Here is a 286,342-nt window from a genome sequence, read left to right as displayed (position 1 = left end):
TTGTTTACTGTGTGCGGAGCCCTGGGGGAGTACAACACAATAGAGTAGGCACGATTCCGATTCCTGCCCTCGAGGAGTAGGGAAGAGCCATTAAAGGAGGAAGTTAGAGGAAGGAAGAGACTATACATAGCGTGGGGATTGGGGGGAGTATCGAAGTTATTTGAGGGTACAGACCCACGTGAACAGGCGATGTATAATGTAGGAGTCTAGGGGAGGAATCAGTTATTAATATAAAGATAATCAGGTCAGACACTCTCCCTGTCCCATATGGGGCTCACAATTTATTGGGGAGAGAGAACAGGGATTAAATTCCCACTTCACAGATGAGGAAACTGAGGCACAGAGTTGTTAGAAACTTGTCCAAGGTCACATAGTGCCTAAATGGCAGTTCCAGGATTAGAAACCAGGTTCTCTGGCACCCTCCCCTCCCCCCTCCACCCAGACTGGTATCCTTCCCACCAAGCAATGCTGCAATCCTGCAGGTCTTCTATGTTGAATCCTGTCCCAGCCATCTGACCTCCCGATTTGTATAAACTGTGAAAAAAAAACTTCAGACGCTGCCCATCTCCCCGGAATGAGATTGAGGCTGCTCCCATTAAGTCTTTAACAAACATGAGGGTTTGGAATTGTTTTTTTTTTCCTAATGACACTTAGTTTTGCCACTGTACTTTTCTCCTCTAGATTCAAAATGGCTGGAACTCTTTGACAATAGATTTCTCTGAAGTTAGAAGGAGGCAAGAGTCCCTCAACTTGTCTCATTTCCCAGTGAGCCAGCACAGATGTGTCTGGTATGAGCAGCAGTACTCTGAAGAAATTCAGTTCCTGTGTTGTCAGTTATATTTTCGGTTTTACTCCCCATTTAACCATAAGTGTCCTACACATTCGGGGCCTCTACAAAACATTTTGTGGGGCTTCCAAATTCAGCAAGTCGTTGGCACAGGTGTCTCATCACAGTAGGCATATAAGAATTCATTGCTCTACTCTTTTGTTGAGAGGGAGAGGTAAGTTTCTCAGAAAGATTGGAAAATTTGAGATTTTTCACTTGTGCATCAAAGCTGTGTTTTTCAAGTAGCTATGTTTTGAAAATGTATATGATACGTTCTGGCAACATGTATTTTTCTATATAGTTACGTAGTTAAATAGAGTTCTATAGTTTAGAGATGTTATTTTCTCTTCTGGATAGCAGGGAAAATGAAAATTAACTCACTTACAATTGATCCTCAAATGCATGAGGTAATCCATTAACCATGACGTATTTTCTGGTTATTTTCCTCCATCCAAAATGCTTCTCAGACAAACCTGAGAAATTTCAAACCTGCATTTTTAATCAAACACTTTACAATCATTATTAAACTAATCGTTTTCCAAAAATCAGAAAAATCTCTCATTAGAAGTGCTTAAAATTCTATCACATTCAATAGTTTCATGGAAGATGGTGCTAAATAAAGGATTTTTTAATGCTTAACATCCTCTTGGCTTAGTGCATGGTGTCCTTTTGCAGAATGGAATTTTTATCCCTTTTTAGTGAATTTTCTAAAAATAAAAAACATGTTCTTTATTCTAATTCAGTCTTATTGGGTTGAAATACAGTGTAATTCTAAAAGTGTGATCCATATAGGGTCCTTTCGGAATAAATGTTCAAATATTTTCATCTTTTCAGCCTAGCTTCTCTAGATCCTCCCTAATTTGTATGGCTTGGTAAAACAGTATAAAGGTACTGAATAAGTTTGGCTTGAGGTTCAGAGTCTGGGAAGTTCTTCAGACATGAATTCTGCCCCATTCCCCCAGTAGAAACCACGCTGCTCACCCTTGCCTTGGAAAAATGAGCCCTTCCCAAGTAAGAGAACACAAAAACAGACAATTCCTGGGGGTGTCTCATTTGGAAGGTCAAGCAAATCCATCCATTCTTTTTGGGACTCTTGAGTAAGCTATTTGAGAAGGAGGAGGAGGAGACAGAGAAGGAGGAACAGGAGGGGGAGGAGGAGGAGAAAAAGGAAGATGATGGATGCCCAGTGTAGTGCTCAATAAACAGTACTGGTCACGGGATGAGTCCACAGAATGGTTCCTCAAGGTGACAAATAACGCCAAATGTCAGAAATCAGGGCAGAATGGACACTGAGGTCTGGCTGGGAATCAGGACTAGTAAACCCATTAGTGAAGTCTAAATGAATCTCCCAAAGCCTGAGTCATCACCTATCACGTGTAGCTTCCAGAAACATATTGGATCTGGGGTTGTTGGTTTCCTCAACCCCATGGGTCTATACTTGCCCTAGAGATTGATGTTTCCTTTCTATTGAACTGGAAATTTCCCAAGGTTTCTTGAGTTTTCTAGGCTCTGGAGAACATACAGTGACCTGGTTAGACCAACTCAATTCAGCAGATTTTTCCCCCAGAAGCTCAATCTAGAGAAGCCATTTCAGGCCAATCAATAATTGGGCCAGAGCAACAGAAAATGACAGCTAATGAATTGCACTTCTTTCCTGGGGTCTCCAAGACCTGACCTGGACTCCTACTCCTATCTCACATGAAAGGAAGCAGATGAGAGATTTCCAAGAGGGTTTGGAAGGCTGCCCAGTTTAATAACATGAATACTACTGCTATTATTACTAATAGTAATAATTGTGGTATTTGTTAAGCGCTGACTATGGGCCAGGCATTGAACTAAGCACTGGGGTAGGCACAGGGTAATTGGGTTAAATAAATGGCCTGGACGGAGATCGAACCCACGATCTTGGCGTTGTTAGCACCATGTTCTAACCAACCTTATTCTAGGACTGACACCCGTCATTTCTTATTTTCCTTTTATTTAAATATACCCACACTTCTTCCTTCACTACCTTGCTTTGGGTCTCCACCTTTCTGAAGAAAAGACCAGGGCAGAGATTCAGTACTCTGGAGGAACCTAGGCCTCAGGTAAGCAATTGCATTCGGACTGTTGAGCCACTAAAATGAATTATACTGAGCTACTGAAGATTGCACACATGAAATATTTGGTGCTCACAATACCTCGCAACAAAAATGGGAAGGTATTTGTCGAATCGTTTGTGGACAGATTTAAAAACATAAACATGCCACTAAGAATTATACAGGGATTCGTAGGGGGGGTGGAGGGAGCCAGGGGCAAGGGGAGGGCAAAAATAACTGAACAAGGCCTAGGAGCCGAGGTTGGAAAAATCTAGTGTATTGATCTGGCCTACCAATCTGGTGGTGGGGGTCGGGGGGTGAGGAGGTTTCATTCATTCATTCAATCATATTTATTGAGTGCTTACTGTGTGCAAAACACTGTACTAAGCTCTTGGGAGAGTACAATACAACAACAAACAGACACATTCCCTGCCCATAACAAGGGGGAAAGGGAAATTGGATAGTAGTCCTTTCCAGTCAGTCAGTAGGTGGTAACTATTAAGCAACTATTATGTGCAGAGCACGGTTTTAAGAATAATAATAATAATACTGATGTTGGTACTTGTTAAGCGTTTTCTATGTGCAGAGCACTGTTCTAAGCACTGGGGTAGATACAGGGTAATCAGGTTGTCCCACGTGAGGCTCACAGTCTTCATCCCCCTTTTACAGATGAGGTAACTGAGGCACAGAGGAAGTGAAGTGACTTGCCCACAGTCACACAACTGACAAGTGGCAGAGCCGGGATTCAAACCCATGACCTCTGACTCCCAAGCCCGGATTCTTTCCACTGAGCCACGAACTTGAGGAGAGTACAATAGAGTAGGAAGACACGATCCCTGCTCTCAAGAAGAAAACGTGACTGGATGGGCTCATGCTTATCAAGAATAGTTCCATGAATGAGGCCCCAACATGGAGCAGGGAGCTGGAGACCTCGACCAGGTTCATTCCCATGAGTGGAGTATAGGCTGGGGAGGAGGAAGAGAAGAGGGAGAGAAGAGCATTCTTCTGGAGGCAAGGTGTCCCAGCAAACCAAAATCTTACTCTTGCCCCCTTCCAGGAGATGGGTATGATTGGGCAACCGACCCCTGAAATAGATCTGTGGGAGCTCTCCCCATATTCAAACGCTTCTTTAAAAACCTCACCTCCTCTGGGAAGGCTTTCCCAATCAAAAGGCAACCCCCAAGTCACGACAGACGATACCAACAGCCAGCTTTAGTATTTATGTATTTCAGTCAGATCCACGGCACGGAAAAACTAGACTATAAGCAGGGAACAACACGTCGACGATCTCGGTTGTACTTTAATATTGAGCTCTCCCAAACGCTTAGTACAGTGCTCTGCACACAGTAAATGCTCAATAAATGCCACTGATTGATTGATTTGAGCGTCAATGAACCAATTCTTTTGCACTATCCACAGCAGGGACTATGGCTTCCCTTTACCATTCAACTAAATAACAGCCATCCACCCAAATGCTTCCTAAATACTCACTTTATCCTACAGTGCATCCAGTTTTCGTTGCTTGAAAAGAAGAAAGCCCCACAATAGGGCCTCATCATTCGGCCTGTCTGATCATCCCTCTTCTCACAGTCACAGTGAGGCCTCCAGACCTTCCGGTTCCCATATGGGTTTTACATTAAGGGGTGTAGGCTCCAACCCCTCTCTCAGGCCGGCCACCCACCTACTGGGCAGTATAGGCTGTTGATCCTGCTGGCCCAGAGGCTGCAGCTGGAGCAGAGGGTAACCCCATTACGGTTAGCGGGGGCAGGGGGAGATGGGGGTGTTACACAGCAGCATCAGCAGGTGACGTGGGACAGAAAGTGACCATTTCAATCTGCCAAACTTCAGCTCCTCAGAACCTCTCTGGACACCTGGGGCTCTTCCCAGGGGCCCACTCAATATTGAGTGGTTGATTGATCGGAGGGATCCTGCTCAAGATAATGGGTTCCCTTCTTTTTTTTCATTCAATAGTATTTATTGAGCGCTTACTATGTGCAGAGCACCGTACTAAGCGCTTGGAATGTACAAATCGGCAACAGATAGAGACACTCCCTGCCCTTTGACGGGCTTACAGTCTAATCGGGGGAGACAGGCAGGCTAGAACAATGGCAATAAATAGAGTCAAGGGGAAGAACATCGCATTAAAACAATGGCAAATAAATAGAATCAGGGTGATGTACATCTCATTAAACAAAATAAATAGGGTGATGGAGATTTTCCAAAAATGAACAGGCTGGAAGAGGTTATTTAATAGCATTTCCAGCCAGTTTAATCAATTCTTCTCAATTGACATAAGTATTTATTCAAGGAATTTGTTCAGTGACTGCAATGCTAGAAAGAAGTAGCATCCACATGCCTTTTTGAGAATATTTTATTTGTGGAGAAAATAATTGAACAAGACCAGGCATTCTTAAGAGAATAAGATTAAAAACAAAACAAAACTCCCAATTGCTTTGGAAAGGTTTACCTAATTGGGCTTCCTTTGACTTTTTAAAATATAAATAATTGTTCCTACCCTATCCTGCTGGGCATCACCCCTAGGTTAACAGTTGATGCCATTTACTTTCTCACTCTGGATGAAAGTTTAGCTGTGCTTTCTACACTGAAAGGCAGAAATGTCACAGAGGACAGAAACTTCAACAGTAAACTCCGTTCATTGGTCTTAGAATCTGATCCGGTCAGCTCCCCATTGCTAGATGGATCTCCCAGATCCCGTCAGCTCTACATCTTCTCGGCTGCTGCTTTAATTGGATTAAAAGGTCAACAAGTTCTCTTCCTCCGCTTTACAAACTCCAGATGGAGACTCAGAGTTGTTTTTAGCGTGAATCCTTCTCTCCCCGCTCCCCTTCCCCCACACATAGCCTAGCGGCTCTTTCTCTCAGGAAATTATTGTTGATCAGGGAAAAGAAAGAACTGTAACTTGTCTGTGTAGAGCAGTAGGCCTCAGAGAGAAGGAGAGAGCTACTATTTTCACCATAGAGTGGCTTTCCCAATACGAAGAGATTTTTATAATTACGGAGCAGCAGCAACATCCTAGGGTGTTGCTAAGCTTTGGGCCCCAGATGAATCCCAGAGAGAAGGAGGTGTCAGTTGATCGCCAAAGATGGAATCTTGCAGACAAAGGGGAATTCCCGACTGCAGGTGTTATCATTCCACGATCTCAGAGCTGCAAGGGGTGGGGGGCAGAAATAAGTTATTGTGTCCAAGCTTACCTTTCAAAATAAAAGCTTCTATATACTGGAGGATAAAAAGTCATCATAGCAAGACTCCCTCTATACTAACAACCTCCCACTCCATTGATTTTGGAAATACGCCCAGCCCAAACAGCTCTGCTGGTTTTAAAGTGTTTCATTACAGTGTTTCAGCCAATCTCTCCTGTCAGAACCATTTAAGAAGTCCTTGATGCCACCCATATAAAATGCCCTTTAGGGAATCACATTTTATTTGGTTGGTGTTAAGTAAAATTCACCTATAGTGACTAGTCACATCAGAAGGACAACTGATTAGGTACATAAAATTCAGCAGGGTGGACCTTACTGGCCGGGGGAAGGTTGAAATGGATTATTGTACTAACATTCTATTTGAGAGTCCTGCCACGCTTTGATTTGGCTTGGGGATTTCCTGGAGTAGGGCTAAGGAAGCCTTGTTCCCCTTGTATTTATCTGTAAGAAATCCACTGCTGGTTCTCTGCAGCTCCCCTTTTCTGGCACCAGGCTAAATTTCACTGTTTTCTCATTTTTTAAAAATTTCCCCCAGCAAGTGAGTGTTTCTCTATAATAATATCTTCAGTTTCCCATCATTTCCTAATCTCCTTTCCAATAACAGCCAACTTTTTCCTTCTTTCATTTCTCCTAACGTCATACATGGTAAGCCCCTGAGCCCTCCTCGAGCAGAAACAGTCTCTTCTTGGGAAAACACAGACCTCAGAGTCTCAGCGGCCAGTACCTACCGCTGTTATATCGGTACCAGATCTGCACGCAATCCTCCTCCTCTGGTACCGAGTGGATGCCGTCGTCCGGCTGGTTCCCGTCCCAGTAATTATAGTCGTAGGATGTGCCGTCGGTCCATTCAAAGTGGCCTTCCTGTTGAACAACGCCCAGTTATTAGGATGCAAAATGAAAAAGGGAGAGAATGAAAACGTGTGCTCGACTGCCTGGTGCATTTCTGGCCCTTGAACGATCAATGAATGGTATTTATCGAGGGCTTACTGCCTGCAGAGCGCTGTGCTAAGCGCTTGGGAGAGTACCAAACAACAGAGCTAATAGGTATGTTCCCTGCCCACAATAAGCTTATAGTCTAGTTACGTAGTTGCAATAGTGACTTTGTGCCTCAGTCTACCTGAGGTAAAGGATGACTCTAAAATGGCTTCCCTTTGGGGCCAAAGTCAGATATCCTCCTACTGCTGGAGTATGAACTGGATAAACAAAGTCCAGAGAAGAGCTGGAAAACTCCAGAAAAGAAGGGAATCTAATTTTCTGGAGTTTTCCAGCAAAGAAGGGATGAGGCAAACAGAGGGTGTAAATTAGATTCCCAGAGTGGGAAAAAAGCTGCCATTCTGCCTCAACGCCTTGTACATTGTAAAGGCAACTGGAATCAAAAGATCAAGGAAAGTGTTATCTCCAGTAGCAGCAGCAGGAGAAATGTGCATTTTAATAATAAAGTTCTGTAGTTTGTGGGAAGTAATAATCGATTGTATTTACTGAGCGCTTACTGTGTGCAGAACACTGTACTAAGCACTTGGGAGAGTACAACCGCTTTGGCAGACCATTCCCTGTCCACAACGAGTTCACACTCTAGAGGAGGAGACAGACATTACTACAGATAAATAAATCACATCTATGAACATAAGTGCTGTGGGGTTGAGGGAGGGGTGAATAAAGGGAGCAAGTCAGGGTGACACAGAAGGGATGGGAACAGAGGAAATGAGGGCTCAGGCAGGGAAGACCTCTTGAAGGAGATGGGCTTTGAAGGTGGGGAGAGTAATTATCTGTCAAATATGAAGAGGGAGGACGTTCCAAGCTAGAGGCAGCACACGGGAAGAGGTCGGTGGTGAATACTTCCGTTATCGTTCCTTAAACTTCTTCATAACCTTGTTTAATTATGTCCCCCCAGATGGAAATAACTTTCAGTTTTGGCAGGTGTGTCTCTGAGTTTCTAGATTAAATATTTAGCTGCCTCCCTGGCCATTCTGTCAGAAACACCTGCCATAAGGTCCAAAGTGACTGAGGGGGTGGCCGAGTTTCCCAGAGAAATGGGATGAAGCCTGGGAGGTCACCAAAGAAATGCAGGGTTTGCAAAGGGAGTGAAGTAGAAGAAGGGGAGTGACTGATCAGCTTTTCAGCCTTCGATGGCAAGCTCCTGGAGGGGGGTGGGGTGTAGCGCTATCTCTCCCTTCTCCCTTTGAAACTGTGTAACCAGACACTGCCCAGGACAGGGATGAATAGTCAGAATGGTGGAGATAAACAAGACCCTTCTTATGGTTTACCCTTGTCCAGAGCAGGCATGGCCACTGGGCCTTCCACCAATACCCTGGTTTCCCACCTGTTTCCACCCTTGACTGGAAAAACCCGAAGCAGGAGATTAACCCTTCCCTGTCCCACCCCTCTCCCCACTCCACAGGGTGGCTTCTGAGAAGCCAGTTGTGGCCATGGGAATAAGACCACCTGTCCCTCCTGAACTAAACTCAACCTCATAACTCCTTCCTCCCCTCACCACTCCCTCCCCAGGAAGTAGATAACAAGCCATCTTTCCTTCATTCCTCTGTTTGATTCAGATCCAAATTTAGACCCTATCTGCCTGCGACCTCTGTATCCAGAGCTTCATTTGGAGCCACCTCAATCTATCAATCAGTCATATTTATTGAGTGCTTACTGTGTGCAGAGCACTGTCCTAAGCACTTGGGATAACACAAGACAAACAAATTGGAAGACACATTTTCTGCTCACAGTGAGTGAGTTAACAGTCTAGGGGGAAGACAGACATTAATATACATAAATAAATTACGGATATGTACAGAGGTGCTTCTGTATAGCACTTCTGTACATATCCGTAATTTATTTATGTATATGCTACTGCTGCAGAGCGTAGACCGAAAGCAGGGAACATGTCTGCCAACTCGGTAACATGTACTCTCCCAAGCGCTTACTACAGTGCTCTGCACACGGAAAGTACTTAATCAGTGTGTTGGATTGATTGTTGCTGCTGTATAACTACTCCCTCCTATCACGGGAAGCAGTAGAGACGTAATTTGGCTCTTCAGGGTGTCCTAAGAGACACTCTTATGGAGAAGGAAAGGGAGATTGTGGTTTCTTAATAGGTCTTTAAACTGTGCACCTGACCATATTATGGGTTGCAAGTCAAACTTTTAGACAAACGTACTTGAGGGAAAACCAAGAACTTGATCAGGGTGAACTGAGGACAAATTAGCTAACATTAATCAGTCAGTGGTATTTAGCGAGTGCTTACCGTGTGCCCAGGACTGCATTAAGCACTCGGGAGAGTATGCTACAATAGAAATGGAAAGGGGAAAGGGGGAATGAGCCGGGTTGCTTGGATGAATATGTTAACCTGTAGGTTGAGTAGGTTTACCTTGAAAAATGTCCAGTATAATATCTGGCACCAGCTTTACAGGTCCATGACATTGAATTAACAGCACTATAAATTACCACGGGGCATGGACAATTCTCCACAAGTTGTCTTACCTGTCTCCGGTCATGGAGTCCCAACCAGATATCCGTAGGGATCCCAGGAACACAACTGTTTACTAGGTCATACACAAAGACATTTTCTTCCCAGCTGTGAAGGGAAAAGTGACAGTTACACAAGTGATAATAACCCTTAGCATCTGTATCATACCTGCAGGGTAAGTGTACTGAATCAATCAATCAGTGGTATTTATTGAGCATTTACTATGTGCAGGGCACTGGGAGAGTACACTACAACAGAATTAGCAGATACATTCCCCTGCCCATAACGAACTTACAGTTTAGAGGCTTCCTCCTCCCAAATAGACCAGCTGCATTGTCTGTGCTCACCTTGTCTGAGCAATAATCAACATACTCATTTACTAGCGACCTAAATTGTGGATAATTTAGGCTCTGCCGCTAATAGGAGATGTACCAACCTGTCTGATTTAAACAGTACTTTTTCCAGGGGTTCAGGGGGCCGCTCAAAGCATGTTCATGTGGCTTCTTGCAGGTTGGAGAGTGGTATCTAACCAGTCATCCCCAGAAAGCTCCCATCTAGCCCCTGAGGGCAGGCAAACCCCAAAGAGAGCAATTACTTTGTCAGAAAATCCCGAGGGAGCTTCAGAGTGAATAGACAGTGGGCTCTTCTGGAGAGAGTGTGGAGCTGGGGCTTCGGGCCAGCCTCCACCCGTAGCTGTATGACCCCAAGCAAGTCACTTCGACTCTGCGCTTCTTTTTTCCCTCATTAAAATGGGGCTAATAAACCCCGTTTCTTACACAAGGAGATTTTGTGAAGACAAGTGAGAATTGATGGGAAGGGGCTGGGTTTCTTATGGAAGAACAGAAAAATTATGAAAATTTGAGAAACTGAGGAAAGATTTTGGAGGTACTTTTCCAACAGTATCTCAAATTACACCTATTGTGAGGAAAAGGAGAATGGAGAGATTTAGGAGAACCCTTGGGTTTGAAGATTTCCTCTGAAGTGTGAAAGAGATTTAGTGAGTGTTCAGAATATTTGAGGGCTACTTCAGAGCCATTCTTTTTTTTTAGGCGTAGTAGTACTCTCCCGAGTGCTTACAACAGTGCTCTGCACATAGTAAGCACTCAGTAAGTACCATTAATTGATTAAGCGCTTTACTAAGTGCCAAGTGCTATACTAAGCTCCGGGCTAGATAGAAGCTAATCAGGTTAGACATAGTTTATGTCCCATGTGGGGCTCACAGTCTTAATCCCCATTTTACTGATGAGGTAACTGAGGCATAGAAAAGTGAAGTGACTAGCCCAAGGTCACACAGCAGACAAGTGATAGAGCAGGGATTAGAACCCAGGTCCTCTGACTCCCAGGCCCAAGCTCTTTCCACTAGGCCATGCCGTCTTTTAAATGCTCTATCTACATTAGGAATGGCTCTGATGGCATTTCCAGTCCATCCCAGCTCACACTCATTTACCATGGGAACACGGCTGACTTGGTGTTTGAATTTTCAAAAAGCCTTCCCTGGCCTATCACTAAAGGTGAGAAATTGAGAGTGGTCCTTCTGAAAATTGCCCACACACAATTCCCAAAGGTCGAGACCATTCAGGATTACAAGGTCAATATGGATAGAATTGGAAAGGATTTTCAGTCTGGAGCCTTCTTCCCAATCTTAGGAAGTCGCCTTGGGTCTGAAAACAGTTTTGAGCCATGATCTGAGTAGCTTGGAGTAAGGCAGTGTTGATATTGAATCTTCAGTTGATTAATCAGTCAATTAATCAGTGGTTATTTATTGAGCACTGACTGTTTGCAGAGCACTGTGCTAAGCACTTGGGAAAGAAAAATACAACAGAGTTAGTAGACCCAATCCCTACCTACCAGGACCTTAAAGCCTTAGTCTTAACCTTGGACATTAGGGTGAAGGGTCTGTCCCTCTCCTGGATCAGACAGAGGAAAACTGAGTGTTTCAGGTCTCAAGAGGGTCTAGTGGCTAGAGCATGGGCTTGGGAGTCAGAAGGTCATGAGTTCTAATTCCATCTCCGCCATTTGTCTGCTGTGTGACCTTGCCTAGTCACTTCATTTCTCTATGCCTCAGTTACCTCATCTATCAAATGAGGATTGAGACTTTGAGCGCCACATGGGATAGGGACTGTGTCCAATTCAATTAGCTTGTAACCACCCCAGTGCTTCGTACAGTGCCTGGTACATAGTAAGCACTCAACAAATACCAAAATTATTATTAATATTATTATGAAGCTCACACATACCCTTTCACAGCCGAGGGCAGCTTGGCTGAGCCAGTGGCTACCACCCTGCAGGGCTCCCAGCATTGTCCTGTGCTTTCTTGGATCCTTCCCAAACCCAAGCTACAAGGAGCTGGAGGTTGCCATGGGTACTTCCCATGCAGGGCCCTTGTTTCTGGAATTCCCTACCCCCTCAGGCCCAGCAAGAACCTCAATTTGTTGACTTTCAGGCCTCCCCACACAAGCCCCGGGCTTTTCACTTGGCTCTTCCGCCACCCGCCTCCGGTCTTGGAGTTTCTGCTTTAATAACCGCTGCTTCAGCCGCTACTTTGCTTGAAGGGTCTGAATTGGACATGTTTGGTTTTTGGCCTTTGTGCCTCAATGCTATTCCATCAGGAAGGACATGCTTTTATCAGTCAAAGAAATCAATAAGTGAGTAAAACACCTGGTCCCTCATTGACAGTCCACTGAGAGTCCAAAGTTGAGCGTGGACCTGAGTGTTAGATCTCTCTCTACCTGTCCTCCTGAGGGAGGAGGCTGACTACTTAAAAATGGATACCCTCTGGGCAGCTCTTGGCCAAGAAAATGTGCTACTTCGTCAGGTTCCTTGGAGTGACAGAGCCTCTCAGCTTCTCTTCACGTTTGGCCCCGTAAAGCTGGGAGAGGGCACTCTTGGGAAGCTTAAGGCAACACAGTAACGACCAGCGACATAACAGTGAGAACTCCTTAGCTTGGACTAGTTTGGAAAATGAATTTTTTAAAGTTTTGTGAAATAATAATAATGATGGTATTTGTTAAGCACTTACTATGTGCCAAGCTCTGTTCTAAGCACTGGGGTAGATAGAAGGTAATCAGGTTGTCCCACATGGGGCTCACAGTCTTAATCCCCTCTTTACAGATGAGGTTACTGAGGCACAGAGAAGTTAAGCAGCTTGCCCAAGGTCACAGAGCAGAAAAGTGTTAGAGCCAGGAATAGAACCCAAATACTCTGACTCACAGGTCTGTGCTCTTTCCACTTGGCCACTCTGATTCTCTGATTAATCTCTTCCCACTCTTCCTAGGGTGGGGTCAGGACAGCAACTCACAACTATCTGTTGCCGAATTGTACATTCCAAGCGCTTAGTACAGTGCTCTGCACATAGTAAGCGCTCAATAAATACCACTGAATGAATGAATGAACTCCCCCTGGCCCTAGAGACCACCTGTGTATATGTATAGGGACAACACATAATAATAATCAATCAATAAATTATATTTATTGAGTGCTTACTGTGTGTGGAGCACTGTACTAAACACTCGGAGAGTACAATATAACAGACACATTCCCCGCCCACAGTGAGCTTACAGTCTATTGTGGTATTTGTTAAGCACTTATTATCGAACAGATGCTGTCCTAAACTAGTCAGGTTAGATATAATTCATGATCCATATGGGACTCATGTTTTTCAGATGAGGTAACTGAGGCATAGAGAAATTAAGTGACTTGCCCAAGGTCACATTGCAGACAAGTGGCAGAGCTGGGATTAGAACCCAGGTCCTTCTGATTCCTAGGCCCGGGCTCTATCCGCTAGGTCAAACTGCTTCTATGCCAAGTACTGTACTAAGCTCTGAGGGAGATGTAGGACAATCAGGTCACCCATGAGTCTCACAGAGTAAGTAGGAGGGAGAACGGGTATCAAATGCCTATTTTGCAGATGGGGGAATTGAGGCACAGAGAACTGAAGTTGCTTGCCCAAGATCCCACAGCAGGTAAATGGCAGAGTCGAGATTAGAACCCAGGGCCTCTGACTCCCAGGCTGTGCTTTTTTGCAGGAGGAGGTCTAAGATCATAGAAATGGGATAAATGAGAAGGGGTTTCATGGGCCAACCCAGAAGATTCAACCAATCAATCAGTTAATCAATGGTATTTACTGAGTGCTTACTGTGTGCGGAGCACCGAACTAAGCGCTAGGGAGAGTACAATATATCAGATGTTCCCTGCCCTCGATGAGCTTACAGTCTAGAGGGGTAGAGGGAGTTGATATAAGTATACTATAAATATACTAATATAAATACATCAGAGTTATCAAACAAGGTCCCAGCCCTCCAGTAGCTTACAGTTTAGCAGGGAATTTCCTATGGCTGTCTGCCTCTGACTTTTCATAGTTCTGTCTGTGTCAGTATTTATGCCAGAGTGTACTTCTGTTTACCTTGCCCCAGTCAGGCCACCTGTTTAAAGGGGAGTCAAAACCAAATGCCATTTGGAAAAGAAAGAAGACTTCATGCCGAGGAGAAAGTCTGGAGTGAGGCCCAAGACACCAAATGGCGGCTGCAGTTCTCCCTCAGGTGATTTTGCACCCTTAATTCACCCCCACCGCCAGCCCCACAGAACTTATGTTCCTATCTGTAATTTATGTATTTATATTAGTATATTTATAGTATACTTATATCAAATCTCTCTACCCCTCTAGACTGTAAGCTCATCGAGGGCAGGGAACGTCTTCCGACTCTGTTATATTGTACTCTCCCAAGCGTCAGCACAGTGCTCTGCACACAGTAAGCGCTCGATAAATACGATTGACTGATGGATTAAAGTGCTTCAGTTCTGAGTCGCACCTGGCAGGGATGGGAACTTCTAGCAAATCTCTAAAGGAGAGAACAAGCTTGTCCAAGGTGCTGGATCTAAAAACAAATCTCTTTATGAGGGAACAAATGCCAGCTCGGGTCTGAGAAACCTGGGAAAATACCCTGGAGAAGTGGTTTGTCCAATTTCTGTTTGTTTTTTTCCTCTTAACAATTGATTCAGTGGGAGTTAATGGGTTAGGGACATCATGAGTGACATTTTTCTATACAAATTGCTTATTATTTTCATGTCTTCCACTTGCAGGATGCTTTACCCCACTGCCCACTCACTGTCGTCCAGTTCTTCTATGCAGGTTCATGGTCCAGAATCATCATCCTCATCACCGAACTTTGTACTGTATGGTTGCAAAAACACAAAGTCCTAAGTGGCACAGTAAGGCTGAGACAGGGTGTGGGAAACTTGGCAGCATCCAGTGCTGAGAACAGTGCTTTGCACATAGTAAGCACTTAACAAATACCATCATTATTATTTTTATCATGCCTTGGTAGAAACTAGGCCTGTGCACACAACCGCTACTTCTAACACTAGATCAACCCGTGGATTCTATTATATGAGGAAAGACTTGCGTTGTGGGAAAATTATTCCTTAATTCTTCCATCCTATCATTTTTTTATGGTACTTGTTAAGTGTTCATTATGTGCCAGGCACTGTAGTGAGTGCTTGGGTGGATACAAGCTAATCAGGTTGGACATAGTCCATGTCCCACATGGGGTTCACAGCCTTAATCCCCATTTTACAGATAAGGTAACTGAGGTGCAGAGACATGAAGTGAATTGCCCAAGGTCCACAGCAGACAAGGGGAAGAGCTGGGATTAGAATCAGGTCCTCCGACTCCCAGGCCTGTATACTTTCCACTAGGCCACGCGGCTTCTCTGCGGGCCTGGAACTTCACCCCGTCTTTCAAAAGAGAAGCAGTTTCAAATGAGAAGCAGCTTACTACAAGAAAGTGTGCTGAAATAGCAGGAGAGCTGGCCCACCAAACGATGTTGAGAAAGGGAAGAACATTGGAAGGGAAATAGAGACCGTGAGTCCACTGTGGGGCAGAGACTGTGTCTAACCTAATTAGCTTGTACCTACTCCAGTGCTTAGAACAGTGCTTACACGTAGTAAGCACTTGCCAAATACCATCATCATTATTATTACTATTATTATAGACTGGCAAAAGAATTCTCTTGAAGTTAAAAGCAGAAGAGGGCCTGGATATCCACTCTGAACTACCCCCCCACCGCTCCCATCAGACTGTAAGCTTGTTGTGGGGAGGGAATGTGTCTGTCTATTGTTGTATCGTACTCTCCCAATAATAATAATAATAATTTTAGTATTTATTAAATGTTTACTATGTACCAAGCACTGTTCTAAGCACTGGGTTAAATACAAGGTAATTGGTTTGTCCCACATGGTGCTCACGGTCTTAGTCCCCATTTTTTAGATAAGGTAATTGAGACACAGAGAAGTTAAGTGGCTTGCCCAAGATCACAAAGCTGACAAGTGGTGGAGCCGGGATTAGAAGCCACATCCTCCGACTCCCAAGCCCGTGCTCTTACCACTAGGCCATGCTGCTTCTCAGCGCTTCCCAAGCACTTATAACAGTGCTCTGCACACAGTAAGTGCTCAATAAATACAATTGAATGAACAATTGAATGAACAATAAATACAATTGAATTGAATTGCTGAGATCACAAATAAAGGGTGATCTCAGCAAGTCATTGAGTCAGAGATAAACTATTCTCAATTACAAAAAAAGAGATTCCAGCAGAAATTCCATACGTGGGTTCAGGTAGAAGTTCATCAGCGCTGCGTTCACAAACCCGGAAGCCTTACCTGTGAATGGAGGCCAGTTTGGCGGATTTAGTGCCGATGGAGAACTCGGCGCAGTAAAGATCAGCTTCGGCCCAGGTTTTATTGAGAGGAAAGAATCTATAGCAGTAGCTGTCGTACTCCATCCAGAACAGAGGGCACATGGAAGGCAGAATTGGCCCTGGCAAAGTTGATGGAGAAAGAAGGGGAGGGAGAAAAAACCAGAAGCAATTTAGAAGCATTTCAGCTGCTTAATAGTGATCACTGGTGCGTCTGTTAAGTGCTTTCTACATGCTGAGTACTCTCCCAAGAGCTTCGTACAGTCCTCTGCACACAGTAAGCGCTCCATAAATATGAATGAATGAATTAAGATAATCAGGTCAGACTCAGTCCCTGTTCCACATGGAGCTCACAGTCTAAGTAGAAGGGAGAATGGGGATTGAATCCCCATTTTGCAGATGAGGTAACTAAGATCCAGGGAAGTTATGGGAATTGGCCAAGGTCACAAAGCAGACTATTGGCGAAGCTGGGATTGGAATCCAGGTCCTCTGACTCTCAGGACCATTCTCCTTCCACTAGGCCATGCTGCTTCTCCGCTTCTTTCCCTGCCAACAGAATACCGCTTCGCGCTATACCCCCCCTTAAAGCTGGTAAATGCAGGGCCCCTGTGCCCGGGGGGAATGATTGACATTGATATAGTCCCTGCTAAGGGTGGTGATGGTGGAGATTAGCAATGGTTTGGGGGGCGTCTACCACAGGCCAGATCTGTACGTTCCAATCCACGGTGACATACAGGAGCTATTTATTCCCCAGAAAAGATCGGGGGCACCGCTGATTCTCTCCCCCAACTTTCTCCAATTCTGGCTTTTTCTAGCTGTTTCTAAACATTTCTAGCCTAGGGAATCTTGGTGGGATTAGGAAAAAGTGAGAGGACCAGGAAAGATGAAAATCAAGAATTGACAACCATGAGGGTAGGGATCAGATCATTTAAATCTGAAAACCATAAGATTAGCAGGAATGTGTCTACCAACTCTGTTGAACTGTACTGTCCCAAGTGCTTAATACAGTGCTTTGCACACGGTAAGCACTCAATTCATACCTTTGATTGATTGATTAGCAGGCACATAATGGGGGCTGGCAAACTGTACACAAATTTGAAACAAACTGTATACACTGCCTTCCCATTTCAGACTTCTGGATGTGACTGTAAGGGAAAAAGCACTAAAGTTCACACAGCAGGCAAACAGAGGATCCAGACTTGAAACCAGGTCTCCCGACTCTTAGGCTTCCAGACCCACGCTATTTCCACGGGACAACCACCAACCCTTTTCTCACGTCATTCCCCTAGCCTGGAACTCCCTCCCCCTTCATATATGCTAAACCACCACTCTCCCCACTTTCAAAGACTTATTAAAGTTCACATCTCCTCCAAGAGGCCTTCCCAAATTTAGCCTTCTTTTCCCCAGGTCCTTCTCCCTTCATTGTTGTCTATGTACTTGGATCCGTGACCTTTGGACACGTGATATTTGTCCCACCCTCAACGCCACAGTGCTTATGAACTTATCTATAAATTATATGTTATTTATATTAACACCTGTCTCCCCCTCTAGACTGTAATTTGTTGCGGGCAGGGATCACATCTGCCAACTCTGTCGTATTGCGCCTTCCCAAGCGCTTAATACAGTGCTCTGCATATATAGAAAGAGCTCAGTAAATACCACCGATGATTGATGAGGAGCTATAGTAATAGTACTAGCATTTATTAAGCGCTTACTCTGTGCAAAGCCCTGCACTAAGCACTGGGAAAGAAATAAGTTGATGAGATAGAGACATGGTCCCTAACCCCCAAGAAGATTGCAATCTTAAAATGAGGGTTGAGGGGATACGTGACAGGCATGTAAGAAAAGGCAAATAAAAAACATGAAAGACAACATGAAAGGAGCCGCAGGATTTCAGACTCCACACCGTTCGGGCCGATAGTCACAGAAGTCACAGAGGCGGTGATGGCAGTCACCTTCTCCACATTCTAGAGGTTCAGAAGGACTCCCGCCCCTGCGGGACAAGCTATTCTTGGCACGGAGCAAGCGAAAGGGTTGGGAATCCCGCTGGCTGGCATGGAGGTGGGACAGCATCCTTCCCGCCTGACATCCAGGTGTGCCAACCCAGGGATTAAGGGATGGGATGCTTTGGCCTTTTTATTGGCTTCTAAGGCACTGTGGAAACAGTGAGGACAGGGAAGGAGTTAGCTTTCCCAAATATCAGGCAACTCCAGAAAAACAGACTCTGGGTCTCTAAGGGTCAATATTAATGGTCAAAGTAAGATACTGACGGCAGCACCCCGTGACTTCAAGGGTCAGCCCCAGAGGGCAGGGGCTGGGTGACTCCTTCTCTGTCAAACAATCTGGTGTGTGAAGATTGAGCAGGGGGTGGGGGTGGGGATGGCATTGTGGGTCTTCTCCTGTTTGGCCCGAGGATTGATCGATGCCTGCTGACTGGAGCAGGGCCCCTGCCCTGCTCAGCGAGCCGGTGGCTTGTAAGCCGTTTAGAAGATCAATAAAGGGGAAGGAAATCATCTCCTCTTGGGCGCCGAGAAGTTTGGAAATGTGCAGCTGTTCCCGAATCGGTGGTCACAGAGTTGCTCCCCTTGTTCGTAGCTTCCGGAACAAGTCAGTCCCTGCCCCCAAACTCCCCTTCTCCTCTTCGTCATCCTCCTCTTCCTCAGCAGATGGCATTACTAAGCACCTGACCACTGATCCTGGGTCACTAAGAAGTTCCCCCATCCAGAAGAGATAGTAGAATCGACCTGTGCTCTGTGCTTTCCATGCTGGCCGGACTCATGCCTCGGGTTCAGCTCCCCTGGAAGTTGGCCAGAAGGGCTCAGTGCAACCAAGTTCCATTCCACCCCTCCAGTCTCTGGGGCGATAGACTCACAGCCTTGAAATCAGTCAATCAACCAATCGTATTTATTGGGTGCTTACTGTGTGCAGAACACTGTACTAAGAATTTGGGAAAGTACAATACAAAATATGACAGAGATGGTAGGCAGATTCCCTTCCCACAACAAGCTTACAGTCTAGAGGTAGAACAGCTCCATAACTCCTCTGGCCTAACTCCTCGACTTCTGCCTGTCGGGTCAGGGAGTCAGAAGGTCATGGGTTCTAATCCCAGACCTGCCACTTCTCTACTGTGTGACATTGGGCTAGTCATTTCAATTCCCTGCGCCTCAGTTTCCTCATCTACAAAATAGGAATTGAGGCTGTGATCCCCACGTGGGGCAGGGATTGTGTCCAACCCTAGTTGCATGTATCCACCCCAGTGCTTAGTACAGTGCCTGGCACACAGTAAGCGCCTAACAAATATCATAGTTATTACTTATTATAATTATTTAAAAATCAGCAGCAGAGAGGATCACTGACCTGCCTCCCCGGGAGTCCTTCCCCGTATGCCACAACCATGTCAGGAAGTTCTTCCTTGCATCTAACTTAAGACCCTCCTGCTACCCCATCAGCCCACTTCCCCTTGGTCCAAACCCAGTGAGGAGAGACTGTAGGTTTTTAAGCAAAGCACCTAATAATAATAATAATTATGGTACCTGTTCAGCACTTACGTGCCCAGCACTCTAAGCGCTGGAGTACATACAAGTTAATCAGGTTGGACACAATCCCTGCCCCACGTGGAACTCACCCTCTTAATCTCTATTTTACAGATGATGGAACTGAGGCACAGAGAAGTTAAGTGACTTGCCCAAGGTCACCCAGCAGACAAATGGCAGTGCTGGTGTGAGAACCGAGGTCCTTCTGACTCCCGGGCCCGTGCTCTACCCACTAAGGGACGCTGCTTTCACTCTCCAGATTCAGCAGCCATTCCTCCCTCCTCTCCCGGCCCCAGCCCGGAGCTAGCTTTCCCCCTCCTTCATGTGTGCCGTCTGATCGTCCCTTTGCCGCTGCCATGGAAGCAGCAGGCCAAAATCAAGCCAGGCTCATGCCAAGGGAGCTGCGAAGGGATGCCAGCCCAGTTTTTGGCATGTTCAACCACCGGGCTGGGCCCAGAGGCTTGAGTGGGTTGAAGTTGGTACTGAAACAGGCAGAGGAGAGAAAGAGCAAAGTATGAAAGAAAACTGTCACCCGCCCACTCGATCCTTCAGCTCGCTGCAGAGGAGCTAATTCAGACTTGGTCATGGGACTCCCATCCCACTGAGTGGCGGGAGGGAACGAGACTGGAGGGTCCTCAGGAAAGGGTAAACAGATCCCTGACATGAACTGCATTAGCCAGCTCACGAATCGATCCATCAGTCATAGTTAGGGAGTGTTTACTGTATTCAGAGCACTGTACTAAGCACTTGGGAAAGTGCAATACAACGGAGTTGGTAGAGCTAACCCCTACCCTCCAGCAGCTTACAGTCTACAGTGGGGAAGCCACCGGGTGGATCTGTTAGGTTGGCCCTGGGTCTTGCTCAACCCATAAGGGAACAAATTAAGCACACGATCTCCAACTGCCATGACATTAGCCTCCTGATCTGTTTCCTTAGGGCTGGAAGGAAACTTGAGGGGTCATCGAGCCCATCCCCCCGTCTCCAGCCAGGCCCTCACCTAAACTGTCCCTGATTCTGGAGACCTCCCCCACCCTCCCCTGCCGTTTATTTCAGGGTATTTTGTAATGGTATTTATTAAGTGCTTATTATGTGTCAAGCACTGTTCTAAGTGTGGGGATAAATTTATCAAGGTGGATCTAGTTCCTGTCCCCTATGAGGTTTACAGTCTAAGTTGCAAGGACTAGGATTTAACTCCCATTTTGCAGTTGAGGAAACTGAGGCACAGAGAAGTGAAGTGACTTGCCCGAGGTCATGCAGCAAGCAATTGGCTGAGCTGGAATTAGAACTCAAGTCCTTTGACTCCTAGGCCCATAGTCTCTCTACTAGGTCATACTACTTCTCATTCTTCTAACCCAGATCCTTCACGTTGCTGCTTAAACCCATTTCCCCCTCTAGACTGTAAGTTCGCTGTGAACAGGGACCTTGTCTATCAGCCCTGTTGTACTGTAGTCTCCCAGGTAGAGTGCTTTGCACATAGTAAGCACTCAATAAACATGATTGATCAGTTGATCGATTTCCTCACATTCTAAGGCAATGGGCAGTGGGAATGAAAGAGTCAGGGACAAGGCTATCAATGGCTTGGTTGCCCTGGCTTCCACAGGCCCTCTTTCCCCACAGGGAATTACAAGGAAGTTTCACGTCTTCCACCTTCATCCTGAAAGTTCATCTCTAGACTGCATGATTGTCGTGGCCAGGGATCATGCCTACCAACCGTTGTATTTTCCCAAGTGTTAGTACAGTGCTCTGCACAGAGTAAGCACTCAATAAATACCACTGATTGATGGATGGACTGAAGGGACACTCAGAGGTGACCAGAGATCCTGTTTTGGATGGGCCCGTCCCAAATTTCAGGGTCCTGGTCTACCTCCTGACTGCCCTAGGGCGGTATGGCTGCCATTACCTCCGCCCGTAGCCACTGCAGTGATGCAGACCCTGGGGGCACTGAAGAACAGCTGTTGGTCCAACCAGATGCTGCATGGCTCAGTGGAAAGAGCTGAGGCTTGGGAGTCAGAGGTCATGGGTTCTAATCCCGGCTGCGCCACTTGTCAGCTGGGTGACTGTGGGCAAGTCACGTCACTTCTCTGGGCCTCAGTTCTCTCATCTGTAAAATGGGGGTGAAGTCTGTGAGCCCTACGTGGGACGCCTTAATTACCTTGTACTACCCCAGCGCTTAGAACAGTGCTTTGCACATAGTAAGCGCTTAACAAATGCCAACATTATTATTTATTTATTTCTGGCTGGGAAGAATGGCAAGCGGGGACAGGACGTGGTGGCCGGTAGCAGCAGGAGCACCAGCTTGACCCTGGCAAGGGGCAAGGAGGAGGTCGAGGCAAGCAGCAGTAGCTCAGTCCTCTTTCCCTCCCCCTCTCCCCCGCCTTTTCCCTTTCCCTTCTCTTCTCTCCCTTTCCATCCTTCCCTTCTTGCCCCACCTCATTTAAGTCCTGTCCATTCAGGTCTCTGCCCCACCCTACTTTGAGTCTTCCCAAACCTGACCCCTTTAAGGTACCCCCAGAGGGACAAGAATGTTTTTGGTGTCCCTTAACTTCGGTGTGCCCTAGATCAGGGCCTAAAGCAAGGCCAGAATCAGAAGGATGCCAGTTGCTGTGCCCAGAGGGCAGCTCTATTACCTGGTTTATTAACTCCAGAAGAAAGGGCTCCTGGCATCGTAGGCTTCTCAAGTAGCAGTTTAGTCTAGTGGAAAGAGCACCGGCCTGGGAATCAGAGGAGCTAGTTTCTAATCCTGGCTCCATTACTCGTCTCCTGTGTGATCTCAGTCAAGTCACTTAACTTCCCTGTGCCTCAGTTTCCTCATCTGTAAAATGGGGATTAAGGCCGTGAGCCCTATATGGGACAGGGACTGTGTCCAATCTGGTTTACTTGAATCTACCCCAGTGCTATGTAAAGTGCCTGGAACATAGTAAGTGCTTAATAAATATGATTTTAAAAAAAGTAGGAGCCCAGACAATGCACACTCTAAAGACACTAGGGGTCAGGGGGCCGTGAGAGAGCCCTAATCCTCATCCTGCGGCCCCGGAGCAGAGACGGGATTTAGGGCTTGTGGGTGGTTGGGGTTTGTTGCCATCTTCTCCTCCCAGGACTGTGCCCCGGCTGGGGCTGGGAGCCACTGCCGCACCTATGTCGGGGGTCCCTTTATCACCTCGGGCTATAGGACAGGGGCTCCCCGACCCCCGAGATGGGGCCTCTGCCGTAGACACGGAATTTTCCCCAACCCTGACATCCCTTCCTAGGGAACCTTGTCAGCCTCTTCCCAGAGAGCAAAAAAAAAAAGGCCAATGTGCCCCTCCGGGGCGGGGGGGCGGAGAGAGAAATGAGCTAGACAGGTTGAGTCATTAGACGCCAAACATTGCTCACGGAGGCCCTGAGCATGTCAGCCGTCGGGAAGCATGTCATCCGTCCGTCTTCAGATCTGCTCTCTGCTGAGGCGGGAGAAAAGGAGGGAGAGAAACCTGTCCTTTGTGGTTGAACTACTATAACCAAATCCTTCCCCAAGGGAGGTTTTTTTGTGTTGTCAGCCCCTGGGTGCGCCCCCACAAACCCCTTAGACAAAGCTAGCAGGACTTTTTCACCTAATTACTGGGTTGCTGGTTTGCTGACATTTGCATATGATTTTTCAGGCACTTAATCCAAGGGGATAAATCAAACCATCAATCCATCGATTGTATTTATTGGTCGCTGGGAGCAGAGCCCTATACTAAGCGCTTGGGAGAGTACGACATAACAGAGTTGGTAGACACGTTGTGGTCAGGGAATGTGTCTGTTATATCATTATATTGTACTCTCCCAAGCTCTGAGTACAATGCTTTACACACGGTAAGCGCTCTGTAAATACGATTGACTGATGACTAGAGGAAGAGAGGATTTGATGGAGCATCGTGCATTCATTCAGTTGTATTTATTAAATGCTTACTGTTTGCAGAGCACTGTACTAAGCATTTGGTAAAGTACAATACAACAATAAACAGTGACACTACCTGTCCACAATGAGCTCACAGTCTAGAGGAGGGGAGATAGACAGCAATACGAATAAAATGACAGATACATACATAACTGCTGTGGGGTTTGGTGGGGAGGGCAAAAATCAGGCTGAGGCAGAAGGGCGTGGGAGATGAGGAAAAGTGGGTCTTATTTTGGGAAGGCCTCTTGGAGGAGAAGTGCCTTCAGTAAGGCTTTGAAGAGGGGGAAAGTAATTGCCGGATTTGTCTCCTACCCCCCAACATCACACCTGATCTGGAGAGGATACGGGGGTGACTTCCTCCTTCTCCCCCTCATCCTGGGAGGATTCCAGAGGTTCCAGTGGCCTGTCCGAGATAGGCTCCCACCTTGCATCGTGAAGCAGGGGTTTGTCCAGGGACTGCCCTCACCCAGAATTAGGAGAAAATTGTCAAGATCCTCAGGAATCAAGGATTCAGAGGGCTTCATTCTTGGTGGGCAGCCCTCAGCCTGAGTGTCCCCAAGGATGCACTGAGCAGTGGAGGGAGGAGACCAAGTAGAGAAGCAGCGCGGTCTCGAGGACAGAGCACTGAGCATCAGAGGACCTGGGTTCTAATCCCAGCTCCCCCTCTAGCCTGCTGTGTGACTTTGGGCAAGTCACTTCACTTCTCCGATCTCAGTCTTCTCATCTGTAAAGGGAAGATTCGATACCTATTCTCCCTCTTATTTAGACTGTGAGCCTCATGAAGGACAGGGACTATGCCTGGCCTAATTACCTTGTGCTTAGGACAGTGTTTGGCACACAGTAAGCACTTAACAAACATCACAGTTATTATTACAAGGAGACCGCCATGAAAGAAGAATGGCTCACAACTTTAAGGGGAAACAAAACAACAGCTAGGCTCCTTTTTGCTTGCCCAGGAAAGTTTTCTGCTCTCTCAGGGTGACCTCTGTAACCCGATCCTCCATCTTTCTGCCTATACTAAAGCTGGTCTTGTTTGTCTGTCTCTCCTCACCCTTCCTAACACCAGATGGTAGGGGTACTAAGCTGCAGTATTTATCCTGACTGAAAAGTCTCTAGAAGTCTTAGCCTCTCTTACTTGTTTCTGCTAGCCTTGGCTTGGAACTCCCTCCCCCAATTCCAAGAGGCCACAGCTCTCCCCACATTCAAGGCCCTCCTAAAATCTCCCCTTCCTCCAACAGAACCTTCCCTGTTTCATTCCCATCCCCCAAAGCCACATGAACCATCGGCTAACTCCGGCACTTAGGAACTTCTTTATTATAACACTCAGTGCTCCTGGATACATGTTAATTCAGTTAGTTTGGCCACTCTAGTTGTAAGCATTTTTAAGCTCATCTGCCCTGTTAGAGTGAGAGCTGCTTATGGGCAGGAAATACGTCACTTCTTTATTCTGTATTTTCCAAACCCCTAGTACAGTGCTCTACACCAAGAAGGTGCTTAATACATGCTAATACTATTTCTATCATTATAACACAGCAAGGATGAGGAAAACTCACACAATTCACACATTTAGAAGGCTTCATTGTTCTTCCTTTTCTCCGCACAGAGTAAACACTCAATAAATACCACTGGTTGATCGACTGATTCTGAAAAGATGGCTCTGGTCAGAGGGAGCAGTAAACCCCAGAAGCTTGGAAAGGCATTTAAGATTCATGCTCACTGCTCAGTCCAAACCGTAGAAGGCAAGACCACCTCCAGTGCCTCACTAGAGTCCAGTACCCCCAGGGTCCTCCTTGCTGCTGCTCAGAGCAATATTGTCATAACCAAAATACAAAAACTGTGCTCCTGAGCTCATGGCTGGCTTCAGGCAGCCTTGAGCCAACATCTGTCACTTTGCGTTTGAATATTTGATGGCAGGATTTGACCAAGTGGTCTCCAGAACAGCACTGAGGAACTGTTTGGGGCCCCAAGAGAGCACAAGGACAACAAACAGAGAGAGTTTGCCCAGCTCTACAAAGAGTCCCAGCACAAAGTATATTAGTATAACAGCAAAATATAATAGCAGTATTATTATTAGTAGTAATAGTAGTAGTATTCTGATGATGAGGCTGGGAGTCCCAGGTCCTCAGGGAAATTTGCTTGAATCTCATTTGGGGTCATCTGACCTCCGTAGGAACATCCGGAAGACCAAAATCTCAGATTCACTGAGCCCTCACTCCCACCCCCACACATATACCAGCAGCTCCTCACTCACCTTGACTGATTTTAATGTTGGTGTGCGGGAACGCCTGGGCGGAGAGCAGAGCCAAGGAGAGCAGGCCCCACGGGGCCCACCAGGGCATCTCGGCCGCCTTCGGGCCACAGCCGACTTCTGGGGTCTGGGGCCGGCCGGGCGGAGGGACTCCGGGCAGGGTCTCCTCTCGGTGTGCACAGAGGAGATGGCCGCAGCAGCTCTAAACGGCTCGGGTGGACGCGAGCTCTCTCCTCCTCCTCCTTCTCCTCCCCCTGTATAACAAACTCTCAGCGTGACAGGCTTGAAGGTTGACCTGGGCCCCAATCCTGTGACACCACTCAGCTCGACAACCCCTGACAGGGGAACAGCCCAGCCAGAGCAGCCCTGCAGAGGAGGCAGCGGTGGCAGATACTTCTGGGGTCATTGCCTGGGGCAGACAGGACACATGGAGTTAATAATAATTATAATTATTATTATGTACTTCTTAAGCACGTACTATATGCCAAGCACTGTTCTAAGTGTTAGGGTGGATACAAGTTCATCAGGTTGGACACAGTCCCTGTCCCACATGGGTACTCACAGTCTCAATCCCTATTTTTCAGATGAGGTAACTGAGGCCCACGGAGAAGTGAAGGGACTTGCTCAGCAGACAAGTGGCAGAGACGGGATTAGAACTTTCGATTCTCAAGACTGTGTTCTTTCCACCACGCCAGTGCTAGATAGGGAGGGGATTCTGAGGCCTTTCTTCAAACACTGAAAATCCAACTAAGCCCGGACACAGCTTCAAAATCCTGGGATCGTGGTTTCTGTCTCACCTTTTCCACCCAGCAGTCCTTCGTGTCCCCAGACCTCAGCAACCAGCATGAACTAACCCCACTCCGCTATCCCCTCACAAGCAGCCCAGGCCAGGTTCCCATTTTACAATGACCCAGAGGGGCTGGGAGCTCTAGGCCAGGGCTTGTGAAACCACCAATGGTTTTTATTTATCTTTTTCATGCTTTTCTTGTCTTTCACAAGATCTAAACCCTCTCCCATATAGGAAGGGGCAGAAGGGTGGCACAGAGGATGACAACGTGTGCCTTCCTCCCTGTCCTTTACAGCCAGCCCCTTCCTGCCACTAAAAACAGCACTCAGGCACATTTTTCTTTCTTTCTTTTTTTAAAATGCTATTTGTTAAGTGCTTATTATGTGCAAGGCAGTGTTCTAAGGGCTGGGGTAGTTACAGAGTAATCAGGTTGCCCACACTCAATGTCCGGAATGGGACTCAAAGTCTTAATCTCCATTTAACAGATGAAGTACCTGAGGCACTGAGAAGTGAAGTGACTTACCCAAGGTCACTCAACAGACAAGTAGGGGATCCAGGTTTAGAACCAGGTCCTTCCGACTCGCAGACCCCAGGCTCTATCCACTAGGCCACTCTGCATTTTCTTCACCCTACTCTCTCCTCCCACCTCACCAGAGTATTCATTTAAGCCTGCTGCCTTGCTGAGAGCCAATCTCCGGGCCTTCCGTCCTTCAGCTTTAAAACAGGTGATTGCAATGTGGGTGGTGAGTCATGGAGGATAAAAGGACTGGGGCACTGAGGGTAAAAGCCACATACATTTTTCTGAATGTGATACATTTTGAGAAACAGTGTGGCCTAGCAAAAGGAGCACAGGCCTGGGAGGCTGGAGACCTGTTTTTTCATCCTGGCTCTGTCACTTGCCAGTAGTATGACCTTGGGCAAGTCTCTTCACTTCTCTGGGCCTCAGTTTCTTCATCTGTAAAGGAGACTTAGACTGGTGTCCTGGGTGGGACAGAGGCTGTTTCTGACGTGATTATCTTATATCTACCCCAGCACTTAGACTATAACAAATACCAAAATTATTATTCCTGATGCCTCGGTTTCTTCATCAGCAAAACGGGGATGAAATAACCATTCTCCCTCCCCCTTGAACCGTGAGCTTCATCTGGGCCGGGGACCGTTTCCAATCTGTTTCCCCCTCGGGGCTGTGTTTGCTGTGAGCCGGGAACGTATCTACCGATTCTGTTACACCGTTACATTATACTCTCCCAATCGCTTAGTACAGTGCTCTGCACACAGTAAGCGCTCAATAGATACGATTGATTGATTTACGTGGTTGGGTCTATCCCATCAATCAGCCCAGTGCTGGCACAGAGAGCGGCACTCAAATACCACAGTTCTTCTTCTTGTTTCTATTTAACGCAGTTATATCCAGAGCCACTTAGGTCGACGTAACGCGTCTGAAAGGAAAACTCGCTATGTTTAGTCTCCGTTTGCTTCTCCTCTTCCTCCGCTTCCTCACCGATCTGTTGTACCTCAGATCTACAGCAAGGTAAGACTTACCCGTTGCCTGGCCGGTTCGGAAAAAAAGCTTACAGCACAAGTGTGAAGAACCCTAGATCGGGGTCATAGTATGCTTGCTTTGAAGGTGTTTAGCTTTTAGAGGGTATTAAATATTTACATATCTCATTTAGTTGTAGGAATATTCAGGTCTTTCATACAATAGAAATACCACTTCACAGGAAATTACTTTTTTTTTCCTTTTCATGCCCCTCATCCTTTTCCTCCCCTCACCCCACCCCCGTCCGATGTTGAAGCTCACCCTGGCAGACAAGTGGGTGTGTAGTTTCTGAGCAGCAATTAAAAAAAACAAAACACCCCAAACCCTGCTGCGATCGCGTTGCTTTTCCATTGCCTCTGGGGTGCTTGCCCAGTTCTAAAAATCTTTCTTCACCCTTGTGAGTCACCGTGAGCAGCCACAGCAACTTCGAAAACAGATAGTTATTACATATGCAACGTGCGATGCACATCTACGGGGCTCGAAGATCAGAGGGGACGTGAGCAGTGAGGCTATTTGCAGAACTCCTCGACTCAGTCAGCAGGGGGAGCTAACACCCAAGGCCAGGCATCCCACCTCTCATTTCCCTCTCCTTCCCCTTTCCCTTTTTCTTTCTTTTCTTCTTTCTTCCTTCCTTCCCTCCTTCCTTCCTTTCTTTCTGCCTTTCTACCTTCTTTCTTTCCTTCCTTCTTTTCTTTCTTTCTTTCTCCCTTCCTTCCTTCCTTCCTTCCTTCCTTCCTTCCTTCCTTCCTTCCTTCCTTCCTTCCTTCCTTCCTTTCCTTCCCTTTCTTTCTTCCTTCCTTTTTCTTCCTTCCTTCCTTTTCTTCCTTCCCTCCTTTTCTTCCTTCCTTTTTCTTCCTTCCTTCCTTCCTTTTTCTTCCTTCCTTCCTTCCTTTTCTTTCTTCCTTCCTTCCTTTTCCTTCCTTCCTTCCTTTTCCTTCCTTCCTTCCTTCCTTCCTTCCTTCCTTCCTTCCTTCCTTCCTTCCTTCCTTCCTTCCTTCCTTCCTTCCTTCCTTCCTCCTTTTCCTTCCCTCAGGTAAGGGAAATGGGGAGATGAGAATGCAGCACACTCTCTGTAGTGTTGGTATTTGTTGAGCGCTTACTATGTGCAGAACACTGTTCTAAGCGCCGGGGTAGATACAGGGTAATCAGGTTGTCCCACGTGAGGCTCACGGTCTTCATCCCCATTTAACAGATGAGGGAACTGAGGCCCAGAGAAGTGAAGTGACTTGCCCAAAGTCACGCAGCTGAGAAGTGGCAGAGGCGGGATTCGAACCCATGACCTCTGACTCCCAAGCCCGGGCTCTTTGCCCTGGGCCACGCTGCTTCTCTACAACTTCCTTCCCAGGCTCCCGAGGGCTCTGCCATCAGTGAAACTGATTCCTCCGTCCACACTACTCAGGAGAACCCAGTTAGGGCTCTGCCTTGCTTCCCCACATCTGTCTAGACCACCACACTTACCTTACACGTGATCAGGACACTTGAGAAAGAAGTGAGCCTGAACTTCTAAAAATCTTTATGAAGGGAAGATGGGCAGGGAAATGGGGGCAGGGACAAGAGCCCCAGGTGGGTTGGGGAAAGACACCTGGGGGAGGGAGGAGAGTGTAGGCAGGGGCAACGGACCTCTTCTGCAATCCACCAGGACGCCAACAAGGATGTAAGGGGATAGAAGCCTCTTGAGCCCTTTTTCTAAAAGCTGTGCTGAGGGCACAACTTGTTTAAGGATCCCGGCAAACCACAAATCGCCCCCACTTAAATGGGCACATGAAAAAAACATGGGTGGGATTTAACCCTTTATATGCCTCGTCACCCCAGCTTGAAAGTTCTACTCCACCCTATTATCCTCCAGGAGTGATGTCAGGAATTCTGTGTTACCACAAGTCTTACGGTGAGCAATTAAGTAAGTTTGAAACGTTTTCATTTTATGGCAAACTGGGGATGAATACCTGTTCTTCCTCCTTTAGTCCCCTCTCATCTTGTATCTGCCCTTACTACAGTCCTTGGCGTATAGTAAGCGTTTAACAAAAAGAAGAATTTTTATATTTATTACTATTATTATCAATCTGCATGTCTGGCTAAAAAGCATAGGGTACCCTCTGGTTGTGTGGGTCCTCCCCTGGAAGAAAGAGTCGACTTCATGTACATGGCACAAATAAATAGATTTTTAATTTCAATAAATAGACACTCTCCATTGTACCACACAGAATGCCATGAAAATGCACAGAAGCAGAAATCCAACCGAATAGACAGTTCTACTCTATCTACAGTTTACTCTCTGTTGAAGGAGTCGGGGCGGGGAGTTGGGGAGAAGGGAGAACTAACTCAGTTCACACAAAGACACACAAGAGACCCACAACGGTCTGTCTAGGAACTGGGGAAACCCGGGTGGGACTTGGTGGCGAGGGGAAGGGGTTCGTTATCAATGGCGTCTCTCCCACAGGCTCCTCAGTGACTCTGAATGTTTATTGGCATGGCTTCTCTCGTTTAAACTGGGACTCTACTGAAGATGGGTTATTTTGCTATATCCTACTCTAGATATTCACACACAGACACATTAATATTAAGTGGCAGAGGTCTCTCAACCGATGGGACATCGGATCTATTTTCAGGCTGAACTCATGTCCGGATCTGTCTATGTCCCTGGCCGTTCACTCACGGGCCCGGTTCTCCTCCATGCGCGCACACACACACCAACACACCACACACTCGCATACACACGCGAACACGGGTACAAGGACACGGGCCCGCACCCACAAGGGGAGCTAATGTCAGAAGCTAGCACGAGGACAGAAAGGTTAAGTCGGAAGGGATCTCACCACAGGATTATACATTGGCTTTTAAAAACGGTCTAGTCTAATTCGTCACGTTCACCAGAGAGAACACACACGGACACTCATAACCCCCCGGGGAAGGAGGCAGGGGAAGAGGAAGAAGAGAATCAGGGGCAGGGGTTGCTGGGCTCTGGCCAGTTAGTTCCAAAGGTTTCCGGCAGGTCTGGCAGCCCCCGAGGAGACCCAGACAAATCACGGCTATGGCAAACAGGGTGGCTGCTTCCTCAGGCCTCTCCCGAGGTCCAGTGGGCCCGAGCAGAGGCGAGGCGGGACCGTGGGAATATGGGAGTGTTCTCTGAGGCACCGAGGCGAAGACTGAAATGGGTCCATTGCTCTTCATACCACGGGTGATGGCGTGTGTGTGGGTGTGGGTGTGTGGGAGTGTTTGCGTGCATGTGTGAGTGCGCCTTTTGCTTTCTCTTCCTTTTACCACTTCTCCTTCCAAGCCAAGGCTCGCTCACGTCACCTCGAGCGAGGCAGGGGAGACACGGTCGCACTCGTCCCGGGATCGCAGGCTGTGCCACTGCTCCACTGCCGTCCGGTGGGCGTTCAGCATCCGCCGCCAGTGGTTGGACTCGGAGGAGCCGGAGGAGTACTGGCCGATGACGATCCGCCCGACGAAGTCGTTGCTGCTCTTCACGTTGTGGCCGTACACTGCAGAGACACGGTACGGGCCGGAGGGGCCACGCGTCAAGCCCTGAGATTTCCAGGAGGGGAGAAAGCGGGGCAGTGTCGAGAGGCAAGGGATCAGTGGACTCTCCCCTACCTTCCCCCAAACCTCGCTGGCCTGAGCGGCTTCTTGCTCTGAGTGAGAGGGGCAGCCGGGCGTAGGGCTCTGGGGCTGGTTGGCAAAAGTTGAAAAAGAGAGGCCCTAGATAGTGAAGTTAGGGAAGGCACCCTAGAGTCAGAGCCTGCCTCCAAACAGCCAAAGAAAAAGAGGGAGTGAAAAGGAGAGAAATTTGCTCAAAGGAGAGTGCGACAGTGACGGCCTGGGGAGGGAGGCCCGCGGTAAGATCTATGAAGCAGCACGGTCTGGTGGATAGGGCACGGGCCTGAAAGTCAGAGGACCTGGCTTTTAAACCTGGATCCACCACTTGTCCGCTGTGTGACCCGGGCAAGTCACTTCACTTCTCTGGGTCTCAGTTACCTCATCTGTAAAATGCAGATTAAGACTGTATCCACCCCAGCACTTAGTACCGCGCCTGACATTTAGTAAATGCTTAACAAACACCATGATAAAAAAGGAAGAGAGAACGTGGTCAGAGAATATGCTCCAGTCCTCATCTTTCCCACGTCCTCAAGACCAACACTCCCCCCACTTCTCCCTCCGTCCCACCCACTCCCCTGGTTTTCTTCTTCAGACTCACCAGGCTGCTGTTGGAGAAAGGGGCTAAGTGGGTGCCAGATTTTCAGCAAATTCCCAGTAGTCATTTCAGGGAGGGAGGAAGGAAGGGGTAAGGCAGTCATTTGGAAGAATTAAAATCATGGCACAGTGGAAAGAGCACAAACCTGGGAGTCATAGGACCTGGATTCTAATCCCAGCTCCGTCATGTACCTACAGTGTGAACTCCAGGGAGTCACTTAATTTCTCCGTTCCTCAGTTCCCTCGCCTGCAAAATGGGGGTTCAATACCTCTTCTTCCTCCTGCTTAGACCGAAAGCCCCAAGTGGGACCTGATTATCTTGTACCTACCTTAGGGCTTAGTATAATCGATCAATCCTATTTATTGAACACTCACAGTGTGCAGAACACTGTATTAAGCACTTACTAATATAGTGCTTGGCACATAGGAAGTGCTTAACAAATACCACAATTATTATTAATTCCATGGAGGAGGAAGCAACTCCATCATCCCCTGACATTTCCCCATGGGGCCATCGTCCCCATGAGCTCCAGGGGGCTGGCCTAGAGGGTGGCACGGTGCTCCCCTGCCAATAATGCCAGGACCATTTACGGCAGAAGCGTTGATGCCAGCTTTCCCAAGACCTACAACAAACTCTCGCTAGGAAGCAATGCCATCCCATGGGTTCCCGGACAGTAAGTGGAAACAAGGGGCTCGTAGTGAAGCCCGGTTCACTGAGATTAGAACCCAGGAACTTTTTGATTCCCAGGCCCATGCTCTATCCACTAGGCTGCATACTTTTCCACCTCGTCCACCATTTCCCAGCTATATTTCAGGGAGACGAAAATACACAAGGCATTATCATCTTTCCCAGTAGAGCTCAAACTCTTTAGCCAAAAGAAATAATTTTGCTGAGGCAATTTCACTTTTAAATGACACATTTAATTTGTGTCTTTTAAAACCAAATGAGATCATTAGGCTGACTTATGCTTCAGTCAAGTTAGTCAGAAATAGCAGGTTCCCTCTAAGCGCTGTGGCATTTTAGCTGATCCACCTCTTTAACTGGCATTCCAGCCCCGTCTGGAAAGCAGTGTATCATACATTTATCTGGTGGGAATTTATCAGATGCAGAGTTTCTCCCAGGAGGAATTCTTAGGATCAAATAGCATCGGCAAATACCACCGGCAAAATATCCAACAACAGACCTGGTTTGAATGGTAACGAGGCCCAGCTATTCCCCAGAAACCTCACACCTAATCCAACAAACAGTACAAACTGGAAAAATGAAAACAGACAACTAGAAATCAATAATAAAACAAAATCAAGCCAAACATAAAAAAGCAAGCGGTAAAGGTATGAACTAAGTGTGACGTCTGGGAGGGAGGAAGGGAGACAGAGAGAGAGAGAGAGAGTGTATGTGTGTGCAGGGGTAATGTGTGTTTGGGTGGGGGGGGCGGGGATTGGCAGCACCCTGTGCTCTCAACAGATAGGGCAGTGTTGAGAAATAACAGTAATAATGATAATAATTGTGGTATTTGGCCAGCACTTACTGTACACCAAGCAGTTTGTTAAGCACTGGGCTAAGATATAATTAGATCAAACACAATCCCTATTCCCCATAGGACTCACAGTCTAATGGGAAGAGAGAACAGATATTTCATCCCCATTTTACAGAGGAGGAAGCTGACGCACATAAATGTCAAGTGAATGTCCAAGGTCAGCAGACAGGTAGCAGAGCTGGAATTAAAAACCAAATCTCCTGACCGCCAAGCTTGCACTCTTTCCACTAGGCCAGGGTTTCGATTGTATATCAAGAAAGGGGAGGTTGAGTAGAGTGTCCAAGCGGAGCATGATGGCCTGGAGACTCCTGGAGGGAGTCTAGAGATTGGAGGTCCCCATATAGGAAGAGAATAGTTTTGCAAGGGGAGGAGTTGTGGGAGAGAATGCTGGTCTGGAGGGTGTGGTCAAAAGAGTAATTTAGAGTTAGTGGGGTTAGAAATGGTTCAATGACCAGTGATGTTGAGATGTAATGGTCGTCCCAGTTGGTGTGTAGCTGAATTTGGGGACAGGAAGAGGAGAGCTGCCAGGTTGAGAAGTGGGTGGCTGTGAGGGGTCACCGGAAACACTGATGTGGACATCGATGTCCCCCAAGATCAGTGTATGGGAGGAGGAAGGAAGGTGAGAAAGGCATCAAAATTGCTTTGAAAATTGGAAGTGAGGCCAGGAGGGTGGTCGAGGGTGCACGCAGTGGGTGGTAGAGGACGGGATGATGTTTTCAAAGGCACAAAAGGTGAGGAATGGAGGGGGGTGGGATAGTGGGAAGGAAGCATCGGGTAGTGAGGAACAAGCTGACTCCCGCTGCTCCTTCCCCTGAGTCAGGAGGAGTGGGAGAAGGTGAGCCGCCTCAGTTCGGGGGAAGAGGAGGGGCATGCAAACTAATGACTTTACGCAAATTGGCACCAATCCCACGGCGGGCCATCGGGAGAAGCAGCGTGGTTTAGTGGAAAGAGCACGGGTTTGGGAGTCAGAGGACGTGGGTTTTAATCCCAGCTCTGCCACTCGTCTAAAGGGTGACTTTGGGCAAGTCACTTCACTTCTCTGTGCCTCAGTTACCTCATTTATAAAATGGGGATTAAGACTTCGGGCTCCACGTGGGACAACCTGATTTTATTGTATCTACCCCAGTGCTTAGAGCAGTGCTTGGTACATAGTAAGCATTTAACAAATAACATAATAATAATTATTATAATTATTTTCGCCCTCCCCCCATTCCTAGGGCAACTACAATCTCAAACCCTTCACGCAATTAGTCTTAGTGATTTGATCTCTTCCCAAAGGCTCCAAGAAGAGTCCTCCCTTAACTGTACGGGCATAATTTCCCTCTGCTATCCATCATCACCTGCGTGTTTACTCTACAGACTCCATATACTTCCCATCACCACTGAGGATGCTGCTTCCAAGGGAAAACACCTGTGTGTGAGTATTTGGATGGGGGCCAAAAGCCCACTTTCTCTCCTCATCCCCTGAGCCGAAAGCCTGTTAAACCGATCATTCCTCTGGGCTGGAGGAAATGATTTGATTTAGCTTTGCCACGCAAATCCTGGAAAAAAATTATGAATGGTTTCTGTTAAGTGCTTACTACATGCCAGGCACTGTACTAAGTGCTGGGATAGATACAACCTAATCAGGTTGGACACAGTCCCTGTCCCAGATAGGGCTCACCGTCTTAATCCCTGTTTTACAGATGAGGTAACTGAGGCACTGAGAAATGAAGTGACTTGCCCAAGGTCACAGAGCAGACAAGTGGCAGAGATAGGATTAGAAATCAGGTCCTTCTGATTCCCATGTCCATGCTCTACCCACTAGGCATGCTGCTTCTCTTTGACATACAGTCCCAGGAAAAGAAGAAAAAGTCTAATCTGGGCCTCTTCCCCACTTGTCTCTGAAGAATTCTCTATCGACCCATCTATCTCTTTCTATCGTGCTCATCGCCTTTGGCGTTTCAGAGCTCGGGGGAGCCCACAGGGCATATCTAAGGACTAGAGAAGAATAAGCGCCTCCCCAGAATCTTGATCTCTAAAGAGTCTCTTTTGGATTGCACTTCCTAGAATCCCTGGGCAGGAACTAGGGAAAAGCTGAGACTTTCTCTGATTGTTATCGGCCAAGAAAACAAGCTCAGTTATCTTCAGTTCAAAAGCACATAGGAAAAGATTAACCAATACCACGATTATTATTATTTTCCCGTTTCCTTCTGTTCCTAGAGAACTCTTCCTACTCTCCATTTTCGCCCAGATTCAGGCTTAGGGGGGCTCCTCAGAAGCCTCCAAAGCCCACTACCCGGCTTCCTATTCCCAGGTTGGCTTGCACCAAAAATATTGCCGCTTTTCCAAGACCTCACCCAACCGTAGCACTGTGGGTCAATCAATCAATTGTCTTTATTGAGTGCTTACTATGTGCAGATTTCTGTACTAAGCGCTTGGAGACGGAAATATAACAATAATAACAGGCAGACACATTCCCTGCCCACAACGAATTTACAGACTAGAGAGTGGAAACTGTTGTTTTTTCCCTTAAACCTGGAGGTTCTAAAACTCTTATAATAGAAAGTATTTTGGCTTGGCTGGTGGCACGTCTCTTTCTTTCCTCCCAGGGGATGGTTTACCTCACCCTCATTAGGGGCTGGTGGGAGCCCACTGAGGTTTGGAAAACAGCTGGGGATGTTTCTCCATCTCTGTTCCATGCCTCCCTCACAAACACAGAGTGGAAATGAGACCGTGGGAGTCCTCCCAGAGTCCTTCCTTTTCTACTAGAACATCACTCTTCTAACTTGGGTCTCCAACTGTGGCAAATTCACACCACAGATCTATCAACTCCGGGGCCACCTAGAACCCGTGACCGTGACTGTGGGCAAGTCACTTCACTTCTCTGTGCCTCAGTTACCTCATCTGTAAAATGGGGATTAAGACTGTGAGCCCCACGTGGGACAACCTGATTCCCCCGTGTCTACCCCAGCGCTTAGAACAGTGCTCGGCACATAGTAAGCGCTTAATAAATACCAACGTTATTAACCCAGGCAACCTATGTAAGTCCTATGCAGGTCCTCCAGTAGCTGGCTGGCCCACAGCTAGCCAAAGCGGGTCCTGAGGTGCGTACGACCACCGAGGTAGGCATGGTGGATAGAGCATGGGCCTGGGAGTCAGAAGGACTTGGATTCTAGTCCGCCACTTGCCTTCTGTGTGACCTTGATCAGGTCACTTTACTTCTCTGAGCCTCTGTTACCTCATCAGTGAAATGGAGATTGAGACTGTGAGCCCCATGTGGAACATGGGCTGTGTCCAACCCGACTACCCCAGCAGGGAGAACATTGCCTGGCACATAGTAAGCGCTTAACAAATATCATTTTTAAAAAAGTGATCCTTCTCCAAGTTACTAGAATGTTCAGTCCCAGTTGGGAAATTCAGGGAGAAGACAGGTTCTTTCCAAATGAGAAGCAGCGTGGCATAGTGGAAAGATCATGAGCCTGTGTTCTAATACTCGTTCTGCCAAATGCTTGTTGTGTGATCTTGGCCAAATCACTTCACTTTTCCGTGCCCCAGTTCTCCTGTTCTCCCTCTTAGACTGTGAGCCTCATGCGGAACAGGGAACTGCATCCAACCTAAATATCCTGTATCTAAGCCAGAGCTTAGAACAGTGTTTGACACGTAGTAAGCGTGTAACAAATACCATAAAAAAAATGGAGGTGATGGTGGTGGTAACCAGGGTGGACCCCTTTCGCCATCTCAGAATTCCCACAGGGCATGGCAGTAGCCCAAACCTTCCTGAAAGACGGGCGCCATTTGGCCATCCGCTGCAGAGATGGAGTCATCAACCACGAAGATTTTCTGGCCTGCGATGCCGTGGCCCTTGGCAAGCTAGGCTGCTTGGCATCAGGCAGCCCCTCGAGGAAAACCTAAAGACCTGCCATGGGCAGAGTAGCTTTCTCCGCGACCAGGCAGGTGAGCCCTGCTGGCCCTGCTCAGGGGGAAGCGACTCACTGCCCAATTGGCCCCCGGTCGCTCCGGGAGGGATTTGCCGGCTGCCACTTCCCAGCGAGGAGACTGAGGAAATCTGGAACCCACTGAAGACTGATGCTAGCTGGGGACACTGTCCATACTTCCCCTGCTCCGTCTAGACTGTACGCTCGTTGTGGGCATGACATGTGTCTGTTATATTGCTATACTGTACTCTCCCAACAACTTAGTACAGTGCTCTGCACACAGTAAGCGCTCAATAAATACAACTGACTGACTGACTCCTAAAGTCTACCAGAGAGCAGGCCCTATGGGCTGAAGAGGGTACCAAGAACCACAGCTTCTATCAATTAAGCCCGGGGAGGGAGTCCATTAGGGAAGCTTTGCTAGTAAGAACCCAAAAAACCAACCAGGCCACTGTTGTTTCCCTGGCTGCCCTCTCAAGAGGCACCCGGCTAGCAAAAGTCGATTGGGCCCTTCTGCCGGGTTACTAGCTAGCTAAATGAAATGGTTTCTTTGGCTATGGAGAGGAAACAAGTAGCTCTTTTCTGGGGGGGGGGGGGGGGCCTAGAGTCATTTACTCCCTTGGATGAGAAACCTTCCTTGGTTGTAGCCCGCCTTCTGGGGGTCAGAAATAAAAACTTGAAAAGCAGTGTGGTCTACTGAATGGAGCACGGGCCTGGGAGTCAGAAGAACCTGGGTTCTAATCCTGACTCCGCCATTTGGGCAAATCAGTTAACTTCTCTGGGCCTCAGTTACCTCATCTGTAAAATGGGGGTTAAGTCTGTGAGCCCCATGTGGGGTATGGATTATGCCCAGCCTGATTAGCTTCTATTTGCCCCAGTGCTTAATACGGTGCCATTAAAAAAAAAACCTCACACTGATCAATCAGATGCAGAGATCAGCTGGAGGACACTTGCCCTCACCTGCTTTTACATTTTTAAGGAAAGCCAAAGTCACCAATCAATCAATCCATCAATCAATAATAGTTATTGAATGTCTACTGTGTGCAGATCAGCGTACCAAACAATTCGGCCCGTGCAACAGAGTTAGTAGACAGAATCCCTGCTCTTAAGGAGTTTGCAGTTTGATGGGGGACAGAGAGATACTAAATAAATTACAGGTTGGGGGAAGCAACAGAGTGTAAACATATGGACAGAAGAGCTATAGGGTGGGGGGTGAGGGAATGAATAGCCAAGGTGACAAGGGAGGACAAATGAAGGAGGGGAATTTAGGATCGGGAGATGAGAGATTTATCACCTCTGCAATCTGCCACCCACGAAGTCACCTCAAGTCCAATTCCCAAAATGCTTCTGGTTTTTCGGTAGGGAGGAGGTGTTGTTATTCTTATGTTACTTGTTAAGCACTTACTCTGTACTAAGCACTGTGCTAGCGCTGGGGCCGATACAAGATAATCAGGTTGGACAGTCCCTATTTCACATGGGGCTCACAGTCTTAGTAGGAGGGAGAACTGGTATTGAACCCCCAATTTATAGATGAGGAAACCGAGACAAGAGAAGTAAAGTCACTTGAACCAGGTCACAGAGCAAACAAGTTGCAGAACCAGGATTGGAGCTTAGATCTTCTGATTCCCAGGCCAGTGCTCTTTCCACTAGGCTATGCTGTCTATTCCCTCCCTATCCCCACCAAGCAGCAGATCAAGTTGCTGGGTGACCTGGGCCTCCTCAGTCCCTGGGCTTCATTTAGAAACAAGCCATGTTTACGTTTGTCCCCGCTTTTACTAGAGATCCAAGACGGGCAAATGGAAAAGCTCTCCCCAGGCTGCCGTGGCGGGGACGGGGTGGCGCGGGGGAATGATGAGGACTGCTCAGCCAGTCAACATTTCAGTCTTGGATTTCCAAGATGAAGTGGGTTTGGCTTCTGAAATATCAACACTCCACCAGCAGGTCCAGGTGCCGAAATGACAGGAACGATCAACTAAAGAGAGTTAATGAGCGGTTATGGGCTCAGGGTGCGGGCCTAAATGTAAACAAGAGGCAACTCTGCTGTCCGGAGCACGCTCAGGGGGTCCTGAGGGGTGACTGAGGGGTGCTGAACAGAGAGCTGGCTTTGGAAATGCCATTACAGGCACAGAGCCCTGAAGACCAAATTAAATCCAGGCCAAAATGCCAATTAGAGGGAGGGATGTCAGGATTGCATTCTCCCTCTCTCTAATGTTCCTGAGGGTTCCTCCTCCTCACTCGAAACTAAAGCCCATCTCTGACACACCCAGGTCGGGGACGGGTCACCCTGTGGCTGCTAGTGACTTTCCAGAACAATCTAGAGAGATGGTTGGAGGAGGGACACACTAGAGGAGGGAGGGTCCACACCAAGAAAAGCCCTGAGATCAGGGAGGGGAAGAGGTGTGCGCGAAATGACACCCGTGGAAGAGTGAGTAGGAGAAGTAACAACTGGTTTATAAAATGTGAAATCGAAGCGACATTTGCTTCTTCCCTCATTGCCCCTGGGAGACAAATCTTGGGGCAAATTAAAGTCTGGGCAGGGACAGATTGGCCCCGCCTGCAGGCTGAGCATCCTCTCTGGACAGTGGAGGGTTTCTCTACAAGAGATGGAGATTTGTCCTCTGAGTGGGTTTCTCTCTGGCCCCCTTTTCACACCCTCTCCCCAATCTGATCTTCTGTTGGTAAAAAGAAAACCCAGAGGAGTCACATCTTCTCCAAGAGGACTTCCCTGATAAAGCTTTCATCCCCCTGACCCCATTTCCCAGATTACTGCCACTTCTCCTCTCTAGACTGTAAACTCATTGTGGGCAGGGAACATGTCTACCAACTCCGTTATATTGTACTCGCCCAAGTGATTAGTACAGTAAGCACTCAATAAATACCATTAATTGACTGGTTCGGCACTTCCTGTCCCTTAAGCCTTTGGGTACTCACATGCCCCCTTACCATGGTCCTTATGCACATATCTTTATATTCTACACTTCCTCCTGTCATTTATGTTGGATTCCATCTCTCCCACTAGATTTTAAACTTTTAAAGACAGGAATCATGTCTACCAACTCTAGAGTACTGTCCCAAGCACTTAGTTTGGTGAGCTGCACAGAGTAAGTGCTTAATAATAATTATGGTATTTAAGTGTTTAATAAATACTACTGGTTGATGTGATGGGGTAGAATTTACAGAATTCAGATCTGGTAGACTTTTTTTTTTCTATTTTTGGTTCCTTGTCCATTCCTTGAGATTAGACTGTTTAGACTGTAAACCCGTCAAAGGGCAGGGACTGTCTCTATCTGTTACCGATTTGTACATTCCAAGCGCTTAGTACAATGCTCTGCACATAGTAAGTGCTCAATAAATACTATTGAATTGACTGACATGGCCCAGTAAAAAGAGCATGGGCCTGGGGCTCAGGGGAACTGGGTTCTAATCCTGACTCTGCCACTTGCTTGCCGTGTGACTTTGAGAAAGTCACTTAACTTCTCTGTAGCTCGGTTTCTTCATCTGTAAAATGGGGATGACCTACCTGAAATACTTATCCCCCACCAGCACAGAGAATGAGCCCCATGTGGAAAAGGGACTGTGTCCAATCTAATGATCTTGCATCTAATCCAGCATTGAATACAGTACTTGACACATATAACGGTGGTGGTATTTGTTAAGCACTGGCTAATTATTATTATCGTTATTATTTTTAATGGCATTTGTTAAGCACTTACCATATGCCAGGCCCTGTACTAAGAGCTGCAGTAGATACAAGATGATCAGACTGGCCACAGTCCATATCCTAAATGGGGTTCACAGCCTTAATGCCCTCTAGACTGTAAACTCATTGTGGACAGGGAATGTGACTGTTTATTGTCATACTGTACTCTCCCGAGTGCTTAGTACAGTGCTCTACACACAATAAGTACTCAATAAATACGACTGAATGAATGAATTTTACAGATAAGGTAACTGAGGCACAGAGAAGTTAAGTTTATTTGTTTTATGGTATTTGTTAAGCGCTTACTATGCGCCAAACATTGTTCTAAGTACTGGGAAAAGCACAAGTCAATTAAGTCAGACTCAGTCCCTGTCCCACATGGGGTTCACAGTCCGAAGTAGGAGGGAGAACAGGTAGTGAATCCCCATTTTACCATTGAGGAAACTGAGGCACAGAGCGGTACCCAGGGTCACCCAGCAAGCAATCGGCTGAGCAACTGGCAGAGCCAGGACTAGAACCCAGGTCTTCTGACTGCCAGGCCCGTGCTCTTCCCACTAGGCCATGCTGCTTACGATGGCAGTACTATTATCACCCTCAGAATGCAGGCCAAACAGGGACCCAACTCAGGGGCCAGACTCACGTAATGTGGACCCACCTCACTGCGGTTCAGTCACTGAGGGAGCGCCTGCCCCAGAAGCCGCCTGGGCAGTTTCTGTTAATGAATATCGGTGGGGACGAGGGGCAGAAGGGGCAAGGAGCGGGAGGCGCTCCCACAGAGATATAGCCCACTATCAACCCATCCATTTTGGGGACTGTTTCCCTGGTATCATCTCTCAGCCGTGAAAATGTCACCTCGAAATGCTAATTAGTGTGCAAACCCGCCAAGTTTCATCCTGGAAAAAAAGGGGGGAAAGCTCCTGGGTCCCTGCCATCCAGATGGAGCCCATGAACTGACTCCAAAGCTGCCTCCGCCACCAGCAGCCAGCCAAGCGTTTCTTTGGCAGCCGGCTTCAAAATCCCCGGCGTGTCGGGGGTTAAGCGGGGGAGGTGGAAAGGATGGGGAGGGGAACGGTGGGGAGGGGACTCTGCCAGTCAGCTGCCTGACTTATGTATAAAATCAGGTCTGGCTCTGACAGGGAGAAAGCAGGAAAAGATGCTCCCAGGGCTACAATTTTTCTCGCAGCTGATGAGGTCTGGGCTGTAGCCTCTATCTCATGTTATCGGTGTGTCAAGCGGTGACGTTGGCAGCTGGATACAAGCGGGGACCAACGTTTCCCTTCCCTGACCGCCAAAAGAAAAATGGAACCATCAATGTCTCCCGGTGGTCTTTACCTTTTAAACAAAGGCTGGAGGTCCTATCCTCCGGGAAGCAGCGTGGCTTAGTGGCAGGAGCACGGGTTTGGGAATCAGGTGGCGTGGGTTCCAATCCCGCCTCCCCCACTTGTCTGCTGTGGGACTTTGGGCAAGTTGCTTCTCCGTGCCTCAGTTACCTCATCTGTAAAATGGGGATGAAGACTGTGAGCCCCACTTGGGGCAACCTGATTACCTCGTATCTACCCCAGTGCTTAGAGCAGTTCTTGGCACGTAGTAAGGGCTTAACAAATGCTGTCCTTATTATTATCAGTACCCTGCTTTAATCGACCCATCAATCAATCGTTTTTACCGTGCACAGCGCGCTGCGCTACATGCTTGGGAGATTATGGTAGAGTTAGTAGACATGATGCCTGCCCTCAGGTGGCTTACAGCTCGCCTGCTTCTTTGTGGGGGACCAGGGAGAAAGAAAGAGTGCTACATCTTCCCGTTCCAAACTGCTGAAACCATCAACCGGTGATTGACCTGCACTAAAGCTTCTGGAGAGGAGGCAGCTGACGTGGAGAGTGGCAGTGAGGATTTGAATGCCACACGGCAGTACGAGACGTAGTTTGTACCAAACACCTCCTGAACTTTTGAGCTGCCAGAGCCAGGACCAGGTCCAGGTCAGGATTCAAAGTCTTTACAGTCGCCCCGAGAGGAAGGTTCCAGCTTGGGCATCTTGCCTTGCGTCTGAGGATTCTGAGGTTGGACGTTCCTCTCCCCGTCCTACCCCCTCCTTACCCCACCCAAGCCAGGTGTGAGCACCAGTTTAAGATACAGCTCACTAGATGCCTGAGTTTCAACCCAGAGACAAAAGCATCATGCGCTAGAGGAAAGAGCACGAGGCTGTGAGCCAGGAGACTTGGGTTCTAATTCTGGCTCTGCCCCTTGCCGGAAAACTCGTAGGGGATGTGGCCGTTTATTGTTATATTGTACTCTCCAAAGAGCTTAGTAAAGTGCTCTGCACACAGTAAGCACTCAATAAATAGAGCGACTGACTTGGTTATCAGTTTCCTCATCTGTAAAATGTCAATTAAATATCTATTTTCCCCTCCCCATTAGGCTGTAGACCCCATGTGGCACAGGGACCGCTTCAGCGTGGCATAGTGGATACAGCATAGGCCTGAGTCAGAAGGTCATGGGCTCTAATCCAGGCTCCGCCACTTGCCTGCTGTGTAACCTTGGGCAAGTCACTTCATTTCTCTGTGCCTCAGTTACCTCATCTGTAAAGAAATGGGGATTGAGACGATGAGCCCCACACAGGACCGGGGCTGTGACCAACCCGATTTGCTTGTATCCACTCCAGCATTTAGTACACTGCCTGGCACATAGTAAATGCTCAACAAATACCATAACTAGTATTATTACCCCATCCCTGCCACACACTAAGTGCTTAACAAATAACACTGTATTTTCATTGGTAGTAGTACCATTTACTGGTTCAAGGGTGCCGTTACCTACCGCCAGACAGGTGACAATCTGCTTCAAAGTCAAGATGGACTGTGAATTGCATGCTGGAGGAGCCTTATTAGATTGGATGGGAGAGACCCAACGACCGTGTTTTCTAAAAGTGGACTTTTGCTCACGGAGTCTGGCTGTGGGTGGCACCCCCTTCCTGGTTCTGACCGCTGAAGCCCGTTCCGCATTTTACACGCATCTTCCGGCCGTGTTTGACCAGTCGTCGGTGACAGAGCGGGGGAACCAGACCGGACTAACCAGCTCAAAGCTGGCTGCTGAGGGCAATCCCGGAGGGCGGTCCGGCCTGTGGTCCTGAGGTTGGGATCTAGACTCTGACCCCAGAACCAGGGATCTCAGAACTGGTTTTTCCCCACCTCATCCTAGCGAAGCGACCCCACAGACCTTCCAGGAAATAACTGTTGAGCCACAGAGTCGGGCTGACTTGGCCCCAGGCCAGTATTTTGTTTGCTGGAAGCCTGGGCCAATAAACATCGCTACTCCCTGTGGCTCTCCGCACCACAGGGAATGGTTGGCCGGGCTGCACGGCTCCCAGATGAATCTGGTCCTGGCCAGGGCCCCGTGCTGCTGCTGAGGACAGCTGCGGGGGTGGGGGGAGGAAAAGGAAGGGGTGTGACTGGCAAGTGGAAAGCCCAGGTGACAACCTCCAGTAAGTGCTTGGCATTTAAACTAGAGGTGCCTCGTGCGGCCGCCCTCTTCAACAACCCTCTGGGGAGCTCGGCAACGGGCTCTGTCAACAGCGAGTGGCACGAGTGGTGCATCCTGAAATCAAGACCAGCTGGCACCCCACACGGGCCACCGGCGTTGCCGGGGCAGCAAGGAGTGACATCGGCTCTCCGCGGGAAGAAGCGTGGCTCTCCGGGGGGCTGGGAGAGAGAGCACTCTGGGCACCTCTAGGCTGGGCAAGGGGAACTGAGGCTCGGGTAGCACCCAAGGCCAGGCAGGGGGTCAGCCTGACCCAAGCACCAAAGCCTTGGGCTCTCAATCCCATAAGGTCTCCCGTAACACCCAGGAATGATGAATCCAGCTTCTGTCCGTTCAGCTTCCTGTTTATTTCTAGCTCTAAGGAAATTGTAGCCCTCCCCTAAAAGGATTTTCTGCTAAGTGCCTCACTCTCCCAATGCTAAGCAGCTGCCTTTCTCCTCCCAGTTACCTTGCTTCTTTTTTTTGTTTTGTTTTGTTTTTGTATCTTGTCTCACCAGCAAATTTAATTAAACAATTTAGTGCTGCAGCTGCCGAAGGCCAAGTAATAACAGAAAACAAGCCAGGTGGCCTCCCTTGCTCCCAGCACCTCCCCCGGACGCTCCTGGAGGCGGTGGCTTCAGACCCGTGTGAACGGATGACGTTATGGAGCGAAACCATTTTGGAGATGTTGCACGCTGGGCTCTCGGTGCTCCAGTGGCTGATGAGCGGGGAGCAGGGAAGCCACACGCAGAAAAACACCTGGGCTCACTGGCTTTGGTGGGGGCTCGCTACTAAATTAGAGCCTTCTGGGATGTTGAGATGGCAAAGCTGGCTGAGGATGCTTTTCTGATCTTCTCCATCTGGGATCTTTCAGGGAGTGGAAGACAGCCAAGGGATCTTCTTAAAAAAAGATGGCTTAGTGGGTGTAGAGGGCCTGTAACCCCCACCTATTCCTTCTAGTACATGGAAACAAGGCCCAGGGCCTGGTTGCAAATATGTCCATCTTCTGCCACTCCAGAGTATGTGGGGGGGGGGGGGCCTTCATTTCAGAAGAAGATGGAAGCAGGTTAAGTAATGGGTCCTGCTCCATTTTGCCAATTCTAGTGTCACCAAAAGTGAAATGACTGATGGGAGAGAAGGAGAGAGAAAGAAAGAAAGAGAGAACGAGAGGGCAGTGGAGAAAGGGAGCACAAGAGGACAGACTGGATGCTGGTTATTATTCAATCTCACTTTCTAATGAAGGGGGATGGGGGAAGAGGGGAGAGGCCAGAGTATACTACGCTGGAGGAGGAGGATGACCCTGGGTTGGACCCTCGACTGGCCTAACCTTCCAGGACTAAGCAAATTTGATAAATTGAAAACCTAGTGCTCACCAAGCTAGAAGGGTCCCAACTGTTCCTCATTTTAGGAGGGAAAACCCCTAGGAGCCTCAGGCTTGAACAGTTTTCTATTTTTCTTGGTTCAGGACAGTCTGAGCAATCAGCTGCATTCTGGAGCTCCAGCTAAAGGGAGCTAGTAATGGTTCTCCCTGAACCCAGACCCCGAGGAACATGTGATTTCACCCACCCTACATAATGACCTCACATGACCACCATTTTGCAGAAGCCTGCTCACTTTGGTTTGAATTAGCCCAACCTAGAGTGCTTTTCAGGGGTGCCCTGCCCCTTGCAGTTGTCCCAGAGCTTTGGCATTATTCTCCCCGACTTCAAAGTCTTACTGAAGGCACATCTCCTCCAAGAGGCCTTCCCTGACCAAGCCCTCCTTTCCTCTTCTCCCACTCCCTTCCTGACTTGCTCCCTTCATTCACCCCCCATCCCACTCCCACAGGACTTAGGTACATATCTGTAATTTATTTATATTACTTTCTGACTTCCCTGCTAGACTGTAAGCTCACTGTGGTTAGGGAATGTGTCTATTGCACTCTGTCAAGTGCTTAGTACAGTGCTCTGCACACAGTAAGTACTCAATGAATACGACTGACTGGCTGGCTGACTTGGCATTGTGCTCCAGATCTGCATGAGATCTGACATAGAATTCAGAGACCATGGCAGAGGGAGGTTCAGCAATGAAATGAAAAGACACGAAAGCATCCAGAACTGTGACAGAACTGGACAGGGATGGGCCATCTGAAAAACAGTCTGTCCAGGACACTACCAACCCATTGGCCACCTTAGCATCCTGGTAGGTTATAATAAACACCACTTGGGCCCCGATCAACTTTAGCTTCACTTCTTTTTTCAGCTTCACTTTTTTCCTACCTGCCCACCATAACATAGCAAATGGGTTCTCTGACTCTAATTTCTTCAAAAACAGTAAGTCCCACTTCATTTCCCTCTCAGAGTCTATGCTGATATTTTGAGAATTTTGAGTGGCGAAGGAGTTTCTTTTTTTCCTCCCCAAACTCAGAAATCACCTGATTGAAAATTGCAGGTGCAGAACCATCAGAACACATGAAAGGAAACGAATGTTCAGGAAGCCAGGCCTGCCAAACGATGCTTAATTATACCCTTTTATAAGGGAAAGCTCTGTGCGAAGATGTAAATTGCTGATCAACCCTCACTTTGGTTATGAGATGTTTGAAAACAAGCTAATGGATCGGATTTCGGTGTCTCTGACTGGTGGTGACAGCTGTTTTTGCTGTTTAAGATGTAAAAAGCTTCGGGAAGCTGTGGGGCTGGGGTCACAGAGCATGTCCCTCTCCCACAAGCTCAGTCCAATTATTTCTTCAGTGAGAGAGAATTCACGGCATAAGGTTCTCAGGTGAGAGGTCATGTGTAAACACTGCCAAATCACAAAGTGTATTAAAGGAGGCAGCATAGGAGAGCATTGGCCTGGAAGCCAGAAGACCTCGGTTTGAATCCAAGCGTTACCATCTGCCTGCTGGGTGAAAGCGGCCAAGTCACTTAACCTCTCAGTACCTTGGTTCTCTCATCTGCAAAATGAGGATATCACCTGCCTTTTTATCTACCTCACAGCACTGATGTGAGGGCAAAAATTAGATAAGTACCGTGAGCGTGCTTTGGGAATAAAAGCACTGTACAAAACCAAGGTATTATTAGCGGAACGGAAAGGCCGCAATTAAAAACACACGGAATCTCAGCACCATCAGCTTGGTCAGGTTGAAAGACCCCAAGCCTAAGAGTCAGAAGATTTGGGTTTGAATCTCAGCTCTGCCATTTGCTCGCTGTGTGCCCTTGGGCAAGTCACTTAACTTCTCTGGGCCTCAGTTTCCTCATCTGTAAAATAGAAATTCTATACTGGTTCTTTTTTCGACTTAGCATGTGAGTCCTTTGTGGGACAGGGACTGTGTCTGACCTGATTACCTGGTATCTATCCCAGCGCTTAGCACACTGTTTGGCCAGAGTAAGTGCCTAATAAATACCATAATAATAATCATAATAGTATTTATTGATATGATAATGATGATTTTTCTTATAAGGCCTATGACTTCTTCCACTTTTAGGAGCTTTTCTTCCACTCTCAATCTTTTCCTATCTCTTCCCCCCATCCTGTGCCTAAACATAAACTGGAGAATTTATCTGGGCTCTGTTAAGAGTTCCCCGAAGGGCTTGATCCTGGACCTTCAGGGGTGGCACCGACACTCTTGCTGGTGGATAGAGAGGAGGCATTAGTAAGCACATCGTGGATGGCTTGCCAAGGACCAAAATGGATCCCCTGGGCTTTGGTGGGGATCTGAGACTAAATGGCAAGGCCAGATCTGAAGGGCAACTTACCTGTGAATACTAAACTGGCATTTTCTAGTTCTTCCTGTGGAACCTTGAAGCTGAAGGACTCGTTGTAGAAAGGGTCTATCGTGCCTCTCATGAAAGACGTCTTCTTGGTCTTGGCTAGCTTGAGTCCGTGGACCAGCTGGACCTTCACGAAGGGATCTGTGAAGGGAGATAACCGAAGAATTTCCTCTTTACCATACATCCCCAGACCTTGCCTTCACCTCAGAGGAGCTAAATTAAGTCTCCGCTCAATCGCAATACCCAGGTGGAACTGGTTAGGAAGGCCGGAGCTGACCGTGGACTTGACCGGAACCGGGGACCCACGAGAACAGGACTTGACATCTCTGATGAAAGGGCTTTAAGAAAGCCAAACAGAGCTTTGGCCAAGTAGAGCTCTCAGTACCTGAACCTTGACTCATATCTGTCTGAAGAAGCTGCTTGGCTCTAATCACATCGACATTCAGTCTTCCGGCGCTCGGGAGATAGTTTAGCGAGAGAAGCAGTTCACCCAGCTCCACTTCATTCTGTGGAGAAAAGAGACAGAAAGACTGGAGATGATAAGTCCAGGCTTGCAGCCCAGTTGCCAAGACAGCTTTGAGAAAGTCCCCTTTGTAGTACCAAACCCTAGCAGAGACCTTAGTTCACATCAAAAACCAGAATTTCCCAGGAACAAGAGAGCTAAAACCAAAGATCTATTGACCCCTTCCTTTTGCTTGTATAGCCTATTTCATCTTCCATTTTTCACCCTCCACCCATCTGCTGACCCTGGTTGAGGTGTCAGACTAGGAAAGGAGATTGGTATTTATTAAGCACTTACTCTTGCTCACTGCCGAACGCTGCATTAAGTGCTGGGGTGGATACAAACAAGATCATCAGATCGGAAAAAGTCCCTGTCCTACAGTTGGCAGGGATATGGTACTAACTTGCTCACCTAGAATATCCCTTCCCTGTCTCACCTCCAGCCTCCCGTTCCTCACAACTCTGCTCAGGGCTCACCTTCTCCATCCCACACTGAGTCCACCTGGTTTCAGTCATTCCAGCAATAATAATCATAATGGTATTTGTTAAGTGCTTACTACGTGTCAAGCACTGTTCTAAGCGCTGGGATAGATACACTCTAATCAGGTGGGACACAGTCCTTGTCCCACATGGGGCTCACAGTTTGAATCCCCATTTTACAGATGAGATAACCGAGGCACAGAGAAGTTAAATGACTTGCCAAAGATCACATAGCAGGCAAGTGGCAGAGCCGGGATTAGAACCCAGGTCCTTCTGACTCCCAGGACTGTGATCTACCCCTAGGCCATGTGGCTTCCAATCACTCCTTAGTGCTTGTGCACAATTTTTAACTGGTTATGTACCTATATGTAGTTACTAATATGAGTATCTCCTAGTTATTTGCTGGTGATTCCCTTCTCCAACCTATGGTTCACAAACTTCTCCCTGCAGGGAACTCCCTCTCTTCCTGTCAAATCTGCCAAAACACCTCCCTCCTCTCGTTCAGATCCCTCCTAAAAAGTCACCTCCGCCAAAAGGCATTCCCTAACTAATCCTCCACCTCTCTAATCATGCCATCCCATCAATCACTACAGTACTCGTGTGAACCTTGTAAGCTCCAGTCCGCATCTCCCTTCTCCTCAAAAACTTTCGGTCATTGTCCATTCATCTCTGCATCCAACAGAAATTCCTTACCAGCAAATTTAAGGTGCTCAATCAGCTCTCCCCATCCTACCTTATCTTGTTGGTCTTCTACAACCCAACCCATACACTTCACTCCTATAATGCCAAATCTACTCTCTGTACCTTGATTTCAACTATCCTTCCATGGACTTCTTGCCCACATCCTCCCTCTGGCATGGAACTCCTTCCCCCTTCATATCTGACAGGCCACCACTCTCCCCACCTTCAAATCCTGGCTAAAATCACATCTCCTCCAATACACCTTCCCTTCGACTAAGTCCTTATCTCCCCTATTTGTCCTCCCTTCTGTCTCACCTTTGCACTTGGGTCTGAACTCTTTAAGCACTTGATATTCACCCCACCCTCAGTTTCAAAGTACTTATGTACATAGCCTTATATTCACCCATTTCCCCAGTCTTTAATCTATTTTACTGATCTGTCTCACCATCTATACTGTAAGCCCTTGAGGGCAGGCATCATGTCTACCAACTCAAATATGGCCTAGGGGAAAGAGCCCGGGGCCTGGGCATCAGAAGAACCCGGATTCTAATCCCAGCTCTGCCACTTGTCTGCTGTGTGACCTTGGGGAAGTCACTTCACTTCTCTGTGCCTCAGTAGCATCATCTGTAAAATGCCTGGCACATAGTAAGTGCTTAACAAATACCATTATTATAATAATTATCAATAGCAATAATAACCTCTTCCAAGTACTTAGTACAGTGCTCTGTCCAAAGTTAGTGCTCAATAAATACCATTCACTGATTGAAGTCAGAGCTCATATCTACTAACTCTATTGTATTCTCCCGAGAGTACAGTACTCTGCACACAGTATGTGCTCAACAAATACCGCATTATTTACTTTAGATTTTCTCCCACGTTTCTGGGTATTTATTCTTCTTTCCGATTGTCAATTTGGCAATTTGTAATGACTTAGCTCCCTCATTACTTTGTAAGCTCCTTGAAGGCAGGAACTGTGACTTTTACTTCTAGCGTATGTTCCCAAGTCCTTAGTACAGAGTTCTACACACACTAGGCACTCAGTAAATGCAGTTGTTGTGGATGATGATGGTGACAGGCTCCCATTAGACTGAAGGTTTCCTCAGACACATCTGACCTTAACTTTCTAGACTGCTCCACTCACTGTGGGGGCTAAGAAAGTGGTTTCGTAGATTGAGCTCCAATTTTCGATCTGCCATTTACCGAGTGTTTAGTCACAGCTCCTTGGCTCACAGGCGCTCATGGGCTGGTAGCTCAGAGGGCTATTGGCAAAATCCAGGCACTAATCTGACCTCGTCCACCTCAAGTTCATCCTTCCCTGCTGTAATTCTGCCTTCTCTTCTGCTCAGAAACACTACTCCTCCTCCCTTACCGACACCCGTGTTTACTGTCCACACCAACTATTCCAGACCTTTCACGTCTTTCAGAGCCCCCAGTGCCCTCACCTCCCCTCTCTCCTCCCAACTACTTTATTGACAAAACTCAAAACTTTTAGTCGAGATTTTCCCCACATCTCCCCCTCGCCATCCACTCTCTCATCCTTCGCAGTCATCTCTCAAGAGATCTCCTGCCTGTTTTCAAAATCTATCCATTCCACCTACCCCTCCAATTCCCTTCTTGCTTTATTAAAATATTTATACCCACCCTTAATCCCTCCCTGACCATCACCTTCAACTGCCCACTCTCTGATGACTCCTTCTCTACTGCTTTCAGACATGCCCTATCTCCTATCTTAAAAAACCCCTCCCTCGTCCCCACTGCATCATCCAGTCATTGCCCTTTCTTCCTCCAACACTCCTTTCCACACTCATTCATTCATTTATTCAATCGTATTTATTGAGCACTTACTGTGTGCAGAACACTGTACTAAGCGCTTGGAAAGTACAATTTGGCATCAGATAGAGACAACTCCCTACTCAACAAGGGGCTCATTGTTTGCACCAGCTACCTGGTTCGTTGTTTACACCAGCTACTTCCAGTTCCTCTCCTCTGACTCCCTCTACAACCCAGCTTCCACCCTGTCCATGCCACTGAAAACTACTCTCTCCCAATCAGCAATAACCTCTTTCTTATCAAAATTAACATTCTACTCCATCCTGCTCCTCCTTGATCTTTTGGCATTTTTTGACACTGTGGGCCATCCCCTCCTCCTGATTTCTCTGTCATTGTCACAACACAGGCCAAGAAACTGGAAGAGCGGCTTCATTGCTCACCTGTTACGAGATCACAGGCTCCATAACCCTCTTTCCCATGACACTTTTTTTTCCAGTGGTATTTGTTAAGCATTTACTATGTGCCAGGCACTATATTAAGCGCTGCTGTAGATACAAGTGATTCCAGTTGGACACAATCAATGTCCCACATGGGGCTCACAGTCTTAATCCCCATTTTACAGAGGAGGTAACTGAGGCCCAGAGAAGTGAAGTGACTGGTCCAAGGTCACAGAGCTGGCAGGTGGCAGAGCTGGGATTAAAACCCAAGTCTTTCTGACTCTCAGGCCCATGCTCTATTAAGTCATGCTGCTTCTCTACACTGACACTCTGAGACCTCGGGCTAGGTTCAAACCCCTCGGGAACATTCCGGTTTTTCGGGCTGGGGTTTCGGTGAGCCAGAGGAAGATCACGTGGCTCTGTAATCTGAAGGAAAACAGTGTTTGCAGATTTCCTCTGAAAGATCAATTATCTTCAGGAAAGCAACGCGAGTGAACACCGCCAGAGTCCAGACTGGAGACAGGCAAGGCATGCCATATGAAATTTAACTCCTTTGAGATTTATAAATTGGACCAATGATATCGGCTCCTTTTAAAATTGACCAAGCTTCAGCCTGAGAGGCAGTTTCAGGAAAAGGGGGATGGTGGGGTGTAATTAAATCAGCTTAGCTGGTTTAGCAGGAGAAATGGAATTCTACAACTCTAACGTGGTTTTGGTGTCATTTCATTCAGAGGCTGGGCTTTTGGAAGGACAATTCAGTTTGGCAAGAAATTAGACTAAATTTTAGTCTAACTGCTTTAGGACTTGACGAGAAAAGGAAATGGAGAATAAAAATAAGCAGGGTATCTCCCTGAAAAGAGACGGCTGGAGGAACAATCGCCGGATTTTAACGAAGACAGGTGGCAGCGGACATCTTATTTCCTACGTCTGCCTGTATGTTGCTTATCATGCTTCGCAAGGCAACCTGCGCTGTTGTCAGTAGATGTTCAGATCCCACTGGACAAAGGATTAGGCTAAAATGACCTACCCTAATTTTCTCTTACCTCCCAGAAGAGCCTCCAATGCCCAGAAAACCCCGTTTGAACTTCCATAGAAAGAACAGGGGAAGCAGTGGGAAGGGAGAGACGAGTAACACTCTCGTTTAGAGTAGAAAGATAGGACAGGGAGGTGAGAAGGGGAGTGTTTATTCCCAGGAGGGAAGCCTGTTTCCCTTGATCCTGTGACAGTTCCACCCTAGAAAACCACTGTTTCTCTCTCTCTTAGCTACCTGATCTCTGATATCTCAGCATGTGTGATTTTTCAAAGCTAGCCATTTGTCCCCCATTCTCCTTCCCAGACAGGACCTGTTTTCTCCATCCAAAGCTGTTTCTGTTCATCCGTCCGTGATGAAGTGATCCCGAACCAATCACCAGCAGGTCCGGCCTCCCTCACCCGAACAAGGACTGGTTCTCTCCCTGGGGGTTAGAGGGCAGTGGGTCTGCAGCCAGCAGTGCTCTGCTCCTGGTGGTGCTCTGGGAGATTTCTCCAAAACTAGGGAGAGTCACCCAGCTCTTGGCAAGGACAGGAAACTGGCTCTGACCATCTCACACTAGAAATCTCTTTGAGGTGCAGGTAAGAACATGGAGGCAAGCCTACACTGGCAAAAATGCAAATAGAGAACCAGAGGCTAACCAGGAAGATGGACAGGACAAGTGGTGGAATCCTGACTTCCTGGAATGCCCTTCCTCTTCATATTCAACAGATGATCACTCTCCTTACCTTCAAAGCCTCACTGAAGGCGCATCTCATCCAAGAGGCCTTCCCTAAACCCTCATTTCCTCCTCTCACTTTTTCTGCACCACCCTTTCACTTGGATTTGCACCCTTTATTCACCCCTCCCTCAGCCCCACAGCACTTCAGTACCTATCTGTAATGTATTTTCTTTATATTAATATTGGTCTCCTGCTCTAGACTGTCATCTCGTTACAGACAGGGAACACATCTACCAACTCTGTTACAGCGTACTCTCCCAAGCATTTAGTACAGTGCTCTCCACACATGAGTTGCTGAATAAATACTATTGATTGATTGATTCGGCCAGGACAAATGGCCCTGAGCCCTGGTGCAGGGGCCTGGCTTTAGTTCTCCTGCTAGCCCCACCCTCCGGGAGTCCACAGCGAGGTGTGGTGGGCAGGGAACCTACAGACACCTCCAGAGACAATCTTCACCCACTCACATCTGGGACATGGGACATGAGGGACATGGACAGTGTCCAACTTGATTACCTTGTATCTACCCCAGCGCTTAGTACTGTGAGTGACACATAATTGGCCCTTAACAAATATCATTTAAAAAAAAACCCTGCAACCGTCTGACCAACCAACCAACCGCCTGACCAACTCTACTACCTGGAGAAGAGGAAAAAAACACAGGCTGGGGAGTCAGAAGACCTGAGTTCTATTTATGGTTTCTCCACTTGTCTGCTGTGACTTTGGGCAAGTCACTTAATTTCTTTGTGCCTCAGTTAACTAAGCTGTTCAGTAGGAATTAATGCTGTGAGTCCTATTTGGGACAGGGACTGTGTCCAACCTGATTATCTTGAATCTGCCACAGCAGCCTGGCACATAGTATGTGCTTAACAAACACCATTTTAGAAAAAAACCTCCTCTTTCTCACTTTCAACTCTCATATTCAATCTGTAGCCAAATACTGTTGCTTTTTCTCTCCAAACTACCTGTTTGGAGAGACCTCTTGCCTGGAAAGACCTCTGGAGAAACTCCCCCCCCCCAGGGAGACCTGTGGAAATTCCTGGAGTATTACGTTTCCCCTCCCGTAGGAGTCAAAAGTTGACTCAATGTCCCAGGCTTTTGGACTAAATAATTTACTTAGGTATTTACTAAGCACTCCCTCAAGCCCAAGTACTGTGCTAAAGCTCTGAAAAAGATAAAAACAAAATCAGAGCAGAGTCCCCACTAGGGCTCTCCATCTATGTGTCTGTTATATTATTAATAATAATAATTGTGACTTTGTTAAGCACCTACTATGTTCCAGGCCCTGTACTAAATAATGGGGTGGATACAAGCAAATCAGGTTAGACACAGCCCCTGCCCCACATGGGGCTCACAGTCTCAATCCCCATTTGATAGATGAGGGAACTGAGGTCTAGAGAGTTTGAAATGACTTGCCCAAGGTCATAAACCAGACAAGTGGCAGATCCTGGATTAGAACCTTTGAACTTCTGAATCCCAGACCTTTGCTCTATCCACTACGCCATGCTGTTTCTCCTATTTTGTATTACATAAATACGGTACTCTCCTAAATGCTTGGTTGCGTGCTTTGCACACAGAAAGTGCTCAGTAAATACAACTGACTGTCTGAAGAGAGCAGCTAACTTAGTCTCATAAGGATGAGGAAACTGGGGCACAGAGAAGTTAAGTGAGTTGTTGAAGGCCATACAGGTGGCAAAGGACAGGGCCGAGATGAGAATCTGGGTCTCTTGACTCTCAGTTCTGTGTTTTTTTCCATTAGGCCAAGCAGCCTACTGGGTGCTCCACTGGGACTCCCGAAGGAAGGGAAACGGGCTCCCTTCTACCTTTTGTCATGGCCAGTGGTCAGGAGTTTCTGCTTGATGTGGAGAGGAATGGACAGTACTTGGAGATATTTGACAAGTAGGGAGATGCATGAGAATGACTGAGTGGAAAGAGCACAGGCCTGGGAGTTGAAGGACCTGGCTTCTACTCCTGGTTCCGCCACTTGTCTGCTGTGTGATCTTGAGCAAGGCACTTCACTTCTCTGTGCCTCAGTTACCTCATCTCTAAAATGGGGATTTTTTATGGTATTTGTTAAGCCCTTAATTATGTGCCAGGCACTGTACTAAGCACTGGAAGCAGGGTGGCTCAGTGGAAAGAGCACGGGTTTAGGAGTCAGAGGTCATGGGTTCTAATCCCAGCTCCACCACTTGCCTGCTGCGTGACTTTGGGCAAGTCATTTAACTTCTCGGTGACTAAGTACCTCATCTGTAAAATGGGGATTAAGACTGTGAGCCTCACATGGGACAACCTGATTATCCTGTCTCTACCCCAGTGCTTAGAACAGTGCTCTGCACATAGTAAGCGCTTAACAAATACCAACATTATTCTTATTATTATACAAGCAGATTGGGTTGGAAGCAGTTGCTGTCCCACATGAGGCTCTTAATAAAAGACTAATAAATTAAGACTGTGAGTCCCATATGGGAAAGGGACTCTGTTCAACCTGATTAGTTTGTATCTACCCCAGTACTTCGTGCAGTGTCTGGCTCTTAGTAAGTGCTTGACAAATACCATTAAGAAAAAACTAGCATAGTAAAAAACGTACTGGAGAAGAGGGAGACGGAGACAGAAGCAGGAAGGTCAGCGAGGGGGCTGATGCAGTAGTCGAGATGGGATAGGACAAGTGCCTGGACTAGTATGCTGACCACTTGGATGGAGAGGACAGGGCTAATCCTGGAAATGTTGAAGAGAAAAAGCAACAGTATTTGGCTACAGATTGAATATGAGAGTTGAAAGTGAGAAAGAGGAGGTTTTTTCTAAAATGGTATTTGTTAAGCGCATACTATGTGCCAGGCTGCTGTGGCAGATTCAAGATAATCAGGTTGGACACAGTCCCTGTCCCAAATAGGACTCACAGCATTAATTCCTACTGAACAGCTTAGTTAACTGAGGCACAAAGAAATTAAGTGACTTGCCCAAGGTCACAGCAGACAAGTGGAGAAACCAGAATTAGAACTCAGGTCCTCTGACTCCCCAGCCTGTGTTTTTTTTCCTCTGGTCCAAGCTGCTTCTCAAGGAGTCAAGGGTACTGCCAAGGTTGCGGACTTGAGAGATGGGAAGGATGGTGGTGTCCACCAAGATGGGAAAGTTAGGTGGACGAGAAGATTTGGGAAGGAAAACGAGGAGTTCTGTTTTGGACAGGCTGAACTGAAGGCGCTTGGGGAGACATCCGTGTAGTGATATCCCAGTAGCTGGAAGAATTGCGAGACCACAGAGGAGGTGAGGGGTCAGGGCTAGCAAGTTGGTAGTCAAAGCTATGGGAGCGGATAAGCTCAAAAAGGGAGTGGATGTAAATGGAGAAGAGGAGACCCAGAACTGAGCCTATACCTGAAATTCTGAGCAAGCTACAACCTGAGGGCACCGTGCAAATAAAGACCAAAGGTTTAGCAGTCTCCAAAAAAGAATCTCCAGGCGTTTTCCCCGAGGGTAGACCCAGGGAGAGGATGAGGGGAATATGTCACCCCCACCCCCCGGACAGGATACCTGGTCACTGGCCAGTGGCAGCCTCAGGAAACTATACTGGTAAGGATGAGAGTGGGGGGCTCAGAGGGGGCTAAGTGCATTTTAGGTGGATAAGTTTAGCATCATAGGTTAGGTTTCTACAAGAAAAATAAACTCTGTGGCTCCTATTTACAATCCTACTCCAATCCTCAAACATCTGTGAAGTGAGAGTCCTATTGATTTTTTTTCCCAGGAGTCGTGGCAATGAGGGGGCGACTGACAGCTCAACTGGAGCTCAGCCAGAGTGGAGTGGTCAGTTGTCATCCCCCGGGTCCTGGCAAAACCCCCGAAAGGTCAACCGTTTGTCCTGCAGGACAGCTGACTTGTAGAGGGACCTATGGCCCCTTCAAAAGCTGCCCTGGAACTCTAGCTATTTCCTTCTTGTCTCATCTCCTCTCACCAACCCTTTGTTCATACTCTCCCTCCCACTACTTATTCATTCAAATGTATCTATTGAGCACTTACTGTGTGCAGAGCACTGTAATTATCCCACAGACTACTGCCCTCCCCACCTTCAAAGCCCTTCTGAAATCAGTCCTCCTCCAAGAAGCCTTCCCCGATTGATCTCTCATCTCCTTCACCCTATTTTCCCCCTTATTATCACCTCCAAGTCACCTATACTTACCCCCTAAGCACTTGACTGTAAGCTCGTTGTGGACAGGGAAGTGTGTAATATTGTACTCTCTCAACGCTTGGTACGTGCTCCGTACACAGTAAGTGCTCGGTAAACACGATCAACTGACTGACTCAGCTAGCCCCCTCACCTCTCTGACAGCACTTACCTCCGGTGCTTCCTGCTAACTGCAATTTATTTTAGTGTCTGTTTCCCCGACTAGATTGTCAGCCCCTCAAAGGCAGAAATCATATCTACTGAGACTATTGAATTCGTCCAAGCGTTCAGTACAGTTTTCTAAATGCAGGAAGCACTCAATAAATACCATTGATTGGACAGTCAGGGGGTACCCTCCCAACGGGAAAGGTAGGAGACTTTTTTCTTACCTTTAGAGCCCAAAGTTAGAAATGTCAAGTACACTTCCCTCTTCCTGAGCCTGGCTGTGGGCAAGCATTCATTCATTTATTCATTCATTCAATAGTATTTATTGAGCGCTTTCCGTGTGCAGAGCACTGTACTGAGCACTTGGGAGAGTACGATATAATAGCAACAGGAGGGTGCCGTCTGAGCCAGGCTCACACCTAACTGGCTTAATACGTGCCCTGCAGACCTGGGTTCCGTAGCACCATGACCAAGACTGGTTCCATGCGTGACTCTAAAGTGAATCAGTGTGGCCTCGTGAGAAGCAGCGTGGCCTAGTGGATAGAGTACAGGCCTGGGAGTCAGAAGGACCTGGGTTCTAATCCTGACTCGGCCACTCTTCTATTCTGTGACCTCGGGCAAGTCACTTCACTTCTCTGGGCCTCAATTGCCTCATCTGTAAAATGGAGATTTAGACTGCGAGCCTCATGTGGGACACGGACTGTGTCCAATCTGATCAGCTTATATCTAATATCTTATATCAGCTGATCAGCTTATCGCCATTGTTCTCGTCTGTCCGTCTCCCCCAATTAGACTATAAGCCCGTCAAACGGCAGGGACCGTCTCTATCTGTGGCCGACTTGTTCATTCCAAGCGCTTAGTACAGTGCTCTGCACATGGTAAGCGCTCAATAAATACTATTGAATGAATGAATATCTATCCCGGATCTTAGTACAGTGTCTGACACATAGTAAGCACTTAACAAATTCCGTTGTTTTAAAAAAAGGGAACTCCTTTTCCAGGGGGACCAAAGAAAGACATTTGCCCCAATCTTCTCTTTGCACTAACCCTGGGCAGATGACAAGCACTGTGTGAACTAGTGGAAAGAGCATAGGACTGGAAGTCAGGGGGACTTGGGTTTGAATAAGTCAGGGGACTTGGGTTTGAATCCCAGCTCTGCCATGTACCTGCTGTGTGAACTTGTTTTTATGGTATTTGTTAAGTGCTTACGACGTGCCAGGCATTGTACTAAGCACTGGGATAGACACAAGCTCATCAGGCTGGACACAGTATCTGTCCCATATTGGTCTCACAGTCTAAATCCCCATTTTACAGATGAGATAACTGAGGCCCAGAGAAGTGAAGTGACTTACTCGAGGTCAAGTGGCAGAACCAGGATTAGATCCTAGGTCCTTCTGACTCCCAGGCCCATGTTCTATCCACTAGGCCATGCCGCTTCTTAATGTCTCTTTGCCTCAGTTTCCTCACCCGTAAAATGGGGGTTAAATACCTCCCCCTTAGACTGTGAGTCCAAAGTGGAACAGCGGCTGTGTCTGATCTGTTTACACTGCATCAACCCCAGTGCTATGGCATATAGTAAGTACTTAACAAACGCCATAATAATAATAATTAGAAGAAAAAAAAAGAATCATCTGCAAGATTTATCTGAGCAGTGGGGGGGTGTGGAAGATGTAGATTTGTTCCTGCCCTGCCTCTACTTGTCTTATCATTCTGCTTGTCAGAAAGCTGCCAGTGAGAAGCAAGTGGACGTTTATCCACAGATGGTGTATTTTCCAGCGTCACCTCTACTGATCCAACACCAGCTGCTCCAGGAGCCCCGTCCAATAGAATCTCTTACCCTCCGGCCTTCTCAGAACACGGTTTAAGTTCTAATCAATGGAAAGAAAATCAAAGAACAAAACCAGTGTAAAAGACTCTTTCTGGGAAATTCAGCACGGCAACAGCAACTCCTCCAGGCCCCGTTGCTTAGCTGTGAGTAGCGCCTGGCTTTCCTCTCTCCCTCATCCCCGTCTCCCCTCTTTGCTCCAGGTGGGGATTGTCGGTATATATAAGACACTGTAGGATTCGAGTGGCACAAAGCTGGCTCTGTGGCTGTCTGGGGCTTTCTTTCGTGCGCCTCTAGGTCGGATTGGGGGAGCGGGCAGTCAGAGGGAATCTTATAAGGAAAGCGTAGTGGGAAAAAGGGTCCCGGTAGATGAGAGCGAGTGGAGTCCCAAGGTGGCAGAAGTCATTTTTCTTGAGTTGTCTGAAGAGAAGCTCAATGGCTATTCAGATTAAATCTACTCTAAAACCCACTGAACCACAGCTGCCTTTCTCACTGCACCTTAAGTTAACTTTCAGCAATTTCGAGATAACCAACTCAATATTTTGCCTGGCTTTGTTTTCCCAGGAGGGCAGCCCAACCTGAAGGGCCTGATCTGGTAACCTGATGGGAAAAGCAGGCAGTAAGCCCAGCTGCTATTGGGATCTAACCTCATCCCCATCAGGGTTCTCTTGCCAGTTAGATTCAATCCCAGAAAACAATAACCTGGGGTGGTTAGAGCAGCAGCGTGGCTCAGTGGAAAGAGCCCGGGCTTGGGAGTCAGAGGTCATGGGTTCGAATCCCAGCTCTGCCACTTGGCAGCTGTGTGGCTGTGGGCAAGTCACTTAACTTCTCTGTGCCTCAGTTACCTCATCTGTCAAATGGGGATTAAAAAACTGTGAGCCCCACGTGGGACAACCTGATCACCCTGTATCCCCCCCAGCGCTTAGAACAGTGCTCTGCACATAGTAAGCGCTTAACAAACACCAACATTATTATTATTACATGTCTGGGTGACAGGCTGCCCTGGGTATTCTAGAGAAGCAACACGGCCTAGTGGAAAGAGCACAGAACTGGACGTCACGATGTCTGCCTCTCCATCTAGACGGTGAGCTCTCTGTAGGCAGGGAACGTGTCTATCAACTTAATTGTACTGTACTCTCCCAAGAGCTCAGTATAGTGCTTTGCACACAGTAAGCGCTCAAATACCATTGATTGATTGATCTGGGTTGGATTGCCACCTCTGCCACTTCCCTGCTGTGTGACCTTGGGCAACTCATTTAATTTCTTCCTGCTTCCTCATCTATCCAGTGGGGATTAAATACCTGTTCTTCCTCCTACTGTGAGCTTCGGGTGGGGCAGGGACTGTGTCTGACCTAATGATCTTCTATCTACCCCAAAGTCGGTACAGTACTTGACACATCATATACCGGGATGATGGTGATGACTAGAATTATTAAGAGACATTGCTCTGCTCCAATTCTTCCTCTTGGACACTTGTTTTCAACAATGAAGATCCTCCTGAATCAGAAGACCATAGTCAGGTCACATACAAGTGCATTCTAATCCCAGGTCCGCCACTTGTCAGCTGTGTGACTTTGGGCAAGTCACTTAACTTCTCGGAGCCTCAGTTACCTCACCTATAAAATGGGAATGAGGACTGTGAGCCCCACGTGGGTTTATCTCTTCATTTCTTCCCTGGGAACTAGGTGGGGCAAGGGCTATCCTCCCTATGTTACAGATGGAAGAACTGAAGCAAGAGAAGTGACTCGTCCATGGTCGCGGTTAGTGGAATACCTCTCTTGCGCACCTCAGCACTTATACACCCTCAGCTACTCACAGCACTTTTGTTCATATCAATTTATATTCTGTACTATTTAAGGACTTCCTCCTCCTATATATATAATAATAATGAGAATGGCATTTGTTAAGCACTTACTCTGTGCAAAGCACTGTTCTAAGTGCTGGGGGGGATACAAGGTGATCAGGTTGTCCCAAGTGGGGCTCACAATCTTAATGCCCATTTTACGGTTGTTTACAGCAGTTAAGTGACTTGCCCAAAGTCACATAGTTGACAAGCAGCAGAGTCAGATTTGAACCCATGACCTCTGACTCCCCAGCCCATGCTATTTCCACTGAGCCATGCTGTTTCTCAATCCCAGTGCTTAGTACAGTACTTAGCACAGAGTAAGTGCTTAATAAATACCACGATTATTAAAATATTATTATTACTCAAAAGAAGTGTCAGGGCAATCTGGGATGCCAAGAGGGAAGAGGAAAAATCCCAAGATTGGCAAAAGAGCCCAGACAATTAAAATAGGCTACGACAAAGTCTTTCGACAGGGCTTCAGCCCGTGCTTTCCCTCCAACAGACTGTCCAACCTTCTGAGCTAGCTCCTCCACAAACGTTTGTGAGACGTTTTCTTAGTTGTGGATGTTCATCAGGCTGCCCCTGCTTAAACTCCAGCCAGGGATTTATAAAGAGACCCTTTTTCATTAGCTCCTTTAAGACTGCTAAAGCCAGTGTCTGCCTTCCACCCCTGAAAGCAAAATAGAAGACAACAGGCAGCCGAAAAGGAAAAGTGTGCGTGTCCCATCCTTTGGGTCTTCAACTGTGTTGCTAACGGTGGTCAGATGGCACAGACTTTACAGTTTGTTTTGGAAAATGGTTGGCAACCCTCACAAATGGGCAGTTTACATTTCCCATTTCACTGAAATAAATGTGGATCTTTAACCGTATTGGGTTATGCTGAAACGGTATGTCACACTGCGAAGATGCTTGGTTTGATAAAGCTGCCCAGTTCTACTGCAAGAGGAGGGAGGCTTCGAGAGCGCGAGCAGTGGAAGCAAAAGAGTTTGGGAACTAGCCTTAGCATCTCACTCATCTCCACCAGCTCACACGAAACACTGGTAGCCTCAACCACCTGAGGGCTCCTTCCTTTCTATGGCCTATTAGCCAACGGGACATTCTTTCTTCCAGTTCAATCACTCAGACGCATTATGAGTACCTCCTGGGGCAGAGCACTGTACTGACTTCTACTTTGCCCAATCCAAAATTAAAGCGGGAGAAGAAAACACCTCCTCTTGAGCTGGATTCTCGGTTTTTCGCCCCTAAGGCAAGGAGCCCAAGGCCTCCACTCCTGCAGAGCTACAGCCCACACCATGGCTCAGAACGATCAATCCATTCTTTGCTCGAAAAATCTATATTAAAAGAAATGTCTCTCTGATGAGAGCTTTTAATGGCTTTTGATTTCTCTCTAGTATCCTAGCACACGGACATTATGGAAACCCATTTACTTTCCGTTACTGGTATGATTGACCACCACAAGGAACAGGCAGATTGCCTCTCGCCTGCAGTAGCCAATTCCCAGAAACTGTGAAAAATCAGGAAATTGGGCTGGGAAAAGTGAATTCAGCAGATGTGAAATTGAAGCCAGCTTGCAGGGCAAGACACAGAGTGGTTTCGAGTTAGGAAAAAGAAAACCAAAACCCAATACTTGACATCTACCTGGATGAGAGACTCATATTCTGATCATCAGGTGGTGTAATCAGAGGAAAATACAAAGTGTTGTTATTGGTTTATATTTTTTAGATAGTCCGTTTATGCTTTGCTGGAAGTTTGGCCCAGTCTAGGGTTTCTGTAGCTCAAGCCTCAACATTGTCAGTCCAGGTAAAGGTGAGGCTGCGTCTGCACCTACAGGGCCTGGGAGCAGATTCAATCCTCTCCATCAGTCAGGTTCCCCTTCTACTGTCACCCCCCTCCCACCCTAAACCCTCCCCTACCCCTATCCACAAGGCTACTAACAGCTCCCTGCAAATTTAAAGTATTCACCAAAGGAAGTTTTTATCTTCTCCCAGGGCCAGCCTCAGCTGACAAGTGCCTCAGGGCAGCATGTCAGATGGTGGGGTGGGCCTCAGTGGAGCAGCCATGAGAGGGGAAGGGGGAAGGGGGCAGAGTGGGAAAGTCCCCCCCCTCTGGACTCCAGTCCGAATCGGGAGCTGTACCTGGCAGGGCAGGAGTCTGGCTGGGTTCTGGAGCAAGGACGGCAGCTGGCATCGGGATTCTCCAGCCAGAAAGGCACTCCAGATTTGGGAGTGTGAAGGGACCTCCAGACGGCGTCATCAGGCGAGGCTGCTTGCACACACGGGCGAACATCGTGACGCCATAAGGAGCAGAAAAGGCGGAAAATGTTTCCCCGCCTCAGGGCGGCCGAATGACTGAAGCCGACCATGACCGCACCACCTGCTTTCTGGGGCCCTGTGCTATTTAATCTGGTTTTGGGGTGAGCTGAGCTGAGCTGAGTAAGATCAGCTCTTGCAACGAGCTAACAGCATCCTGCCAAAATGGGAAATTTGGGGTTTAGGACACCTATGATTCATTTGAAGGGCAGAACGGGTGCAGGTATGATTTTCATTAAACTCAGAGAGACTGGAGTGGACATTTATTCCACTGTCCTTGAGCGAAGCTGCCCTTAATCAAGCAATCAGTGGCATTTTATTGAGCTCTTACTGTGTAGTGAGCACACTATAAAAAACACTTGGGAAGGTACCATTACAATATAGTTGGCAGACGTGATCCTTGTCCAGAAGGAGCTTAAGGTCTACAGGGCATGACAGACATTAAAATAAATTACAGGAAGAGGAAATATTAGAATATACGAATAGGTACATAAGTGCTCTACACATAGTAAACGCTCAATAAATATTGCTGAATAAGTGGTGCGGGGCTGGGGTGAGTATCTAAGCCAAGTGCATAGGCAGTACAGAGCGAAGGGGGATAGGAAAAATGAGGGTTTAGTTGGGGAAGGCCTCTTGGAGGGGATGTGATTTTAGTAGGGCTTTGAAGGTGGGGAGAGTGGTGGTCTGTCTGATACGAAAAGTTCCCAGCCAAAGAGGAAACTTGAATACTGCATCAGTCTCCTTGATGATCTCCCTGGCTCCTGTTTCTCCCCTCTCCAGTCGATACTTTCCTCTGATGCCTGGATCATTTTTCTAAGAAAAGTTCAGCCCATATCTCCCCTTTCTCAAAAACCTCCAGTAATAATAATAATAATGTTGGTATTTGTTAAGCGCTTACTATGTGCAGAGCACTGTTCTAAGCGCTGGGGGAGATACAGGGTAATCAAGTTGTCCCACGCGAGGCTCACAGTTAATTCCCATTTGACAGATGAGGTAACTGAGGCTCAGAGAAGTTAAGTGACTTGCCCACACTCACACAGCTGACAAGTGGTTAGTTGCCCATCCACCTCTACATCAAGCAGAAAGTCCTTCCATCTGCTTTAAGGCACTCAATCAGCTCTCTCCCTTCTATTTAGCCTCAGTGATTTCCTACTATAACTCATCCCACACACTTTACTCCTCTAATACCAGTCTACTCTCTCTCTGTACCTCGAGATCATCTATCTCTCCACCGGCCACATGCTCATATTCTTCCTCTGGCCTGAAACTCCCTCCCTGTTCATATCCAACAGTCCAGCACTCTTCCCACCTTCACTTCTCCCCGTTCCTCATGAACCTCCGATGGTTGCCAATCCATCGCCGCATCAGAGATTCCTTTCCATCAACTTTATGGCATTCAATCAGCTCTCTCCCTCCTGCCTAATAATAATAATGTTGGTATTTGTTAAGTGCTTACTATGTGCCGAGCGCTGTTCTAAGCGCTGGGGTAGATACAGGGTAATCGGGTTGTCCCATGTGAGGCTCACAGTTAATCCCCATTTTACCGATGAGGTAACTGAGGCACAGAGAAGTGAAGTGACTTGCCCACAGTCACACAGCTCACAAGTGGCAGAGGTGGGATTCAAACTCATGACCTTTCATTCATTCAATAGTATTTATTGAGCACTTACTATGTGCAGAGCACTGTACTAAGTGCTTGGAATGAACAAGTCGGCAACAGATAGAGACAGTCCCTGCCGTTTGACGGGCTTACGGTCTGATCGGGGGAGACGGACGGACAAGAACAATGGCAATAAATAGAGTCGAGGGGAAGAACATCTCGTAAAAACAATGGCAGCTAAATAGAATCGAGGCGATGTACATTTCATTAACAAAATAAATAGGGTAATGGAAATATATACAGTTGAGTGGACAAATACAGTGCTGAGGGGATGGGAAGGGAGAGGGGGAGGAACAGAGGGAAAGGGGGAAAAGAGGGTTCAGCTGCGGAGAGGTGAAGGGGGGGTGGCAGAGGGAGTAGAGGGAGAAGAGGAGCTCAGTCTGGGAAGGCCTCTTGGAGGAGGTGAGTTTTAAGTAGGGTTTTGAAGAGGGGAAGAGAATCAGTTTGGCGGAGGTGAGGAGGGAGGGCGTTCCGGGACTGCGGGAGGACGTGGCCCGGGGGTCGACGGCGGGATGGGCGAGACCGAGGGACGACGAGGAGGTGGGCGGCGGAGGAGCGGAGCGTGCGGGGTGGGCGGTAGAAAGAGAGAAGGGAGGAGAGGTAGGAAGGGGCAAGGTGATGGAGAGCCTCGAAGCCTAGAGTGAGGAGTTTTTGTTTGGAGCGGAGGTCGATAGGCAACCACTGGAGTTGTTTAAGAAGGGGAGTGACATGCCCAGATCGTTTCTGCGGGAAGACGAGCCGGGCAGCAGAGTGAAGAATAGACCGGAGCGGGGCGAGAGAGGAGGAAGGGAGGTCAGAGAGAAGGCCGACACGGTAGTCTAGCCGGGATATAACGAGAGCCCGTAGCAGTAAGGTAGCCGTTCGGGTGGAGAGGAAAGGGCGGATCTTGGCGATATCGTAAAGGTGAAACCGGCAGGTCTCGGTAACGGATAGGAGGCGTGGGGTGAACGAGAGAGATGAGTCAAGGATGACACCGAGATCGCGGGCCCGAGAGACGGGAAGGACGGTCGTGCCATCCACGGTGATAGAGAAGTCTGGGAGAGGACCGGGTTTGGGAGGGAAGATGAGGAGCTCAGTCTCGCTCACGTTGAGTTTTAGGTGGCGGGCCGACATCCAGGTGGAGACGTCCCGGAGGCGGGAGGAGATGCGAGCCCGAAGGGAGGGGGAGAGGACAGGGGCGGAGATGTAGATCTGCGTGTCATCTGCATAGAGATGGTAGTCGAAGCCGTGAGAGTGGATGAGTTCACCGAGGGAGTGAGTGTAAATGGAGAACGGAAGAGGGCCGAGAACTGACCCTCGAGGAACTCCAACAGTTAAAGGATGGGAGGGGGAGGAGGCGCCGGCGAAGGAGACCGAGAATGACCGGCCAGAGAGGTGAGAGGAGAACCGGGAGAGGACGGAGTCCGTGAAGCCGAGGTGAGATAAGGTATGGAGGAGGAGGGGATGGTCGACAGCGTCAAAGGCAGCAGAGAGGTCAAGGAGGATCAGAATGGAGTAGGAGCCATTGGATCTGGCAAGAAGGAGGTCACGGGTTACCTTAGAGAGAGCAGTCTCGGTAGAGCGGAGGGGACGGAAGCCAGATCGGAGGGGGTCTAGGAGAGAATGGGAGTTAAGGAATTCTAAGCATCGGTTGTAGACGACTCAGCCCGTGCTCTTTCCACTGAGCCACGCTGCTTCTCGGACCTCTCTCATCTCCGAATACAACTCTGCTTACATACTTCACTCTTCTAACACCAAGGTACTCACTGTCCCTTGAGCTCATCTCTCACTCAAATCCTCCCTCTTGCCTGGAACTCTGCCCTTCAGAGCCAATAGACACACTCTCTCGATCCTCAGAGGTCTAGTAAAATATCTCCTCCAAGAAGCCTTCTCTGACTAACCTCCAAAATTTCCCCATGCTATTCAACTTCCCTTCTGCATCATCTATGTCCTTGGACCTGTATCCTTTAAGCACTTTGTCACTCAATCTACCCCAAACCCCACAGCGCTTATGCACATATCCTTATACTTCGCATTTTTCCCGAACTGTAATTTGTTTTAATGTCTATCTCCCCTACTAGATGGTAAGCTCCTTACAGGCAGGGATCATGTGTACCAACTCTTCCGTATTGTACTCTCCCAAACACTACAGTGCTTTGCACACAGAAAGCACTCAATATATACTCAATTGATTAAAAATCCTCCTAAAATCACATCTCTTCCAGAGGGCTTTACCAGATGACACCCTTTACTTCCCTTATTTGGCCTCCCCTCTAGGTTGACTATGAACTCAGTTGTGTACCCTTTAAGCACTTTGATACTCACCTCAGCCCCATAATACCTATAAAAGTATTTTTATACTCTACTATTCTCCCTGATCTATTTTAATGTCTGGCTTCCCCTGAAAACCGTAAGCTTCTTGTGGACAGGGAATGTGTCTACCAACTCTGTTGTGTTGTCCTTTTGCAAGTGCTTAGTACAGTGCTCTGCACACACTAAGCTCAATAAATACCATTGATTGGTTGATTGATTGATTGATTGATTGATTGATGGATTTGGAAGGATCTCTTCTGAAGGATTGGTGAGATGGAGCTCAGAGGGAGAGTGCATCTACAGACCGCTGACCCTATCTTGGGAAAACTCCTAACCAAGATTGGAAGCTCTGCACTACAATAAACTATGGAAAGATACTACAGCTGATCCAACGATAGCCAACATTTGCTTCATCAAAAAAACACGATCTGAGGGGCCACATGCACAGAGACACAAAAATACACATGACACCATTTTGGATAGGGGGAGTGGTAACAGTAGTGAAGGATCAAGACTTTGGAGGCCCGACCACTTACTTGAGACCCTCAAGCTCTGAGAAATAATGAGAAGCAGCTTGGCCTAGTGGCTAGAGCATGGGCTTGGAAATCGGAAGGACCTGGGTTCTAATCCCGGCTTCATCACTTGTCTGCCATGTGATCTTGGACAAGTCACTTCACTGTGCCTCAGTTACCTCATCTGTGAAATGGTGATTAAGACTAAAGAAGCAGTGTGGCCTAGAGTATAGACCTGGGAGTCAGAAGGCCCGGGGTACTAATTCCAGATCCGCCACTTGTCTGCTGGGTGACCTTGGGCAAGTCACTTCACTTCTCTGGGCCTCAGTTCCCTCCTCTGTAAAATGGGGATTAAGGCTGTGTACCCTCTGTGGGACAGGAACTTTGTCCAATCTGATTAGTTTGTATCTAGTACTGTGCTTAGGATAGTGCCTAGCACATAGTAAACACTTTACAAATACCATTTAAAAAAAAGTTTTGGAGTTGGGCAGAGATGGCCATAGCTAGCCCGGCCCAGCCTTTGCTACCAGCTATGACTCGACTTAGAGTAGCATATTTTGGACACATAATCAGGAGGATTCATTCTCTGGAGAAGACAGTAATGCTAGGCAAAGGCCAGGGAAAAGTTGGAAGAGGCAGACCAGCAGCTAGATGGATGGAAACAATAACAATGATAACAAAAGAACCACTAGGAAGGTTACAGATTAGGCAGAAGACAGGACATTCTGGAGAAAATATATCCATAGAGTCGCCATGAATGGGAAACGACTCGACGGCACTTGATAATAAGACTAGGGACTTATTCCCTGTCTCGGGTGACTCAGGATCTGATCTCCTTGTGGCTTTTCAACTCCAATGCCTCCAAGTTTAATGACCCACCTCCTCTCCACTGTGGACAAGAGTGAGTGAAACAAAGGTAGCAGCGGAGATGCACCCACTCACTGACTATGTTGGCCTCACACTCAAAATCTCTTGCTAGTGATGAAAAAAGACCTCCCCCCGCCCCCAACACTGAACACCACAATATCAATTGGTGCTTAAGAATCTGTTATCAAAACCAACACTGCTTTTTGAAGTTCGATGGAATTGTGTTTCCAAAGAATGCCACTTTATAGGTCAGCCTTACGATGACAGTATAAACATAGGACACACTGGTGACATTACAATCCAGATATTTCTCCCCTTCACCCTGGCAGTCTTGGAAGCTGACTCTAGTCAAGGAAAAGAATGAAAGGTTTTTCTTGGGGAAGTGCACTGTGCAGTCTTACAGAACATATACCCAGAAGACCTGTGCGCAAATATCAATTTAATAAAACACACTATCTTCAAAATATCTGTGTAAAAATTGAAAATTCTTCTTAATCTTCTAAAAGCCAGATATGCAAAGAACATGTTAGTGGCACAACCAGATCCAGGATGCACCAATCAACTGCTCTGGATTCTCCTGGAGGAAGTGTAGAAGCCTTTTAGCCTTGTTCTTCACTTTCCAATGGTGATACTTCTATTTTAGAAAATTCACGACCCTCCCTTCAGAACCCCTAGGGTAGAAATTCAACACCGAATGACTGAGCCTGTTAATAGAGTCCAGTGATGACCAAGATGAACGGCCCACATTTTCTCACCAAATCCCTGCAGTGCTTCACAAATTGTCTGGGAGAACGTCACTTTGGTGACTGCTTGGGTTTTTGCCCTCCTTGGGGAAATCTAATATCCCATTCCTTTTTAACATATCTGAGGCTCAGCAAAAACAGAGAGGCTCAGAGCCTGCTGTAGTTAATCTTAATTTACCCAAAGACTAGACTCTCTCTTCATGATCCATTTCATCTGATGCTGATTTCAAGAAGCTTTATTATAGGAAGTGGGTCCGCTGGACAGGACGGGCACTGGTTTGGGGAGTCAGGACACCTGGGCCCTAGTCAAGCTCCACCCCTGATGGTGTGACCTTAACCGCTGATGTTCACATTCCCCATCTGTAAAATGGGGTTAGTAATTCCTAGCCTTCCTCTCTCACTGGGCTCTTGTCAGGTAAAAATGTGAGAGCTAGCAGAGTTTTGAGCTCTTAAGAGTGAAAGTGTTAGTTCAAAGATCGGAAACCTACGGTTCTCAAGTTACTTCTGGCTCTTCTTGAATCCAGATGTGACTCTCAAGGTTAGAACCCCCAAGGACCTGGCTTGTTGAGGGGAACGGCATTAGCTTTGCCCTCACAGCTGTTTGGACAGGAAGTAGAAGGCTTGCCCCAATCCTCTGAGCCGGAAAGGGGTGGAGATGGGGGATGGGGAATAGGGAGGGTGTGCGAGGGGGGCCAAGATGGCAGCTCCACTTCTTGCCCTACTCAATCCAGAACAACTGGGGTTTCCCTCATCCCATCCTCACCAGATGGCAAGGCCGGCTGGAGCCGTTACTGCCCACCCCGTCTCTCCAGTACTTCTGGAGACAGCAGTGGCATCGAAGCCGGGCAGGCAAGCCATGCAGGGAAGGGGACTGCTCACCCTCCATGAGCACAGTGGGCAAGGTCAAATCTGAGGCCGGGCATGGCACGCACCGATTATGGCTGTGATGGGTTGCCTGCCAGACAGGGAAGGGCAGGGGCATGGGGAGGTCCTCTGTGGGGGTTGGAGAAAAAGATCCCCACCCCAGCCCCCAGATGCCCAATCTACAGCAGTGAGGTAGCAATGGCGAAGCAGGAAGAAGAGAGGAAGGAGGAGGAGTGGTGCTCTGTGATTCGGCAGGCACAGCACTGTGTAACTCTGACACACTCTCCTCCTTCCCAGTGATCCAGAAATGTGTTTGTTCATTCTCATTCTCTCTCTATCTCTCTCTCTGTCCTCTCTCTTTTCCCTCCCATCCCATTCCTTTCCTCCTCTGTACCCCCTCCTCCTCTTCTGTTTAATTTATATAAATGGCTCTTTGCATACCAACTAGTCAAACGTTTTATTATTTTGGCTCTTCTGCACGAAAAGGATGTCGATTCCTATGGCGGATAAATCCAAGTTATTGTGATTTTTTTTTAAAAATCTGAGTTTGAAATTCCTCCTGATCCAACGGGTGCGAATAAATCTTCTGACCCAAAAGATGATCTAAGTCTGAGAGAGTGTCCTCTAAAACAGGTATTAAGATGAATACAATGTTTTCATCTCAGCCACAATCTCTGTGCTTTTAGGCGATCCACCTGTGGTCTTTTGCATCAATTTTCCACAACTTGAAATTCAGGAAAACTCCCTTAATCCCTACATGCTTTGTAGCACTAAATCAGATTAAGATCTGTGGCCATAACTTGTATCATTGTAATAGGGAAAATTTTCTGCCTCCAAAAAGGCAGAATGAGCCTGAAGCATGTGCCTGTTCCACTCAGTATGGTTTGGAAATGAATTCGGTGGGAAGATAGTCCAAGAACAAAATCATTAAAGAATTAACATTTGGTCCTTCACAGCCCACAGTGTTATACTGAAAACTATTTTAAGCAACAGTTTTTCAAAGCAGAGGGAAAAAATGGCATTCGGCGCTGCTAGACTGGAGATAAGAGTCAAATCCCAAGTGGGGTGAATTCACCTCACCAAAAAAGAACCCACTTAGCAGTGAAAACAGAAGTTAGGGAGCTTAGAATTCAAACCAATCAATAGTATTGGTTGAGCACTTACTGGGCACAGAGTGGTTTACTAAGTGCTTGGGAGAGTACAATATAACAGACATATTCCCTGACCATAATGAGATGAACCTGTTGAAGTCTTCATGCTGGTTAAATTTACAGATCTATAAATCATGATCTACTATATTAACCCCTCAAGGCTTTTTCCTGCTCCCCGAAGGAGTGAGATAAGGGCAGGCAGCGGGTAGCCCAGGGGAGTTTCAGAGATAAAAGGCAAGGGGCCCGGGAGAGACCTAGCTGTAACCCATAAGGTGGGGCTACTATAGGGTGTCTCCATGATTGAGTCTCTTCCCAACTTGACAAGAGGGCCAAGCAGGGCTGGGCTCCCCATTTCCGGGTCCTTCACTCACCCTCCCACCTCTCCTCTCCAAAGTTATTCTGGGCCCGGCTCGCTGATTGTCTTTCCCAACACCCTTGCCACTGCAGCACCTCCTCTGCCCCAATTTTTTTTTAATGGTATTTGTTAAGCGCTTGCTATCTATTAAGCCCCGGGGCAAATCAAGTTAATCAGATTGGAACCCAGTCCATGTCCCACATGGGGTTCCCAGGTCCTCTGACTCCCAGGCCTGTGCTTTTTCCACACTGCTTCCAACATTTGCTCCTCCTCTTTCCCTCATTACCCATCATAGGATCCTGAAGAGACAACCTCAACACCCTTTGAGATAAGTAAGACAGCTTAGGCACCCATCTTTCAGCTGAAGGAAAAGCCCAAACAGGTGTCCGTTGACAATTGGTGCTTAATTAATTATTGCTTTGAGCAAAAAAGAAAAAAAAAATCACCACGTTTTACTGGCCTCAGATCGTCTTACAATTTTCAGACACAGGCAAGGAGCTTAAAATCAGTGGAAATGCACTGTACACTTACATTTTCAGTTGCCACTTAGGTATCTCACCCAGGCAGAACCCCAAAATGGTAATTCGACAAATAATGAAAGAGCAGTTTTGATTCACCCTAACATAAAACATTCACTCCAAACCCAGATCTCCACACTTGAATGGCCACGCTAATGTTAAAAACAGCTGCCTCCACCATCATCAACACCATTTTCATCAAGGTCACCATCTTCACGGCCACCAGACTCTGAGTAGATCTTGGTAATACGGTCTCTCTCACTTCCGGCGGCTCTGATTAGGCAGCCCAGCACCGTATTTGATTCTCCACCGCCCTTCATCCCCCTCCACACCCAAGAAAGGCCCGTAGCCGTTACTTCTATATCACTAGACTTCCTCCTCCATTTCCCTACAGCCTCAGTCCTGATGCTAGCCCTATTTGGCCCTCTGCTGTGCCACTGTAGCCCCGGCTTAACTTGTACTCAAGACTATCAATGAGAAATGCTACTGCCAAGTCCTCCTCGTCTCAATACCACTGTGTTCCCCAAAGGCCACTCAAGTCCAGCTGGGCTCAAGGCCAAACCGGTGCTATGTATTTCAAAGCATTCCACCCCTGATCCTTCCATGCTAGAGGGGCTGCTTTTGAGCCCAATTCCCTCTCCCAACTTCCACCCTCCAATCAGGCCAACATCCTTCCATCTGCCTGCTGGTGCTCTTCCCTCTGAAACATCCAGTGGCCAAGGAGCCTCTCTGAATCTAAAATCCACCCTGGCTGTCAAGAACCTGAGCAATCCAAACTGCTCGGGGCCACCCATTTCCTTGGGTTACATTATAGACCCATTAACACTGCCAGGAACTCTAGAGGGGCAGCGTCCTGGCCCAGTAACCTCCACTCAACTTCTGAAGGCCTCGAGGGTGAAGAGAACTGCTCTCTTTAAGTACCACCAGCCTGTCAAGCTTTATCCCTCACAACGGGAACAGCACGGAGGGGCCTGGAGAACAGAGGCAGTGGTGGGTCCCATTGCTATCACAGGATGGTTGCATTTCCGGGGAACAGGACAAGTCAGGTGAGGTTCCAGAAAACCTCACCGTGTCACGCTCTCCTCTCTTCCCAATCCAAATGACCAATTTGCCGCCGAGACAGTAACAACCCACTTGTCCCCGACAACCGGTCACTCACGAGCCCAGACGTAGGTGAAGAAGCAGGCCGCCTCTCTTACCTGGGAACTGGGAACGAGGGCTTTCCACCAATGGCCACCCTTGACCAGGTCCACTTCGCTCAAAGGCATGGAAACCTTCCCAATGACACAGTGCCGCGAGAATTTATCAAAATCTACCATGGTTAAGAGCAGAGTCCTCCGCTGGGCTTCTAGAAAGGGGATCTCAAAGGTATACCTCTCCTCAAACACCGGGTTCTGGGTCTTGCGCTTGACCCCTGTCTGCTTGGAGTTTTTCTGGTCCGGCAGGAGACAGATCTTCACGTAGGGATTGGAATGGGCCATGTCTTGCCTGGACCCGTCGTAGGAGATGGGGGCTGGCAGGTCCCGGGCCTCGATCACTCTCACGATGAGATAATTGTGCAGCAGGTCGTACTGGGTGCTGAAATGCAGCTTGCCCAGCTGGTACTTGGACAGGATTTCCTCGTCTGTCAAGGAGTCCATGTCCTCACTGTTAGAATCGAGCGAGTACAGTCTGGGCTCAAACTTCCGAAAATAGTCATCCGGAGTATAGGTTTTTCTCAGCACCGAGGGTTGGATGATTTCTTTCTTGGCTCCAATAATACCAAACTCAATAGGCTTAATGTCGATCAGAGGAGAGCTGGGCCTTCTGGCCTCTAAACCTGAAGGGTGGCCACAGAGAACACCAGTGTTAAGCAGTCCTAGGGCCCAACTAACCACATCAAAGTTTCCCAGATCCTGTGAGAAGGGGACCCACATTGATTCTAGGCGACATGATCTGGACTGGCTCCCCGCCGGGAGAGGGGGGATTCACCCAAGCCCCGAAACACGCAGGGAGGGGATAAGCTGACGATCCCAGTGTTGGTCCACTAAACCAGTCGGCGAGTCAAACCGAGGCCAGTCCAGATCGTCAAAGTTAGATCAGAGACCGTACCAGAATTGAGCTTGCTCCTCTCCCAGAGCAGTTCCATTTGGTTAGCGGAACTTTCAGCCATTTGCCATGACCTCAGCCCCACACCTTCACGCAAATGGCTTTCTACTAAAATGGAAAAACAAACGGGCCTCCTAACAAGTAACAGTGAATGGTAACAGAGAATTACACTGGTTTTGAGTAGCTGAAAATACAAATGAGTGCAGTTAGTTGGAGGAGTTACCCTATTTATTTTGTTAATGAATTGTACATCGCCTCGGTTCTATTTAGTTGCCATTGTTTTTACGAGATGTTCTTCCCCTTGACTCTATTTATTGCCATCGTTCTTGTCTGTCCGTCTCCCCCGATTAGCCTGTAAGCCCGTCAAACGGCAGGGACTGTCTCTATCTGTTGCCGACTTGTTCATCCCAAGCGCTTAGTACAGTGCTCTGCACATAGTAAGCGCTCAATAAATACTATTGAATGAATGAAAGGAGAGCACGGAGAAAAGAACGGCTCTTGGTAGTTTTAAAAGGGCTTCTGGGCAGGGGTAATCCAAATCCCCTTCATGGGCCAGGTGTGGATTCCCTAAGGCCAGTTGGTCAGCTCCACCATCCCTAAGGCAGAACCCCTCTCTCCCTTCTACCCCCCTCCACCCCCGGCCCTTTCCCTCCCTCCTTGGACTCAACATGCCTGAGAACTTGCCCTCCTCTTTTCTCCCGGATGTAGGATTTTATTGTTAATAATAATAACGGTAACTATGGTATTTGTTTTGCATTTACTATGCATCCAGCTCGGTGCTAAGTGCTGGGGAATCGATCAATCAATCGAATTTATTGAGCAGAGCACTGTACTCGTGCTTGGGAGAGTACTATATGATCTTGGGAGAGTACAATATAACAGAGGTGGTAGATAGGTTCCCTGCCCACAACGATCATACGGTCTAGAGGGGGAGATAGATGTTAGTATAAATAAATAAGAGACAGACATGCACCTAAGTGCTGCGGGGCTGGGGGGGGGGGGTGAGAAAAAGGGAGTAAATCCAAGTGCGAGGGTGACGTCGAAGGGAGTGGGAGAAGTGGAAATGAAAGCTTAGTCAGGGAAGACCACTTGGAGAAGATGTGCCTTCAATAAGGCTTCGAAGGTGGGGAGAGTAATTGTCTTTTGGAAATGAAGAGGCAGGGCACTCCAGGCCAGTAGCAGAGAGGTTGGCAGCGAGGAAGCTACAGAAGGATCAGGTCAGACCAGTCCCTGTGCCACATGGGGCTCACGGACTAAAGGGAAAGAAGAACAGAATCCCCATTTTTACATTCAAATCCTCGTAGTGGGATTTGTCTCCAAGAGGTGACTTCCCAGGCCCACCCTTCCGAGACGGTGATTTGCCCAGGAGATCCCGGCCGAGGGTCTTACTTGAAATCCTCCGGGTGAGACTGTACGTGGACTTGGACGTGTCCGAAGACGATCGCCTCCGGTCGGGGGAAGGGTCTTGGGGGGTCGGGGGGGCCTCACCGGCCACGTTGTCGGGGTCCCCGTTCTTGTCTCCATTTCGGTTGCTCAACCTAGTGGGGAGGTAAAGAGACGGCGCCCAGGGTAGGCGGAGCCTAGAAGGGGTCTGTCTGTGGCCTCGTTCGACTGGGAGCCGCCGGACATAGCGAATCTGAGTGACCTTGGCTGGATGGATGGGTCGGGGGGAAGGGAGGACCAGCCCCCAGAGGCCCAGTAGGTGCAAGTAGGTGTAAGACAGGCCCTGGGCTGGGACTGGAAAGGGGGAAGATGGACAAGCTCTGCTGGACTGCCCTTCTCCTTTCCTGATGAGGGCCGGGAATGGCGAGGGCCAGAAAGACAGAGGCGGCAGGTCGGAGGTGAGGCCAGTGACCCGTAAATAAATGATAAATAATTCTGGTACTCGTTAAGCGCCAGCACCGTTCAAAGTGCTAGAGGTAAATAGAAAATAAATCGGGTTGGATACGGTCTCTGTCCCACCTGGGGCTCACACTCTCCATCCCCATTTTACAGATGAGGTAACAGAGGCCCAGAGAAGTTAAATGACTTGACTTGACTTGCCCAAGGCCCCACAGCAGATGAGCGGAAGAGCCGGGATAAGAACCCAGGTCCTACGGACTCCCAGGTCCATGCTCTAACCGCTACGCCATGCTGCTTCTCCTGCTCCCCAAGGGAGAGGGCAGGCACCCCCCTTAGCTACGCTGAGCAGCAGGAAGAGCCAGTCCCCTCTTCCATCCACACAACTGCTCTGCCCGGCCCTCTGCCTCCCGAACCTATAAAATATGCAGGATCACAAACCCCGGTTCAGGAGCTCCATATGTCACGGGCCCACGTGGTCTATGCCGGCTGCCAAGATCTACACATGTGGATGAGTCATCCCCGCTTACACATACAAAATGGCTAGCACTCGGAACGTCACGCCACCCCGGCTACTGCCGGAGGAATGGACCCCCCCGCCCCCTCCCCCTCTCCAGCTCAGATATCACATCCCCGAGCAGGACTCGAAGGCCTGTAAACTCGGCATTTCCGCATTTAGCCTGTTCCGTAACATGGAACTGCCCGCTCGGTAAATAAATCTGGGATACGTACAAACTGTAAAATCATCTGAACCACTTATCCCTCTGCTGGAGCATTATGTTACCATTAGAACACTGATCCGAGCACCCAAAATGTGCTGGGCGACCAATTCTGTTCCTTCTCTTTACGCATTCCAACCAACCATCAAGCTCCCGTTCTTCTGCCTGGGGAGGGGTCCCGAGGGAATGGAGAAGCCTGGTGGAGTTTGGACTGTTGAAGGCAGGTTTCCTGGAGAAGGAACCCAAGATCCCACAGGGAGATACCCCAGGCTAAACCTGGGAGTCAGAACGACCCGGATTCTAATCCCGGCTCCGCCACTTGTCTGCTGTGTGGCCTTGGGCAAATCACTTCAGTCCTCTGGGCCTCGGTTCCCTCATCTGTAAAATGGGGATGAAGCCTGTGAGCCCCACGTGGGGCAACCTGATTCCCCTGTATCTCCCCCAGCGCTTAGAACAGTGCTCTGCACATAGTAAGCGCTTAACAAATACCAACGTTATTATTATTAAGAGCTGGAGCTGACTACAATTGTTCTAAAGCTAATCCCTAGGAAGACACCCCCTCCCCGCGTGTCTTTTACTGCTATCGCATTCTCCCAATCCACCAATCAATCGACCAGTGGTGTTAATGGAGTGCTAATGAGCGCAGAGCACTCTACTAAGTGCCAGAGAGTACACAGTACAATACAATGGATAGACACAATCCCTATCTTCAAGGAGCTTCGTGGTTCAGCGGAAAGAGCCCGGGCTTTGGAGTCAGAGGTCGTGGGTTCGAATCCCGGCTCTGCCGCTTGTCAGCTCTGTGACTGCGGGCAAGTCACCTTAACTTCTCTGGGCCTCGGTTACCTCATCTGTAAAATGGGGATTAAGACCGCGAGCCCCACGTGGGACAGTGCAGAACAGTGCTCTGCACATAGTAAGCGCTTAACAAATACCAACATCATTATTATTATGACAGTCTAGTGGATTTTACTGGATATTCAGTAATTACAACTTACCGACTGATTGAAGGAGCCTCTCAAGGGACTCAGATGTCCTCCAGTAGGGTCTCGTGAATTTATCCCCTTCTCCTCTTTCCTCCAGGATGTAAGTTATTTGAATAATAACGTTGGTATTTGTTAAGCGCTTACTTTGTACAGAGCACTGTTCTAAGCCCTGGGGTAGATACAGGGTAATCAGGTTGCCCCACGTGAGGCTCACAGTTAATCCCCATTTTACAGATGAGGGAACTGAGGTACAGAGAAGTGAAGTGACTTGCCCACAGTCACACAGCCGACAAGGGGCACCGGCGGGATTCGAACTCATGACCTCTGACTCCCAAGCCCGGGCTCTTTCCACTGAGCCACGCTGCTTCTCTGTCTCCCTCGCTAGACTGTAAGCTCCTTGAGGGCAGGGATCTTATTTCTTTACTGCACTGTACTTTCCCGAGAGCCTTAGTATAGCGGCTCTGCCCTTAATAGGCGTTCGATAAATACCACTAATTAATTGGTCTATCGCCGCCCACAGAAGAGTGGTCAAGACACCTCCAGCAGGCTGACTATCACAAGAAAACATGCAGGGAAATGAGAGATGATGATTTCCCTCCCTGGACCACCGGAGATGCCAGTGGATGAAGAGATAGAGAGAGGGAAAGAAAGAGGGAGAGAGAGTCAGGAGAACCCAACCTTGCCGCGGCCTGGAGGGTGAGATCCCTAAGATCGTATCTCAGACCTCCGGAGTTGAGCGGCTAGCGAGGTCTGGGTCTCCTCTGGCCACGTTCCTGGAACAGCCACGGGGAGGTGGACCAGACACGTGGACCAGAAAATTAAAAACCACTTTCCAAAAATATCCGAGCTTCTAGACAGATGGAGATGTTATATACAGACGCAGAAGGGGAAAGAACTGGAAATAAAATGAAAGATGTTGGAGAGAACATAAACTGCGTTGGAGGAGAGATGGGAGGCTGGGGTCTCGCCGGTGCCGCGTTGCCCGGTCCCAGCTAGGCTCCTGCACAGTGGAACCTGGAGACATCCCGTTACCTCGAATGAGGCAGCTGGTCATGCGCCGCCACCTCCCCTTGATGGGTAGACCTCACTTCCTCCAAAATCCTAATCTGACTGGAAGTCCCTGCAAATCCTAACGCACGCCCACCGGCCGCCACCTCTCCGAATCGAGTGGACGACTGCCTTCTGAGTGGACGACGGGTCCCGGATTTCAACTCTGACAGTCAGGGGTGTTTCCTGGTTACCCTTTTAGTCCTGGTTCAAAAGCTTCCCCTCAGAGGGGGCCCGTCACCGGGCCCAGTACTCTAGGGGTGAGGGTCGCTAGGATATTTCCCACCCAACCCGGACCTTTCTCGGTTCCCCCGCCTCCCCCTGAGTACGGTGGGAGAGAAATCGAGGTGGCTCAACTTACAGCCAGGGTGGTGTCTGGGCAGGAAAAGGTCCCAAGATTTCAACCTCATCTTCATTCGATTGGCAGCAGCTACACTCGTAACATTTTTGACAGCAGTGTCGACAGGTCCACCTGCACAGCAGCAAATCGGAGAGCCTAGAAAGGAAACCCTGGGGCCAGGGGAGTGAGGGATGGCGGAGGGAGGCCGGGGGGGCAGGGGACGGGGCGGGAGGACAAGAAGAAAAGGAATAAGCCAAAAATGACGGCTAGTTGATTGTTTCTGCCACCGAACTCTCAGAACAGAATACTTTGATCATTTGTTTCCCAACTGTGAGCCACCCAACAGCAAAACAATCTCACCGAAGCCACTAACAGCAAAACATTGCAGGTGATTTCCTTTCGTAGTTCATCATCGCCTTTCTTGGCGTGCAGGTGCTTTTTACGAAACACGTACAATATGCTCCAAAGAGAAATGAACATTATTCCACCTGTGTGTGTGTACACAGGCGCGCGCACACACACACCCCCACACGCAGAAGGAAAGGGAGAAAGGAATGATGATGATTATGGTATTTGTTAAGCGCTTACTGTGTGTCAACGGGGAGAGAGAGCACGGCGTCAAAGAAGTAGATGAAAAAGAGAATAAGCCAAAAGCTTTCATTTTCATTTCATTTACACTGGCCTTTCTACAAGCAGCTTTTCATTAAAACGCAGTTAATGGCAGCTACGAATGCCCAGCTATCGTTCAGAGGGGCATTCCTTATACTTATAGCCTAGGTGAGACTTCCAAATGAAACACAACCTCTTCTTGATTTAGACCCCAGACGGAATGAATCATCAGATTAACTCACCTCATTTATTGGTTCCAACTGTCCTTTTAGATATCCATTATGAAGCAAAGGGAAAGAAAACGAAACAGACAAAACCAGTTTAGCAACACTCAGGTAACTCAAAATCATCACACCTTTCTACTTACCATCACGGGGAGGAGAGGTGCTTCCTAAAAAGGTGTCTGTTATTTGCAGGGCTGCCACCCGTCCCGTCGCGTGGCCGACCGCAGCCTAATAAATGGGAAACTTTCGCATGTCGACTTGATTCGCACCGTATGTTGTATGAATCAGAGCGGGCGGATAGATAGTTGTGCTATCCAATACAGCTACACTTTGGAAAAACAGCAAACCTTCCTGTGCTGAAATATCAGGCACGGATATTTGAACCAACCAAAATGTACCACCGGCTCCTGCCACGGCCAAACGCATCCGAAAATCCACTTTCTTCTCCGTCCTTCCTGCAGTTTAGCAGCCCAGTCTCACTCCCGAGGTAGAGGATGGAGCGTGACCTTTTAATCAATTAACGGAATGGAAATGCACCTTCCACCAGCCTCACACCTTTTCTTTATGCTCTGTTCCTCCCGCTGCCTCTTCCCCGCAGCACCGTTCCCCCGACCCCCACCCCCACCATACACGAACACACACACACACACACTCAGAGCCCCTGGTCAGAGCTGACCCAAGTCATCTCCCTGCCTGCCTCTCATCGCAACACGTAGGGACAGAACCCAAGATACTGACTTCAGGAGAGAAATGAGAGCCAAGTGGCTCAGAACAAGAGTAACAATAACATTAATAATAATAACGGTACTTGCTAAGTACTTTCCATGTGCCAAGCCATGTGCCATGTTTCGTGAGTGCTGGGGTAGATGCAAGATAATGAGGTCGGACACAGTCCCTGTCCCGCGGGGGGCTCAGACTCCCAGTAGGAGCGAGAACAGGTATCGGATTCCCATTTTACAGAGGAGAAAACTGAGACACAGAGAGGTTAAGTGGCTTGCCCAAGGACCCACAGCAGGCAAATGGTGGGGGCGGGTTTAGAACCCAAGCCTTCTGACTCCCAGACCCGTGCTTCTTCCACAAGGTCGTGCAGCTTCTCTATGTTTGAGAGGGGCAAAATGGGGAGAAGGGTTGTAGGGATTATTTCAAGTGAACCTTGGGTCCAATAAGCCGGGCCAGCCCGGTTCATACCCCGAGCTTCTAATTCATCCAAACTCAACGAAGAAAAAAATATCACAAACAGGACCTGGATCTGGTTTCGGCAACTAATTCTTCCTGCTGTCTTAAGGAATCTGGGATGAAATGTGGGGAGAGAATGGAGATGGAAGGGAAAAGGAAAGAGTGAGATGAGAGAAAGAACTGGGAAGAGTGGGCAACTCCTGTATGAGGACTTCCATTAACGATCATCATTCTCTCCCCTCAGGAGAAGTTGCTCGACTGAGGCCGGGGGCTATAATTTTCCGAAGGGGCCGGGGAAAGATAACTGTCTCTGTAACCCAAGGGCGGTGACCACGGTGAGAAGAATTTTAGATGTCTAAATCTCTCACTCCTGAACCAGCTCTCAAAAATGGGATCCATTTAGGCCAATAGTTCTCAAAGGAAACCCAGAAATCCTCAGCGCTCACAGAGTCTACTTGAAGGCTCTCTAGACCAGAAGATGAAGATGATGTCAGAGAGGAGGGAAGTGGGAGAAAGGCGAGATCGGCGAAGGAAGAGGGCAGGGGCTGGAAGCATTCAGTAACACAAGTGGGAGGGAAATCCTGGGGATTTTGTAGTCTCCCAGGCGCTTAGTACACTGCTATGCCCACAGTAAGTGCTCAGTAAATTCGGTTGACGGACTGAACGCAGGAGAAAACACTAAAAGACAAGCTTGAAAATCAGATGCTTAGGGCCACTCGTGGGGGAGGTTTGGGGGCGGCCGGTACACGGTGATCCCCCGACGGTCCATCCGAGGGGGTTTGGGAGGGTGGTAGAGAGGGCACGTGGATGTAATACGGTCTCGTTGGCACTGCCAGGCTAAGCCAGCTTCACCAGTTAGGATCTGGGCGGGCTGTGTGTTTGTGCGCCTATGCCCGCGGGCTTCAAGGCTCCCCAGCGACCTCGGACTTAACCTGCAACCCCGCTGCTCCGGGATACGAAGCAGCGTGGCCTAGGGGACAGAGCCCAGGCCTGAGAGTCAGAGGACCTGGGTTCTAATCTCAGCTCCCTTACTTGTCCGCTGTATGACCTTGGCTTAATCACTTCACTTGTCTGTGCCTCAGTCACCTCATCTGGAAAAATGGGGATTAAGACCGTGAGCCCCACGTGGTTCACGGACTGTGTCCAACCTGCTTATCTGGTATCAACTCCGGCACTTTGAGCACATAGTAAGCACTTAAAAAGGCCATTAAAAATAAAAAAAAATTAAAACAGAGACCGATCCGGCTCACTGGAGCAAGCTCGTTGGAAATGACGGAGCCAAGGGTCTGTCTCACACCCCGGCCCTTCCTGCAGAATAACTTCTGCACTTGGCTTCTCCCCACCCGGGACATTTCACTGTCCCTCCCGCCCCCCGACTCCACCCTGCCTCTGTCTAGCCGTCTCCCGGCCACGACTCGGCTGCCGTGGCCGTCTGTGGACGGAGAGCCCGCGTCCTCGAGCCGCTCGGCCGGATCCAGGGCTGCGGCAGCCAATTAGCCGGGCACGGTCACCACGGCAACGGTCGCGGGGCGGGTGGACTATCTCGCCCAGGGGTCTCCCTGCCCGTCCCGTCCTCCCCGGGCAGGGCAGGAGAGGGCAAGACAGAGCAGGACAGGATAGGGCAGGGCAGAAGTGGGCAGGAGAGGGCAGGACAGAGCAGGACAGAAAGGGCAGGACAGGGCAGGACAGGAAGGGCAGGACAAGGCAAGGCAGGAGAGGGCAGGACAGGGCAGGACAGGGCAGGGCAGGAGAGGGAAAGATTGGGCAGGGCAGGAGAGGGCAGGACGGAGCAGGGCAGGGCAGGGCAGGGCAGGACAGAGCAGGAGAGGGCAAGGCAGGGCAGGAGAGGGCAAGGCAGGAGAGGGCAGGAGAAGGCAAGGTAGGGCGGGACAGAACAGGGCAGGACAGGGCAGGACAGAGCGGGACGGGGTAGGATGGGACAGGGCAGGGCAGGACAGAGCAGGACAGAGCAGGACAGGGTAGGATGGGACAGGGCAGGGCAGGACAGAGCAGGACAGAGCAGGACAGGGTAGGATGGGACAGGGCAGGGCAGGAGAGGGCAGGACAGAGCAGGACAGGGCAGAAGGCAAGGTAGGGCAGGCCAAAACAGGGCAGGACAGGGCAGGACAGAGCGGGACGGGGTAGGATGGGACAGGGCAGGGCAGGACAGAGCAGGACAGAGCAGGACAGGGTAGGATGGGACAGGGCAGGGCAGGAGAGGGCAGGACAGAGCAGGACAGGGCAGAAGGCAAGGTAGGGCAGGCCAAAACAGGGCAGGACAGGGCAGGACAGGGCGGGACGGGGTAGGATGGGACAGGGCAGGGCAGGACAGAGCAGGACAGAGCAGGACAGGGTAGGATGGGACAGGGCAGGGCAGGAGAGGGCAGGACAGAGCAGGACAGGGCAGAAGGCAAGGTAGGGCAGGCCAAAACAGGGCAGGACAGGGCAGGACAGGGAGGGACGGGGTAGGATGGGACAGGGCAGGAGAGGGCAAGTCAGGGCAGGGCAGGACAAGGCAGGGAAGGGCAGGACAGGGCAGGACAGGACAGGACAGGGGAGGGGAGGTCGGGGCAGGACAGGCCACCCCCTCCGCCCAGGGGATCTCTCCTCCCCGACGCCCGGGGGTGAGCCGGGGGGACGCGGAGGACTCCCAGCCCAACGTCATCCCCGGGAGCCCCTGGCCCAGCCGGCCCCAAACCCCTCCCCGGACCCTCCCGTCTGCCCGCAGCGCGTCGACCGAGGCCGGAGAAACGTCCCGCCACAGGTTGCTCCCTTCCCAACCTCCAGCTGGGCCCCCCGACCGCCACCGCCCCGTCCCGCGACTCGGCCCCTCCGCCAGTGTCTGGGGAGGGGGGAGGGGATTCGGGGGGGAGGTGGGGGGGCGGGGGGGGTCCCCGGCGCCCCCCGGCCCTACCTGTACGTAGGCCATGTCCCGCGGCCCCCGGGTGGCCGAGGCGGCCGCGGTGCCCCCGGTCCGGCCGGTTGGGCCTCCCTGGCGGGGCGGGCGGGGGAAGAGGGAGGAGAGAGAAGCAGGGCGGCCAACCCGCCCTTGGGGACGTGACTTGGGGGAGCGATGAGCAGCCGCGCTGGGCGAGGGCGCAGAGGCGCGCAGAGGAGCGCAGAGGAGCGCAGAGGAGCGCAGGGGCGCGCAGAGGAGCGCTGTCCGTCCACCGCCCTCCTTCAGACCGGCCGGGCCGGAGCCACCTCCTCCTCCTCCTCCTCCTCCTCCTCCTCCTCCTCCCCCGGTCGGATGCCCGCCGACCCCCAGGGCCTGCAGGGGCGGGGGGCGGGGGAGGGGGTCTGCCCAAGGGTGGGGTGGGGGGGTCTACCCAGGGATGGAGGGAGGGCCCGCTCGGGGGTGGAGGGAGGGGATCTGCCCAGGGGTGGGGGGTCCGCTCGGGGATGGAGGGGCTGCTCAGAGGTGGGAGAGGGTCTGCTCGGGGGTGAGGAGGGGGGGCTCTGCCCAGGGATGGGGGGAGGGCGGCTCGGGGATGGAGGGAGGGGGGCTGCCCAGGGGTGGGGGGTCCGCTCGGGGGTGGAGGGTCTGCCCAGGGGTGGGGGGAGGGGCCGCTCAGGAGGGGAGGGGCTGCTCAGGGGTGGGGGAGGATCTGTTCGGTGGGGAGGGGTTCCGCTCGGGAGTAGGGGGTCTGCCTAGAGGGGGAAGGTCTGCTTGGAGTGGAGGGTCTGCCCGGGAGTGGGTGGGGGGGTTCTGCTCTGGGGTGGAGATGGGGTTCTGCTTCGGGGGGGAGGGGCTCAGGGATGGGGGGGGGTCTCCTCACAGTGGAGGGGGGGGTCGTAGAGGAGGGCGGAGGCCAGGCCGAAGCGGGGGGGAGGTGTCTGCTGGGAGGAGACCCAAGGCTGAAGGGGGGAGGGTCCTCCTGGGGGGAGCTTAGTGGAGGGGGAGAGGGGAGAGGCGGATGGGGAGGGGTCCGCAGCCTGCGGGGGGCGGGAGGGGCACCTGCTGGACGGAGGGGGGCCGGGGGCCGAGGCTACAGCTGCCCCTGTCCCGACCCCGGAGCCGGGAGGGGCAGGGAAGGGCGGAGCTGGGCAGGGCAGAGCTGGGTAGGGGACAGCTGGGCAGAGCCGGGCAGGACAGGGCAGAGCTGGGCTGGGGAGGGCAGAGCAGAGCTGGGCAGGGCAGAGCTGGGCAGGGCAGGGCAGAGCAGAGCTGGGCAGGGCAGAGCTGGGCAGGACAGAGCTAGGCTGGGCAGAGCAGGGCAGGACAGAGCTAGGCTGGGCAGGGCAGGGCAGGGCAGAGCTAGGCTGGGCAGGGCAGGGCTCGGGCTGTCGGGGCCGGACAAACCAGCGCCTGATTCCATGACCGCTTCTGTCCGGAGCCGCTGGGGCGGGGGGGGGGGGGGTTGTCTCTCCGGGGCATCGGGTGGAAGGATGGACAAGGTGACCCCTGGGGACTGCCGAGAGCCCGGGCCGCCCCCGGACCCGCTCCCGCCCTCTGGCGGCGGGGCAGAACCTGCCTTCTGCTCTGTCTCGGCGGAGAGGGAGGGGGCGGGCTCAGCGCTGCGCTGGGGCCCAAGCCTGGGGCCGGGACCCCCCCAGGAGCGGGACTCCCACCTCCCCACCCCCAGGCCCGGGGCTAAAGCGGCAGACCTGGGGGCCCGGGGAAAAGAGCCGCTTCCCCAGCGCGACGTTAAGACCACAGTGGCGCAAGCGCGACAGGTGGCGCAGAGCGGCCCGGCGGCGCCACCTAGCGGGGCTCCGGCGCTCACTGCGGCCCAATCGGACAGCGCGCTTAGCGGAGAGTGGGCCGCCTTCGCCTACGGCCACGTAGATGGCGGGGAAGGCAGCTTTCCGCCAAGGGATTGCCTCTACCTGTGGCCGGATTGTACATTCCAGGCGCTTAGTACAGTGCTCTGCCCACAGCGAGCGCTCGGTAAACACCCCTGAATTGGATGAATAAGCACTCACTACGCATCGTTCCTGTCCCACTCGGAGTAATTAGCCTCCAAACTACCTGCCCTGGAAGATTAAATCGTTGCCCTCGACGCCACCCGCCGTCTCTGCTGAACTCAACTCTCTCCCTCCCTTATCCCTCTGTCCATCTCACCTGCGGAGCACCGCTGGTGGAAATCCAGATAACGGGCCAACCTTGCCCACCTCCCTTTCATCCTTGCCTGCTTTAGCTCTGCCCTCTTCTCTGCCGGGCAACGTTATTTCGCCATCTGTATCGACTCCCGTGCCCTTTGCCCCCAACAGTTGCTTCAGACGCTGAACTCCTTTCTCAAAGTCCCTGCCCTCCGCTTTCCCCATATCTCGCCTGTAATGGCCTGGCCATGTACTCTATTGAGAAAATTGAAACCATCGGGCGTGATCTCCCTAAAAATCTCCCCTGCTCCTCTCCAATCCCTCCCTTCTCCTGTCCCTTCTTCCACTCTCCCATCTCTGCCAACAGTATCTCGGGAGATCTTCTGCCTCTTCTCAAAATCCACTCCCTCCTCCAATGCCTCTGACCCCATCCCCTCACACCATATCGAAGTCCTTGCCCCCTCCTTCGGCCTCTCTAACCGTCATCTTCCAGTGGCTTCTTCCCTACTGCTTTCAAACGTGCTCATGCATCCCCGACGCCGAAAAAAACTCTCCCTCGACCCCATGGCTCCCTCCAGTTACCGCCCATCTCCCCCGTACCGTTTCCCTCCAAACTCCTCGAACAGTTTTCTCGAGGAACTTTAGCCAAATGGGGGAAACTAAAAGACACGGGCTATCCCAAAACAGGTGAAAGAATGATTCCATGCTGCAGCTGCTGACAGAAATCGGCAAGAATTAAAAAATATATATATGTCAGTTGCATCAGCCTCCTCTCTGATCTCCCATCCTCCTGTCTCTCCCCGCTCCGGTCTATACTTCATTCCGCTGCCCGGATGATCTTTCTCGTAGAAATGCTCTGGGCGTGTCACTCCCCTCCTCAAAAACCTCCAGTGGTTGCGTATCGACCTTCGCATGAATCAAAAAGTCCTCACTCTTGGCTTCAGAGCTCTCCATCCCCTTGCCCCCTCCTAGCTCACCTCCCTTCTCTCCTCCTCCAGCCCAGCCCTCACACTCCACTCCCCTGCCACTCACCTCCTCGCTGGGCCTCGTTCTCGCCTGTCCCGCCGTTGACCCCTGGCCCACGTCCTACCCCTGACCTGGAACGCCCTCCCTCCTCACCTCCGCCAGACTCACTCTCTTCTCCTCTTCAAAGCCCTCCTGAGAGCTCTCCTCCTCCAGGAGGCCTTCCCAGACTGAGCCCTCCCTGTCCCTCCGCCCCTCCTCCCCTCCCCATTCCCCCTACTCCCTCCCTCTGCTCTACCCCCTCTCCCCTCCCCACAGCAATTGTGTATATTTGTATATATTATTTATAACTCTATTTCGTGAATGTTATGTATATATCTATGATTCTATTTATCTGGATGGTATTGATGCCTGACTACTTGTTTTGTTCTGCTGTCTGTCTCCCCCTTTTAGACCGTGAGCCCGTCGTTGGGCAGGGATTGTCTCTATCTGTTGCCAAATTGTACATTCCAAGGGCTTAGTACAGTGCTCTGCACACAGTAAGCGCTCAATAAATACGATTGAATTGAATGAGTGAATGAATGAAGTGGTCCGCACCCACCGTCTCCACTTCCTCCCTTCCAATTCTCTCCTTGACGTCCTCCAATCTGGCTTCTGCTCCCTTCACATCCCAAAGAAACTGCTCTCTCAAAGGTCACCAATGATCTCCTTGCCAAATCCGACGGCCTCTACTCCAACCTGATCCTCCTCGACCTCTCCGTTGCCTTCGACCCTGTCGACCACCCCATTCTCTTGGAAACATTATCCAACCTTGGCTTCACTGACGCGGTCCTCTCCTGGTTTTCCTCCTATCGCTTCGGCTGCTCCTTCTCACGTGCTCCTCCTCTGCCTCCCACCCCCTAAATGTGGGAGTCCTTCGAGTCTCAGTTTTGGGTCCCCTCCTATTCTCCGTCTCCACCCCGTCTCTTGGAGAACTCACGCTTGCCTAGAGCAATTCAAATGGCCAACTCAGGCCTCAACACGGGGAGCATTTATTAGCTTTTGACGATCTGCAGGTCTGGGGTCTCAGCATCACTGAGTAGAACAAACCCATTAACCGAGAGAAGCTCACACTTTGTGGAGAGGACTGATCTTCCAGGGATCGGTAAAGCACCCTTAAGCCTTCCCTTGTCCCCTGACAGTCTGCATCCCTAGTAGAGCTGAGATGGCAAATTTGGCCCAGCAATCTTTACCCCGGATTAGTTCCAACCCAGACTCGGAATCATTCCTAAAGAGAAGAGAACTGGAGTGAAGTTGTTTTGTTAAATGATTCACTGGGTCCGAACCTGGGGCAGTTTGGAAGGTGGGAAAACAGATAGAGCGAACCTGAGGTTAAAAGTCTGCATTTCCGGAGTCACCAAGGAGTGAGGCTGAACCAGGAGTTAACCAACTGTTTATAGGGGGTCACCAAGGAGTGTGGTTGAACAAGGAATCGAACGTCTGAATTTGGGGGAACACCAAAGAGTGAGGCTGAACCAGGAGTTAAACGTCTGCTTTTTTGGGGTCAGCAAGGACAGAGGTTTTTGGGTCCCATTGTCCAGGCCACAAAATAGAAAGTCCCCCAAGGTGCATAGTCTGAAATCTCTTCTTGACCCTGCTCCACCTAAGGGTGGCCAGAAGCTATAATGATGGTTTTCTCATCGTTAAGAAATCATTTTCAGGTGGATCGGAAGCCAAAAGCCCTAAAAGACTCGTTTTAGTAAAGAAGAATTTGGATGCAATTTCCCCCTTCTGTGTGGTTGGCCGTTGGCTCCTTGCTGGATGAATTTCTATTTTGACATTAAGCCATCTGATTGCAACTTGTCTCCTAAAACCCTTTGAATCCCACAGCTGGACCACCAGCCACAGGGCTCCGGTTTGAGACCTACCTTCGATCCCGGACAAAGATTCAGAGTAACATGGAACGGCTCTGGGCTAATTGAGCCCCGGGTTTGAGTCCCGGAAAGGCAAGTCTCTCTTGAGGAATCAGTCAGTCAGTCAATCGTGTTCACTGAGCACTTACTGTGTGCAGAGCACTGTACTAAATGCTTGGGAGAGTACGGTAGAATAACAGATACATTCCCTGCCCACTGTGAGCACAAAGAATGAGGCACGATGGACGACACTGCATCTCCTAGACCTCACTGCACCTCACTGTTCACGTCCTGTTCATTTCCTTACGTTTATGACAGCCGATTCCTTTTCCCCCACTCCCAACCCCCTAATGCAACTATGGTCCAGGGGCATTTAGGAGAGACGCGAGGAGAGATTCCTGCTTGGGACTGAACCAAGTTACCCCAGGAAGTCACAGCATCCCCTTCCCCGGAGGGCACTGGAGACCAAATAGACACTCATCCACCTGCTCTGAAGAGAAGCAGCATGGCGTTGTGGATAGAGCACAGGACTGGGAGTCAGAAGGTCATGGGTTCTAATCCCGGCTCTGCCACTTGTCTGCTGTATGACCTTGGGCAAGTGACTTCGCTTCTCTGTGCCTCAGTTACCTCATCTGTAAAATGGGGGTTGAGACAGTGAGATCCATATAGGACAGGGACTGCGTCCAACCCAATTTGCTTGTATCCACCCCAGCACTTAGTACAGTGCCTGGGACATAGTAAGCACTTAACCAGCATCACAATTATTAAGTATCATTATTAGATCCTGCCTGGACCCCCCCCCTTTCCTCATTCGGGGATTAAATCCTTAAAATAATAGGTTCGACTCACCTTTGGAGCATCTCCCTTGGCAGGTGCACCGCCTTCTTCTCTCATGCTGAGAGACGGGGCAGCCACCCCGGGCCTGGCTGAAGGCAACGAATCCAACATCCCAACCTGGGAAACCTTCTCCATCAGCCAAGCTCTTCTCAATTCACCCCAACCCCTCGACTCGTGGATATTGGGAGAGAATTGCTCTGCGCCAAAGCCGATGTAGCTCGGTGAGGTCCTCTCCACCCGATGAATCAGTGCAGGGTGGCAGAGAAGAGTAGCTAATTATTTATTCTGGAAAAAAAAAGAAAGCTGAGGATGATATAATAATGGTCTTCAAATCCATGAAGGGTGATTATAAGGAGGTTGGTGACCAGCTGTTCTCCAACTCTTCTGAGGACTGAGCAAGGAAAAATGAGATTAAATTACTCCAAGAGGCTAGGAAGTCCTGGAGTCAGAGGACCTGAGTTCTAATCGGGGCAGCGCCACTTGCCTGCTGAGTGATCTAGGGCAAGTCCCTTAACTTCTTGGGGCTTCCGTTTCCTTGCCTGTAAAGTGGGGATTTCATACATGTTCTCCCTCCTTAGACTGTGAGCCCCGCGTGAGATAGGGACTGTGTTCGACCGGATTATCTCGGTATCGATCTCAGTCCTCATGGTGCATGACACACAGTAAGCACTTAATACATATCATCATTCTTCTTCTTCTCCTTCTTTTCCTTCTCCTCCTCCTCCTCCTCCTCCTCCTTCGTCTTCTTCTCCTTCTTCTCTCAAAGATTGGTCAGGCACCAAAATCTGTTTCCATGGAAGTTTTCACGATGCTGTTTTGGGGAAGCCTGTAAGACAAGGTTTCTGAAGCCACGATAATCAGAAGGAAGGAACCCAAGGTGCCAGGTGAGTGCTGTGAGGACAGATCTGGGTGAGAAACACTTAGTAAATATGCCACATATTTCAGTCTTTCATTCCGGGGTGACTTCATGTCTGGAGTGTAATAAGCTCGTTGTGGGAAAGGAGCAGGTCTACGGACTCTGTTGTACTCCCCCAAATGCTTAGTACAGTGCTCTGCACATGGTAAACACTCAATAAATATCACTGATTGATTGAATGATTGATTGAGAGGAACTTGAGGTGGGAGAAACTATAGCTCAAAAGGCCACCCTGGATTGTACCACACCCAATTACAGATCTGTTCATTAGCGTCACCGGCTACAGACAAAAATAAACTTTGTATCGGGGTTGCCCCCGAGCAGGAAGTCCACGGATGGCCTGGCTGGCCCTCGACGCTGGGAAAGGCAAACACTACCGAGGAATGGAGACAAGGAAAGAGTTCACCTAACATTCCTGAGGCCCCTTGCAGGCCTAAGATATAATAAGTGGGATCCCACCCAGGGCCACCAACTGCTGGTTGGGGAGTGAATGGAGCCTTGTGGCTCAGAGCCAGGCTGTGGTTTTACTGTTTGGAAAGCAGGCGGTGCCCTGGGTACTTAGTTTTAGCCATTGCAGGGAGGCTACAGAAGCCCCAGATAAGGTGTGCCCAGGGTGAACACATCACTCTTAGCCTTTTCTCTTCAGTCGCACCTGGGGACTAAAGCCCCAGCAATGAGGCAAACCTGAGGGCTGACCATGAATCTTCCATACCAAAGAAGTTTTGGGATTTTTTATGGTATCTGTTAAGCACTTACTGCGTGTCAGGCACTGTACTAAGCGCTGGGCTAAATACAAGTTAATCAGGTTGGTCACAGTGCTTGTCTCATATAGGGCTCGCAGTCCTAATCCCCATTTTCCAGCTGAAGTAACTGAGGCCCAGAGAAGTGAAGTGGCTTGTTCTAGGTCGCAAAGCTGACAAGTGTCAGAGTTGGAATTAGAACCCAGGTCCTTCTGACTCCCAGGCCGGTGCTCTATCCACGAGGCCATGCTGCTTCTCTCTAATCCATCCCTACAACGGGCCAATACCTTCCTCCAGAGTCCGGTGCTCCAGCTCCATCCCACAGCCCTATAAAGAGAGCCTCCTTTAAAGCCCAGCGGTCGTATGTCCTTGCTAATTAAATAACTCACATTTAACATTCTCCCTGTGGACCTGCGGGCCAAGGTGGGGTTTATGAGTTGTGTCAAGGGGAGATGATGTGCGTATTGGCCTCTGTCCTCGTCCCTCCCAACCAGTGCATTACAGAATAGGAAAGCTGTGAGGGGACTCAGCGGATGATCTGGCCCAGCTCCCCACCTCTGAGCAAGTGACTAACCAACCCTCCAGAGTTGGTGGCTTTCCATCTTTTCCTTAAATAATAACAATAATAATAATTGTGGTATTTGTTAAGTGATTACTATGTGCCAAGAGGATGGGGACTCCTCCACCATCTCAGTTGCCTGCTCCAGTGGTTTTATATTCCTCGGGGCTCCAGCCTCTCCTTTCACCAGTCCATAGTCCACACCGCAGCCTGGATCCTCTCCCTAAAATGTCACTCAGGATCCAAAGGCTCTTTAGCATCGCTTTCAGACTTGTCCGGCAGCTCTCTCCACTTCACGAGAAGCGGCAAGAAAAAGCATGGTCTAGTGGAGAGAGCCTGGGCCTGGCAGTCAGAAGGTTCTGGGTCCTACTGCTGGCTCTGCCACATATCTGCTGAGTGGCCCTGGGCAAGTCACTTTACTTCTCAGTTACCTTTTCTGTAAAGTTGGTATTGAGAGTGTGAGCCCCACGCGGGCCAGGGACTGTGTCCAATCCGATTTGCTTGTATCCACCCCAGGGCTTAAAACGGTGTCTGGCACATAGTGACTGCTTAAATACCATTATTAGTATTGTTATTATTATGATGATGATTACTGAACAGCTCCTCTCACCCACTTCTCGCCTGCTTGTACTCTCTTCTCCTTCCCTTCCCTCCTCTCGTTCTCATCTCGCAGGCCCTCCTTGTTCATGTTGTTCCCAGGGCCCAGAGCCCAGAACACCCCTGCTTCCCCCACAAATCTGCAAGACCTTAGGTCTCTCCACTTTCAAAACCTTTCGAAAGCCCCACCTCCTCCAAGTCTCTCCCAACTAAAAGCACCCAGAAGCTAATCAACCCTCCAGTCATGTTTTGCCCTTCTGTGTTTATCTCTTTATGCCCCACTTCATTACTTGCTTAGGTCTGCATAGTGGATTGAAACGATCACTCAATTAATCAATCGCTTGTATTTATTGAGTGCTTACTGAGCGCAGAACACTGAACTAAGCGCTTGGGAGAGTATAGCAGAACAGCGTTGACAGACACGTTCCCTGCCCACAAGAAGCTTACATTCTAGAGGGGGAGACAGACATTAAAATAAGGGATGGATACGTACATCAATCCAGAGGGCCTGAATATTCACTTGTATTTGTCTTGGGTCTACTGCTTGTGAATATTTTTATGTGTGCCTCCCCCCATTAGATTGATAGCTCCTTGAGGTCAGGGAACACGTTGTACTTTGCCAAGGACTTAGTACAGCACATTGCACATTTAGGCGCTCAGTAAATATCATTAATGTTAATGTTAGTATTTGTTAAGCGCTTACTACGTGCAGAGCGCTGTTCTAAGCGCTGGGGTAGATACAAGGTAATCAGGTTGTCCCACGTGAGGCTCACGGTTAATCCCCATTTTACAGATGAGGTAACTGAGGCACAGAGAAGTGAAGTGACTTGCCCACAGTCACACAGCTGACAAGTGGCAGAGCCGGGATTCGAACCCTTGACCTCTGACTCTCAAGCCCGGGCTCTTTCCACTAAGCCACACTGCTTCTCTAACCACTGCTACTTCAACAGTTTGAAGAGCAGCATGAGCTAGAAAAAGGAGGTGGGAGAGTTAAGAGCGAAATACAGTTATAAGGTTATTTTGGTAGTTTTTGAGTCCCCTGAGGGATAGGGACAAGTCTAATTTCAACCTGTATATTATCTCCCAGTTCTTACTACAGTGTTCTGCACACAGGAAATGCTTCACAAATATCATTATTTACTCAATTGTATTTATTGAGCACCTACAGTGTGCAGAGCACTGTACTAAGCGCTTGGACAGTACAATTCAGCAACAAATAGAGACAATCCCCGCCCATAAGAGGCTCACAACCAAGAGGTGGGGAGACAGGCATCAAAACAAGTAAACAGGCATCAATAGCTTCAAGATAAATAAATAGGATACTATTAACAGTAAGCTCTCTTGTGAACAGGGTTCTCATCTACCAACTCTACTGTATTGGACTTTCCCAAATGCTTAGTACAGCACTCCGCACCCAGTAAGTGCTCAGTAAATACCACTGATTGATTGATTAAGTGATAACAATAGTGGTATTTATTGAGCATCCACTTGATGCAGTGCTCTGTACTAGGCTCTTGGGAAGTACAGAATAAAGAAGTGAAATGTTCTGTAACCACAAGGAGCTCACACACTAAGAGACACCAACCGGAAAGTATTTACGACTAGAGTAGACAAAATAAATAAGTGAACAAACATATGTACAAGGGTGCTGAGGAGTGGGATAAATAAGTTTGTAAATGCTAGAATTGGCTGATGGATTTGCACAGTTTTGGGGGCTGGAGAATTAATCAGGGAAAGCTTTTTGGAGGAGGTGGGAGTTAAAGAAGAGCAAGAGCGTGGGAGTCAGAAGGACCTGGGTTCTAATTATGACTCTGCCACTTGTCTGATGTGACCTTGGGCAAGTCACTATACTCTGGGTCTCAGTTACCTCATCTGTAAAGTGGGAATTTTGACTGTGAGCCCCATGTGGGGCATGGAATGTGTCCAACCCGATTACCTTGTAACTACCTCAGCACTTAGAACAGTGTCTATTACCTACTAAGCACTTCACAAATACCACACAGAAATAAATATACGGGAAGAGCCGCGGTCTGTCCGATTTGGGGAAGGAGGGAGTTCCAAGCCGAGGGAACATTGTGAGAGAGAAGACAGAGGAAAGTGAGACGCACGTGAGGGAGGAGCAAAGAAAACAAGCTGGAGAAGAGCAGCTGATGAGACCAACTAGGAGAGGCGGGATGGGTTGGTGGAGAGCCTTGACGCTAATTATGAGGAATTGCTCTCTGATGCCAAGAGGCACGGGAAGGCGGGGGAGGGCTCTGAGGAGAAGAAAGGAGAGATGTGACGGGGAGAGGCGGGAGGTCCAGAGAGGAGGCAGATGCAACAGTCTAGCCGAGATCTGACAAAAGCTCGGTCCCAAGTGATCGTAGTTTGGATGGTGAGGCAGGGGCCGAACCGGGAAATGTTGTAGAGGGAGAACCCGCAGAAATTTCGCATAGATTGAATGTGAGAACTGAAAGACAGTGAGGAATCGAGGATGACTGCGAGGCTGCAAGCTTCAGGAAAACCCCTCTGTAAACGGAGATCTTAAAGCAAAGACCACACATTTCCCTAAAGACCATTTTTGCTCTGTGCAGAAGTTCTTACAGACAACAATTGTCTTAGAAACCCTAATTATCCATCTGCATTTGGTGACCAAGAAAATTCAGCTGGTTGGAATAAACAGATGTCCTAGACTCATCTTTAAATATACCATGCTTAGATTCCTGGGTTATGGTACCACCCCTTTCATACCCTGCTTCAGCATACAGACCTCACTCCTGGGAGATTAAACTCTGTTTACAATGTGCATATGAAAAATGGGCTATGTCCTATACTCCATATCTGATCTTCGGGGCCTGGGTACGCTCAGTTGTAAAGCACTTTCATTTTCTCTGTAGATTCCAACACGTTCTATTTTTAAAGACAGAGGCTGACATAAAAATCCCCTAGAGATAAAATACTCACAGTCTAAGTGCTGGCCAGAGTTGACTTGTCTTTAGAGGATAAAATTTTCTAAACATCCTGTTGAGACCAGCATTTTAGGAATACAAAAGGCAACGTGGCAAAATGGCACCCACCAGCTCAGCCTCTATGTCTTCACTGTAGCCTGCACAGTGTCTACAGGGGCTAAGAGACACGATTCACTTAGTAGAGGTAATCAAACTAGATCGAGAAACAGCAGTTGGTAAATCTCTGCTAGTTCTGAACCACTGGGAAGGTTGACTGCCACTTGATTTACAGAGCTGAAGTTCCATCACTGTTGCCCGAGAAGCTACAGTCGGCATCAGTCGTATTTATTGAGTGCTTACTCTGGGCGGAGGACTGTACTAAGGGCTTAGGGGAGTAATTCTCATTACAACTTAATATTAAGCAGAGGAAGAAAGGGACCAGTGTGGCCTCATGGAAAGAACACAGGCCTCCAAATCAGAGGACCTGGATTCGAGTCCCCGTTCTGCTACTTGTCTGCCGTGTGACCTTGGGCAAGTCACCTAACTTCTCTGGGTCTCGGTGATCTCATCTGCAAAACTGGGATTCAATACCTGTTCTCCCTCCAGCTTAGACTGTGAGCCCAATTTGGAAGCTGATTATCTTTTACCTACCCCATTGTTTAATACAGTGCCTGGCACATAGTAAGTGCTTAATAAATATCGTTATTATTTTTAGATCACGCAGGCTTCCAACACTGTCTTCTTTAGTAGCAGAGTTTTCCTTCCTGAATGATGTGGATAATCATCTCAATTGTCTCGTTGTGTAGACCCAGTCCATAGCACATGAGATGTGAAAACTCCCTCCCAAAATGAATATTTCGAGGGTGGTCGCATTTTCAATTTTTCTGAGCAGTCGAGCTGACCTGGGTTTTCTCTTCACGCTAGGAGAAGGGTCTCTCTCCTGAGCTGTGATATACCATGGTCTAGGGGAAAGAGCATGGGAGTGGAAATCAGGAGACCTGGGTTCTAATCCCACCCCGCCACACATCTCTTCTTTCTCCTTTCCTTTCTCTAAATGGTATTTGTTAAGTGCTATGTGCCAGGCACTGCTATACTAAGTGCTGGGATAGATGTAAGATAATCAGGTTGGACACAGTCCATGTTCCATATGGAGCTCACGGATTTAATCCCCATTTTACAGATGAGGGAACTGAGGCTCAGAGAAGTGAAGTGACTTCCCCAAAGCCACACAGCAGACATGTAGCAGAACTGGGATTAGAACCCAGGTCCTTCTGACTCCCAGGCCCATGCCCTTTCCAAAAAGCCACACTGCTGCCCTGCTGTGTGACTCCTCTAGACTGTAGGCTCGTCGTGGGCAAGGAATGTGTCCGTTTATTGTTGCATTGTACTCTCCCAAGCGCTTAGTACAGCTCTTTGCACACAGTAATGGCTCAATAAATATGAATGAATGAATGAATGAATTAGGCTGAGGGATGGAGAGAGGTGGTCAAGCCGGCAGGCTAGATCCAGTGCTTAATACAGTGCCTGGCACATAGTAAACACCCATCATCATTATTATTATTATTCATTCATTCCATAGTATTTATTGAGCGCTTATTGTGTGCAGAGCACTGTACTAAGCGCTTGGAATGTACAATTCGGCCACAGATACAGACAATCCCTGCCCAATGACGGGCTTATTAGTTGCTGTGGCCTGGGTGTGAAAGCTTTAAAATATATAAGAAGAGTGGGGTGGGCCAGGCTGGCAAGAAGGAGAAAGGGAGCTGAGGAAAGTCAGGAAACACAATTTTGTCCCCAGTCTAGGAATTCTTGTGGATATCCTTGACTCCAGCTCAGCACACCTACTGTCCTGGATCCTGCATGTGAATTTCCCCATTCACACACCCCTTACCCCCTCACTCCCCCGACACACCTACACATACAGACTCATCCATGAACATGCACGCTCACATAGACTCGTGCGTGAACACGCGCACACACCTGCACGCAAACCTACTCAGACACGGAGATGTGCACACACTTATACGAACGCACCTACACACGCACATACTCTATTTGCCCTGGAGAAAATGAGCAGGAGGTAAGATGAAAAGCAGTGACTTCAGTGAAGATGCTGTTTTGTTAATATTTCATAGGGTCTTCTTCCAGCATCTCATTAGAGCAGTCTCCCTAGTGGCTTGCCAGAGGTCATGACGAAAGAAAAGCAGGAGATGGATGTTTCTGAAACTTGAGAGCCGTCTTCATGGAGCTCCTTGAGCTCTTGGGGCTCAGTGCCCTGACTGATCCGAAACTTTCGCTGCACATTTTTGGGGGTTCTTTCATTCCACCCACAACAGAGTTGCACCTGCTAAACTTCTTTCTTTTCCTCTTTGTCTGTGTTCCTCATCAGAATAATAACTACCAGGTCTCTCCCCTTGGGATGATACGATTTATAGGTCTTTTGCCTGCCTATGAATTTAAATGAAAATTTTCCATATCTGTGTATTCCCAGCAGGAACAATCTGCAATCTTATTACATTTTTCTAGCCTAGAGTTTTGCTTTGTGGGGAACCTCTTCTAATGTATTTTTCTCTCTCTCAAGAGGATGTTTTTCCTTTTTAAAGTATCTAAAGAAGGGTTGGATTTTTGCAGCCTCTTTGGGGGGAATGTTAAATGTGGGGAACCCGGGAACAGGACACATCTCCCTTTTTTTGAAAGCAGAGGTGGACAGGTAGAAAGCCTAAGGGCTGGACATTGATCTGCCCCTCATAAAACAAACAGTGATGATTTTCCATCTAAATTCACTTTCAGGGAAGGTGTAGCATTGAAGGTTCTATTTCCTTTATTTCCAGTAAGTTCCTTGTGGTCAGGTAAGGTGTCTTCTGACTCTTTTGCATTAGTACACTTAATACAGTGTTCTGCATACACTGTGTGTTTAATAAATACCACTGATTCATTAACTGATTAATTGGAGTTAGAGAGTAACATAGAATTCTGTTTGCTAGGCATGGCGAGAAGCAGCATGTCCTAGCCACGGGCCTGAGAGTCAGAAGGTAGTGGGTTCTGGAATTAGATCCGTCCCAGTCAGGACAGTCAGGAAGCAGTCAGGACAACAGCAACCAAGCAATGCTCCTCGTGTCACACCCAAGTGACTAGAGCTTGGGCCTGAGAGTCAGGAGGTCCTGGGTTTTAATTCCATCAGCGCCACTTTTCTGCTGTGTGACCTTGGGCAAATGACTTCATTTCTCTGTGCCTCAGTTACTTCAACTACAAAATGGGGATCGAGACTGGGACCCCCCTGTGGGACAGGGACTGTATCCAACCTGATTACCCTGCATCTACTCCTGTGCTTCGTTTAGTGCCTGGCACTTAGTAAGCGCTTGACAAATACCACAATTATTCCCCAGAAAGGAAATGGGGGGAGAATGAAGGAGGCATAAAAGAAGGACAGATGATGACAGACAACCAAAAAAGAGTTCTATGGTGAGCTGAAATGGGGTAACTGGACAGGGTGGACCGAAAAAGCACTTTCAAAGTATGATGAAGCAAAAACTCGAATAAGGTGGCTTAGTTCTAGGCCACTGAGAGTCGGCAGAGCAGACGAGAAGACAGCCTGGTCAAAAAGGGTGATCGATCCCTTAAAGCAGAGCTTCTGGAAGATCATGACATTGAAAAGAAAAGAAAATACAGCACTAGGAGCTGTGGGTAATAAATACAGTGACAGAGATAAAGGCAAAAAGACAGTCGTGTAGCCAGGACTGTCGATTCTCCATCGGTCTTCTCGGCCACATGCGTTGCACGGATAAAACTCTCACTGTCAGAAGCATCATTTCCAAACCAAGACACACATATACACATGTGCATACTAGCTATTATAGCTAGCTGTGGCTAGATTTTCAAAGGGGTTACAACCTGTAACTGTGGTATAGACAGGGAACGTGTCTACCGACTCCATTGAGATGCAGTGTGGCTCAGTGGAGAGAGCCCAGGCTTGGGAGTCAGAGGTTCTAATCCCGGCTCCGCCACTTGTCAGCTGCGTGACCTTGGGCAGGTCACTTAACTTCTCGGTGCCTCAGTTACCTCATCTGGAAAATGGGGATGAAGACTGTGAGCCCTATGTGGCTGGGTTGGAAACCTGCATATCTGCCTGTATATGTGGATGATGTATGTGTGCACGTGTTTGCGTATATATCAGTAGTATTTATTGAGCACATAATAATAATAGTAATAATAATAATGGCATTTGTTAAATGCTTATTGCCAAATCTACCCCAGTGCTTAGAACAGTTCGTGGCACATAGTAAGCGCTTAACAAATACCAACATTATTATATCATACTCTCCCAAGGGCTTAGTGCAGTGATCTGCTCACATTAAGCTCTGGGTGAGGGTCACACTGTGGCCCTGCAGGTGGGGGGCTACTGCTGTACTGGGAGGGCTTACTGTGCTGGGTTTTCTGGGAGGGACAGAAGAAGGACAAACAGTCTCCGTTCTTAAATGGGGCTGCTGGTCTGATGGGAGGCAGGTGACTCTCTCTCTGTCTCTCTGTCTCTCTCCATCTCTGTCTCTGTCTCTCTCCTTCCACCCCCCACTCCCTTCCATCCTCCCCCCCACCCCACCCCCACCCCCACCAGAGGCTGTGGCATAGTGAATAGAGCCCAGACCTGGGAGTCAGAAGGTCATGGGTTATAATCCCAGCTCCACCATTTGTCTGCTGACTATGGGCAAGTCGCTTCACTTCTCTCCGCCTCAGTTACCTCATCTGGAAAATGGGGGTTGAGGCTCTGAGCCTCATGTGGGATGGAGACTGAGTCCAACCCGATTTACTTGCATCCACCCCAGCGCTTAGAACAGTGTTTGGCATTTAACAAATAACATTATTATTATTACTATTATTATGTGCACGATAAATACTATTGAGTGATATATACACAAACACATGCACACATACATCGTCCACATATAATAATAATAATGTTGGTATTTGTTAAACGCTTACTATTGCAGAGCACCGTTCTAAGCGCTGGGGTAGATACAGGGTCATCAGGTTGTCCCACGTGGGGCTCACAGTTTTAATCCCCATTTTACAGGTGAGGGAACTGAGGCACAGAGAAGTGAAGTGACTTGCCCACAGTCACACAGCTGACAAGGGGCAGATCCGGGATTCGAACCCATGACCTCTGACTCCCAAGCCCGGGCTCTTTCCACTGAGCCACGCTGCTTCTCTGTAACATAGGTCTATATACAGGTTTCCACTTATTTAGGTACACAGACACATAGACATATGTGTATGTGTGCATGTGTACTGAATATACAGATAAGAGCACTTCCTGAAATAATAGTAATTGTGAAATTTGTGAAGCGCTTATTATGCATCAACCACTGCACTAAGCACTGGGGCAGATACAAGATAATCAGCAGCCACATCTAAAAAGAGGGAGAACAGGTATGAAATCCCCATTTTGCAGATGAGGGAACTGAAGCATAGAGAATTGAAGTGATTTGCCCAAGGTCAAACAGTAGACAGGTGGCTGAATCGGGATTGCAACCGAGGTCCTCTGACTCCCAGGACTGGGCTCTTTCCACAAGGCCATGATGTTTCAAAGATCTTTCACCTTCTTTCCCAACTAGGGGACGAATGGCAAATTGTAGTGATTTTGAACGTGCACTGAAGACTAATGAAAGAACTTAAATTCATATTCCAGCCTCATGAACTACCCCTGATTCTCTCCTTAATTGACTTGGGCCCCAGGATTGAGGGATATGTGTCTTAGTACTTAATCTGGTTGGGGGATATGCAGTCTCCTCTGGGGTGGAGTTGGGGAAGGGATAAGGGAATGGATACCCGGCGGAGAGGAACAATGCCCACCAGTCAAGAGTGGAAGGGAGAGTGAGAGAGTAAAATGGGGATTAAGACTGCGAGCCCCACGTGGGACATGACTGTGTCAGCCTGATTAACTTGTGTCTACCCTAGTGCTTAGAAGAGTGCCTGGCACATAGTAAGCACTTAACAAATACCATTATATTAAAAAAAAAATCACCTAGACAATGAAGGGAGAGGAAAAATTTAGGTAGCCTGCAGGCATTGACACAGATTATAATGACATTGATACCACTGATACATTGTTGGAGGGGAGGGTGGGTTTGTTTTTTTTTATTTTATCTTTTTGCCTTTGAATCCCCCAAGGCTCTTTCAAGATGTGTTTTTCCTGGCTCTGACACATATATTCGTTTCTGGAGATATTTTTATTAGGCGCCCTAATATATTTCCGGCTAAAAATCTTTAGGCTCTGACAAGCTTTCTGAAGACAGCTTCCTGAGCTTGGAGAGAGATTTTCAAAGCGACTTTGTTTACCAAATACAAACCCTTTCCTGGCTCCCTTCCACCTACACGCTTCTGAGGATTCCCCCGGGGCTATCCCGTGGCATTTGGTTTTCTCACCTGGTGCTTCCGGGAGAATCTGGGGGCTTGGAAACCTGGGCCGTGGTGGGGAGCGACAGCGGTGCAGAGCAAAGAGGCAACAGCCAGGGCAGTCTTGTGAGGTTGGCCTGGTGCCTGTAGAATAGCGAGAGGAAGTGGTCAATGCTGCCAGATCTAATAAAAAAAAACCAACAAAACAAAAACAATCTGCTGCTGTGCAGAGCAGAAATGATTTGGTTTCAAAACGAAGGGAAACGTGGTAGGCCGCATAATTCCGTGGCCTCCTTATCCCTTCTCTGCTCCAATTCTGTCTCCCTGGCACACCTGCTCCTTGGTATTAAACCCTTGGCCTCCCAGAAGACCTTTTTCCTAAAGGGAGAAGGAGCAAAGAAGCAGTGCAGCCTAATGGGAAGAGCAAGACCCTGGGAATCAGAAGCTGGGGTCTAATCCTGGCTCCTCCACTTGTCCGCTGTGTGACTTTGGGCAAGTCACTTCACTTCTCTGTGCCTCCGTTACCTCCTCCGTAAAATGGGGATTAAGATTGTGAGCCCCAAGCGGGAGAGGGACTGTGTCCAACCCAATTTATTTGCATCTACCCCAGGGCTTAGAACAGTGCCTGGAACATACTAAGCCCTTAACAAAAACCACAATTATTATTACTGACAACAATGGGGGTGTTTTCTTCCTGTCTCTCCCAGGGTGTTGTGAGTTGAGCAGAGCACCGCATGGGTGCCTGTAAGGGCAGCTGCGTTAAGCGAATAATTGAAAGAGAAGCTGCTGCCATCATAGGCTGTCCAGGGTAACTCCTGACTGGGATGGCATCATGGCCAGGCCTTATTATCCTACTCACATCCTACCTCTGGCCTGGAGCACCCTCCCTCCTCACATCAGACAGACAATTACTCTCCCCTATTTCAAAGCCTTATTGAAGGTTCATCTCCTCCAAAAGGCCTTCCCTGACTAATCCCTCTTTTTCTTGTCTTTCAGTCCCTTCTGAGTCGCCCTGACTTGCTCCCTTTATTCATCCCCCCTCCCAGCCCTTATGTATACATCTGTAATTTATTTATTTATATTGTCTGTCTCCCCTTCTAAGCTCATTGTGGGCAGGGAGTGCCTCTGCTATATTGTTATATTGTACTCTCCCAAGCACTTAGTACAGTGCTCTGCGCTCAAAAAATATGACTGACTGCCTCCTTTCTCCCTCCCAGGCCTGGCCAGTCCCTCCCAACTGGCCTTTGATTCCCCAGTGATGTGGTTGCCTGGAATGGCAAGTTGCAGGAGCACATTGGTGTCGAGGCAGTATTGTACCCTGTCCCGTTCGCTGGATACGCAGGCATGGGGCAGTTATGGGTTGGTGGTCTGTGAGCATAGGATGGGAACAGCACAAAATAGAGTTCCCACTTTGAGCTCTCTGACGCCAACGTCTTACAGACAACCAAGCAGATGCATTCACCTGGGCTGCAGCTCTTCCCACTGATGGAGAGTATTCCCAGTAAGGGCTTGGCCCGGATTAATGGGACAATTTTTTTTTTAAAAAGTATTTGTTGAGCACTTACTTTGTGCCAGGCAATCTTCTAAGTGCTGGAGAATCCAACTGGTCATAGTCCCTGTCCTACATGGGGCTCACAGTCTTAATTCCCATTTTACAGATGAGGTAACTGAGGCCCAGAGAACTGAAGTGACTTGCCCAAGGTCACACAGCAGACAAGTGGAAGAACCGGGATTAGAACCAAGATCCTTCTGACTCCGGGTCTGGGCTATAACCACTAGTCCACGCTGCTCCTCTAGAGTTCCCTGCTTCAGAAGAACACATTACAGGAAGAGCTCCTGCCAAGATTTACCCACTGCCCAAGCTGCCCGGCAAGATCGGAAGTGCCCATTTCACACCGTATCTGAGGGCAGCAGGTGCTTAGGGTCTGTTCTTCCTCTGCCTGCCCCAGGTGCCCCAGTGCCCCTGGGGCACAACATCCTGGGCCGGGGGACCTGGGAAGAGGAAGACAACGCTCGGTCCTGAAAAGACGGTGGGAACTTTTTAAATAATCAAAGGCAGCCGGTTTTTAAGAACCAGTTCGCTTAAGATTCCTTTTCAAAGAGGAGTCAGACATCCAAGGATGCACCAGAGAGCATGAGGGAACCTATTAGCTGAGTTTTAAACATTCACAAACCAGAGTCCCTGAGTGACTTGAGAGCTGCTTTAGATTTTCTTCTGGGAGGCGAGGAGGGTGTGAAACAATAGACAAGCCTTCACCGGCCTCCAGACTCTGCCTGAGCCCTGAAATCAAACTGTGTCCACCGACTATGTGGTGGGCAGGTGTCCGGACTCTATGGTGGGCAGGGAGGCATCCGGACTCTATAGTGGGCAGGAAGATATCCAGGCTCCTGGCTCAAGAGCTCCAGGTCTCAGCCCCGAGCATGACAGGCTTCTGGGTCTGAGGTGGCCGGGAAATGTCCTTCCGCTTCAAAGAGACCTTCCTGGACTTGCGTGTCAACTGATTGAGTCACCATCTGATTTCCTGGAGTCAGATCTGGGGTGATTCAGAAAGGGGTCCTGGAAAAGGGAACTGTTGGAAGAAAATATTCAAAATCCAAACGAAAGAAAAGAAAAATAAGCCAGGTGTATACAGAGGCAGAGCAACAGGACCAACAGTAGCAAAAGTAAAATCCCTCATCTAAATTCCCTACTCCTCTAAACTCTATTCTTTCCCCTATGACTGCCCAGGTCATCTTCTCCCTCATTATTATTATTATTAGATATAATAATAATAATAAACACTATGTGCCAAGCACCATACTAAGTGCTGGGTTAGATACAAGTGAATCAGATTAGTCACAGTCCCTGTCACACATGGGGCTCAGAGTCTAAATAGGAGGGAGTAGGATTTAATGCCCATTTTATAGTCTATTACAAATCCATTTTATAGATGAACTGAGGCACAAAGAAGTTAAGTGACCTGCCCAAAGCCACACAGCAGGTAAATAACAGAGCTGGAATTAGAATCCAAGTTCTCTGGATCCCAGGCCTGCTCTCTTTCCACTAGACCACACTGCTTCTTTCACCAAACCTTCTTATCCTAGCTGTTCATCAATTAATCAATCAATCGATTGTATTTATTGAGCACTTACTGTATGCAGAGCACTGTACTAAGAGAGTAAAATATAACAATATAATAGACTATAACAATATAACAGACACATTCCCTCAAAACAATCGCAAATGCCTGATGGTTCATTCCTTCCAAGAAACGTGTCTGTGCAGTGACATAGCCCAAAGCCTGGAGGGGTTGAGAGAGAAGCCAGGGAACTGAAAAGTCCACAAAATAGACAATGAGCTCCTCCATGAAAACACGTACCTCCAATTTAAGACAGGTGACCTACAGACGGGGCTCTAGGCATTAGAGTAAACTCCACCCCACCTGCTTGGTAGACTAAGACTCGAAGATGCTCTTTAAAAGAAATTTAAAGCACCCATTTTTACAGCATCCTTGAAAAATCTGATTTGCAAGTAACACCCAGACTCTCAGAGCATTGTATCCTTAATAAAAGATTTTTTGTGTAAAATTTGGGATGTAGCTGTAGCACATGATCTCTGGAGGAGCAGAGGGAGCTGGATTCTAATTCCGACTGCACCATTTCCCTGTTGTATGACCTTGGAAGAGTCATTTAACATCTCTGTGCCTCAGTTATCTCATCTGTTCAATATCCGTTCCCCCTCTTACTTAGATTGTGAGTTCTGTGTGGGACAAGGAGTGTGACTGACCTGATTATCTGGTATGTTCCCCAGTGCTTAGGAAAGTGTTTGGCACAAAGAAAGTGCTAAACAAATACCACGGTTATTATTATTATTCTGGCTTGGGTTGGGGGAGGGGTTTTCTTAAGCCCAACCTTAAAAAAAAACCTTTTTCAGGCTACACTGTGAACTCATACTCTATTTAGATTTAGAGGTACCGATAGGATTGAAAAATCTTGAATTTACGTAGACATCTTCCGTTCCTTGGAATGTGATGTCACCCAGAAAAGTCGCCCTGACTCGGAGCTTCCAAGCTGGACCGATCCCCTGCTGACAGGGGTGAGGCCAAAAATCTTAGCTTAGAAACTCACATCCCGTTCCCGGCCTGGCACACCCTGGAGTCGGGGTGGGGGGCATAGAAACTATCTGACCTGCATTGTGGGCTGATGTCAAATGTCCTAAGAAACTGGCTCCAGGAGGGACCATAGGAAAGCTCCACAAAATACAAACCCTCCGAGACAGACACCCGGGGACGCACCAGACGGGAACGCCCGCCCAGCTCCATTTTATCCTTGAGTGGATAAAATCACTCCTAATCCAGTCAATAGGAACCCCCAAGAACAAATGAAGTCATTCGGTCAGACAGTCAATCATATTTATTGTGCATTTACTGGGTGCAGGGTACTGTACTAAGTGCATGGGAGAATACAATATAACAATATTACAGACACATTCCCTGCCCACGGTGAGTCTACAGTCTAGAGGTAGCAACGATAATAAGCAAGTCTTGTCTTGTGCCGTCGAGTCGTCTTCAACCCATAGCGACGTCACGGACACGTCTCAGCATGGCTCAGTGGAAAGAGTTGGGAGGTCATGGGTTCGAATCCCGGCTCTGCCACTTGTCAGCTGTGTGATTGTGGGTAAGTCACTTAACTTCTCTGGGCCTCAGTTACCTCATCTGTAAAATGGGGATGAAGACTGTGAGCCTCACGTGGGACAACCTGACAAGCCTGTATCTACCCCAGCGCTTAGAACAGTGCTCTGCACATAGCAAGCGCTTAACAAATACCCACATTATTTATTATTATATTTACAGAAGTGCTGTGGGGCTGGGGTGAGTGTCAAAGTAGTTAAGAGGTACACAGCCAAGTGCATATAAGTGACTCAAAGGTGAGGGCACATAAGGAAAGACCTCTTGGAGGAGATGGAATTTTTAAGAGAATTTTAGTGATGAATGGTTGGCTATGAAGGTGGAAGGAGCTCCAGGCCAGAGGGATGATATGGGCAAGGGTTTTTTTTTGTAATAAAAGTATTTGTTAAGTGTTTTTTCTGTGCCAGGCACTGTGCTAAGCCCTGGGGAAAGTACAAATTAATCAGGTTGGACATAGTCCATGTCCCACATGGGACTCACAGTCTTAATCTCCATTTTACAGTTGAAGTGACTGAGACACAGAGAAGTTAAGTGTCTTGCTCAAGGTCACACAGCAGACAAGAGGTGGAACCGGGATTAGAACCCAGATCCCTCTGCCTTCCAGGCCCATACTCTGTCCACTAGGACATACTGCTTCTCTGGTGGCAGGATAGACGAGATGAAGGTAGTGTGTGCAGGTTGGCACTAGAGGAGCAAAGTGTGTGTGCTGGGTTTTAGTAATCCTTTTCATTTTTCTTTTTTCTCCCACTGTTTGTAAATCGATTTAGTCTGTCCAACGTATTAGATTTTAAGCTCCTGAGTAGCCATGATTTCGCGTCTGTCATATTTTCCCAAGTACGTGGTACAGTGATTCACACTCAGTAGTTGCTCACTACATACCACTGATGATGATGATGACCAGATCACCTTTCTCCCCCCTTTCAAAACCTTCCTAAAATCAGATCTCCTCCAAAAAGCCTTCCCAGACTAAGGCATTTATTCTCCCCCTCTTCTCTGAGTCAACAATGAACTTGGCTGTGTACCTCTAAGCACCGTGTTACTCCCCCCAGCTCCACAATACGGGAAGCAGTATAGCCTACGGGATAGAGCACAAGCCCGGGAGTCAGAAAGAAATGGGTTCTAATTCTGGCTCTGCTACTTGTCAGCTGCGTGATCTCGGGCAAGTGGCTTAACTTCTCTGGGCCTAAATTCCCTCATCTGTAAAACTGGGATTAAGACTGTAAACTCCCATGGGAGGTGGACTGTGACCAACCTGATTAGCTCATCTCTATTCCAGCACTTAGTACAGTGTCTGGCACATAGTAAACACTTAACAGATAGCTTTTAAAAAATGCTTATGCCTAATTTATTTTAATGTCTTTCTCCACCTGGAGATTGTAAAATTCTTGTGGGCAAGGATTGTGTCTACCAACTCTGTTGTATCGTACTCTCCCAAGCACCAAGCACAGCCGGAGAAGCAGCGTGGCTCAGTGGAAAGAGCCTGGGCTTCGGAGTCAGAGGTCATGAGTTCGACTCCCGGATCTGCCACTTGGCAGCTGTGTGACTGTGGGCAAGTCACTTCACTTCTCTGTGCCTCAGTTCCCTCATCTGTAAAATGGGGATTAAAAGTGTGTGAGCCCCACAAACCTAATTACCCTGTATCTCCCCCAGCGCTTAGAACAGTGCTCGGCACCTAGTAAGCGCTTAACAAATACCAACATTATTATTACAGTGCTCTGCACACAGTAAGTGCTCAGTAATTACCATTGATTGATTGATGGGGATGTAACTCTTGTGACTCTTGTCACCCCATGGCTGCCCTAACCGAACCTCTAGACTGTAAGCTCATTGTGGGCAGGGAGTGTGTCTGTTTATTGTTCTATTGTACTCTCCCAAGCGCTTAGTACAGTGCTCTGCACAAAGTGCTCAATAAATGCGATTGAATGAACTAATCTCTTCAGTTGCACACAGCCTAAGTGCACTATAGACTTTGCTTATTTATTTAATCTCTGCTATTCCTTTATCTCAATTTTCATAGTGTACTTACCCTTTATTCATTCAAAGTATTTATTGAGCACTTATTATGTAGCTTGGATATTACCTAAGTGCACTAGAAAACTTTGCTTATTTATCAATTTGGTATTTGTTCCTTTGTCCACCCTTTCTGCCTCACCTCTCTAAACATGCGTGACACTTTTTATGATTTTAGCATTTTATTTACCTGAGTCCCTACCGCCCATAGAAGAAGCAGCGTGGCTCAGTGGAAAGAGCACGGGCTTTGGAGTCAGGGCTCATGAGTTCGAATCCCAGCTCTGCCTCTTGTCGGCTGTGTGACTGTGGGCAAGTCACTTCACTTCTCTGCGCCTCAGTTCCCTCATCTGTAAAATGGGGATTAAGACTGTGAGCCCCACGTGGGACAACCTGATTCCCCTATGTCTACCCCAGCGCTTAGAACAGTGCTCGGCACATAGTAAGCGCTTAACAAATACCAACATTATTATTTCCTCGGAAAAACGGAAGACCGATATTTGAATCCCAACTCTGACGTATTGGCTGGGTGACCTTGGGCAAGTCACTTAAACTCCTCTGGGCTTCGGTTTTTCCATCCCCTTTACTCAGGATCAAGAAGAAACACGTTGAACTCTTTGTCCAGAGATACTTTTCCATCTGACTTGCCCCCAGGAGTAGAGGCAGAAAAGCCGCAAGAGAGGGCTAAGGACTAACGCTGGGCCTTCCAGCAGTGGGGTTCTGGACCAATGGGGATGATCATTTTCTGGATGGAGCCCAAGTCCAGGTGAGTGGGAGGTAGGGTGTGAAATGCTGCACATAGTAAGCGCTCAATAAATACTATTGAATGAAAATGACTCACTAAAAGGGATTGCTGCACTAAGTTTATTTAAGAAGGAAACAAAAACTGCTGCTTGCCGGGAAAATCCAGTGTGAGGATTGAATTTTTTCATAAAGCTAGCCTTTTACTGTCCCGTCACCAGTCCTCCCAGGCAGCTGAGGATATTTTAATAGTCAATAGAAGCGAGGCAAGACATCTCCCGCCACTCTCACCCGTATCCAGTTGGTAGAAAGTTGCTATCTTGTCCACTCCTTTCCAAACCTTACAGCAGCCAGGGCCTGCTTTTCCTTTTTTTCTTATTTAAACTTCCTCATTGAAGCACAGAATTCGAGAAGGACCCGGCCCAATCACCCCAGGCTGTGGGGAGAGTTGGAGATCTACAGTTGTGATTTCTGCTCCCTTTCCAACGAATCTCTAAGCCTCTTGTCTGTTGTTTCAGTTTGATCCCTGGCTGATGGATTTACGGAATGTAACTTCCTGCATTCAAAACTTTCTTGCCAGCAAATGGGAGAGGAAATGAATCATGCTTTTATTTCTGTAGCAGAGGTCTGTCGTTCCGCTTCTCATTCACAATGTCCTGGATCCTATTTGAATGAATATCAATCTCTCTATCCATCTACCTCTCTTCCCCCTCCCTTCAAGGAACTCCCATTTGGGCTTTTGGAAAGAGGGTGTTAAAACCCCACAATAATAATAATAACATTTTTATAGCACTAGGAGGCACACAGTAACGTGCCAAGTTCTGTGCTAAATGCTGGGTAAATAGAGTATAATCAGATCAGAAAGAGACCCTTTCTCCCAAGGAGCTCACCGTTTAAGGGGTAGGGAGAACAAGCATTTAATGCCCAATTTACAGATGAAGAAACTGAGGCTCCGAGAAGTTAAGTAACCTGTCCTAGGCCACACAGCAGGCAAGCTTAGAATCCCATTTTCTGACTCTGGCCTCTGCTCTATCCACCAGGCCATGTTGCTTCTCAGTCCCATGCAGGCTCACTGATGGAAGTCCACCTATTTGCCAGGTGTTTCCTTGAGGTAATTAGAGCTGTCCCAGACCACCCCCCATTCCATCTCTGCTAGAACCAAGCAACAACTGCATTTTAACTCTAATGGTTCTATTTGACGTCTTCATCGGGCAACCAGGAGTGCACTGAGGGTGCTTTATCTGACAGTTTGGAAAGGAGGAAGCTCGCCACCCAAATCAGGCAGATTCTGACTCCTAGTCATTTCTCCAAAAAAAACTTCTGCAAATAAATCACAAATACTTCCCCAGAAGCAGAACAAGTCATTCAACTACTTAAATGGTGCAAAATATTACAAGAGAGTCCCAAGTTGGTTGTTTCTAACCCCACAACCGATGTGTTTTCATTGTATTTTAACCTAATACCTCACTTTTATTTTTAATAATAATAACAGTAGATTCCAGAGGCTCAACCTTTGTCATGTAGTCCTGGACACGCTAGATTTTATATCAATAAAATTAAAATACTCCAGCACTTTTAAGTCTGACACTGGCATTTTTTTTTTAAGTTGGGTGCTTTTTCCCCTCCTGCAGACCAGGGGTGAAGGAGAGGAAATGGGCATGAAATACTCATGAACCTGCTCCTTTGAAATGGGACTGCATAGAAAATCTCTAAGGTAGGCAGCCTAAGAGACATGCAGTTTGTGTTTTCCCCAACTCTTGGGATTTTAGAGCTTTTAGGGAGAATGTGGTCCCAATGCCAAGTTTCACAATGACTTGTAGGCCATTTTTAATTAGGTTTCTATTTCTGAGGGCCGAGGGAAGAGGCAATCCCATGTTGAACTAGATTCCTCCTCCATCAGGCTATTTTATTTCACCACCCGACCTTTATTTTTTTCCAGATCCCTGCCTTGGTGAGGCTCTCTTCCAAGGACCACCAAGACCCGGAAGCTGATTGACACCCCTCCCCTCATTTTTAGGAAATAAGCAGGGAGCTATGGTGCGGGGGGGGGGGAGTGGGAGGCAAGGGAGATTATGAGCCCAGTCCCGAAACAACAAGCATTCCTAGCGCCAAAGCAGGAGAGCTGTTTCTAAAGGCTCCTCTGTTCCGCTCTAGGACAGGAAGTGAAGTGTCCAGGCTCCCAGAAAAGTCTGCTGATGTTTATTCCTTGATGTTGAGTTACGGCTAGGCCGGGGATGAATAATTTTGGCATTTACTTCCGGAAGTCTTTCCGCCACACTGATGTCATTCTCCTCCAGGCTGTGCTGTTCCGGAGTGTATTACCAGAGCCGCTAGAGAAGGCTCCGGAGATCGGAGAGGTCCAGGGCAGGGCCGAAGCTGGAAATCCCGGGATGCCACTAGAAGTTTAACAGGCAGCCTGCAAATCCAGGGCCATAATCTGACTTTACTTATCGTTTCGGTCACCAGCCTTTTGACACACATGACTTAGCTCTTTTAGAGCTGAGAATTTCTTCTCTTCCCTGAAGAGTGAAAAAGTCAGCTGAAAAATTGGCAGCCAAAGAATACCGTGGAGGGAAACCTGCTTACAGTCCAATAAGGTAGACAAAAATAACAACCACCAAGGATATTTAGAAAGCTATCTCTTCCAGAAACTCCAAGGGCTTCATGGATACTCGAGGATTAATCACCCCATCCTGTGACGTTAGAGACGGTCAGGCATTATCACCCCCGTTTTAGAGGAGAAGATTGAGGCTCGAAAAACCTGGGTGACCTGCTTAAAATCACACAGCACACTGGTGTCCTGACTCCCAAACCAGGGCTCATTTGACCAAACTTGCCAACACTTAGAAAAGTTACAAAGACCCTCCGCCTATCTTTTGTTTTCCTCAATCCAGGAAAAACAAAATGAGTCATATTGGATAGATACATTAAGCCTGCCCCCTCAGGCAAATCTAACTTGCATGACTGGTGTTTAACCAGCAAATGACTGCTAGTCTTATGGGCCTTGCTTTCAATATAAGCCCCAAATTTCCCTTGGGGTGAATAGGCTTTGAACTCACTCTTTCCTGGACCCCAGGCATGTGTGACTTCTTTATTCCAGGTATCTTTTCCTTTAGCAAACATTTGCCACCCAGAGAAAATAGGAAGCCTCAAGGAGATTTCTCCTCCAATGGTGAGGAGTTTTTGTCTGACACGGAGGTGGATAGGCAACCACTGGAGATTTTTGAGGAGGCGGGTGACAGCCTGAACGTGGGCCAGATCACCTAAATCCTTTCCCATCTTAGACTGTGAGCCCCACGTGGGATGAGGACTGTATCTGATCTGATTGTACTGTATCTACCCCAGCCCCTGGGACATAATAAGCGTTTTTAAAAATGCTACAGTGATTATTATCATTACTCAAGTAAGACTTAATGAGAGACGCAAACTGGTTTAAGAAGACTTTCATTCCACAAATTCACTGGAGGCCAGAGCTTTCAAAATGACTATTTATTAATAGAGTGAGATATTAAAAGCCATTTTAAAGTCATCTTTTTCCTAATAAAAAGTGCAAATTTTTTGGACCTCAGATAGAAAATGAAGGCCAGATTTCAGCTGTTTTTAAACCTACCAAAATATTCAGCATGAAAACATTTTTTTCCCCACCAATAGCCAACTGAACGACATGTTCAGTGAACTCTGATCCTGATTATCAACTAATCAGGATACCATGAAAGTTTGTTTCCAATGAACAGAAAGTAAAATTCACTTTGTGTCATAATGCAATATTTTCAAAAGTAGGAATGTTTTAAGATTTAAGGCATCATTACAAAAACAAAAAGTACACTGAAAGACATACCTCAGCCACTGATTTTTAGGAAGAGAGATATGACTACCTTAATTGATTCTGTTGAAATCTGTAATCTTCCTTTTCTATGGCTAATGGAGCATCATAGCCACCCCTTACTGACACTTTGTGCCTGTAACAATATGCTATGGAGTCATAAAAATAAACAGTGCCCAAGTAGCAGACATGTTTTTTAAAAAGAACCAAAATGATGATGTGAATGCAGCATTTTCACTTTGAAAATGTATTTGCAAACAATAGACTATACCACTCCTATCAACACCTTGTAAAATAATGATTTTTTAAAAACTCCTTTCCTGGGAGGTAGGAGAGTATTATTCCCCTTACTTTAAGGACGGAGCGACTGAAGCAAAAAAGCAAAGCCTCGAGGCCGTCAAGAGGCTCACTCTGATAGAACATTCGCAGCTCTTGGGCGACAGCCACTGAGAGGGGGAACTCGGCTGGATGTAAACAAGGCACTTTGGGAGCTGCATTCTCTCCTCTAGGCTACTACACAGTATTTGCAAATAAATTCCTGCTTCAGCGTACCTAGTGGCCTGGAAGAATCAATGCAACCACGCAAATTAGCACAGGTCTGCAGGCTCAAAAATCCAGCTGCAGACAAGTAGGAACTCCTACAGATATGTTTAAGATTAGCCTGATCCCTGGGATTAGCTTCCTTTAGGCTACTGATGCTCAATTCGATCAAACCACCATGAGGTCATGGGCTGCTTAAACAAAACAGGTTTGGGTGTTTACAGATTTCCCAAAAAAAAAAAAATCAACTTGCAAAGACAAGTTAAAGTAGCTCCAAAGTCCCTGACTTGCATCCAGCAGGGGAAAGGACCTGACCTTTCACCTCCCAAGGTGGAGCTTGACCACTGCCCTCATTAGCTAAACAGGCTCTTCCGAACACCTTGACTTCGACGCTCAATGCGCAGAGCCAATGGCCTCAGTCCAGGAGAGTGAGAAAGGGACGTTTCTCACTCTCCTGGGCTGAGACTGACTGCGTTTCCCTTGATACAAAAATAGAATAACACTGCAACTCCTCCCCGGGCACCTTGGTTCTAGCAGGTAAACAGGTCCACTCTTTGGCCATGTTAATCTTTCTTCTTTACAGTAATTTTAGATGTGAGATAGTAAATACTTAAATATTACACCCCCAATTATATATAACAGTACTATCGTAATACAAACCAAGTTATATATATTTGGGGGGGAGTGCTATACATGGTGAAAACAGCATCACCCATCACCAGTCAATCTTGCACCTTCTTCTTCCTCTCCTCCCAGCAAACTTTCTCTTCTTTCTTCTTCTTCTTCTCTCTGACCCACTTCTTTAGGTCCTCTTTCCCGTCCTTCACGCGTTTCTTTGATCCACTTCTCATTTCCATTTTCTCCTGTCTGAGTCTCATTTGGCAAAACCATCTGAAGGCGAAATTTCCCCTCGCCCGCCCCCAGGGCACCAAAACGGGGCGACTGAGGACAGAGCAGGGCTCCTCTTTCCCAGATCGTTTTTCGTCTTAACATTCCTACGAAAGCACCCGTACAAGAGTAACAAAGAACCATACTTCTTAACGTAAACATTTGAGCAGTTTCCATGTATTCTATCCCCCCATTCTTGAACACACACCAAAATGTGGATGTTCCAAATCATGTGAGATACATGTTGGACTGAACCACCATATAGCTCGTGAAGGTCGTAATGGTGCCATAATAAAATATTAAAATTAATTTAAGTGCCTTAGGCATCCATTATACCTTGTTTATATGCCATATTATTTCATCTGTACACAGTACATGCTTTGGATTACTATATTTTGACCAAAATTGATCTAAATCGCTAGGCTTTGGTTACCACGTACAGAGAACAAATGCTCACCATGGCATATAAATTAAAATATATTTAGAACACACACATACGTATACACACACACGCATACACACACACACATATACACACACACATTCCACCACAATGCCCCATGAATAAAAAAGTTGAGAATAAATGTGGCTTTCGATTAACTACCTGATAATAAGGCTCCTAAGGCAGCACGATACCAGAAACATATTTTAGAAATCACTGCAGCAGTCAAAAAAAAAATCCATAAGCCCAGCTGGAATTTTCAATTTGGACAATTAAACTTGAAAAATGTTTAAGAAGCGAAGTCTGTTTAGCTCCCCTCCACGAAGTTAGATTAAAAATTATTTGAAAATACAGAAATAGTTTAAAATTACAGTACTGAAAGTTGTTCCCTGCTCTTCCAGATTTACTTATCCAGCTAAAATGGAAACACTGCAGGCTAGTGCCGATCAGCTTTTTGTAGAGGTAAAAGTATGTAGCTGTGGCATTCATAAAAACAAAGTTTATCTTTATAAAAAAATTCATTTTTCAGTTATTTGGTAGATACATCTCTTTGGTCGCTCTAGTACCTATTTACTAACACTGATACATTAAAAAAAAAAAACCTAGTACTGGCTTTTTCCATTCAAAATAAAGCCTTCCTCTGCTCTTCCACAAATGGAGCTGTCTTCTCAGCCTCCCTCTCTTGAAGCAACCAGACTTTTTCGGCTCATGTCCTAATTTTCCAGGTGTAGGCTGCACAAGTACTGTTTGGAAGAACGTAGTTTGAAAGTCATCTTGAAAATACTTCTAACTCAAGGAAGAGTGCCCAACTGCTCATAAAACAACCTTTTGTTTTGTTTTTCAAGGGGCATCAACTCCCCGCCCTACTAATCTTACCTCAAGGATCCTGGGCTCTGCATTTCCTTGCTAATTGAAATAAAATTAAGGTCCACGAAACTTCCCAGTTATCCCATTGCCAAATTCAAATTAAGCCCTTGCCTGAAAGCGAGCGCTCATTAAACACTGTCGATTGACCCACGGGGCTGCATCCGTCACTGAGACTGCAAATCCATTGGTGAATCTGACAGGTGATGCAGCAAAATCAAAGTCTGTTCATCCCAAAAGTGACAATGAGCTTTCTGCCCATCATTCATCCCAGCTGCCTAAAGAAACACATTTCATGGTTTCTCCCCTAACGTTTTGCGCTATTCTAACATTTTTTTCCTACTCCTGGCACTTTGTCAACATGAATAACTCTGCCCGAGGAATCCCACAGCTGTGCAATGTTAATCATAAATTACGACCTTTTCGGAAAACTCAATGCATGGGTTTCCATGACACGAAGGCATTTATCAAAATAAAGTGCTCTTTTCTCTCCTGGAATTTCTCTTGAACAAACTCTGCCTGCTAACTTTTTAGCAGATCTGTGCGTAAATTAATTCTTTATCGTCCTGCCAAATTTGTTCTCGCATTATGCAGCTCGATTTATATTGACATCAATTTGTATGTTCTACCCCTCCAGTTCACAGAGAACCTCCCAAATTATTCCACTGAACGTTATACCCGTTAGGATTTAGGAATCGAGTTTACATCTACATAAAAAAAAAAAGAGAGACCAAATCAAAATCAAGTACCCGCCACCTGGAAACAACAGGAAATCTTTGCTGACTTAATTTGGCTTCTCTAAGAGCTCTCAGAGAAACTCGAGTGGTGATTTTAAGGCAAGGCAGGACGAATCCCATCGCCTCCCCACTTCCAATCCCAAACTGGCCTCACACCCTGGTCAGAGAACCCGTCGGGGCCGAGAGGGTGGGCAACTCGTGCTTGTGCTCGTGGGCAACCCGTGGTTGTCTTTGCGTGTCACGTTCTTCCACGTTCTTCACGGCTTCGTTAAAAGGGTGCGAAGTCGGGATCGTGGCGACACTCCGGTGGCTACGGGTTGCGTTCCCAAATCTTGCCTCCTTGGCAACCAGTGAAGACATCAAACAACTGGGAGCCAGAGAGATGTCCCAGGCCCATTCCAATCGCGATTCTCCTTTCAGGACACGGGCCCCGGTGATGAAGCCAGGAAGGCACTGGAAAGAAGGCTGTTGCTCTTCAAGGGTTGAGGCCTTTCGCCGCTCCCCTGCCTCCTCCCCTATCCTAAATTTGGGGGCTGCAGCCCCCAACCCCACCGGGCCCTGTCCCTTCCCCATTGGGGAGGGCGGGGACGGGATAATCATAATGATGATGGTATTTGTCAAGTGCTTACTATGTGCCAAGCACTGTTCTCAACCCTGGAGTAGATGGAAGGTAATCAAGTCGTCCCATGCGGTGGTCACGGTCTTGATCCCCATTTTACAGACGAGGTAACCGAGGCCCAGTGAAGTGACTGGCCCAAAGTCACCCAGCTGACGAAGCGGCGGAGCCGGGATGAGAACCCACGACCTCTGACACCCAGGCCCGGGCTCTTGCCACTAAGCCCCGCTGCTTCAGACGGGAAGGGAAAGCCAGGTGGAGCGCCCCCCCACCCGATTTCTCCCCGGGGGCCGGGGTCAAGGCTGCATAACAATAATAATGATGATAGTGATGATGGTATTTGTTGAGTGCGTAGCACGGATCCAAGACTGTTCTATAAGCGCTGGGGTAGATACAAGGTAATCGGGTCGTCCCAAGTGGGGCTCACGGCTTCCAGCCCCACCTGTGCAGATGAGGTGACCGAGGCCCAGAGGAGTCAGGCGGCTTGCCCGAGGGGACCCGGGCGCCGAGTGACCCAGAACCCAGGTCGTCCGACCGACTCCCACGCCCGCACTCTTGCCACTGACTAAGCGGGCGGCAGGTCCCAGGGGTGGCCCGGGGCGCGCTGGTCCCGCGCCGGCGGGCCGGGGAGCAGGTAGCGGGGGCCTCCGTAGGCGGCGAGGAGCTCCGGCAGGTGGAGCCACGTGCGCAGCAGCCGGGCGGCCACCCGCTCCCGGCAGCGCCCGTCGAAGCCGGCCAGCAGGTCGACCGGGGGCGCCTCGCGGAGCAGCTGGGGCAGGGACAGGGCCTCGACCCCGGCGACCCCGGCGCCCAGGAGGCAGTGCAGGAGCGGGCGGCGTCGCAGCAGGCAGTCCCTGAGGTGCAGCACCAGCTCCTCCAGGCGCTCCGGCAGGCGATCCTCCTCCCAGCCCTGCAGCGGCCCGCGCAGCAGCAGGGCCAGCCAGGCCATCTTGAGGCCGAAGGAGGAGAGGACCCGCCCCCAGCGGGCGGCGGCCTCGGCCTCCAGCCCCCGGGCCCCCAGGTCCCGCAGGGCCTTGAGCAGCCGCAGGCACTTGAGGTGGCAGGCCTGGGGCGGGGCCCGGTCCTGCAGCCAGGCCAGCAGGCGCTGCTCGTGACGGGCCGTGTTGACCCCCCAGAGCGCCTGGGGCGGCGGGCCGGGAGGCCGGTCCGGCGGCGGGGCCACCAGGAAGACCCCGTCGCCCAGGTGCACGGCGGGGATGAGCCGCACGGCCATGGAGAGGCGGCAGCAGCCGTAGTCGGTGCGGCGGGGCAGGACGTGGAGGGTGGGCGGCCGGTCCTGGCCGCCCGGGGCCAGGCTGACCCGGCAGCGCTCCTCCAGCCGGTAGCGCACGGTGCCCAGGCAGCGCTGCAGCCGCGCCTGGAACCAGCGCAGCACCAGGCCGGACGACAGATGGGGCCGGCCCCGCAGGTCCGCGCAGAACTGGTCGGCGAAGGGCTTGCAGTCGCGGGCCCACTGGCCCCCGGCCGCCCTCGGGGCCCTCAGGGCGCACACGAAGCAAGCCCCGGGCGCGGGGGCCGGGCCCGGCTGGGCGGCCCAGGCCCGGGGCTCCAGCGCCACGAGGGGCGGCAGGCGCAGGGGCACCAGCACGTCGAAGGCGTCGGGCCGCCCGATCTTGTGGCGCTCGTAGGCGCTGCCCACCCGGACGAAGTCCCCGCGGAAGGCCAGCGCCAGGCGACCCTGGGGATCCTGGGGACCCTGGGCCCGGCCGGCCCGCACCAGCTCGCCCACGATGCGGCTGACGTGCGCCTTGCTGTGGCCCAGCACGTGGGGGGACAGGCGCACCTCGTGCTCGTAGAAGCTCTCCAGCAGGACCCGCAGCCCCGGCCTGGGGCCGGCGGCGGCGGGCCGGGCCGACGGCCAGGAGGGCCGGCCGGCCCGGGGGGCCGCGGCCGCGAAGCGCTGGCGGGCGGCGTGGCGGCAGCGCAGGACCAGGTAGCCGAGCAGCAGCAGCAGCGCGGCCTTGAACACCGGGAAGCCGGGGGTCCCGCCGTCGGGGGGCCGGCCGCCGGGGTCCCCGCCCCCGCCGCTCAGGGCGTGGTAGAAGCAGACGAGGGCCGTGCACAGGCCGGTGACCAGCGGCCAGAAGACGCGCAGGTTGAGGGTGTAGCGGACCGACATGCCGGGGCCCCGGGGCAGCGGGGCGAGGTCAGCCCATGGCCCGAGCGGCGGCGGCCCCGGCCGGGCATGCGGACCGAGGCCCGGGCCGGGGCGCTCCCACCGCCGGGCACCGCACCCTCTCTCCGGCCGGGGGGGCGGCTCCGAGGGGTCCTGGCCCTGGCTCTTGCTCAGTCTCTGGTCCCGGCCCTGGCTCTGGCCCCTGCTCAGTCTCTGTTCCTGACCCTGGCTCGGGTCTTGGCTCTGGCCCTGGCTCAGGTCTTGGCCCGGGGTCTGGGCCTTGCTCAGTCTCTGGCCCTGGCCCTGGCCCTGGCCCTGGCTCGGGTCCCGGCTGTGGCCCTTGTTCAGTCTCTGGCCCTGGCCCCGGCTCGGGTCCTGGTCCGGGCTCTGGCCCTTGCTCAGTCTCTGGCCCTGGCCCGGGCCCTGGCTCGGTTCCTGGCTGTGGCCCCCGTTCAGTCTCTGGCCCTGGCTCCGGCTCGGGTCCTGGTCGGGGCTGTGGCCCTTGCTCAGTCTCTGGCCGTGACCCTGACCCTGGCTCAGGTCCCGGCTCTGGCCCTTGCTCAGTCTCTGGCCCTGGCCCTGGCTCGGGTCCTGGCTGTGGCCCTTGTTCAGTCTCTGGCCCTGGCCCTGGCCCCGGCTCGGGTCCTGGTCCGGGCTCTGGCCCTTACTCAAACTCTGGCCCTGGCTCGTATCCTGGCTGTGGCCCTTGTTCAGTCTCTGGCCCTGGCCCTGGCCCCGGCTCGGGTCCTGGTCCGGGCTCTGGCCCTTACTCAAACTCTGGCCCTGGCTCGTATCCTGGCTGTGGCCCTTGTTCAGTCTCTGGCCCTGGCCCTGGCCTTGGCTCGGGTCCTGGCGACGGCCCTGGCCCTGGCTCGGGTCCTGGCTATGGCCCTTGCTCAATCTCTGGCCCTGGCCCCGGCTCAGGTCCTGGCCCTGGCCCGGGCCCAGGCCCTGGCCCCCTCCCGTGTCCGTCCCGGCGTCCGTGTCCTTCCCCAATCTGGTCCGGGGGGCTCAGTCCCGCAGCCGGGCTGTCCCGTCCCGTCCCGTCCCGTCCCGTCCCCTCCTGTCCTCCAGCCCGGTCCTGTCGCAACTGTCCCCCTCCTAGCTCGACCCCAGTACCGGCTCCGGGCCCGGCTGTCCTCCGCGGCCCCTGCCCCGCTGTCTTCTGTCCGGGGCTCCGCTGCTGCGCGACACGCTGCGCTCCGGGCTTAGGAAAGCGGCTCCCGCGCCGTCCGGCCCCGTTACTCCGCCCGGGGGTTTCCTCTTCCGAGGGGAGGAACTGCCGAGGTCCGGGAGCCCTTAAAGGCAGCCCAGCCCGGGAGCGGGGGAGACTCCTCCGGACCGGCCCCGCCCCCAAATGCAAAAGTGGAAACGTGGAAAGTGGAAGCGGCCGCCGGGGCCGAGGCGGGACGGGGAGGAGGGGATGGATCCCGTGGGAAGGGGCCGGAACACTCATCCATTCGTTCAGTCCTATTTATTGAGCGCTTACTGGGTGCCGAGCACTGGACTAAGCGCTTGGAAGGTACAGCTGGGCCACAGAGAGACGATCCCTGCCCATCGACGAGCTCACACTCGGAAAGGGGGAGCCAGCCACAAAACAAAACAAGTAGTCAGGCGTCAATAGCATCAGAATGAACAGAATCACAGATATCTACACGTCATTAATAAAATCATTCATTCGATCGTATTTCCTGAGCGCTTACTGGGTCCAGAGCACTGGACTAAACGCTGGGAAGGGACAACTGGGCCGCAGACAGAGACGATCCCTGTGCAACGACACGCTCACAGTCTAAACGGGGGAGACAGACAACAAAACAAGCAGTCAGGCATTCATCCAGTGGTATTTATTAGCGCAGCTTGGAAGGTACAGTTGAGCAACAGAGAGAGACAATCCCTGCCCCAAAATGGGCTCACAGTCTAAAAGGGGGAGACGGACTGCAAAACCAAACAAGTAGTCAGGCATCAATGCCATCAAAATAGATAAACAGAATCACAGATATATACACATCATTAATAAAATAGACTCATAAATAATATACACAGATATACACAAGTGGGAAGGGAACATCCCACGGGAAACACACTGGAAATGAGAAACTGCGAGGAAGGGGCCGCCGGGGGCCGGAGACGCCGGGGGCCGGGATTGCCTCTCCTTCTCTCCCTGCCCTGGGCCCATCCCGGGTGTCCCTTAGTTCATCTCCTGGGAAATTGGCTCCCAAACCCCCCTGGGGGCCACCTCTCCCAGCTACCTGGAAATAAACTTCTCCCCCCACCCCGATTCCGGATCAAACGTAAGGTGGCTTTAGTGGGAAGAGCCCGGGCTTGGAGGTCAGAGGTTGTGGGTTCTAATCCCAGATCTTGTCAGCTGGGTGACTTCGGGCAAGTCACTTCACTTCTCTGTGCCTCAGTTACCTCATCTGTCAAATGGGGGTTAAGGCTGGGAGCCCCACGTGGGACAACCTGATTACCTTGCTTAGAACAGCGATTGGCACGTAGGAAGCGCTGAACAAATACCACGGTTATTAAACGCCCATAAAGGCCAGCATACACCCACTGCCTCCGCTCTCTCTTCTCCCTTCTTCCCCCCACCCCCCACCCTCCTCTCCACCCCCTTTCCTAAACGTTCGCCACTCTCTCCAGGGTCACCATCAAACAGCCCCCTGCTCTTTCCTCCCTGACCACTCCCTTGTCCTGGGAAACACTCTCAAACTTTTGTTTTTGACGTCCCTTTCTCCTAGTTCTCCCCCTACCTCTCTTTGTCTGTGTCCCATTCCCTCACTCTTCCGGGAGGAAACCCTCAAAGTTCCCATCTGGGTCCTTTTCTCAATCTACACTCCCTCTCTCGGCGAGTTCGTCTGCGTCTGTGGCTTTGGCTACCACCGATCCCTCAAGACCAGCATATCCCAAATCAATCGATCGTACAGAACTCAACACCTAATTTTCCCCATCACCCTTGAAAACATCACCATCCTTGTCTCTCAAGCCCATAACCACCTTGACTCGTCGCTTTGCACTCCCAAATTCAATCTGTCGTCAGCTCCTGTTCTTCCTTGGCATCTTTCCAGTATCTGCCCCTTCCTCTCCATGCAAATGACCCCCACATGGGTTCAAGCACTCGTCTTATGTTGGCTTGACTCCCTCAGCTTCTTTGCTGACCTCCAGGTCTCCAGTCCAAACATCACCGATGCCTGCACATTTTATTAAAATAGTTTGCATTCGTCTCTCCGCTTATAAATCTCTATTCCTCTCTGCGTCAAACAGAGACCATTGGCTTTCAGGCACCCAAGCAACTTTCTTCATCCTACTTATCTACTCTCTTTTCCCACTACACCTCTGCTCACGCTTTCTTCTTCTCCACTTCACTGAGCCTCTTTCCCATCCCTCCTGCCACTCACTTCTTGCTCACAATCACTCCCCAGCCTGGAATTCCCTCCCCCCTCTTACCTGAGAGACTACAGCTCAAAGCTCTTCTGAGCGCTTAGAAGAGTGTTCGACACATAGTAAGCACTTAACAAATACCGTTTAAAAAAAAAATTCATTTAGGAAGCTTTTCCCCCCTTCATTTCTACTGATGCCTGTTCACTTGTCTTGTTTTATTTTGTTGTCTGACTCTGCCCTTCTAGACTGTGAGCCCGTTGTTGGGTAGGGATTGTCTCTGTTGCCAAATTGTACTTTCCAAGCACTTAGTACAGTGCTCTGCACACAGTAAGCGCTCATTTAAATACGACTGAATGAAAGAATGAAAAAGATCTACATTTCATACCCTCCCAAGGGCCATTTCAGGATTTTCTCACCATCTAAGCACTTAGGAACTCACAGCCCCTGTGGAATTTAGGCACTTATATACTCTTATACTCTTATATACTCTATTTCTTCCTCCTACTTGTAATTTATTTTAGAGTTTGTCACCCCTGCTAGATTATAAACTCTGAGACGGCAGAGATCGTGTCAACACATTTTATCATGCTCTCTTAGTACAGTGCTTTGATGAGTTCAGTGTTTAGTAGCAAAGCAGCGTAGACTCCTGGAAAGAGCACAGACCCGGGAGTTGGAGGACCTGGGATCTAATCCCAGCACCGCCACATTCATTCATTCAGTCGTATTTATTGACAGCGTACTGTGTGCGCAGCACTGTACTAAGCTTTTGGGACAGTACAATATTCAGCGCTTAGAACAAGCTTTGCACATAGTAAGCGCTTAACAAATGCCATAAGTAATAATAATAACAATAAACAGACACAATCCCTGCCCACAACGAGCTCATAGAAATGGAAATTTTTGCTCCTGGGCAAGATTTCTCTCCTCAAGATGCCCCGCCTTCCTTGCTGCATATGCAATCTCTCCCGTTGGATTGTTGTGCACACAAGAGAACTCCGGAGATGAGGAGAAGCAATGTGGACTAGTGGAAAGAGCACAGGCCAGTCAGAGGACCTGGATTCTAATCTCGGCTCTGCCATTTGTCTGCTGTGTGACCTCGGGCAGTCCTCTAGGCTGCAGGCTCACTGTGGGTAGAGAACATGTCTACCGACTCTGTTATACTGTACTCTTCCAAACATTCAGTACAGTGCTCTGTACACAGTAAGCACTCAATAAATACCATTGATTGAATTAACATCTCTGTGCCTCAGTTCCTTCACCTGCAAAATGGAAATTCAATACTTGTTCTTCCTCCTACTTAGACTGAGAGACCCACGTGGGACCTGATTATCTTGTACCTTTCCACCGCTTGGTGCTTGGCACATAGTAAGCGATTGACAAATACGACAGTTATTATCGCTATTGTTAATATTATCATGGGAGTGGCTTGGAGCCTCCCTCTCGGATTCAGCCCATTAACAGCTGTTCTACTCTCTGCCCTAAATTACATCTCTTGTCTTGTCTCATGCCGTCGAGTCGTCTCCGCCCCATAGTGACACCACGGACACATTTCTTCCAGAATACCCCACCTCCATCTGCAATCATTCCGGTAGCGGATCCATAAGAGTTTTCTGGAAGTGGTTTCCCATTGCCTCCTTCAGCGCAGTAAACTTGAGTCTCCACCCCTGACTCTCTCCCGTGCCTCTACTGCCCAGCACAGGTGAGTATTGACTGGTAGCAGATTGCCTTCTACTCGTTAGCCACTGCCCAAGCTAGGAATGGGTAGGCCTCTGCATCTCAGCCACATTCAGTTGGAACATGAGTAATTTCACTGCCGGGTCAAGTCAGCCCAGTATTCTGTCTGAGCGTGGCACCATAGAGAGCTCAAAACACCAGTGTGATGGACTGCCCTCCCAGGCATTCATCTTCATGCTAAGGTTTACCGTCTCAAATCCCCGCCTTTCCCAAATAATAACCCATTCTTGAGCCGCCTGACATTTCTACCATCTTGCTCTAACATCCTTTCTGTTCCCGCTATTTAGGGGCCTTTCCATTTTTCAACCTTTCTTATTTTTTTTGAAATGTTCTGCCTTCCCAACTTCCCATAGTAACAAATTTCATATGTGTCTAGTTCGTTGTGCGAAGGGCTCCTTTTTGGCTTGCTGTGAATCCTCCAGGTCCAAGTTTAGACGAGTTCTTCCCTAGCCTCGGTGGTGTCGGATTTGGAGAATGGTAATTGGGTGCTCACCCGGCTCACCCCTTCGAGACTCTGTGGACTTCAATTATGCCTTTGCTCAGACTTGGGATTTTCAGACTGAAGACTCCTAATCTTTTCAGCCTATTCTTATTGCATACGAAAACTACTCCTGTCTGGTATCTTTCTTGCCTTATTTTACTTTTCCTAAAATGCAGTGACTGGTGTGCAGTATTCCTTAAGTCGATTGTATAATGTAGGTCAGGACTCCTTATGGTTTTAGATTGTGGTAAAACTATACTTTTCGGTTCCCCCATTAAGACCCTTTATAATCTTGCACACAGGTACGTAGGTGGGCCTGGGGCTTTTAGATCCTTAGCTATCTCCTCCTTTTTTAATAAATGTTATTTCTTAAGCGCTTACTATGTGCTAGGCACTCTATTAAGTGCTGGGGTAGATGCAAGCTAATCAGGTTGGACACATCTCACAGTGTGGAACCCCATTTGACAGAAGAGATCACTGAGACACAGAGAAGTAAAGGGACTGGCTTAAGATTATACAGCAGACAAGTGGTGGAGCTGGGATTAGAACCCAGGTCCTTATCACTACAAGGTCTGTGCTCTGTCCACTAGAACATACTGTTTCTACTTTGCTGACTCCAATTCAGTTTCTGGCCAGTTATGAACCCAGAATTTTTCTGCTGAATTTGTGCCGGGTTTCTTTAACCCGATCCCCTTATTTTCGTTTGGTTTTTTTGTGCTCAAGCAGTGTACTATCTCATATATCTCCATCAGCTTTCATTCTCTTATTGAAGGGTTCACTTTACCGACGTAGCCAGGCCACTTTGGATTTAATTTCTATTTTCCAGACTGTAGGAAGGCCACCAAATTCAGGTCTACAGATTTGCTTAGCAAATTCTCAGTTCTTTCACCAAGAGGACTAGTAAAGACATTTGAGAAGTACCGGTGCCCTGACTAAGTCCTGTGGTTCACTACTTAACCCATCTCCCGAGTCGAACACCCAAGTCACTGATACGTCCCCTTGGGATTAGCCACTCATCCATCTTCCACTACTATGCTTAAACACCTTCCCGGTTGGCCAAGCCAAAAAGTCAGGAGTGACGAATCCAGATTGACAAGGTCTGATCTCTCCTTCCGATTCTATTATTCTATCAGTAGAAATAAAAGTAGTATGCCAGTACATCCCTAATCCACTCCAATAGCCTCATCCTTGTTACTGGACCTTGAGGGCTGGCATAATGGATAGCTCATAGGCCTGGAAGTCAGGAGGTCATGGGTTCTAATTCCAGCTCAGCTGCTTGTCTGCTGTGTGACCTTGGGCGAGTCACTTCACTTCTCTGTACCTCAGTTACCTCATCTGCAAAATGGGGATTGAGACCGGGAGCCCCACGTGGGACTGGGACTGGGTCCAACCTGGTTAACTTGTATCTACCCCAGCACTTACAACAGTGGTTGGCACATAGTAAACACTTAGCAAGTGCCATAAATATTATTGTTAGTAGTACAGATGACCCAGGACATTAGGGGACTTTAAGCCCCTAACTCTCCCCAACCCTCCAGTCTCTTAACCAGTGGAGACACCCACTTCAAAATGATATTCTGGTGCCCAGGTTTCATAATGATATGGTCAGTGAGAGGAAATAGAGATTCCTGAGAATTGAATAGTAGATGGAGCACGGGCCTGAGAGTCAGAAGGACTTAGGTTCTAATTCCGGCTCCAGCATTTCTCAGTTTGACTTTGGACAAGTCACTTAACTTCTCTATGCCTCAGTTACCTCATCTGGAAAATGGGGATTAAGAATATGAGCCCCATGTGGGACACGGACTACGTTCAACCTGATCAGCTCATATCTAGCCCAGCATTTAGAACAGTGCCCAGAACATAGTAAGTGCTTTCCAAATACCAATAAAAATAGAGAGTGAATTCATTTCCCTACCACATTTTATATGATTGTCCTTCACACACAGGCTGTTGCTATAACTGCAAAATCATTTTTGGATCACCTGACTATATGGAGTTTGCTCACCAAATTTTCCAGAAGTGGGGAACTTGACAAGTCCCTTTTGCAAGAAAAGGCAAATGGATGTCATTCCAACCACAAATGTTCCAATTGTCCTGCAATGGAAAATTTCAGAGTAAGTCAGATTGTTTCAGAGTTTATGTTTTTTCTTTTTTTTATGGGAAAATCTGTCTTTTCACACGGGAGATATTTTTCTATTCATAGCTTTCCCCATGGAATTCTGTTGCTTCAGCCCAGCTCTAACCAGAGACTTGAGACTTAACGGGACCCTACCAGAGTCAGTCACACTTAGTGCAGACACCACTAGGTAAAGGGAAGCTTTGGCCTGGCAAGCACAAAGCAATAAATGGAGGCTAATGAGCATGTAATGCAATTTTGTGCCCATAAAATGGTGCAATATTTAATTCAAGCCCATGAGAATTAAACTAAAAACATAACACAATTAGACATTAATAAGCAAAGGGATAGTTCGGCTCTCCTCAGCTCCATCTTGTGTTTATACTGAGATTGGGAGTTTTAGGAAAGTCAGTTTCTTACTGGCTGATGACATGATCTGGATGCTTTGTTCATTTTAATTCCCTTCGGATAAATAGATAACAGGATCGGTGAGGACTGTGTGAAGTGGGATTCAGCCTTAGTGAGATCGGTCAACATAGGCTCACTACGGGCAGAGCACTGTAACTCAGGATAGTGTCACTCAATCAATGGTATTTATTGAGCACTTATTGTGTGCAGAACACCATACAGAGCTCTTGGGAGGGTACAATACAATAGAGTTGGTAATTCATTCATTCAATAGTATTTATTGAGCACTTACTCTGTGCAGAGCACTGTACTAAGCGCTTGGAATGTACAGTTCGGCACCAGATAGAGACAATCCCTGCCCAATGACCGGCTCACAGTCTAAACGGGGGAGACAGACAGCAGAGCAAAGCAGAACAAAACAAAAACAAGACATCATCATCAAGGTAAATAGAATCAAGGGGATGGACACCTCATTAACAAAATAAATAATATATACAAATGAGCACAGTGCTGAGGGGAGGGGAAAGGGGAAGGGGGAGGAGCAGAGGGTGGGAGGGGAGGGGAAGCAGAAGGAAAGGAGGGGCTCAGTTTGGGAAGGTCTCTTGGAGGAGGTGAGCTCTCATGATCCCTACCAAAAAGGAGTTTAAATAAACACTAAAATAAATACAATAAAGTCGGTAGATACAATCCTCATTCATTATAATGAGGGGAACAGCCATTAAAATGGATTTCAGGCAGGGGATGCAGCAGAATGAAAAGATATGGACTTAAGTGCTGAGGGTGGGATATCAAAGTGATTAAGGGCTACAAGCCCAGGGGCAAAGGCAATGCAGAAGCAGTATGGCCTAGTGGATAGAGCAGGGGGTGGGTCGCAGGACTCAGGTTCTAACCTTGGCTCCACCACTAGCCTGCTGTGACCTTGGGCATGTCGCTTAACCTCTCTGTGCCTCAGTTACCTCATCTCTGAAATGGGGATTAAGACTTAGCCCCAAGTGGAACATGGACTTTATTATCTTAGCTCTAAGGATTAGTTTACATCGACTACGATGCTTAGTACAGTGCTTGGCACGTAGTAAGCACTTAACAAATACCATATTAAAAAAAAAAAGAAGGAAGGGTGAAATGAGAGGTTAGTCAGGGAAGGTTTCTTGGAGAGATGATTTTAGTAGGGGCTTAAAGTCAGGGAGAGTGGTGGTCTATCAGATATGAAGGGCAAGGGAGTCCAGGCAGGAAGGAGGATGTGAGCAAAAGGTTGATGGTGAGAGAGATAGGCGATCAAAGTAGAGCAAGGAAGTTGGTGTTAGAAGAAGTGTGCGGGCTAGTAGTGGGATACAAGCAAGGTTAGCTAGGAGGGGAGAAGCAGGTGGCCTAGCGGATAGAGCATCTGGGAGTCAGAAGGACCTGGGTTCTAATCCTGCCTCTGCCACTCATCTGCTGTGTGACCTTGGGTAAGTCACCTAACTTCCCTGGGCCACTGTTACCTCATCAGCAAAATGGGAATTAAGGTTGGGAGCTGGGACATGGACTGTGTCCAACCTGATTAGCCTGTCTCTGCCCCGGCGCTTAGTACAGTGCCCGGCACATAGTAAGCGTTTAACAATTACCATTTTTTAAAAATAGGGGGAGTGCCTTAATGCCAGTAATGAGTTTCTGTTTGATGCAGTGAGGGATGGGCAACCACTGGGGGATTTTGAGGAGTGAGGAGATGTGTGTGGGTTCAGTTTTTTGAAAATGATCCAGGCAGCAGAGTGAAATATGGACTGGAGTGAGAAGTGGCTGGAGGCAGGGAGGTCGGCAAGGAGATCGACGCAGCAGCCGAGACAAGATATGACAGTGCTTGGACCCGCATGGGGGCAGTTTGGTTGGACATGAAGGGGCAGATTTTAGAGAGGAGAAGGTAGAACTGCCAGGATTTGGTGACAAACTGAATGTGTGGGTTTAATGAGAGATATGAGACGAGGACAATGGCAGGGTTATGGGCTTGGGAGACGGGGAAGATGGTGGTTTTGTTTAAAGTGATGGGAAAGTCTTAGGGAGGGCAGGGTTTGGGTGAGAAATTGAGTTCTGTTTTGGACATGTTCAGTTTAAGATGTCAGTCGGACATCCAAGTAGAGCTGTCCTGAAGGCTGGAGGAATTGGGAGCTTGCAGAGAAGGAGAGAGGTTGGAGCCGGAGAGATAGATTTAAGAATCATCCTCAAAGACGAGGTACATGGGAGCGAATGAGTTCTCCAAGGGAGTAGGTGTAGATGGAGAACAGAAGGGGACGAGAACAGAGCCTTGAAACTTAAAGCACTGTATCAAAGGCAACATCATCCTAAGGTAATAAGTAAAATTATGTTTTGGAAGATTGGTTGGGACTGAGAATCTCACCTGGGCCTCTTCAGTCACACATACCTACACTCGTAGGCCAACTCGATGATGATTGTGGCATTTAAGCGCCTACTTTGTGCCGGGCACTGTACTAAACGATGGGGTGGATACCGGCAAATGGGGTTGGTCGCAGTCCCTGTCCCACATGGGGCTCCCAATCTTAATCCCCATTTTATAGATGAGGCAGAGAGAAATCAAGTTCCCACAGCAGATAAGCGGTGGAGCTGGGAGTAGAAACCAGATCCCACGCTCTATCTAGCGACAAGCTGCTTCCAATCACATTTGAAATATATACACACACGCGTTTTGGGGGGCGGGGGGTCATCTTTTTCTTTATTTAGTTTGTATAATATCTGAGGCTAACCAGGCTCAAAGTATCTGTGTGCTCAACTGCTCAGTTGTGCTTGAAGTGCGAATCAACACCCTACAGTGATTCCTGTGATGATGGGACTAAGTGACAGTCTTCATGGGGTTCTGATCAGCGGGAAAACATGCAGCTCGGGACTGGGCCCGGCTCTCAGTCACACTCGGTAATTTTCACTTGGGTTGTTTTTTTCAAGGATGAAAATAATTGCTGCTTTTGAGAGACTCCGAGAACCAAATGGAGACCTGTGCGTTTTCATTCCCAAACGGACTGTTTCGACGGAGGCGCTGGGGCTTCCCGGGAGGTAGGTTCAAGCTGGCTGGTTTTCTTGGTGGAGGAGAAAGAATAGAGAATAACTGGGAAGAGGAAGATGTCTCCAGGTGAAGCAGCAGACTCAGCCAAAGGAATAAATCAAGAGAGAAGTCGGTGCCGGTGTTTTGAGGGCGTTGCAGGTCTAGGTCCCTTTCTGAGCTCTCACTTTCCCTAACTGCCTGCCAACCAATGCTATTTATTGAGTGTTTACTGTGTGCAGTGTACTGTACTAAGCACTTGATCTGTTTTCTGCCCAGTCAATCAGCTCACCCCCTCCTACTAAAACCCAGCCCCTACACTTTTCTCAACCTGCTCTCTGCACCTTGGTCTCATCCATCTTGCCGCAGACCCCTTGCCCATATCCTTCTTCCAGCCTGGAACCCCCCACCCTGCCTTCATATATGGCTGATCACCACCCTCCCCACCATCAAAGCCTTATTAAAATCACATCTCCTCCAAGAGATCTTCCCCAAGCCCTCATTTCCTCTCTGCCCTCTCCTTTTTGTGTCGCCTCTTCACTTGGATCTGTACCCTTTAAAGCACTTGACATTCACCCCCGCCCCCCTCGCCAGCCACACAGCCCTGAGGTACAAAAGCACGGGCCTACAAACTCGGAGGTCGTGGGTTCTAATCCCTGCTCCGCCACTTGGCAGCTGTGTGACTTTGGGCAAGTCGCTTAACTTCTCTGTGACTCAGTTACCTCATCTGTCAAATGGGGATTAAGACTGTGAGCCCCATGTGGAGCCTGATTACCTTGTATCTACCCCAGTGCTTAGAACAGTTTAGACTGTGAGCCCGTCATTGGGCAGGGATTGTCTCTATTTGTGGCTGAATTGTCCATTCCAAGCGCTTAGAACAGTGTTCTACACATAGTAAGCGTTCAATAATTACTACTGACTGAATGAATGAACAGCGCTTGGCACATAGTAAGCGCTTAACAACACCGCAGTGATTTTACCCTTATACCCTGCCACTTCCTTTATCTGTAATGTATTCATTCAATCGTTTATTGAGCGCTGTGTGCAGAGCACTGTACCAAGAGCTTGGAAAGTACAATACAGCAATAAAGAGAGATAATCCCTGCCCAAGTATTTTAATGTCTGTCTTCCCCAGGAGCAGCGATGTGTCTACTAATTCTATTATTACCGTACTCTTCCAACCACGTACTGCGTTATACATAGTAAGCACTCAATAAATATCACTGACTAAGTCACCAGTGTTATCTATCTGACCGGTCCTTGGATGAGTACAAGGGTAGGCAGTAGCGCAGAGGAAACCACACCCGCCCTGCCCAGTTTGATCAGATCCCAGTTCACTGTGGGCGGGGAACGTTTCTACCAACTCTGTTGTAGCGTACTCTCCCAAGTGCTTAGTACAGTGCTCTGCATGAATGATGATGACTGGGACCCCACCTAGGTTTGGAGCCTTTACGTCTTGCCTGGGTCATGTGCCATTTTGCACTTTTTAATTGATAGATAAGAAGACTGAGGCCCAGAGAGGGTGGAGTGAATTTTCCAGATTAGAGAGAGGAAGAAAGAAAGAGAGAAACAGAGTGTGTGTGTGTGTATAACAGAACCAGGGCTAGAAGATCTTGGGCAAGTTATTTAACTTCTCTATGCCTCAGTTACTTCAGCTATAAAATGGGGATTAAAACTGTGAGCCCCATGGAGGACATGGACTGTGTCCAATCTGATTAGCTTGTATCTATCCCAACACTCAGTAGAGTGCCTGGCACATAAGTAGTGCTAAACAAATACCATTAAAAAAACCTCAAAAAGCCACAGTTCCCTGTCTGTTTCCAGGCAGTTGCTTAGACGGTAAACTAACTTGCCCCGCTCAGAGAAAGGCCATGGCCAAAACAAGCCCCTCACAGCCAATAATAGGCTCGCCCCCCCGACCCTGCTGCCTCCGTGGGCTGGGCAGCGTTCCACCGATGAGGAAAAATGGCAAACCCCCTTGACCAAGACTAACACATCTGTTTACTGTATATGAACAAGCATCTTTGCCAAGAAGCAGTTTGCAAACAATATTCTTCAATTAAATCATTGTATAAAATATCCCCAACAGCTTAATCCTCTAGCTCTTAACCAAGAATTGAGAGGCAGCAAGGCCTAGCGGTAAGAGCACGGGCTTGGGACTCAGAGGACGTGGGTTCCAATCCCTGGCTCTGCGAGTCGTCTGCTGTGTGACCTTGGGCAAATCACTTAACTCTTTTTTGTGCCTCAGTTACCTCATCTGTAAAATGGGGATTCAGGCTGTGAGCCCCATGTGGGAGTGAGACTGTGTCCAATCTGATTACTTGTAATAATAATAATGTTGGTATTTGTTAAGCGCTTACTATGTGCAGAGGACTGTTCTAAGCCCTGGGGTAGACACAGGGGAATCAGGTTGTCCCACGTGGGGCTCACAGTCTTCAGCCCCATTTTGCAGATGAGGTAACTGAGGCACAGAGAAGTTAAGTGACTCACCCACAGTCACACAGCTGACAAGTGGCAGAGCCGGGATTCGAACCCACGACCTCTGACTCCAAAACCCGTGCCCTTTCCACTGAGCCACGCTGCTTCTACTTGTATCTACCCCAGAGCTTAGAACAGGGCTTGGCACATGGTAAGAGCTTAACCTTTACTATTATTAATAAGAATTATTCTATAGTGGAATCAGTTTTACTAGATTCTGGACTGGGGGCTTTGCTGTACCCATTTGGGCAATGAATCAATACCACTGATGCTACTGGATGTAATCAATTAAACAATGGCATTTATTGAGTGCTCACTGTACGCAGAGCATTAAACTAAGCACTTGGGAGAGTACGATAGTGTTGCTCGCTGTGATCCCTGCCCACGGGAAGCTTACCGTCCACAGTGGGAGACAGACATTAAAAAGGTTAGGGTTAGGGGACATAGTAGAGTATAAGAATATTTACATAAGTCCTGGGGGGTTTAAATCAATCAGCGGTATTTTGTTGAGCACCTACTACGTGCAGAGCACTGTAGTAAATAATAATAATAATCTTGGCATTTGTTAAGCGCTTACTATGTGCCGAGCACTGTTCTAAGCACTGGGGGAGATACAGGTTAATCAGGTTGTCCCACGTGAGGCTCACAGTCTTAATCCCCATTTTACAGATGAGGTAACTGAGGCACAGAGAAGTTAAGTGACTTGCCCACAGTCACAGAGCTGACAAGTGGCAGATAACAGAATTAGCCCGTACATTCCCTGCCCATGACAAGCTTAAAGTGTGTGGCAGGGAATGGTGTGTGCCTACACTGGCCGAAAATAGAGGAAAAATAATAATAATAATAATGTTGGTATTTGTGAAGCGCTTACTATGCGCCAAGCACTGTTCTAAGCGCTGGGGTAGATACAAGATGAGCAGGTTGTCCCACGTAGGGCTCACAGTCTTCATCCCCATTTTACAGATGAGGTAACTGAGGCCCAGAGAAGTTTCATAAAAATGAAAGGTCGGAGACTAAAATGATGGTATTTCTTAAATGCTTACTCTGGGCTGAGGAATGAACTTTGAATAAGATGATCATCTTGGACTCCGTCCCTCTCCCACTCAGGGTTCCCAGCCTAAGAAGGAGATCAGGTATTTTATCCCCATTTTACAGATGAGGAACCAAGGCACAGAGATTTAAAGTGACTTGTCCTAGGGAGCAGGCAAGTGGCAGAACCAGGACTAGAACCCAGGTCTCCCAACTCCAGGGTTTTTCATTCATTCAGTCGTATTTATTGAGCGCTTACTAGGTGCAGAGCACTGTACTAAGCGCTTGGAATGGACATTTCGGCAACAGATAGAGACAATCCCTGCCCAACAACGCCCACTAGGCCATGCTGAAACTGACTACTGAGACATTTAGGTATGGCCTGGGTACATTTTACCCATTTAGATTGAGAAGCCCGATTAAGGATTTTCAATCAGTCGTATTTATTGAGTACTTACTATGTGCAGAACATTGCACTAAATGCTTGGGAGAGTCCAGTACAACAGAATCAGCAGACATGTTCCCGAGCTTACAGTCTAGAGGGGGAGACAGATATTAGTATAAATAATTTTCCAAACACAACGTTTAGCTAGACCTCGGAAATCTCTTGCTTGGCAGGAAAAAATCCAGGTCTCCCTATTCCCGGTCAAATTTAGGGAATGGTTAGTTGGGAGCCATTAAGTGTGAGCGCTGAACTCCATAGCCGTGAAGCAGCATGGCCTAAGGGAAAGAGCCTGGATCTGGGAGTCAGAAGACCTGGGTTCTAATCCCCGGCTCTACGAGTCGACTGCTGTGTGACCTCGGGCACGTCACTTAACTTCTCTGCGCCTCAGTTTCATCGCCTGTAAAATGGGGATCCAAAACCTCTTCTCCCTCCTACTTACACTGTAAGCCCCACGTGGGATAGGGACTGCGTCCGACCTTATCAACTTGTCCCAGGGCTGAGAACAGTGTTTGACCCATAGTAAGAACTTAACAAATTCCTTCAATAGTAAATATTTTTGAGGTTGAATGCCACAACCTCCCTTAGTGAATCTAATCGAGCTTATCCCAAAGCTTGGATGGTGTCTAGTGGGATGGCCTAGTCGATAGAGCACGGGCCTGGGAGTCAGAAGGACGTGGGTTTTAATTCTGGCTCTGCTACTTGTCTGCTGTGGGACCTTGGGCAAGTCACTTCACTACTCAAAATAGGGATGAAGACTGAGTTATGTGGGACATGGGCTATGTCCAACCTGATTAGCCTGTATCAACCCCAGCTCTTGGTACAGGATCTAGCACTTAAATGCCATTAAAATAATAATGATGACATGTGTTAAGCGCTTACTATGTGCCAAGCACTGTTCTAAGCATTGGAAAACAAAACAAAACTGAAAAAGCTGCCATTATTCCATGCCCCTTTCTCTGCCTGAAAGGTTTCAGTTGACTCTCTTTGGCTTGGGTCTGAAATCTGGTGTTGATCTGGTGGAGAAGGCATCCCTCTGGGCACCCGGAGACCTGGGTTTCTAGTCCCGGTTCTGCCTTTCGCTGCATAGTGTGGGCGGAGACCGCGATGCGTTTCACCCCTGCCTGCCTACGCACTCGTGGCACTCCTTTCCCCTGGCCGTAACATGACCGGCAGGGATGAAAGAGGAACAGTGATGCCGTACAAGCCACTGGTACTATGATCAACTCCTCTGGGAGGTCTCGGGGCCGCGACTCCTCTGTCATCCCTGACATCCCAAGCAGGGGTGTGGATCTGCAAGTCAGGAGCCCAGAGTCCTAGGTGGTTGTTTTTTTTTGGGGGGGTGTATTTAAGGGCTTACTATGTGCCAGGCACTGTTCTAAGCACTGAGGTAGATAGAAGATAATCAGGTTGGACACAGTTCACGTCCCACATCGGGCTCACGGTCTTAATCCCCATTTTACAGATGAGGTAACTGAGGCATGTAGAAATGAAGTGACTCGCCTAAGATCACACATCAGACAAGTGGCAGAGCCATAATTAGAAGCCAGGTCCTTCTGACTCCCAGGCCCATGCTCTGACCACTAGACCACACTGCCTCTCTGCTGCATGACCTTGAGTAAGTCACTTCACAACCTTACAGCTGTTCCTCATCCTTTAAACTGGGACTAAAACCTGCCTCCCTCTACCCTACATGACTGCTGCTATGGCAAAATGAGATCACCGATGGGAAAAGCTTTGAGAAAATAAACAACGCTAATCGGATCTACCGTGTTTTTATCATTATAATCGTGCTTCCCACGGTTATACAGAAGCCGGTGCCGCTAACACCCAATAGCACCAGATCGTTCCGGATGAAAGTGACCCGGTGCTGAAGTGACCGGCATCTGGTTCGGCCCTGTTACTTCCGGCTCTCCCCACGAGCCTGCCCGTCAGCAGGAATAGTCCCCCACCCCCTTTTCGGTACGCCCTGCACTTAGACCTGGGCTCTTTCTCCTATTCCCTCTCGCCTTTGTTAAGAGTGTTATTGTGGCATACGCTTGCTGTCTTTTTATAGACCTTTCCAAAGGTCACTCATTCTTCAGCAGCTGGAAGTGGCATGCAACATACTGTGGGAACAAAATGGGTGGATTACCAGCCGTGCCCTCGAGTCTGGAATGGTCCCGAACACGTAATGGCCTCTCTTTTCTTTAGCAAAGCCACCTGGGGTCCCTATTTCATGCCTTTCCTATTTGAACCCCCATGGAGGACTGGCCCAGTACCCCATCCTTTAAGAGGAGCCCAACAATTCTTACCTTATCATTTTAATCTTAACCCTCAGTCCCCGTATGCCCAGAGAGTACATTACCTCGGTGACGGATGTATCGAGTCTGCTGGGAGAAGCTGACGTTCGGCCTATCTCCCGCCCGGCGAATCGCACGGTGGGGTGGGCGGGCTGGACACCAGATCTTCTGCGGAGAGTGGGCTTCTCCGAGGAGGCATTAACTCCTTCAAGCCGCTCTTCCCATCTGGTGCCGAGGGACGTTACCCGCTAGTACCCCAGTGGCTATGAAACAGATGTAAGCACGTCTCAAAACCGTAAACTCATTGTGGGCAGGGACTATTCCTGTTGTTTTGTTGTATTGTACTCTCCCAAGTGCTTAGTACAGTGCTCTGCACGCACATTAAATGCTCAGTAAATACCAATGAATGAATGAATGAATGAATGAATGAGACCTCTATTCCCAGGCTAACAGATTGGGTTCAATCCTTGCCATCTCAGGTCCCTGTGATCTGTTTTCTTACACTGGGCCACTGGAGTTTCCTCATTCGATAAACGATCACACCCTCTGTCAGGCTCCTCGCTTCTCCAAGTATGATAAGACCTGAGTTTTATGTAGAATTTTACTTCCAAATCATCCTCACGTTGCTGATCTCATTTTTGCCCTCACAACAACCCTGTGGGGCAGGTAGTATTAGTCCCATTTTGCGGATGAGGAAACTGAGGTACCGAGAGGTTGAGGGCCACGGTCACGGGGCTCGGACTCAAACCCAGGTCTGCCCGTTTCCAGACAGGCAGGCAGGCACCTTGCCTTTCTAGCACGCTGCTTTTGCCTGTGACATGAGGGGCCCTTCCTTTCCCTCATCAGAAATCTTCTTGGAGGTGTTTAACCAGGCCAGGATTCTTGGAGCGTAGAACAGACCTGACTACTGCCCAGTGACGGACCCCCTCACCCAACATTTATATTCACACTACAAATTCTGCAGAGTGCTTTTCATGGCATATTCACTCAGCCTCGATAGAACTAGCTACCACCTCTGTGAAACCACGGAGAGGGTCTTTTCCACAGTCTGCTAACTCCTCCAACTCAAAGCACTTAGAATAGTGATGTGAGCCCTGAGGGCCCACGATACATAATAATTAATTGATGATGGCTATGCCCTTGTAGCTTCCCGCCTATTTCTCAAGCCCCACATAGACCGGATGGCACCTCCAAGCAATCCACCATTGTTTCGGTAACTCTGCTAGGAAATTAGGAATGGAAACTCCACCGCAAAAACCGGGCGGTTCTCCTAAATGCAGGGGTGAAACCGTCCTGGGTATCACCACTTCTGATGCAGGGAATTCAGTCTGCATGTTTCCTGCTGTCAGAGCAGTGAATGGAGTGAAGAAAATAGAAACACAAACCACATCCTCGGCAAATCAAGAGCACGTAATTCAGGGAAAGCGAAGCGGTGCAGTAACCCAGACGTAGCTGAGCTTGGAAATCTAGCGTTAAAGCCGAAGGAAACAGCTGCTATTTGTTGCTTTAAAATAAAATCCTTGGTCTGAAAATTCAGAAAAGGCTTGAATAAAGTTGCTTTTTAAAAAAATTAGGATGAGAGAAATTATACAATCTGGTTAATAGTTCATTTTTCAAAGGAAAATTGGGAGCCACAGTAGGATGAGACACCTGCCTTCAGGACCAAAGAACTAGCCGTCTTTTCTGCTGTCCTGTGAGCGTCAGTCTGAGCTCAAAATGCCAGCTACGGATCCTGGATTCAGGCCATAAATCGAGAAGATCAGTTGAACACCAGTGGTTTGTAAACTGGGAGCTGTTTCTGCCTCCTTGTAAAATGTGACATGAAAAACGGCAAATTGAATGAAAACTATGTCCAGAAACTCTCTCTGGGGAATCTCTCTGATCAACTCCCGTACTAAAGCTGGCTGCGTCCGCCAAGCCCACAGACCCACCCGGAAGCTCAATCAGCCCCAGGAGCGGCAGAACCTAGTGGACAGAGCATGGGCCTGGGGGTCAGAAGGACCTAGGTTCTAATCCCGGCTCCACCACTTGTCTGCTGTGTGACTGTGGACAAGTCACTTGACTTCCCTGTGCCCCAGGTGCCTCATCTTTAAAGTGGGGATTAAGCACGTGAGCCCCATGTTGGACAGGGATTGTGTCCAACTGATTAGCTCGTATCTTCTCCAGAGCTTAGAATAGGGCTTGACACATAGTAAGCGCTTAACAAATACCACCATCATCACCACCATCGTCCAGCTAGTTGTCCCATGGCTGCCTTCCAGTCTCTCTCGAACCAGTGGGCATTTTTGCCGTACGCTGGTCAAGATCCTCAAGCAGCGCGGGAGGGGGTAGAATGGGCAAGGTCACTGTGGGCACCATGGTCACTCACCAGCCAGGTGGCCCTGGGCGGTGGGATGAGAGAAGGAGAGGAGAAAGGAGTCAAGCTAGGGAAAGAGGCAGGCAAAAGGGTTCGCGAGCCAAGACCACAGCGATTATCTTCCCTTCCCTCAAGGGAATGGCTGAAGGGACTATCCCGGGTACATTCCCCAAATCCATCCCGGTGCTGGCTAAGCGACCTGTCAATTTGCAGGAGTCGGGAGGACCGATGTATTGTGATTATGTTGTCTTGTTTTTGTCCCTCTGTCTCCCCTGATTAGACTGTAAACCCGTCACTGGGCAGGGATTGTCTCTATCTGTTGCTATTGTTTTAATGAGATGTTTTAATGAGATATTCATCCCCTTGATTCTATTTATTGCTATTGTTTTTGTCTGCCTGTCTCCCCGGAGTAGACTGTAAGCCCGTCAATGGGCAGTGACTGTCTCTATCTGTTGCTGATTTGTCCATTCCAAGCGCTTAGTCCAGTGCTCTGCACATAGTAAGCGCTCAAAAAATACTATTGAATGAATGAATGGTCCATTCCCAGCGCTTAGTCCAGTGCTCTGCACACAGTAAGCGCTCAATAAATACTATGAATGAATGAATGAATGAGGAATTCTGGGGAGGGGGCGCCCTCTGCAGGCCAATGCGGGCTTTGCAAACCACGCTGCCTTACCTTCCCTGGAAGAAAGGACTTACTGTGTGCTAAGCGTTCAGGGGAAATCAATATGAACGGACTGGACACAGTCCCTGTCCCCTATGGGCCTCACAAGCTAAGCAGGAGGGAGAGCAGGGATCTCCCTCCCATTCTATGGAGGAGAAAGCTGGTCCTTAAGCTCCTTGTGGGAGAAAATCTTGGCTCCCTATTCGCTTTTACGGTACTATTGGTATTTGTTAAGCGCTTACTATGCGCAGAGCACTGTACTAAGCGCTGGGGGAGATACAGGGTCATCAGGTCGTCCCATGCGAGGCTCACAGTTAATCCCCATTTTACGGATGAGGCAACTGAGGCACAGAGAAGTTAAGTGACTTGCCCACAGTCACACAGCTGACAAGTGGCAGAGCCGGGAGTCGAGGTGCTGAGTACAGTCCTCTGCACACAGTAATAACAATGTTGGTATTTGTTAAGAGCTTACTATGTGCAGAGCACTGTTCTAAGCGCTGGGATAGATACAGGGTCATCAGGTTGTCCCACGTGAGGCTCACAGTCTTCATCCCCATTTTACAGACGAGGTAACTGAGGCACAGAGAATAATAATAATGTCGGTATTTGTTAAGAGCTTACTATGTGCCGAGCACTGTTCTAAGCGCTGGGGTAGGCACGGGGGAATCAGGTTGTCCCACGTGGGGCTCACAGTCCTAATCCCCATTTTACAGATAAGGTAACTGAGGCACCGAGAAGTGAAGTGACTTGCCCACAGTCACACAGCTGACAAGTGGAAGAGCCGGGATTCGAACCCATGACATCTGACTCCCAAGCTCGGGCTCTTGCCACTGAGCTATGCTGCTTCTCCTAAGCGCTCAATAAATAGCACCGACTGATTGCAACGCAGCGAAGTGACATTCCCAAGGTCACACACGGCAGGCAAGTTGCGGAGTCAGGATTAGAACCCAGGGTGAGAAGCAGCGTGGTCTTCTGGAAAGAGCACGGGCCCGGGAGTCAGACAGATCTGGGTTCTAATCCCGGCTTCACCACTTGCCTGCCAGGTAACCTTGGGCAAGTCACTTAGATTCTTTAAGCCTCAGTTTCCTCATCTTTAAAATGGGGATTCAAAACCTATTCTCCCTCAGACTGTGAGCTCCATGTGGGACAGGGACTATATCCAACCGGATTACCTTGTATCTCACCCCAACGCTCCGTTCAGTGCTTGGCACCTAACAAGTCCTAACAAATACCACAATTATCCTTATCAGGTGTCCTAATTTCCAGGCCCATGTTCTTTCCTCTAGGTCCCAGAACACAGCTTCTTAGGACCCAAAGCTCATTATTCCTTACACAGCACAGCAGGGATGCCATTTTGGATTTAGGAACTGGAAAGGGAAAGCCCAAGCGGGTTTTTAAACTTCAAAAAACATTAATGGGAAACTGCTTTCTTCTTCACGAAGACTTTACAGTAAAGCCGAAGGGGTGGGGATGGGGGGTGTTTTGACAGCTGGAAAACTCCTTGAAAGGTTCTTGCTTCCTCTGAGGGATAGATTATCGCCTTACTAAAATCCTCTTCTAATTCCCCATTATCCTCTCCAACAGCACCACCCCTGCTAATTAGAGGGCAGATTGGGCCAGCACAGGAAAATAATTGCCATCTTAGTACAGATGACCATCTTAACCACACTCATTCCCATACATTGAAACACTCCCTGAAATAGGGTATTAAAATAAGAAAGACAGTAATCGTATCCAATCTTGACATCAGAAGGGAGGAGAAGGGCTGGTCCCCATTCAAAGGCAAGATGTAACATCATTAAAACCTGATCACTTAGTACAGTGCCTAGCACATAGTAAGCGTTTAACAAATACCGTTAAAACCACTCAGGGGAATCTGAAGACTGTAATCGCTCCGCCCTGACTCTATTAAACTTTCTATTCATAACCTTTTAAGGCCAGACTTGGTTTAAAGACGTTAACGGGTCTGCTCACGCTACTGTACCCTCCCAAGTGCTCAATAAAGTTCCTGGGATAGAGTAAGCACTCAGTAAATGTTATTGGTTGAGTAAACAGTAACAAACTCAGGTTTTTAATGTCACACAAACCCAGTGTAAACTATACTTGCATACGGTCACCAATCAACCAGTGGTAGGTATTGAGCACTTTCTGTGTGCCAAGCACTGTACTAAGTGCTTGGGAGAGTGCAACACAATAGAGTTGGTAGTTACGTTCCCTGCCCACAGCAAGATTACAGTCCTAATCATCACTTAAAATAAAAATAGAGAAGAGCAAGTCACTGAATTTTGACTGTATAGACTACAGAATCTGTGTGCTATAGTTTTTTTAAGGTATTTGTTAAGCCCTTACTATGTACCAGGCCCTGTACTAAGCGCTGTACACAGATATAGTCTCACAGTCTTGGTTCCCAATTTACATATGAGGTAACTGAGGCCCCGAGAGGTGACTTGCCCAAGATCACACAGCAGACAAGTGGAAGCGCCAGGATTAGAACCCAGGTCTTCTGACCCTTGGGCCCATGATCTTCCCACTTGACCACACTGCTTCTCAGGCAGATCGAATACACTTTGTTTAAGAAATGGTTTTGCCAACTGATGATGTAGGTTAAGGACATGGTTTTCTGCAAATCCAATTATTCAGTCATTCCTGAGGACATAATTGATTTGAAAGCCCGACTGTAAGAACCATGTGGGTCACAGACTGAATCTGATCTATCTTTTTTTTTTAATGCTATTTGTTAAGGACTTACTCTGTGCCAGGCATTGTACTAACACTGGAAGAGAGGCAAGTTAATCAGTTTGGACACAGTCCCTGTCCCACACGGAGCTCAGTCTTAATCCCCATTTTTAAGACTTGAGGTAAAAGGCACAGAGAAGTTAAATGACTTTTTCCAGTTCACAGAGAAGACAAGTGGCGGAGCTGGGGTTAGAACCAAGGTCCTTCTGACTCCCGGGCCCGTGCTCTTACCCCCTAGGCCACACTGCTTCTCCGGGTACCGTATCTACTCAGTGCCTCGTAGTGCTTGGCACACAGTCAGTGCTTATCAGATATCACAGTTATTAAGCCCATACAAAGGCAGACGGCCTGGCTTTCTCTTGGATTTTCCTACCTTTGACAATATCCTGTAAATTAGCAGCCTCTGCTGATGCAGCTGTGTAAAGATGGACCTCGCGATATCCTCAAACACCAGCTGGTTCTGGGCATTTGGCAGTCGATTTCTCACATGCCTTCTAAAAATGAGGACCAACTACCACCAAGCCCTCCTGCATCACAACCCAAAGAAAGAGAACATCCGCCCCAACTGCAAGGGTGAGGGAGGAGCAGCAGGAGGGCAATTCTTTATTTTTGGTTGGAATCTCTTTTATGTCCCTCAACAGCTAACCAAGAGACATATAGAAGGTATCTCTTCTGGCAGTGGGTCAAGGGACCACGATCTAGAGGGGGAAACAGTCGTTAGGACAGAAAAATAACTAGCCTCACAAGAAAAACAGCAGTAGCTACTCCTGGAAAAAGGGAGAAGAGAGTTTTTCTCAGTGCCCCAAAGCTTTTAGGTATAGCGGGAGCAATTTTCTTGTCACCTTTTCTAGTTGCCACTGCTCCTTGAGTCTCCAGCGAAGTGGCTTAGAGTCACTGAGAGAGACGGAGAGAGTATAACCCATGAATCAATAATATTTGAGTGCTTACTGTGTGCAGAGTACTTTATTTGGGAGAGTAAAACAGAGTCAGGGAGATAGACGTTGAAGTCAGTTATCGGTAGGGTAAGAAGAAACTATATATGCACTTAAGTGCTGGAGGGGCTGGGGTATCCAAAGGTTAGGGGGTACAACTCAAGTGCATAGGCGATGCTGAAGGAAGAGAGAATAGGATGAGTGGAGGTGAGAGACTGTGGCCAGGGAAGGCTTCCTGGAACGGATAATGATTTTAGTTGGGCTGTGACGATGGGAAGACTAGTACATTTTGCACAGAAATGTTACGATGTCTCCCTTGGGTGAAAAAAAATCATTTTAAAATCCATTTGACCAAGATTTCAACGAAGGAGCCTTATACAGACACTACCTTCCTATGTTCCCAATGAATAAATATTAGGGATGTGATTAGTTAACAAAATAATGTAATCCAGAGGGAAAAAAGATATTATTTTAGCCCCTCAATTGGCATGGTTGAATAGTGGTTTCTCATTTTTCCTATAAGGAGTTCTGATAAGATACTAATATTAAAACTCGATCACAACAGCAGGATTGGAGGGTGGAAGCACACCTATTCAGTTGTGGCCTGACGACATCTAATGAAGACAAAAAGTCGAATGCTTTCCTTTAAAAAAAAAAGATTAGCGCTATTCCGTTTATTTCCAAAAATCTCATAAGAATGGCAAACACCGTATCATTTCCAATGTGCATGTGACTTCTTAAATTAAGGAGTGGCAAAAGGGGGAAGAGTCTAAATTCGTTCTGATAAATATATTGCAGCGGTACATCCAACTTGAATAGCACTCTTCAGAAGTGTGTATGCTGGTGCCTAAAAAATAGAAGTGCAAAATTGGTGTGGTTAGATCTAGGCAGGCTAGAGTGATTGGTGGGGGCAACGTAAACCTCAGTGGGAGAGAACAAACTAGCTTTTGAAAAATGATTCACCCTTCATTATGTATGAACTTTTCAAATGATAGAATGCTATGGTGGCAGCTGCCAAGACATTCGAATCAATTCGCTTCTCCCAGCAGGGAGGAAGAAATGCTGCTGGGGAAAGAGAGATAAGAGAGAAAAACATGTGCTTCCTTTGCAGAAATAACATTCTAACTGCGAACAATCCCATCATCGAACTTAGACCTCCTCTGGTCCCATTATTCTTATCAGAGATCGTGTGGTCATTTCCTTCTTCCAGATTACCACCCCAAAGAGAAGAGGACAAACTGTCGTAACTGCATGTTCTGAGTCCTTTAGCCCAAGTTGGAATTTTCCAATCCTTGGTATGGCACTCCCCAAAGCTCCGCAGCAAAAGTAATAAGGACTTTCGAAGTGCCGAGCACTGCGCTGAACGCCAGAGTGGATACAGACAATCCAATCGGACACAGTCTCTGTCCCACACGGGGCTCGGAAGAGGTATTTTATTCCCAACTGACAGATGATGAAACTGAGGCTCAGAGAAGTTAAAAATGACTTGCCCGAGGTCCCAGGGCAAATGGCAGAGGGGTGCCTGGAATGTGAATCTCCGGATTTCCAGCCCTGTGCTCTTTCCACCAGGCCCCTCTGCTTCCAGAGATTCAATGTTAGAGCCTTACCAGTTCTGCGTCATGTTCGAGCCCCGTGTCATGGTGCTCCAGCTCTTCATCCCGGAATTTCTTTATTATCTTGAAGAAAAAGAGAAGCAGAAGCAGGTCAGCACTGGCCTTTCGTGGCTTTGGTCTAGTGATACAATTAAATACCCACAGGGAGTCTCAGCAGGAAAACTAGAGAGGAATCTGATTTCTTGATCAGAGAGAGAAGCTAGAGAATAAGGAAGAGATTCCTTGAGGAACATCTGATAACTGGTCAAGGGAGTTGGGAGGCGTGTGATAGCGAGACCACGGACAAGGATAGCACTACCTTTTTGAGGTTTAAAATAGACATCTTTTCGTGGGGGAAACCCACTGTCGGCCCTATCTTGTCATCCATTTTCAAAGAAGCGCATCAGCTTCTTATAGGGCAAGATTAATCACAAAGAATTTCATGACTCACATATGACCAACAGTGGAAAGTTAGGAAACAGCATCAAAATAAGCAGGCGGCTGTTCCTTTCAAAAATGACCACTACAGAGAAGTTTCCTTCTGTTCTCCTTCCCCAAGTGCTTAGGACAGTCCAATGCATACGTTAGGTACTCAATAAATATCACTCCTCCTACTACAATCACCACTTTGGACAACGGCTGGTATTGGAGGCAGAAGCATATCGGTACAATGATAGTCCAGGAGTGAGGGGGAGGTGTGGAACGCCAAAGATTGGGGAATAATAATGAGCACTTACTGTGTGCAGAGCGCTTGGGCAAGTAAAATATAATAGAATTGGTACGTTCGATCCCACAGGGACCTTACAGTATATAGGGGGAGGCAGACATTAAAATGAATTACTCCTCCCCTTTAAGTTTTTCCATCTCCCCCTTTCCTTCCTCTAGTACCTGAAGAAGTTCTTCATATTTTTCTGGATCCTCTTCCATTAGTGTCCTAATCTGGTTGTTGTAATGGTTTGCTATTGACTCTTCCACAGCCACAGTGCAAGCCATTGCTCCTTCCTTCCCAAGCAAGGCTGTTCCCATACCTGGAATTTTCAAACAAAGGGGAGTCATACTCTTGCATTCCCAGTGTCCCCGTCTGGCACGGTCAGCTCACTGGTACAGGTACTCACCTAGTGCAAAGCCCACCACATTCCAAAAGGGCATCAGGAGGGTTGGTCGAACTCTAAATGTAATCATCAAGTCATTAAATTTTTTCAAATGATCCTTTTCTTGATCCCACATTTTCTGCGGGAAAAATAAAATTACAAGATTGCGTTAAATTCAACCCTCCTTCTCTTCAAAAACATAACCCAATGGGGAATGTGTTTATGGGTCGGAGAAGGTATTTTCGGCTCCTATCTTAACAGGAGAGCTGAAGTGGAGATGTGGAAAACAAAAACATTGCAAGAGACATTTTTCTTCATGCTTAATCACCCCACATGAAGGCCCAGTAAATGTAACTGCTTCACTCTGCTTTTAAAATGCATTGTGGGCAGCGAACGAGTCTGCCAACTCCGTAACACTGCACCCTCCCAGGCGTTTAGTGCAGTGCTCTGCACATAGTAAGCGCTCGATAAATACCATGGATAATGAATGCACCAGTTAAAGTAATCAGATTCTGAACAATAGTGTGGATGAGGAATTAAAGGAAGGAGCCACATTCTACCAAAAGCATCTTTAACAACTTCCCAGGAGACATTAAGAGATGTACTGTCATTTCCTCTCAATTGGTAGAATGTAAAAGCTGCATTTTGCAAGTCCTGGTCACCTTACAAGACCTGGCTTTCTGTTGTCACATATCTTTTGACATGCTCCTTTCACTTCCTTTCTACTTTCATTGTGTGCTAAGGCGGTCTTTTTCTAAAAACACTTTTTCAAAATAAAGCCAGGCCTTTTATCAAATTGTTATTCCTCTGGATTTGGTCTCAGAAAAGAAAACTGTAACAAATACACGCAAACACTAAAATCTTCTCGTTATTTAAAAAAACACACCCTTTTGGGGATGACTCCCAAATCTATCTTTCCAGCACCAAAATCTCACATCTCCTCTTCCCTCTGGGCATCTCCACAAGGTTTTCCCAACACCTTAAACTTAAAAGGAGAAAACCAAATGCTTCAACTTCCTTTCCATCAGAGTTGATAGCACCACCATGCTCCCTTATCCTTAATTCCCACAACCTCGGTGTCATCCTTGATTCCTCTTTCTTTGGTGTTTGCATTTGGTCTGTTCCGAAATCCTGCCAGTTTTTCCTCCACAATATTTCCTCTCCATCCATATGATTACTGCTCTGATTCCAACTTTTATCAGCTCCTCACTAGATGACTGCATTGGCCGTTTCCCTGCTCTCACCCTGACACCGACGTTTCCCCTTTTCAGTCCATCTTTCAGTCTGTTTCCCGGAACATCTTTAAAAAAAAAAATTAGCCTGCATCATTATACTATTTAACATCCACTGGCTACCAAAGACCTTCTCTGGCTAAGCCCTCATTTCCCTTACTCCCTCTCCCTTCTGTGTCACCTATGCACTTAGATGTGTATTCTTTAAGCATTTGATATTCATTCCACCCTCAGCCCAACAGTACTAACATATCCATAACTAATATTAATGTCTATCTCCCCTACAAGACTGTAAACTTCTTGTGGGCAGGGAATGTGTCCACTAATTCTGTTGTACAGTACTCTGCACACAGTTTAAGTGCTCAAATACCATTAACTGATTGACTGATTCCACTTCAAGCAGAATCTCCTGACCACCGGCTTCAAAACTCTCTACGGCAATTATACTCTTCCAAATGGTACTTACAGTGGTTTTCACATAGTAGGTTCTCAATAAATACTACTGATTGATTCACTGATTGAAATAATTCATGGCCTCCACCCTGCATCCAAGAAGCCAAACACCTTTAAATTAAATAGCTTATCCCCACTACAAATTAGCTACTTCATAGAGGTGTTGTAAAGACTAAATGAGATGGCAAATGGACATATTTTAGAAAATTAAAGTGCTAGATACCTTCACTCTCCTATGAGTCGATGTCTTAGCGTGGCAAGAGAGTTTGCGTAGGCTTAGAGCCATGCCAATGAGAGACACTTTCTCACTGGGGTTACCCATGATGGAAAGGTCTAAGTCGAAGTGTTAGACAAAGTCGGTTCATCTGTACTGGGCAACAGAGGCACGGGAAGGAGTCAAAGGCGGATCATCAAGTGATCGAAATGTTGATCAAAGACAATGGCAGAGACTCCAGTTTTTACTGCTTGGAAGAAGGCAAGGGTAAATCGCGTCTGTATTTTTACTAAGAAAACTCTACGGCTAGACACACCAGAACGACCTCACGGAAGAAGATGGGACATTTTGGAGAGGGTGTATCCATGGAGTCCTATGGATCAGAAACGACTCGACGGCATTTGAAGAAGAAGAGGCACATTCGAGGGTATTTTAGTGTGCCATTTCCAGTAAACGACATTTCAGGACACCGGAACTGAATAGAACAGGTTTCCCCAAAGACCAAGCCATTAAGCTCTTTGGGGGCATAGAAGGGCGATCCATAGATACTAACCTGAATAACGGGACCTACACTTGTTCTTCCTAAGACGACCATCTGGCCAGCATAGATGCGGTTGGCTCCATACTCTCCTGCGTGATCTACCCGAATGATGCGGTCCACCGTTGCCCTGTTGACATTCTCCAAGGTCATTCCTGTGCTGTAAAACCGTCTGAGCCTGCCGCCACCTCCTCCTCCGTAATCTAGGAAACGGAGATTTTTACCTCATTAGAACCAGGTGAACAATTACAACCCAAAAGGGCAATCCCATGGGACCTCTCCCCAACGAATAATAATGTTGGTATTTGTTAAGCGCCTACTACGTGCAGGGCACTGTTCTAAGCACTGGGGGAGATACAGGGGAATCAGGTTGTCCCATGTGAGGCTCACAGTCTTCATCCCCATTTTACAGATGAGGGAACTGAGGCACAGAGAAGTGAAGTGACTTGCCCACAGTCACACAGTTGACAAGGGGCGGAGTCGGGATACTGACGGACAAGCATGAGGTGGTCATAAAAGTGACACCATTCGAGTGCTTCTGATGGGCAAAGCATGCTCAATTGTGCCATAACCTATCTTTTTCTGCTACGTGTCTGGGAAAAGAACGATGTCAGAGAATTGGGGAACGTTCGTCCGACGAAACAAGTCTGCGTCGATAAGTACGGTGGGCCTCAGAGCCGGAAAAGAATGTCTTGCGCACAGGCTGCTAGAACAGGTGACGACTATAGCACGAATCCTCCTCGACAGAATACTGCAAGAATTCATTCAGTCGTATTTGTTGAGCACTTGCTATGTGCAGAGCACTGTACTAAGCGCGTGGAATGGAGAATTCGGCAACAGATAGAGACAATCCCTGCCCAATAACGGGCTCACGGTTGCGACTCCCACATTATCTGATAATCGTGGAGGACCGTTTTAGGGGCTGAGGAGACAGTCAGGTGTGCTAATTCAGACACAGTCCCTGGTCAGTGGGGGCTCACAACCTAAAAGTGCTTGATATTGGGCAAATCACTTCACTTCTCTGTGCCTCAGTGACCTCATCTGTAAAATGCAGATCAGGACTGTGAGCCCCACGTGGGACAACCTGATGACCTCGTATGTACCCCAGTACTTAGAAGAGTGCTTGGCACACAGTAAACGCTTAACAAATACCATCATCATTATCATTATCATCATAAGTAAGTGCTTGGCACTCAGTAAGCGCTTAACAAATACCATCATCATTATCATTATCATCATAAGTAAGTGCTTGGCACTCAGTAAGCGCTTAACAAATACCATCATCATTATCATTATTATCATAAATAAATGACAGATATGTACATAAGCGAGTGTGAGGCCCACATGGGACAACCTTGTTACCTTGCACCTACCCCAGAGGTTAGAACAGTGCTTAGCATATAGTAAGCGCTTAACAAACACCATCATTATTATAGATGAGAAGCAGCATGGCCTAGTCGCAAGAGCACAGGCTCGGAAGTCAGAGGTCAGGGGTTCTAATTCCGACTCCACCACTTATCAACTCTGTGACTTTGGACAAGTTACTTCACTTCTCTGCGCCTCGGTGACCTCATCTATAAAATGGGGATGAATACTGTGAGCCCCATGTGGGACAACCTAATGACCTCGTATTCTACCCCAGCACTCGGAATAGTGTTTGGTACATAGTAAGCGCTTAATAAATACCCTCATTATTGTGCCACACCACTGTCTCCTCCCCCCCAAGCTGTAGTCTTAACATTTAGCCCAACAACCTTGGTAAGTCACACTCCAAGAGCAGCATGGCTTAGTGGAAAGAGCCCGGGCTTAGGAGACCGAGGTCGTGGGTTCTAATCCTGGCTCCAACACTTGTCAGCTGTGTGATCTTGGGCAAGTCACCTCACTGGGCCTCAGTTCCCTCATCTGTAAAATGGGGACGAAGACTGTGAGCCCCATGTGGGACAACCTGATGACCCTGTGTCTCCCCCAGCGCTTGGAACCGTTATTATTATTATATTATATTATTATAAGTGAGAAGCAGCATGGCACAGTGGATAAAGCACTGGCCTGGGAGTCTGAAGGTTGTGGGTTCGAGTCCTGACTCTGCCACTTGTCTGCTGTGTGACCTTGGGTAAGTCACTTCACTTCCCTGGGTCTCAGTTCCCTCAAATGTAAAGTGGGGACTGAGAATGAGTCCCAGGTGGGACAAGAACTATGTCCAACTAGATTTATTTGTATGCCCTGGGGCCTGGGAGTCAGAAGGTCATGGGTTCTAATCCCTGCTTGGCCACTTGTCTGCCGTGTGACCTTGGGCAAGTCACCTCACTGGGCCTCAGTTCCCTCATCTGTAAAATGAGAATGGAGACTGTGAGCCCCACATGGGAGAGGAACTGGGTCCAACCCCATTTGCTTGTATCCACCCCAGTGCTTCGTACAGTGCCTAGCACATAGTTAAGTGCTTAACAAATATCGTTATTACTGTTATTATTATTGTTGCTCTCCTGTGATGTGATCACGTGACACTGAGGGACCCTTGGCTCAGGCCCCGTCGTCACTCAGGCCTGGTCAACTCGAACTCGGGGCCGCCCAGGTGTGACTTCACCGCCTAACCCTTCTCGGCCCCCTGAAAATAACATCCCTTCCATTCATTCATTCATTCAATTGTATTTATTGAGCGCTTACTGTGTGCAGAGCACTATACTAAGCGCTTGGAAGATACAATTCAGCAACAGATGGAGACAATCCCTGCCCACTAATGGGCTCACAGCCTAAAGGGGAGAGACAGACAGCAAAACAAAATAAGTAGACAGGCATCGATACCATCAAAATAGGTCAACAGAACCATAGATATCTACTCATCATTAATAAAATCATTCAATCGTATTTATTGAGCGCTTACTATGTGCAGAGCACTGGACTAAGCGCTTGGAAGGGGCAATTGGGGCACAGAGAGGGACCATCCCTGCCTCACAATGGGCTCACAGGCTAGAAGGGGGGAGACAGACAACAAAAAACAAGCAGACAGGCAACAATACCATCAAAATAGACCAATAGAATCACAGATATATGCAGATCATTAATAATTCATTCATTCAATCGTATTTATTGAGCGCTTACTATGTGCAGAGCACTGGACTAAGCGCTTGGAAGGGACAATTGTGTGGCTCAGTGGAAAGAGCTCGGGCTTGGGAGTCTGAGGTCATGAGTTCGAATCCCAGCTCTGCCCCTTGTCAGCTGTGTGACTGTGGGCAGGTCACTTCACTTCTCTGTGCCTCAGTTCCCTCATCTGTAAAAGGGGGATTAAAACTGTGAGCCCCACGTGGGACAACCCGATCACCTTGTATCCCCCCTGCGCTTAGAACAGTGCTTTGCACATAGTAAGCGCTTAACAAGCGCCGCTTGAGGGATTATCATCTGTAAAATGGGGCTGAAGACTGTGAGCCCCACGTGGGACAACCTGATTCCCCTGTATCTACCCCAGCGCTTAGAACAGTGCTCTGCACTTAGTGTCAATTAACATCTCTTAGCGCTTAGGAGAAGCAGCATAGCTCAGTGGCAAGAGCCCGAGCTTGGGAGTCAGATGTCATGGGTTCGAATCCCGGCTCTTCCACTTGTCAGCTGTGTGACTGTGGGCAAGTCACTTCACTTCTCTGTGCCTCAGTGACCTCATCTGTAAAATGGGGCTGGAGACTGTGAGCCCCACGTGGGACAACCTGATTCCCCTGTATCTACCCCAGCGCTTAGAACAGTGCTCTGCACAGAGTGTTAAAAACAGCATTCTGAGCATAGCAGCTTTTGATCTAAATGACTCTGTTTTTGTCTCAGGAAGTCCCCCATTTCAGGTGGGATGTATATCACATCTGCAAATTCCAAATTCCGGGGGGCAGGAGATTGCTTCTTTCCCAAAACAGATAAGGCCTGCTTGGACGGGAGATTACTTCTTACCCAAAACAGATAAGGCCTGCTTGAAGAGTCTCTTTGGTCATTGAAGAAAACACACTGTCCGAGTTCTTTTGTGATTGGCTACTTCTCCTATATGTTGCAAATAAAGGCCCAGCCAAACAGGAGAGGGGGGCCGTTGTGTCACTCGTACCTCTCTGGAGGTGAACGGGCACTCGGTCACCTTCCTCCCTTTTCTGATCTATCCAACACTGTCTCTGAGTGTTACTTTCCTTACTTAGAGAAGCAGCGTGGCTCATTGGAAAGAGCACGGGCTTTGGAGTCAGGGCTCATGAGTTCGAATCCCAGCTCTGCCACTTGTCGGCTGTGTGACTGTAGGCAAGTCACTTAACTTCTCTGTGCCTCAGTTCCCTCATCTGTAAAATGGGGATGCAGACTGTGAGCCCCACGTGGGACAACCTGATTCCCCTGTGTCTACCCCAGCGCTTAGAACGGTGCTCGGCACATAGTAAGCGCTTAACAAATACCGACATTATTCCTTGCGTCACCACCTTGGGTTCGAATCCTCACTGCCTTTTAGTTCCATTCTCTTTTCCAGTACAATAGTAGGCGCTTAACAAATACCAACATTATTAATCCTCTGCTCCATTAATACTCCTGAATGAAGGAAGGGGGAAACAGCAAGACAGAACACACCAAAAGAGACCCCCCCCCCAAAAAAAATCAATAACTTAAATGACAAATAACAAAATAGGGTAATAAATTAGACCACAAAAAATCAATAATTTAAATCATAAAATAGAGTAATAAATAAGAGATGGAAAGAGGCCCAAGGGCTGGGGGGGAGGGGGAGGAGGAGGAGGGGGGGGAGGAGGAGGAGGGGGGAGGGGGGCAGGGGGAAAGGGAGGTTCAGGCTGGGAAGGCCTCCTGGAGGAGGTGAGGTGTCAGGAGGGCTTTGAAGAGGGGAAGAGAGTGAGTTTGGAGGGAGGGGTTGGGCAGGGCAGGGATGACATGACTTTGGTTGGGGCCTGGCCCTCCTTGCCCCTGTACCTGCAGGGCAGCGCCACGCGCCTGCGCACAACCGCCCCAGGCCCCCAGCGCGGCCCATCGCTCCGTCCCGGCGCCTGCTGGGAAAGTGGACAGCGACCGACCAGGCGCCCTCCGATGACATCACCGCGCCGCGGGCGACCGCCGATCACGTCATCGCCCCCCCCCCGGCCTTCGAACACGTTCCCGCCCACGGGAACGCGCCGGACGAGACCAAGTGGAGTTCGAGGGAGGGTCTCGAGAATCGGCGGCGCGATGGACGGGGGGGGGGGAGGACGAGTTCTCTGAAATGCCCCGTCAAAAGTTTGCGTTTGGTTTCGTCCGCCGGGGCTCGGGACGCCCCGCCCCCCGGCTCCTATTGGTCGCCTGGCTGCGACTGCCGTCTTTTGATTGGCTGTCGGCGCTGTCAATCAGGCGGGGAGGTGTCACTTGGGTTGCCGTGGATTCATTCCCTCAATAGTATTCATTCATTCAATAGTATTCATTCATCCATTCATTCATTCAATAGTATTTAATAATGGTGGTATTTGTTAAGCACTTACTATGTGCCAAGCACTGGAGTAATAATAATAATAATAATGTTGGTATTTGTTAAGCGCTTACTATGTGCAGAGCACTGTTCTAGGCGCTGGGGTAATAATAATAATGATAATAATGTTGGCATTTAAGCGCTTACTATGTGCAGAGCACTGTTCTAAGCGCTGGGGGAGATGCAGGGTCATCAGGTTGTCCCATGGGAGGCTCACAGGCTTCATCCCCATTTTACAGATGAGGTCACTGAGGCCCAGAGAAGTGACTCGCCCACAGTCACCCAGCTGACAAGTGGCAGAGCTGGGATTCGAACCCAGGACCTCTGACTCCCGAGCCCGGGCTCTTTCCACTGAGCCACGTGATTTGAGCACTTACTATGTGCAGAGCACTGTAGTAAGCGCCTGGAATGGACAAATCGGTAACACATTCAGAGGTCATGACTCCGTTGTGGCCGCGTAGATCCTTTGGTTGGACATAATCATAATAATAATGGTATTTTTTTAAGGGCTTACTTGGTGCCAGCACTGTACTAAGCCCTGGGGTGCATACAAGCAAATGGGGTTGGACCCAGTCATTCATTCATTCATTCAATCGAATTTATTGAGCGCCTACTGTGTGCAGAGCACTGTACTAAGCGCTTGGAAGGTGCAATTGGGCCACACAGAGAGACAATCCCTGCCCCACAGTGGGCTCACAGTCTAAAAGGGGGAGACAGAAAAACAAAACCAGTCCCTTAGTAGTCCCTTAGTACAGTCCCTTAGTAAGTGCTTAGTACAGTGCTCTGCACATAGTAAGCACTCAATAAGATTGAATGAATAAGCGTTTAGTACAGTGCTCTGCATAGTAAGCGCTGAATATTGAATGACTAAGCGTTTAGTACGGTGCTCTGCACACAGTAAGTGCTCAATAAATACAATTGAATGGGTGAAAGTCCCTGTCCCTCATGTCACTCAGTGTCAGTCCCCATTTTACAAATGAGGGAACAGAGGGTCAGAGAATAATAATAATAATAATAACAATGTTGGTATTTGTTAAGCACTTACTATGTGCAGAGCATTGTTCTAAGCGCTGGGGGTAGATACAGGGTAATCAGGTTGTCCCACGTGAAGCTCACAGTTAATCCCCATTTTACAGATGAGGGAACTGAGGCACAGAGAAGTTAAGTGACTTGCCCACAGTCACACAGCTGACAAGGGGCAGAACTGGGATTCGAACTCATGACCTCTGACTCCCAAGCCCAGGCTCTTTCCACCAAGCCACGCTGCTTCTTTGGGAAGTGACTTATTCAAGGTCACACAGCAGACAAGCGGCAGAGATGGAATTAGAACCCATGACCTTCTGACACCCAGGCCCGCGCTCTGTCCACTATGCCACTTGTGGGACATTAAATGAGTTTGTATTCACTGTAGGGGATCGCTCACTAAGAATCTGGTGTTTACAATTCCTGATAGTAAAATGGTAAAACTGATTTCTGTTGCAGATTTGTGCATTCCAAGTGCTTAGTCCAGTGCTCTGCACAAAGTAAACACTCAATAAATACTATTGAATGAATGATTTAAGAGCTCTTCGTGTCTTCCTCGGAAGTTTGCAGTTATAAGCGTATTAATAAATGTAATAAGAATTCCTGTATCATTGGCCTTGCCTTTTACACTGACTTTGTTTTTATTGATTCATCCTTATCTGTTGACCATCCCTTCTCCTCCTCCCCCTCCCTTTGACTGTGAGGCCCTGAGGGCCAGGATACGTCTAATGGTTCATGGAGCATTTTGCAGATGCAAAACCTGAGTTTTGCCATATCCTAAAGCATTTTTCCAGGGGAATCCCACCCCAGTTCCTCCCTCATTTGCTTCAGAGTCATCACATTGGTCTCCCGGGTCCATGGGATCTCTGGGGTCAGAGCTCTAGAACAGGGTAGCAGGAGCCACAGTGGAGGTAGGTTTGGCACTTAAAAAAAAATGAACTGGATATAATACATGATGATGATGGCATTTGTTAAGCGCTTACTATGTGCAAAGCACTGTTCTAAGCGCTGGGGAGGATACAAGGTGATCGGGTTGTCCCACGTGGGGCTCACAGTCTTAATCCCCATTTTCCAGATGAGGTCACTGAGGCACAGAGAAGTGACTTGCCCAAAGTCACACAGATGACAAGCGGGTGAGCCGGGATTTGAACCCTGGACCGCTGACTCCCAAGCCTGGGCTCTTTCCACTGAGCCACGCTGCTTGTTTTTTCCAATGGTATTTATTAATCACTTACTATGTACCAAGCACTGGTCTAAGCATTGGAGTAGATACAAGCTAATCAGGTTGCACACAGTCCACGTCCCACATGGGGCTCCCAGTCTTAATTCCCATTTTACAGATGAATTAACTGAGGCATGGAGAAATTAAGTGATTTGCCCAAGCATATTGGTCATGGATAGGGGACGGATCAGCTGTCCCTGCCTGCTAAGCCTCTTGCATCCCTCCCATCTTCTACTGCTGTAACCTCCCATCATTTGACAAGGCCCAGACTTAATCAATTACATTTATTAAACACTTATTGTGTGCAGAGCACTATACTAAGCACTTGGGAGAGTACAATATAACGGGAGCTAGTAGAGATGGTCCCTGCCCATAATGAGCTTGCAGTCAAGATGGGGAGACAGACAGACACAGGGAACTCAAAGGACACTCACATTTTTAATAAGTATTGCTATTAAGATTGAGCTATCACCTCACTAAAAGGTCTAAATTTAGATAATAAGGACATCACCTCTAGGAAGGTGAATGGGAGAGTATCAATGAAGCAGCGGTATTAATAGAAAAACTGTGAAATGCTTAAATGGCTTACTGGGCCCTAACTATCCTTGGTGGAAAATAGTAGGGACTCATTTTTTGTGACTGTATGACCTGACGCTTACTGCTGACTTCTAATTGTAGGCATCAGCATCTTGAAGTTCTGCTTTTCTTTAATAACTATCAGGGACTTAAGTGAATGACAAGAATAGCAAAAAAAAAAAAAAAAAAATGTAAAAAACCTTCCAGTTTACTTGCAAAAAAAAAATACTGATATAATTTGAACTACCTTTTTTCCATGTCTAAGGATTTGAACTTGAATTCTTAATATTCCACTAGAAACCCTAGTATCCCGTTTACTTGAAACAAAACTTTGAAACAGATTAATATGCGAATTGCAATGAACTGTACCTAACATAATGTTTATCACAAAACAACAGACACCAGTAAACCATAATGCTTTAATTCTGAAACCTACCAAGAATAACAAAGTGTTTGAGCTAGGAGGGTGCAGGGAAAGTGACTCCAACTCTGTTGTTTTGTACTCTTCCAAGTGTTTAGGACAGTGCTCTGTACCCAGTAAGCATTCACTAAATAACACTGATTGATTGAGGAGGAAGAAAAAGCCGGCATAAATACCAACCATTATTCACCGGTATTGGGATTCACTTAATCTAATGCAGTTTTGAGTGGATTTGTAAAATACAGAACTGTCCAAAGAGGCCACTGGGAAATCTATTTTTAGCTCTGTAGAATGGTGGTAATCCATTTGCAAAACTCAAATGGCACCATTAATGAGGCTACCCCAGTGGGCGAAGGTGGGCAGACCACTAGTCTCTTCTGTCTCACTGCAGCCAACTCGGATTAACCGTCCCCTCCCTCTCCAAATGGAAGCTTTGCTTATAGGTGAGGAAAACCCTCCCCTGCAGCTTCAAATCAACTGAACTGGCTTCCAGCTGGGTTCTTTCACCCACCCACCCTTGGGATTCTGCAGAGCTAACGACAATGCCAACACGTCCTCTGGCATCTTCAAGCCGAAACCGGGGCTGAGCCTTGAGATAATTGGACTTTCCACAGAAACCCACAGCTAATGTTCTCAAAAATGTTTAAACCGTATGTTCCACAGCTAAAACAAGCCCGGGGTACTTGGCAAACACTTTTCTGAACCTGGCATAATTTCAGGAAGATGGGGGCATTCATCTTTTCTGTTCTCCTATTGTGAGACTATAGCAGAAGATGACTTAGAAAATGGATATCTGACGACCATGACTTTTGGTCTAGATTACAAAGTGACCGCATAATATCGAAGAACACTCATGTACTCATTATGAAAAAGGAAAAAATTTAACTTTAATCAGTAGTCCAAACGCACAATTAGGAGGACTGTCTTAAAAAAACAGACTTATCCTCAGTTATTAAATAGATGACCCCCCAAAAAATTCAAGTAAAATCACAATTGGCAGCAGTTTGCAACAACAAATACTACATTGATCAGTCTTAAAAAGGAAATGTAACAGTTGTATATTTTCACCTGTGGCAAGTAGGAAAATTTAATAAGTTAACACTTAATGACACTTTTAAAAATGTTGATCCTGGACAGAAATAAAAAGCAGTTAGAACTGGGCCAAATAACCAATGTTACTCCAAATGCCCATCATATGATGGACAGGTAAAGCCACAGAATTTCCAGGAAGAGCGTCCAGGTTATGGCAGTCACAAGCTTCGATGCCTGCTTATTTCATAATTTACTCTCACGGTTCTCTTGGAAAAATAAAAATAGATTTTTGGGTAATTCGATTTTGTCTGTAAAAGAGGATGAAGGCCACTGAAGATCCTGAAAGTAAAGTGCATTTGTAAACATGGAATGGCCATGAATGGCCAAAGGCTCTCAGTTGCCGGACCAGGAAATGAGGTGGCCTCTGTTGGTCAGGGAGGACTGATCCTGTAATCCTCCAGTTCTGCAAGAGAAATTTTAGTCCCATAGGACTGGATCATAGCAAATCATTTCTTGAAGATCTAACCAACCTTGGATTCTGGTAAAGGCTAACCTTTGCAGAGGGTTTGGATTAATGTAAAAGGAGCACTAATAAATGCCAAGGAGTCAGTGTTAAAATGTGTTAAAGAATGAAGTTTGTATGCCCTAAAAGGTTTAGCGTTATTGTTTTTCTTGTAGATACAGTGCAATAACACTGGATGTTCATGTTGAGTCGGGGAGAGATTTGTTTATGCACTCCAGGCACCCAGAATGGGATTTTCACTGTTACTGAAAATTCTTGCATAGATGTACCTGCATTAAGAGCCACACAAAATTATCAACATGTTAACACTGATCTTGAAGGAAAAAGCAACTTATTCATGTTGCAACAGCAGCAATTGATTTACAGTTGTTGAGTCTCATGAGGTTCTGGGCAAGAGTAACAATTTGCCCCCAATCCAATCAGGGGCAAGAGGGTTGAACATGAAAAGCACTGTCAAATACCCAAATATTTGACCACAGTCCAGCTGAAGTACAAAATATCATCTTAAAATGAAATCTTCTTTCCATTCAGGGTTTACAAGTTTGTATCACCCTTCCTGTGGGCTTCTAAAGTTCTGAGCATATTGCATTTTCTGCATATATAGCTTAAGTGACCAAGGACAGTCTTCTGTCTTTCCCTTTGGACCCTCACTGTAGGGGCCATGAATTGTAAGTATTCCTGTCAGAACTCTACACTTGGAAACCAAGGAAAAATCAGAGGTCCACCCGGATCAATGCTGAGTTCACTTGAATCCTTCTTGATCTACGCAATCAGACTATGATATGACACCTGGTAAGGAGCACTTCTATGAGAACAGGGGTCATGTATGTGTTGGTATTTACACCTCAAAAACTAAAATCAATTCAGGAAAGTGAATTTCCACCTTTCCTATCACCACCTCAGTGGTGAAAGTAATTAGTCCTTCAATATTCATTGTAACAACAGGCTCTTGACCTTCTCAACATTGATTCCACTAAGCATAATGCTTAAATAATCTTCCTTATCAGTGATCTATAAAACAAGATATCTGAAAATTATGATCAGGAAACGTCACCGGAAGTTTTGTCCAGAAGTGCTAACCTGAGATTATGCGTTAGTGATCGCCAATGAAGAATTTAAAATCACTTTTCAAATAAACTGGATGAATTTCTTTCTTCCCTTCTTGGAATGTCAAAACTCGAGCCTTACAGATTTATCAGAGGGCCAAGACTAAGTCTAGGCACATTTTTATGGTTTACAAAATCCTGAAAATAGGGACTGATTCTACAAACCCTGGCCATATCCTGAATTGCAGGGGCATCAGGAAATCTGGAGCAGATGCAGAAGGCACACATGAGTCCTCAGAACTGTATTTACAAAGATATTGGGGGTCAGATGGCCCTTACAATGGGGAACAGGGGCTTGCATAAGATTTTGGCCAGTTCCCTAGCAGCAGCAGGTGGTACCTTGTGTAAAATCAACGGATTCCCACCTCTTTCTGGGCCTCCGTTAACTTCCGGATTAGAAAGAGTTTGTCACGGCTTTCCTGGAAAAAAAAATTCAAGAGAAGAGAGATGTGGATTATGATGCACGTAGGATGGATATTCACTTATTTTCCATATAATTAGCTGGACAAGAGACCAGGGACAGACTTGGGCTTGGATGCCAACTCTGACTGTGTGATCCTGTTGAGTCACTTCACCTCTATCCCGGGTGAGGGGGGGAGAAACCCAGGTTGCCAACGATGGGGGTGAGGAGGAAAAGGAGGAGCATGATGAAGGGGATTTCCCCATGGAGGATAAAGAACCCAGCCAACACTTGTTGATCAAAAGTAACAGCCTGAGCTCCTCCCTTCTTAGAAATATTTCTCACATTCAAAGGCCAAGTCTCAGCAGTTGGAATTCCCTAGAAGATCCAGAACTTCTCCAGAGAACTAGTGAAGTCCTAATTTGTTTTCTGAATAGTATTTGACATTTTCCCTTAGAAGCAGCAAGATGGCTAGGCCCCTAAGACTATATTGAGGCCCCTTTCCCATCAAAAAATCAATCATTGATATTTATTGAGCACTTACTATGTGCAGAATACTGTACTCACTGTTTGGGAGGGTAATCAATCGATCGTATTTATTGAGAATTTACTGTTGGGCAGAGCGCTGGACTAAGCACTTGGGAAGGGTAATCAATCGATCAGTCATGTTTACTGAAAGCTTACTGTTCTGCAGAGCACTGTAATAATGGTGGTATTTGTTAAGCGCTTACTATGTGCAAAGCACTGTTCTAAGCACTGGAGGGGATTCAAGGTGATCAGGTTGTCCCACGTGGGGCTCACAGTCTTCATCCCCATTTTACAGATGAGGTAACTGAGGCCCAGAGAAGTGAAGTGACTTGCCCAAAGTCACACAGCTGACAAGCGGCGGAGCCGGGATTAGAACCCATGACCTCTGCCTCCCAAGCCCATGCTCTTTCCACTGAACCACATTGCTTCTCCCACCGTACTGAGCACTTTGGAGAGTATAATAAAATAGAACCGGTAGACAAGTTCCCTGCCCACAACACGTTTACATTCTCCAGGGTAAGACAGACATTAAAATAAATTAGGGATATATTCATAAGTGCTGCGGGGCTGAGTTTGGGGTGAATATCAAGTGCTTAAAGGGTAGAAATCCAATTGCAAGGGTGACGCAGCAGGAAGAGGGAGAAGGAGAAATGAAGACTTAGTTGGGGAAGACCTCTAGACTGTAAACTTGTTGTGGGCAGGGAATGCTTCTGTTTATTGTTGTATTGTACTCTCGTGCTCTGCACACAGTAAGCGCTCAATAAATGACTGAATTAATGAATGATCCTCTTGGAAGAGATGTGGTTTTAATAAGGCTTTAGAGGTGGGGAGAATGGTGGTCTGTCCTGAGAGGGAGAAAGTCTTCGCTCCAAAAAACAGAGGCTGATCTTACCAGAGCCAACTGCTCCCTGAGCTGCTCCACAACTCGCCTGTGAGCTCCAGCCAGTGCAACAAAGTAGAACATGATGAGGCTGCAGGCAGAGGGCAAGACAGGGACAAGTTATCCAAGCAGAACCAACACACAAAGAATCCGCATCGGCTCTCCATCACCTTGCCCCTTCCTACCTCTCCTCCCTTCTCTCTTTCTACCGCCCACCCCGCACGCTCCGCTCCTCCGCCGCCCTCCTCCTCACCGTCCCTCGGTCTCGCCCATCCCGCCGTCGACCCCTGGGCCACGTCCTCCCGCGGTCCTGGAAAGCCCTCCCTCTTCACCTCAGACAATCTAATTCTCTTCCCCTCTTCAAATCCCTACTTAAAACTCACCTCCTCCAAGAGGCCTTCCCAGACTGAGCTCCCCCCTTTTTCCCTCTGCTCCCTCTACCCCCCTTCACCTCTCCGCAGCTAAACCCTCTTCTCCCCCCTTTCCCTCTCCTCCTCCCCCTCTCCCGTCCCACCCCCTCGGCACCGTAATCATCCGCTCGACTGTATATATCTTTACCACCCTATTTATTTTGTTTATTTTGTTTAATGAGATGTACATCACCCTGATTCTATTTAGTTGTCTTTTTTTTTTTTGAGATATTCTTCCCCTTGACTCTATTTATTACCATTGTTCTTGTCTGTCTGTCTCCCCCGATCAGACTGTAAGCCCGTCAAATCGCAGGGACTGTCTCTATCCGTTGCCGACTTGTTCATTCCAAGTGCTTAGTACAGTGCTCTGCACATAGTAAGTGCTCAATAAATACTATTGAATGAATGAATGAATAGTAGTTTTAGACTGCCTCAGTGGAATTTTTTTTATTTCACACCATTTTAAATATTCTATATGTTGTCTTCCCTCTCCTTGAGGGCAGGGATTGGGCCTTATTCAGCTTTTCGTAATGTCTCCCTCAGTCAGTCAATCAATCATTGCTGCTTATTGAAGGATTACTGTGTGCTGAACACTGTACTAAATGCTTGGGAGGCTACAGTGAACACCTAGAATGCTGCTGAGTGTGTAAAATAAATTCGTTTATCTTAAAGGAAATAGAAGTCACTTAGGCTCTGAAAGTCAAGGGTAAAAGCAAAAGCAAATTGGGGAAAAACTGCACTCTGGGAAAGCACTGAATATGTCCTCTTTGTGAGACAAAAGCCTTCACCACATTTCACACTTAATAATAATAATAATGATGATGATGGCATTTGTTAAGTGCTTACTATGTGCAAAGCACTGTTCTAATCGCTGGGGAAGATACAAGGTGATCGGGTTGTCCCACGTGGGGCTCACAGTCTTAATCCCCATTTTCCAGATGAGGTCACTGGGGCAGAGAGAAGTGACTTGCCCAAAGTCACACAGATGACAAGCGGGTGAGCTGGGATTTGAACTCAGGACCGCTGACTCCCAAGCCTGGGCTCTTTCCACTGAGCCACGCTGCTTCTTTTTTCCTATGGTATTTATTAATCACTTACTATGTACCAAGCACTGGTCTAAGCATTGGAGTAGATACAAGCTAATCAGGTTGCACACAGTCCACGTCCCACATGGGGCTCCCAGTCTTAATTCCCATTTTACAGATGAATTAACTGAGGCATGGAGAAATTAAGTGATTTGCCCAAGGTCTGCAGCGTGCCACACTGCTGACAAGTGGCAGAGCCGGGATTAGAACTTCTGATTCCTAGGCCGGTGCTCTACCCACTAGGCCACGCTGCTTCTCTTCTCATCCCCTGGTGTCAAATAAATCACACTGTGAGCTTGCCCAAGGGAAAGAGTTTGAGGGGATCCAACCCGCCCCCCATTCAAGGGCATGTCTAATCCTCATACCCGACTCATCCCTGATGGGTGGAGATAGCAGATTCACTCACCAGAGGACCATGAAGAAAGGCAGGGCGAAGGCTTCTGAAGTGATACCGTAAACCACCTTCTGCAGGGCATTTGGGAAGGTGTGGACTGTCTGTGGGATAATGTCCCACGAGCTGTTATAATGAATAAAAGGTCCGCAGGCTTTGGAGGATGGAATACTGTTAAGACAGACAGTGAGGTTTGGGTCAATAAACTCCAGTAAAGTTCCTGACTCTCAGTCCTTTTCTGAAATCACCTTGAATCTGGAACACTCATTACTGGCACTTGGGGGAATTGCACCTTTTTATATTAGATACCACCAAATGATGGGGGCGGGAAGCGGCAGGGTTGGCAGGCACATCAAAAGATTCATTCGGTCGAATTTATGGAGGAATTACTAGCGGTTCTTGGGAGAGGCCCAGTCACTCCAAGGCATGGCTGTGGTGGGGAAACCCACTGCTGTGATAGAACGGCCACGCACGGCCCTGCCTCTGCGGCCCACGTTCCAGCCCCAAGTGCTTCTTTTTTCTTTTTTTGAATCAATTAGTGGTATCTATTGAGCACTAACTGTGTACAGAGCACTGAATAAAGCACACAGCATGACAGAGTCGGTAGACCCGTTCCCTGCCGGCAGCGAGCTTTTAAATGGCGTTAATTTATTAAGCACTTACTAGGCGTGATGTTAAGCAGTGGGGTAGTTGCAGGATAATCGGGCCAGAGGCCTGTGCTCACCGTCTAAGATGGAGGGAGAGCAGGTATCTTACTCCTATCTTAAAGGTGAGGAAACTGCAGCACAGAGAGGGTAAGTGACTTGTCCAGTGTCACACAGCAAGTCAAGGGCAGAGCTCTGATTTGAACCTGGGTCTCCTAAATACCAGTCTTGTGTTCTTTCCGGTACGGCATGCTGCCTGCCTTGTTTGTGGAACATTACTAAGATAGTCTTTCCCAGAAATACCTGAGGCAAAGAGCACCAGTCCGTCCTGCAAAACACACATCGCCTCCCGAAAGCACCTCAGAACCAACATGGCCTAGTGGAAAGAGCATGGGATCGGGAGCCAGCAGACACGATTTCTATATCCTGCTCTGCCACTTGCCTACTATATAATCTTGGGCAAGTCACTTAAAGTCTCTTTGCCTCGGTTTCCTCATCTTTAAAATGGAGATATCTCTAGACTGTACGCTCAGTTGTGGGCAGGGAACGTGCGTACTCTCCCAAGCACTTGGGACAGTGCTCTGCCCACAGCAAGTGCTCAATAAATTCCATTGACTGATTGATCTGTTCTCCCTCTCCCTTAGACTGTGTGCCCCACGTGGGACAGAGACCGTGTCTGCCCCAGCACTTAGCATTAGGATTGACACATAGTACGTGCTTAACAAATACCATGATTATTGTTAGAAATTTAATATGGGGAAGCTGAGGTTCAAAGAAGTGATTTCCCCAAAGTCACACTGCTGGGAAAACTGTGAATAGACCTTGCATCTCCTGACTCCTAGGCCCTTGATCTTTCTGCTAGGCTTTGCTGCCTCCGTACTATTCATTCATTCAATCATATTTATTGAGCGCTTATTGTGTGCAGAGCACTGTACTAAGAGCTTGGAAAGTACAATCGGAAAGTACAAGTACTAGGTTAAGCTATACAAATATCAGGAATTTCTAACCAGTTAAAAATCCACCCTGTTCCTCCTGACAAGATGAGGTAGAATGAGATATCTGTTCCCTCTCCCGCTTAGATTATGAGTCCTGTGTACCCCAGCATTTAGTTCAGTATTTTGGTCCATAGGGAAGTTGTTAATAAATACTACAGTTGTATTATTATTGGGCCTGGGTTTGATATTCAACCAACATCCTTACTGGATGAACAAAGAAGATGCCTTATCTTGCAAAAGTAAGATATATGCTCTTTTACATGCATATTCTTCCTTTTTTTTTTTGGTTCCAGCAGTGGCGGGAACTCCCCTTTCAGATTTTAAAAAAGAAATGTGCCCAGAATTAAAATGTAATGGCAGACTACATCATATTTACTGTGCAATGCTGAGTTCAAGAGGAATGAAGGTCAAAAGAAGCCCAATCAATAACACCAGCAAGAAGAAAAAGTTCGAATTTGATGCTCTGAAAGGCCTCGTGGAAGGTCTACAGGTGTGGATCAGGCTTATCTGGCGAGGGGAAAAAAGGAAAAATGATTAGCATTGCATTAGAATTTTCAACCACACTCTTCCCTTGCAAAAAAAAGAAGACTCTCTCTAGAGGAAGTCACGGGATAAACCACAAAATACCATCCACCTTCTCAGATAAAGGACAGAAATTAGGGTTTCAAGAACACCTCCCTGGGAATCAGAGGACCTGGGTTCTAATCACGGCTCTGCCACTTGTCTGTGTGTGACCTTGGCAAGACACTTAACTTCTCTGGGCCTCAGTACTTCATCCATAAAATGGGGATTAAGACTGTGAACAGTCTATGTGGGACAGGGACTGTGTCCAACCTGATTATTAGTACAGTACCTGGCACATATTTAGTGCTTAACAAATTTCATTTTTAAAAAAAGAGGATGGGCTTGGAGATGTCACAGGTAAAAACAGAGCAGTTACAAAGGTTGAGATGCCTTAACCTACCAATCTCATTTCTCAGGCCCTGAAAGACCCAAACCAACACTAAACACATAATAATAATAATAATAATGTTGGTATTTGTTAAGCACTTACTATGTGCCAAGCACTGTTGTAAGCGCTGGGGTAGACACAGGGGAATCAGGATGTCCCACGTGGGGCTCACAGTCTTAATTCCCATTTTACAGATGAGGTAACTGAGGCACAGAGAAGTTAAGTGACTTGCCCACAGTCACACAGCTGGCAAGTGGCAGAGCTGGGATGTGAACTCATGAACTCTGACTCCAAAGCTTGTGCTCTTTCCACTGAGCCACGCTGCTTTTCTATATCCTGGGGTTGTTTCAATCCAAATTCCTTTCATCCTAGGTTAAAAAAGAATGATTTGGGAATTTTCCTTCACCCTCCTGCTCAAAGTGGCGTTAGTCTCCTCTTTTGTTCAAAACTTGAAATAGCTGACTGAGGGCACAGAAAGGGAGACATAAGAAAGCCCAGAATTCTAGTATTCCCCTTCCATTCCTCCCCACCATGCCCCTCCACCTCCTACCTTTCCCACCCTTTCCCGCCTCATCTATTACCTTTTTTACATAAAAAATTATAATATATTTCAGGGTTGCTATGGCAGGAAGAAGGGGTGAATAAAAGGTCCCGATCCAGCAGACTGTCTGTCCATACACAATTCCAAGGACATTATCAGGAATGCCAAACTCCTGATTACCCCAAAACTTAATCAGCTTGTAAGAAGAGAAGTAGGTCACCAACAGCCTGAAAGAAAGAAGGAAAATGACACTTTGGCCATCCACACTTAATTCCGTTAAAGAAAGAGGAATATCCTGGGGAACAAACTGATGTCTTCTCATGGAGCAACCCCAAGGGAATGTTATATTAAAGCTATGGAGGCCCCACAGCCATATTCTTCAGACTGGCCTCTGACCATGATGGGTACAGATACAAAAGGGAACCAAAGCTGCGTTCTCAAAACTCAAATGGGCACCCCGGAGGTACCTTGCCGAATAGGCAGACTGAAGAAGAAAAATGTAAATTCTCAGAGTCCGGTTTTGCTGCTTGATGCCAAATCCAGGTAACGAGGACAAGGAGAAGGGAGGCCAGCTCACTCAACTATCTCTCTGGCTGCTCCCAGTTATTGAGTCTGGATTTGGCATTTTTGAATAGTTCAACTTTCCCTTCTGCCCATCTGTCTATTACAGACTTCATCAGAAATGCATCGAGGCACAACAAATTCAAATCCTTTTCAGAAGCACAGATACTTGTTGGGAAAAGCAGGTCACCGTGACTCCAGTTTTAGATCAAAGAGGAGACATTTCAGTTTTCTGTTGTCTTGAGAATCTACCTAGCGTTGAGTTGATACCAGAAGATTATCCAGATAATTAAGGTCCTTAAAACTCACTTTGATCTGAATTACCCAGAGTTCAAATTCTGGCTTTTGTTGCCAAGAGTCAGCCTCTCTGTGAGTGCAGTGGCTCTGGGTGTCAGAATACACTCCCCATACTTACTTTCTAGGAAAATCAACAAACACAGTCACCGCCATGATCATGATCAGATCGAAGATCATCAGTTTGTACATTTCCTGCCCAACTTGAGATTCCCAACACTGAAACCAAACAAAGTGAGAGGAATGAACCGTGTCTAAGAGGAATTATTCTTGTTACTTCACTAGACTCTGCAGGGAGCCAGAGTTGGCCGGATGCTAGGCTATGAAGATGGGCTATCCTCCTGGAGTAGTAGGAGATGAGGCCACCTGAGAATTCTTCGGGAAAACGAAGAGATTTGGTGAATTCAGTCAGTCAACGAATCCTGTTAGTTCTTCCTTCATATCATCTCTAAAATCCACCCCTTCCTCTCCAAACTGCTAACCACTCTAGTCCAAGCACTTGTCATAGCCCATCTGAACTTGGGTATCAGCCTCTTTTTTGACCTCCTTGCCTCTAGCCTCTCCCCTCTCTAGTCCATACCTCAGTCTGCTCTATGGATCATTTTCCTAAAATATCATTCTGCACCCATCTCCCTGACTCCTCTAAAACTCCAATGGCTGCCCATCCATCTCTGCGACAAATAGAACCTCCTCCTTGAGGGCAGGGATCATGTCTACCAACTGCATATACTCTCCCAATCGCATAGTACAGTTCTATGCACACAGTAAGCACTCAATAAATACCCCTGATTGACTGAGTTGGGCCCAATCCTGCCCTCCTTCTTGACTTTCTTCTGAAGACTGACTTAACTGGTGGACCCAGTTTATAGTTGTGATTGTACATGGAAGGACAAATATGACACCTAGTTGTTGACTTAGCCTTTGGTTCCATTTTCATGAGATAAAATCAACCCAAAAAGCCATGCTGGTAAATGCCAACATATCTTGGCAAAAACAGAGATGGTTCCTTGAAGAAACAGATAGTGGCTGATGCCAATCACCTCGCCAGCCCTGTGTTTCAGGGCACAGAAGCTTGTGTTCTTAGAAAATCCGCTGAGGGGAAATGTAAGATGAACCTTGATCCCTCGGTGCCTGGGACAGCTAAGTTGTCTGCGGAAAAATCTCAACTGAGTGGCTGAATTAGGCGAGCAGCTCTCAGACTTTTTCATCCCACAACCCCTGCTACCACTCAACCCAAAAACCACATGGTCATACAGTATGTCTCCCTATAGGTCTAGCAGTAGGTCTGAAAAAATGGAGAGGCAGAAAGTGCAGGAGGAGGACGCAGAAAGTGGAAGAAGCCAACGCACCCTCCTGTAGCAATCACCTCCAATTGGACAATCAGAGCTGTGTAGCTCAGAGCCCCTGTCTAGACTCTGGTCAGACTCTGGGTCCAAGGTCAATTGCAGTGTATGCTGAGTCAGGGCAGGCTAACCTGGGTCAGGGTTGGGTTTGCTGGGCTTAAACTCTTCCCCCTCCAACGAGCAGGATTTTAGGGCCCCGAGGATTCAGGGGGAATGTGGCATGGCAGATGTGTTATTGTCACTGATGCAGGGTGAGTCCAGGCACACACTGTCAGTTTCAGCAGGGAGCCCTGGATTCCCTTCCGGTCCATTTGGGAGTTGGGCCAGACCCAACCAGGACTGATTCCTGAGTTCAGTTCAGGACAAGATGAAGATTTTTGACTCATTTCAGGGCTCCGGTGAAAATCCATCTTTCCAAATTCACTTACTGCCTTAAGGGCACCGACCAATCTGTGTAATTTAGGGCCTGGGAAGATTCAATATGGCACCCACGGAATTACCAAACAAATGGCTCTGGATCAACTTTGGCCCCTTCCTCCTTAATGTCTCCAGTTGATAGCTCATCCCCACAACTGCCACTGCAGCACTTCTCCACCACCGAACCACCTCAACCCTCACAACCTCCCATAACACGTATTTGTGTCTCTTACCCTTTTACTTAAGCACTGACTCAAATACATATCCCCTTCCCCTTCTCTCTCCTGTCTGCAAATTACTTTCTTGCCTGTCTTCCCTGACTAGATTGTAAGTTCCTCAAGGGTAGGGCTCACGTTTGCTTAATCTACTGAACTGTCCCAAGAACCTAGTACCGTTCTCTGTAGAGAATTAGTGTTCAATTAATACTGTTGATTGAGTGACTGGTCATAGAGGACCCGAGCAATTAGAGTGATCAATCAACTTACTGGGTAGAGCTTGTAGTTGTAGCCACAGGTCTTACACTTGTCAGTTTTGCAGGAGGTGATTCGGGTCCACAAGGAGAAGAAGAGCACGTAAACGCTGGCCAGTCTCACAAAGACGCACCTGGCGGAGAGGAGATGAGTGGGGCTCTGTCCTAAGGTTTCGCCAGAAACCCGACAGAGCTGTGAGGAGAACTGGAGCCCACTTGCTTTTCCTGACGTCCCAGTTCTTTGTTATGGAAACACAACGGGCGGGCCCCTTGACATCCCAATACAACCACATGGCAAAAGGCCATTAAAGCAGCTGCAAACCTTCCTGGGAAAGATGCAAAACTTACTGGGAATCATAGGGTTTTCTCCCCACCTTGCAGACCCCTCCCAGGAAGCCAGGAATTGCAACTTAGAGAAGCAGCTTGGTTTAGTGGGTAGAACATGGGCTTGGGAGTCAGAAGGACCTCGGTTCTAATCTCAGCTCTGCCACTTGTCCGGTGAGTGGCCTTGGGCAAGTCACTTCACTTCTTTGTGCCTCAGTTACCTCATCTGTAAAACGGGGATGAAAACTGCAAGCTTCATGTGAGACATGGACTGTCTCCAACCTGATCAGCTTGTATCTACCCCAGTACTTAGGTCAGTGTCTGGCATATAGTACAGTGTTCTGCACACCGTAACAATAATAATAATAATGTGATGGCATTTGTAAGCGCTCAATAAATACGATTGAAAGAATGAATGAAATGCCATAAATTAATTAACTGAGCAGATAGGGGCCAGTTCTCTAGTAAACTGCAGTTTTAAAAAGTAAATGATTTCTGCACCCTCTGCAATGAGCAGACAACCCTGGAGGGAAGGAGAAGACATGGAGAGCCGAGGTAATAATAATAAAAATGTTGATATTTGTTAAGCGCTTACTATGTTCAGAGCACTGTTCTAAGCTCTAGGTAGATACAGGGTAATCAGGTTGTTCCACGAGAGGCTCACAATCTTAAGTGGTCTGAAGGGAGGAGAATTAGCAATTTGTTTCAAAAGATCAGCAAATCTGGTGACTCTGCAGAGATGCTTTTATTTCAGGGGACAGCAGGAGGGATGAGGAGGAGAGGAAGATTCTTTAGACTGTAAACTCGCTGTGGGCATGGAATGTGTCGGCTTATTGTTGTAGTGTACTCTCCCAAGCATTTAGCACAGTGCTCTGCACGCAGTAAACGCTCAATAAATACGACTGACTGACTGAAAGTGAAACTAATATGGCGTGCACACTGCATCGGAGGGAGCGGTGGGAAATCTATGCAGGCCTGGTGGCCATCTTAAGTGGGTCAGGAGGCTCCCCATTATTCCATCTTACCTGGCTTACCATCAGAAGCCAGGCTTGACTAGAGTTGACCACACTATGGGCAGGGAAAAGAGGAAAGAAAATCAAGGTCTCACCTCATGAGGGTCAGGCGGATTTCAAAAGCTGGTGAATAGTCTTCATAGTAGATGATGATGGAAAAGATGATGGGAGTGATGAAGTTAGCCAGAGTGATCACAACTGAGGGTAAATACTGCACAAGGAGATTCTCTCCAAATATTAGCTCCTTGCTCTCCTGCAGATACAAAATATCTCACCTGAATTAAAATGAATGACAGCTGCCCTATTCATGCATTTAAATCCCATCTCCTCACCCACTGACACATTCACTACCTCTTGGAACATAAACTTTCTATAAAGGGGAATTTTGTTTTTTCATGGTATTTGTTAAGCACTTACTAGGTGCCAAGCACTGTACAAAGTGCTGGGGTAGAGGTAGGCTAATCAGGTTGGAAACAGTCCATGTTCTGCATGGAGCTCACATCTTAATCTCCTTTTCACAGACGAGTTAATTGAGGCACAGAGACTAATCCAAGGTCACACACAGCAGACAAGTGGTGGAGCCAGGATTAGAACCCAGTCCTTCTGACTCCCAGGCCCATGCTCTATCCACTAGGTCATGCTTCTTCTCAAAGTCTTTTACAAAGATTCTTTCCCAACTCATTGCTCCCATGAAAGTAATCATGTTCCATGATTTTCTCTTTAGCTCTAGAGATTTAGAAGTACAGAGAGTAAAAGATTCGGTCCAAAGAGACAAGATGGACTCTTTCTGAATCTGGGACTCGGACTTCCCGTGTACTGGACTTTATCCAGGTCCTTACCATGTACATGTTTTCCTGGGAGTACACAGTTGCTAGGTAGATAGAGTAAAAGCATCCTATCAAGACTGCGAAGACTATAGTGTTTAAAATCAGCCTCAAAGAATAGATCCACAGCTTTTGTTCTGGAGTCCTTTCGGCTATCTTCTGTCTCAGTCTTTCTTCTTCCAAATCGGTCTACAAAAAAAGGAAAATCATTTTTAAGAGTGGAACACTTGGGCAGAGAAAGACACTAGTGTGGTCAGAACTTGATCAAGGCTGTGTAAATCTAGCAGGATGAGAAAGGATTTAAACCTTTTCTCCTAATGACCCTCATGCCAGCCCAGTTCAATCATCCCGTGTGTTACAGTGAGAGCTGGCAGAACTGTACAGATGTTCAGGTGCATCTGAGACTGAGAGGAGAGAGAAGGGGACAAAGAGTCGGAAACAGGATGGAGGTGGAAGATGGACATTCAGGAATTTACCTGGAAAGTGCTTTGGACACTTTCCAAATGATAGCAGAAGAGAGCAAGAGCCTAAATTTGTCCTTATGGTTGCCATGCAGAACAAAACCTGTTCCTGAGACATTTGGACTTAGCGGCAGCTTCACCTAGTCACTTGGCATTCTGGAAATTTGCTTGGCATGTTAGATTGGGGTACTGTGATCCTTGGTTGGAAACTCTGGGAGAACGCCTTGGCTGGACTAGAAAAGTTTTTATCCAGAGAACAATTTCACTTGATGCTGTAAGACAACATCCTGAAGAAGCACCTCTCCCCAAGTTCTTTAGCAACTTCTTCCCCCTTATCTTTGCTCACTGTAAACTAGATGCTCTGCTACTGTTCCTTACTAGGTGTAAAAAGCCATGCTTTCTTGCTTTGGGGTCCTTCCAGGAACATCTCCCCCAAATAGGTTTTCCATTATGTGGTGGCTTCAAAAAGGGGATGTGTGTTTATGATGTAACTTATGATGACAAAATGGCATTTGTTATGTGCTTTCTATGTGCTCGGCACTAGCCCTGTCGTAAGCGATGGAGGTATATATAATTCAATCAGGTCAGACACGATCTCTGTCCCACGCGGGGCTCACAGTTTAAAGGGGAGGGAGAAGAGGGATTTAACCGCCATTTTACAGATGAAGAAATGGAGGCCCAGAGCAGTTAAGTGAATTACCTGAAGTCACACAGGAGGCAAGCCATAGTTGGGATGAGAACCCTGGCCTCCTGACTCCCAATCCTTTGCTCTTTCCCCCGGGTCATGCTGCCTCTCAAATCTTAACTCTGCAAGGACTCCCAAGTAAAGCTCAAAGTGACTTACTTTGAGCTCATATTGCAAACTGCTGTGCTTTAGCTGAGCGGTGTTCAGATCTGTTATACAGAAGTCCCATCCGGCAAAGATTTTGTTGCAGTAACTCTGGAACTGATCCTCACCACGGACTAGGTTTTGTTTGAATCCTTCCACTGACCTGAGATGACAGAGACATGCTCATTGCCTTTGAAAATTCAGGAAAAATTGTACAACGGCACATTTCATTATGCTAATTACAAAACAGCTAGGTGGGATCCCAAAGTTTCTATGCTTAGAATAAAAGTGCTCTCTTACCTCTTCCAAGGAGAAGGAAGCTGCTAATGAAACATATATTACACCTGTATAAGCCTCTTATGTATCTCCATTGTCCAAAATCATTCCTTCCCCAACTAAGCCCGTATTTTCCCCTACTCCCTCTCTCCTCTGTGTCGCTATGCACTTGAATCTGGTCCCTTTCAACTCTTGATAGTCTTTTTTTATGGTATTTGTTAAGTGCTTACTATGCGCCAGGCACTGTATTTAGCGCTGGAGTGGAAACAAGCAAATCGGGTTGGACACAGTCCCTGTCCTGCATGGGGCTCACAGTCTTAATCCCCATTTTACAGATGACGTAAATGAGGCTCAAAGAAGTGAAGTGATTTGCTCGAGGTCACACAGCAAACAAGTGGCAAAGCCAGGTCCTCCTCTTCCCAGACCCATGCTCTATCCACTAGGCCACGCTGCTTCCCAGCTCATCCTCAGCCTCACAGCCCTTCTATGTATCCGTAATGTATTTTAATGTCTGTCTCCCCCTATAAACTGTAAGCACCTTGTGGGCAGGAAACTAGTCTACCAACTCTGTTGCATAAGCAGCATGGCTCAGTGGAAAGAGCACGGGCTTAGGAGTCAGAGGTCACAGGTTCTAATCCCGGCTCCACCACCTGTCAGCTGTGTGACTTTGGGCAAGTCACTTAACTTCTCGGTGCCTCGGTTACCTCATCTATAAAATGGGGATTAAGACTGTGAGCCTCACGTGGTACAACCTCATTACCCTGTATCTACCCCAGCGCTTAGAACAGTGCTCGGCACACAGTAAGCACTTAACAAATACCAACATTATTATTATTACTTTCCCAAGCGTTTAGTACAGTGATCCAGCCACAGTAAGAGCACAGTACTTTGGCTGATTGATTCTGATTCTTGAAGAGGGAATAGCCATCCTGCTTCCCAAGTAAGAGTTGGAGGGAGTCTTAGGTCTGCTGGAGGGGTCTCCCCCACCAACCCCCGCCACCCTCAGCTGTTGTTAGATGCCCCAGTTCATATTTGTGATAAAGATAGGGATAAGGTGATGAAGCCCTAGATTCAGGAGGGACTCTCCCCCAACGTCCTGGCCTTCACCCAGGGGGCAGTGAGAGCAGAGATAAGCATGATTTAGGGAATTAGCATAGCTTGGTAGATAGAGGTCGGGCCTGGGAGTCAGAAGAACCTGGGTTCTAATCCCAGTCTGCCACATGTCTGCAGTGTGACCTTGGGTAAGTCACTTAACTTTTCTGTGCCTCAGTTACCTCATCTGTAAAATGGGGATTAAGAATGAGAGCCATATGGGACAGGGACTGTGTCCAGTCTGATCAGCCTTTACCTACCCCAGCGCTTAGAACAGTACTTGGCAGATACTAAGGGCTTAACAAGTAGCATAATTATTATTATTATTCTCTAGTCCCCATTCTCACCCACCATTTCAATTCTCCTCCTTCCCCCACAATGTTTCAGCCAAACCCCAAGGCCCTCGCCACCCACCTTCACCAGCAGCCGTGGACTACAGCAATTTCAAGTGGCAAACAAGTGATAAATAAGTAGACTTTACCTTTTCACTATCCAGATGAGACTCAGTGCTAGATAAGCAAAAGTGCTCAGTAAATATGCCAGGGGAATATTGTAGGTGATGCCTTTGAATTTCACTGCATCCAGAGAGTAATATCCATAAAACAAGCTGGTGTGCTCCAGGAAACCCTGCACAGAGGGACAAAGGGCACACGATAACATTTGGGTTACAAAAGAGCAGTGTCCCGTTAAGGTTATAGAACTGTCTTATGCCTTCAGCAGTTGAAGAAAGATATCTCTGCCTTGGTAGGGCCCTTCATGACATGTCGCTGACTGACCGTTTTAGCATTTAAGGCAAAAAAGCTTTCTCGTCATCACAGCCAAGTGGTTTTCTTTCAAGGCCACCAGGAGAACGACTGTGTGTCAGTGGATCTTTGAATTTAAGAGAATAAGAATAACTGTGGCATTTGTAAGGGTTTAAGAGAAGCAGTGTGGCCTAGATGATTGAGCACGGGCCTGGGAGTGAGAAGACCCTGGGTTCTGATCCTGATTCAGTCACTTGTCTGCTGTGGGACTTTTTTTGCCAGGTATTTGTTAAGCGCTTACAGTGTGGCAAATACTGTTCTAAATGCTGGGATAGGTATAAGTTAAATAGGTTGGACACAGTCCCTGCCTGTCCCACATGGGGCTCGCAGTCTAAGTAGGAGGGAGAACAGGAGAACTGAGGCACAGAGAAGTGACTTTCCCCTAAGACTGTGAGTCCCGTGAGGGAAAAGGACCACAGCTAATTTGATTAGCTTGTATCTACCCCAGCCCTTAGTACAGTGCTTAATAAAGACCTAAAAAAAAGAGTTCTTACTATGTTTCAAGCATTGTGCTATGTACTGGAGTAGGTACAAAATACTCGGATTAGACATACAGACTCACAGTCTCCCCCTGAGATAAGGATAAGGAAACTGAGGCAAAGAGAAGAACTGAGTAACTTGCCCAAAATCTCATAGCAGGTATGTGGTGGAGATGGGATTAAAACCCAGGAGTCCCTGTTCCCAGTCCTGTGCTCTTTCCCATTAGGCCACAGTAATCAAATAAATTAAAGGTCTCGCTTTGAGGTTAGTACGCTGCCTTGAGGCTTTCTCTACACCATAGCAGCATTCAGGGATGGCTCCCTTCTGGCCTCCGTTATCCAAATACTTTGCATGGCGAAGTATAGAACGGCAGAATTCTGATCAGCCTGGTGTTTTAATAGATGCCCATGTCCGCACCCACACACCAAAAGACCACTCATGATTGAGGTCATTTGTACAAATACTCAGTACAACTACTACTAACTGGCTTCCGTTTGAGAGAGTGTCCATAATACGCTGGCTGACTCTCACCTCACTGGAAGTCAAATGGATGTGTTGACTCTCCTGGGTCTCTGCTTAGCGATCAGGCAACAACCCCCACTCCCTCCTTATCCCCTCCTCTCAGTCCTCATTAAACTTTTCCTCTCTCCATCATGGGTTTTTGAAATTATTTCCCCATTCCCCCATGGTCCCATGTTTCCCGCCCCTTCAAACGGCTCCATACTGGAGGCTGGTGTTGTAATCTCAGGGTTCTAATCCTAGCTCTGCCACTTGTCTACTGGGTGCTCCTGGGCAAGTCACTTAACTCGTCTGTGCCTCAGTTCCCTCATCTGTAAAATGGGGGTTAAGACTGTGAGCCCCAAATGGGACAGGGGCTGTGTGCAACTGATTAGTTTGTATCTACCCCAGGGCTCAATGAAGTGCCTGGCATACAGTAAGCGCTTAAGATACCATAAAAAAAGACAAAGGATGTGTTGTAAAACCGAAACATTCTTAAAATTCATGTTAATCATTGGGGCTGGAAATCAATGGTGGCCATTAGAGGGCATTATATGCCAAGGTTGATTCCCAAGCTAAGCTCTATCCACTCTATTTCCTTTTTTTGTTAATTTTCAAAATAGGTACATGTCATTTCCAGGTGCCTATTTCAGAATGTTAACTGCCATGAGAGACAGGAGACCTACCAGACTCATCTACTTTCAAAGGACAAAGCCCCAAACCTTACAAAGATCAACTCATAAAACTTGATTGATGCAATATACCTGCGCATCACAATCATCCTCACAATCATTATGGAGTTTTCCCTCCCAGAGCAAAACAAAACAACTTCTCAATCACGAATCCACAAAGTAATTCTCTCTACACCAAACATTTTCTTAGGAATTGTCTTGCTTGAGTCATTAAATAAACAGTATATTGGAGAGCCACAGGATGAAAAGACCACTTATTTCACAGGTCAAGAAGAAACTCAGAGGGATTACTTGGCATCTGTTTAGGCTGTTAAGGCTGGCATACTTATATATTTTTGAAACTAGAGCATTTCCCATAGTCAAGGAATACTGGCTAAAGAGGATCAGAATTGGAGTTGATAGAGTGGATAAGCTTCCCAGCTCTACAACACATTCTTTAATATGTTTCATTAAGTTTTTCCTCACATGTACTCCAAAGGTACATAAACAAATATATAAGTATATATTTTCACATAAATGAAAATCATTTTTAAAAGAATTTACTGTTTTTCGACTTTATGATGCCATTTTCAAAAGAAATAATAAAATATCTGGATTGGCTTCAGGATGGCTATACCACATAGAAGAAACAACTTTTTAAAGGTAGCCATAATTATTACAGATCAGGAGGTCTTCGAGAAATTCAGATGCAAATCTAGGAGAAATTCAGTTAGCTTTGCATTCATTTATTCTAATTTATTTTGGGGGCACCTATTGTGTGCAAAATACTGAGGAAGAAAATAATATATAGTAGTCCTTCACCTCAGAATGGTAAAGTTCTCCCAAGAGTGCATGCACGTGTGGCCGAATATAAAAGTCAGTCAATCAATCATATTTATTGAGCACTTACTGTGTGTAGAACACTGTACTAAGCCCTTGGCAGAGTGCAATACAACAATATAACAGAGTTGATAGACACGTTCCCTACCCAGAACGAGCTTAATAAAGGATAAATACAACTCGGCCTGGCCCTCAAAGAGCTTGCAATCTAAAAATAGGTGCTGGAGGTTGGAGAGATTTGATTTTTCTTAACCAGAGTTGTCAGTGCTGTTGGACAACTCTGTTGCAGACCAGTACTTGGGTTCTTTTAATTTATTATTATTATTATGACACTTAAGTGCTACAATGTCCAACCACTGTTCTAAGCACTGGTTTCCATACAAGTTGATCAGACTGGACACAGTCCCTGTCCCACATGGGGCTCACACTCATTCATTCATTCATTCAATAGTATTTATTGAGTGCTTACTATGTGCAGAGCACTGCACTAAGCACTTGGAATGTACAAATCAGTAACAGATAGAGACAGTCCCTGCCCTTTGCCGGGCTTACAGTCAAAACGGGGGAGACAGACAGACTAAAACAATAGCAATGAATAGAATCAAGGGGATGAACAGCTCATTAAAACAATAGCAAATAAATAGAATCAAGGTGATGTACATCTTAATCACCATTCTGACAGATGAGGTAACTGAAGCCCAGAGAAGTGAAGTGACTAGCCCAAGGTCATACAGCAGACATGTGGCGGAGCCAGAAATAGAACCCAGGTCCCTCTGACTCCCAAGCCTGTGCTCTATCCACTAAGCCTGGGAACAGTACTGGAGGGGAACAGCAGCAGTTTGAAATAGCAGGGTCAGGGGAAGGGGAACACCATTTATAAACACTGGCAGAGAGAAAGAATTTTGGCCTGTAGCCAACCTGCCGATTCATAGGTGATATAAATAATCCTTAACAAAGATTCAGAAAGTTATTTTCCTAGGGAAAAAACCCTGCTCTGGGTTGTTCTAGAACACAAATAGATGATTAATTTAAATACTTACTGTACCAGAAAGCAAGTCTATTATGTAGCTGTAGAAATAAATGAGTCCACTGCTCACAACTCTATATACTGTGCAATGAGATTCTGCCAAAGGAAAAATAAATTACAGGAGAGGGTAACTCAGAGATCAAGATTTTGTTTCCAGTTCAATCACAAAGTGTTTGTAGTTCTAACACATCTAAGGCTTTCGCGTAGGCCAAAACCTTCCCCTGGAGAACAGGGGTGCCACTTTGAAAGAGCAAAGGGTTTAGAAGAGGCTTACCTAGGGCTATTAACTCACAGGCGACAAAGGGGATGATCATTCCCATGGAATAGGAAATGTGGGAAGAGCCGTTAACTTCAATCCCACAGCTTTTTTGGGCAAGGGGGAGAGCTACCTGGCCCACTCCATCCCCTGGATCTGGATGGGAGCCAGAAGCAGAACTAAGATGACAATTCCACCTTTGGTCCCCTTCCAGTGGACTGTGACTCCCGGTCTAGCCTGGCCTAGACATCCGGCAGGGTTTCTCTTGCTCCCAGTGGGCTCCAAAGCCATGCCAGAGGCTTCTATCAGCCCAACTAGGCCTACAGGCTGGAGCTTCTTCTCCCTCTATCAAAAACACTGGACGAGGTGTTTTTGTGACTCTCATCTGGACTCAGTGCTGGGGGCTTTTCTATCCACCAGTGTGCTCCAGGGCCAGTCATGAGGGCAAATGAGGAGCCTCCGCCTCTGTAAACCTCATCTCCTGGACACCATCACTTCTCAAATCCCCATCCCAACTTCACCCCTCTGGCCAGTAACTAACCCAGCCACTGGAATGACATTTATTGAGCACTTACTACATGCAGAGCACTGTACTAAGCGATTGGAAGAGTACAATACAACAGAATTAGCAGATACATTCCCTGCCCATTACGAGCTTACAGTCACCACAGCTTTACAACTTCAACTCCCAGACTTGCTTGTCCCAGGGCTTCGCTGAGACCTGAGCGTTTCCAGTTTGGGTGAAAAAAACCCCACATGTGGCTTTCTAACTTAGCTCTTTGGAGCCTGTTCCTTCCCAGTCTCCTTAGCCCTCCATTCCCCGAATCACTGCCCCCAGACTCATAATGAAAAGTGCTCCCGCCCCTCCCCAAATACTTACCCACATTTTTAGGAGAAGATGACACAAAACTGCTTTCAATAACCCCGTGCTTAGAAATGATGATTGGGAGTAAAATAAACCCGAACATCACAAGAAATATGACAAAATTCAAAGCCACCAGGAACCGCAGGAAGGAGAAATAAGACTGAATCCCTGTGCCAAATTTTCCTGGAAAACAGAGCCATAAACATGCATTTTCCACCACCAGCACAGAAATCCGATTGCCTTAATTAATTGGGACTGAGGCAAATTTAGATAACTGAACAAACAAGGTGTGGCTATCTCCAAACAAGCCCAGACCACTCTACTCTGCTCGTCTTCTGGGCATTTTTTTCTCTTTTCTCCAATATTCTAAACTGCTTTCATTCAGATCCCCACGATCTAAACACTTTTCAATTATTATTATTATTATTATGTATTTAAGTGCTTACTATGTGCCAGACACTGTATTACATGCTGAGGAACATACAAATTAATTAGGTTGGGCCCAGTTCATGTCCCCCATGGGACTTGATTCCTATTTTACAGATGAGGTAATTGATAGATAAGTGAAATGACTTGCCCACGGTCACATGGCAGACAAGTGTCAGAGTTGGTATTAGAACCCAGGTCCTTCTGACTCCCAGGCTCATGCTCTTTCCACTAGGCCATGCTGCCTCTCCACTATTAAAGTCAAATCAATCAACTGATGGTATTTATTGAATGCTTACTATGTGGAGAGCACTGAACTAAGTACTTGGGAGAGTACAACACAACAGAGTCAACCCTGCCCCAGTTTGAAACCGGCCCAAATCCCATGAGATTCTCTGCAGACTGTGCCAGGCTGGGTGTAGAGCCTTATGCAGGTTTCTAATCTGGAGAAACCTGCAGGCTAGTCTCAACGAAGCTCCAGGATAATAATGAGCTCTTTAGAACGGGGAAAAAAATTGTGTTATTTGGTAAGCCCTTACTATGTGCCAGACACTAAGCGCTGGGGTGGACACAAGCAAATCGAGTTGGACACAGTCCTCATCCACGTAGGACTCACAGTCTCAATCCCCATTTTATAGATGAGGTAACTGAGGCCCAGAAAAGTGAAGTGACTTGCCCAAGATCACACTAGCAGACAAGTGGCAGAGCCAGGATTAGAACCCATGACCTTCTGGCTCTATCCACTACACCATGCTGCTTCTCTTGGGAAACATGTGAAAATGTTTCCAAGAGGATGTGGAAAGTCCTCTGGTATTCTTTAAAGATAGAGTCCCATTTAACTAGGATACTTTAGAGACAGTCTGTCCGGAATGGGTATTGTCCTCTGAGCCTGAAGGGGTTCATCATAATGATAATACTTCATCTTCAGCAACCACTTTCATTTCCAAAGTGCTTTCTCTCATTTTAACCTCACATCATCCTTGGGAGGGAGGGGCAGGGGTTATCATCCCCATTTTACAGAAGGTCAAACTGAGGCCCAGAGAGGTGAAGTGACCTGCTCAGGTCATATGGTGACTCAGTAGGAAAACTGGTCAAGAACGCAATCCCAGGCCCAATCCCGGCTCTGAAAGACATTCCCAGGCATTTGCATGGCCTAGTGGAAAGAGCTTGGGCCTGGGAGTCAGAGGATCTGGGTTCTAATTCCGGCTCTGCCACAGGTCTGCTGTGTGACCTTTGGCAAATAACTTAACTTCTCTGCACTTCAGCTCCCTCATCCACAAAGTGGAGATTCAATGCCCGCTCTACCTTCTGCTTAGACTGTGAGTCCCATGTGGGATCTGATTATCTACAACTTACCCCAGTGCTTAGTATAGTGCTTGACAGAGAGTAAGCGCTCAAAAGTACCATTATTATTGTTATTACTAATTGGCAGGTAAAGCCCTTTCTCACATCTCCCAGCACCTCAGCCTCCTGACTGGGTTCACGCACCACAGTAAGGCAAAGGTAAAGTGAAAGTCACTGAGCATAAAATCTTCAAGATGGTGCTCTGACAAAAGTCCCTCCTACCACCCCAAGGCCACATTCATTGGTCATCCCCCAAAATCACACATGCGATCCCAATACCCTCAATACTGCGAATGTCATTCCTCCACAGCTCCAGATGGGATGACAGCTCCTTAGCTTCATCTATGAATTTTTTCCATGACTTGCTGCTGTACTGTTTCCACTGGTCCCATTCGGATAAATACTGGGTCTGGGTCTCCTGAATTTCCCTAAGAAAATGATAATAATGGCATTCATAATTATAAGGTATTCAGGATTTATTATATGCTGGAATCAATTCTGAGTGCAGTTCTATTAGCAATCTCTCACACAAGATTACTATATACAGATTGTTGAGAAACAAAAATACTGTGATATCATGTCATAAAATGGTATCAATATAATCAGCTGAATTTTTAAAATATCTTTTGCATACCTGCCTGGAGAACATTCAAATCTTTATTTATTACTTTATTCCCAACAGTATTTTACATAAATATTGGCTCAATCGATACCCTTTGGACTGCCATAGGAACTCAAGTCTTCTTGAAAAACAGCAGTAGCAAAAGGCCACAGGGGATAGGCTTCCTCAGGTCTGATTCCTCAGGACTTTCAAAGTCTGAGACTTGGTTCCAGAGCTCAGAAGTAACACTTCTGGGTGTGGGAGTAGATATGTCCAGAGAAAGATCACAGATACAGATAAAGATCAAAGATCACAGATGACTTCATCCACTTAACTGACTTTATCCTTCGAATCAGAGGACATGGGTTCTAGTCCTGATTCTACCATTGGTCTGCTGTGTGACCTTGAGCAAGTCACTTAGCTTCTCTGTAAAATGGGGATTAAAACCTACTCCCTCCTACACAGACTGTGAGCCCCACGTGGATAAAATCTATGGCTGTCCTGATTAACTTACCTAACCCAGAGCGTAGAACAGTGCTTGACATAGTGCTTAACAACACCATAATTATTATTACCAATACACATATTTCTATTTTCCACTCTAGTGGTATCTTTGCCTTCGTCTCTGCCCTCCCTTCCTACCTCCAAACTCAGGCTGCCCAAAAAAGCATGGAACCTCTCTCCAGTCTACTATCCAACTTGTTATAGATCCCCCTCCCATTAAATTGCAATTCCCAGTCCATCTCCTCCAAGAAACTGCTCAACATTAGTACCAACCTTTCTTTACAATGCCAACCAATCTCTTAGTCTCAACACGATTATAAGTTTTCTGCCTCACACTGTCCTACTAGATTTCAGGCTCCCTAGAAGCATTAACTATGACTATTCTTTACAATAACTAGCTCAACACTACACCCTGGGGTTGTTCAGTCAGTCAGTTTATTTACTGAGCATTTACTGTGTGCACAGCACTTCACTAAGCACTTGGGAAACCTCACTTCTCTGTGCCTCAGTTACCTCTTCTGTAAAATGTCCTCTGTCCTATGTGCCTGTCTTCCCCTTCAGCCTATGAGCCCCTTAGGGACCAGGGATCCTGCTTTGAGTGCTTTGTGTAATTGCTTGAGCATCTATTAAGAGTGTTTTGACCATTGTGTTTACTATGATAATAACAGCAACAATAAAATACTTCTCAGTGGCACCTGGGGCAGGTGTCACACCCTGGACTCAGCCTGTCATCCAGGAAGAATAGTTTTTGTTCACCTTCAGTATCTCGCTTTCCAATTTAAAGGAAGAAGCAGCATGGGGTAGTGGATAGAGCCCAAGCCTGGGAGTCAGAAGGTCGTGGGTTCTAGTCCCATCTCCGCCACTTTGCTGTGCAACCTTGGGCAAGTCACTTCACTTCTTTGTGCTTCAGTCACCTCATCTGTAAAATGGGAATTGAGACTGGAAGCCCCACGTGTCTAACCTTTCATTCATTCATTCATTCATTCAATAGTATTTATTGAGCGCTTACTATGTGCAGAGCACTGTACTAAGCACTTGGGATGAACAAGTCGGCAACAGATAGAGACAGTCCCTGCTGTTTGACGGGCTTACAGTCTAATCGGGGGAGACGGACAGACGAGAACAATGGCAATAAACAGCGTTAAGGGGTAGAACATCTCGTAAAAACAATGGCAACTAAATAGAATCGAGGCGATGTACAATTCATTAACAAAATAAATAGGGTAACGAAAATATATACAGTTGAGCGGACGAGTACAGTGCTGTGGGGATGGGAAGGGAGAGGTGGAGGAGCAGAGGGAAAAGGGGAAAATGAGGCTTTAGCTGCGGAGAGGTAAAGGGGGGATGGCAGAGGGAGTAGAGGGGGAAGAGGAGCTCAGTCTGGGAACGCCTCTTGGAGGAGGTGAGTTTTAAGTAGGGTTTTGAAGAGGGAAAGAGAATCAGTTTGGCGGAGGTGAGGAGGGAGGGCGTTCCGGGACCGCAGGAGGACGTGACCCGGGGGTCGACGGCGGGATGGGCGAGACCGAGGGACGGTGAGGAGGTGGGCGGCGGAGGAGCGGAGCGTGCGGGGTGGGCGGTGGAAAGAGAGAAGGGAGGAGAGGTAGGAAGGGGCGAGGTGACGGAGAGTTGTTTGGAGCGGAGGTCGATAGGCAACCACTGGAGTTGTTTAAGAAGGGGAGTGACATGCCCAGATCGTTTCTGCAGGAAGATGAGCCGGGCAGCGGAGTGAAGAATAGACCGGAGCGGGGCGAGAGAGGAGGAAGGGAGGTCAGAGAGAAGGCTGACACAGTAGTCTAGCCGGGATATAACGAGAGCCCGTAATAGTAAGGTAGCCGTTTGGGTGGAGAGGAAAGGGCGGATCTTGGCGATATTGTAGAGGTGAAACCGGCAGGTCTTGGTAACGGATAGGATGTTTGGGGTGAACGAGAGGGACGAGTCAAGGATGACACCGAGATTGCGGGCCCGAGAGACGGGAAGGATGGTCGTGCCATCCACGGTGATAGAGAAGTCTGGGAGAGGACCAGGTTTGGGAGGGAAGATGAGGAGCTCAGTCTTGCTCATGTTGAGTTTTAGGTGGCGGGCCGACATCCTGTTATCCTGATCCTAACCTGATTATCTTGTGTCCACCCCAGCACTTAGTACTATGCCTAGCACATAGTAAGAACTTAACAAATACCACTTATTATTATTATTTCAGCAAAAAAAAATTCAGAACATGAATCAATTTCAGAAAGCCTTATTGTTAAGGAGGCAAGGATCATCTTTCCACATCCCATCGTGCCACCTCTGGAATAGCTTATCGGGCAGCTGAAAGATGACTATTGAACAAACCTCAGTCTCCTCTTCTCAGAGATATTCATCGCAAATTCTCTTATTGACTGTCCTCTGAAATAATTCTCCTCCCTCAAATCTTCCAATGGAGTCCTGACCTCGGCCGTCTCCTGCCTCTGCAGGGTGTTTTTCTCCTGGTCTCTCCCGGTCTTAGACATCCTCCGCCTCACGATGGACCGGTAACTGGGCAGTTGTTGGAGGAAAGCCACGTTGGGCAGAGTCAAGGAATCCATTTCTGGAGCAAAAATATCTGGGGAAACAGCCAGAGAGAGAAAACAGTTCCCTGGTGAACAGCGGGAGAAAATGACAGTGAAATCATGTACCATAGCAAGTCTTTGCTGATGGCGATCTGACCGGGCCAGTAAAGTATGTTGGAATGAACTGTTCGACTTACCTATGACTAGCTGAATGGCTTAGTGGAAAGAGCACAGTCCTGGGAGTTGGAAAGACCTGGGTTTTAATCCCTTCTGTGTGACCCTGGGCAAGTCACTTAACTTCTCCATACCCCAGTTACCTCATCTGTAAAATGGGAATTCAATGCCTGATTTCCCTCCCTCTTAGACTGTGAGCCCCATGAGGGACAGGACCAGGGTCCGACATGGTTAATTTGTATTTAGCCCAGTGCTGACAACAGTGCTTGGCACGTAGCAAGCTCTTAGTAAATATGATGATGATAAAATAATAACAAAGAGAGGCAAGTACAATTCTGCCCACCAAGGAATCAAAGTTGCCACCTTTACAAAGTCACAGTACTAGGAATAGTATTTATTAAGGACTTAGGATGAGTAAATCACTGAAATAAACACTGGAAAAGGAACACAAAGATGAGTACAGACACAAATCTAAGAATTAGAGTGGGGTGGGGAGTGGGTGGCAGACACATGAGGAAAGATGAACAAAAATATAAGAGATAAGGATGAAATCAACACGAAAGTAATAGCAAGATTTCAGGGTCTTTGTGGCTCAGTCCAAAAAAAGACACGGTTGTGTCTTCGGTAGACCTACAGGAGAATAAATGCCAACTACCTAACGTGGGTACCTCCCCTCCTTTATTACAGTTCAAAGCCTACCTACTCCAGGAAGCCTCTCCTAATTAATCCTCATGGAGGAGATGTACCTTCAATAAGGGTTTGAAGGCGGGGATAAGTAACTGTCAGATTTGAGGATGGAGGACATTCCAGTCCAGTGGCAGGACTTGGGTGAGGAGTCGGCAGGGAGATAGATGAGAAGGAGGCACAGTGTGAAGGTTAGCGTTAGAGGAGCCAAGTGTGCAGGCTGGTTGTAGTAGGAGAGTGGCGAGGTGAGGTAGGAGGGGGCAAGATGATTGAGGCCTTTAAAGCCAATGGTGAGGAGTCTTTGTTTGATACGGAGGTGGACGGGCAACATGTCCTGAACATTTTTTTGAGGAATGGGGAAACATGTCCTGACCATTTTTGCACAAGTGATCTGGGCAGCAGAGTGAAGTATGGGCTGTTTATTGTTGTATTGTACTCTCCCCAAGTACTTAGTACAGTGCTCTGCTCACAGTAAGCACTCAATAAATATGACTGACTGACTGACTCCCAAGCCTGTGCTTTATCCACTAGGCTAAGCTGCGTCTCACTTGGCCGCCCTTCTGGGTAGGGGATATACATAGCAGCTCTATCCTACTGTACTCTCCCAAGTGCTCAGTGCAGTGCTCTGCACATAGTCAGAGCTCAATAAATACCAGTGATTATTTGAGTGAACTTTCAGTCATTAGGACAGCCCTCATGGTTTCTGTCTCCAATCATCTTGGGTGCATAGTTATTTCCCTACATCACAGAAGACAATGAAGGGCTATAAACAAAGAATACCATCCTTTCAAATATGTAGCAGGGCCTTCTCAGAAGCCTCATTGTGCATTTTTTCTCAAAGGAAGTGGCTAGCAATGACCCCCAGTCATAAAAAATGTTTTTAATTTGGACTTTTGAATTTTTAATTGGCGCTTGTTGTTTTTTGTAATGTATTCTTATTGTCCTTTATGGGCCTGACCTCACTCACTTGGATTGTGGGCCTTTCCTAGTTATGGGAACTGTGTTTTAGCAGATTATCTTTTCTATGCTCCAGCACTTAAAGTGCTTAGCACATAGTAAGTACTTTATTATTCTTCTTATTATTAATAGTGATGAATAATACACTTGTCAGAGATCACAGCTAGTCCATTGCTTATGAAAAACATTTATTTCCTCCAGCAAGGGAGAGACAGCAAAGGAGAAGCAGCAGGACCTACTACTAGACAGAACACGGGCCTGGGAGTCAGAAGGACCTGGGTTTTAATCCCTGCTCTGTCACTTGTCTGCAGTGTGACCTTGGGCAAATCACTTAACTTATCTGTAATTTATCTTATCTTATGCCTCATTTGTAAAATGGGGATTATGGCTGTGAGCACCATATGGGACTACCCCAGCACTTAGAGCAGTGCCTCGTCTATAATAATGTTGGTATTTGTTAAGCCCTTACTATGTGCAGAGCACTGTTCTAAGCGCTAGGGTAGACACAGGGGAATCAGGTTGTCCCACATGGGGCTCACAGTCTTAATCCCCCTTTTACAGATGAGGTAACTGAGGCACAGAGAAGTTAAGTGACTTGCCCACAGTCACACAGCTGACAAGTGGCAGAGCAGGGATTAGAACCCACGACCTCTGACTCCCAAGCCCGGGATTCTTTCCACTGAGCCACGCTGCTATAGTAAGTGCTTAATAAATAGCATTTTTAAAAAAACCAAAAAACAGGTCCTACCCTCCTGAAGGTGGCCATCTCACTCTCCGGTATACACTAGAGTTTCTCCCAGGAGTCTCATCCAGGCAAATGAATTTGTTCAGAGGGCCATGTACGGGTGCATTATATAACACTTGCTCGGAATACATCCTACATTATGACCCAGCCACCAGTACTGACCTCACTCGTTACAATAAAATGTGTAAGAGCAGCATTTATTCAGTGCCTCCTCTGGGTCCAGGCTTCAAAACTCTGACACTTGGCACAACTCTATGGGAGCTAAATATATGGATTTTTCCCTTTGGGATAAACAGACAAGGCCCCATCTGTGTCAAGACCTGCTCCTAGAGGAGTAATTTGAATTGATTTTTACACAAGGGGATTTTACAGTTTAATTTACATTTGAATGCTAGGCTTGGGGCTCTAGTCATATGCATTAAGAGCTCCCGGTTTCCTTTGTGAAGCTCTAGATCACTTCTTCAGTCCATCGACTCCACGGTTTGCCCGTAAGGAGGAGATAGACAGCCTCACTCGCCCTCTGACCTTCTGAAAATGAATTAAGGAGATCAAGTTAGAATTGAGCTGCCTCTGAATCATTTTTTGTCCTGATCCTTGAAATGCAGTTTCCACCCCTCCCTGCCAGACCAGTTTGAAGGCTCCTGGACTATTATACCTAGACCCAAAGTTGCTCCTGCATTTTCTATGGTCTCCGTTAAGCACTTACTATGTGCCAGACACTGACTAAGCACTAGGGTGGATACAAGCAAATCAGGTAGGATGATGATGATAGTATTTGTCAAGTGCTTACTATGTGCCAAGCACTGTTCTAAGCACCAGGGTAGATACGAGGTAATCAGTTTGTTCCAGGAGCAGCTCACAGTCTTAATCCCCATTTTACAGATGAGGTAACTGAGGCACAGAGAAGTTAAGCCACTTGCCCAAAGTCACACAGCTGCCAAGTGGCAGAGCAGGGATTAGAACCCACGACCTCTGACTCCCAAGCCCGGGCTCTTTCCACTAAGCCACGCTGCTTCTCACATAGGGCTCACACTCTTAAACCCCATTTTACAGATGAGGAAACCTAAGCAGAGAGAAGTTAAGTGACTTGCCCAAAGTCACAAAGCAGACACTAGTAATAATAATGATCCTTAAGTGCCCAAGGTCACAAAACAGACACTAATAATAATTATTATTATGATACTTGTTAAGTGCTCACTGTGTGCCAAGAACTACGGTAGATACAAGTTAGTCAGGTTGAACAAAGTCCCTGCTCTACACGGGGTTCACACTCTCAGGTGAGAAGCAGCGTGGCTCAGTGGAAAGAGCACGGGCTTTGGAGTCAGAAGGTCATGGGTTCTAATCCCTGCTCGGCCACATGTCAGCTGTGTGACTCTGGGCGAGTCACTTAACTTCTCGGTGCCTCAGTTACCTCATCTGTAAAATGGGGATTAAGACTGTGAGCCCCACGTGAGACAACCTGATTCCCCTGTGTCTACCCCAGCGCTTAGAACAGTGCCACAGTGCTCAGCACATAGTAAGCGCTTAACAAACACCAACATTATTATTAGGTCAAGTACCAAAGGCAGGATTAGAACCCATGACCTTCTGACCCATGCTCTACCCATTATGCCATGTTGATCCCACAGGGAGCCCAGGACAGCTCTGGGTGGGCGCAACCCTCTCTAGGGGGCCGGCGAGGGGGAGGAGAAGAAGGAGGAAGGTGACCTGCGCTCTGGCTATGGCATGTGGTGTGGCCGGACCAGTGAGGACTCCCTGCGTCCACACTGGGCTACAGGGTGAGGTGAGCAGCTCTGTCCCATCAATCGACCCACTGCAATCATTAAGCACTTATCGTGTGCAGAGCACGGTTCTAAACACTTGGGAGAGTCCAACAACAAAGTTGGTAGATATGTTTCCTGCCCACAAGGAGCTTACAGTCTAGAAGGGGAGACAGACATTAAAATGAGTTATGGATATGTACATTAAGTGCCTACTCAACACCTCAACCTTTAGACCTGGGTTCCAATCCCGGCTCCACTTTGTGGGACCTTGGGCAAGTCACTTAACTTCTTTGTGCCCCAGTTCCCTCATCTGCAAAATGGGGATTCAATACCTGCTGTTTTTTGTGGTGTTGCTATGTATCAAACACTGTTCTAAGCGCTGGGGTAGATATAAGTTATTAGGTTGGACAGCGTCCCTGTCCTGCATGGGGGCTCACAGTCTACCTGTTCTCCCTTCTACTTAGACTGTGAGTCCGATGTGGGAGCTGATTATCTTCTATCTACCTCAGCGCTTAGTAGCGTGCTCGACACATAGTAAGTGCTTAACAAACACCACAAATAAATGTCTGTACATCCTAATACGAGATGTTTCTTACTTTTGCCCTGCTCACCATCTATTCATTCATTCAATCGTATTTATTGAGTTCTTACTGTGTGCAGAGCACTGGACTAAGCGCTTGGAAAGTACAATTTGGCACTTCCTCCTTCCTGCCCATTCACTCCTTTCACTAAATGGACTCCCATTCCAGTCAATCAGTGGTATTTATTGAGTGTTAACTGTATGAAGAACACTGTACTAAGCTCTTGGGAGTAAAATACAACAGAGCTGGTGGACAGGATGCCTGCCCTCAAGAAGCTTACAGTTTAGCTCATGGAGTATTACTCCAAGGATTAATGAGTTCCCTAGCCCTTTATCCGAGTTCTGGGTATCTGCCCTGAGGCAAGGGAAGTCTCTGGCTCACTCTTTCGGCAACCCAACTACAAGTTCAGCTACAAGTTTCTCTTTTGGTCAAGGACAAGGCAGAACCCGGAGTACCTCAGGGCCCCTGAGGGATGGGGTGACGGGAGGACATGTGCCTAAGCCTCTAGGCCAGGGATTCAGAGACAGATTCTTTGCTGCTCTTCTGGAACCCAACAGATTGTTGGAGTTTGCTTCGGCTGCTCAATTACAACAAAGGTTTTGAAAAGTCATTTCCTCTCTTTCTCCAAGATCTTTTCCCTTCCCTTCCGGACAACAAACCCAACTGCACAACCCTAAGTCCTGGGTCTGCCCTTTCCTTTGGGGCTCCCCAGAAGGCCCTTTATCTTTCCCCTATCTGTGATTTATTATCATGTCTGTCTCCCCTATAGTCTATAACCTCCTTTCTCAAAGGCAGGGATCACATCTACCAATTCTATTGTATTTGCCCAAGCAGTTGAAGAAAAGTCTAGACATGCTAGGAAACGTTCAGTAATACCTTTAAAAAAACAAAATGGACCACACTCCCCCGACCTTTGAAGCATTATTAAGGACCCATCTCCTTCAAGAGACCTTCCCCGATTAAGCCCTCTTTTTCCCAGCTCGCTCTTCCTTCTGCATCATCTATGCACTTGGATCTGTGACCTTTGGGCCACAGATGATATTCACCCCACCCCACCCCCAACCCCACAGAACTTAGGTACATATCTTTAAATTGTTTATTGTAAATTACTTGTTTCATTCAATGTATTTATTGAGTGCTTACTGTATGCAGAGCACTGTACTAAGCACGTTTACTTAAATTAATGTCTATCTCCCCCTCTATACAGTAAACTCATTATGGGCAGGGAACGTGTCTGCTAATTTTGTTGTACTGTACTCTCCCAAGTGCTTAGTACAGTGCTCTGCACATAGGAGGGCTCAATAAATACCACTGATTTAATTGACCTCCCTGTTTCCTGTCTCTTCCCACTCTGCTACACAGATAATGTTTCTAAGAGTTCAATCCACATCTCCCTGCTCCTCATAGCCTCCAGTTGTCATCCAAACACCTCCTCATCCAAAATTCGGATTTCAGGCACTCAATCAACTCTCCCCTTCCTACCTGACCTCGCTGATTTCCTACTACAACCCAGCCCACACACTTTACTCCTCTAATATCAACATGCACACTTTACTCCTCTAATATCAACATGCTCTCTGTACCCGATAAAGAACTTGAATATGGACCCTGAAGAACTTTGATTGACTGTCTCTCCAGCCCCACGGTAGCTATTTAAATATTCTTATACTCTACTTCTTAAATATTCTTATACTCTACTATTTCCCCTATCCCACGGAGAAGCAGCGTGGCTCAGTGGAAAGAGCCTGGGCTGCGGAGTCAGAGGTCATGAGTTCGACTCCCGGCTCTGCCACTTGTCAGCTGTGTGACTGTGGGCAAGTCACTTCACTTCTCTGTGCCTCAGTTCCCTCATCTGTAAAATAAGGATTAAAAGTGTGTGAGCCCCACGTGGGACAACCTGATGACCCTGTATCTCCCCCAGCGCTTAGAACAGTGCTCGGCACCTAGTAAGCGCTTAACAAATACCAACATTACTATTACATTATTACTATCCCTAATCTTGAGATTCTCCCTAATCCATCTTAATGCCTGTCCCCCCCGTAGATTGTAATAATAATTATGGTATTTAAGCACCTACTATGTACTAAGCGCTGGGGTGGGTATGATGAAACAGCATGGCTCAGTGGAAAGAGCCCAGGCTTGGGAGTCAGAGGTCATGGGTTCTAATCCCGGCTCCGCCACTTGTCACCTGGTGATCTTGGGCAAGTCACTTAACTTCTCTGGGCCTCAGTTACCTCCTCTGTAAAATGGGGATGAAGTCTGTAAGCCCCACATGGGACAACCTGATCACCTTGCATCCCCCCAGCGCTTAGAACAGTGCTTTGCACATAGTAAGCGCTTAACAAATGCCATCATCATCAAGTCGGGTTGGCCACAATCCCTGTCCCACGTGGAGCTCACAGTCTCAGACCATTTTACAGATGAGGTCACTGAGGCCCGGAGAAGTGACTTGTCCAAGGTCACACGGTAGACAGGCAGAGCCAGGATTAGAATCCATGACCTTCTGATTCCCAAAACTCCTTCTGGGCAGGGATCCCGTCTACCAGTTCTGTTGTATTGTACTTTTCCAAGTGCTCAGTAGCATGCTCTGCACTTAGTAAGTGCTCAATAAATACCACTGAGTTTTTGATTTGTTCTCACAACCCCCTATGTCTTGCTTCTATTGTATTTCTCCCAAGAACTTCTTATTGCACTTAGGTGCCTATACAGCTACATATCAGTGATGATGAAAGATCCTCCACAAATCCACACCACCTCTCCATGAACTCCAAATGAAGTTGGCAATGAAGTTCCTTGAGGGCAGGGATCATGTCTACATACTGTACTGACCCACCCCAAGTGCTGAAAAGCAGCCCAGTCTAACAGAAAAAGCATGGACCTGTGAGTCAGAGCACTTGACTTCTAATCCTGGCTCTGCCACTTGTCTGCTGTGTGGCCTTGGGCGAGTCACTTAATTTAACTGGGCCTGTTACCTCAGTGGTAAAATTGGGATTGAAAAGTAAACTCTAAATGAGAAAGGGACCTCTAAATGAGAAAGGGACGATCCAACTCGATTAAATTGTACCTACCCCAGCGCTTGACACATAGTAAGCACTTTATAAATACCATTTGTTTTTAAAAAGAGCTTACTCCAGTCTCTGCCCATAGTAAGTACTACACAATTACTGCTGATTGATTGAAGGGGCTTGGGAGTTTTTGGCTACCACAACTCTGGAGCTCAGACGTAGCTGCAGATCTAGGGTAGTGGTTGGAGCCTGGGCCTGAAACTCAGAAAGCTGTGGGTTCCAATCCTGACTCAACCACTTGTCTGCTGTGTGACTTCGGTCAAGTCACTTCACTTCATTCATTCATGCAATCATATTTTTTGAGCTCTTATTGTGTGCGGTGCACTGTACTAATTATTCAGGAGAGTATGATACAACAATAGAAGGACACATTCCCTGCCCTCAACGATTTTACAGTCTAGAGGGGAGGACTGTGGTACTTCTCTGTATCTCAGTTACCTCATCTATAAAATGGTCTTTGAGATTAGGAACTCCATGTGGGAGAGGGATTGTGTCCAACTCGATGCCTGGCACGGAGTAAATGCTTTAACAAATACCGCAATTATTATTATCTAGGAGGTTCAGATGATTTTTTTCAGATTGAATTTGAACACGGTTCGCATGGATGACACCCGTGGGAAAGGTGTGCGCGGCCATGCATCCCAATGTACCCGAGGGAAAAGGAAGTGGGAGGGGAGGCTTCCTGGCCGGGACAGGCCTTGGGTGAGTAAAGAGGTAGTAAGTAGGTGTAAGAAGGTGAATAAGCAGCTGGCTGGGATGAGTTGGAAGGGGGGAGGGAGTTTTCCTAATTTAAAAACCTGGGATGGGTTCACGGGAACCAGTTCATTATCATCCTAGGCTACAGTGGGTTTTAAAGAGGCATTTTCTTTTAACACCCAAGGAGCAAAAAGATTACATCCAAAGGCCCGGGGGAGGGTGAAGCTCTCTCCACCCAGCCTGCCATGGCTTTCTAACTGCTCTCCCCAACGGGTTTGGCAAGGAGCAAAGGCTCTTTGCAAAGATATAAACCAAATCCCCACCCACTCCCCCAGGCAGCATCCAAGCTGCGACGAGCAACTTATTTAAACCTAAATAGGCTAAACAAAGAAATGTGAAGAAAGCTGCTAACCAGTTCTTCCCTACAGTTCCTTGTTGGGAGGAAGAAAGGCCCAGATCCAAAGCTCGGGGTAGTTGGAGACCCACAACTACTCCCCCAATCATCCCCCTTCAAATTCCGGCTCCAAGCAGATCAGATGCCTGGACGTCACTCATCTTCTCTGTGCCTCAGTCTCTTCATCTGGAAAATGGGGGCAAAATACCCATTCTCCCTCCTCCTTTGACTGTGAGTCCGGTAAAATAATCATAATGGTATTTGTTAAAAGCCAACTGTGTGTCAGGCACTGTACTAAAGTACCCTGCTCATCTTGTATCTTTCCCAGCACTTAGTGCCATGCTTGGCATTAGTAATAAGTACTATCATTACTCTTATTAATATTAACAATCATCATATTTATTGAGCACTTGCTGTGTACAAAGCATTGTACTAGGCGCTTGGGAGAGTACAATATAACATCAAATATATTCCCTGCCCACAGTGAGCTCACAGCCTGGGGGACGACGACAGACATTAATATAAATAGATAAATAAGTAAATGACAGATATATACAGATATATACATAGGTACTGTGGGGAAGGGAGAGAAGATGAATAAAGGAGCAAATATGAGTGGTGCAGAAGGGAATGGGAGAAGAGGAGAGCATGGCATAGTGGCTAGAGCACGGGTCATGGATTCTAATCCCGCCTCTGCCACTTGTCTGCTTGACCTTGGACAAGTCACTTCTCTTCTCTGGGCCTCAGTGACCTCATCTGTAAAATGGGCATTGAGAATGTGAGCTCCACGTGGGATAAGGGACTGTGTCCAACCCGATTCGCTTGTATCCATCCCAGCTCTTAGTACAGTGCCTGGTGCATAGTAAACACTTAACAGATACCATAAATGTTATTATTATGAGAGAAGCAGCGTGACTTGGTGGCAAGAGCCCTGGCTTGGCAATCAGAGGTCGTAGGTTTGAATCCCGGCTCCGCCACTTATCAGCTGTGTGACTTTGGGCAAATCACTTCACTTCTCTGGGCTTCAGTTCCCTCATCTGTAAAATGGGGATTAAGACAACCTGATTACCTTGTATTTACCCCAGCGCTTAGAACAGTGCTTGCCTGGCATATAGTAAGCACTTAAAAAATACCATCATTATTATTATTATTATTATTAAGGCTTCTTGGAAGGGGAGGAGTGCCTGGCACATAGTAAGCGCTTAATAAATACCATTATTAAGGCTTCATTCATTCATTCAATCGTGCTTACTGTGTGCAGTGCACTGTACTAAGCGCTTGGGAAGTACAATTGGGCAACAGATAGAGACAATTCCTACCCAACAACGGGCTCACAGTTTAGAAGGGGAAGACAGACAACGAAACAAAACAAGTAGACAGGCATTAATAGCATCAAAATAGATAAATGCAACCATAGATAAATGTACATCATTAATAAAATAAAAAGCAATAAATATGTACAAATATATACAAGTGCTGTGGAGAGGGGAAGGGGGTAGAGCAGAGGGAGGGAGGAGGGGCGATGAGGAGGGGAGGAGGAGCAGAGGGAAAGGGGTAGGGGGGAATACCTAGCACAGAGTAAGCGCTTAATAAACCCCATTATTAAGGCTTTCTGGAAAGGGGTGTGCCTAGCACTTAATACCATTATTAAGGCTTTCGGTATGGGCGAAAGGGAGTGCCTGGCACATAGTAAAAACGCTTAATAAATAGCATTATTAAGGCTTCCTGAAATGGGGGGGGGGAGTACCTAGCACATAGTAAGCGCTTAATAAATAGCATTATTAAGACTTCAGTGGGCGGGGGGAGGGAATGCCTGGCACATAGTAAGCCTTAATAAATAGCATTATTAGGACTTATCGGAGGTGGAGGAGGGGTCGGCGGAGAGAGAGGGGTGCCCCGAGGCCGGATCACAGTCCGCAGAAAGAGGTAGCCCGGGGGTCGGCGGGGGCTGCTCGGGGGGCGCGCACATTGGGCGGGCGTGCAGGCCCGGCCTCCGGGGAGTCACAGAGGTAGGGCCAGGGGTCTCCCCGCTCAGGGCGCGCTTTCCCACGACCCCGGGCAGGGGCAGGGGGCAGGGGGCTGAGGCATTCATTCATTCAATCGTATTTATTGAGCGCTTTCCACGTGCAGAGCACTGGACTAAGCCCTTGGAAGGTACAATTGGGCAACAGAGAGACACCATCCCTGCCCAGTGATGGGCTCACAGTCTAACAGGGGGAGACAGACGGCCAGGGCAAAACAGCACAAAACAAGACAACATCATCAAGCGAGGGGCAGAGGAGTCAGGGGCGGGGGCAGAGGCTGGGGCAGGGGCAGGAGCGGGGGCAGAGGCTGGGGCAGGGCTGGGGGCAGGAGCAGAGGCTGGGGCAGAGCTGGGGGCAGGAGCAGAGGCTGGGGCAGGGCCATGGGGAAGGCTGGGGGCAGAGGCAGGGGTAGGAGCAGAGGCTGGGGCAGAGGCAGGGGCAGGAGCAGAGGCTGGGGCAGAGGCTGGGGCAGGGGCAGAGGCTGGGGCAGGGGCAGGAGCAGAAGCTGGGGCAGGGGCAGGAACAGAGGCTGGGGGCAGGGGCAGAGGCTGGGGCAGAGGCTGGGGACAGGGGCAGGAGCAGAGGGTGGGGGCAGGGTCAGAGGCTGGGGACAGGGGCAGGGTCAGAGGCTGGGGCAGGGGCAGAGGCTGGGGACAGGGGCAGGGGCAGAGGCTGGGGCAGGGGCAGAGGCTGGGAACAGGGGCAGGGGCAGAGGGTGGGGCAGAGGGTGGGGCAGGGTCGGGGCAGGAGCAGAGGGTGGGGCAGGGCCGGGGGCAGGAGCAGAGGGTGGGGCAGGTCAGGGGGCAGAGGGAGAGGTTGGGGCAGGGGCAGAAGCAGGGGCAGGGCAGGGCAGGAGGACCCCCCCCCCCCCCCCCCGCGCTCCCCGGCCGGAGAGGGGCGCCCCTCTTACCGCTGTCCGGGCCGGGCCGGGGCTGGGGCAGTGGCTGGGCCATAGCCGGGCCCCAGGGGAGAGGAGAGGGGAGGCCGAGACCCCCGCCCACCTTCCCCAGCCGCTCCCGTCCCCTTCCCGATCCCACCCAATCCCAGCGCCGGCTCGGCGGGCAGGGGAGGTTCCAGGACACGTCACAGAAGACCGGGGGGGGGGGGAAGGGGGGCACGGGGGGCACACGGGAGGCACGGGACACGCGGGGGACACGCGAGGGATACGGGGGACGTGGGACACGGGACACGCGAGGGACACGGGGGACAAGGGGCACACGGGACACGCGAGGGACACGGGGGACAAGGGGCACACGGGGGACACGGGACACACACGTGGGACACGGGACACGCGAGGGACACGGGGGGCAAGGGGCACACGGGGGACACGGGACACACGAGGGACATGGGACACGCGGGGGACACGCGAGGGATACGGGGGACGTGGGACACGCGAGGGACACGGGGGACAAGGGGCACACGTGGGACACGGGACACACGGGGGACACGGGGGACAAGGGGGACACGGGACACACGATGGACATGGGACACACACGTGGGACACGGGACACGCGAGGGACACGGGGGACAAGGGGCACACGGGGGACACGGGACACACGATGGACATGGGACACGCGGGGGACACGGGACACGCGAGGGACACGGGGGACAAGGGGCACACGGGGGACACGGGACACACGATGGACACGGGACACGCGGGGGACAAGGGGCACACGATGGACATGGGGGACAAAGGGCACACGTGGGACACGGGACACGCGGGGGACAAGGGGCACACGATGAGCATGGGGGACAAAGGGCACACGTGGGACACGGGATACGCGAGGGACACGTGGGACACGGGGCACACGTGGGACACGGGACACACGATGGACACGGGGGGCACAGGACACGCAGGGGACACGGGACAGCGCTGGACAAGGGGGACACGGGACACATGATGGACACGGGGCCCACAGGGGGGCACAGGACACACGAGGACCACGGGACACATGGGGGGCAAGGGGCACCCGAGGGCCACGGGGCACACTCGGGGGGTAAAGGGGCACGGGGCGCACCGACCCCTCTGCCCTCTCCAACCGCTGGGCCCAGGGCTCCGCACGCTCCAACGCTGGTCCACTGCTCTGCGCGGCGTAAGCGCTCAATAAATTCGATGGAATAATCCTAACCATCACCACGATGGCATTTTTTAAGCGCTTCTACCAAGGGCCAGGCACTGTACTAAGCGCCGGGGGACAGACGAGGTAAGCGCTCAATAAGGATCGATTGGATGAAGGCATTATTCATTCATTCAATAGTATCTATTGAGCGCTTACTAGGTGCAGAGCACTGTACTAAGCGCTTGGAAGGTACAGTTGGGTAACAGATAGAGACAATCCCTGCCCAATGACGGGTTTACAGTTTAATCAGGGGAGACGGACAAAAACAAGACCACGGAATCACGATAAATAGAATCAAGGGGAGGGGCACCTCATTAACAAAATTAATAGGGTAATAAAAATCATCTATCCAAATGAGCACAGTGCTGAGGGGAGGGGAAGGGAGAGGGGGAGGAGAAGAGGGAAAGGGGGCTTAGCTGAGGGGAGGGGAAGGGGGAGCAGAGAGGGAGCAGAGGGAAAAGGGGAAGCTCAGTCTGGGAAGGCCTCTTGGAGGAGGTGAGCTCTCAGTAATGGTGGTATTTGTTAAGCGCTTACTATATGCCAAGGACTGTTCTAAGCGCTGGGGAGGATACAAGGTCATCAGGTTGTCCCATGTGGGGCTCGCAGTCTTAATCCCCATTTTCCAGATGAGGGAACTGAGGCCCAGAGAAGTTAAACCTGGAAGCAAAACCCAGATTCATAGAGGGGATGTCTGTTTATTGTTGCATTGTACTCTCCCAAACACTTAGTATGGTACTCTTCGCACAATAAGCACTTAATAAATATGATCGAATGAATGAGGAGGACAAGATCGCAAGATTCTGGGAACTCTGGGTGCTTCTGAAGACTCTATCTTTCTGCTGTGTGACTTTGGGCAAGTCATTTAACTTCTCTGGGCCTCAGTTACTCAATCTGTAATATGGGGTGAGACTGTGAGCCCCATGTGGGACAGGGACTGTGTCCAACCTAATTTACTTGTGTCCATCCCAGTGCTTAGTACAGTGCCTGGCACACAGTAAGTGCTTAACAAATACCACAATTGTTATTATTATTATCCTTGCCTGGGGGATGGTCTCAAATTTGTCCTATCCCCATCTTGATGAGCTGATCAGAACTCAGCTGCAATTTTCATTAGGTTTAAAATATGTCGGTTAACAACAAATGTTAAAATGGTTCAGTTATATTGACTTGTGATTCGTGTCTAGAGCACGGTACTCATCCTATAGGGTTACTCATTATCTCAGTAACCTACCCACAGCAAAAAGAGTTAAAACAGCTCCTTTATACCACTTTTCAGCTGTCAAACCCTTTTATGGAATCTAGAGAGAGGGTGGGACAGAGAGGAAAGTTTAGCTAAATGAAAGGCTCACCTGTTTATAAGACAATTTCTTCCTAACATGCCTAACTGTTAAAATCTTAATAGGGTGACTAAAGATGAGGTACAGTCAGAAGATTAGCTTGGGAGGGCGACGGGTGGATTTTAATGGAGGAAAATTGGGGTAGCTCAAAGGGAGACAACTGGTGGAGAGCCTTGAAGCCAATGGTTAGGAATGTTTGCTTTATGGAAGAAGAGATGGTCTTTCTTTATGTGATTTTTTAAGCGCTTACTCTGTGCCAGCGCTGCAGTGGATACAAGCTAATTGGGTTGGACACAGTCTTAATCCCCATTTTAGAGATGAGGGAACTGAGGCACAGAGAAGTTAAGTGACTTGCCCAAGGTCACACAGCAAACAAGTGGTGGAACCAAGATTAGAACCCAGGCCCCTGCTCTACCCATTAGGCCACGCTGCATCTCATGGAGGTTTGGAAGCCACTGGAGGTTTTCAAGAAGGGGAGTAATGAGTTCAAATTAGGTTTTAAGACAATACACAAAACTGAACGCAGTATAGCATGGCTGGGAAGCAGCGTGGCTCAGTGGAAAGAGCCTGGGCTTCAGAGTCAGAGGTTATGGGTTCGACTCCCGGCTCTGCCACTTGTCAGCTGTGTGACCTTGGGCAAGTCACTTAACTTCTCTGTGCCTCCGTTACCTCATCTGTAAAATGGGGATTAACTGTGAGCCTCACGTGGGACAACCTGATTACCCTGTATCACCCCCAGCACTTAGAACAGTGCTCTGCACATAGTAAGCGCTTAACAAATACCAACATTATTAAACTCAAGAAGGAAGAACTTAAAGTAGCAAAGCCAAGCTCATACAGTAGCCCATTCAGGGGGTGCTGAGGACCTGAACACCGGTCGTGGTTGTAATGGAGAAGGAGAAGTGACAGGCTCAGATCTGTGAAATATTGAGGAGCACTGTGGTTTAATAAAAAGAGACAAGTTTGGGAGTCAGAGCACCTGTGTTCTAATCCTATCTCTGCCACTTGCCTGCTGTGTGACCTTGGACAAGTTGCTTCTCTGTGCCTCAGTTACCTCATCTGTAAAATGGGGATTCAATACCTATTCTCCCTCCTACTTAGATTGTGTGTCCTGACTGTGATAGGGACTGTGAGTTGATCATCTTGCATCTTCCCCAGTGCTTAGAACAGTGCTTTGCACAGAGTAAGCACTTAACAAATACCACCATTATTATTATTATTATTATAAGCACTTAACAAATATTAGTTAGTAGTAGTATTAGTAATAAACTGGCAAGATTTCAAAAATGGCACCAAGGCAGTGAGCTTCTGGGAGAGAAAGGATGTTGATAGTATTGACTGTGGCGAGAAAGGAAAAAGAGACAGTTTAGTAGGGAAGATGAAGAATTCACTTTGGGATATATTGATTGCATTTAGGATATTGGTGAATCATTCCCACGGAGATGTCCAGGAGGCAGGAGGAAATACAAGACTGTAAAGCAAGTAAAAGGACAGGGCTGGAGAAGGAGATATGGGGAGGGAGTCTTATGTGCAGACACGTAGCTGAAACCCCGTGAAGTTGAAGTTCTCCAGGGAATGACTGAAGAGCAAAAAGTAGAGGACCCAGGACTTAATCTTGCTGGACATCCTCAATTAAAGGATAGGGGGAGGCAGCGAAACAGTTTTAGAATGAGAAGCAGTGTGGTCTAGTGGATGGAGCATGGGCCTTGGAGTCAGAAGGACCTGGGTTCTAGACCCAGCTCCACCACTTGTCTGCTGTGTGACCTTGGGCAATTCATTTAACTTATCTGAGTCTCCAGTTACCTCCTCTGTAAAATGGGGATTGAGACTGTGAGGCCCATGTGGGATGTGGACTGTGTCCAACCTGATTAGCTGGTCTCTACCCCAGTGCTTAAAGCAGTACTTGGAACATAGTAAGTGCTTAACAAATACCATAAAAAAAAAAACTACCGCAGGAGGCTGAGGAGTGATCAGCCTGGAAGGAAGAAAAGCAAGAGAGTAATAATAATAATTGTGGTATTTTTTAAGCACTTACTATGTGCCATGCTCTGTACTAAGGGCTGGGGTGGATACAAGCATCTCAGAAGAGTATTATAATGATAGTATCAAATACCATAACCAGTCAGTGGTATTTATTGAGCGCTTACCATGTGCAGAGCATTGGACTAAACACTTAGGGGAGTACAATTAAACAGAGTTGGTAGACACGTTCCCTGCTCATAATGACTACTACAGTCTACAGTGTAGACATTAAAATACCTGCCCAGAGCAACCTTACTACAGTCTAGAGGGGAAGACAGACATTAAAATAGATTAATAACTAACATAAAGAAGGGTTTCTAGGAGGAGGAGAGGTCCATAGTATCATAGATCAGGCCGGATTGGATCATTCTATTTACACAGACGATCACTGGAGACCTTGACGCAATTTCAGAGGAGTGAACTCCAGATTGCTGGGGAATGGAGAAAAGAATTAAAGGCGAGGGCATGGAGCAGCAGGCCTGTACAAATAAATGGTTTAAAGAGTTTGTGAAGCTTTCACGCAACGGCTGTTGGTCACGGAGTTCTTCAAGTGCAAGTCCCGGCCTGTGCCCGGCCCTGAAAGCACCCAGTAGACCATAAAAATCTGGGCGGAGTTGCCTCCTAGCTCTGTACAAATGAGAAAAGAAACAATGAAACAAGAAACAGTGACCCTTAGGCTCAATCTAGAATTCTGTAATTAGTGCAACAAATTCTGCATTTGATGGTTATTGATGGTTATTGGGAAAATTTCATTGACTTTACCTCCTTGCCAATGGGTGGGTAGTGGGTACTCACTGTGCATGGTTACTTTAAGCAAATCACTCAACCCAGCCCTGTCAGTCTCTCTAATTTCGAGAACAAGCAAGCCCGGCCTCATATCTCTAATTTCAAGAGCAGGAATAAGAGACGACAAGGCACATTGTGGAAAGAGAATGGAACTCTATAAAGAAGCAGCGTGGCTCAGTGGAAAGAGCACGGGCTTTGGAGTCAGAGCTCATGAGTTCGAATCCCAGCTCTGCCACTTGTCGGCTGTGTGACTGTGGGCAAGTCACTTAACTTCTCCGTGCCTCAGTAAAATGGGGATTAAGACTGTGAGCCCCACGTGGGACAACCTGATTCCCCTATGTCTACCCCAGCGCTTAGAACAGTGCTCGGCACATAGTAAGCGCTTAACAAATACCAACATTATTATTATCATTAAAGCCAATAGTTCATCTCGGACTTTTACATCTTTTTCTTTGAGTTGCATCATCATAATCCTCATCATCACTTATGATGATGACAAGCAGCCTGACTTAGTAAAAAGAGCCTGGGCTTGGGAGTCAGAGGTCTATTCTTCACTCCGCTGCCCGGCTCATCTTCCCGCAGAAACAATCTGGGCATGTCACTCCCCTTCTTAAACAACTCCAGTGGTTGCCTATCGACCTCCGCTCCAAACAAAAACTCCTCACTCTAGGCTTCGAGGCTCTCCATCACCTTGCCCCTTCCTACCTCTCCTCCCTTCTCTCTTTCTACCGCCCACCCCGCACGCTCCGCTCCTCTGCCGCCCACCTCCTCACCGTCCCTCGGTCTCACCCATCCCGCCGTCGACCCCCGGGTCACGTCCTCCCGCGGTCCCGGAACGCCCTCCCTCCTCACCTTCACCAAACTGATTCCCTTCCCCTCTTCAAAACCCTACTTAAAACTCACCTCCTCCAAGAGGCCTTCCCAGACTGAGCTCCTCTTCTCCCTCTACTCCCTCTGCCATCCCCCCTTTACCTCTCCGCAGCTAAACCCTCATTTTCCCCTTTTCCCTCTGCTCCTCCACCTCTCCCTTCCCTTCCCCACAGCACCGTACTCGTCCGCTCAACCGTATATATTTTCGTTACCCTATTTATTTTGTTAATGAATTGTACATCGCCTCGATTCTATTTAGTTGCCATTGTTTTTACGAGATGTTCTTCCCCTTGACTCTGTTTATTGCCATCGTTCTCGTCTGTCCGTCTCCCCCGATTAGACTGTAAGCCCGTCAAACGGCAGGGACTGTCTCTATCTGTTGCCGACTTGTTCATCCCAAGCGCTTAGTACAGTGCTCTGCACATAGTAAGCGCTCAATAAATACTATTGAATGAATGAATGAAAGGTCGTGGGTTCTAATCCCGGCTCTGCCACTTGTCAGCTGTGTGACCTTGGATGAGTCACTTCACTTCTCTGTGCGTCGGTTACCTCATCTGTAAAATGGGGATGACTCTGAGCCCCGCGGGGGACAACCTGATTACCTTGCGTCTACCCCAGCACTTAGAACAGTGCTTGGCACATAGTAAGCACTTAAATGCCAACATTATTATTATCTGTACATGCTGTTGCATGGGCTATCCCCTTAAAAAATAAACTCAGATCTAATTTATTGGACTCCTTGAGGACAGGGGCTGTGTTTTAAACTGCTGTCTTATCTTGTCTTATGACGTCAAGTCATCTCCGACCCATAGCGACGCCATGGACACATCTCTCCCAAAACACCCCACCTCCATCTGCAATCGTTCTAGTAGCGTATCCATAGAGTTTTCTAGGTAAAAATACGAAAGTGGTTTACCACTGCCTCTATCTGCACAGTCAACTTGAGTCTACGATCTTGGGCAAGTCATTTCACTTCTTTGTGCCTCAGTTACTTCATCTGTAAAATGGGGCTTGAGACTGTGGGCTCCAAGGGGACAGGGACTGTGTCCAACCTGATTTGCTTGTATCCACACCAATGCTTAATACAATGCCTTGCACACAGTAAACGCTTTAACCAATACCATAATTATTATTTAAATCCTTCTCTCTCTACTTAGACTGTGAGCCCCCATGTGGGACAAGGGAATTTGTTCAACCAAGTTATCTTGTATCTTCCCCAGCTCTTAATTAAGCACTTAATACAGTGCTCTGAACACAGTAAGTGCTCAATAAATATGATTGAATACAATGAGTGCTTGATAAATAATAAGCTAGTAACAAGTACCATAATTATCATTAGTAGTAATAGCAATCCAAGGATGCTTTTGCACCAGAGGTGAAATATGCTTAGAAACCCACTTGATCTTCTTAACACATGCCCTTATCTGAAGTAAACTATACTTCTTTTGAGGGGCAGGTCATAATTTGCACTGTTTGAATCAAATTATGATGCCCAGGGGTTAATGTTATGGCTTCAATAAAATATGAAGAAATCCATTAGGTACTGCTAATAAGTCATTTTTCTTCCCAAGTTCCACTGTGACCTCTGGTGTGTTGTGATAAATAATTCAAATTAAACCAACCTCTTTGGGGCATTAGCTTCTAGGCTAGATGGGCAATCCAGGCATAGAAAGTGTCTGCGGGTTTTTGTGGCAGTGTTTTTGTTTGGGTTAAGAGTTGTGTACACTAGTCATAATGACTGTTGACACATCAATATCAATACTGCATTTTGTGTTTTATTTGGATTAGTGTAAAGTTTCTTACACCAATCATAATGACTGCAGATATTTGTCAATATCAACATTGCATTTTGTTATTTTTATTTGGGTTAGTGTGCTTGTTTTGTTTTATTCTGTTTTGCTTTGCTGTCTGTCCTCCCCCATTTAGACTTTGAGCCCATTATTGGGCAGGGATTGTCTTTATCTGTTGCCGAATTGTACATTCCAAGCACTTAGTACAGTGCTCTGTATATAGTAAGCACTCAATAATTACTATTGAATGAATCAATAAAGTTGGGTACGCTAGTCATAGTGACTGTTGATGTTTGCCAATATCAATACTGCATTACCTGCCAGACTATGTTGTACTTTGAGAGAAATTCTTTGGGTCAGGTTTTCACTCCTCTCAACCCACATGGTGAGAGGAGAGGAACCTTGCCAACTCCCCAGGGCCATCAATTGGCTGCATCAGGTCACCAGCCTGGGTCACTGATTGAGCCAACTGTGTGACTTTGGGCAAGTCACTTAACTTCTCTGTGCTTCAGTTACCTCATCTGGAAAATGGGGATTAAAACTGAGCCCTACGTGGGACAACCTGATCACCTTGTATCCCCCCAGCACTTAGAACAGTGCTTTGCACGTAGTTAGTGCTTAATAAATGCAACCATTATTATTGAGTGACTGAGGACCACTCCAGACCATGGAACTTGGGAAGAAGAGGTTTTCTGGAGTCAACTCCGCTCTCTTGGGTGTCTTCAAAATGAAATGAAGCAAGATGGGTTGGACACAAGGAGTAAGGTTGCTCGGTGGCTGATTTGCTCTCATCTGCCAGGGATCTAGCCTTTCAAAACAGTTGTAAGCTATTTCAGCAGGTCATCATGCTCCCATTGAAAGGTGGTGGAATTTGCATAGCCGTTCCTGGCAATCAAATAAAGCTCCCATCATCAAAGGCTGTGTGTGTCTTGGTCCTTTAAAACAGAAAGATGTTTATTGCACCAGGCATCTGGAGTTTAGGTCAGGTATGAGGCTCCATAATGCTGCCTGCATAAAACCCAAGAGCTGAACACAGTGGGCTTCATAGATGGGAGGACTAGGTCTCCTCATGAGATTCCAATTTTCATTAGGTGGAAGACATCAATATTATTTTGAATCTCTGGACAATTGAACTATACTATTAGATGATGAAGAAACTGGGGATTCAGTGCCAAGAAATGACCTTTTTGGTCAAGAGATAATCGGCTGTGGCTATAAGAAATGCTACAGTGTTATCTAGGCCACACCTTTTAAAGATTTGATTGATAAACCAAGGTCTAACCAGGTAGCACCTGGGCTGCACTGGTCTGTATTCAGTTTGATAGTCAAATCGGTTGTTGGTATTTTATTGCTTATTGTTCTGGTAAGCAAAACCATGTGCCGAAGCCGTGACTCTTGCTGTGGGGTGCAGTGGGGCCTACAGCCTAATTGGGTGAGACAGGCAGATGTCAGTCATGTAGGTAGAGGAGGAGCAAGAACAAGGATGTAGTGGTTAGGAACATCAATGAATTGGGAAGAAGTGACTAAATGAATAATTGAATATGTGTACTCATTAGTGCTGAGGGTGGATGGCAAAAGCACGGACTTGGGTTCTAATTCTGACTCTGCCACTAGTCTGCTGTGTGACCTTGGGCAAGTCATTTAACTTTTCTGTGCCTCAGTTACCTCATCTACCCCAATGCTTAGAAGAATGCTTGACATGCAGTAAGCACTTAAACGCTATCATTATTATTACTAATTCTGCTTATTGTGGGCAGGGAACGTGTCTACCAACTCGTTGTTGCATTGTATTCTCTCATAGCAGCGTAGACTAGTAGATAGAACACGGGCCTGGGAGTTGGAAAGACCTGGGTTTTAATCCCGGCGCTGCCACCTGCCTGCTGTGTGACCTTAGGCAAGTCACTTAACTTCTTTGTGCCTCAGTTACCTCATCTGTAAAATGGGGATTAAGACTGCAAGCCCATCCCATTCTCTCCTTGACCCCCTCCAGTCTGGCTTCTTATCCGCTCACTAACTTTATAAATTCACCAGTGAATTCTTTCTTGCCTCTGTTCCAATCCTCCCTGACCTCTCAGCTGCCTTTTACTCTAGGGACCACCTCCTTCTTCTGGAAACCTTATCTAACCTTGGCTTCACTTAAATTGTCTTTTCCTGGTTCTCCACCTGTTCTCTAGCTGCTCATTCTCAGCCTCTTTCGTGGGTTCTGCTCACTCAGCAGGCACAGTCCACTCCTCTTTTGGCAACCTTCTCACTGTACCTTGAACTCTTCTATCTTGCTGCCAACCCCTAACTCACATCGTGACTCTGACCTGGAACTCTCTCCCTCTTCCTATCTGACAAATGTTCACTCTCCCCAACTTCAAAGCCTTATTAAAAGTACATCTCTTCCAAGAAACCTTCCCCTACTAAACCCTCATTTTCTCCTCTCCCAATCCCTTCTGCATAGTCCTTGCACTAAGATTTGCACCCTTTAATCACCCCTCCCTCAATCCTGTAACTCATATACATATCCATATTTAATCTATTTATATTACTGTCTCTTTCCCTCTCTGGACTCTATGCTCACTTGGGGCAGGGGACATATCTACCAACCTGTTTATATTGTACTCTCCCAATTGCTGAGTAGGGTATTCTGTGGACAGTAAGTGCTCAATAAACATGATCGATTGAATGCCTCCCTCCCCCTAACTAAGGGAGTCCCTCAAGGACCAGTTCTGTGTCCCCTTCTGTTCTCCATCTACACCTACTCCCTCAGAAAACTTATTGTTCCCATGGCTTCAACTACCATCTCTATGAAGATGATTTCCAAATCTTCATCTCCAGCCCTACCTCTCCTCCTCTGTAGTCTTGCATTCCTTCCTGCCTTCAGGACAGCTCTAGTTGGATGTCCCACCGAACTTCAAATTTAAGGTATCCAAAACAGAACTCCTTATCTTCCCACCCAAACCCTGTCCTCCCCCGACTTTCTCATCAGGGGAGACAGCACCATTATCCTCCCTTTCACACAGGCTCGTAATCTTGGCATTTTCTTCGACTTCTCTCTCATTCAACCCACATATTCAATCTATCACCAAATCTTGTTGGTTCTACCTTCACTACATTGGTAAAATCCACCCTTTCTGCTCCATCCGCACTGCTACTATGCTGATTCGAACACTTTATCCTACCCCACCTTGAGTACTCCTCACTCACTTACCCGCCTTCTGTCTCTCCCCACTCCAGTTCTTATTTCACTCTGCCGCCAGGTTCATTTTTCTAAAAAAAGTTCAATCTATGTTTCTCCTTCCACCTCCACAACAAACAGAAACTCCTTACTGTCGACTTTAAAGCGCCCAATCACCTTACCCCTTCCTACCTTACCTCTCTGTTCTCCTACTATCACCAGCCCAACCATTCTGATCCTCTAATGCCAACCTACTCGCTGTACCTCAATCTCAACTATCTCATCACCGACCCCTTGCCCACATCCTCCCTCTGGGCTGGGACTCCCTCTTTCTTCATATACGACAGACCACCACTGTCCCCACATTCAATTTCTTAATCAAATCACATCTCCTCCATGAGGCCTTCCCTGACTAAGCCCTTATTTTTTGCACGTGTGGCATTTGTTAAGTCCTTACTATGTGCCAGGCACCGTACTAAGCCTTGGGGTAGATACAAGCTAATCAGGTTGGACAACTTTACAGAAGAGGCAACTGAGGCAGAGAGAAGTTAAAAGTGCCTTGTCCAAGGTCACACAGCAGACAAGTGGCAGAGTTGGATTAGAACCCAGGTCCTTCTAACTCACAGGTCCATGCTCTATCCCCTAGGCCACACTGCTTCTCTGTGTTCATTTCCCCACTCCCTCTCCTTTCTGCTTTGCCCTTCCACTTGGATCAATATCCTTTACACACTTGATATTCACACTACTCTCAGCAATTATGTACATTTCCACAATTTATTTTAATGTCTGTTTCCCCACTCTAGACCGAGAGCTCCTTGGGTAGGGAAGGTAGTCTGCCAACTCTGTTGTGTTGTACTCTCCCAAGCACTCAGTACGATGTTCTGCACACAAGGGGTCAATAAATATCATTGATTGATTAATTAGTTGATTGATTGATGGGCTGAAGCTACAGATTCCCCCTCACTTGACCAAGGACTGGGAAACCTGGGCCTTGCCTCTCCTGCCGTCTCCTCCCCCTATCCAGCTCACACCACCTGAGCTTGGTCTCCTATGCTCTTGTCTTATGCTGTCGCGTAGTCTCCGACCCATAGCTACTCCACAGACACATCTCTTCCAGAACGCCCCACCTCTATCTGCAATTGTTCTGGTAGTGGATCCATAGAGTTTTCCTGGTAAAAATACCCAAGTGGTTTACCATTGCCTCTTTCCACACAGTAAACTTGAATCTTCGCCCTTGACTCTCTCCCATGCCGCTGCTGCCCAGCACAGGTGAGTTTTGACTTATAGCAGTTTACCTTCCATTCACTAACTCTGCTCAGCCTCTCTGATTTCAGCTTCTTTCCTTTCACCTTTTCTCTCTTGCTTCTAATCACTCAATTGTATTTATCGTCCTCCAATTCTGTCAGTTTTATGGTCATGGCGTATTGGATAGAGCACAGGCCTGGGAATTACAAGGTCATGGGTTCTAATCCTGACTCCACCACTTCTCTGCCGTGTGATCTGGGGTAAGTCACTTTTAACTTCTCTGGGCTTCAATTACCTCATCTGTAAAATGGGAATTAAGATTGTGAGCCCCATCTGGGACAGGGATTTTGTCCAACCTGATTAGATTGTGTCTTCTCTAATGTTTAGAACAGTGGTTGCCACATAGTAACAAATGTAGGGATTGTCTCTGTTGCTGAAATGTACTTTCCAAGCATTTAATTCAGTGTTCTGCAAAGAGTAAGCATTCAATAAATATGATTGAATGAATAAATTAATGAAATGTCATCATTAATACTATATTATTCTTTCCATCCCAACTGTTACCAAGCCATTTCAAGTACTTGTCATATCCAACCTTGACTACTGCATCAGCCTCCTCACTATCTGTAATTCTGAGGGACTCTGGAGACCAAGAAATGTGTTTGTAATTCTGTTGTATTCTCCTAAGAGTTTAGTACAGTGTTCTGCACCCAGTAAGAGCCCCAAATAAATATTGATTGATGACTCTGCACCCAGTACAGTGCTCAATAAATTCCACTGATTGATTTCTTGCTGGCGGTCAGTAATTCCTCTAGACTGTAAGCTTGTGGGCAAGGAAGGTCTTGCTAACCAAGCTCCTAGTACAGTACTTTATGCTCAATAAATACCATTGAATGAATAAATGTGTGATAACAGAGAAGCAGCATGGCTCAGTGGAAAGAGCCCGGGCTTGGAAGTCAGAGGTCATGAGTTTGAATCCCGGATCTGCCACTTGTCAGCTGTGTGACTGTGGGCAAGTCACTTCACTTCTCTGTGCCTCAGTTACCTCATCTGTCAAATGGGGATTAACCGTGAGCCTCACGTGGGACAACCTGATTCCCCTGTATCTCCCCCAGCGCTTAGAACAGTGCTCTGCACATAGTAAGCGCTTAACAAATACCAAGATTATTATAACTTGGGGCCTAGTTGGTGTTGGCGGAGTGCCAGGGTCAATCTACAGGAGAAAGCAGAATGAAGCCACATTGTTCTCTCGGCCTCAAGTGTTTGCCACCCAAGACTTGCCTTGTGCCCACAGTAGGGGCGTAATAATAATAATGATGATGGCATTTAAGAGCTTACTGTGTGCAAAGCACTGCTCTAAGCCCTTGGGAGGATACAAGGTGATCAGGTTGTCCCACGTGGGGCTCAGAGTTTTAATGCCCATTTTACAGATGAGGTCACTGAGGCCCAGAGAAGTGAAGTGACTTGCCTAAAGTCACACTCTTCTAAGCGCCGGGGAGGATACAAAGGGATCAGTTTGTCCCACGTGGGGCTCACAGTCTCCATGCCCATTTTACAGACGAGGTCACTGAGGCCCAGAGAAGTGAAGTGACTCGCCCCAAGTCACACAGCTGACAAGGGGCGGAGCCGGGATTAGAACCCATGACCTCTGATCCCCCAGCCTGGGCTCTTTCCACCGAGCCACGCTGCTTCTCTAGAGAAGCAGAGAGAGAGAGAGAGAGTCTGCCAAGCGTTGCCCCTGGAGGGAGGGCGACCACGCGAAGGACCGTCCTTGCCCAGCCGAGGGCTGGGCTAGGAGGAGGAGGAAGAGGAGGAGGAGGAGGAGGAGCAGCTTTGGGTCGGGACAGGTGCGAGGGCTGCTGCGGACACTCAGTGATCTGCTGGAGGAGGCGGAGTGGAGTGGACTCCTTGTCCCTGTGTGGTGAGCTGGACGACTGCAGGCCACAGGGATGGCAGGCTAGCGCAGGTCCTGGCAGCCGTGGGCCTGGGGGTCTCCTCGCTGCCCGGCAGGTAGGGCTGTCCCCCGGGCAGGGTCGGGCCGGGCCGGGCCGGGCTCCCCGTCGAGGATGGACGGCCGCAAGGGCTTTCCGAGGGGCTTTTCGGAAAGGAGGGAGGGAGGCTGGGGGGGGGGGTGACTGTCTGCTGACAGAGGGACATCGGAATGAGGCTGAGATCCCCGGCCAGGCTGCTACGGTGCTCTTTCGGCTTCCTCCTCTGACTTTCGATGTGAAATGAAGAAAAGGCTTCTCCTATTCTCCCTCCTCCGCCTCCTCCCCCCCTCCCCCCCTTTCCTTCCCTTCCCTCTCCTCCTCTCCTTCCCTCTCCTCCTCTCCTCCCCTCTCCTCCTTTCCTCCCCTTCTCTCTCCCCGTCTCTGCTTCTCTCTCCCCGTCTCTGCTTCTCTCTCCCCGTCTCTGCTTCCCCGCTCCCTTTCTCTTTCCTCTCTCCTTCCGTCTCCTCCTTTCCTCCCCTCTCCGCCTTTCCTCCCCTTCTTCCCTCTCCTCTCTCCCCTTCTTTCCTTCTCTCGCCCTTTCTCTCTTTCCCTCCTCTCCTTCTCTTCCCTCCTCTCCTTCTCTTCCCTCCTCTCCTTCTCTTCCCTCCTCTCCTTCTCTTCCCTCCTCTCCTTCTCTTTCCTTCTCTCCTTCTCTTTCCTTCTCTCCTTCCCTCTCCTCTCCTTCCCTCTCCTCTCCTTCCCTCTCCCCTTCTCCCCCCCCCTTCTGTCTCCCCTCCTTTGTCCCGCCCAACTCCAACTGATAGGGGAGGAGTAGAGAGCCCCCTACAAAGCTAAGGTCACAAAGAGACTTCTGTCTTTGCTTTTCTGGTATTAAGTTAAGAGGAGGCTGTCCTGAGTCCCATAGAACAGTCTCTCGGGGAGCCTACTCCCAGTTGGGCGTTCTGGGTCCCTACTCACCCTCCAGAGTTAATAGCGCACTGGGGGAAGAGCAGGAAATAGTGACTTTCACGGGAAGCCTGCAGGATGAGATTAGGGTAGAAAGGAAGACTTTCTGGGGTGGTGAAGGATAGCACCTACCTCGTGCTTCTTAATTGAAAATAGTCTTTTGCTCAGCAGTGTTGGTGCAAACCACTGAGTGCTCTGACACAGAGAAAGCAGTTTTGAAACTGTCTGAGATAACTCAGGAGGCATGTTGTCTATAAATTACTCTGATGTTTATTTATTCTGACTGTGCAGAGAACTGTACTAAGAGTTTGGGAGAGTACAATTCAGTAGAGTTGGTAGACTCTATCCCTGCCCTTTGGAGCTTATAATCGAGTCTGGGAGACAGGTATTAAAATACATTACAAATATGGGAAGCAGCAAAATACAAGAATATGAATATAAGTGCTCTGGATCTGGGGTGAGTACCAAATTGCTTAGGAGGTAATGACTCGAGCACATCATTTTATTCATTTGACTTGGTTGATCCTGTTGCTTGTCTGTGAATACTTTGCTCACAACACTGTTTAGATGTTTTAATTGCAAACCCTAAGAAATCAGGAGCTGTGTTTTTCTCATTTTTTCATTCAACCAGCGATTGTAGCTGTAGCAATGTTATTTATTCATTCATTCATATTTATTGAGTGCTTAGTGTGTGCGGAACAAGGTACTAATAAGTCGTCGGGGGAGTACAATATAACAATAAGCAGACACACTCCCTGCCCACAGAGAGCTTACGGTAATCATCATCGCCCCTTCAGGAGCCCTCGACCCCAAGGAATGGGTGAGGAGCAGTGTGGCCTAGTGGGTAGAGACTGGCCCTGGGAGTCAGAAGGACCTGGGTTCTCATCCCTCCTCTGCCACCTATCTGCTGGATGACCCTGGGTGAGTCACTGTACTTCTCTGGGCCTCAGTGCCCTCATCTGAAAAATGGGGATGAAGACTGTGAGCCCTAAGTGGGACAGGGACTATATCCAATCTGATTAGCTTATATCTACCCCAGCGCTTAGTACAGTGCCTGACACATAGTAAACACATGAATGCCAAAAAACGTAGTTAGGGAGGCTTAGGCCGTTGTGCCCAACGTCGTCCAGCCAGCGGCTCACACACCCGCTTCTGTCCCAACCCACCTTCAACCCACTCACCTGCCTCAGCCTCACTCATGTTCTCTGCCCCAGAACTGGCTCCAAGTTCCAAGTAGCAGGCGAATCTCATGCAGTGCCGTAAGCCCTTACTGGGTTCAGAGCACTAAACTAAGCTCCAGAAATGAACACGCAGGTGCTAAATAGACAAAGATTCTGCCCTTGTCACTACTTCATTTTAAGATGGTGAAAATAATCATAATTGTGATATTTAGAACTTACCAAATGCCAAGCACTGTGCCGCCAATGTTTATCCAACCCTCTCTGCGTCAAGCAGAGACTCCTCGCTGTGAGATTCTAGGCACTCAGTTCACTCCCCCTTACGTATCCTTTCCTCTTGCGCTACAACCAAGCCAACACACTTCTCTCTTCTAATACCAACCTACTTCTGTCTCTCGCTCTCATCTCACTTGCCATCCATCCCTTTCTCAAGCCCTTCCTCTAACCTTAACTCGCTTCCCATCCATATTTGACAGATCAGCATCCTCCCCATCTTCAAAGCCCATTGAAATCATATCTCCTATGGAAAGCCTTCCTGGATTGCGTGGCTCAGTGGAAAGAGCCCGGGCTTTGGAGTCAGAGGTCATGGGTTCGAATCCTGCTCTGCCACTTGTCAGTTGTGTGACTGTGGGTGAGTCACTTAACTTCTCTGTGCCTCAGTTACCTCATTTGTAAAATGGGGATTAAGACTGTGAGCCCCACATGGGTCAACCTGATTCTCCTATGTCTACCCCAGCGCTTAGAACAGTGCTCTGCACATAGTAAACACTTAACAAATACCAACATTATTATTATTATTATTATTGTTAAGCAATTTTACCTCCCTCCCCGATTTTTCCTCCCTATCGTCTCCCCGACCCCCTAAGTACGTGAGCACCATCCCTACCCCTATACTTATCACATGTCCATATCCTTGTATTCCTTGCTTCCCTTCCTTATCTGTAATTTATTTTAATGTCGGCCCCCCCCATTAGACTATAAGCTCCTTGAGGGTGGAGATCATATTTACCAACTGTACTGCACTCTCTCTCAAGTGCTTAGTAAAATGCTCTGCATAAAGTAAACACTCAGTAAATATCATTGATTTCTAAATGCTGGAGTCGAAAAAATATAACCAAATCAGTCCATGCTAGCAGTCTTAAGGAGGTGAGAGAACAGGAATTTTACAGATGAGGAGAGGGCTAAGTGACTTGTCCAAGGTCACACAGCAGACAAATATAGAAAGGGATATAAATGTAGGTGGATTTTTCTGAAGATCAAAAGGTGTCAGCAGTTGTCAACATTCTCAGGTTTGAGTTTAAACTTGCTGTTTTCCTTCCTCTCAATCTTCCCTACACATTTCATCTCCTTCTGGACTCTCCCATCTCCAACCTGAGCCCTTCTTCTTGACAAGAACTCTCCCCCCCTTGAAATCCACCTGAGCACAGCTTTTCACCCATCATCAAAGCCCTTTTGAAATCCTTCCTCCCCAGGAGGCTTTCGGTTGTTAATTTGTCTTCTTCCTAGGTCGTAGCTTCCCAACTACCATCTCAGCATTTATAATAATAATATCGTGTTTGTTAAGCACTTACTATGTGCCAGGCACTGTACTAAGGACTGGGGTGGACACAAGCAAATCAGGTTGGACACAGTCTCTGTCCCACATGGGGTTCACAGCCTCAATCCCCATTTTACAGAGGAGGTAACTGAGGCCCAGAGAAGTTAAGTGACTTGCCCAAAGTCACACAGCAGACAAGTGGAGGAGCCAGGATTAGAACCCACTTTCTGTGACTCCCAAGCTCTTGCCACTAGGCCATGCTAGAATCCATGACCTTCTGACTCCCACTCCCCTGCTTTATCCACTACATCATGCTGCTTAATGCCCTTTGTGCTTTTGTACATATCGATTTATATGCTCTACTACTTAAGCCCCTCCTTCTATCTGTATTTGATGTCTGGCTCCTCCCTTAGAATGTAAGGTCCTGGAGGGTGAGAATCATATCTTTGATCATTATTGTACTCAAACAAGCATTTAGTACAGTGTTCAGTGCTCGATCTCAATAGAAGCTCAATAGAATACTCAGTACTCAATAGGAATACTGTTGATTGATTTGACAATCAGTGCCTCTAGCTGCAAAATGAAGTTAAAAGTTCCAAAGTGTGATTCTCATCTTGTGTCTATTCTTTTGTGCTTGTCTGGTGTGATTCGTTCTAATTAGAAGAAAATTAGAAAGGGGTCAACAACTCTAAGAGGGGTCATTCCATCTGCGTTTTGTAATTCTGTAATTTGAGAGCAAAATCTATAGGTCTCAAGATTCTGTCCTGAAAGTGTTTAGCCACCAGTGCAGTTTACCCGCTATGGAGAGTGAGGTTTTAAAGGGCCATCCCCACCCCAGAGCCATGCTTCAAAAGTCCATTCTGGAAACTGAAATTTTCCCCCAAGGATAAAAGAAAGGTAACTTCCTTGTTCAAACAGCCCAGTGCAGAATGTACTTGGGAACTTTGTCTTAAATGCCTTGGCCTCTGCTGCAAGAGCATTTCAGGACTTTTTGTTGGGGGAGGATAGCGGGGGGACGGACTCAAAATATCTGTTTTAATTCAGGAAGAAAGTGGGAAATTTTGGCCTGTGACAGTTTGTTCTTTTCTGAGACACTCACATGGGAAAAAAACTGAAGGTAGATTTGGCTAGAGGATATACATCTGGATAGGAAGGAGATTAGCAAATTCTGGGTAGAGCCGGGTTATCTGATTGGAATTACGAGGCCTTTAGATAAATAGCCAAGTAAACATTTCTGGGGTACAGTTAGAGTAAGCCAGGGTTTCTGACTCAGAAACAGTAGAGAAGAAAGTGATCAGTAAATGGGTTGTAATTACAGGGAAGTAACTCCGGGAGAAAAAGGCATGGTGGATGGTGGCTGTGAGGAGCATAGTTCTATCTTCCTGGGGAGGTTGGAGCCAAGAGAATCCACCTGGAAAATATCTTTTCAGCCTAAGAGACTGCACACAGTAAACACTCAATAAGTAAATGCCATTGATTGAACAACAGGAAGGAGGTTGGGAAAATAAGGTCCCCGGGAAGGAGGTGAACAGGAAAAAGGGTTATTGCCACAGGGAGATGGTTGACAGTGAAAGTGAGAGAAGTGTGGGGTGAATGGAATGCGTACAGGTGCACTGAAGGGAGAGATGATATATTGTTTGTTTTTGGATTTTCCAGAAGTAAATGTTATTTGAAACCAGCTGATCTGGGCAGGATGACTTCTAGTTTATCTGATCCTTCTTATTAGGCAACAAAATAAGGAAGCACGGCAAGCCTAATCCTCTTCCATATCTGGCCAAATGAACTCGATCTCTACAGTTCTGTAAGCAGAAAAAACTTTCCTTTTTCTATGTTTTAGGGATTAAGACTTTATAATCCACAGCGAGAGCCTAGGAATCTCTCAGGGTGTCCAGAGCATTGTCCTTTGGGAATGGTAGTTAGCGAGACTTTAACGTCAAACGATTTTAAAACAGGTAGTACAGATTCCTTATCCAACAGCATAGAATTGAAATGAGACATCTGTTGAATGGCACATCTAGGGAGATTGCAAGTCATTTTTGTCACCCAGGTGCTTTTTAAACAAGACTTGGTGGGAGAAACTCATGTAAAGTTGGGGAGAAAAAGAACAGGAAGTTAGCTCCCCTGAGAAGTGGCTGGGTGAAACAAACCCTGTGTGTACCCAGTTGAACAAACATCACTGACTGTTGGGCAGCATGTCAGTGTTGTAAAATCTTGTAAAATAGCTTTTTTTGCCTAGAAACTGAGACAAACACAATTTCTTAGTATTTGTATGATCCTTGAGGATGTTACACAGTTATTTTCTCCCTTAGCCATTTCCCTGCCTTTTAGAAGGGATTTGTATTATACCCTCCCAAGCATGAAGTACAGTGCTCTGCACATAGTAAGCGCTCAATAAATAATAATAATACTTATGTTATTTAAGTTCTTACTGTTTTGCCAGACACCATACAAATACCACTGATAGATTTATTTTCATACTTACCTGCCCTAAATTCTGGGGATGTATTGTAATTTGCTTAACAAGTTTTCTGGGCACTCATTGGCAAACTGTGCTCTTCTGGGCTCTCCCACAACTGGAGCAGGTGAAAGAGGACCCTTGTGAGGGAAATATAGGTTATTTTGCCACCCAAAAGGCACCAAGCTCATCACAGCCCCTTAATTTTCTAATTGTAATGTTTGAAATAATTAGAAAAATGTTTATTACCCCAAGGGCTTACCAGAAAATTAACACGGTACATTGTCTCGCCTTTCAGTGAAGGAATTAATGTTGAAGCAGATAGAATTATCATCACTGAGGATGAGACAGCTTCTCCTGTCGTTGTTTAGTCAACTTTACTATGCTTCATTTTTTTCCTTCAGTTTTATTTTTAAGAAAAGACATTTTCTCATGCCCGGGGCTGCTCCACTCTAGAGTCGCGCTTGCTCCTGGGCCATCCCAGGACTATAAAGGATGCCATCCGTAGTCTAGACTGTAAGGTCGTCTTGGGCGGGGAACGTGTCTACCAACCCTGTTGTGTTGTACTCTCCCAAGGTCTTAGTATAGTGCTCTGTGCACAGTCAGTGCCCAGTTGATTGATGGGTCCCTGTGTCGCAATGCGCTTCAATCAGGCAGTGGTCTTGTGGTCTTGTGGAGACAGCACAGGACTGGGAGTCAAGAGAACTGGGTTCTAATCCTGACTCTGCCAATTGCTTGTTGTGTGACTTTGGGTAAGTCACTTAACTTCTCTGTGCCTCAATCTCCTCATCTGTAAATGGGGATTAAATATCTGTTCTCCTTCCCCATTAGACAGTAAGCTTTGTGTGGATCAGGGATTGGGTCTGACCTGATTACCTTTGTCCCACACATAGCATGTAGTAAGGGCTTAACAAATAACCATAATTTTTAAAATTATTATTTAGTGCTTACTAAGTGCAGAACTTGGGAGAATGCATAATTAATTGTATTTATTGAGTGCTTATTGTGTGGTTGGGATGGTACAAAATAATAATAATGATGGTATTTGATAAGCACTTACTATGTGTCAGGCACTGTACTAAGCACTGGGGTGGATTCAAGCAAATCAGGTTGGACACAATCCCTCTCCCTCATGGGGCTCACAGTCTCAATCCCCATTTTGCAGATGAGGTAACTAAGGCCCAGAGCAGTGAAGTGACTTACCCAAGGTCACACAGCAAGCAAGTGGCAGAGTTGGGATTAGAACCCATGACCTACTGACTATCCACTACACAATTGGTAGACACATTCTCTAATGAGTAAGTAGACATGATTCCTTCCCCTAGGGACGCTTGTGTAGTCTGTAGGGCATAGACTGCTATTCAAAAAAACACGTACAGGCACTGTGTATGAATAGAAAAATTTTTAGATTGCTTTTTCTTTTCCTTCTGAAAATTGCCACCTCAAAAAATTTTGCCACCTTAGGCCAAGGCCTGTTGAGAAATCCTGCCCCGATGATGATGCCCTCTGGTTCAGTGGATTTATTTTGTCCCAAGAAGTCATTTCAGGACAGCAATTGTTCCCTGTTTCCTGAGTGGACTCAGGAACAGGCAGTACCTGATTGTCTCTCCCAAGATTAATCTGTTAATCTCTCTGTTGGTTAGTGGAGCAGTCAGAGAGAAGCTCCTGGGAGGAGATGGTCCTGGAGGATTAGGGCAGCAGTCTGAGGAGGGTAAGATTAATTTATTTTTTCCATTTTTGTAAGCTGTGGGACTTAGTGGAGAGATAGTAATTAATAATAATAATAATAATAATAATAATGGTATTTAAGTGCTTCCTATGTGCCAGGCACTGTACTAAGCACTGGGTGGGAATACAAGCAAATTGGGTTGGACACAGTCCCTGTCCCACATAGGGCTCACAGTCTTAATCCCCATTTTACAGATAAGGTAATTGAGGCACAGAGAAGTGAAATGATTTGCCCAAGGTCACACAGCAGGCAAGTGGTGGAGCCGAGATTAGAGCCCATGCCCTTTTGACTCCCAGACCCATGCTCTATTCATTCATTCATTCAATAGTATTTATTGAGCGCTTACTATGTGCAGAGCACTGTACTAAGCGCTTGGGATGAACAAGTCGGCAACAGATAGAGACAGTCCCTGCCGTTTGACGGGCTTACAGTCTAATCGGGGGAGACGGACGGACAAGAACAATGGCAATAAATAGAGTCGAGGGGAAGAACATCTCGTAAAAACCGATGGCAACTAAATAGAATCGAGGCGATGTACAATTCATTAACAAAATAAATAGGGTAACGAAAATATATACAGTCGAGCGGACGAGTACAGTGCTGTGGGGATGGGAAGGGAGAGGTGGAGGAGCAGAGGGAAAAGGGGAAAAAGAGGGTTTAGCTGCGGAGAGGTAAAGGGGGGGTGGCAGAGGGAGTAGAGGGAGAAGAGGAGCTCAGTCTGGGAGAAGAGGAGCTCATGCTCTATCCACTATGCCACACTGGACTGGGAATTGGGAGAGCCAGGTTCTAATTCTGATTTCAATTTGACTGCTGGATGACCTTGGGCAAGTGACTTAATAAGTAATCTCTGCCTCAATTGGCTCATTTGTAAAATGGATTAAATACCTGTTATCTCTCCTTTTTACACAGTGGACTCTATATGAGACAGGAATTGTGCCTGGCCTGATTATCTTGTATCTACCCCAGTGCTGACCATAGTGTAAGCAGTTAATATCACAATTATTATAATCATAATTATTTTATATGCATCCTTTGCCTGAATCAAGCTCTGGGGTAGATACAGCATAATCGAGTAGGACACAGTCCGCGTATGACATGGGGCGCACAGCCTAAAGGGGAAGGAGGACAGATATCTTACTCCCAGGGAAGCAGCATGGCTCAGTAGAAAGAGCCCGAGCTTGGGAGTCAGAGGTCATGGATTCGAATCCCAGATCCGCCACTTGTCAGCTGTGTGACTGTGGGCAAGTCACTTAACTTCTCTGGGCCTCAGTTCCCTCATCTGTAAAATGGGGATTAACTGTGAGCCACACGTGGGACAAGTTGATTAACCTGTATCTACCTCAGTGCTTAGAACAGTGCTCTGCACATAGTAAGCACTTAACAAATACCAGCATTATTATTTTAAAGAGGAGGAAACTGAGGCACAGAAAAGTTAAAGGATTTACCCAAGGGCACAGAGCAGGCAAGTGGTAGAATCATTCATTCAACCATATTTATTGAGTGCTTTCTGTGTGTAAAGCACTCTACTAAGCGCTTAATCAGAATTAGACCCCAGGTCCTCTGACTCCCAAGCCCATGTTCTTTCCACTAGGCCATGCTCAACCTGTCTAATTTCAATAATAATATTAATAATAATTATGGCATTTGTTAAGCTCTTACTATTTGTCAAGCACTGTTCTAAGCACTAGGGTAGATACAAACTAATCAGGTCGGGCACAGTCCCTATCTCACATGGGGCTCACAGTGTTAATCCCCATTTTACAGATGAGGAATTGAGGCATAGACAAGTGAAGTGACTTACCTAAAGTCACACAGCAGACAAGTGGTAGATCGGGGGTTAGAACCCATGAACGTCGGACTCCCAAGCCCGTGCTCTATCCACTATGCCATGCTGTTTCAGTCTTTTTTGTGCTGCTGATGACATTTGAGTTGGCCCCATCCTCCCACCAGCTTCTCTTTACTTAGAAACTAATTTCCAGTGGGTCTCTGGTGATCTTCTAACCCCTTTAGAGTTGTTAGAGTTTATTGCCTCCCTAATCTCTGCCCTGCCCAGTCCTGGGCACCGGGGAGCCTCCTTTTAGGTGAAAACTGTTCATCATCTTCTTGCCTTCTTTCCATCCTATCTACTGAACTCCTACAACCCTGACCCTCCCCTACCTGCTCTCTCAGAAGGAAGAAAAGGATGCCTGTTTTACTGCAACTTGCTGGTTTCCAGGTTTGCTGGTTCCAGACTGATGCCAGAATCAACATTTACAAAATAAACTAATCAGCTTGGGGGTGTGATTCAACAACTTGATTTTCAATAAGGCCCCAAAATGAATGAACAGCAAATACATCAATCCTCACAAGAAGAGTAAATAGAAGGGCGAGTTTCCTTGTTGTGCAAAGTTATTTGCAGTCAGTTTAGCACTGTCAAGCACCACCCCCTTACTCCCCTCCCCCCCAACCCCTCTACCCTAAGTAAATGTTATTTTTTTCCTGATCAGGGAATCTGAAATGGCTGTCAGAGCTTTTTTCCATTTTATCTTTCTCCACCCCACTCTCCACAGATAGATTACTAATAAAGTGTGAGATCTGGAGTTCCAATAGAAGTGAACTATGCTCGTTTTGAATTTATGAAAACCTATATGGCTGCTGGAGATAATGCGTTTTTTCCAAAATGACTTAGCTGCTGTTCTCTTGGCTTTTCTCTCCTTCCTTTGCTTTCTCATCCTCACTCCCTGTCCCACTCCTCCTCCTCCGCCTCCTCTAAGAATGATCCCAGTTTTCTAACTTGAATAAATGCCTATACCTGCATGAAGCAGAATATTCTTTTCAATTCCTCAATGGGGTATGGGGCAAGATTGTCATGGATGCGGATTCAGAGATGAAATTTTAAAGGAAAAAAAAAACAAACCCTGTCATCCATCCAATTTCAGGTGGATGGTTTTTGTTGGTTCTTGGCTAAATTGCAAATAAAATTAAAGTACTGGGAACAAATAATAACTGTATTTAAACACTTACTATGTGCCCAACATGGTAGTAAGCACTGGGGTAATCAGGTCCCACATGGGACTCACATTCTAAGTAGGAGGGAGTGAAGGTTTATGATCACAATTATAAATAATTATAATTATAAATAAATATTATTATTATTATTATTATTACAATTTTGCAGATGAGGGAATTGAGGCACAGAGAAGTGAAGTGATTTGCTCAGCATCACACAGCAGGTAAATGAAGGGGCCCGGACTAGAACCCAGAGCTTCTGACTCCCAGACCTTTGCTCTTTCCACTAGTATATGCTACAACTGGTGAACGTGATTGATTTCGTAAGGCCTTTAAAACAATAATAATAAAAATAATGGTATTTGTTAAGCACTTACTATGTGCCAAGTACTGTTTTAAGCGGTGGGGGGGGATACAAGGTAATCAGGTTGTCCCACATGGGGCTCACAGCCTTAATCCCCATTTTACACATGAGGTAACTGAGGCAAAGAGTAGTTAAGTGACTTGCCCAAAGTCACACAGGGGACAAGTGGTGGAGCAGGGATTAGAACCCACAACCATTGACTCCCAAGCCTGTGCTCTTTCCACTAACCCACGCTGCTTCTCTAATGTAAGTTCTGTGACACATTTTCTCTATCACCGTGGATGGCACGACCATCCTTCCCGTCTCTCAGGCCCGCAATCTCGGTGTCATCCTTGACTCGTCCCTCTCGTTCACCCCACACATCCTATCCGTTACCGAGACCTGCCGGTTTCACCTCTACGATATCGCCAAGATCCGCCCTTTCCTCTCCAGCCAAATGGCTACCTTACTGTTACGGGCTCTCGTTATATCCCGGCTAGACTACCGTGTCAGCCTTCTCTCTGACCTCCCTTCCTCCTCTCTCGCCCCGCTCCGGTCTATCCTTCACTCCGCTGCCCGGCTCGTCTTCCCGCAGAAACGATCTGGGCGTGTCACTCCCCTTCTTAAACAACTCCAGTGGTTGCCTATCGACCTCCGATCCAAACAAAAACTCCTCACTCTAGGCTTCAAGGCTCTCCATCACCTTGCCCCTTCCTACCTCTCCTCCCTTCTCTCTTTCTACCGCCCACCCCGCACGCTCCGCTCCTCCGCCGCCCACCTCCTCACCGTCCCTCGGTCTCGCCCATCCCGCCGTCGACACCCGGGTCACGTCCTCCCGCGGTCCCGGAACGCCCTCCCTCCTCACCTCCGCCAAACTGATTCTCTTTCCCTCTTCAAAACCCTACTTAAAAATCACCTCCTCCAAGAGGCCTTCCCAGACTGAGCTCCTCTTCCCCCTCTACTCCCTCTGCCATCCCCCCTTTACCTCTCCGCAGCTAAAGCCTCATTTTCCCCTTTTCCCTCTGCTCCTCCACCTCTCCCTTCCCATCCCCACAGCACCGTACTCGTCCGCTCAACTGTATATATTTTCGTTACCCTATTTATTTTGTTAATGAATTGTACATCGCCTCGATTCTATTTAGTTGCCATTGTTTTTACGAGATGTTCTTCCCCTTGACTGTGTTTATTGCCATTGTTCTCGTCTGTCCGTCTCCCCCGATTAGACTGTAAGCCCGTCAAACGGCAGGGACTGTCTCTATCTGTTGCCGACTTGTTCATCCCAAGCGCTTAGTACAGTGCTCTGCACATAGTAAGCGCTCAATAAATACTATTGAATGAATGAATGAATGAATGTTCACATGACCTAGTGGAGAGAGCACTGGCAGTCAGGGGACCCAGGTTGTAGCCCCGGCTCTACCCCTAAACTGCTGGGGGGCCTTGGCAAGTCACTTGACTTCTCTTTGCCTCAGTTTCCTCATCTGTATAATGTAAAGTAATTCTTTTCTCTTTTTCTCTCCCTTAGACTGTGAGTAGGCACATGGACCACTGTTTCCACTGGGATCATTTTCTATCTATCCCAGCACTTAGTACACCGCTAAGTACATAGTAAGCCTTTAAAGACTATCAGCACCATTACTAATAATAATGATGAGTGATAATAATCTATGTTTTCCTCATGCAGAATTGGCCAAACATTCAGCCATTACCTAGTAGAAAGAGCATAGGCCTGGGAGTCAGAGGTTGTGGGTTCTAATTCTGGCTCTGCCACATGACTGCTGTGTGACCTTGGGCAAATCACTTAACTTCTCTGTGTCTCAGTTACTTCATCTGTAAAATGGGGATTGAGACTGTGACCCCCTTGTGGGACAAGGACTGTGTCCTACTCTATTTGCTTGTATCTTCCGCAAGGCTTAGAGCAGTGCTTGGCACATAGTAAGCACTTACCAAAGTTATTATTTTTACCTTCTGGTGTATCTGTTGCCTTTCAGTCTCAGAGATATAATGACCTTCAGAAAACTGGGATGGTTTGCAGGGTAACTAAAGGGAATTCAATCAATCAATCAGTGGTATTTACTGAGCACTTACGGGGTGCAGAGCATTGTAATAAGCACTTGGGAGAGTGCAACAAAGTTGGTAGACACATTTCCTGCCCACAGTAAGCTTAAAGTCTAGGGGTGGAGACAGATACTATAAATAAATAATTTATAATATATAACTCATAGATATGTACATAAGTGCTGTGGGCCAAATACCAAATGCCCAAAGGTCACAGATCCAAATGCATAGATGGTGCAGAAGGGAGAATGAGCCAGGAAAAAGAGGATTTAATTGGGGAAGGTCTCTTGGAGGAGATATGACTTTAATAAGGCTTTGAAGGTGGTGAGAGTGATGGTCTAATGTGTATGGAGGGGGAAGAAATCCCAGGACAGAAGGAGGATGAGGGGAATTCTCTGGAAATATAGAAGCAGCAGTATAGAAGGCCCATACTCCCATGGGCCTCGGAGTCAGAGGACCTGGATTCTAATCCTTGCTCGGCCACCTGTCTGTTCTGTGTGACTTCAGGCAAGTCACTTAACTTCTCTGTGCCTCAGTTACCTCATCTGTAAAATGGGGATTAAGACTGTGAACTCTATTTGGGACAGGGGCTGCATCCAACCTGCTTAACTTGTATCTATCTCAGCACTTAGTACAATGACTGGTACATAGTAAGCATTTAAATATAACAAATATATATATATATATGTACATATATATGTATTTATACTAAGCACTCCCAGCCCATAAGAGAGCAGCAAATCTAAATCATTAGAGTCGGTGGCTCAGGTCTGATATCCATCGGGGATCCCAGAATCCCTAGTACCACAGATTCTAATCAGTCAGCATCTCTCCCTCTTCCCCACTCCAATCTCTCTTTTTAGAAGTTGCTGCTCGTTACCGTCAAGGCTCTCCACCAGCTGTCTATCTCCTACTTACTGATGCATCTATTACCTGTTCTTTTCACCTGTTTCACCCCAGTTTGTACTCTTGGCTCTTCCCAAGGCAACCTTCTTCCCGGACACTCCCACCTCCGACCTCTTGTTCACCCCTCTCCCCCGATTGGAAAACCCCCTTTACCTCTACGGGATGCCAACTCTCTGACCTCAAAGCTTGTGGGAATCCGTCTCCTCTAGGAGGCCTTCCTCGGCAAATTCCAACCACCTCTCCCTCGCCTCAGTTATCCCAACCGTCACCCTTTGCTCTTTATTCTATATTGATTTACTTATAGTCAGACTGAGATTACAGCCTAACAATGAGTTAAGAAAAGCTCAGGCTGCGGGATGCATACCCTGACTCAAGCTACACATAAGTTCACAACATTTTTGGCCAACTTTGTATCATGTATTAGTACCATAGAGGCATGTCACAGGAAGCCGTCCATAATTTCTCAGCGAGGTTCTAGTCGCAACACATAGCATATTCCCTTTATTCCTTTGTTCCACCCTTTTGTGTTCTTATTTTCCCTCTGTCTCCCAATGTTTACATTCAATTTATATCTGCCTCTGTCTCCCATTAAGCTCCATGAGGTCTGGTACCCAGATTACTTTTCTGGTGCCCTCCCAAGGAAATAATTATAATAATAATAATTATTATTATTATGGTATTTGTTAAGTGCTTACTATGTGCCAGCCACTCTACTAAACACTGGGGTCGATACAAGCAAATCGGATTGGACCCAATCCCTGTCCCACATGGGGCTCACAGTCTCAATCCCCATTTTACAGATGAGGTAACTGAGGTACAGAGAAGGAAAGTGACTGCCCAAGGGCATATGGCAGACAAGTGGCAGAGCTGGTATTAGAACCCACAACCTTCTGACTCCTGGCTCCATGCTCTATCCTGGTAGGTACCCATTAAGTACTGGTAGAGCCATTCTTCAGTTTGAAGACGCTGCCATCGGTGAGGCTGCATCCAAGAGTGTGAGTGTCTCTGAGAGGAAAATCTAGAAAGCACACTAGGGGGATGTTTCTGACCCCTTTGCAGTCTGACTGAGCCTTGCCCAGACCGGGAGTTGAGGGAAAAGGCATATCCACTGCCAGCAGAAAAGGATCTTGAGTTATTCTGTATGTGCAGCTGTGGTAATTGTTTACTAAATACTACTGGATGGATGTATGGATAGATAAATGGCTGGAAAACCTCCCAGTTTGCAAAGTGGAGAAACTTTGGTTAGCACTTAAAAGCCATGATCCTGAGCGTTTAGGCAGCAAGATTTCCTCCCCTCATGTCCCACCTCACTACGTGGTTTTTGCTTAAACTCCTGGGATCTGGAACTGTATTTCTTTTTACAAAATGAAACATTTAATTCTAGAGTAAAAGTTATGCTACTTAACCTTTTTGATGCATTAAGGAAAGTTTGCCTTGAAGCAAAGCCCCTAAACCGAGATGGGGCTTTACTTATAGAGAAAGAAAAGTCAGTCAACGGTATTTACTGAGCGTGTTCCGTGGGCCAAGCACCTGTACTAAGCACTTGGGATAATACAATACAATAAGACACAATGCACAATACAATAGTAGACACAATCCCTGCACTCTAAGAGCTTATATGAGGAGGAGGAGACAGATGTTGAAATAAATTACTGGTAGGGCAAAGAGCAGAATATAAGATAATGTATCCAAGTCCTGAAGGGATAGGGGAGGGGTGAGTATTAAAGTGTTTAGGGGATACAGATCCAAGTGGCTTGTTTGGGTGTGGGACAATTACTGACCAGGTAAGACTACTCCCTGAGGTGGTTCTGATGATGTCATGCTTCCAGCCTCTGCTCTGTAGCTTGAAGGCCCCAAAGTCTTTCAAGAGTTTCTGCTGTTTGACTATTTCTTTTCCACAAAGAGGAAATGATTTGATTTCTCCTTGCTTGTAGGTGAGAAAGGAACCCTGAGTAACCGGCGGCAGGAGAGACCTTGGGCAGACGGAAGTTTTCATATAGTTTGAAGCATCCATTCCAGTATGGTAGCCTATTACAGTAATAGAAGATATGAAGATGATCCAAATATCCCTGAATACCCGGACTACTCAAGCTCCCGGGACTATCTGAACTACCAAGGCACCCAGGGCTCTCCAAACTACCCAGGGTCCCGGGACAACCCGGACTACCTAGGGTCCCGAGACAACCCGGACTACCCGGGGTCCCGAGACAACCCGGACTACCCAGGGTCCCGAGACAACCCGGACTACTCAGGGTCCCGGGACAACCCGGACTACCCAGGCTCCCGGGACAACCCGGACTACCCAGGCTCCCGGGACAACCCGGACTACCCAGGCTCCCGGGACTATCCGGACTACCCAGGCTCCCGGGACTATCCGGACTATCCAGGCTCCCGGGACTATCCGGACTTCCCAGACTCACGGGAAAACACAGACTTCCAGGACAAGCCAAACTATCCAAGGTCCTGGGATCATCCACATTCCCAAAATGTTCCCAACTCTCTGGGCTCATGGAACAACCCGGATTACCCAGACTATCCCTCCACAGAGCCTCTGGATTTTGATAGAAGGTAAATTTTGGCAACCATCTCCTTGTTTGGAGGTTTGTTCTGGGTTAGAAAATTCTGAAGTAAAGCTGGCTTCTGGGAAGACTATATTGGAGGGGACAAAGTTTCCTTCCCTGCTCTGGGCAGTGTGCAAGACTGGAAGAATATGAGTGGTTCTCCCATTCCAAGGGAGAAGGGAGACCACAGACTGTCCAAATGCTTTGGCAGAATGGATAGGGCATGGGAGTGGGAGTCAGAAGGTCATGGGTTCTAATCCTGTCTCTGCCACGTGTTTGCTGTGTGACCTTGGGTAAGTCACTTCATTCCTCTGGGCCTCAGTTACCTCAGTAAAATGCGTATTGAGACTGTGAGACCCACGGGGGACAGGGACCGTGGCTGACCCAATTTGTTTGTATCCACCCCAGCACTTAGTGCAGTGCCTGGCATATAGAAAGTACTTAACAAATACCATAGTTATAATTATTTATATGACCCTCAACTTGAGATGTTGAAATCTGAGACACTTTTTCCAGGGCAACTCTTATTCTGTGAGAGTCCAGGCTGGGGGTGGGAAAATTCTTCTTCGTCTTATTATTAATGATGATAATAGGATTCACTAAGCACTTACTATATGTCCAGCACTGTTCTAAGTGCACAGAGAAGTGAAGTGACTTGCCCAAGGTCACACAGCAGATAAGTAGCAGAACCGGGATTAGAACCCAGGCCCTTCTGACTCCCAGGTCCATGTAGAACCCAGGCCCTTCTGACTCCCAGGTCCATGCTCTATCCACTAGGCCATGCCGCTTCTCAATGTGCAGGGCAGATACAATCACCCAAGCAATTTCATCTGGCCCAGTCCAGGCTTTGGCCTGTGGCAGCTCCTGCCTAGTTCTAAGCCAGCCAAGGTTGCAGCCAGCTGCCTCCTTGGCAAGCCATGGCCCAGAGAAGTAGCCCCTGGTGGCTCCTAACAGAATCCAATGCTCTTGTATGAAGGCTCTGCCCCTTAGATTGACTGTCCACCAAATGGCTTGATTTGTGAGATCCCATCTTTTTCAGCATGGGCCAAACTGGGGAAGGGCTTCAGGTGGAGGGAGACAGAGCTCCTAGGAGATGGGGCTAGGGGTGAAAAATGAGAGATATAGACTCGTGTTGTATGTCTGTCTCTTTCTCTCTCCCTCTCTCTCTCTCTCTCCCTTCCTGCCACTCTCTAACACTCTCTTTCATGGGATTCACACTGTCCTCCTTGCCCTCATGCTCCTGGGACTGGTGATCAGGACAGACCCCCCGAAAAAAGCTGTTGGGATGAAGCTAATAACTTGCCCCCCACAGTTCCAATTCCACAGTTCCAATAGCCCCTTTTGTAGACCCCTTCTCTGCCCCCGCTCAGTGGTTTTCAAATAGTTTTTTTAGCCAAAAGGATTCCCCCATCTTACCCCATCTCCTCTGTCTTTAAGGTTGCCCGACAGAGCGCTGGTTAGCCACTCCGCTTCCTCTCGTCGGAATAACCGCTTCAGTGACCATCCCGGCCGCGGGGAAGGAGATTTGTGTTATCCGGAGTCGATCCCCATGACAGAGATACCGCCGAGTAGCCAGCACTCTGTTCCCTATGAACGAGGATTCTGTAAGTAACTCCTAAAAGGAATTCAGAGACTTGATCCCTGCCAAGGAAAAACTAAAATCGACAGGAGTTTCCTTGAGGGGAGCTTCACTGCCGGGTCAACCCATAGCACCTGAAATGGGTTAAATGAGTGCTGTAATAGAATTTGGTGGTGTTTGTGCGTTTATCCCATTCACTGTTCTTTGCTTGTATTGACAGTAGGTCCATATAATGATAAAAAGGATAACTGTGGTATTTGCTAAGGGCTTATGTTCAAAATTCTGGGGAAGATTCAAGATAATCAGGTCAGACACAGTCCCTGGGCCCACACAGGGCTCACAATCCAAGTTGGAGGGAGAACAGCTATTGAATCCCCCATCTTACAGATGAGGTAACTGAGGCACAGAAAAGTGACCTTGGGCAAGTCACATGGCAGGTAAGTGGTGGAGCCGGGATTAGAACCTTGTTTCTGATTCCCAGGTCCGTACTCTTTCCACTAAGCCACGCTGCTCCTCCCTTCATAGGTCCCAGAAGTGCATTATTGCTCTAGACCTGCCACTGCTGGTAGTGTGAACATTCCCAGGCCTGTAAACTGGTATTTGTAGGTGTTTGCTAGGCGGAAGGTTCATGCAAATGGAGGCAGAGTCTCTGGCAGCCTCAGAAATTCATCTTAAAGTACATCTTATTAGAGTTCAGATACCCCTTAACCAGTCAGTCAGTGGTAAATACTGGGCTCTTACAGTGGGCATAACACTGTACTAAGCACTTGGGAGAAAAACAGTAGATAGGCACAATCTCTGCCCTCAAGAAGTTTAAAATCTAGCAAAGGAGTTTATGAAGTTATCTTTCTTTTGGAATAAGTATGCTTTGAATACATTTTTTTAACTGTCATTTTTGGAGGAAGCTATTTTTCCCCTTTATGGCTCTTGATTTTATCTTTTGCAGCTAACAAAATGTCTCTGCATTCCTCGTTTCCTTTTCAGTAGTATTCACTGAGCACTTACTATGTGTAGAGCACTGTACTAAGCACTTGGAATGTACAATTTGGCAACAGAGACAATCCCTGCCCAATAACAGACTCACAGTCTAAACAGGGAAGACAGACAGCAAAGCAAAACAACATCATCAAGATAAATAGAATCATAGTTGTATACACATCATTAACAAAATAAAGAGAATAATAAGTAATATGTACAAATATGCACAGTGCTGAGAAGAGAGGAAGGGGGAAAAACAGAGAGCGGGAGAAGGGGGAATGGGGAGGGGAGGAGGAGCAGAGGGAAAGGGAGGGCTGACTGGGAAGGCCTCCTGGAGGAGGTGAGTTCTCAGTAGGGCTTTGAGGGGAAGAGAGCGAGTTTGGCGGATGTGACAAGGGAGGGCATTCCAGGACAGCGGTAGGACGTGGGCCAGGGGTCGACGGCGGGACAGGCGCCAACCGGGGACGGTGAGGAGGCGAGCGGCGGAAAAGCGGGGTGTATGGGGTGGGCAGTAGAAAGAGAGAAGGGAGGTGAAGTAGGAGGGGGCAAGGGGATGGAGAGCTTTGAAGTCTCGGGGCATCTCGGGTGGGTGGAGGGAGAGCGAAAGGATGTCCCCTCCCCCCACCAACACACACACCACACTCACCCCGTCCACCTTTGCGTTATTTCGCCTTTCGTGTCTAATACAAATGCTGCCTCGCATGATACTAGACAAAGATGTTACTTCTAAGGGAAGAATTCCGTATTGTTGCTGAATGACTTTTCCTCTCCTTCCCTCCTCCCTTTTTTCTTTAACTCCCAAGGCACTAAGATAGTGCCAGGCTCCTTTTAGGCATACAACAACTATTAAATGAATGACACAGGAGGTCATTTAAACTGTTCTGCTTCCCTCTGGCAGCTAACCCTGCTTATGCGCGTGAAAGCGATTTTGAGCATTCTCTGCCATTTCCCACTTACAACGCGGAGGAGGATTATGGACATCGACATCCGGATATGGCAGGTGAAGGTAATGTTGAATGATCTCAAGACTGTTAGCTCATTGCAGGCAGGGAACGTGTCTACCAACTCTGTTGTGGTGTACTCTGCCAAGCGCTTAGTACAGTAGTCTTCACAAAGTAAGCGATCAGTTAATATCACTGATTGATTGAAAGAACCCACTACGACACCTGACTCATCTTAAACTTCTTTGAGTCTAGTCATTTTCACAGAGCCACTAGTGGTTCAAGGGCAGCATTAATTGTTGTGAGCAGGGAATGTCTACCACCTCTGTTGTAGTTTGCTCTCCCAAGTGCTTAGTATAGGCCTCTGCACATAGAAAGCACTCAATAAATAACATTGATGTTGATGGTGATGATGCTGATTAATCTAACTCCAGTCATTTACATTTTCCCGAATTGAGATCCTAAGATCCATTCACTAGATCAAGTAGGAGCAAAAAGTAGAATATCGAAGAATGACCTTTAGGCGAGTAACATAGATGAAAGGTGTTCGCCTAGCACTGTTAGATATCGCTATGGAAAAGACACATTTTAAAGAAAAGAAGGCTCTCTGCTGTGTCTTGAGAATTTGGGAAAATCATCCTTCCCTAGGTAACTATGGGGAGTTGTCAAACTTTAATGTTATCAGCACTTGTGTTCATTCTTTATAAAACTGCCTCTACGAAACGAATCCAGTGTAAACTCCAGGACCAATCCAGCTTTATTCATTCATTCATTCATTCAATAGTATTTATTGAGCGCTTACTATGTGCAGAGCACTGTACTAAGCGCTTGGAATGTACAAATCGGTAACAGAGACAGTCCCTGCCCTTTGACGGGCTTACAGTCTAATCGGGGGAGACGGACAGACAAGAACAATTATTAGAAGCCCTGTCTTCTGTTTCTAGAATGCTTTTGTGTTTCATGGAACATTCCATTCTAGGCTTCTTCCCTAGATACCAGGGAAAAAAGCTATCTCCATGAAAACAAGGAGCCCAGGAAGCTTTAGTTTGGGTTTTCATTTTTTTTTACATGGCTTCTAGCATTTCAGAAACTGTAAATGGTGTTTGTCAAAGCCTTCTGGTGACCTTTAATTTTCCCTGACAAGCATTTGGCTGGTGGTAAACCAGCCCTGCTAGAATCTAGTAGACAACAACTCACTGAAAGATGCTTTCCAACCATTTCATAAATCAAAGCGAGAACAAAGATCTAGGGGAAGAGGGACAGAGGAATTACGAAGATCAAGAAACGGAGACAAGCGTAGATGTTGACGATCCAGGCTATACTTCTGGAGAGAGAAAAATCAGCCAACCCTTTAGTTATTTTAATTGGAAAAGGCAAAGTGATCCTCAAGTGCAGGTTATTTTTTCCAAAGTGAGTGCTGAGACAGCAAAAGATGATGAAGAGTCAATGGTCCAGATTCCAGGAGGCAGAGTGTCCAGAGAAGAGCAAGGACAGGCAATTGGATGGATGGAAACTTCTCTCCAAATTTCTGAGGAAAATGAGACTTCAGAGTATTCTAGTTCTTCAGAGTCGGCGGTACAAGGTATCACAGCTCCAGAGAAGGAGGGGGTTGGTTGGAAATGGAAGAAAGGGGTTTCTTGAGTAACAGCCATTTCTGAATTTGGATTCCCCATAGCTTCAAAAGTAAATGAGAGGAGTGAGAGACCATTTGGCCAAGAAGATGGAAAGGAGGAAGGAAGATTTGATAGGCTCTGATTAATCAACCAGTCAATTAATAGTATTCACTGGGTGCAGAGTGCTGCCCTAAACACTTGGGAGAGTACGGTACAATAGAGTTAGCAGACACGAAGACTCCACGGGGAGCCTTACAATCTAGTCGGGGAGACAGACATTAAAATAAATCTCAGGTAGGAGAAGCAAAGTATAAAGAGAGATGTTCATAGGGTTGTGGGGGTGGGAAGGGAGGTGACTACCTAGGTGCTTAGCTACTAAGGCTTAATCTAACATTAATGAGGCTATGTTGGACAAACCAAGTAAGTTGAATGTGGCAAGCACATTTTAAAAACTCAGTTGGGATTTATAATTACTTGCTCCCTGTAGTTGGTTTCAACTCTATCAATAAAATCTCATTCTTTCAGAAAAAGTCAATATTAATCTTAACATCATTTTTCTTTTGTAAAAGTTAGCAGTATAAGGAGGCGTAACAGATTCCAAGACACCATTGATATTATATCTCCCAGTGTTGCCAACGCTTTTGACTCTCACAAAAGAGGTAGGTTTCTCGAGGAACATTCTGGGATTAATCTAGGAGGGAGAAAGGAAGGAGAGGGTCATTTAAAAGACTTTTGCTGGAAAACCTGGGATGTTCTAAAGGTTCAGATGTTTCGAGGGAAAACCCTACAAGGTAGACTTTGCATCTGGGCTCAGAAATAGGGCTGTGTGGAATTTCCTAGCCAAAGGCTCTTCAAGGAGGTAGTGCTATTGCCTGGGACTTGGGGTTGACAAAAGTCATTGTGGATGTGTTTTGGGTGCCTTATTTTGGCAGCAGCAACTCCTAGGCCAGTAGTCTTGGAATTTCAATACTAATAATAATTACTATGGCATTCAAGTATTTGTTAGCACTCTATGCCTAAGCACTGTACTATACACTCAGGTAGATGCAAGATGATTCATTCAGACAGAGTTCCTGTCCCACATGGAATTCACAGTCTAGAGGAGTGAGAGAACAGGTATTGAACCCCCATTTTACAGACCAGGAACTGAGTCACAGGGAAGTTGGGATTTGCCCACGTTTTCAAAAAGAAGGCATGTTTTTGTTAGACTGAGGTGTGGTTATGGGGCCTTTCCCGAAGAAAGGAGGCATGGATTGGAAGTCCTTTCCAGTTTACTTTTGGTTCTAAAAGTCTGTGTCTACAGAGCTGGAATAGAATGCAAATGTGGGGGCCAGATGAATGTCTGAAAATGTCTAGGATGAATGATTTCCTTTCCTTGAACTAACGTTGCTATTTCCTTGTGCTTTGTACAATACCATTAGTGTACATATGCATCAAAAAAAATAACATCCACCACCCCAGAGTAAATTTTGTAATTTCCCTTATGCAGAACAAAAGCTAATCACAACTCTGGCAAGCCTGTCCAACAGGGAGAGAATGAAAGCCATTCAGAAATTACCGATGACTCTGAAGGAGAAAAAAAACATTAGGTAAGCATGGTGAGCTTCTGCTGCATTCTTGGTACAGTGACTTTTCCTACCAGCCCATCCAGGGCCGTGCAAAGTACCCCTCCCTGAGATAGCAGAAGGTTTTTGGTTGCTGTTCTTGAGTGAAAACTCCTGTAACCTACTTAGAGACATCATGCTTTATAACAGGCTACTGTTGCGTGAGAGAATAAGCAAGGGTGTGGTGTACAATTATCTTGCCCTGTAGTATTGTAGGAAAAAAATATTTTCATGTAGTATCAAAGTATTAAAAAGAAACTAAAATGTAAGCCAGTATATCCATGAATGTTGGATTGTAGGAAATATTTTTTTCAATCAATGGTATTTTTTGAGCACTTACTGTGTGCAGAGCACTGTATTAAGCACTTGAGCGATTGCAAGGTAACAGACTTGTTACACATGTTCCCTGCCCACAGTGAGTTTCCTAGAGGGAAAAACAGGCTAGGATTTTTAAGAAAATCCTAGTTTATGACAAATATTATTTGTTAATGACTTATGTACCCAACACTGTGTTAATCGACAGAGTAGATACAATAAAATCAGTTCAAACACAATCCTTGTCCCACATGGTTCTCACAGTCTAAGAGGGAGGGAAAATAGGCATGCAATCTCTGTTTTTTCAGATGAGGAAATTAACACACACAAGTTAAGGTTAACCCAGAGAAATTAAGGTTAACACAGGAAAGTTAAGTGATTTGCCCCAGGTCACAGAGCAGGCAACTGGTATAGCTGGGATTAGAACTCCCAACTCCTCTTTCCATTAGGACACACTGCTTTTCTTCTATCTGACATGATTATTGATAATAATCATAATAATATTTGTTAAGCACTTATGTGTCAAGCATCATACAAAATGCTGGGGTAGATACAGGATCATTAGGTCCCACTTGTGGCTCATAGTATACGTCCATGAGGTAACTGAGATCCAGGGAAATGAAGTGACTTCTCCAAGATCACATAGAAGACAAATAGGGGAGTCTGGACTAGAGCCCAGGTCTTTCTGACTCCCAGGCCCATGCTTTATCCACTAGGCCATGCTGCTTCTCCCTTTCCCCTTCCCTCCCTCCTCTTTCCCCTTCCTTCTTCCCCCCCCCCTTCTCCCCTCTTCCCTTCTCTGTCCCCCGACTTCTCCCCCTGTAAGTTCCTCTCTCTTCCATCTCGCCTCTCTTTCCCCTATTTTTCTTTCCCCCTCCTTACCTTCCATCATCCCTCTCCTCTCTCTTCCCCTCCCTTCTCTCTCTCCTCCCCCTTTCCTCCTCCCTACAATTCTGCCTGGGGCTCATCTGACCCTTGGCCCCAACATAATAGCAGTGGGGAATGTTCCAGACAAAGAAGTCAGAGATCAATGCAGTGTTCCCTACCACATTCCTGGAGCCTTAGTAATGGCCCATCCCCTGAGTGCTGGACTTCCTTTCTGGCCTTGTCCACCCCCACCCTGTACTCCAGCCCCACAGCCCACCTGGAGGGCCTCAGGGTAATCCCACTAGTCTCAGCAGGCTGCCTTGGGGGTGATGAAGGGGCAGCCCAGAACTACCAGCCTCCCCACCAGGACAGCTGTCAATCAGGAGGACCTTGAGTTAATCCAAAATTTGAAATGAAAATAAAAATCTCACCCCTCAAAAGACATCCCCAGGTCCTCAACCTTCCAGCCCTCATGAGTTGAACTGCACCATGAAGAATTGTTCACAAATCGTCCTATAATTAACTGGGAAGCAGCGTGGCTCAGTGGAAAAGAGCCTGGGCTTCGGAGTCAGAGGTCATGAGTTCGACTCCCGGCTCTGCCACTTGTCAGCTGTGTGACTGTGGGCAAGTCACTTCACTTCTCCGTGCCTCAGTTCCCTCATCTGTAAAATGGAGATTAACTGTGAGCCTCACGTGGGACAACCTGATTACCCTGTATCTCCCCCAGCGCTTAGAACAGTGCTCGGCACATAGTAAGCGCTTAACAAATACCAACATTATTATTATTATTATTAACTGGCTAATGAGGCAAATTTCATCAGAGCTGTTAAGAAACATAGATTTTTTTTTTTAACTGACCTTAGTTTTGGCCCATGTACACTTTGACCTGAAGATTCATGTGTATGGATCCCTTTTTCAAAACACCAGTTCAGAGGGCAGAGACCAGCCTTTGAGCAAATTTAGGAAGTGCTTCATATAGCGCCATAAAGAAATGATTATTTTCATTACGGTAAATGTTTACTCTGTGGTAAGCACAGGGACAAATATAAGATTATCAGGATGGACACTGTCAACTTGTATATAGCACCTTCAATGTATGTACTGTTGTACATATGTCATATTGGCTATCCATGTTGGGGAAATGGAGGGAAAGAGAAGGATGGTACCATCATCATTCAGGTAGTAATAAGTGTGCAATTTAAGCATTTACTGTGGTCCAAGCGTTTAAAAAATAATAATTATGGTACGTGTTAAGAGCTTACTATGTGCCAAGCACTGTCGTAAGCACTGAGGTAGATACAGGTTGGACACAGTCCCTGTCCCAACATGGGGCTCCCACTTTTTTAATCCCCATTTTATAGGTGAGGTAAATGCGATTCAAAAGTTAACTGACTTGCCCAAGGTCAAACACCGGACAAGTGGCAGACCCGGGTCCTTCTGACTCCCACGTCCCTCCTCTATCCACTAAACCGCTCTGCTTCCGCTCAGCACTGGGGTAGATACAATACAGTCAATCATTTAGTGGTTTTTACTGAGCACTAACCTTGTGCAGAGCATTGTACTTAGCTCTTGGGAAAGTACAATACAGTAGAGTGGTAGATGTAGTCCCTACCCACAGGAAGCTTATAGTCTACAGAAATCAGATCAGAATCAGCCCCTAGCCCTCACAGGGCTCACAGCCTAACCTACTGGAATACCAATAGCACTGTAGACAGGGAACATGTCTGCTCACTCTGTTATACTCTACTCTCCCAAGTACTTTGTACAGTGTTCTGCACACAGTAAATGCTCAGTAAATATGGTTGATTTGATTGATTGGGCTCTCGTTGTTTGCTACACTGGGATGGTCCCAGTTTGGGAGAAGCAGACTGTTTTTGTGATTGACATACTTGCTGTGCTCTCTTGCCATTCTTGACAGGAATAAAGTCTATATGCAGAAAAAGAAAAAAAAAAGTGGCCTATCTCAGCTTAATTGCTTCACCCAGTGCCTGTACAACACATCTTGGGTAAGTCAGCCTGATAGTCAACCAAGTAGAGTCAAGTCACTCCCTCGGTGAACTCATCCGCTCTCACGGCTTTGACTACCATCTCTACGCAGATGACACGCAGATCTACATCTCCGCCCCTGTCCTCTCCCCCTCCCTTCAGGCTCGCATCTCCTCCCGCCTCCGGGACGTCTCCACCTGGATGTCGGCCCGCCACCTGAAACTCAACATGAGCGAGACTGAGCTCCTCATCTTCCCTCCCAAACCCGGTCCTCTCCCAGACTTCTCTATCACCGTGGATGGCACGACCGTCCTTCCCGTCTCTCGGGCCCGCGATCTCGGTGTCATCCTTGACTCGTCCCTCTCGTTCACCCCACGCATCCTATCCGTTACCAAGACCTGCCGGTTTCACCTCTACAATATCGCCAAGATCTGCCCTTTCCTCTCCACCCAGACGGCTACCTTACTATTACGGGCTCTCGTTATATCCCGGCTAGACTACTGTGTCAGCCTTCTCTCTGACCTCCCTTCCTCCTCTCTCGCCCCGCTCCGGTCTATTCTTCACTCCGCTGCCCGGCTCATCTTCCCGCAGAAACGATCTGGGCGTGTCACTCCCCTTCTTAAACAACTCCAGTGGTTGCCTATCGACCTCCGCTCCAAACAAAAACTCCTCACTCTAGGCTTCAAGGCTCTCCATCACCTTGCCCCTTCCTACCTCTCCTCCCTTCTCTCTTTCTACCGCCCACCCCGCACGCTCCGCTCCTCCGCCGCCCACCTCCTCACCATCCCTCGGTCTCGCCCATCCCGCCGTCGACCCCTGGGTCACGTCCTCCCGCGGTCCCGGAACGCCCTCCCTCCTCACCTCCGCCAAACTGATTCTCTTTCCCTCTTCAAAACCCTACTTAAAAATCACCTCCTTCAAGAGGCGTTCCCAGACTGAGCTCCTCTTCCCCCTCTACTCCCTCTGCCATCCCCCCTTTACCTCTCCGCAGCTAAAGCCTCATTTTCCCCTTTTCCCTCTGCTCCTCCACCTCTCCCTTCCCATCCCCACAGCACCGTACTCGTCCGCTCAACTGTATATATTTTCGTTACCCTATTTATTTTGTTAATGAATTGTACATCGCCTTGATTCTATTTAGTTGCCATTGTTTTTACGAGATGTTCTTCCCCTTGACGCTGTTTATTGCCATTGTTCTTGTCTGTCCGTCTCCCCCGATTAGACCGTAAGCCCGTCAAACGGCAGGGACTATCTCTATCTGTTGCCGACTTGTTCATCCCAAGCGCTTAGTACAGTGCTCTGCACATAGTAAGAGCATAGTAAGAGCTCAATAAATACTATTGAATGAATGAATGAAAGTGACCGGGCGGTTCATTTCTCCAAACGCCCAGAGTTTTAGTCCTTAGTTATTTCTAATGAGACCAAAAGAAAGGGCCAAATGTACTAAGTTTTACAGACCTTCTGTGTTGAAATGTGACAAAAAGTATTGTTAGCAAATCCTCCCCTTATTGGTTAGCTAAGTTAGCTAACTTATCATTAAGGCTGATAAGAGGAAAGACATGGAATTTGTCTTTGTTTCACCATTCCTTTCCCCCTAGTCCTTAGAAATTGGGGGTGTATGTGTGAAAGAAATTGGAAGATAAATGGACAAGGTCCATCTAGAGTACGGCAGTGGGTAGAGCACGGTCCTGGGAGTCAGAAACACGTGGGTTCTAATCCTGGCTCTGCCACTTGTCTGCTGTTTCACTTTGGGCAAGTCATTTCATTTCTCTGTGCCTCAGTTAGTTCATCTGTAAAATGGGGATTGAGACTTTGGGCCCTGTAGTGGATAGGGACTGTCGAACCCGATTTGTTTGTATCCACCCCAGAGCTTAATACAGTGCCTGGCACATAGTAAGCACTTAACAAATGCCACAGTTGTTATTGTTATTAACAATTTAACTTAGCAGGGAGGAGTGGGAAGTTTGCTGAAATTAGGAACTATTTAGAGGCTCTGGTGGATCCCTTTAATCCACCTGGCTAGATTCACTAAAATCACAGCTCCTCCAAGAAGACTTCCCCAGCTAAGCCCTCATTTCTCCTACTCCCTTTCCCTTCTGGCACTGCTCTGGCACTTGAATTTGCACCCTTTATCAATCCTACCCTCAGGCCTCAGGTACTGTGGGAAGCAGCATGGCCTAGTGGGTAGGGCATGGTCCTAGGAGTCAGAAGGACCCGGGGTTCTAATCCCAACTCCACCACTTGTCTGCTATGTGACCTTGGGTGAGTCATTTCATTTATCTACACCTCACTTATCTTATCTGTAAAATAGGGATGAAGACTGTAAGTGCTACTTGGGGCAGGGATTGTGTCCAACCTGATTAGCTTGTATTTACCCCAGCACTTAAAACAGTGTGTGTCACAAAGTAAGCACTTAACAGATACCATCACACCATCATCATTATAGTCTTAATTTATTTTAATGTCTGTCTCCCCTCTAGACTGTAAATTCCTTGTGGGACAGGGAACATTTCTACCAACTCTGTTGTATTGTACTGTCCCAAGCTCTTAACACAGTACTGTGCAAACAGTAAGCACTCAATAAATACGACTGACTGATCGACTGCCCCTGAACCCATATGCTTTCTCATTCTAGACTTTCCGACGGTTTAAGAGCACTTTGTCCGAATTTTTCCTGTCTTTGCAACTGTGGCAGAAAACCCTCAAAGTCATCGGTGGCCAGTTCGGAACTAGCATTCTCTCCTATTTCAGTTTCCTCAAGTGGCTGCTCAAATTCAACATTTTCTCATTCATCGTGAACTTCAGTTTCATCACAATCCCCCAGTGTGTGGACTCCAAACCAAATAATCTTCCGTTCACTGGCTTGGAGCTTCTCACTGGGGCGGTAAGTAGTTCCTGGGCTCTGGTGGGTTAAGGATGGACTGGATGGGTTATTCCCCCGGGGGAACAGATTTCGTGAGTAATAATAGGGTTTTCAAAGTTACTAACATATTTCTGGTGTTTCGGATGATCACTATCCTACTTCCCAGCAAAGTGGTGAAGAAATCAATCCATCAGTGGTATTTATTGAGCACTTACTATGTGCAGAGAACTGTACTAAGTGCTTGGGTGAGTAAAACACGACCGAGTTGGTAGACAAGGTCCCTGCCCACAACAAATACGATTAATTAGATTATTTCAGGCTTTTTCATCAAACCTAGGCCTTTTGGAACGTGAATCATCTGTAGCCACTTGCGGCTGTATGACCTGTGGGGCCGGGGAGAACAGATTCTTGCTGTGAGACTATGGATGGGCTGAGGGTGGGGTGAAAAAAGAGTACAAATCCAAGTGCAAGAGTTTATGCAGAAAGGAGAGGAAGAAGAGGAAATGAGGACCTAGTTGGGGAAGGCCTCTTGGGGGAGAAGTGCCTTCAATAAGGTTTCCAGAGCTTGGTCTGGGTAAGATTGCAGTTTACAGGAGGAATTTCCACTCTTTCTACCACAGTTTAGATACATCTGCCTGCCCCAGGGCCACCAAACTGTCAGGGCAACCCTTCCCTGTGTGATCCGCCCCAGTAACTTGTCTCTGGCTGCTTCTGGGAAGGATGGTCATCTAAGACTGACTCAGTGCCTACAACCTCTCATCCTAGATCCTTCCTGAGGATACCTGGAAAGGCCATGAATTTCTAGAAACTTAGTCTGACTCATACCTGATCCTGACCTTGCTGAGTCTGCAGGGGGAAGACACCTGAATGGGTTTCATGAGAGACAGCTGTTGTTCACACTACACTTAATGGACTGTCAGAGAAGCAGCATGGCCTAGTGGATAGAACATGGGCCCAGGGGGTCAAAAGGACCTGGGTTCTAATTCCGGCTCTACCACTTGTCTGCTGGGTGACCTTGAGTAAGTCACTTCTTTGTGCTTCAGTTCCCTCATCTGTAAAATGGGGATTAAGACTTGTGAGCCCTATATGGGGCAGGGACCGTGTCCAACCCAATTATCTTATATCTACCCCAGCTCCTAGAACAGTAAACGCTTAGCACATAGTGCTTAACAAATACCACAGTTGTGATTATCAATTTTATTCTGCACTTACTCTGTGCAGAACACCGCAGCAAGTGTTTGGGAGAATACAGAGTTGAAAGTCAGGTTTCTTGTCGACAGGGAGCTTACAGTCTAGAGGGGGAGACAGACATTAACATAAATTAAAGATATGTTCATAAGTGCTGTGGGGGTGAAGAGATGAATAAAAGAAGGAAATCCAAGGGCAAGAGTGACACAGAAGGGAGTGGGAGAAGAAGAAATGAGGGCTTTGTGGGAAGGCCTCTTGGAGATGTGCCTTTGATAAGGCTTTGAATGGGGGAGAGTGATTGACCATCAGATATGAAGAGGGAGGGCATTTCAGGCTAGAGGCAGGATGTGAGCAAGAGGTCAGAGGGGAGATAGAGGAGATCGAGGTACAGTGAGTAGGTTGGCATTAGAGGGGTGAAGTGTGCGGCTGGGTTGTGGTAGGCGGGGGCGAGGTGATTGAGTGTTATAAAAACCTACGGTAAGAAGTTTCTGTTTGCAGAGGTGGAAGAGCAACCACGGGAGGTTCTTGGGGAGTGGGGAAATGGGGACTGAACTTTTTTGTAGAAAGATGAGTGAAGTATGGACTGGAGTGAGGAGAGACAGGAGGCAGGGAGGTCAACTAGGAGGCTGATGCAGTAATCAAGGAGGGATAGGATAAGTGCTAACAGTTTGGATGGAGAGGAAAGGGTGGATTTTAGCGAGGCTCACTTTTCTAAATTCCGAAATAGTTCTGGGACAGGAACTACATGCTAAATACTTCCCCCTCCCTCCAGTCTCCTGGCAACCCCAACAGAAACTCTTCTACTTCCAGGATACTTTGCTTTGTTCTCTCAGCTAGAGTAAATCCAAGTTCTATAATGTAAGATAAGCATGGGTTAATGAGTAGCCACCAAGATTGCGATTGGAGGGTTCCCTTTTTGTGTCACTTTGTACCTTAGCCATCTCCTGACTGCTTAGCTCATCAATCACTAGTATTTATTGAGTTCTTAGAGCACCACACTAAGGGCTTGGGAGAATGTTTCGTCAAACGCTGTCTAGTCATTCCGACCCATGGCAACACCTTCGACACATCTCCTCCTCAGTGTCATTCTGGAATGTAGTCCATAGAGTTTCCTCGGTAAAAAAATACGGAAGTGGTTTACCATTGCCGCCTTCCGCGCAGTTAAAACTTGATCCTCTGCAGTTGTCTTTGATCAACGATTTGATCACTCGATTAGCCGCATTTGACTCTTTCCCATGCCGCTCCAGCACCGGCGAATCAACTCTGTCTGATGCGTCTGCTTAGACCTTTCCATTATGAATAACCCTGACGAGAAAATCTCCTTCAAGGGCTTAGCTCTAAGCTTCATCAGTGTACACAAATTCTCCTGCCACGATAAGGCATTGATTCATAGAAGAGAATGGGGAGAATACAAATAGTTAATAGACAGGATCCCGCCGCGGAGCAGCCATATACATAACCCTGAGCACTCTATTATGCATGATCACACAATAATCAATCACTAGTATTTAATGAGTGCCTACTGTGTGCAGAGCACTGTTCTAAGCGCTTGGGAGACTACAGTATTAACAGAATTGGTAGATATAGTCCCTTCCCACAACGAGAAGAAACTTAAGGAAGCAGCATGGCCTAGTGGGTAAATCATAGGTTTGGGAGCCAGATGACCTGGGTTCTAATCCCAGCTCTACCATTTGGCTGCTGTGTGACCTTGGGCTAGTCACGTAACTTTTTTGTGCCTCAGTTTTCTCAACTGCAAAAGGGGGGGGTTCAATACCTGTTCTCCCACCTACTTAGAGTGTGAGCCCCATGTGAGACATGGACTGTATTTGGCCTGATTAACTTGTATCTACCCCAACAGTTAGAACAATGCTTCACATATAGCAAGTGTTTACAAAATATCATAAAAAACTAACAAAAGAGAGCTTGCAGTCTAGAAGTCAAAGACCCGGTCCCTGTCCTCAATCTAATGGGACTTTTGTTTCAGGCTGAGAGTACTGAGACCCTAAATCCATCTGTAGTTCTTGAGTCTCTAAGTTGCTCCCTAACTCAAAGCTCTTGTTTTTCTTTTAGGGGTATTTTCAGGAGACAGTGATGTACTATGGTTTTTATACCAACTCAACAATCACCAACGAAAGCAACAGCTTGTTTTACAACATGCAGCTGGCATATATCTTCACCATTGGAGTATATTTCATGATCTGTTTTTTTAGCTTGGTGTTCAGGTAACTCTCTTCTTTATTATAAAATTGTCTTTGTAACCTAACGAAGATACCGCCTAGAATATAGAGAAATGACAATTAACTCAATTGTGGTGTTTGTTAAGCGCTTACTACGTGCCCTGAACTACTAAGTGCTGGGGTAGATACAAGCAAATCAGGTTGGACACGGTCCATGTCCCACATGGAGCTCACAGTTTCAATCCCCGTTTTACAGATGAGGCACAGCGAAGTGAAATGACTTGCCCATGGTCACACAGCAGACAAATGGAGGAGCTGGGTTTAGAACACGTGACTTTCTGACTCCCAGGCCCGTGCTCTATCCACTACTCCATACTGCTTCTTTTGTATCCACTCCAGCACTTAGAACACTGCCTGGCACATAGTAAGCGCTTAACAAATGTCATTGTTATTATGATTATCATTATTTCTAGTCAAAGAGATGGCCACAAAATGCCGATGCTGGGCCCAAGTGCCAGAGACTTGCAGGAGGTTGCCGGGGTAACCGCTGCAATCTTTGCTGCCCATGTTAGCCAGCTATTTTCAGGAAACTAGAAATCCTGTTTATATTAATGACTTTAGTTTGTGCTCTCTAGGTGTTTCCTCCCAAATGCCAAGTCACAGCTAGCAAATCGTACTGAGCAATTCCTTCGGTTTCACAGTCTGCAAAGTCAAAGGAGTTGTTGTCTTGGGGCCACGTTTCTCTCTTTTGGGCTACCTTATCAAGGGCAGATGCCAAAAGTGCCCCCTCTGTTTTTAAGAGTATCTCCTTTGTCTGAAATAATTGAGGCTAAGGGAGCTTCAGATAAGAGTAGCAGGGAGGCCCAGTGGATAGAGCATGGGCCTGGGAGTCAGAAGGACCTGGGTTCTAATCCCGGCTCCTCCATTCGCCTGCCTTGAGAAAGTCACTTCACTTCACCTCAGTTACTTCATCTGTAAATTTGAGATTAAGTCGTGAGCCCCATGTGGGACAGGAACTGAGTCCAACCAGGTCACCTTGTATCCAACCCCGTGCTTAGTACAGTGCCTGGCACTTAAGAAGTGCTTAACAAATACCACAGTTAGTATTATCATAAAAGAAACATCAATGATCCTGCCTGTGAATTCATTGATCCTGTCTTTGAACGTCAGTGATTGGAGAAAGGGGAATTCCCTATTTCCACTAGCCTCAAGTTTATAGGGCTAATTTCCTCTTGGGTCTTCAGTTATCAAATTAGCAGTTATCAAATTTAGTAATAGTAAACATTATTTATTGTTTACTCTGTGTAAAGGTCTGCATTAGGCCCTGGGGAAAAAATTCACAGGAGAGCGTTAGATATGGTCCCTGTTTCTCCAGGGACTCTGTCTAAAACGTATTGAACTAAACTCTTATTTACTATATGTTTAACTGGCAAGGAATGGAGAGAAACACGATCCATAATGACAATATCCACAATACCCAGGACTCCTCTTATTCCCTAGTCCACAACATTTCTCTCCAAACAGATGTATGCTCATTTACGGGGCTGATGTTCTTTTGGGCCTCTTCTCCTCAGCTTGCAAGGAAATGTCTTGTTTGCTGAAATGCCTCTGTCAGTCCATCATCTCCAAACAGATGTATGCTCATTTCCGCGGCTGATGTTCTTTTGGGCCTCTTCTCCTCACCTTGCAAAGGAAATGTCTTGTTTGCTGAAATGCCTCCGTCATCAACTGAGCGCTTACTGAGTGCAGAGCACTGTATTAAAGACTTGGGTGTCAGTACAATATAACTGACAGATCCCCTGCCCACAGTGAGTCTAGAAGGGGAGCCTCAGGTTGTAAGGGAAAGTCTGAGTGTCTGGAGAAAGTTGTACTGAACACAGAGAGGTGCTAGAGGCTGCATATTGGTGCTTGTCGCATGGGGGTGGAGCACTCTACTTCATGGAATAAGCCCCATGACAGAGCTGGAGCTGCCAGAATTTTCCTATTAAAGAGGGCTACTATTTTAAAAGTTTCTTATAATAATAATGGCATTATTAAGCGCTGGGGTGGTTACAAGCAAATCGGGTTGGACACAGTCCCTGTCCTGCCCAGGGCTCACAGTCTTCACCCCCGTTTTACAGATGAGGTAATTGAGGCACAGAGAAGTGAAGTGGTTTGCCCAAGGCCACACAGAAGACAAGTGGCAGAGCCAGGATTAGAACCCATGACCTTCTGAGTCCCAGGACCATGCTCCATCCACTTTGCCATGCTGCTCCAGTTTTTCATAAAGTGAAGGAGACGATGTATTCACTGTATTTACTGAGGGCTTATTCGGTACAGTCAGTGGTATTTCTTGTACAAAGTGTTGTACAAAGCACTTGGGGAAATACAGGACAATAGAATTGGTAGACATGACCCCCTACCCACAAGGAGCTTACAGGCTGGTGGAGGGCCCTCTTACTAAGCACTTGGGGGAAGACAATAGAGTTAGTAGACTTGCTTCCCCCCCGCGTGGAGCTTATGTGCCCCAAGATGAAGGTGGTCAGGGTGATGGATTCCCCCTTTTCTCATTCTAAGGAATTGGATCACCTCTCTGTCCTCCATTGCTCCTGCTTTGTTTATTTTCTTTCTCGAGATTCCTGTTTTCTTTCTTGTATTTTTTGCTGTTCTTGGTTGTAACCACTGGGACTTTCTGTCATTCTCAGTTGCAACCCCAGGGTGATTTGTTATTCTCGGTTGTAACCACCCAGGGGGTTTGCTGTTTTCGGTTCTCACCACCTGGGGTGTTTTGCCATTTTTCGGTTGTAACCCCTAGGGTTTTTTGTCATTATTGGTTGTAACCACCGAAGGCATCTTTTTCGTTCTCGGTTGTAACTGCCCGGGCCGTTTTGCCGTTCTCGGTTGTAACACCCAGGGCTTTTTGCCATTCTCAGTTGTAACTGTCAGTGGCGTTTTGTCTCCCTACAGCATGGCCAAGTCTTTCCGGAACAACTTCATCAACCCCTACAACTACACCGGGGGAGCCTCCAGGATCCTCTGCTCCTGGGACTTCAACATCACTAATGATAAAGCTGTGCAGCTGAAGCAAAAGAACCTGAGCACTCAGATTAAGGTGCCGGAACAACCGAGGAAGACGCGAGATATTTCCGAGCTCAACTCTGAGATTTCTTGCTCATCTGCATTTCCGCACCAGAAAGCTCAGTGCATCGAAGAGTTTTACAAGAGCTCTGCTTTCCCATCCCTTAGCGGCCTTGTAGGGCTGTTGGTAGGAGAAGTTAAAGCTCTCTTATGGGAGCTATCGGGTCATCCTCACAGGAAGAGGACCTTGAGAACGCAGAAATTTGACTCCCAGTCTGTCCCCTAATAGGGCCATCTGCCACTAGACTGTGAGCCCATTGTGGGCAGGGAATATGTCTGTTTCTTGTTGTATTCTCCCAAGCACTTAGTACAGTGCTCCGCACACAATAAGTGCTCAGTAAATACGATCGAACGAATGAATGAGAGAGTTGCCTTCAGCAGAATGGTCTGTGTTTCACCAGGCATTCGCTTGTGGTTCCAGGAAAACCTGTCGGAGAGATTGCAGGACAGAGTGAAGCTTCCTTTAAAGAAGAGAATGGTTCAAGTTGGTATCCACTTGGGGGCCTGGGTGCTGTCGACGGGCACGGCCGCTGCTTGCTGCAAAGGTGTCTACAAACTCTCCCAAATCAACCTCAAGGTACCACCTGGGTAGTCCCTGTCAAGGGAAGCAAAGAGGCCTAGTGAACCCTATTTATTTTGTTATTGAGGTGTACATCCCCTTGATTCTATTTATCTTGATAATGTCTCGTTTATGTTTTGTTCTGTTTTGCTCTGCAGTCTGACTCCCCTGATCAGACTGTGAACCCGACATTGGGCAGGGATTGTTGCCGAATTGTACATTCCAAGCGCTTAATACAGCACTCAACAAATACTTTTGAATGAATGAATAGAGCATGGTCCTGGGAATGAGAAGGACCCAGGTTCTAATCCCAGCTCCACCACTTGTCTGCTGTGTGACCTTGGGCAAGTTGATTTCTCCTCTCTGGGCCTCAGTTACCTCACCCAGACAAGGGGGATTATTCAATCATTCATTCAGTCATATTTATTGAGCCCTTATTCTGTGCAGAGCACTGTACTAAGCAATTAGAAAGTACAATTCAGCAATAAAGACAATCCCTGTCCACACTGGGTTTACAGTCTAGAGGGATTAAGACCGTGAGCCCCATTTGGGACATGGATTGGGTCCAACCTGATTGGCTTTTATCTACTCCAGCACTTAGTACAGTGTCTGGCACATGGGAGCACCTAAATTCATTCGATCATATTTACTGAACACTTATTGTGTGCAGAGCACTGTAGCTAAATGCCACTTTAAAAAAAAAAAGGCGACCATCTGGGGCGAGTGAGGGGAGGTGTTCCCAGGGGCTTGGCCACTGCTCTGTTGAAAGCCAAAGCCCACTTGAGCAGTGGCAGAGGGGAACACGGTCCCCATAGAGTAAATCTTTTCTCCATGGAGACCCTTCCCTGTGGGGGTTTGAAGATGCTCACTGGCGGACAGGAGCAAGGATCACCCAGCTGCCCTCAGCACCACTGAGCCAAAAGGGCAGGGTGCCAGGCCTCTGCCCAGCTCTCTCCTTTGTGCCTGGCTCGGCCAACCCCAGGGAACACTACATTCATTCATGGCATTCCGGGGACCATTTACCGGGCCCGGCTGGAAACCGTTATCTCCTCATTCCCCTGGTGCGGCCGATGTCAGGGGCCGGGGTGAGGTGGGGCCAAGGCCAACTTGACCACGGGGAAGACAGCCTTGTCTAACAGGATCGAACAAAGCTGCTCGCTAATCACACCCACCGAGCAGGGTCAAGGGTTCGGTCTCGTTCTTGGCCGTGGCTGCAGCTCTGAGCCAAGCTGGGCACGGGCCCGATCCAGCTTTCAAAAGAGAGGCCTCGGCCAGGCCTGGTATACAGGAGGTGGTGGCCTAACCCTTGGGTGGGAGCAGGGGCCTGGGTCATCACTGGCCAAACTCTGCTCTCATCTCCCCCTCCATGACAATAATGATAATAAGCAATCAGTCAATCGATCATCTTTATTGAATCTTACTGCAGAGCATTGTACTAAGTGCTTGGGAGAATACATTACAACAATAAACAGACACATTCCCTGCCCACAGTGAGCTTACAGTCTAGAGGGGGAGACAGACGTTACTATAAATAAAAATAATGCAGATATGTACATAAGTGCCGTGGGACTGGGAGAGGGGGCATGAATAAAGGAAGCAAGTCAGGGCGACGCACAAGGGAGTGGGAGAAGAGGAAAAGCAGGCTTAGGGAAGGCCTTCAAGATGTGCCTTCAATAAGATTTTGAAGGCGGAAAAGTCACTGTCTGTCAGATGTGAGGAGAGAGGGTGTGATAACGAGAGTAATGGTATTTAAGAGCTTTCTATGTGCCAGGCACTGTTCTAAGTGCTGGGGTAGATACAAGACCATCAGGTTGGGCACAGTCCCATGGGGCTCTCATTGTAAGGAGGAGAAAGAACAGGTATTTAATGCTCCTTTTACAGATGAAGAAACCGAGGGACTGAACAGTTGAGTAACTTGCCTAAGGTCACCCATCAGGCAAGTGGCAGAGTGAGGATTAGAAACTGGGTCCTCTGAATTTCAGACCCTTACCCTTCCCACTAGGCCTCACTGCTTCTCTGAGGTTAACCAGTTCTAGGGAGCGTCTTGGTCCCCTTGGGCTAGAAGAGGGCGTTGGTTTGAAAAGGCCTGGAGTTGTAGCCACTGGCTTTGGCCTTCTGCTCGTCGTGTCTCTGCCCTGGGGATAATGTGCCTTCCCAGACAATCAGTCAATCAATCAATGGTATTTATTCACTCAATCAATCATATTTATCGAGCGCTTACTTTGTGCAGAGCACTGACTAAACGCTTGGGATAGTACAATAGAGTTGGTAGACACATTCTGTACCTCTAACAAGCTTAGTCTTCTCATGAATGTTGTTTCCTGGGTCCTCGCTGATGGCAGTTTTTGACAGACACAAACAACCAAGCAGCCACCCTCCTGCTGCCCTTCGTCGTGTGCTGCATTAACTTCATCGTGCCCCTTTTCTACTCATTCTTCGGCCTCGTGGAGAAGTTTGACCTTCCCAGGCACCAGGTCTACGTCATCGTAATCAGGTAATGATAATAATAATTGTGGTATTTAAGTGCTTATTCTATGTCAAGCACCATGCTAAGTGCTGGGATAGATGCCAGATAATCAGTATGGAGACAGTCCATGTCCGACATGGGGCTCAAAATCTTAGTAGGCGGGAGAACAGGTATCGGATCCCCATTTTCCAGATGAGTGGACAGAGGCACTAAGAAGTGAAGTGACTTGCCCGAGGTCACCCAGCAGAAAGTGGCAGAGGGGACATTAGAACCCAAGTCCTTTGACTCCCAGGGCCGTGCTCTTTCCACTAGGCCACGCTGCTCTTAACAGGGACTTCTGCCCTTAGGGGGTAAGAGATGGGGAGAGCTGCCAGTCCTGGTTTCTCTGTTAGCCCCTTGGCTGGCACACCTGGTCGTGCATCTTGGAATGGCTTCTGCGCTGAGCAGGGTCGTGGATGTCTGCTGTTTTTGGCCAATCCCGCCATGGCTGCCTCTTCAATCCATCAGTGGTATTTATTGAGCGCCTGCCGTGCGCCGAGGGCTGTACGAAGCATTTGGGAGACGTCAACAGAATTGGAAGCTGACACAGCCCCTGCCCTCAAGGAGCTTACGGTCTTTACCGATTTGTACATTCCAAGCGCTTAGTACAGTGCTCTGCACATAGTAAGCGCTCAATAAATACTATTGAATGAATGAATGAATGAATAAAGGGAACCATCGTTGAGAACGGTGCACGTCCTGCTAGGCACAAGGGTTTGGAAGATGAGTTAGGTGAATCGATAAGTTGCATAGGTAGAACCAAACATATCACTGATCCATCTAGCAATTAAATACGGAAGTGCTGAGGTCGGTAATTGTGCAAAAGTGCTAAGGGTGGATGCCACCGGGGGGGGGGCTAATCGGGGAGGGCTTCCTGGAGGAGGTGGGGTTTCAGGAGGGCTTTGAGAATGGGGGGGACCCTTGGACTGTTTTTAGAAAATGATGGTGGAAGTTTGGCAGGTGGAACTCTGTGAGCAAGGGGTTGAATTGCTGGTCTCCAGACCCACGGGGTCACTCTGGATCTCCCTGCCCCTCCCTCCCTCTCTCTGTTTCAGTAGTATTTATTGAGCGCTTACTATGTGCAGAGCACTGTACTAAGCGCTTGGAATGTACAAATCAGTAACAGATAGAGACGGTCCCTGCCCTTTGACGGGCTCACAGTCTAATCGACGGGCTTACATTCTAATCGCCTAACCTCTTGGGAGAATACGATACAAGCAGACCACATCTCCTGCCCACAGTGAAGCAGTGTGGCCTAGCGCAAAGAGCACGATCCTGGGAGTCAGAAAGACTTGGGTTTTCATCCAGGCTCTGCCACTTGTCTGCTACGTAACCTTAGACGAGTCACTTCATTTCTCTGTGTCTCAGTTCCCTCGTCTGTAAAATGGGAATTAAGACTGAGCCTTAGGTGGAACAGGGACTGCATCCAACTTGATTATCTTGTAACTACCCCAGCACTTAGTAGAGTGCCTGGCACACAGGAGGCCCTTAACAAATACCATAAGAACATGCACCTCTTCAGGCACACATGAATTTCACCGACTGCAGTGTCTTCTTTGACTAAGAAGGACGATTCTCCTACAGCTAAGATTCCATACCCTTGACCAGCAGAATTCCAAGGGGTTCCCAGGATGTGGGTCTTAGGAACAGAGGCCTGAAGTTAGAGACAGTAGCAGTGGTGCTGACAGCTCCCGATAGGCTCTGAGAAAGAGATGCCACCGCTTCTGTCTCTGCTTCTGGATCTGGGTCAGAAACCAAACAGAACCTCCTTACTATCAGCTTTAAAGCACTCAATCACCTCGCCCTCTATTACCTCACCTTGCTATTCTCCTACTACAACCCAGCCAGCACACTTCGCTTCTCTAATGCCAACCTAGTACCGCCATCTCATCTACTTGCCGACAACCCCTGGCCCACATCCTCCCTCTGGCCTGGAACTCCCTCCCTCTTCATATCCGACAGACAGTTATTCTCCCTCTCGTTCAAAGCGTTGTCGAAGGCCCATCTCCATCACGAAGCCTTCTTTGTCACAGCCTTCATTTCCTTTTCTTCCACTCTCCCATTCCTTTCTGGGTTGTCCCGATTTGCTCCCTTTATTCACCGCCCCATCTCCCAGCCCCACAGCACTTAGGTAGGTATCTGTTCCGTGATTTATTTATTGATATTAATGTCTGTCTCCGCCTCTGGACAGTAAACTCACTGTGGGCAGGGAATCTGTTCTATTGTACTCTCTCAAGCGCTTAGTACAGTCTCCAGTCTCCATGCCCTGCCCCTGGCCTCCCTCCTTCCAGCCTCTTCAGTGTCCTCCTCAGCCTCCCCCGCCCCTGAGACAGCTGTTATCCAGGTGGAGCTGGGCTGGGTACAAAGGGCTCGGACCTGTCTGGCAGGTCCGCAGGAGTGAGGCCCTGCCCCTGCCGCAGAGGCGATCGCTTCTGGCATGACCTTAGTGTAGCTCCCTCTGGGATCCCTCTTCACCTTCACGTCCCCCCTCCACACCGCACTCTCTTCGCACTGTGGTCTGGCAGTCATTTCAGGTAGCCAAGGCAACCAGATGAAGGCAGTGTGAACCCTCCAACCCCTTGCCAGAGACTTCTCGTCCACATCCTGCCTTTGGCCTGAAAGGCCCTCCCTCCTCATATCCGAAAGACAATGGCTCCCTCCCACTTCAAAGCTTTCCAGAAGGCACATTTCCTCCAAGAGACCTTCCTTGACCAAGCCCTCCTTTCCTTTTCTCCCACTCCCTTCCTCGGCACTCTGACTTCTTCCTTTATTCATCCTCCCTTCCCAGCCTCACAGCAGCACTTCTGTCTTTACCTGTCTTTTATTTATTTATATTAGTGCCTGTCTCTCTCTCTCTAGACTGTAAAGTCATTGTGGGCAGGGGGTTTGTCTGCTTATTGTTATATTGTACTCTCCCAGTTGCTTAGTAGAGTGCTCTGCACACAGTAAGTGCTCAGTAAATATGATTGAATAAATCAAACGAATGAATAAATTCACTTCGACTTAATCAAACCCACAAGCCATTCTATGCAGTCCTTCACCCAATTACTTTTTTCCCCCCCTCCCGAGGAGTAGACTGCTCTTTTAAAAAAATAATATTTGTTAGTGTTTTCTATGTGTCAAACACTGTCCTAAGGGCTAGGGTAGATACAAGCTAATCAGTTTGGACGCAGTCCATGTCCCACATGGGGCTCACAGTCTTAATCCCCATTTTATAGATGAGGAAACTGAGGCACAAAGAAGTGAAGCCACTTGCTCAAGGTCACACAGCAGACAAGTGGCAGAGTAGGGATTAGAACCCAGGTCCTTCTGACTTCCAGGCCTGTGTTCTATCCACCAGGCCAAGCTGCTCTTCTCCTCTAACCCCCACAGGGATCGAGAAGCTACTTCCCATAAGAGAGAAGCCAGGAAGTCTTGGACCTGGCACAGGGCAGAAATCACTTGATGAAATACAATAGCCATTGTCTGGTTCAGAGGGAGGATAGGCCTCGCAGGCTGGAGCACGTAGGTCATCGTAGCTGTGCTTAAAGGGTCAAATTATCTCGTTTCCTTCACTCTCCCTCATCATCCTGCCCTCTTCCCATGTTCCCGTCCTTCCCTGCATTTTCCACTCTGTATCCTGGGGCTCCCCTCCTGCTCTGGACCTGCCCGTGAAGACCAGCAAACTGTCTCTTCCACATCTATAGCCGAAGCAGCCGAGGCAAGCAAGCGACAAGTCATAAATTCTAAAATGGCTGTGAACTGGAAGCATTGGGAGTCAGAGGACCTGGCTTCTAATCCTGGCACTGCCACTTGCCCGCTCTGTGACCTTGGGCAAGTCACTCTGTGCCTCAGTCATCAGTAAAATGCAGGTTAAGACTGTGAACCCCATGTGGGACATGGGCTGTGTCCAACCTGATTATTGTGTATCTACCCTAGTGGTTATTACAATGTCTGGCACTTAATAAGCACTTAACAAATCTCATTAAAAAAAAATTGCTAGGAGAAGCAGTATGGCCTAGGGGAAAGAGCACAGACCTGGGAGTCTGAAGGACCGGGGTTTTAATCCTGACTTTGCCACTTGCCTACTGTATGACCTTGGAAAAGTCACTTAACTTGCTAGAGGGCTAGACAGGTATTAAATTTCAGGTAGGGAAAATAGACTATAAATGTAATAATAAGCTTAGATCTACTTGATAATGCAGAAGTCACATTTATGTGGCAGAATAAAATGTGATTTCCCTATGAGTAAAATGCCTGCTTTTTTTCTGGTTTGCAGGAATATTTTTCTGAAGATATCAATCATCGGAATTCTTTCTTACTACTGGCTCAGCATGGTGGCCAAAATGAAGGAAAAGGTGAGATTTCAAAATCCCGGCTGCTTAGGTTCAAATCTCTTAATCTTCACTTGCCGAGGAAGCTCCTGTGGTTCTCAAAACACCGTGCCTTGATTTAAATTACTGAAAGAGACCTGAAACCATGAACTGGGGAGGATTGAGTTGCAACCTGGCTCTCTAGAACATTAGCGGGAAGTCAATGGGTGTGTTTGCGCAGATCAAAATCAAGGCTCATTTAAAAAAAAATAAAGGAAATCCCAAGATCGCTTGTTTATTATTTAGAGTGCAACCCAGTCCTGCCTCTTTTAACTCAAACCTAAAAGGGATTGGCAAACATTAAATCGTAACATATTTTGGTATTGGCTGGAAGTCATTTGCTTCAAATCTGTATAGGCACGGGTTTCTGGCTTTGTGGTTGCAATCTTCAGCAGTATTTTTGGAATGACTATAGAGTGCTGAACCCTCTACTAGGCACTTAGATGTTTATTTTATGCTCCTAAGTCATGGTTTCTGCACTCAAGAGACTTGCAATCTAATGGGGGAAACAACAAAAAGTGCCAAAAGATGCGATTTGTTGAGTTTACAGGGGTCATGGGTTCTAATCCTACTCCATCACTTGTTTCTGTGTGACTTTGAGCAAGTCACTTCACTTCTCTATGCCTCAGTTACCTCATCTGTAAAATGAGGATCAAAACTGTGAGCCCCATGTGGGACAGGGGCTGTGTCCAACCTGATTGCCTTGTATTTAGCATGTGTAGTTCTAATGCTAAAGTGACTGATGAGGTGGCGTGATAAAAAAAAAAAGATGGGAATTAGTCAGGGAATGCCTCTTGGAAGTAATTTTATGAGAAGAATCATTGCCTGGCTGAAAGAGCGCAGGCCTGGAAGTCAGAGGACATGTGTTTTAATTTTGGCTCTGCCACTTTTGTGCTGTGTGACCTTGGGCAAGTCACTAAACTTCTCTGTGTCTCAGTTTTCTCATCTGGAAAATGGGGATAAAACACCCATTTTCCCCCTCTCTCCCTTTAGACTGGGAGCCCCATTTGGAATTGTGTCCGTCCTGATTGTCTTGTTCTACTTGGGCACTTAGCGACTTCTATTATTATCATTGTTTTTTTAAGGAAGCTTCAAATACGGGGAGTGACATGGTTTGGTGGATTTGAAACAGGAGGGCATTGCCTGCAGGGAGTTGGAGGTAGGAGGTTGTAGGCCATGTGAGGCTAGAAAGTTATCTTGGGAGGAGCAAAGAGTACAGGACAAGACATGAGACAAAAGTGAATAGATATGGGGTGTGGTGGGGAGTCTGGAAACCTGCATTCAGTTCAGGAAATCCTTGACTTAAGACCTTTTGTGATACTACAAATGGCACTTGCGACATTTCTAAATTTACATCTTACTTACTGTCACTTCTACTGATTGTGGTATGTAGGTGTTTGCTATGTGCTAGGCACTGTACTAAGCACTGAGGTAGATACGAGTCCCCGTTCCATAGAGGGTTCACAATCTCAGTCTCCACTTTAGAGGTGAGGTAACAGAGAAGTGAAGTGACTTGCCCATAGTCACAGAGTAGACAAGCGGCAGAGTCAGGATTAGAATCCAGATCCTATTGACTCCCAGGCCTATGCTCTAACTATTAGGCCACGCTGCTTCTCATACCTTTATCGCCCTCTGTTTCAACTTTACAACACGTCTGTTCTGGCTTTACAGCGCCAGCCTCTTGTGTGGCACTGGCTCCGTAGGTGGAGGCAGAGGGTGAGGGGCTGTGTGCAAGGGAGGGCGGGGAGATGGAACAGTTTTAAAGCTATGGTGGGGGGAAAAGGAGGGGAAAGTTTAAAGAGGGTTGCAGGAGGGGGAGTGGTTGTCTGAAGGTGCAGCAGAGACATCAAGGAGTCCACAAGTCCATTTTTCTCCCATCAGTGTAAAATACTACTTTGGTTTTCTAAGGTGCTTTTATTCCCAAAGCGTTCTCACATTAATTAGTACATTTCAGCCCTCACAACAGCCCTTTGAGATAGACAAGGCAGTTGTCGTTATCCCCATTTTGCAGATGAGGAAACTGAAGTATAGAGAAGTTAAGGCAAGTTAGCGACACAGCTCGGCCTCAAACCCGTGTCGTCCGGCTCCTAGAGCGGCGCTCTGCCTCTTCGCCATGACACTTGTGGAACCCCTCTGACTTGATCTAAATATAGCATATAAGTCTCACCTTTACTTGACGAGGACACAGCTCTGGATGATTTGGGGAACAGGGTATCCGACCTTGATTTGGGAGCTTGCCTCTCACGGTCCTGGCAGTCAAGAGAGGGAGGAATTAAACGTAGCAGAGCTCCGGGATGAGACCCTCTTGCAGGAAGCCCCAGGCCCCATTTGAACAGTGGCTTTGATTTCCCCTCACATTTTACCAGAGTCCATAACAGAGAGAACTTGGATTTAAATGACTCCTTATAGTTCCCCAGGCCCACTGTGGTGGAAGGGTTAATGAGACTTGACAAGATCCTAAGACCAACAGCAGGAAGGAGGAGAGAGAGGAAAGCAGCCTGGTAATAAACCAAGTAGAGATAAGCAGGTCTTGAATAACTAAGACTTGACATGTGATATTGTTTGAAAGCTACTTTTTCCACCCCCTGTTTTCATCACAGATGCAGCGAAAGCTCTCTCTCTCTCCTTCCTCCCCACCATGCCTCCAGATAATGAGACTCTCCCTAGAATGGAATGTTCTTTACAGAGTTGACCGATGTCCCTGCATTCAATTATTGAGTATGGGGACCCCCAGGAGAGCCAAGGGCAGCCCGATTTCTGTCACACTGGGTCTCTGGGACCAGACCGGGGTTGGGATAGGGTGCCCGGTTTGGAGATCTGGGAGAATGGCTCGGGGATCACTGACGCTGAACACGCTTTAACCACTTTTTTCTTTGCTTCCTAGTGCTGGGAGACAATCATTGGCCAGGATATCTACCGGCTTCTTCTGATGGACTTTGTCTTTTCATTATTGGACTCCCTAGTCGGGGAGTATGTGCGAAGGTAAATCCTCAACCAATCTCAGGAACCTCGTTGATCACCTTTCTGTGGTTGGGCCCCAGACTCCCTGTGATCTTGAAATTTCTTATCCTCCCTCGCCCAATCGGTAGTGTTTATTAAGTGCCTACTAGGTGTGGTGCACTATATTAAGTACTTGGGAAAGGACAGATGAGGAAATACAGTCCTAAAGAGGGTAAGTGTCTTGCCCAAAATCACATAGGATGCCTTTGGCAGAACTGGGACTGTAATGTAGGTCCCCTGACCCCCAAACTTTAAATCTTTCCCTGTTCCCTTCCTGCTAGATGACCAGCTCTTGCTTTCCCTCCCCAGAATCAATCGATCTACCGGTCGATGATATTTACCGAGAACTTACTATATGCAGAGCACTGTCTTAAGTGCTTGGGGGGAGTACAGTTAGAGTTGGTAGACATGTTCCCTCCCCGCAAGGAGCTTAGAGAGGGGGAGAATGACATGAAAATAAAATACAGATAGGGGAAATAGAGTAAAAGAAGAGGTTCAAAAGTGCTGTGGAGCTGAGGGTGGTGTTGGTATCAAAGTGCTTAAGGGTTACAGAGCCAAGAGCATAGGCGACACAGAGAGGAGGGCAAAGAAGATAGGGGAATGAGGCCTTAGGGTAGTTCCCTTGGAGGGGATACCGTTTTAGTAGCGTTTTGAAGAAGGGGAGAGTGGTGGTCTGTTAGGAAAGGGGAAGGAGTTCCAGGCCAGAAGGAGAGTGTGGGCAAGAGGTCGGCAGTGAGAGACAGGTGAAATCGAGGGGCGGTGAGTAGGTTGGTGTCAGAGGAGCCAAATGTGCAGACTGAATTGTAGTAGATTAGCGAGGTAAGGTAGGAAGGGGAGACCTAATTGTGTTCCTAAATGCATTTTTGTTTGAGGCAGTGACGGCCGGGCAACCCCCGCCCCCGCCGAAAGACTCGGAGGTCACGTTGCAAACAAACCTCTTGCCTACCTCTTAGCATCATCCCATGGGCACTTGGGAATCAGGAGGTGGGCAGAAGCAGCCAGAGAGCCTGGCTTATCCAAGTATTTACCAGAAGGCATCGATCAGGATGTGAGCAGAGCACTGAATTAGTCATTTCTGGGAGTTTCAGGAAACCAATTAGAATTCCCCTAGCCCTCTTGGGGTGTGGGGAGGCGGGGGGGAAGATGGAACAAAGCCAAGCATATAAGTAAGCGTGCATACCCTAAATGAGTGGCAGAATTGTAAAAATGTATTAAGGACCCACAAACAGGCACATAGCAGGACCCTTTACAATGACTGCCATGGTGAATCCTCCTACCTCAAGGGCAGTTGGAGTGTGGGTGGGCAAATCTTCAATTGTCTAGTCTAGAGGAACTCTCTTTTTCTGCACCGACTGGCTCCTCCGAATCCCTAATGTTTGTTTTTTTCGGCAGAATGGTCGGCACGCACCTTATCAAGAGGCTTGGGGTCCCGGAATTTGACATTGCCAGAAACGTCTTGGACCTGATCTATACCCAGACCCTGGTGTGGTAAGCAGAGGTTGCTATGCATTCTGAAAAGTTACTTCAAACTTTTTCGAGCCTCAGGCTGTTCAAAGAGAGGGAGTGAAGTGTCGAGGTTAGTGTCAAAATAAACCATGCTCCAGGGGTGGGTTTTAGCAGCGTGGCTCAGTGGAAAGAGCATGGGCTTGGGAATCAGAGGTCATGGGTTCTAATCCTGCCTTCGTCACTGGTCAGCTGTGTGACTTTGGGCAAGTCACTTCACTTTTCTGGGCCTCAGTTACCTCATCTGTAAAATGGGGGTGAAGACTGTAAGCCCCACGTGGGACTACCTGATCACCTTGAATCCCCCCAGCGCTTAGAAAAGTGCTTAGCACATAGTAAGTGCTTAACAAATACCAACATTATCATTATTATTATTATTATTATTTGGGTTCTGTCACCATTACAATGTTTTGCAACCCCTGACTCCCCCTGCTGGGTTTATTTTGATAGCAAGGGACTTCAGCAAACCACCCTGGTCCCGCTCATCACTGGAGTATTTCTTTCTGAGTTTCTCATTAAATACATGTGAGGAGAAAAAATCTTTTTTGTTTCAAAATAACACAACTGCTGTGCCTCCTTGGGCAAGTCACTTAGCTTCTCTGTGCCTCAGTTATCTCATCTGTCAAATGGGGATTAAATCCTATTCCCTTTTACTTAGACTGTGAGCCCCAAGTGGGACAGGGGCTGTGTCCAACCTAATTATCTTATATCTATCCCAGTGCTTAGTATGGTGCTTGGCACATATTAAGTGCCTAACAAGTACCATTTTTTAAAAAAGCATAAATAAATCAGGGTATCTTAGAAGGTAAATATCAACTGGCCCACCTCCAGAGGGATTTGGGGGATTTTATGGTCTTTGTTAAGCACTTAGGATGTACAAAGCATTGTTCTAAATGCTGGGGTAGATAGAAATTAGTCAGGTTGGATATAATCCTTGCCCCACATGAGGCTCCCAGTCTATGATGAAGGAAGAATAGGTATTGAATCCCTATTTTGCAGTTCAGGAAATTGAGGCACAGAGAGGTCAAATGACTTTGTTGTATTATACTCTGCCAAGTGCTTAGTACAGTGCTCTGCACGGAGTAAGCGCCCAATAAATATGATTGAATGAATGAACTTGCCCACGGTCACGCAACAGAGAAGCAGTGTGGGCCAGTGGAAAGAGCACCGACCTTGGAGCCAGAGGACCTGGGTTCTAATCCCAGCTCTGGGGTGCGACCGTGGGCAAATCACTTAACTTCTCTATGCCTCAGTTTTCTCAAATGTAAAATGGGCTTGAAATACCTATTCTCCCTCCTACTTAGACTGTGAACCTGTGTGGGACAGGGATTCTGTCTGAGGTGAATAACTTGTTTCTAGCTCAGTGGTTAGAATAGCGCTTGGCACGTGGTAAGTGCTTAACAAACACCATTAAAAAAAAGAAAAGTGGCAGAGCTGGGGTTAGAACTCAGGTCTTCTGGCTCCCAGGCCCATCCTTAATCCACTAGGCCCACATTTCCCACACTGCTTTCTGACATCTGGGTGGTTTAAAGGGACTGCCACCCAATCGATCAGTCGGTGGTTTTTACTCTGGGCAGAGCTCTGTGCTCCATGTTTGGGAGAATACAATTAAGGAAATAGACCCAATCTTGGCCCTTAGAGAGCTTACCATCTAGGTGCTGCTAGGGGAGGCGAAGAAGTGTAAGGGTATGTATCTAAGTGCTGTGGGGGTAGGGAGGGTAGGGATGCAGAATGGAGGGAAAATAGGGTGGGGAGGCGAGATTATAAATTGGGGAAGACTTCTCGGAAGAGCTGTGATTTTTTGAGGGTTTGAAGGTGGTGAGAGCAGTAGTCTGTGGGATACGAAGCGGGAGAGAATAAGGGGGGGTCAACGGTGAGAGCGACTACTCAAATGGCTTTTATAAATAAGACTTTTTCTCACCCAGGATTGGGCTCTTCTTCTCTCCTCTGCTACCCCTCATCCAGATAATCACCCTCTTCATCCTGTTTTACGTCAAAAAGGTGAGAAGCTCTGTGAGTGGCTTCGGGATCAGCTTGTCAGGTTCCCCCTGTCCCTCCCCCATCAGCACATAGTGCTCTGGATCAGAAACAGAGAAATGTGCGGATGAAAAGGCCTCAAGACGAATTCTTGTCTGGCCCCTTTCACCACGAGGGTGAATGCCGAGGCACTTTTGGGGATAATGAAGGAAGGAGAAGGCCACCTGGCGATGCCCTCTTCTCCCCAGCACCCCCGGATCGGGGGGCGGTGTTGAATCTGGGCCGAGCCCACTTAGGGAAGCAGTTCCAAAGTCCTGGATGGAATTCCAGGGACTCGGGGCTTCCACAAGTCACCAGAGAAGCAGCGTGGCTTAGTGGGTAGAGTATGGGGCACCTTGGTCCTCCTGGTTGTGAAGAGGACTGTGAGGAAAGTGGAGGCGTCTGGTGACTCACAGGCTGCAGGAGGGGAGAGCGTTTGGGGAACTGAGGCCCACCTACTCTCTTCCAAGTGTTTAGTATAGTGCCCTGCATGAGTGAGCGCTTAATAAATACCACTGATTCATTTATGGATAGGAAGGGGAGTAGAGCACTGTAGTGAGCACTTACGAGGGTACATTAGAGCCGGTAGACTTGTTCCTCGCCCACGATCGGCTTAGAGTCTGGGGGGGAGGCAGACAATAAAATGAATTACAGATAGAGAAAGCAGCGGAGGTGGAGAGGGTGAGTATCAGTGTTTAGGGGGTAGACGAACATAGGTGATGCAAAAGGGAGGGAGAATAGGGTGGGGGGAGAAGTTAGTCGGGGAAGGCTTCCTGGAGGAGATGCAATTTTCAGTAGGGCTTTGAAGATGGGGAGAGAAAGAGTGGTGAGTTGTTGGATGTGAAGTGGGAGGGAGTTCCAAGCAGAGCCAGGGAAAGGACACGTGGGTGGAAGGGACTGAGGGGGAGGCAGAGGTGGAGGGACAGGTGACGGAAGAGATTCGCAAAGCCGCTGGCTGTTTCTTCCAGGTCAGTCTCATGATGAATTGTCAGCCTCCACGCAAAGTTTGGCGGGCTTCTCAGATGATGACTCTGTTCATCTTCCTGCTGTTCTTTCCATCCTTCTCTGGCGTCCTCTGTGTCCTGGCCATCACCGTCTGGAGGTAGGAGACAGCACCCTGCACAATTGGCACCTTTTTGGACAAACCAATTTCCTTGGTCACGAGCAAGCACAGTGGATGATGAGAACCCTACTTCATCTCCTTTTTGGGAGGAGGGGCGGGGAGGAGGGGGGATTTCTTTTTTCCCCACAAGATACCAGACCTCTTCCTATCAAGACGAGGAACTGACTCCTCGATGGTGGATGCGGCCATCCGAGGGTGACAGACAGTGTTCGGAATAGATTCTTCTTTGGGGCCTTGTCTCAGAGGTTTGCTTTTCTTTCTGGCTCTTCCCAGAAAACACCCTTCTGAAGAGTGCGGTCCATTCAAAGGTTTGCATACCATCTTCCACACGATTTCCACCTGGATAGAAACACTAAACCGCTACCCCAGTACCTTGTGGGTCGTCTGGATTTATCACAACCTAATCACGAGTGTACACTTCTTCTTCATTCTCAGCCTCTTCGTCTTGTAAGTGCCTGTTGGGTGGAGGCAGAAAGGAAGTAGGGCAAGAAAGCCATGACAGCGTGATCATGGGAAGACCCTGCTTTGAAAAGACAGATAAAGAGCTTGGGAATCTTGAGGGCCTGTGAATGACACATTCATTCAATCGTATTGATCGAGCGCTTACTGTGTGCAGAGCACTGTACTAAGCGCTTGGGAGTGTACAATACAACCAGAAAGAGACACATTCCCTGCCATGCTTTTCTCCAAAGTCCTTTCTTTTTGTCTCGGGGGGAGGTGGAGGCCGTTCCGGTAGTTTCTCAGAGTGTGCTCTTTTTTGGTGGACCCTCTTCACCAGTAGCAGCCGAGCAATCAATCGGCACTTAAGGCAAGCCCTGAATGCGGGTTTCGCCCTGCACGTTGGTCAGACATTCCCACCTCCAATTCAGGACTCCGAACAAGCACACCATAGCCACCAGCTCTCCTCTTGGTTGGCAGAGCATAGTCACAACTATTGTCATTCCTTTGTCCTTCCTCTTTTCCAGAATTATCACTTATCTTTACTTGCAAATAATCGAAGGAAGAAAGATCATGATCCTGCTTCTCCATGAACAGATCATCAACGCAAGTTCCTTAGCCATGTTTTGTGTTTTTTAATCGGGGAATTACCATCAAATGATTTCTTCGATGAGTCCCCAGTGGGGAGAGATAAGACTAGCTGTGTGGGGATGGGGAAAAAAAGACTGCACATTTTTTAATCTATTCACAGTTTGAGTCATGGAGTTGACGTGGGAATGCAAGCATTAGCCCTAGGTGAAATGTGATGGGTTAGGCTATGATTCCTCTCTAGGTTGGTTAGATGTTTGTCTTTCCCTTCTCCCCGGGGCATTCTAAACAGGATACGGTCGTGGGTGGGCTCTTTGGTTTAGTGTGCCACGCTCTGAGGCAGACTGGCATGTGGAAACTGAGTCAAGAACGACGGGCTCCCGCTGGAGTGGGCTTCTTGGAAGCCAACCGTGTCTAAAACCATCCTTCCAAGAACTAGGACCAAAGAGGAAAAATAGCCGAGAGGCCTGGGGTCGCTGCACTGGCTGACTCTGTTCATGGGAGAAGTCAGAAATCCAGGAAGGGAAACAAGAGAAAAGCTGGTTGATGGGTCATGGTTTTGAAATGATTTTTTTTTTTATTTCCAAGAAGATTTCTGAATCCTTTCTTTATTGACAGAAGCACCCCTGGGCAGAATGAAATCCATTCCCCTTTTTGTCCACAGGAGGGAAAAGATAAAATGTTCCTACTCGAAAAGCTCCGGAAGTTGCAGGAGACCCGGAACAAGTCTGCAATACTAACCCATCAGTCTTCTGAAAAGAGGAATGCAGATGTAAGTCCTTACGCTGAACTCTCTGGGGTTTGGTCCTCTGCTAATAAGAGTTGGTTTCCCTTGAAAATTCATAAGACCCATCTATTGGGTCTTTCGTGAGGAACATAGGTACCTAGTTTTCACTCGTTTTTCTGGATTCATTTATTAGGATTCTAAAGTCTTTTTTCCCCCCCTCTTTGGCACCATTTTCCCTTGTCCCGCTGTCTTGCCGGGTTGTGGAAGCTCCCCAGGGAGTGGTCCAGTTGGTTCTGAGTGGCACATTGTGGGGCTTTAGTGATGGTAATGATCAAGGGGTGCCAACCTTTCAAATGGAAGGTAGTTTATTTTAAAATCTGTGTCTCTCTCTAAACTGTAAACTGCAGAGCAGGGATTGGGCCTACTTGGATTGGGCCTACTTACTCTCTCACACTCTCCCAAATGCTCTGCCCAGTGTACACAATGTACTCCAGTGCTCCACACAGAGTGAGAGCTCAATAGATGTCACTGAAAGATAATTGGGAAGTCAATAGAATGGAGCTCAGAAGAGACAGATGGGCTTAATAGGGGTAATGAGACAGAGAGACCTGATTTGGAGTCTTTTCAGCCTCATGAAGAAATTCTTAGCTCTTGTTGGAGACTCCAGGTAAGCAAGACCAGACCAACGTCAGTCAGTCAGTCAGTCAATCATATTTGAGTGCTTACTGTGTGCAGAATGTACTGTTTAGGAGAGTACAATATAACAATAGACATTCCCTGCCCAGAGCACTGTACTAAATGCTTGGGAGAGTATACTCCCCAATTCAACAGAGTTGGTAGGCATGTCCCCCTGCCCACAGTGAGCTTACAGTCTAGAGGGGGAGACGGACATTAATATGAATAAATAATTTATAACATAAAATTTACAGATAACTATAATAATTATGGCATTTGTTAAATGTAATGGAAAAAGTGCGGGACTGTGAGTTGGGAGACGCGAAATCTGGTCCTGGCTCCGCCACTTGCCTGCTTGGTGACCCTGGGTGGGTGATGTACCCTCTGTGCCTCAGTTTCCTCATCTGTGAAGCAGAGCTAAAATTCCCTTTCTCCCTCCCTCTTAGTGAGCTTTGGATGGGACGGGGACCATGTTCAAATTGAGTATCTTGTATCCATGTCAGCCTTTAATAGCGCGCTTGGCACTTAGAGCTTAGGAAATAGCATCATTACCCTCACGGAGGGAGAAAATAATGGCGGGAGACCCACATTCCCCATGTAGTTGGCACCCTGGGTTGGGAGGAAGAGTCAGACTTCCTGCCCCTTGAATGTGCAAGTCCACCATTGTGAAGGGCTGGTTACCATGTGGGGCTGGTTTCCTTGAGCCTCGGAGACAACCGGAAGCTAGAGTTCTGGGGAAGCCGGGGGCTGGCTGCTTAATGTCGACTGAGGAGATGAATGATGTAGAAATGACAGGCAGGTCAGTGGCCCCAAATCCATCCGTGGCCCCAAAATCCATGCGTGAAGTTAGAAGGAGCAGCTGTAACACTCCTCCGAACCTGGGTTCTAATCCCGGCTCCACCTCTTGTCTACTTTGTGACGGTGGGCAAGTTACTTCACTTCTCTGTGCCTCGGATACCTCATCTGGAACACGGGGATTAAGCCTGTGAGTCCTATGTGGGATAGGTTCTGTGGCCAACCCGATTTTCTTGCATAATAATAATAACGATGGTATCTGTTAAGGGCTTACTATGTGCAAAGCACTGTTCTAAGCGCTGGGTGGGGGGGATACAAGGTGATCAGCTTGTCCCAGTGAGGCTCACAATCTTAGTCCCCATTTTACAGATGAGGGAACTGAGGCACAGAGAAGTGAAGTGATTTGTCCGAAGTCATACGGCTAACAAGTGGCGGAGTCGGGATTAGAACCCATGACCTCTGACTCACAAGCCTGTACTCTTTCCACTGAGCCACGCTGCTTCTCTGCATCTAGTCCGGGACTTAATAGAGGAAGCAGTTTTGCCAGCAGCACCCTCTGCAAGGCCAGACTGCATCACCTGGTGCATAAAGCAGAAGCCTTGGCCGTATTAACTCTAGCTGGGCGTGGTTTTCTCTTCTCCGCAGATGGCGTTGTCTTCCTTCTCGAGGCTCTGCACGCTGAATTCTGACATGAACACCGCAGCTCTCTACGAAGGGACAGACATGGCGAGAAGCATCCCTACTCTGGTACCAATGACAGTTGTAACTGTGATATCTGTTAAGTGTCACACCAAGGTGCTAAGCACTGAGGTAGGACAGTACAGTCAGATCAGATAGTCTCTATTCCACACAGGATTTAGTTGCAGTCCAAGGGTGAGGGAGAACAGGTATTTAATCCCCATTTTACAGATGAGAAAACTGAGGCCCAATCAGATGACTTCCCGAGGTTACACGGCGGGCAAGAGGTGGATCGAGGATTAGAACCCAGCTCTCTCGACTCCCAGGCCTGTGATCTTGCCACTTGGCCTTGCTGCTTCTTGATTAAAAAAAAGATCTTTTCACTGGCCATAGTGTCTTTCCTCCAGAGCACATAGACCTGAAGCTCATCTGAAGGTCCAATACCCCTGCGACCGTTTTCACAGGACACTGACCGCTTTACTCTGTGCAGAACACTAGACCCACCAGCCGAGGCAGGCCCAAGTGCCTACAGTGAGTCACCCAGCGGGTCAGTGGTGAAGCAAGGAATGGAGGCTTCCAGGCTTCGTATCTCGCTCAGCGAACGGGTTCGGGGGCCGGCGCTCCCGATCCTGCCCAAACTCAAGAGAAACTGAGACTAGAAGAAGAGGATCTGCTGAGAGGGGCTCATCCTATTTAGATCTTAGACACTGATCGAAGCACTTACCCTACCCCACCTTAATCGCTGACCTCCATCACCAGGTTGGACACGGTCCGAGTCCCACGTGGGCCTCACAGTCTTAATCCCCATTTTACAGATGAGGTAACTGAGGGACAGGGAAGGTAAGTGACTTGTCTGAGGTCACTCCGGTCTTCTGACTCCCAGGCCCATGCTCTTTCCACTAGGCCACGCTGCTTCTTCAAAACTATCTCTCCTTCCCTCCCCTCAGACGAGAGAGGTAGCGTGGCTTAGTGGATAGAGCATGGGCCTGGAAATCAGAAGGACCTGGGTTCTAATCCCAACTCTGCCGTATGTCTGCTGTGTGTCCTCAGACAAGTCATTTCACTTCTCTGGGCCTCAGTTACCTCATTTATAAAATGGGGATTAAGAGTGTGAGTCTCATATGGGACAGGGACTGTGTCCAACCTGATTAACTTGCATCTTCCCTAGTGCTTAGAAAGTGCTTGGCACATGGTAAGCGCTTAACAGTACCGTAATTATTATTTCTCCCCCCGGTCAACAGCTGTATTTTCGATATTTTCCCTTTCCCCGTGGCCCAGGGTGATTTCTACTAGCCAAGGTTAACGGTACCATAATTATTATTTCTCCCCCTGGTCAACAGCTGTAGTTTCGATATTTTCCCTTTCCCCTGGGCCCAGGGTGATTTTTACTAGCCAAGGTTAGGGGAGGCCCACCCAGAGCTGTTGCACATTTGCTGCACGTCTTGCTTAGACAAGCTCTGATGAGCATCTTGGATCTTGGGACCCTCCATGGCAGAGGCCCGGCCTCTGTTCTACTCCTACTTTGGTGGGTCTGATCAGGAAATAGGAAGACATCAGGTACAGCTGGGATCAGAGTTCTCAAACTGTGGTGAAATACTGATTTTTCTTGTCTTTTCTCCGTGTCAGAACGTGAACGTTATGAGAGAAAACCCCGACTTTGCTCGAGGTGAGTGATCCACTTGAAAACATCAGTGGTGAGCGCTTCCTGAGTTCATTCATTCAAATGTATTTATCGAGCAGTGTGCAAAGCATTGTACTGAACGTCTGGGAGAGTACTCGAGTGTGAAGCATTGGAGTGCTCGGGAAAGAATACCAGAAGTGCTCAGCCCAGTGGCCTGAGCCAGGGCCCGTGAACCTAAAAGCAGCCAGGGCTAGTGGTGGGGATGTGAGCCTTCAGTAGCATTATTCATTCATTAATCGTATTTATTGAGCGCTTACTGAGTGCAGAACACTGGACTAAGCGCTGAGAATTAGAAATTAACATTAGAAATGATTTTCCTATTGCACCATTGAAGATTGAAAGTGGGAGAAAATGGAGACCCAGAAAACGGTTTGGTCAAGAGGGCGCAAGTCCTGGTTGACTCTGTTTCCCTTGTTAACTGGTCTTGCACTTTCCTTTACAATCACATCCTTGTTCCTTCAGCATGAACAGTCGATTAATCAGTGGTATTTATTGAGTGCTTAGTGTGGGCAGAGCACTGTACTAAGCATTTGGGAGAGTATGCTATAACAGAGTCGGTAGACACGTTCCCTTAGTACGGTAAGAGCTTAGTAACGTGCTTTACACACAGTGAGCGCTCAAGAAAGACGACTGAATGAATGAGCTTACAGTCTAGGTGGTTGGCAGGGCCAGTGTTAATATGACATCCTTCTCATTTCCCTCTGCATCGAGCAGAAACTCCTTACCGTTGGCTTTAAGGTGTTCAATCAACATTCTCCCTGCGACCTACCCTCACTCCTCCCCGCAGTGTAATCCAGCCAACCTGCTTCACTCCTCTAATCTCAACATACTCTCGGCTCTCTCTCGCCACTGACCCCATGCTCCCATCCTCCCTCCTGCCTGGAACTCCTTCCCCCTTCATATCTGGCAGATCTCTCGTCTCCCCTACTAAAATCACATCTCCTTTGGGAAGCCCTCCCTGATTAATCTCACTTTCCCCTCATTTCCCCCATCACTGCCTCTTCAACACTTCTGCATCATCTCTGCGCTTGTCATCACCCTCCCCTACATCCCCATAGTCTTCTGAACACAATCTATAGGTCTCTTGCTCCTCCTTCTTGTAATTTATCAATCAATAGTATTTATTGAGCACTTATTGTACCATCTGAAGCGCTTGCGAGAACACAGTACAAGAGTGGGTAGTCGTGTTTTCTCCCCACCAGGAGTTCATATTTTTGTATTTGTGTCCCCGGCTGATTGCAGGCTCTTTGAGGACAGTGATCATGTCTTCTAGCTATATTGTACTTTCACAAGCACCTAATATAGCATTCTAATCAGAATTCATGCTCAGTAAATGACACGGATTGGTGTCTTTTTGTCGAATACAGGTTCAAGAAGTATGAGAGAGTGGCCTGAAGAAGAACCTTCTGAAGCCCTGAGGCTTGCCATGATGGCCAGGGAACAGGCAGAAATGGAATCGAGGCAGAAAAATGCAACTTCTTTTTTTATGTGAACCTCAAGAGCTCAGAACTGCAGAAAGATGATCTGGACCATTTGCCCAGAGGGTCCTCATTAAAAAAACCAGGGATACCAAGTGAAATTGGGAATGTTTCATGTCGTTCTTGTACCTTCATTAATCTGTTTTTCCTTGGGGGGGAGCAATATTTTCTTCCAATAAAAACTACTCTGATACAGAAACCGGCACTCCATTGCAAATGATTCAAAAATAAGTGATTACAGACATTAATGGAAAACGTGAGTATCAATATTCCAAAAAAGAGCAAACTTTCCTCCTTCTCTGCAGCTGGTTCCTATTTCTGTTCCATAGAGCTACAGGAACTAATGATAATAGAAGACTGCTCAGAAAGGAGTCATCAGCAAAGAAATGACCCTTAAGCCCTGAGCTGCAAATATCCAATTTCTAAGTCACGTGAACGTCCACGGGCAGCAAGCCCAACTGCTCTGGATTACAATATGAATCGGGAAAATCCTTCCATCCAGCAGACTCAAAGGAAACAACTGGGCTGGATGGCATTTCCATGATCGACTAGGAAATTGTGATTGACAGGGAAAAGCAGCAGCTCTCTGATATTCAAGTGTGCATTGTGAGGATTTATTAAGATTGGAATAGTAGAAAGAGCATGGTTCTAATCCCAGGTCTGCCCCTGGCCTGCTGTGTGATCTTGGCAAGTCACTTAACCAATTAGGGCCTCAGTTTCTTTACCCCAAAATGGGGCTACAGTATTTACTTTCCTTCTTAGACCGAGAGTCCCAGATGACTGTCTGATCTGAACAAACTTGGGTCTTCTCTAGTGCTGGGCCACAGCAATAGCTTAGTAAATGTAACAACAATAATAATACTTCCGGAGCCAAGCCAATAAAAACCAGAAGCCTTGCGGGATAGACCAGTGATTTTGTGCTTTGCAGGTCAAGCTAGTTTAGGCTGTCCAGTTGGAGAATGGGGGTGTGAATGTCTGTGTATATGGGAGAGTAGACTGTCCTTTGTCCATATCAAGGGATTTCAGTGTGCCCAGTCCAGCTTATGCATTGGCAAACTGGGATACCTGGGAAACATATCTGGGAAACATCTGAGGGGGCTCAAAGCCATCAAGGGCAAGAGGGCCTGGAGTCATGCTAAGTAGGATCCCGTGGGGAACCAGCGAGCAGTCGATAGCGGAGACACAGCCGGAAGGTGGAGAGGGCCTTCTCCCATCAAGACCCAACCTTCAGGAGAAAGGCTCAGGATTTCTGCCCCGAGGAAGGCCGGAACTGAAAACAGGGCACTGGTGCAGTGCTCAGAGACTATCAAGCTTCCCTGGCTCAGAGGGGCCCTGTTAGGGACAACCGGCATTAGAGGGGAGACTGAGATACAGTGTTTGTGTGTAAAAAGTTTTACTCAAACCTCTATGACAACTGCCTATCCAGTGTTGGGGGATTAGCACTGTGGATACCCCATTAGTTGGTAACTGTATTTTCAATTGATAAAGCTGAAGCTTTCAACTTCAGAGGAGTAAGAGGAGTCTCCAAAATAGACAAAACTATAGGAAAAACGATTCTTTTTAAGTGATTATGGGATGACAAATGCAAATTGAGCAGTTCCCGTGGGCAATGTATTTAGAACCATATAACCGATGAAGGCACACACCTAATGTGCCTCACGTCCTGTCCTCTTGGTGCTATTATGGGAGGGGGGGAAGGCAGCTGGGGCCTACCTGAAGGCAGTTGTCATTCCATGCTTAAAACTTTAGAAGCATTTGAAAATAAAGGCACCACATTGCCAAATCTGCTTTTTTCTGTTCCAATACCATTGATAGAATGCTGTGATTTTAGTCAAATAAGACTCATTTCATGATACTAAGAAGTCAACCCACTCAAATGTACTGTAATAAACCATCTAGACCATGATTTTTCTTGAAGCTTGGAATATAAGCACTTGGATAACTGCAGCTTCAGTTCTGCGTGTGACATGCTTCTTTATTTGGCATATGTAACGTACCTTTCCAGTGCACCAAAAGTTCGGTGTTTTTCACAGTACTTCCATATGTTCACTCAGCTGTAGGCTGCCTCCTCCCCCTAAGACTCCTGCCAAAAATTTAGGTTTTCCCCTGTTCTAAATATTAGATCCTGAGCAGCTGGAGTAAAAATGGAGCACAGGAGCCTAAGCAGTTGAGAAAGCGCCCATGAAGTTTCTATTAGAATTTCAGCTCATAGGACACCATACCCACCCAATCTTAAGCTTTTGGAGTCATAATAATGGATAATCAATTAACTGTATGAGTGCCTACAGCGTGCAGAGCACTGTGCTAAGAGCAAGCAACTGCTTGTTGTTAAAGCTGGTATTGTCTCTCCTATTCAAGTTCTTACTGCAGCCCCGTGGAAGGATCTGACACTTCAGTAGGAGAAACCCATATCCCAGATTGGAATCACCTAGTCCACTAACCTAGAGGACGAAGACTTCTAAGCTTCTGGGATGGCTTTTCATTTTCCTACACCATTCTGATAAAAAAAAATCTGTAACTTTTGTTCCTTGAGGGCAAGCTGGTGATCTAGCATGGAAGATAAAGCAAAACATGTCAAAAGCTGTTGTGGGGATCAGGAGGAGGATTTAGGGACTCACAGCATATGTTGGGATTGAGTTTTAAGTCGGCAAAAAGCAAATAATGTGAAGTTGACAGAAAAAAATGAATTGAAGGTTGAAATTGCCCCTGGCCAAGTTTTGTACAATCAAATGCTGGCTCTTGCCCATGTATATTTCTGTGTCTAGACAGTAGCTAAGGGCTCACAGCTGGTTTTCGCCCCACCCCCAAGATGCTCTCCTCTCCTGGAACCTCATTTCCAGGTGTTAACACTACAGAGGTGTAAATGGGAGGAGGATAAAACAGCTTATGCTGCTCCTCCCCTTACCTCCAACTCTGGTTGCTTGTGGCTCTTGAAGTGCTGAAGACGACAGGTCACGGTCCACAAGGTAAGCTTGACTATTCCTAGCTTGGCACCGACCCTCCGGTAGAATGCTCCGTTCTGCCACAGCACAATCCACCCTCGTTGGAACAAGCAGTTTTCATGGACACAGGTGAGTACAATGATGCAAATTATCCTTAATGTGGAAATTTAGCTTCTTTCTGCCCCAGTGCTTAGTACAGGGCCTGGCACATAGCAAGGACCTAAATACCATCTTTAAAAAAAAAAAAAAACAAGAAAAACACAGCCTCCCTCAGTCTTGAGCTGGGTATTATCGGCCTTGAGAGCGTGGCAGGTCCATAGAGAGAAAACAAGGTGAATTATTTCCAGTTACCATATCCTTTTTCATCTTGGAAGAAAGGATTGCAAAACAAAGCTGTCTCGCCTTACTGGAGATCTTTTATTTCAATATCATAGAGACACTGAAATGAACAGTTTAAAGCCAATGATCCAAAACCAACTGGTTGGATAACCAACAAAAAAAAGTTGAGAGAACCAACACAATTGAGCTCATACGGTGCCAAATCACTTCAATTGTGTTATCTGAACGGGCTTTGTTCCTGTTTAACTGGATTTTTCATTTCGCGCAAATGCCGATGGGAACTTGTAAGGCCAGACACAAGAAAGGCTGAAAACATCTCAAGCTACGGCAGACATTGCTCCACTGAGACCAAAGTACAGCAACTCTGGGGTATCCCGGGTGGCTGCCCGTGGATCGCATGGCTTTTGGTGGCGCAGTTTAGGGCTGAGAGTTAGAAAAGTCCACTAGATATCCTATACCCCGTGTGGCCCTTTAGATAGGTCCACTAGATATCCCAGCACCTGTGGCCCTTTAGAAAATTCTCCTTAGTAGCCCAGCACATGTGGCCCGTTAGCAAAGTCCACTAGCTATCGCAGCACCTTTGGACCTCTAGAGAAGTCAACTAGATATCCCAGCAGCTGAGGCCCTTTAGAGGTGCCCACTAGATAGCCCAGCACCTATGGCCTTTTGAGTCATCCATCAGCTATCCCAGCACCTATGGCCCTGGAACTGGGCAGAATCAGTCCTGGATTTCCATGTTTCGGGATTGGACGATGCTCACTAGCATAGATGGGCATTTGATATTCACCCACCCTCAGCCCCACCGTGCTTATGTACATATCTATAAATTATATATTAATTATTAATGCTAATATCTACTTTCCCATCTGTAAGCTTGTTGTGGGCAGGGAAGACACCTACCAACTATCTTGCATTATACTCGCCCAAGTGTTTACTACAGCGCTCTGCACCCAGGGTTTATGCCTTAAACCCTGCCTTGGATTACGACTCCCCAAAGGTTTTAAGTTTTTCACTCTTCCCAAGATCCTGTTTTCCCAAGCACCACACACAATGCCAAGAGGAGCTTGGAACTCTTCAGGGAAAGTGATTCTTCAATGCTGCTTCCCACTAACTGTACAAATTGTCAGTCACTTCCAAGAAGACACCAGTGATTGCTGGGTTGGAGGATCCACTAGAACGACTCATTTTTGCCACCGCCTTGCTGTACTGGAGGCAGTAAGAGTCAGGAGAAGCCAACGATGTCCTGAGTTTCCCCCAAGAGAGTCTCCGATTGTTGACTGGGCATGATCTGTTTAATGCATAGCTCGTGATTTCGGTCCTATGATTTCAAATCTGGGTTTTCCCGGTACACTTCAGGTATGGTTTAAGTAAAAGTTTGGGGTTAATTTTTAAGCGTGCTCACTGGGGGGGAAAAAAATTAGTTATGAGCCTGAGCTAACATGCAATTCCATGCGTTCATTTTCCCAACTTACACCAAGGTGAAGGCCCATCTGCCACCAGAGAACTGCGGCGTGTGCCGCCGCTTCCTGGCTGGTTGGGCAAAGATGGAGAGACAGACATAAAAACACATACTCTGCAATGAGGTGGCAAAGAGGCAGGTGGCTTTTAAGTTAAAATGCAACCCTTCACCCGTGCTGCCGCGAGCCTCCCGAACTGAGCCCTACATGCTGGTGTCCAGATTTCCCTAACAAGGCTGAGAAGGTCGTTAGGTCCCCGACGATCTCCCCAACAAATTGGCTGCGATCTAATAATGGGGTTCACAGTCTTCCACCATGCTGTCGGTGATGTAACTACACTGAAGATAGACTTCGTGGTAAGCTTTTTCTTCAAAGCTGTTGACTGTCCAAGAGATTACTTCAATTCCATTAGAAGCCCACCTCTTCACATAGGCTCTGGAGGGGGGGGAGGCAGAAAAAGAAAGGGGAGGTTAATGAAGGGAAGCAACTGGGGTCCCACAAGACTCAAACTCCAGCATTTTTCATAGAGCTCCTAAAGCCCTCTGGTCTGTAAGCTCACTGCGGGCAGGGAACGTGTCCGTTATATTGTGTGTTGTACTCACCTAAGTGCTTAGTACAGTGCTCTACACCCAGTAAGCACATAGATACCAGTGACTGAAGGGCGCAACTTCCTACCTCTCCCCTGCTCCCTTCTGCATTGCCCTATCACTTGATGGTTATTTGTTAAGCGCTTACTATGTGCCAAGCACTTTTCTAAGCGCCGAGATAGACACGAGGTTATCAGTTTGTCCCTCGTGGGGCTCACTGTCTTCACCCCCATTTTACAGATGAGGTAACTGAGGCACAGAGAAGCCAAGTGACTTGCCCAAAGTCACACAGCCGAGAGGTGACAGAGCTGGGATAAGAACCTCATGACCTCTAACTCCCAAGCCCGGGCTCTTTCCATTAAGCCACGCTACACCCTTTAGGTGAGCCCCTCAGTGGGCAGGGATGGTCTCTATCTGTTGCCGAATTGTACACTCCATGCGTTAAGTACAGTGCTCTGCACATAGTGAGCGCTCGATAAATACTACTGAATGAATTCACCCCACCCTCAACCCTACAGCACTTATGTACATATTTATAATTTATTTTAATGTCTGTCTCCCCCTCTACACTGAAAGTTCCCTTCTGGACAGGGAACAGGTCTACCAACTCTGTTACTCTGTATTCTCCCAAGCATTTAGTACACTGCTTGGTGCACAGTAAGCGCTCAAATTCAATTGATTAATTTTTTAAAGGCAGCAACACGCTTGTTTCTTCTTCACCTTAGTTGGGAACATGGACCGACAAACAAAAATAGCATACTTTTAAAGAAAAGTTGAAGACCTGGACTTTTTTATGGTATTTGCAAAGGACTTATTATGTGCCAGGCCCTCTACTAAGCGCTGGGGTTGATAGAAGCTCATCAGGATGGACACAGTCCCTGTCCGATATGGGGCTCACAGCCTTAATCTTCATTCTACAGATGAGGTAACTGAGGCCCAGAGAAGAAAAGTGACTTGTCCGAGGTCACCCAGCAGATAAATGGCAGAGCCAGGATTTCCCCACTCCTCAAGAACCTTCAGTCATTGCCCATCCACCTACACGTCAAACACTCAATCACCTTGCCCCCTTCTACCTCACCTCACTGCTCTCCATCGACAACCCAGCCCCCACACTTCACTCCTCTAACGTCACCCTACTCACTACACCTGGCTCTCATCTATCTCGCCTCGTACCTCTCGCTCACGTCCCTCCTCTGGCCGGAAACGTCCCCCCCTTCATATCTGACAGACGATTTACTCTTCCCGCCTTCAAGCCTTCCCTGCCTAAGCACTCATTTCCCCTTCTCCCACTATCGTCTGTATCACCCTGATTTGCTCTCTTTATTGACCCCTCTTCCCCTACTCACCCCCACCTCTGTACGGATCTGTAATCTATTTATATTAATGTCTGCCCGTCTAGACTGTAAACTTGTTGTGGGCAGGGAATATGTCTACCAACTCTGTTATACTGTACTCTCCCGAGCTCTTATTACAGTGCTGTGCACACAGGAAGCACTCAGTAAATACCACTGAGTGTTAACCCGGGTCCTTCTGACTCCCAGGCCCGTGCTCTATCCAACTAGGCCACGTGAACCTGATGGGCATTTGCCCATAAGCCAGGACCTACGGTTTTCTGCCGTAGCTCAGGCTTTTGGGAGCTGTCCTTTCAGTCATGACGGCTGAAGGCTGGTGCAGCTTCTTCTCGCCGACCCTCTCTTTTCCCTAATAATAATAATGTTGGTATTTGTTAAGCGCTTACTATGTGCCAAGCACTGTTTTAAGCACTGGGGTAGATACAAGATCCTCAGGTTGTCCCATGTAGGGCTCACAGTCTTCATCCCCATTTTACAGATGAGGTAACTGAGGCACAGAGAAGTGAAGTGATTTGCCCAAGGTCACAGAGCTGACAAGGGCGGAGTCGGGATTTGAACCCCCCACGACCTCTGGCTCCCAGGCCCGTTCTCTTGCCAGTGAGCCACGCTTCTCCTTAGGAGAAGAGCCCTAAATAAATAAATCTTCCCTAGGAGAAGAGCAGGAGGGCGGCAGCAGAAGGAAGGCCCATCACTTACGGAGATATCCAATCCTTCTGCATCAGGAAAGCAGAAATCCCACACAGGTACCACAGGAAGTTATGCATGCTCCAATCCAGGAGCACGTCCAGCATCATATACAAGTAATGTTTCCCGAAGGAGTCAAAACGCCGTTTTCCGTCTCCAAAGTGACTCAGACTCCAAGGTCTGTGAGTTAGAGCAGTCACGACATTTTGGTCGGCTTGCCTCATCTAGAAGAGAGTTTCCCAGGGTTAGAACCGCCCAGCACGACGGCGGCAGTTAAAAGAAGTAACCTCAAATTCCGCATTTGGATGGCGCGAAGAAGCTCGGATGTTCCGTTAACTGTTCGATCACTGTTTAGACCCTCAAGGGCTTTTTAGCGCGGGCCCCGTACACAACGGGGTGCTCGGTATTTGTTATCTTTCGGTCACCGTTAATGCACCCACGAGACCCGCTGTGACGGCAGACCTGCTGACCCGTTTTCCCTTCTTGGGGTAATCGGGATTGGAATATATTGTAAGCCCACTGAAGGCAGGATCCTTGGGTTCCACTGTGTTTACTGAAAAGCAAACAACGCCACATCGCATTTAGAAAAAGGGAAAATGAGTGACAGAGTCCTTGTTTAGAATCAAGTTGGCAGTTTCACTTGAGGTGGGTCACTGAAATGCGTACCGTATATCCGGAGTACGTGAAAGTTTTCCAGGGAATAGACCAAAAGGCTCCTAAAGAGTTGGGTCTAGAATCTTAAAGTAGGGCCTGATTGCTTGAAAGCAAAACAAAAATAAAAAAAAATCTCTTCCCTCTCAGAGGGGTATTTTATGGGAAAGAGCTAAATGTTCTCACTCTCTTCTCCCGATAGTACGGATAATCCCATCTCACCTTATAGATGACTCCTGGTAAGAAAGAGCAGACGACACTGCTGTTGTACAATTTAGGAAACTCCATATACAAATGTTTCAGAGCATCAGTAGCCTGTAGCCAAGAAAAATTAAAATATTACAATGGTTATACATGGCAAATTACTCTGGAAGATTTTACAACACGTATAAAAGAAATTCAAGGGCAAGAGAGAGTTGAAAGCTACGGTTATAGCGAAGTCTGAGGACTCCAGTCTAGGCTGGGGTATCCATGCCCCTTGAAAACATGAACAATCCCGGGAAGTTCCTTGGGGATTTAGAACAGGGAGAGACTTGAAGCAAAAACATGGGATCCCCAGAGACCTGGAAAATGGCGAGCAAAAGGTCCCGACCCTCCAGTGGAGCCGGCACTACTGTGGAGGTGGACACAACCATATCAGGCTTATTTAAAAGTCCTTTTTAAAATATTCTGTTCAGTATTTGCCACGAGTTCTGAATAAGTTCTCTTCCTCCAATGTGTCATTGGTTTTCAGCACTGTCCTAGAGTTATTTAACTAGAGATCTCCAAGCACTTTGCCAACTTTAATTCGGCACAGTCACCTTAATGGATTAAATTCAAAGACTGATCTTGGGAGGTGTCCCCATGGAGCTACAAGTTTGAGGGATTGCAGCGGGGGTTATTGGAGTGGTTGGCCAAGCCCACAGTCCCCCACCCCTGAGCCAGACGGATTTTTAGGGAGGATCGCCGTTCTGTCGCCTTGCTCGTCACAGAATGCAAGGGGCCACGGGCAAATGTGCCATTAAGGGAACGTGGCCTCTATAGGAAATGTCCTCTCTCCAGCACCTCTGAGGCTGCCATTCAAACCAGAGGTACCTGTACTGGTGCAAGAGTGAGCTTGGTTCCCCCAAGTTTTGAAGGCAAAGTAGATGGAGAAGGAGGGGAGCAAACAATTTAGGGGCGACGTACTCGGAACTCCTGTGCCTCATGTGATTCCACAGGGCTAAATTATAACCCCTTAAAAATACGGAAAGGTCAAAATAGTGATTACTGAATACTTCCTGTCGCTAAAAAGGGGCATCTTCAGAAATAACCTCAAAAACTATGACTTGGGGCTCGGGTGTAGTCTTAGGGTAATAGAGAAAGTGGCGTGTGACTGAACTATTCCAAGAAATATCCAATTTGCCTGAACCTCACTTTGTATGCCAATCGCTAATCAACAGGCACTCACGCTGTCCCAAAAAAGGAAATCGAAGAGAAAGTGTTAAAGGACACAAGTTTATAAAAATAAAGCCTCTAGGTAGGATTATTTCAGAGGTGATTGACAGTTTAAAAAGATGTCTGTGGCAACAAGTCCATATATCTTATGTCATAACTGTACCATATTTGCATGGCCTTTGACATCAAAGTAGATCGTGAGGTTATGATTTAAGGATTCCACAACTGCTTCTCTCAGAGTAGGTATTTTTTCATCAGGGAACTTATTCCTATAGAACAAGAGGGAAGAAGTTGAAGGGAACAGTAAGGAAAAAAGAAAAACAAAGGCTTTTCTGCACTTGAATCAAATATGAATATTCAAAGAGACGCTATAAATGGCTCAAATTCTCTGGAACGATAATCCTCCAAACCATTCTCTCCTCATGGACGGACTTGGGTCAGTTCTACTTAACATTTTTTATTAGCAATTTGTCGGACGGAAAGAGTATTTTCACTACATCTAATAATGACATCCAGTTAGGTAGGGTTAGCACTTGGGAGATACAGACTGGAAGTTCAAATTGTCTTGCTTAAATGGGGATCAGGGGCCGGAGCAAACAAAAGGATGCGAATGAGGGACAAGGGTAGTGGAAGTTAATAGGGAAAACCCACGTCCACAAACATAAGCAAAAGGAATGTCTACTCTTGGAAAAAACGTGGCAGAAGACAATCCGGAGAGTAGAATGAATCACAAATGAAAAATGTACAATAATCATGTTTGGGAGAGAGGGGCAGATATATATTTTATAGTTGAAGAAACTAAGCACAAAGCAGTTAATGAATATCATTGTTTGGTTGACTTTTGACAAGTTATCAGGCAGGGCTGGGACTAGATGCCATATCACATGACTCAAAGCCTCAGGGTCTTCCCCCTAGATCACCCTGCCCCTCTGGACTTGATAAGGTCTTTGCCCTTTGGGCCTTTGCTATGTTCCCTACAGCACCTATGAACCCATCTATAAATGAGATATTATACATTATTTATTTATATTGATGCTTGTCTCCCCCGTAGGCTGTACGCTCATCGTAGACAGGCAACATTTAGCACTTTTGCTGTCGTGTTCTCATCCAACTACCGTGCTCTGCGCACAGTAGGCCCTCAATCAATTCCATTGATGATGATAACGTGTTGCAGGTCCCTTTCCAGACTTAAGACTGTGGAGGGTGCTATTGGTGATCAGCCATTTTCAACCTGTAAATCACCACGCTCAACAGCAAATCAAGTCAAGAAGGAAAATGCCGCGTTCTGGGGGAAAAGGACGCTTACCGGAACCTATGGTTTGCAGCTGGATTGAGTTTCCTAATTTCGGCAAAAGTCAAATCGCTCAAACGACCAGATCCATCGGTAGTCCTGTCTACTGTGTCATCGTGCATTAAGATGGGAACCCCATCGGAAGTGAATTCAATGTCCAATTCCACACCTGTGGCTCCATTTTGAGCTGCCTTAAAAAAAAAAACACCAAACACGAACGGCATTAATGTCAACTGGCCACAGAGTTCGCTTGGCAGGGCAGGATCTAGAAGCCGTCGTATTGGTATTTATTAAGTACCTACTGCAGAGCACCGAACTGAGTGTTGGGAAAAAAATACACGAGTGAAAATCAGTTTGAGACGCTGCCGACTACTAAACTTCTAGAAGAGACTTATCTACCAAAATCTCTGTCGCGTGAACCAAAACAAATCCCACAGGTTTGCCGTTTAGATTGTGAGCCTGTCACTGGGCAGGGATTGTCTCTATCTGTTGGTGAACTGTACATTCCTAGCGCTTAGTACAGTGCTCTGCACACAGTAAGCGCTCAAATACTACTGAATGAATACGGAGTGAAGGGAAAAGGTGAGTTAACATTACGCCACTGCTTCTCGCTTGGTCCCCACACCTGTCCTGAATACTCTCTGCCACTTTCCCGTCAGTTTCTCCTCCACTCGGCACCTCCACTGGCTGTTCTGTTCTGTAGCGAAGGGGCCTGTGCGCTTCTTCTCTCGACAGAAGGATGGGTAGGAAGAGCCCATCAGACTCTTGTCCTCTGAAACTGGTTTCCTAGCTAGGTCCCAGGCCCCTGGGTGCCCGCGACTTTTCTTTACAAATTCTAACCACTTGACCTCAACTACGGAGGCAAAGGAACACCCCACAATCCTACTTTGCGTTTTAACCTTTATGTAGAGCCGAGTACTTCCATCAATTATTTGCAACAGGATTTTCACTTGGAAATTTTGCTCTTTTTTTTTTTTTTTTAAATAAACAAGTAACCTACCGGCACCCCTTCGCAAAATGTTGCGATGTGAATATACTGCCATTCACGTGTACCGAGGCAGCCGGTCTTGTCCGCCGTTATTTATCTGCCCGGACCTTATCTTTATAGGAGAGGATTTTCAGACTACATTCGGGCTACGTCCCTCAGTCAATGAGAAAGATTCCCCCTCTTGATCATCACTGAGCGTTGCTCAGTGGAAAGAGCCCGGGCTTTGGAGTCAGAGGTCATGAGTTCGAATCCCAGCTCTGCCCCTTGTCAGCTGTGGGACTGTGGGCGAGTCACTTCATTTCTCTGGGCCTCAGTGACCTCATCTGTCAAAGGGGGATGAAGACTGTGAGCCCCACGTGGGGCAACCTGATTCCTCTGTGACTACCCCAGCGCTTAGAACAGTGCTCTGCACAGAGTAAGCGCTTAACAAATACCAACATAATTATTATTATTAATGCTACAATCGCTCTTGGGCCTAGGCCGAGGGGAGGGTGGTCGGGCAGGTGGGTGCTTCCTGTCGGCTGGCGGGCAGCGCTTAGCGCAGCGCTCGGCACAGAGCATGCACCTATGAAATACCACTATTATTATCAATGCTATATTATTATCCGTATTATTATTATTAATGCTACAGTTGCTCTCGTTGGGGCCGGGCCCAGGGGGAGGGTGGTCGGCGGTCTCCCGTCGGCCAGCGCTTAGCGCAGCGCTCGGCACAGAGTAGGCACCTAGGAGATGCCAACGTTATTATTATCAATGCTATATTATTATCTTTATTATTAATGCTACAATTGCTCTCGTTGAGCCCGGGCCCGGGGGGAGGGTGGTCGGTGGTCTCCCGCCGGCCGGCGCTCGGCGCAGTGCTCGGCGCAGAGTAAGCACCTACCAGATGCCAACATTATTATTAATGCTATATTATTGTTGATGCTATATTATTATTATCATTATTACTATTAATGCTACAATTGCTGTCGGAGGGGAGGGGATATATTATTATCTTTATTATTAATGCTACAATTGCTGTGGTCGGGGCCGGGCCCGGGGGGAGGGTGGTCGGTCGTTTCCAGTCAGATGGCGGCCAGCGCTTTGCGCAGTGCTCGGCGCAGAGTAGGCACCTAGGAGATGCTCAACGTTATTATTATCAATGCTATATTATTATCCTTATTATTATTAATAATGCTACAATTGCTGTGGTCGGGGCCGGTCCCGGGGGGAGGGTGGCGGGTGGTCTCCCGTCGGCCGGCGCTCAGCGCAGTGCTCGGCGCGGAGTAAGCACCTACCAGATGCCAACATTATTATTATTAATGCTATATTATTGTTGATGCTAGATTATTATCATCATTATTACTATTAATGCTACAATTGCTGTCGTGGGGCCTAGGCCGGAGGGGAGGGAGGTGGGGCAGGTGGGCGTTTCCCGTCATCGGACAGCTGGCGCTCAGCGCAGAGTAAGCCCCTACCAAATGCCAACGTCATTATTATTATTATTATTAATGCTATACTATTATTAATAATGGTACAATCGCGGTGGTCGGGGCCGGTCCCGGGGGGAGGGGGGGTCGGTGGTCTCCCGTCGGCCGGCGCTCAGCGCAGTGCTCGGCGCAGAGTAAGCCCCTACCAAATGTCCACAGCATTATTATTATTATTAATGCTATATCATTATTATTATTATTAATGGTACAATCGCCGTGGTCGGGGCCGGTCCCGGGGGGGGGGGGTCGGTGGTCTCCCGTCGGCCGGCGCTCAGCGCAGTGCTCGGCGCAGAGTAAGCCCCTACCAAATGTCCACAGCATTATTATTATTATTAATGCTATATCATTATTATTATTATTCATGGTACAATCGCGGTGGTCGGGGCCGGTCCCGGGGGGAGGGGGGGTCGGAGGTCTCCCGTCGGCCGGCGCTCGGCGCAGAGTAAGCACCTCCCAAATGCCATTATTCTTATTACCGATGCTATATCATTATTATTATTATTATTAATGGTAGGATCGCCGTGGTCGGGGCCGGTCCCGTCGGGCGTCGGCCGGCCCCGGGCGCGGAGGCCGAGGGGGGGGGGGCCCGACCTGTCGGATGGCGGCCAGCGTGTTCTCGGGGGCGTCGTGGGCGGCGGCGCGGTGGGCGATGGCGGACAGGCGGCCGCGGGGCCTGAGGACCGGGAGCGCGCGGCGCCGCGGCAGCCGCTCGAAGCAGAGGAGGCGCGCCAGCAGCGGCGGCAGCAGCAGCGGCAGCAGCAGCAGCGGCAGCAGGACGGACGCGGCGCGGGACGCCGGGACCCCCGACGCCCACCCCGACCCCCACGGCCCCATGGCCCCCGCACAATCGCCGCCCCTCGCCCGGCGCCCCTCGCCCGCCAATCGGAGTCCCCCTCGCTCCGTCGGGCCGCCAATCGGAGGCCCCCCCGTCCCGTCGGGCCGCCAATCGCCGCCCCTCGCCCGGCGCCCCTCGCCCGCCAATCGGAGTCCACCTCGCTCCGTCGGGCCGCCAATCGGAGTCCACTTCGCCCCGTCGGGCCGCCGATCGCCGCCCCTCGCCCGGCGCCCCTCGCCCGCCAATCGGAGTCCCCCTCGCTCCGTCGGGCCGCCAATCGGAGTCCACCGCGCCCCGTCGGGCCGCCAATCGGAGGCCCCCCCGCCCCGTCGGGCCGCCAATCGCCGCCCCTCGCCCGGCGCCCCTCGCCCGCCAATCGGAGTCCACCTCGCTCCGTCGGGCCGCCAATCGGAGTCCATCGGGAGCACTGTTCTAAGCGCTGGGGTAATAATAATAATGTTGGTATTTGTTAAGCGCTTACTATGTGCAGAGCACTATTCTAAGCGCTGGCGTAGACACAGGGGAATCACGTTGTCCCATGTGGGGCTCACAGTCTTAATCCCCATTTTACAGATGAGGTAACTGAGGCACAGAGAAGTGAAGTGACTTGCCCACAGTCACACAGCTGACAAGTGGCAGAGCTGGGATTCGAACTCATGACCTCTGACTCC

General features: G+C 47.6%; 7 protein-coding genes across 13 annotated transcripts; 1 reads left to right on the top strand and 6 right to left on the bottom strand.

The window, feature by feature from the left end:
* Positions 1-5,289: 5,289 nt before the first annotated feature.
* CLEC19A (C-type lectin domain containing 19A) lies at positions 5,290-26,082 on the bottom strand. The gene is made up of 5 exons (XM_029058495.1): positions 25,984-26,082; positions 16,249-16,405; positions 9,606-9,699; positions 6,854-6,986; positions 5,290-6,070 (listed from the first exon to the last, which is right to left on the bottom strand). Exons 1-5 carry the CDS (start codon positions 26,069-26,071, stop codon positions 5,991-5,993), a joined length of 552 nt encoding a protein of 183 aa, XP_028914328.1. The 5' UTR covers positions 26,072-26,082; the 3' UTR covers positions 5,290-5,990.
* A 4,362-nt stretch (positions 26,083-30,444) lies between these two features.
* On the bottom strand, positions 30,445-85,951 carry SYT17 (synaptotagmin 17). 5 transcript variants are annotated; one of them, XM_029057892.2, is made up of 9 exons: positions 85,732-85,951; positions 81,660-81,677; positions 81,169-81,268; positions 80,830-80,978; positions 77,270-77,418; positions 74,992-75,611; positions 49,301-49,421; positions 48,901-49,056; positions 30,445-31,789 (listed from the first exon to the last, which is right to left on the bottom strand). In XM_029057892.2, the coding sequence occupies exons 2-9, from the start codon at positions 81,662-81,664 to the stop codon at positions 31,593-31,595; spliced, it is 1,497 nt and encodes a 498-aa protein (XP_028913725.1). In that variant the 5' UTR covers positions 81,665-81,677; positions 85,732-85,951; the 3' UTR covers positions 30,445-31,592. The 5 variants fall into 5 exon arrangements, with proteins under 5 accessions (XP_028913725.1, XP_028913726.1, XP_039767041.1 ...); XM_029057893.2 differs by lacking the exon at positions 81,169-81,268 and having other exon boundaries at positions 85,732-85,950; XM_039911107.1 differs by lacking the exons at positions 81,169-81,268; positions 85,732-85,951 and having other exon boundaries at positions 81,660-82,233.
* A 33,241-nt stretch (positions 85,952-119,192) lies between these two features.
* Positions 119,193-121,291, bottom strand: ITPRIPL2 (ITPRIP like 2). The gene has a single exon (XM_029058208.2). The coding sequence runs from the start codon at positions 121,144-121,146 to the stop codon at positions 119,572-119,574; it is 1,575 nt and encodes a 524-aa protein (XP_028914041.1). The 5' UTR covers positions 121,147-121,291; the 3' UTR covers positions 119,193-119,571.
* Positions 121,292-145,219: 23,928 nt separating this feature from the next.
* Positions 145,220-155,388, bottom strand: COQ7 (coenzyme Q7, hydroxylase). Its single transcript, XM_001509205.5, has 6 exons — positions 155,254-155,388; positions 150,340-150,527; positions 147,912-148,026; positions 147,685-147,824; positions 146,812-146,880; positions 145,220-146,051 (listed from the first exon to the last, which is right to left on the bottom strand). Exons 1-6 carry the CDS (start codon positions 155,372-155,374, stop codon positions 145,974-145,976), a joined length of 711 nt encoding a protein of 236 aa, XP_001509255.3. The 5' UTR covers positions 155,375-155,388; the 3' UTR covers positions 145,220-145,973.
* A 4,498-nt stretch (positions 155,389-159,886) lies between these two features.
* On the bottom strand, positions 159,887-199,326 carry TMC7 (transmembrane channel like 7). Its single transcript, XM_039911106.1, has 16 exons — positions 199,248-199,326; positions 187,058-187,307; positions 183,901-184,049; positions 181,867-182,034; positions 180,744-180,826; positions 176,893-177,038; positions 175,059-175,206; positions 173,769-173,942; positions 173,025-173,182; positions 171,609-171,726; positions 169,485-169,582; positions 168,549-168,735; positions 167,392-167,522; positions 165,392-165,547; positions 163,503-163,581; positions 159,887-162,101 (listed from the first exon to the last, which is right to left on the bottom strand). The coding sequence occupies exons 1-16, from the start codon at positions 199,288-199,290 to the stop codon at positions 162,033-162,035; spliced, it is 2,157 nt and encodes a 718-aa protein (XP_039767040.1). The 5' UTR covers positions 199,291-199,326; the 3' UTR covers positions 159,887-162,032.
* A 14,157-nt stretch (positions 199,327-213,483) lies between these two features.
* TMC5 (transmembrane channel like 5) lies at positions 213,484-271,868 on the top strand. Of its 3 annotated transcripts, none has more exons than XM_029057590.2 (23): positions 213,484-213,680; positions 229,693-230,326; positions 231,757-231,923; positions 233,775-233,882; positions 236,000-236,089; positions 236,920-237,019; positions 240,135-240,222; positions 242,835-243,083; positions 246,321-246,472; positions 249,374-249,518; positions 249,966-250,121; positions 252,446-252,597; positions 256,868-256,946; positions 259,846-259,943; positions 261,354-261,449; positions 263,390-263,465; positions 264,449-264,582; positions 264,877-265,050; positions 265,569-265,647; positions 266,294-266,401; positions 268,472-268,573; positions 270,131-270,170; positions 271,553-271,868. In XM_029057590.2, the coding sequence occupies exons 2-23, from the start codon at positions 229,779-229,781 to the stop codon at positions 271,675-271,677; spliced, it is 3,066 nt and encodes a 1,021-aa protein (XP_028913423.1). In that variant the 5' UTR covers positions 213,484-213,680; positions 229,693-229,778; the 3' UTR covers positions 271,678-271,868. The 3 variants fall into 3 exon arrangements, with proteins under 3 accessions (XP_028913423.1, XP_028913420.1, XP_028913424.1); XM_029057587.2 differs by lacking the exon at positions 213,484-213,680 and adding an exon at positions 221,383-221,448; XM_029057591.2 differs by lacking the exons at positions 213,484-213,680; positions 229,693-230,326; positions 231,757-231,923; positions 233,775-233,882 and adding an exon at positions 234,788-235,399.
* Positions 271,869-276,217: 4,349 nt separating this feature from the next.
* Positions 276,218-285,703, bottom strand: GDE1 (glycerophosphodiester phosphodiesterase 1). Its single transcript, XM_029058622.2, has 6 exons — positions 285,428-285,703; positions 282,398-282,573; positions 281,255-281,360; positions 279,898-279,990; positions 279,037-279,248; positions 276,218-276,836 (listed from the first exon to the last, which is right to left on the bottom strand). Exons 1-6 carry the CDS (start codon positions 285,668-285,670, stop codon positions 276,689-276,691), a joined length of 978 nt encoding a protein of 325 aa, XP_028914455.1. The 5' UTR covers positions 285,671-285,703; the 3' UTR covers positions 276,218-276,688.
* Between the last annotated feature and the right edge of the window lie 639 nt (positions 285,704-286,342).

This window comes from Ornithorhynchus anatinus, chromosome 2, assembly GCF_004115215.2.
Source record: "Ornithorhynchus anatinus isolate Pmale09 chromosome 2, mOrnAna1.pri.v4, whole genome shotgun sequence".
NCBI classification, from domain to species: domain Eukaryota; kingdom Metazoa; phylum Chordata; class Mammalia; order Monotremata; family Ornithorhynchidae; genus Ornithorhynchus; species Ornithorhynchus anatinus.
This window is presented reverse-complemented; position numbering and strand designations above follow the sequence as displayed.

Excerpts from the sequence above, each read along its gene's own strand:
- GDE1 (XM_029058622.2), bottom strand. The coding sequence starts at position 285,670 with ATGGGGCCGTGGGGGTCGGGGTGGGCGTCGGGGGTCCCGGCGTCCCGC. Across the intron at positions 281,361-282,397 it reads GCTGCAAACCATAGGTTCCG|GAATAAGTTCCCTGATGAAA; the intron begins GTAAGCGTCCTT and ends CTTGTTCTATAG. Across the intron at positions 279,249-279,897 it reads TACCAGGAGTCATCTATAAG|ATGAGGCAAGCCGACCAAAA; the intron begins GTGAGATGGGAT and ends ACTCTCTTCTAG.
- ITPRIPL2 (XM_029058208.2), bottom strand. The coding sequence starts at position 121,146 with ATGTCGGTCCGCTACACCCTCAACCTGCGCGTCTTCTGGCCGCTGGTC.
- TMC7 (XM_039911106.1), bottom strand. The coding sequence starts at position 199,290 with ATGGCCCAGCCACTGCCCCAGCCCCGGCCCGGCCCGGACAGCG. Across the intron at positions 184,050-187,057 it reads TCTGAGAAGAGGAGACTGAG|GGAAATTCAGGAGACCCAGA; the intron begins GTTTGTTCAATA and ends TCATTTTCTTAG. Across the intron at positions 167,523-168,548 it reads TAATTTTTTATGTAAAAAAG|ATAAGCCTGATCCACACCTG; the intron begins GTAATAGATGAG and ends TCCCCTCGCCAG.
- SYT17 (XM_029057891.1), bottom strand. The coding sequence starts at position 81,288 with ATGTTCATTTCTCTTTGGAGCATATTGTACGTGTTTCGTAAAAAGCAC. Across the intron at positions 49,057-49,300 it reads AGATATGAGTCAAGGTTCAG|ATCCCTTCGTGAAGGTCCAG; the intron begins GTACTGAGAGCT and ends CTCCCTTCACAG. Across the intron at positions 31,790-48,900 it reads TGCCAGTTTAGTATTCACAG|TGTACGGCCACAACGTGAAG; the intron begins GTAAGTTGCCCT and ends GTGTCTCTGCAG.
- COQ7 (XM_001509205.5), bottom strand. The coding sequence starts at position 155,374 with ATGTCATCGGAGGGCGCCTGGTCGGTCGCTGTCCACTTTCCCAGCAGG. Across the intron at positions 150,528-155,253 it reads CGCGTGGCGCTGCCCTGCAG|ATTACGGAGGAGGAGGTGGC; the intron begins GTACAGGGGCAA and ends TCCGTTTCCTAG. Across the intron at positions 146,881-147,684 it reads AATATGAAGAACTTCTTCAG|ATAATAAAGAAATTCCGGGA; the intron begins GTACTAGAGGAA and ends TTTTTCTTCAAG.
- CLEC19A (XM_029058495.1), bottom strand. The coding sequence starts at position 26,071 with ATGCCCTGGTGGGCCCCGTGGGGCCTGCTCTCCTTGGCTCTGCTCTCC. Across the intron at positions 16,406-25,983 it reads CAACATTAAAATCAGTCAAG|GGCCAATTCTGCCTTCCATG; the intron begins GTGAGTGAGGAG and ends CAACTTTGCCAG. Across the intron at positions 6,071-6,853 it reads CTGGTACCGATATAACAGCG|CTCTGAGATCGTGGAATGAT; the intron begins GTAGGTACTGGC and ends CACCCCTTGCAG.
- TMC5 (XM_029057590.2), top strand. The coding sequence starts at position 229,779 with ATGGTAGCCTATTACAGTAATAGAAGATATGAAGATGATCCAAATATC. Across the intron at positions 230,327-231,756 it reads CCTCTGGATTTTGATAGAAG|GTTGCCCGACAGAGCGCTGG; the intron begins GTAAATTTTGGC and ends TCTGTCTTTAAG. Across the intron at positions 263,466-264,448 it reads TCCTGTTTTACGTCAAAAAG|GTCAGTCTCATGATGAATTG; the intron begins GTGAGAAGCTCT and ends TGTTTCTTCCAG.